General features: G+C 40.8%; 1 protein-coding gene, 1 long non-coding RNA gene and 1 pseudogene across 3 annotated transcripts; 2 read left to right on the top strand and 1 right to left on the bottom strand.

Annotated features, from left to right (window-relative positions):
* The first annotated feature begins 65,451 nt into the window (after positions 1–65,451).
* On the top strand, positions 65,452–173,844 carry DEUP1 (deuterosome assembly protein 1). The gene is made up of 15 exons (XM_057749307.1): positions 65,452–65,508; positions 66,642–66,714; positions 96,850–97,021; positions 98,398–98,493; positions 106,066–106,200; positions 110,780–110,893; positions 113,058–113,300; positions 120,512–120,657; positions 123,834–123,939; positions 128,389–128,586; positions 130,171–130,257; positions 148,840–148,863; positions 151,820–151,971; positions 157,827–157,947; positions 173,440–173,844. The coding sequence occupies exons 2-15, from the start codon at positions 66,668–66,670 to the stop codon at positions 173,614–173,616; spliced, it is 1,818 nt and encodes a 605-aa protein (XP_057605290.1). The 5' UTR covers positions 65,452–65,508; positions 66,642–66,667; the 3' UTR covers positions 173,617–173,844.
* Positions 130,066–270,736, bottom strand: LOC130860723 (uncharacterized). Of its 2 annotated transcripts, XR_009055518.1 has the most exons (4): positions 270,603–270,736; positions 217,007–217,083; positions 134,835–135,021; positions 130,066–130,939 (listed from the first exon to the last, which is right to left on the bottom strand). It is a non-coding gene; the product is annotated as an uncharacterized LOC130860723 (long non-coding RNA). The 2 variants fall into 2 exon arrangements; XR_009055519.1 differs by lacking the exons at positions 130,066–130,939; positions 134,835–135,021 and adding an exon at positions 196,590–196,661.
* A 14,526-nt stretch (positions 270,737–285,262) lies between these two features.
* Positions 285,263–285,716, top strand: LOC130829506 (U4/U6.U5 small nuclear ribonucleoprotein 27 kDa protein-like; annotated as a pseudogene).
* Positions 285,717–288,358: the final 2,642 nt, after the last annotated feature.

The raw sequence follows: 288,358 nt of genomic DNA, 5'->3' as shown, positions 1-288,358 counted from the left end.
AAAGTTATCCTTGTAGCCCCAAATGGTCCACAGATTAAGAAATTTTGCTTTAAAGTATTTCTTGGTTTCACCTTTTTCCCCCCTATTTTCATTGCCATTACCCATGCCCCGCTCCCCATAACATTTCTCCTTTTCAATCTATTCTGCTGCCAACTTAATCATTCTAAGCACACCTTTCATTATATCATGCCTTTGCTGAAAACATCCAAAGCAATGGTGGAGATAAAGCTTTGCACATTTTAATCATTTACTTAATAATACATAATTTTTAGGTGCTTTTTTATCCACTATACTGTGAAATCCACAGAAGATGGATAATGTTTGGTTTGTTTACAATTAAACAGTAATTCATAAGCACACAATAAACATTTGTTGCCTGGTTAGATTTTTGGACACTCTCCTACATGAATTGTGGGAGTATAAACTGTAAGGAAATTTGCCAATGTATTTATATGCATATAAAAACTGCTGGGGAAACACAAATAATGTTAAAAGTAGATAACACTGAGAAGTGGGATTATGGAGGGCTTTTATTTTCCCAGGTCATCTAAAAAAATAATCCAACTCCAGTCTTTTCCCATAACCTACTTAAACATATCTTTTACTTCCTTTCTTCCTTCCTTCCTTCCTTCCCCCCTCCCTTTGGCTTGTCTTTAAAAGGTCCTTCAAAGTCTGGACCCATCTTACCACATCTCCCACTGGTCTCTCATTTGAAAGCTCTCCTCCAGTTAATTTATCCATCCACCCATCAAGCCATATTTAATGAGGGCTCGTGCCTTGCCCAGCAGCGCAGAGTGGGGAAGCAGACATATGAACGACTCATTACAGTGCAACGTGGTTAGTGCTGCATCAGAGGCAGGTACAAAGTGCTGTGGGAGCACAAAGGAGGAAGTGATTAACTTTTGTGCAGGTGCCAAAGCCTCTGGAAAAGGAAGCCATCTTTAAACTGGACCTTGAAGAGGGATTCAGCCAGGCTGAAAAGTGGGAGAAAAATATCCTGGGCAGAGTGAGCAGCCCGTGAATAACTTCATGACACCTATAATTACGTATACGGCACAGGAAATATATGCGTGTATTTCACATGGGGTGAAATACTGTGTGCCTGGATCACAGGAGTCCGAAGGCAGGAGTGAGCATCCAAAACTAAGCAATCGCACATCTTGTTCCCTTCATTAAGTCTTCCTAGATGCTCCTGGTACCCTGTGGCTTCTCCTTTCTTGGAGACCTATTGGCCAGTTATTCGACACAATTCAAGACTTCTCTGATTATTCTCTTATATTGCCCCTTCTGGTTTGTATCCTTCTTAAGAGCAAAGAATACTTCTTATGGTTGTTTCTCTAGTATCCATTTCAGTGATTGATTAATGTACTCTTTGGTGCATAGTAAGTTGTTAAAACTCATTGCTGACTGATAGGTGGCCTTTAGCATCCATGTTTTCAGCTACAAGGTTGTCTGAATAGCCACAGGAAGATGGTTAATCCTGAAGGTGACTGCCTGGAGTATTTTGATATATCACTGAGATAAGTACTGATGTGCAGTCACCCTAGGCCGTCTTTTGAATCTTCTCTCACAGTAAAAAGGGCAGACCCATCACTGGTGCAGAACCAGAATTTCTATAAATAAGGCCAGCTGCGGCCCCATCAGACGTTTCAATACTGACTGGAGAGCTTGCAGTGTTTACTAAACTCCTGAGATCACTAAAGTTGGAAGTAATCTCTCATGCCTCATTAATCTCCAATGTTTGAAGTAATCGCTAATGTGTAATAAATCTCTAGTCTCTGAAGGTTTAAACCACACAGATGTGTTGTTTCAGATGAATGATGACACATGATTTTGTCATTCAGCCATTCGGCGCATGGTTAGGGAATAGCTACCATGTTCAAAGCACTGCATTAGGCTCTTTCCTTGTGACCCATACTTCTGTGTCCTAATTGCTGTATGTTATAGTGAGAAGTGGCCTGTATCACGTGAAAATATGTAGTGGACTGGAAGGTCTATGAATGCAAATTAAGGGATTATTTTAGTGCTCAAATAGATTAAGGAAATTTTTCCCTTTAGTTTAAAGTAAGGAATTAGAGATTTTTTCCTTCCTTCCTCCCTCCCTGCCTCCCTGCCTCCCTCCCTCCCTTCCTTCCTTCCTTTCTTCCTTTCTTCCTTCCATCCTTCATTCCTATCTTCCTTCCTTCCACAAAAGCTTATAAAGAACCTATCATCTATCAGATACTGTACTTGAAACCACAGATATGATGATTAAAAAAGGGACATGAGAAGTACAAATTTCCAGTTATAAAATAAATGTCAGGGGATGTAATGCACAGCATGGCAACTATAGTTAGTAATATTGTATTGCATATTTGAAAGTGGCTAAAAGTAAATTTTAAAAGTTCTCATCACAAGGAAAAAACTTTTGTAACTATATGTGATGGTGAATGTTAACTAGACTTATTGTGGTGATTGTTCCACAATACATACAAATCTTGAATCATTGCATTGTACACCTGAAACTAATATAATGTTATATGTCAGTTATACCTCAATTAAAAAAGAGACAATTTTTGCCCACATGGAGCAGAAATATCTTGTGCATAGTAGGCAGAGTCATATAGACTTTTAACATTTTATCATCCTTTACTGAATATTGATTTTATGCCAACCATTAATATGAATATGTTGAGTGAATTATATATGTCCATTACTTCAAAATATGTCTTTTATTTAGATGATAACGATGTGTACTTAGAACATAGAATTTGGAGTTAAAAGACTTGAATTCTATTCTGCCTTGTAGCGAGTTTGTGAACTGAGAAAGTAATTTCCTTCTTTGTGCCTCAGTTTCCTTATCTATAAAATTGCGAGAGTGTCAAGCGCCAAATTCCTGGGGGTTTGGAAGAACATGTAAGATTACTCTCTGTACCTTTTCACTTGCTTTTCTCACTCCCTGTATTGTCTTTTCCATCTCCCCATCCCTTCTGCCTGACAAATTTCTACTTATCTTTGAAATCCCAGCTTAAGTATCACTTCATGTAAGAAGTCTTCCTCTTTCTTTCCTGACTATGCTGATCACTCTCCTCCTGGCCATCATTGTACCCATTCAGGCTTTTATATTGCAATTACCACATGACCATCATGCAGAAGGGCAGAGCCTATGTCTTATTCACATATTCTGTACCTAGTGCCTGGCCCATAACCAGTGCCTTAAACTCTGCTGAATTAACGAATAAAAAATACGTTGATAAAATGCTTCATAAATTCCAAAATATTAAACAAAAGTAAGATATTATCATCACTATGCTTGCCATTTGAGTGGGACTCAATTCATTTTTACAAAATATAAAATTCATGTTGGCCTAATTCTGCTATGTAATGGAGGCGGACACTATACTGCTAACACATCGGTTCTCCTCTCCTTCTGACCATGTATGAGAATACGCTTCCCTACTCACCCCCAACCCTCCCCAGAACGTAAGAAAAAACATGTGATTTACTTTAGCCAATGAGATGCATGGCATGTGTCACTTGCTTGTGGAAGCATTTCATGGCCAGTGCTTGACTGTCCAGCTCTCCTTTCCCCTACCCCTGTTGGTGATCCTGGAAGTGCCTGCTGACATGGAGGTGCCATGAGATTGAAGCAGCCCAGCATCCTGACCTTGCACCACATGGAGAACCCCTGTCTGCAGAGCCACCCAGACCAAAAGGAGACTTGGCATGACTGAGCAATTAACATATGTTCTATTAATCCTCTGAGATCTTGCCCTTTTTTTTTATTACCATGGCATAATCTAACTTATCCTGACTGATAAAATCATCAGTTTATTTCTGGGGAAAAAATATGGTAATTTACTGGGATTATAAGCATGGTAATAATCAAAACCAAAAGGATGAACAACAACAACAAAAAAGCATATCTGAAAAGTATACATCTGAGAATCCAACCATAATTCAAAGAATCTAATTTACTTTATAGGGGTGTTAAACCTCTATTACCTTGAGTCTCCTTCTCAAAATCTAGAGAAATAGCTCTTGTACTTGGTGCTGAAGCAGGGACCAAATCCCATGCTTACATCAGAGGGAAATTATATACAACAAAAACATTTTTCGAAACAGGGAATTTGCCATAAATTGTTTTAAATAAACAAACTTAGGGTCTTCCACCAATGTGATCATTGTAACCTGTTCTGTTCACTGTACCCCTTACCTAACTGTGAATGGTAATGAGGATTGTCTCATGATTTTCCACTGCATGAGTACAAAAGAGAGAAACATTGTTTTTATAAATTTGGTTGTGTTTCATTTTTTGTTTTACTGTGAAATACACTTGTTTAACACACACAAAGTACATGAAACATATATTTACAGTTTAACCAAAAAACTATAAAGTGAAAGTGATATAGCTACAACTCAGGTCAAGAATAGAACATTGCCAAGTCTCTAGAAGTCACCCCCCCCCCATATATTCCTCTAGCTGGAGGAAATCACTGGCCTGTCTTTTGGGATAATCTTTTTCTTACTTTTCCTTGTAGTTTTACCACTGTGCTTATTTTAAAATTTGTCATGTCATATGAAATGTGTCATAATTTATGGGTAACAATGTGCATCATATAAAGAATACAGTTTAGTGAGTTTTGCAAATGTATGTACCTATGCTACCACCACTTCAGTTAAGATACACAATTTCCACCTAGAAACAAATGACAATGAAAATATGATGACACAAAACCTATGGGATGCAGCAAAAGCAGTTCTAAGAGGAAAGTTTACAGCAATACAATCCTACCTCAAGAAACAAGAAAAATCTCAAATAAACAACCTAACCTTACACCTAAAGCAGCTAGAGAAAGAAGAACAAATAAAACCCAAAGTTAGTATCAACAGAAGCGAAGAAATCTTAAAGATCAGAGCAGAAATAAATCAGATAGAAATGAGGGAAACTAACAAAAATCAATGAAACTAAAAGCTCATTCTTTGAGAAAAACAAAATTGATAAATCTTTAGCAAGAGGCATCAAGAAAGAAAGGGAAAGGACTCAAATTTAAAAAAATTAGAAATGAAAAAGAAGTTACAACTGACAGCACAGAAATACAAAGGATCATAAGAGACTGCTACAACCAACTATATGCCAATAAAATGGACAAACTGGCAGAAATGGACAAATTTTTAGAAAACTATAATCTTCCAAGACTGAACTGGAAAGAAGTAGAAAATATAAACAGACCAGTCACAAATAATGAAACTGAAACTGTGATTAAAAATCTTCCAACAAACAAAAGTCCAGGACCAGATGGCTTCACAGGTGAATTCTATCAAACATTTAGAGAAGTGCTAACATCTATCCTTCTCAAACTCTTCCAAAAAATTGCAGAGGGTGGAACACACCCAAACTCATTCTATGAGGCCATTGTCACCCTGATATCAAAACCAGATAAAGATATCACAAAAAAAGAATATTATAGACCAATATCACTGATGAACATAGGTGCAGAAAGCCTCAGCAAAATACTAGCAAACAGAATCCAATAACATATTAAAAGGATCATACACCATAATTAAGTGGGATTTATCCGAGGAATGCAAGGATTCCTCAATACTCACAAATCAATGAATGCGATACACCACATTAACAAACCAAAGAATAAAAATCATATGATCATCTCAATAGATGCAGAAAAAGCTTTTAACAAAATTCAACACCCATTTATGACCAAAAAAAAAAAAAAGTGGGCCTAGAGGGAACTACCTCAACATAATAAAGGCCATATATGACAAACCCACAGCAAACATTATTCTCAATAGTGAAAAACTGAAAACATTTCCTCTAAGAACAGGAACAAGACAAGGATGCCCACTCTCGCCACTATTATTCAACATAGTTTTGGAAGTCTTACACACAGCAATCAGAGAAGAAAAAGAAATAAAAGAATCCAAATTGGAAAAGAAGAAGTAAAACTGTCACTGTTTGCAGATGACATGATACTATACATAAAAATCCTAAAGATGCTACCAGAAAACTACCAATCAATGAATTTAGTAGTCACAGGATACAAAATTAATACACAGAAGTCTATTGCATTCCTATACACCAGCAACGAAAGAGCAGAAAGAAAAATTAAGAAAACAATCTCATTTACCATTGCAACAAAAAGAATAAAATACCTAGGAATAAACCTACCTAAGGAGGCAAAAGACCCGTAAACAGAAAACTATAAGATACTGATGAAAGAAATCAAAGACAACACAAACACATGGAGAGATATACCATGTTCTTGTATTGGAAGAATCAATATTGTGAAAATAACTGTACTACCCAAAGCAATCTACAGACTCAATGTAATCCCTATCAAATTACCAATGGTATTGTTCACAGAACAAGAACAAAAAATTTTACAATTTTTATGGAAACACAAAAGCCCCTGAATAGCCAAAGTAATCTTGAGAAGGAAAAATAGAGCTAGAGGAATCAGGATCCCTGACTTCAGACTATACTACAAAGCTACAGTAACCAATACAGTATGGTACTGGCACAAAAACAGAAATATAGATCAATGGAACAGGATAGAAAGCCCAGAGATAAACCCATGCACCTATGGTCACCTAATCTATGACAAAGGAGACAAGAATATACAATAGAGAAAAGACACTTCAATAAGTGGTTTTGGGAAAACTGGACAGCTACATGTAAAAGAATAAAATTAGAACACTCCCTAACACCATACATACAAAAAAAAATTCAAAGTGGATTAAAGACCAAAATGTAAGACTGGACACTATAAAACTCTCTGAGGAAAACATAGGAAGAACACTCTTTGATGTAAATCACAGCAAGATCTTTTTTGACCCACCTCCTAGAGTAATGAAAATAAAAACAAAAACAAGCAAATGGTACCTAATGAAACTTAAAAGCTTTTTCACTGCAAAGGAAACCATAGATAAGATGAAAAGACAACCTTAGAATGGGAGAAAATATTTGCAAATGAAGCAACTGACAAAAGACTAATCTCCAGAATATACAAGGAACTCATGCAGCCCAATAGCAAAATACAACATAATCAAAAAAAAAAAAAAATGTGCAGAAGACCTAAATAGACATTTCTCCAAACAAGACACACAGATGGCCAAGAGGAACATGAAAAGAAGCTCAACATTACTAAATGCAAATCAAAACTACAATGAGGTATCACCTCATATTGGTCAAACTGGCCATCATCAAAAAATCTACAAACAAGAAATGCTGGAGAGGATGTGGAAAAAAGGGAACACTCCTGCACTGTTGCTGGGAATGTAAATTGATAAAGCCAATATGGAAAACAGTATGGAGGTTCCCTATAAAAAACTAAAAATAGAACTACCACATGACCCAGAAATCCCAGTACTGGGCATATACCCTGAGAAAAGCATAATTTAAAAAAAAAATGCACCCTAGTGTTCATTGTAGCACTATTTACAATAGCCAGGACATGGAAGCAACCTAAATGTCCATCAACAGAAAAATGGATAAAGAAGATGTAGTACATATATACAGTGGAATATTACTCAGCCATTAAAAGAAACAAAATTGGGTCATTTGTAGAGATGTGGTTGGACCTTACAGAGTGAAGTAAGTAGAAGAGAAATATATATATATATGTATTAACGCATGTATGTGGGATCTAGAAAAATGGTATAGATGATCTTATTTGCAAAGCAGAAATAGAGACACAGACCTTAGAGACAAAATGTATGGATACCAAAGGGGAAAGAAGGGGGAGGGATTGGGAGATTGGGAGTGACACATATACACTATTGTTACTATGTATAAAATAGACAACTAATGAGAACATATTGTATAGCACGGGGAACTCTATTTAATGTGCTGTAGTGACCCGAATGGGAAGGAAATCCTTAAAAAGAGGGGATATATGTATATGTGTAACTGATTCATTTTGCTGTACAGTAGAAACTAACACAACATTGTAAAGCAACTATACTCCAATAAAAATTAATTTTAAAAAAAGATACAGAATTTCCATTACTCTGAAAAGTTTCCTTGTGTCCTTTTGCAGTAAATCCCCCAAGTCCCAGCCCCAGGCTACCACAGATCTGCTTTCTATCTCTATAGGTTAGTTTGGCCTCCAGTAGACTTTTATGTAAATAGAACCATACATTATATACTGATTTCTTTCATTAGCATAATCTACATCTGATTTTGAACTGTATATAGAATCGTAATGTATGTTATGACTCTTTTGTATCTTTCTTTTTTATTCAACCTTACATTTGTAAAATACATCCATAAACTTGCACATACCTAAATTCATTCCTTTTTATTGCTGTATATAAACCATTATATGACTATAGTATAATTTATTTATCCATTCTGTTATTAATAGTTGTGCTATTCTGTAGTTTCACTGCTGTCATGTATTGATTTTGTAAGTTGATTTTTATATCTAGCTAGGTTGATAATCCTTCTTATTAGTAATAACAACTCCTCTGTAGATTCTTCTGGATTTTCAATGCATACATTCATGTTATCTGTGAATGATGACAATTTTCAATCCTTAAACACTCTATATCTTTTATTCATTTTTCTTGTTTGTTTAGCTGCTCTCACAAGGACCTCCAGTACAAAGTTAGATAGAAGTATTGATGGAAGCATCCTTGTATTGTTTCTGACCTGAAAGGAACATCTCTTTAACTATTAGGTATGGTTATTAGGTATGAGGTTTGCTGAAGATTTTTATGGTTTTTTTTTATCAGAATATTCTTTACCAGAATGAAGTTCTATTTTTAACCTCAGACATGTGGGGGAAAAAAATCATAAGTGATGTAAATTGACTAAGAGTTTCAACATGACTGGAAAGTGAATTTTATCATATGCTTTTTCTGCAACTACTGAGATGATCATATGAGTTGATACCCTATTATTTCATTGGTATTCTATTATTAATTTTCCATTCATGATCTAAATCAATTTGGTAATAATATCTTATCCATTATATATTTTGTTTATTTTTGTTTACATCTGAGTTCATGTGTGAATTGGCCTGTAATTTTCTTTTCTCATTCTCTCCTTGTCACTTTTTGGTTTCAAAGTTTTGCTAGTCTCATAAAAGCACAAGGGATGCTAAAAACTTAAACTTGCATAAGATTGGGCTTGTGGTATAACTCACCAATGAAGCTATCTGGGCCAGCAGATTCCTTTGTGAAAAACTTTTGATCACACATATAAATTCATGCTTCTGACTTCTATTCCTTTTTGAGTAAGTTTGGTAACATTTTTTCTAAGAGTTGTTCTAATTTTCTAATTTTTAAAATTTATTGGTATGAAGTTCTTCATTAAAATTCTTATGTAAACAGTTAATATCTGTATTATTTTGTTTGTTTCTTTGCTTATTTACTGAGAGAAGTGGATTAAAATTAGCCACTCTCATTGTAGTTTTGTGTATTTCTCTTTGCAGTGCTCCAATTTTAGCTTTATGTCTTTAAAGAATGTGCTTATTAGTGCACATAAATCTATAATGGTTATACACTCTAAAGAACTGAATATTTTAGCAATGTGAAATCACCCTCTATCTTTGGTAGTTGTTTTGCTATAAAGTTTATTTTATCTGTTATTAACGTTACCGCACAAACTTTCTTTATTTCTAATTCTGCAAGGTATGTACTTTCCCAAGCTTTTACCTTCAAATATTCTGTATGCTTAAGTTTTAAATTTGTCCCCTAAAAATAGCATATAGTTTAAAAAAAAATGTAGCCTGAATATCTTTGTCTTTTAACTGGATCCTTTTGTCCACTGATAATTATTACAACCTCTCTGTATTTGGATTTCAAATCTTGTTTTTCGTTTCTAATGTGTATTCCCTGTTCTATGTTTCCTTTTCTCTCTCCTTCCTGTTTTTCTCTTCTTCTTTTCTTTGTTGATCAATAGAATATTTTTATTATTTCATTCTCCTCCTACTAGTTTTGAATTTATACAGCTTGTTTCTATTCTGTTCACAGTTAACCTAGAACTATGTTCTCCAATAAAGAAGTCTTTCATTATATGTGGCTATTCATATTTTAATTAAAATTAAATAAAATTTAAAATTCATTCTCTCAGTGACACTAGCCACATTTTGAGTGCTCTAAAGGTATATGCACCTAGTGGCTTCAATATTGGACAGTACAATGGAATATTTACATCCTCTCAGAAAGTTCTATGGGACAGAGTTGACCTATGAACTACAACATACATACTTAATTTATCACAGTCTAAAGTAAATAAATTACTTACCTCCTAGATAATTCAAGGACTTTAGAACATCCTAACTCAATTTAACACATCCAACTTGTATATTATGATTGCTGCATATGTTAATTCATTAAAAAATCTCACTAGGCAGTATTATTATAGTTATATGCTGTGAATATTCTTAATATATGCCCCTTTTCTCACCTTTCTTTCCTTTCTTTCTTCCTTCCTTTCTTTCTTTCTTTCTTTCTTTCTTTCTTTCTTTCTTTCTTTCTTTCTTTCTTTCTTTCTTTCTTTCTTTCCTTCTTTCTTTTTCTTTCTTTCCTTCCATCCTTCCTTCCTTCCTTTCTATCTCTTTCTTTGCTGTGCTGGGTCTTTGTTGCTGCACACAGGATCTCTCTAGTGGTGGTGCTTGGACTTCTCATTGCGGTGGCTTCTCTTCTTGTGGAGCACAGGCTCTAGGGATGCAGGCTTCAGTAGCTGCAGCACATGGACTCAGTAGTTGTGCCTCATGGGCTCTAGAGCATAGGCTCAGTAGTTGCGGTGCATGGGTTTAGTTGCTCTGTGACATGTGGGATCTTCCCAGACCAGGGATTGAACCCATGTCCCCTGCATTGGCAGGCTGATTCTTAAACACTGTGCCACCAGGGAAGTCCCCTTCATTCTTTCTTATGGCAGTGATAAATTCTTTGTTTTTGTTTGCAGATATCTTTATTTCACCCTCATTCTTAAAAGATCTTTTTACTGGGTATAGTGTCATATGTTGTCAGGCAGTTAATAAAAACATTTGCTAACTTTATGTCATCCCTCAAGCATAGTTGATCACCATTTGCTTTTTAATATAGAATGTTGAGATACATGAAACATAAAAGTCACATAAAACAAATGACTTCACATACATACATCCTTAATGTTTGAATACTACTACAGCCTCATGCTATGTAAATAATGTAGCCACTTGAAGCTGCAACATAAGAAGAAGTTTGACAGATAGGAGTGGGACTAGAAAGAGACAGAAGTCTTATCTGTTCACAGTTAAAATATCTTACTTTTGCAAATTTTACAAAAACGTATGATCACTTTGTCAAAGGATGAAACCACCACTCAGTATTTTTGAAAGAAAGTGTGCACACACAGACACGTGCACACACAGACACATACACGCACAGGCTAAATTTATTGCTTACTATAACCAGGCACAGCCTCTCCGAGGGGAACAGGCTAATGATCTATACAGGGCTTTAGTAAGGGTGGAGTTCTGGTATTGGTGATTTTCAGGGGGCAAGGGGATTGATGTCATCTGTAGAAACAGTTACTGGGTGAGACCTTTGTTGATTAGTTCATATTCAGATGCATTTCACTGGAATGAGTCTCTGATTGGCTGACTTTCAAGATTAAGTGACTGACACCAATGGCTGACTTTCACTGAGACCAGTGTCCTTGATCTGTTGAACAGGGATTCAAAACCAATTCTGATGGCTGCTTGCTACTAAGGCTGCAGAACAACCAGTTTTTATATAGGAGCATGGGAACCTTTCTTTGTTCTCAATTGGAAACATACCCAAGCCACTTCCTGGACGTTGATATTAAAGAGATGCTTCCAAGCTTAAATTTCATTAACCTCTGAGGCCAGGATAATGACTTTTCCACCTTTAATGCGAGAGTGTAGCCCCTCAGGTTTCTGCTTCTATGTGGTAGGGGTATCCTTCAGGCTCCCTGCCTCAGGTAGAAAACATGGAATTCGATCCTCATTGGAATGCAAGGCTATCAGAACCAAGGTTCATATATAAAGTTGTTTCTTCTTGGCCAATAAAAGTAATCAGGGCAAAAGTGACTTGAAGTTCTCCCTGAGTTTTAACTTTCCTTATATTTTGACTTAGTGAATGTTTGTTATGTGCGATTGCTCTTTTATGCCTTTAAGAAGGTTATGTTTTTAAGCTTTTTATTGGAATACAATTGCTTTACACTCTTGTACCAGTTTTTGAGATACACCAAACTAAATCAGCTGTATTTATAGATATATCCCCATATCCCCTCCCTCCTGTGACTCCCTCCCGCCCTCCCTGTTCTGGCCCTCTAAAACATCACCCATCATCGAGTTGGTCTCCCTTTGTTATACAGCAAATTCCCACTAGCCATCTGTTTTATAGTTGGTAGTGTATCTATGTCTATGCTACTTTCTCACTTCGTCCTAGCTGTCCCTTCACCCCTCCCCCCCAACCCCATGTCCTCAAGTCCATTCTCTGCATCTGGATCTCTATTCTTGCCCTGTCACTGGGTTCATCAGTACCATCTTTTTAGATGCTATATATATGGGTTAGCATATGGTATTTGTTTTTATCTTCCTGGCTTACTTCACTCTGTATGACAGTCTCTAGGTCTATCCAGCTCATTATATATAGCTCAATTTCATTCCTTTTTATGGCTGGGTAATATTCCATTGTATATATGTGCCACATCTTCTTTATCCATTCATCTGTTGATGGGCATTTAGCTTGCTTCCATGTCCTGGCTATTGTAAATAGTGCTGCAATAAACATTATGGTACACGTTTCTTTTTGGATTATGGTTTTCTCTGGGTATATGCTCAGTAGTGGAATTGCTGGGTCATATGGTAGTTCCATTTTTAGTTTTTTAAGGAACCTCCAAACTGTTTTCCATACTGGCTGTACCAACTTACATTCCCACCAACAGAGCAGGAGGGTTCCCTTTTCTCCACACTCTCTCCAATATTCATTGTTTCTAGATTTTTTGATGATGGCCATTTAACTGTTGTGAGATGATACCTCATTGTGGCTTTGACTTGCATTTCTCTAATGATTAGTGATGTTGAGCATCTTTTCATGTGTTTGTGGCCATCTGCATGTCTTCTTTGGAGAAATATCTCTTTAGATCTTCTGCCCATTTGTGGATTGGGTTATTTGCTCTTTTGGTATTAAGCTGCATGAGCTGCTTGTATATTGTGGAGATTAATCCTTTGTCAGTTTCTTTGCTGGCAAGTATTTTCTCCCATTCTGAGGGTTGTCTTCTTGTCTTGTTTATAGTTTCTTTTGCTGTACAAAAGCTTTTAAGTTTCATGAGGTCCCATTTGTTTATTTTTGATTTTATTTCCATTATTCTAGGAGGTGGGTCAAAAAGGATCTTGCTTTGATGTATGTCATACAGTATTCTGCCTATGTTTTCCTGTAGGAGTTTTATAGTGTCTGGCCTTACATTTAGGTCTTTAATCCTTTTTGAGTTTGTTTTTGTGTATGGTGTTAGGAAGTGTTCTCATTTCATTCTTCTACATGTAGCTGTCCAATTTTCCCAGCACCACTTATTGAAGAGGATGTCTTTTTTCCATTGTATATTCACGCCTCCTTTGTCAAATATAAGGTGCCCATATGTGCTTGGGCTTACCTCTGAGTTCTCTATTCTGTTCTGTGATCTACCTTTCTATTGTTGTGCCAGTACCATACTGTCTTGATCACTGTTGCCTTGTAGTATAGTTTGAAGTCAGGAAGCCTAATTCTACCAAATCCATCTTTCCTTCTCAAGATTGCTTTGGCTATTCAGGGTCTTTTGTATTTCCATACAAATCGTAAGATCACCTGTTCTGGTTCTGTGAAAAATGCCATTGGTAATTTGATAGGGATTGCGCTGAATCTGTAAATTGCTTTGGGTAGGATAGTCATTTTCACAATATTGACTCTTCCAATCCAAGAACATGTTATGTCCCTCCATCTGTTTGTATCATCTTTGATTTCTTTCATCAGTGTCTTATAGTTTTCTGCATTCAGGTCTTGTGTCTCATTAGGCAGGTTTATTCCTAGGTATTTTATTCTTTTTGTTGCAATGGTAAATGCGAGAGTTTCCTTAATTTCTCGTTCTGTTCTTTCATTGTTAGTGTATAGGAATGCAGGAGATTTCTGTGCATTAATTTTATATCCTGCTACTCTACTAAATTCATCGATTAGTGCTAGCAGTTTTCTGGTAGCATCTTTAGGGTTTTCTATGTATAGTATCATGTCATCTACAAAGAGTCACAATTTTACTTCTTCTTTTCCAATTTGGATTCCTTTTATTTCTTTTTCTTCTCTGATTGCTGTGGCTAACACTTCCAAAACTATGTTGAATAATAATGGTGAGAGTGGACACCCTTCTCTTGTTCCTATTCTTAGAGGGAATGCTTTCAGTTTTTCACCATTTTGAATGATGTTGGCTCTTGGTTTATCACATATGGCTTTGATTATGTTGAGGTAATTTCCTTCTATGCCCATTTTCTGGAGAGTTTTTATCATAAATGGATGTTGAATTTTGTCAAATGCTTCTTCTGCATCTATTGAGATGATCATATGGTTTTTATCCTTCAGTTTGTTAATATGGTGTATCACATTGATTGATTTGCATATATTGAAGAATCCTTGCATTCCAGGGATAAACCCTTCTTGATCATGGTGTATGTTCTTTTTAATGTGCTGTTGGATTCTGTTAGCTAGTATTTTGCTGAAGATGTTTGCATCTATATTCATCAGTGATATTGGCCTGTAATGTTCTTTTTGTGTGACATCTTTGCCTGGTTTTGGTGTGAGGGTGATCGTGGCTTCATAGAATGAGTTTGGGAGTATTCCTCCTTCTGCTGTATTCTGGAAGAGTTTGAGAAGGATAGGTGTTAGCTCTTCTCGTAATGTTTGATAGAATTCGTCTGTGAAGCCATCTGGCCCTGGAGTTTTGTTTTTTGGGCTATTTTTAATCATAGTCTCAATTGCCATACTTGTTATTGGTCTGTTCATATTTTCTATTTCTTCCTGGTTCAGTCTTGGAAGATTGTACTTTTCCAAGACTATCCATTTCTTCTAAGTTATCCAATTTATTGGCATATAGTTGCTTGTAGTAGTCTCTCATGATCTTTTGTATTTTTGCAATATCTGTTGTTACTTCTCCATTTTCAATTTCTGTTGATTTTCATCTTCTCCCTTTTTTTCCTGATGAGTCTGGCTAATGGTTTATCAATTTTGTTTATCTTCTCAAAGAACCAGCTTTTAGTTTTATGGATCTTTGCTATTGTTTCCTTCCTTTCTTTTTCATTTATTTCTGCTCTGATCTTTATGATTTCTTTCCTTCTGCTCACTTTGGGGTTTCTTTGTTCTTCTTTCTCTAATTGTTTTAGGTTTAAGTTTAGGTTGTTTATTAGATATTTTTCTTGTTTCTTGAAGTAGGACTGTATTGCTATACACTTCCCTCTTAGCACTGCTTTTGCTGCATCCCATAGGTTTTGGGTTGTTGTATTTTCATTGTCATTTGTTTCTAGCTATTTTTTTAATTTCCTCTTTGATTTCTTCAGTGATTTCTTGGTTGTTTAATAGCATATTGTTTAGTTTCCATATGTTTGTATTTTTTACAGTTTTTTTCCTGTAATTGATATCTAGTCTCACGGTGTTGTGGTCAGAGAAAATGCTTGATATGATTTCAGTTTTCTTGAATTTCCCAAGGCTTGATTTCTGTCCAAAGATGTGATCTATCCTGGAGAATGTTCCATGTGCACTTAAGAAGAAAGTGTATTCTGCTCTTTTTGGATGGAATGTCCTATAAATATCAATTAAGTCAAGATGGTCTAATGTGTCATTTAAAGCTTGTGCTTCCTTATTTATTTTCTGTTTGGATGATCTGTCCATTGATGTAAGTGGGGTGTTAAAGTCTCCTACTATTATTGTGTTACTGTCAATGTCCCCTTCTATGGCTGTTAGCATTTGCCTTATGTATTGAGGTGCTCCTATGTTGGGTGCATAGATATTTACAATTCTTATATCTTCTTCCTGGATTGATCTCTTGATCATTATGTAGTGTCCTTCCTTGTCTCTTGTAATAGTTTTTACTTTAAAGTCTAATTTGTCTGATGTGAGTATTGCTACTCCAGCTTTATTTTGACTTCCATTTGCATGGAATATCTTTTTCCACCCCTTTGCTTTCAGTCTATATGTGTCCCTTGGTGTGAAGAGGGTTTCTTGTAGACAGCATATGTAAGGGTCTTGTTTTTGTATCCATTCAGCCAGTCTGTGTCTTTTGGTTGGAGCATTTAATCCACTTACATTTAAGGTGATAATTGACATATATGTTCCTATTACCAATTTGTTAATTGTTTTGGGTTTGTTTTTGTAGGTCTTTTCCTTCTCTTGTGTTTCCTACTTAGAAAAGTTCCTTTAGAAATTGTTGTAAGGCTGGTTTGGTGGTGCTGAATTCCCTTAACTTTTGCTTGTCTGGAAAGCTTTTGATTTCTCCATTGAATCTGAATGAGATTCTTGCTGGGTAGAGTATTCTTGGCTGTAGGTTTTTCTCTTTCAGGACTTTCAGTATATCCTGCCATTCCCTTCTGGCCTGAAGAGTTTCTGCAGGAAGATCAGCTGGTATCCTTATGGGTTTTCCCTTGTATGTTATTTGTTGCTTTTCTCTTGCTGCTTTTAATATTTATTCTTTGTGTTTAATTTTCGTTAGTTTGATTAATATGTGTCTTGGTGTATTTCTCCTTGGGTTTATTCTGTATGGGACTCTCTGCACTTCTTGGACTTGCCTAATTATTCCCTTTCCCATGTTGGGGAAGATTTCTACTATAAGCTCTTCAAATATTTTCTCAGACCCTTTCTTTTTTTTCTTCTTCTTCTTGGATGTTTGTGATTCAAAGGTTGGTGCATTTAATGTTGTCACCAAGGTCTCTGAGACTGTCTTCCATTCTTTTTACTCTTTTTTCTCTTTCCTGCTCTGTGGCAGTTATTTCCACCATTCTATCTTCTAACTCAGTTATTTGTTCTTCTGCCTCAGTTATTCTGCTATTTATACCATTTAGAGTATTTTTAATTTTGGTTATTTTGTTGTCCATTACTGTTTGTTTGCTCTTTAGTTCTTCTTGGTCCTTATTAAATGTTTCTTGTATTTTCTCTATTTTGTTATCGAGATTTTGGATCATCTTTACTATCATTACTCTGAATTCTTTTTCAGGCAGTTTGCCTATTTCCTCTTCATTTATTTGGTCTTTTGGGTTTTTTCTTGCTCCTTTGCCTGCAAGGTGTTTCTTTGTTTTATCATTTTGTCTAATTTATAGGATTTGCTGTCTCCTTTCTCTATGCTGCCTAGTAGTAATTCCTCTTGTTTCTGCCCTCTGCCCCCTGTGGTTGGTTTTTTCCAGTGTCTTGAGGTAGGCTTCCTGGTGGGAGGATCTGGTGCCTGCTTTCCAGCATGTGGCTCTGTGTCTTTTCTCTTTGATGAGCATGGACATTTCTGGTGGTGTGTTTTAGGGTATCTGTGAGTTTAATATGGCTTCAGGTAGTCTGTGTGCTGATGAGTGGGTTTGTGTTCCTGTCTTGTTTGTTGTTTGGTGTGAGGTGTCCAGCACTGGCAGTTGCAGACAGTCAGATGAAGCTGGGTCTTAGACTCTGAGACAGGGCTCTGTGAGAGTTCTCTGCAGTTAATCTTCCCTGTTGCTGAGGACTCCCTAATAGTGTAGCATCCTGGATTCAGTGCTCCCTCCCCAGAGCCTCCTACTTGATGTCTGCTGGAGTAGTCCAGACTTCAGAGGTTGCTTCTCCTGGCAATAAAGGGGTTTAAGAAAGGCTGTCCAAGCCCCAGACTAATGGCACAGTGTTGAGTCAAACAAATACTAAATCAAGGATACACATACATGCACAAGACACACAAATACCGAATCCAACAGAACATAAAGCACTAGAAAGACCTGACAGAAGAACCCCAGTATGCAATCAGACAATCAAAGAGAAAACCAACAAAAATTCAAAACCAAAAAAAAAACAAAAACAACCCCCCCCCACACACACACACAAACACAAATCCAGGGAAATTTTGAAAGCAAGGATCAAATATAATAAAGAGCAAGAGAAAAACCAGACAGACTGAAGATTCCCAAAACAAAATTGGACAATTATAATTAGAACTAAGATAAAGACAAAACCTAATATGAAAAACCAAAGCAGTGTGTCATCTGGAGAGTAAAGCAAGGAAACAGAGCAGACCGATAATACTGATTAAAAGTATATTAAGATTAAAAAAAAAACTAAAAAAAGAAGACAGGGCAACAGAAGAACATAGTGTGACTGGAAATATGAAAAGAAAAAGAAAAAATAGAAATGTGTAAAAGATATAGAAGAAAAGAAGGTAGGAGAGATAAAGTCAGCACTACAAAAAACTTAGCTAGAAATAGAAATATTTTAAAAGGTTAAAAATAAAGATAGAAGAAAAATAGAATAAAATATATGTTATAAAAAGTGTAGATCCCTTAGGACTAAGATCATAATTAAAAAAAAAAAAATCTAGAACTGACCCTAGAATGGACCAGATCAGTAGAATTAACAATAATATATCTGTCTCCTTGGGGTCTCAGCTGTAAGTGTCCTTCTACCTGCCTTGGGCTTTTTGTATTTCTCTGCGACCAGCAGAGCTACCTTTATTGTTTGTGTGTAAGCACCGGTGTGTGGGGAGAGAGAGGATACAATAGTGGCTCCTTCCCCTGAGCATGAGTGAACAGTAGCGCCCTGCCTTTGTCGCAGGAGCCCGGATGGTGGTGGTGGTGCCTATTGCAGAGGTAAGCCGGCAGCTCAGGTGTAAACAGAATGTCTCCAGAGCTGGGCCACTCTGTGGACTTCTGGATGTCAGCCCCAGACACTCTAGACCAGCTCCGCCAGGGAGCTTTTTGTTATCCCTTGTTGACTGCAATAGCCAGGCCCAGAGGGGCTCTGCCTTTGTTCCTCACAGGTGCTGAGAGAGACTACAACTGTGGCTCCTCCCCCCTGTGTATGACTCCCCAGTAGTGCACTGTCTGGGTCGTGGGAGCCCGGGCGGCAGTGGCCGTGCCTGTTGCAGAGGGAAGCCAGCGGCTCAGGCCGAGAGAGAGAGAGAGAGAGAGAGAGAGAGAGAGAGAGAGACTACAACTGCGGCTCTGCCCCGCTGGATATGACTCTGCAGTAAGGTTATTTTTAATCCAGCATATAAAATTCAAAGAGGAATGAGATACAGCAGTCTCCCCTTCCCACAAAGGATACATTCCAAGAGCCCCAGTGGATGCCTGAAACTGTGGATAGTACCGAAACCTATATATACTATGTTTTTCCCTATACTTACATACCTATCATAAAGTTTAATTTATTAATTAGACACAATAAGAGATTAACAATAATTAATAGTAAATAGAATAATTATGACAATGTATTATAATAAAAGTTATGTGAATGTGTTGTCTCTGTCTCTCTCTTTCTCTCTCAATATCTTGTACAAATTTAATGACTTTTCCATCTTAACTAAGCACTTATCACACACTCTGGCCAAAACTTTTGCAGTCTGAGTTGCAAGAGAAAAACTAGCATGAATTTCTTTTTCCTTCTTTACAACTTCACAAATAGAAGATTTGTCTTTGCCATAGATCTTAGCAACCTCAGCATATAATTGTTTTTCTCTCCTTATTAAGTCAAGAACATTCATCTTTTCACTTAAAGGAAGCACTTTATAGCTGCTCTTTGGCATATCTGAATTGCCAGCATCGCTACTCCTGCACTTTGGGGCTGTTATTAAGTAATGGAATAGCTTAACCGTCAATCTGAAAACTAAGACAACTATTAAGTGACTAAGGGCGGGATCCACTGGACAAAGGGATGATTCATGTCCGGGATGGGACTGAGAAGGACAGCACAAGATTTCATCATGCTATTCAGAATGGCATGCTATTTAAAACTTATGAACTCTTTATTTCTGGGATTTTCCATTTAACATTTTCAGACCATGGTTGTTTGCAGGTAACTGAAACCTCAGAAAGTGAAACTGCACATAAGGGAGGGACTGCTGTACCATTTCGTACCCATTAGGATGTCTACTATCAAAAGAAAAAATGAAAATAGCCAGTTGGCAAGGATATGAAGAAACTGGAACCCTTGGATACTCTTCATAGGAATGTAAAATTGTGCAGCTATTGTGGAAAACATTATCGTCTTCAAAAAATTAAAAATATAATTATCATATGATCCAGAATTCTACTTCTGGGTATATATCCAAAAGAACTGAAAGCAGGGTCTTGAGGAGATATTTGCATTTCTTCATGTCTAGCTGCATTATTCATAATAGCCAAAAGGTAGAAGCAACCCAAGTGCTCACTGACACATGAATAGCTAAACAAAATGTGGTTTATACACAGAATGGAATATCATTCAGTTCTAAAGAGGAAAGAAATGTTGACATATGCCACAGCTTGGATTAATCGTGATGACATTGTGCCAAGTGAAATAAATCAGTCAAAAAAGGACAAATACCGTGTGATTCCATTTATATGAAATACTTAGAGTATTCAGATTCATAGAGAAAGAAAGTAGAATGGTGGTTGCCAGGAGCTGGAGGAAAGACAGAATGGGGAGTAGTTTTTCATTGTGTATAGAATTCTAGTTTTGCCAGACGAAAAGCATTCTGGAAAGCCAACACCCCATCATGTAAAAACTCTCAGGAGACCAGTAATAGAGGGGAACATTTTCAACTTGATTAAGGCTATCTACAAAAACCCTGCAATTAACATCATGCTTAATGGTGAGAGACTTGAAGCTTTCCCATTAAGATCAGGTGTAAGGTAAGGATCTTGCCTCTCATCATCCTTTTTGACATCATACTGGAAGTCCTTGCTATCTCAGTAAGGCCAGAAAAGGAAATAAAAGGTGTGCGAATTGGGAAGGGAGATATAAAACTGTCCTCATTTGCAGATGGCATGATTGTCTATATGGAAAACCCAAAAGAATTAACAAAAAAACACCCTGGAACTAATAAGTGATTATAGTAAGGTTGCAGGGTGCAAGGTTTATCATACAGAAGTCAATTGCTTTTCTATAGACCAACAATAAACAAGTGGAATTTGAAGTTAAAAATACAATACCATTTACGTTACTATCCCTAAAAATGAAATACTTAGGTATAAACCTAATAAAATATATGTAAGATCTATATGGGGAAAATTACAAAACCCTGATGAAAAAAATCAAAGAAGAACTAAATAAATGGAGAAATATTCCATGTTCATGGATAGGAAAACAATATTGTCAGGATGTCAGATCTTCCTAACTTAACTTATAGGTTCAATGCGATCCCAATCAAAATCCCAGCAAATTATTTTATGGATTTTGACAGACTAATTCTAAAGTTTATATGGAGAGGCAAAAGATCCAGAATAGCTAACACAATATTGAAGGAGAAGAACAAAGTTGGAGGACTTACACAGCCCTTACTATAAAGCTACAGTAATCAAGACAGAGTGATATTGGTGAAAGAATAGACAAATAGATCAAAAGAACAGAATAGAGTAAATATACTCAATTTATCTTTGACAAAGGAAGAAAGGTAATACAAAAGAGCGAAGACAGTCTCTTCAACAAATGGTGCTAGAACAATTGGACATCCACATGCAAAAAAATGAATCTAGACACAGACCTTATACCCTTCACAAAAATTAACTCCAAATGGATAATAGATAGGCCTAAATGTAGAGTACAAAAATACAAAGCTCCTAGAAAATAACATAGGAGAAAACCTATATTATCTTGTGTATGGTGATATCTTTTTAGATATAACACCAAAGACATGATCAATGGAAGAAATAATTGATAAGCTGAACTTAATTAAAATTAAAAACTTCTGCTCTGTGAAAAGCAATATCAAAAATGGAAGACAAGCCACAGCAGGAAGAAAATATTTGCAAAAGACACATCTGATAAAGGACTGTTACCTAAAATATACCAAAAAAAAACCCTCTTAAAACTCAACAATAAGAAAACAAACAACCCATTTGAAAAATGGGCCAAACACATTAATAGACACTTCACTGAAGAAGATATATAGATGACAAATAAGCATATGAAAAGATGTTCCACATATGTCATCAGGAAAATGCAAATTAAAACTAGATATCACCACACACCTATTAGAATGGCAAAAATCCAGACCATTGACAACACAAAATGCTATCAAAGATGTGAAGCAAAAGGAACTCTCATGCATTGCTGGTGGTATAGCCATTTTGGCAGGTTGTTTGGAGGGTTCTTACAAAACTAAACATACTCTTACCATACAGTCCATCGTTCATGCTCCTTGGTATTTACCTAAAGGAGTTGAAAACTTATATCTACACAAAACCCTGCACATTGATATTTATAGAAGCTTTATTCACAATTGCCAAAACTGGGAAGCAAATAAGATATCCTTCAGTAGATGAGTGAGTAAACTGGTACCTCCAGATATTGGAATATTACTCAGTGCCAAAAAGAAATGAGTTATCAAACCATAAAAAGACATGGAGAAATATTAAATGCATATTACTAAGTGAAAGAAGCCAATGTGAGAAAGTTACATACTGTATTATTCCAACTATATGACATGCTGGAAAAGGCAAAACTATGGAGATAGTAAAAAGATCAGTGGTTGTGGAGTGAGGGGAGGTGGGTGAAGAGAAGAGATGAACAGGCAGAGCACAGAGGACTTTTCAGGATACTGAAAATACTCGGTATGTTATAATGATGGATGGTTGTCATTATACATTTGTCCAAACTCACAGAATGTACAATACAAGACTGAACCCTAAGGTAAATTGTGGACTTTGGATGATTGTGATGTGTTAATGTAGGTTCATCCTTCGTAAGAAATGTACCCTTCTGGTGAGTGATGTTGATAATGAGTGAGGCTATGCATGTGTGGCAGCAGAGTTTGCAAGACATCTCTGCACCTTCCTTTCAATTTTATTATAAACCTAAAAATTCTCTAAAAAAATAAAATTTTAAAGTAAAAAAAGAGGTTCTGGAAATGGATGGTGGTGATGATTGCACAACAACGTGAAAATACCACGGAACTGTAGGTACACTTAAAAATGGTTAAGATGGTAAATTTTATATTATATGTATTTTATTACCACATTGAAAAATTTCTAGAAGGAGGATTGGTCCAAAGAAACTTGTCAGTTATTACTGGAAATGGAAGTTGTGAACTCACATTTATCCTTAATACCTACTCTGTGCCAAGGATGATGTCATGTGTTTTACATTATTACTTCACATAATTAGTAATAATTTAATAAACAGCTACTTGTCTATTTGGCAGGCAGTCACTGAGAGCACTTATTATGTAGGCACTGCACTAGGTTTTGGAGATTCAACAGCAAACAACACTAGCTCAGTCCATGCCCGGAAGTGCTAAGAGTCTCAGGTTCAAGAGCAGGTTGCAGACCCCTTACAGCACAAGATAGGAAGAACAGAAGAGGGGCATCTAACCCTGGCTCCTGTGTTCCAGGTCCTGCTAAAAATTTATATACATTATCTCATCTAATCCCCCAGCAACTCTAAGAGTTAGGAATTACTATCCCCATTTTAAAAAGGATGACCTTGAATTTCAGATCTAACTTACGTAAGATTATACAACTGCTTAAGTAAGTGATAGAGCTGAAAGGCAAAGACCAAATTTCTTATCCACAGCCCATGTCCTCTATATGCATGGGTTCCCAAAATCGTTCTGTGGATCAAGCTGCCTCAAGGCAGTTTCCTCAAGAATAGAGAAAAGGAAACAATAAGGACAATACAGTGAGTTTTCTATTAAAAGAACCACTTTATTCCACTAATAGTCTATTCTACATATGGAAATTTGTCCCCTTTTACATTTAGAACTAAATGTTTTGTTCTCTTATGGACTGATGGGGATAATAAATGGCAGCTGTTACTCTTTTTTAGGATCCTGACGTCCAAATCCTACTTCTATATTTGGAAAATTCTGTGCTTTATAAATCTCAGTGGGTAGCCCTGCCTACCTCCAGCCCTGGAAGCTCACTTTCCCATCTTCTTTGCAGTGAGGACACAAGCACCTGAGCTACGCTCCACTAATGGTACGTTCACACCTGTTTTTGAATTGAAAACAGCATTGTGAAGCAAAGACTGCCCAGCATCCGTTCTGGGGAGGGACAGTGGCAGCAGCAGTGGCCATACCTACTTCCAAGGGCCGTGCGTCAGATTTCGGAGCCATCCAGCGGCAGCGTTGGTGATCTTAGTGGTTAATCTGTGGCATCTACTGTTTAATGGCACTGGCAGTGGCTGTGCAGTCCTCTTCACATGAGAGATTTGGACTGTATTCTTGATAGCTTGGCCCTAAGTCTCCAGCCCTCCTGGTGACTCTGTGAGCCACACAAATCTCTCATCATAAATTCTTTCCTATTTAAATCTGACAGAATTAGTTTCTGTTGCTTGAAGCTAAGAACCCTTGCTGTGAGAGTAGTTATTTGATTGTTTGTTCTAATACCCATTCTTGACAACCTAAAAGGGGTCATGTTAAGCAGTTCCCCCAATTTTTGGAAAAAAAAAAGGATATTGACTTATTGAATGAAAAATATTTAGGAATCACTGTTGTTATATACTAAAAAATCCTAAGTTGTGCATTCAAAGCTCTAGCTAACAAACAATGAGAATGACCTAAACAGAACTGATATTATCTTGGACTAGTATAGTGACTAAACAGAACCCTGGATAACCATACGGTCTATATTATTCAGTTTTTAATATGGCCAAAGTAACCACACTGACTCCTAGCAAACAAACCAGATTGACTATGTGTCTACATAATTGCTTTCTCAGCTGCTGTGAAATGTTTGATCCAGTTAACAATATAGATCAGCTCCTCTTTTAAAAAGGTTAAAACAGCCTGTAATTAATTAACTAATTACTGTATTGATTTAATATATTTACTTACTGAGTAGAGCGATATGTTTTCACCGCACCTGGTGCCTGGCATGCACAGAAGACACGAAGCTTAGGATCTCAATTGCCAACCATTCTTTCCATCTCCCCTGCAACCATTAATGGCCGACCACTATGACTTCTCATCTGGGCTTTTGTAATTGCTCCCTAGCTAATTTCCTTTTTTTCTAATCTTGCTCTTCTGTAATCCATTTTCCATTGAGGAAGTAGGACATTGTTTTAAAACATTAATTGTGTCATATTACAGCTCTGCTATAAATCCTTTCAAAAAATTTCCATTATCCTTAGCTTTAAGTCCAAAGTTCCTACCACAACCAGGAAGGATCAGGTTACATTTCTAAACTAATCTCACTCCTGCCACCTGCCACCTGCCACCTGCCACAATGTCCCAAATGTACCATCCTCTCAATTTCTAAGATGCTTTCATCTATTCTTGACTCAGGGCCTTTAAACATATGATTCCTTTTGCCTGGAATGTTTTTCCTCCCCCTGTTCACCTGGCTAGCCGCTACTTAGCCCTCCTGTTTTAGATTTCACTTCCTCAGGGACACCTTCTTTGACCACTCAACTTAAGACAAACCACTGATTTACTCTCTCAACACATCTGAAAGTTTTCTTTCATAACTCTGATTGCAATCTGTAATTCTACATTTACATGTTATTTACTTGTTTAATGTCTATTTCCTCCACAGTAGTCTGTAAGCTTTAAGAAGACAGACACCATGCCTGTCTTGTTCACCACCTGACATTCAGCAAAACACCTTTTATGGGCTCCTTAGATATTTGTGGAATGAATGAATGAATTAGCAGACAAATCCAAGGCTTATATAATTCCATGTAAAAATGTTGTCCTGGACAGGAAGTGCTGGAAATCACAGAAAAAGAGAGAAATCAGAGGAGCCTGGAATGCTAAGGAAAGGTTCCTGGGGGAGGAGGCCCTTCAGGGAGATCCCAGAGGATGGGTAAGATATGAACAGGCTCTAAAGAGACCTGTGGGGAGAAGATTCATTGCTCAGGGAAAGGGAGAAGCCAGGAGAGAGGTGGTTACTTATTGGCGAGAGTGAGGAGTCACACCTGGGTGTCACCTGGATCTGGAGCTCGCTCTTGGTTGCCAGTAAGCAGTTGGCTTCCAAGTGTAGAGTGAAGCCATGAAGCAATTTCTTATTAATCCTATCTTTCGAGTAGACATGCTCATGCAGTGAAACTACTCAGGATATAGACCACCAGGTGTGTGGGTGGGCACTGTGGCAGGTTCTGATAGGGGTGTGCTTGCCCCATGCTGGAGCCTAGAAAGCTAAGACTACATGCCCAGGCTCCTTTCAACTTGATCTAGATTCCATCAGGCACATGGCCCAGTGCCAGATTTGGAAGGAAGTGACATCAGACATGAGGCCATGCTTCTGCTGCTTTTTGCAAGCAGGTTGTCACAGCACTTGCTTTTTTGAGGCACTTGTAGTGGAAGGCCCAGGGTCTGGTCACTAGCTTCCTGGATATTGAAGGCATGACACAGAGTATCCCTTTTGCTCATGCAGATCGTGGCCCAGGCAAAGTTGTTCCAGTATGTTTTGGGGATGTCTCTTAACTAACACAATGTTCAAAAGTCACTTTAGAATGCAAAGACAGTGTCAATTCAATAATTTAAAATGCTCTCTAAACTTGATTTAAATTTAAAATCAATAAAACCAGGTACTGCTATAGGCTGGCCACCTGTAGGGGTTTCAGGGGTATGGTCCTTCTTTCTTTCCTTGTTCTTCTTTATCCAGCTTGTTTTCCAGCATATGATCCCTTGGGAGTGGAGAACAGAGAGGTTGCACAGGAAAGGGGAGAGGAGAGTTCTCATTTGTAATATGGCTTCACACTTTCTGCATCTGGCAGATGTTTAAAGTGTACTCACTATTGAAGGTTCTTTAGAGACCTTGATATCACAGTAGTTTTTCACCTTCAGTTTCTCTGATCTGGACGAACATGGGCTATTCCTGAGATTCCTTCCTCCACAGGCTCTAGGGAATGGGTGATCCAACTCAGTATCATTTCTATTGAGGTCTCTTTGTTCCTCCAATGATCCTAATGGAAAGGATCAAAGATGGTTCTGCCAGTGGCTCTCAAGTTCAGGCATATAGCCCACATCTCAGCCACAGGAAACATTCTCACTTTCTTTGGCCCCAAAACTCTGGGTGCAGGTCCATCATAGCATAGCAGCAACCCTCCTTCACTCTGCCACCAAAACAGCTTGCCAGCCCATCTCCAGCCTGTAGACTTCCACAAGAGGAGTCAAACTACAGCCATGCTAATTCTCTAACTGCAGGGGAAACAGCAAACTACCCAAATAATTCCCTTGAGGCTCCTCTTACTCAGTTTGTGTTAGGTATTGACCGAAAAAACCCACACAACCTAAAAGTTGCAAGTTATGTTTTACTCCAACACCTTACTGAGGACTATAGCCCAGGAAATAAGTTCCCAGATAGTTCTGAGGAACTGTTCCAAAGAAGTAAGGGAGAAGCCAGGGAATATAGGAGTTTTTGCTGGGAAAAAACTAAAACAAAAACAAACAAAAAACAACCATGTAGTCGAACATCCAAAGATTACTGTTAATCACAAAAAAACCGAACATGTCCAGTTGATGATTTTAGTGCTTTTCTATGTATGGAAAGAGTCAAGAGTCTGGGCTCATTAAAATGATTCTTTTGATATGCATGTTAACTATCTAGAGCCAGTATCCTGTTTTTCTCCACCCTGAATTCCTTCCAGGACACACCATTGGGGTGGCTACAATAGCTGATGGCTTGATGGCAGGCAACATTCTTTGTTTACTGAAATGGTAGGTGACATTCTTTGTCCCCATAGGATTAGACACCCATCCCCTTTAGGATGGGGTCTTGAGATTCACAGCACACCAGCATCTCTTTCTTTAAAATTCCTTCACACCAAATTCTCTCTCAGTCTCAACACTCTACCATTTCAAGTCCTTGTTAGGAGTGACTCATCTAATTAGTTCCCTGCCATCTCTGCCACCTACTTTAAAATTTCTGCTGAGTAATCTGTTTTGCAGCTCACTGATCATATTGTTGCCTCAGTTGATAATACATTTTAAACATCTCTTTGCACCAGCATTCATCTCTCCCTGCCTCTAACTTCTTCCCTCCTAAGAGAACATTGCTTTTGGGGAATATTCATTCCATCTCTAGCTCCATGTATGGATTCTGAATAGTGTAATCCAATCATAGTACTTTTTATCCCACTTACCAAAGATTGAATCAGGAATCAAGGTTAAAGCTAATCAGGAAGCTATTCTCCTGGTCTGTTATTTTTTCAGGTTGAGCGTATGTCCTAAATTAGCTCACTTATATCAAAATGCAAGAGGTTCCCTCTCTATTTCACCTGCTTGGTATGAGAAAGGAAGTGTGTTGTAGTTGCTACTGGCAGCCTTCTTGTGATCATGAGGAAAAACATTCTGAGGACAATACCAATCTGTGGAGAGGCAAAGCTGAGACCTGGAACCCTTATCATGGTATGACTGGGATTGCTCTACTTTTAGACTTCTTGTTGTAAGAAAAAATAAATGTCCTTATTGTTTTAGGCAATTTGAGTCAGAGTTTTTATTATTAACAAGCAAAAGCCAGTGATCTTCCATAGATTCCCTGTGTCAGATCATGAGTCCTGAACCACTCCCTGTGGAAATGGAAACATTCAGTGGTGGAAAACAATTAGTATAGCATGGGTCACTTGCTTCTTCTAAGTGACTTTCAAGGACCAAAGGACTGCACCAAGGACCAAAGGCAGAGGTTGAGGTAAAAGAAATGTCAGAGAGGCAAACACCCCACTGAGACTAATAGACAAAAGCTTTTTAAAGTAACTTATGAAATCATTTTCTATTATGGCTGCAATTTTAATGTCGCAATTGTCTGGGCACTGTAGCAGCACCTGTGCAATTAATGTTATTTGAGATAATTGCTTAGCATGCATTGCAGAAGCCTGCTAGGCTTATTTCCTTCCCAATGAAATCTTTAAACTAAATTTTATCAATTTATGAGACTTGCAGGTATTTTGAAAAAATGCAAATGTATTTTATAGAAAGATACCAAACCAACACATGAACTTATGAACTTCATTTTTAATTAAATAAATGTCTTTATGGGAAATCGCTGTTTCCAGCCAACAAGGCTCTTTAAAAAACCATTTTGTTTTTATCCTATTAGAGTATTTAATTCTATCAGTTTGGTAAATTACCTATGCACTCTCTGTATTTCTGGGAAGCTCAAGATCTCTTTGTGGGTACGTTGATGTGTTCAATGTGAAGAAATATGATCATACTATAAGCAGTGCCACTTTGCTTCTGGCTACCTATAGCATCAATGATAAAAATAGACAGGGATGAGACACTTAGGATGGCATCATCTGTATTATAATTGGAGAAATGATCAATAACCTCTGAATGTTTCTTGTATCTTCACCCTCCACCACTTCAGTTCAGACTTTCATTATCTTGTTGGCTTACTACAAAGCCGCTGAAATGGTATCTTTTTAATCGCCTGTCTTCCCTGTCTCTGGTCCAGTCTTCACACTGTTTCCAGATACATCTTAAGGCATACAGCTCCCATCACATCACTGTCTTACTCAAGAGTTTTTAGGGACCCTCTACTGCCAGCTAAAATCAGTGGCATCCAGGGCCCTCGTGTTTAAGGGCTTTCTAATGTGACCCAAAAACACTTTTCAAACTTTTCACCCAATCTTCCCCTGCATGCATTGTGTGATTTAACTCACTGGACTTTGCTGTTCTCCAAATATCCTTCCTGTTCGCACTTCTCTGAGCCTTGACTGTGATCGTTCTTTGATGGCTGTTGTCTTAGTTTGTTTGGGCTACTGTAACAAAAATATCATAGACTGGGTGGCTTAAACAACAAATATTTATTTCTCACAGTTTTGAAGTCTGAGAAGTCTAAGATAAAGGGACTTGCAGATTTGATATCTGGTAAGGGCCCACTTCCTGTTATAGACAGCTGTCTTCTCACTGTGTCCTCACACGGGTAGCACTTGGACAAGGTTGTATGGCAAGGGAAGTCCATCACTGCTGGAGAAAGTCCAGAGGCTACAGTGTGGGGGCAACCATCCAGGAGGAAAAGGGCAAGGGACCTCACAGGAGAGGAGGATAGGAGAGGGGGCTCACGTGACTAGGTGGTAAGTCTCTGGGTCAGAAAGCTACAAAGGGCCATAGCGGCTTGGGATCTTATAACCACAGGGCTCTGCCTTATCATGGCAACAGATGTTGGGAAAGGTTTCACAGGTATACAAAGCAGACAGGCTCTAAATGGCTAAAAACCTGCTGAATGGGGCTGTTTTTAAAAGAATTGGATGTGTAAAATGTTGAGCATGATGGCAGTAGGCTTTTGAACTAATAGATCTCAACCTGCAGTGAAGTGATAAACAACCCATGGTCAATACATGAAGACCATCTTTTATAACATGTGTATAGAACTCATTTATATAACATATTGGGTGATAACTAGCAGTCAGTCCCACAGCAACCATTTAAAAATTAAATTAAGTGTCATATATTCACATTTTAGGAAGTATCCAGCAAATGACAATACATATGTTTTAGAATTACAAACTAGGAAAAAATGAAACCAATTTGACTAGTGATGGCAGAACTTGGGAATGGAGAATGGGGAGAACAAAGTGAGCCTGTGTCTTTACTTAGGGCAATGTTCTACTGTGTCTTTACTTAGGGGGAACTCATCACTCACTCTTCTCCTTTTCTCCTAAATAAGCCCAGGGGAACTCTAATCAGAGTTCAACCCAAGATACCCATGTTAAGGTGTGGTTCAGTATGATGGGGAACAGAGGTGCCCCAATGCTGTGACCACACTAATGATGTCCCCTAGTGGCTGCTGTGTAAGATGTCTTCATGAAAGGACTTCCCTTCCCAGTGAAAGAGATGAAAATGTTGCATAAAATGTATTATTCTCCCATGGGGTGATGCACTATTAGAATTGTCTATGTAATCACAATTTAAAATGCTCCACAATTTATATTATTTCCCCAAAGAGTACATCTTTTTTTTGAGGGGGGGTTGTTTTAATACGAAAAGCTCCTACAGTTTGGACTCATTTTCTATAGTTCTGAATTGATAGATTCCTCAATTATTTATTTGCATATAAGTCCAGAAGCACAAACAAAGACTCTTTACAAAATGAGAAGTTAGCATATTAGAAATGCACAAGTCCCTTAAGTTTCTGGGACATGAGTCATAAGATTTTAATTACTGCTTAAAATTCCCTGGGATGTTTCCTAAGTTAGTTTGAAGAGGTAGTTTTAATCGTGTGACCCGTGAATGTATTGTTCAACAAATATTTATTGAGTATTTGCTATGTGCCAGGCACTGGGCCAGGAAATGGGGACATGGCAGTGAACATGTTCAACGTGATGGCTGCCCTAATGCTGTGGGGAATGACGCTGTGGTCATAAAGCTGCGTAAAATATTTGCCCCCAAAATTGAAGATTCTGACAAGGTAAGACAAAAATAAACATTTTTACTGCTTTATTTTCTTCTGGTCTGGGCTCCCCTGAGGCTGGAACTGATTGACTCCAGTTGTAAATCCTGTTGGAGAGAAACTGCTTCTTTTTTCTTTTTTTTAAAAAAAGGGAATTGATAGCTGTGTAAGCATATTGGTGGTCTGGGGACTTGAAGTTAAGCTCCAATTGCTTCATCAAGTTCCCTAGTCAGCCTCAAGGAGCCCAGTTCATAGAATCCCACACTCTGACTTATCAAAAAATTCATTTGACCTTGAAAACATTCTTGTGGATGTCATGCAGCTAGCAAACAAAAAGTATTTGAACAAAATGTTTGCATCAGTGACTGCAAATTGACACAAACTCTGTAGGTTACCTATGATGAGAAACCTCTCAAAGGCTCATTTTATTTAGTGCCTGCAGGGTTTTATTATTCTCTGTGCTAAAGATGACAAACAGCGTGTTAATTAAAGAACTGACATCCTTCGATTTACTCTTTTCTCACTACTCGCAATATTCCTCTTTCTCCCCCAGCTCCCATCCCCACTCCTGCTATTCCCCGAAAGGTGCAAATGAAAGGCTTCGCAGTCCCCATGTGAATAATTTAGGGGCAGATACAGTTCTCCTCATCAACCACTTTATAGCAAAGTCAAATTATGTGCCCTGTTATGTAAAATTTTGATCTTTTTAATACAAGAAAAAATCATTTTGATAAAGGTTAATGCCTCCTTAATATTTATACACTTGAATCATATTGAAAATGCATTTTGAAATTCTGAAATCTTGAATTAATGTGACAACGTGCAGAGACTGTGTGACACCATTTGTAATTCATTAGCACATACTTTACAATATATTAACATCAAATGTGGAAGGCTCTGTCATGGTCCTGGCAAGCCTATGAGTTTCATCCTGGTTAGTCTCTAGCACTTTAAGGTTCTGACATGGATGTCCAGAGACACTTCCAAATGATTCTTGCAGATCAGGAATAAATCAATTTATCCAGCAGCCTGCTAGGTATAATATACAAGCCTGAGAAATGTGCAGCCATCCAGCATATGTTTGTCTAGTTTCGAGCAGATTTTGAACACCAGACTGCCATAATGGGAATGAATTGTGACATGAACCTAGTAAATTGGGGACTGCAGCTGCTGTCCTGCACCTGGCATGTGGCTTCCTCACATAGTGAGTCTGCAAATGATTAACAGTCCCTACGACTCACATCATTTTGAAATAGTGCCTGGGTAACCTCATGTGTATCGTCAACAGCTCCTGGAACAGATGGAAATCTAACAGTGTCATAGATTTCGTAAGTTTGTTCTTTGCTGATGCTAAAACCCTCTCGACTATTTATTTTAATGACTTGCTCTCCTGGGAATCTGAAAACAAGTCTCTGACTGACAGATATACGCAGTGTCTAAAACAGTGATTTAACGGCTATACTTAATTGACTATTACCTCAAATATTTAAATCTTAGCTCTTAAAAATTCCCAAATCCCCCCAAATCCTTTGGCATCATAGAATATTCAGAGTTCCCTTGAACTTGAAAACTTTTGTAAGGAATACAGCCGAGGAGTTTATGTTTAAAAAATATTTAGAAGGCCATTTCTGGTTTTACCAATATTAAAAAGAAAGCTGAATCATCTGGATTTTGGAATTGACAGGGCTGCTTCATGTTTATTATTAATATCTGTGACCAACCTACTTGGAACTGTAGTACAACATTTTGGATCCATTGTATAGTGTGTGCATGTAAATGTATGTGTGTTTGTGTATATGTGCACAGGAGTGTTAATGTACAGATCTTTCTGGAACAGAACAAATGCATGAGTGTGGGCTTGCCCTTGTGATCACTGTTGTCTGCACAAGTCAATTTGTTTTTGCTTCTTCCCTTTAGCAATGACGGAAAGCTTTGCATTCAGCCTCATCCGTGCCGTGCTGATCACCCCTCCGGTACTGTGTCAGGACTGCTAATTGCTTCCTAAAATCCCTTTTATCCCCTCCTAGGAATATCATGCTGGATTTTAGCTAGATACACTGCTGCCCACTCAAATATACAAATTCCAGTCTTCCTTGCAGCTAGGTGTGGGAAAATGACCTCATTTTAGACAATAAGACATAAATGGAATTGTGTGGGGTGCGTACTCTACCCTTTTTGGACCCCTTCCATCAACCTGCTGCCTGGAACATAACCTGAGGACTCAGTCTCCAGCGGCATCATGTGCAAACATCGAGTGAGGTCCACACCGTGAGCTGGAAGGAGCCTTGTGCTCTAACCCCTGGGGACTGGTGCTCTCACCAGTCCTGGGCTGCCTATCTTCGGATTATTTTGTGAAAGAGAGAAATAAACCTCTGTCTTGTTCAAGGCATTGGTTTTCCATGGTTGTGTGTGCAGGCGAACTGAATCCTAACAGATACAAGTGTCCTTGCTGTTTCTTCCACACCTGCCCTTGATGCCACCTGTCACCTGCTCTGAACCTCTCCATCCACGTTATCCGCTGGGCTCCCAGGAGCAAGTTCCTACTTGTCTGACATCCTCGACTGGTCATGTGAGGCTGCCAAGATCTGATGATGGCCTCCCTGCCCAGCCTCATGTCTGCTGTTCCCCCTAACCCCAACTCTAGGTTTCAGCAATACGGCCACACTTCCTCACACTGCAGGTCTGGGTTTCTTCTCTCTGTCTAGGATGTCCTCCCTGTGCTCAACAACATGGGAAACTCAAGTCTCAGCGCAAATGCTCACCCCTCCTCTTTGAAACCTTCGTGGTCCCCCGGACGGAGAAAACTCTTGTGTCCTTTCTCTTATATACACTGCACCAGGTCAACTAATTGTATTAAAATTCCTCATATATCTGTCTCCATGCTAAACTGTAAGCTTCTCTAAAGCAAGGAATCAGTTAATTCTTCCTTGCACATCTTGTAACAAGCATATATAATCACTTGACGTATATAAACTGAATAAAAATAAAAAAGAATGAATGAATGGGTCATCTAGGGACCCATTCCACTAGGAAGCACCCCACACACACACACTTTAAATAACCTAGCTCCAACTCCTTAGTTGTCTCGATGACAGAGCATCAGTGACTTTTTAAAAAGAAAAAAACCATACTAGAGTTTTATAGCATACTGTTTTAATTTTTTTATGTTTTATCTTCTTTGTCTTGAATCTTCTTAGGGTAAAAAATGGCATAAAAGTATAAATAAGTACACTTCATATTTAATTATTTTTCATAATGACTACTGTCTGTTTAGCATCTTACAGTGACAACTTGGCCTTGCCAAGCACTGTGGTATGTACCTTCCATGCTTCATTGTATTTAATTTTTGCCATAACCCCATGAGCTAAGTATTGTGTTCAGACTCTTAGTTGTAAATGATAGGAACACAAGTCAAACTAGTTTAAGCAAGAGGAATTTATTGGCTCAATCAGCCAAAAGATCTGAGGGTAGTGGTTCCGCTGGATCAAATTGATCCAGTGCTGTTAGGGTACTATCCCCATCCCTATCTCTAACTCTGCCTTCGTCCCCATCCCTATCTCTAGCCCCACCCTCATCCCTATCCCTACCTCCAACTCTATACCTGTCCCTATCTCTAACTGTATTCCTATTCCTACCCCCAACTCTACTCCTCTTCCCATCTCTGTCTCTGTCCTCTCCTCTGTCTCAATCTCCATCTATATCCCTATCCTTATCCCTATCTCTATCTCTCCAAAAGTCTCTCCTCCGATAGCAATCATAGTGGGCACCAATAGACTCAAACTTATATTCCACCCCTTCAGTAACCCAAAAAGAAAGGAAGCATCCTCGCCACTGGGAGTAAAATCCCAGGGAATTTTCTGATTGGCTGCCTTGGGTGTTCTTCCTCTCCCTGAAGTTGAGATTGATTAGTGAGATGGGTAATGTGGTTGGCTACATCAGGTCATAACCAACCATGTGAATAGGACAGAGTGGGTTCAGCCCCTACTGAACTAACCACATGGAGTGAGTATCCCTGGAAGGTAGAAAATTGCCTGGCAGGCAAAAATGGATGATTTCTGCCACAGAAGATTTCTGCTCTCTCCTTACAGATGAGAAAACTGAGCTCAGAGAGGTTACTTTATTTTCCCAAGGACACATGAGAGGTACGTCACGGAGCTGGGATTCAAATCCAGTTCTGCCTGCCTCTAGAGTCTCTGTCCCCTAACACTCTGCTGAATTATGTTCCTTTATACAGTAATAAAAAGTAAACACTAAACCTTCAAAATTTAATGGATGATGAACCAGAAATAAAAAATAAATAATATGCCCAAATTTGTGAGATAGGGCTAAGGCTGTGATCTGAATTGCCTCGTCCCCCCATATCCTACCCAACCAAGTTAAGTCTCCTTACCAAAAACGTATACTATTCCTTTATATACATTGTCCAAAAACAAACAAACAGCTAAAAATTTATATAAGTCGCTTTATGCCTTTAAGGAGTTCATTTTTCATTTTTCTTGAAGATTTGTTCTTTACATAGATAGTTCCTACAGAAATATTTTATACTCAGCTTCTTAATACCTTTTTCTCACTAGACATAATCATAGCGACCTTAAACTACTCAAGTGGATTCCTGTGTGAACTCTACTTGTCTTGGCACTGCTCTTAACACTGGTCATGTTTTTTGGTTTCCCTAAGAGAAAGAGGCTACGCTACCTTCATACTTTCCATGTTTAAACACTCATCTATAGGCATCCTAAAAGATATAAGACATGCCACATCAGTATTAAGGGATTTGGTCAACCGGTTTGCAAGGCAGAAATAGAGACACAGATATAGAGAACAAACATATGGACACCAAGTGGGGAAAGTGGGGAGGGTTGGGGGGGAATGAATTGGGAGATTGGGATTGCCATATATACATTACTAATGAGAAAAAAAATACCAAATTGTACACTCTAAATATATGCAGTTTATTGTCTGTTACAAAAAAAATTAAGGGATTTGAGTGCAGGGAAGGATCTTAGAGATGATTAAACCCAACCATCTCATTTCACAGACGAGAGAAACGAGATTCAGAGGTTAAGTGGGTTACCCAAAGTGGCTCTACTGCTTTGACAGAATTTAGGGCCCTAGGTTTTCTGATGCTTTGTCTAATATTGTGTCACTACCCACATTGCCCCATGTCTCATTTACCATGCACTGCTGGGTCTTCCTCTCCAGAACCTGAGATGCAACCTCCTCTGAGACTTTGTGGGCCAGAAAATTCACGCTATAAACATTTGCCCTTGCACGCTAGCCATGTGATTAAAACAAAGATGAGGAAGACACTATCAAATTCCAAAGAATAGAAAAGTGCCATTGAAAAATGCCAGGGTGAAAGAGTGGAGGTAGGACAAAATGGCAAAGTAGGAAGATCTTGAGCTCAACTCCTCCCATGGACACACCAAATTTACAACTACATATGGGGAAACTATCTCTGAGAACGACCTGAAGACTAGCAGAAAAGATGTTCTACAACTAAAGATAAAGAGTAGGGACTTCCCTGGTGGTTCAGTGGTTAAGACTCCGTGCTTCCACTACAGGGGGCATGGGTTCGATCCCTGGTCAGGGAACTAAGATCCCACATGCCACGGGGTGGCCAAATAAAAAAAAAAGATAAAGGGTGAAAGCCACATTGAGGGACTTCCCTGGTGGCTCAGTGGTTAAGAATCTGCCTGCCAATGCAGGACACACAGGTTCAACCCCTGGTCTGGGAAGATCCCACATGCCATGGAGCAAATAAGCCTGTATGCCACAACTGCTGGGCCCACATGCTGCAACTACTGAAGCCTGCGCATCTAGAGCCCTGTGTTCCACAAGAGAAGCCATTGCACTGAGAAGCCTGCGCACCACAACGAAGAGTAGCCCTGGCTTGCCAGAACTACAGGAAGCCCGCAGCAGCAGCGAAGACCCAACATAGCCAAAAGTATATATTAACTAATTAATTAATTTTTTTAAAAGCCACGTAGAGATGAATAGGAGGGGCAGAGACATGGTCTACCTGGGATCCACACCCCACAGGCGGAAGGGAAATCACAACTTCAGAGGTTCCCCCTGAGGAGCAAGGGCTCCGAATCCCATACTGGGCTCCCCAGCCCAGGGGACCTGCACTGGGAGGATGAGCCCCCACAACTTCCAGCTTTGAAAATCAGTGGCGCTTATATTCAGGTGAGCCGGAGGGCTGTAGTAAACCGAGAATCCACACTTAAAGGGCACGCACAAAAACTCCAAGTCCCAGCACAGAAGCAGCAGTATGAAAGGCACCTAGAGATTCACTGACTAATTTTAGGATATGTGCACAAGGGGTAGGGATCTGTTGGAATTTTTTCTTATAAAGAAGCTGGTAGATGCCGGGGTTTTTGTCTGGTTGCTTGGGGTTTTTTCGTTCTAGCTCACCCTCTACCTACATGGCCCAGGGCTGGCCCAGGTGCCATTGCTGACTCTCCCCATCCAACCAATTAGCTCTGGGTTCACCCATGACCCCAACAGCCCAGTGCTCTTCCAAAGCAGCCCCCACACTTCATCAGACCCGGCAGGTGCCCTTGGCTGGCATTGGAGCTAGGCAACAGAAACAGAAGTAAACAAATGGGACTGTAACAAACTGCAAAGCTTTTGCACAGAGAAGAAAACGATCAACTAAATGCAAACGCACCTACCAAATGGGAAAAATATTTGAAAATATATCTGAAAAGAGGTTAATATCCAAAGTATATGAAGAACTCACACAACTCGATATTTTTTTTAAAAAACCCCAACAATACAATTAAAAAATGGGTGGATGTCCTGAATAGACATTGTCCCAAAGAAAATATACAGATGGCCAATAGGCACATGAAAAGATGCTCAACATCACTAATCATCAGGGAAATGCAAATCAAAACCACAGTGAGATACCACCTCACGCCTGTTAAGATGGTTACCATTCAGAAGACAATAAATAACAAGTGTTGGCAAGAATGTGGAGAAATGGAACCCTTGTGCACTGTTGGTGAGAATGTGAATTGGTGCAGCTACTATGGAAAACACTGTGGAAGTTCTGCAAAAAATTAAAAACAGAACTACCCCATGATCCAGCAATTCCACTTCTGGGTATTTACGTTAAGAAAACAAAACACTAATTTGAAAAGCCATATGCACCGCTCTGTTGACTGCAGCATTATTTACAAAAGCCAAGATATGGAAGCAACCTAAATGCCCATGGATAGATGAGCAGACAAAGATGTAATGTGGGTATATATATATATATATATACACACACATACACAGAATGGAATACTACTCAGCCATAAAAAGAATAAAATTTTGCCATTTGTGACAACATAGATATACCTAGAAGTATTATACTAAGTGAAATGAGTCAGATAAAGACAAATATTGTATAATTTCACTTATATGTGGAATCTAAAAAACGAAACAAATGAGCAAACAAAACAGAAATGGATTCATTGATACAAAGAACAAACAGGTGGTTGCCAGTGGGGAGGGGTTGGAGAGTTGGGCAAAACAGTTGAACGGGATTAAAAGGTACAAACTTCTAGAGGTACAAACTTCTAGTTATAAAATAAATGAATCACAAGATGTAATAGACAACATAAGAAATATAGTCAATAATACTGCAATACTTTTTGTATGTAACAAATTGTTACTAGACTTATCGTGGTGATCATTTTGTCATGTATTTGTCCAATCACTATGTCGAACACTAGAATCTAATATAATATTTTAAATCAACTATACTTCAATTTAAGAAAAAAAAGTGAAAAAGCAGGAAGAATCAAAGACAGTGCAGGTGTTTCCAGCTTGAGGAATAGCACAGATGCCATGGCTACGTCAGGAAACTCTGAGGGAACCCACTGGTTTCCGTTTTACACATTTCATGTAAGGCTTTCATCTCATAGCTTACTTCTTTCTCTACCTTTACAATGAAGGTAGTAGATTCAGAGAAAAAAAAAATGTTTTCCTTCTATTCAATTTCATGTCTACCCTAAAGCTGTTTAGAAAGTGATTTTTTAATATACCTCTCTCTACATGAAGCAGTGGTCCAACCTGTAAAAATAATAGAGAGGGTTATTAGATCTCTAATTAGTTCTCAATTGTGCTACATTTCATAAAAAAGGTTGGAAATACATCTAGTTAAACATTTTCTTTAATGCCAGGAGATTTTAATAGATGCTGTGCTTGATGGATTTAAGTATGCTTTTTGAATCTTGTACAGAAACTCATTTTCATTATAGAACAAATAATCCTACCACTGTAGTCATAGAAATTAAAAAAAGAGAGAAAGAACACACGATAAAAGAGTGACAATAAGTCCTTGCAAATGACTTAAAAATTCTCCAGATAATTCTGGTATTCTATTTTTCTATCACAAAGCATTTCTGTCCTCTTCCTTTTAATAATTCCTCTTCTGAAGGTGTTCAAACCTCATTAAATTGTCATGTTGTCATAGTGGCCTCATCTCCAAATGTGAATTAACTATATGTTCACTTGAAGGAACATGATTTTCTTATAAAATGCTATGCCAATACTGCTAGTGAAGAGGTTAAGCTACTTTGAAAACTCTCAGGTAACAAAATTATTTTAGTCATGGTGCTGTGAAGCTTCAAAGTATATCTTCATGTTAATGTCCAGAAACCTAAATGACTTCCTTCAACTGTAGCAATTTCACTGGACTAACAGAGTTCTATAGTGCCGACGTACATCCTTTGATTAAGATATTTCTCAGGTTTAGGTGTACCAGGATATACCTTCTAATTCTGTATACCATAAAGCATATTCTGGGGTTGCTTTCACCTGAGTTCAGAAATGCAAGGCCAGTCCTACACAAGATTGAGCGTTTCCTCTTAGGCCAAGGATGGCAAAGAGTTTTCAACTGAAGACCCAACTCCAGTATACCTAAAAATAGGTATTGGGAAGGTTTGTGAATCTGTTTCCAGGCTCTGGAGGGAATGAGAGCTTTATCAGTTAGTGATGTCTTCCACAGACAATAAAAAGGAGACTTTTTTTTATTACTTTTTTGGGGGTACACCAAGTTCAATCATCTGTTTTTATACACATATCCCCATATTCCCTCCCTCCCTCGACTCCCCCCACACCCTCCCTCAAGTCCCCCCCCACCCTCCCCATCCCAGTCCTCTAAGGCATCTTCCATCCTCCAGTTGGACTCCCTTTGTTATACAACAACTTCCCACTAGCTATCTATTTAACAGTCTCACTGTTATTTTAACTTCTCAGATTTCCAATGACCTTGAATACCTCATCAAATATGCTGTTGGCTTTTCAAATTTCTTCTTCTGCAAACTGTCTGTTCTATGCTTTGCCCAACTGGTGGTGGTGTTCTCTTTTTATTGATTCACAGGAAGTCTTTGGATGTTCTAGATATTAAATCCTTTGTTGATTTAGACATCGCAAATATCTTCTCCCAATCTGTATATTATCTCTTACCTTTGTCCACAGTGTCTTTCATCAAGCACAAATCCTTAATTTTGATGTAATCAAATCAATCAACTCTTCACCATATGGATTATAGTCTTGCAGTTTTATATAATGTCATTCTAAGCCCCTAGGTCACAAAGATATCATCCTATAATTTCTCTTATTAACATTAGAGTTTTATCTTTCACATTTAGGTCCTCTATCTAGAGTCCATTTGTTTACATGATATGAGGTAGGGGTCTGGTTTTATTTTTCTCCAAGTCACAAGTCAGTTTTTTCAACACCATCAACTAAGCAACTGTCCTTTCTCCATTGATTTGTTATACACTAGGTTCCTTTATACCCACAGGTCTGCGTCTATGCTGTTCTACTGGTCTACTTTTCTATTTTTGTGCCAGTGCCACACTGTTTATATTACTAAATGCAAAGAAATAAGAAATTATAATGATAAGACAGAAATAAATGACATAGAGGACAACAGACAGTAGTGAAAATTGACCAAACCAAAACTGGTCTTTGAAAAAGCTCATAAGGGAGACAAACCTCTGACAAGAGTGATCAAGAAAAAAGGGGGGGGGGGGGAGAAAATTACAAAAGCAAGATACAGAATGAAATTCTTTTAGAAGAAGAGTTATGAATGATATACCAATGAATTTGAAAATCTGGATGAAAAGGATACATTCTTAGAAAAATATAACATGCTAAAATAGGCACAAAAGAGAGGTCTTGAATAGCCAGCCCAGTGAGTATTAAGGAAACTGAAATAGTAGTTATGGAACTCTCCTCCTTCAAAACCCTAGTTGATTTTGTAGGTGAGTTGCAGCAAACTTTCAAGTTTCTGATCTTATGCAGAATAACAAAAGAGTGAAACCTATCCATTTAATTTTTTGAGCTTAGTGCAACCTAGATCACAAAACCAGATAAGGAGAACCCAAGAAAAGAATATTCTAGGGCTGTTTCATTTATGAAATGAAAATCCCCAATAAAATGTTAGCTAACAGACATTAACAGTGTATTCAAAAGTATAGATTATGACCAGGTAGAGTTTACCCCAGGAATATAAGGATGTTATGGTTCAATACCAAAAGTCACCATATAAATGGTCTAAAGGATAAAAGTCATAAGATTAGTTCAATTCATGCAGAAAAATCATTTGATATATTCCTTTTATGTTGAAGTTAGTGTGTTATCTTGATTTTTGAGAACTGTGTAGGTGGGTTCCATCAGTAACAAATTCCATTTCAGGAGAGTAAAAGATACATTGGGTCTGATGAGTTGAGACTTACTGCTCTCAGGTAACACTGAGGCGTACTGAGGACCAACAGAACAGTCTAGTTTCCTTACCGATGGTAGGGGCTGGGAAGGGACAGTCCAAGTTATTTGTTGTCGATGGTGGGTGAAGGCAGAGTTTTGGGGAACTGGAGTGTCCTGGGCATTCTGTCCTCAGGTTAACAGAGGTCAGGTGGGGCTGTTTCCTCCTTAGTGACGAGCAGATGCTAAAGGATGAATGCCATAGAGAGTAGGTGACCTCTGAGGGTGTAAATCAACTCCTGGCAGCAGACTTGCCCCTCAACAGACTCATGCCACCAGCCTGAAGAGCCATCACACCATTTAAAGCCTCTCAGTACCTTTCTGAAGAGTTAATAGATCAGCATGTCAGTGGAGGTCACAAACTCCTCATGTCAGAATTTTGGTATGTGCCAGAGTCTCCTAGAATAATCTGGTTGCCGTCTGGGTCCGCAGGAGCACTCGCCCTCCCTCTGCTACCCGCACGATCCTCCGCAACCCGCTGACCGGGAACCTCGGGCCGTCGGTGCCGCCGCTGCCTCGCGCGAGCAGATTCCAGGGACCAGCAGCTGGATTTCGCGAATGCACTGGACGCGTCCCTCCTGCCTACTGGAGCGCTAGCGGAGTCGTAGGCCGCCGCCGCTACCGACCGCTCCAGGAACCCCGAGACTTTTTTTTTATGGTGCATTTATAGTCTCCAAAAGACAGTTCTTATCATCTCTTTGTTTTCTTTTGTTTCAGTTTTAATTTTTATCAAACTTATGTATGTAAGTAGCTAGAAAGTCAAATAGTCATGGTTAGAAAGCCCAAGAGAAAGACAAAGGCTTATAATGAAAAACAGTAGTTTCCTGATCAAACTCTTCCCATACTTGACTTTCACTCCCAGAGGTAACCATTTCAGGTTCTTTAGCTATTCTTTTGGTATTCACCTCTGTAGTTCAGAGAGTTGCTATGTACTTGGAAATGACAGACTGACTCCAGATATTGGGTAGCTCATGGGGCTGCTCAGCTTCCAGGAACAATGCTTAAATCACACAGCAGACTGGCCTGAAAAAAGAAACACATTCTACAACCATTTGCCCCATGGATGCCAATTCTGCTCTGGAACTCAACCTTGTGGCCGCCCTCCGAAACTGAATGATTCTGCCACGGCCTTCACCAGCCAAATTCTTTCCATATGGGACTCTCTTCCTCAAGTCACTCACTTCTAGGTCAAAATCTCATGTGAGGAAGTCTGCTGGCAGAACCCAGGTCACGCGTGTGTGCTAGCTACAAAGGACACTGGAACAGAATTTGGGAGTTTATTTTGGGGATACAGGGTTCATATGGCGGTAAATTCCCCAGATATAACAGTAGTTGTTCAAAAGGAGCTAGACAGCCTGAAAAGAAATGACATATGCCTACCACAGCTTTCTAATGAGCAAGTTTATTTTACAATTTATGAATTTTGTATTTTAGATATTTTCTAGGCTTTCCCCGCTGTTGAAGATACATCATAATTCCCATGGATACTGCACAGACTCCTCCTTCATCTACCCATACATTTAGCTATATTATATTTTAAAATAGATCAGTATTTGGGTTTGCATTATTTTGTCTCTGTGAACATTATTTTTATCTTAGCCAAGTACTTTTTTATATTATTTGCTTATATAATGTTATGTTTTCTCTGGAATTTAAAATTTCTAAGAGGTCTATTTTGTTTTCTAAATGTTCCTTTTATAATTTTTTGTGTGCATGTGTCATGGATATAACGCAAGGATGTAATCATGTCTGAAGATAATTATAGTTTCTTCATTTGTGTTTTTTCTGCTTCCTACATTGTTTCATCTGTGCCACCTTCTTCTTTTTGTTTTGGTCTCTCCAATGTTAAAAGTTTCCTCCAAATCTCCAAGTCATTCTTATTTTGCTCATATTTAAGAAAGAGGCCTTAAAATTGTGAGAGAAAGAGTAGGGCTTATTAAAGACTGGGCTTCACTGAAGGATAACTGAGTAGAACACAGCCATTTCATTAGGAGTCTCCCAAGTGCAAATAGTTTGTTTTTTTTTTTTTCCCTCCTTTTTCTCTTTGGCTTATCACTTTCCTCAGAGGAATCCTCTAATCTCCTGCCTTTAAATATTGGTACCAGCATTCTAAGAGCTGACCCATGGAAGAGGTTGTTTAGAATAGAGGTTTTCATTCAGTTCCCCTGTTGTTGGTATGGTACTCTGTCCACCTCTCTGTTGAATGCCCTAAGTCTAGAGACCTCTGGTTTGACATCTCCAGAGAGTAAACCTCTAATTTTCTGCCAGATTCAAGAAGAGGCAGTTACCTATCTGGGGAGTGGTATAGAGGAAAGGATCTGGGTATACATTGCGTAGATGTTCAATCAACACTGTTGTTTTCTTTCTTACCTGTTCCCCAGTATTCTGAAGTACTTGGTGAATTCAATTCCTGAGCTTTCTCTTTGGAAATCCCTGGCGTAAGTTGATAGACGTCTTAGCTTTAGCCCTTGTAGGCTCAGATTTCAGCTTCCCCTGGTCTAAGGAGTCAGTCACCACTCATCCATCAGCTTTCCAGCTGCCAAAATTACAGCACTGTCTCCTTTCCTGCTCTTTCTCTTCCTGTTCCCTTCCCTTTCTCCTCCCTCTCGCTCTCATTCTCTCTCTCTCTCTCTCTTTCAGTCTCTCTCTCTCTTTCTGTCTCTTTCTCTCTCCATCTCCACCTCCCTCTTCCCTCTTCTTCTCTCTCACTGTTTGTGTGTGTGTGTGTCTGTCTCATCTTTTATTAACATTGTAGTGGAACTTCAGGAGAGAAGTGTAGGGAAAGCATGTTTCAATCTGCTGTATTGTCAAACCTTTTGTTATATTCTTTCTTAAAATCTTGTCAACATTTACCCTGTGGTCCAACAAATAGAATTGAAATTATGTTTTTCACAACTTCAGGGCTGATTTTATCCACTTTCAACAAATCAGATCTTCAGTACTAACAAACTGGTGTTCCTCTTGGGCTTTTGATCATTATGTTGAGATTTGGGTAAGTTCTCATCTCCATTCTCTTCCAATCTCAATCCACTGTTTATAGCTGAGTTAAATCTCTCCCTGTTATGCACACTTGCTACCTTCTAATTATATAAGCAATACATGTTTGTTTTAGCAAGTTTGGAATTATAGAAAGACACAAAGAAGGAGTAAAAAATTACTTGTAATTATACCTCTTTTTCAATGTAATATGTAAAACTCACTCCTCTGCAGTCCACTAGGCTCATTTCCAACCACCTACCATACTTCTGTAAGTACTATCAACATTTTCATCTGTAGACTTCTAGAAATTTTTATGCTTATACCTACAGATGTAAGATTAGATTTGTTTCTTCCAAAATAAAAAACCATCCTATATATATCATTGCTATACATATCATAAAACTTGCTCTGTTCTTTTTTACTTAATGATATGTCAACAATACTTCTGTTAGTATTTTTTAACATACTCCAGTATTTTTAATGGGTATCCATATGGTTTTAAAATACATTCATAAAGTAAAAGAAGTCCACTAATTCTTGATACTCCTTTCCGAAAGGTGGAGCCTAATTCCCCTGTCCTGAGTGTGGACTGAACTTAGTGACTCACTCTTAATGTACAGAATATGGTGGAAGTGACATTACGTGACTTCTGAGACTAGATCATAAAAGGCACTGCAGCTTCCCCTTCTCTTTCTCTCTCAGATCTCATTCTGAGAGAAGCCAGTTTTGTATCACAAGCACACTCAAGAAGCCCTGAAGAAAGACCTAAATGGCCAGGAACTAAGGTCACAGGCCAACAGCCAGTGAGGAAGAGTGGCCCTCTGCCAGTACACATTCAAATCAACCATCTTGGTAGTGGATCCTCCAGCCCCACTGAAGCCTTTAAGTGAATGCCATGGGAGGGAGGGGAGGAGATAAATGAGCAGTTTTGGATTAACATATACACACTACTGTATATAGAATAGATAAAAAAACAAGGACATACGGTACAGCACAGGGAACTATAGTCAATATCTTGTAATAACCTATAATGGAACATAATCAATTTTTCAGATTATGTTCCATTATAGATTATATATATATATAACTGTCACTTTTCTGTACACTTGAAAAAAACACAACATTGTAAATTAACTATACTTCAGCCCCAACTTGACATCTTGACTATAATCTCATGAGAGACCCTGAACCAAAGCCACCAAGTTAAGTTGCTTCCTGATTCTTGACCCACGGCAATTGTGATATAATAAATGGTTGTTATAAGCTGCTACATTTTGGAGTAATTTGTTATACAGCAGTAGATAACTGACACCAATTTTGATACCTGGAAGTTGGGTGCTATCATAATAAATACCTAAAATGTGGACGTGGCTTTGGAACTGGGTAGTGGGAAAAGGCTATACAGCCTTTGAGGAGAGTGTCAGAATGTGATAATAGAAGCCTAATTGCCATAGGGAGGCTGTCGTGAGAGCTTAAAGGAAAGTGAGGAAAAGCTTTAGGGAAACTGGAGAAAAGGGGATCCTTGTCATATAGTGGAAAAAGTTTGGTAAGACTGTCCCCTGTGGTAATGTGGAAAATAGGAAATGCACCTGATGAGCCAGGTGATCTAGCTAAGGACATTTCCAGGTAAAGTGCTGAAGGTGCCACCTGGTTTCTTGTTGCTGGTTGTAATAAAATATGAAAGGAAAGAGATAAACCAAAGGAAGGATTGTTAAACATGAAGAAGCCAGAACTGGATGGTTTTTAAAAAAATTTCAGTCTTTCCAGATGGCAAACAAAACTAAAATTAAGAAATGGCTTTGCAGCAGAGATCAATTCTAGGCCACTGCCAAGAAAGCCTGGTCTAAGGATGAGGCTAAGAGTATAGCTGTAAAATGGTTTGCTTATGACCTCAGAAAGATCTAAGGTGGTGTCTCTGAAAACTGTTCAAACAACAGAGCTTTGAAGAAGCTTGAGGATACTGTCCTTCCATAGTTTAGCAGAAGCCCAAGGTAGAGAAGAAATTACCCTGAAGAAATGTGTGGATGTGGCTTTTGTCTAATGAAATGAACCCTAATAAGATTCATAGGAGGCCTACAAAGTTTCTAAAAATAATTATAATTACAAAAATAACACCAGCTTAGACCAAAGGAGATAAATAGTATACAATCAAAACAGGCATTGGAAATTCCAAAATTTTACTGAGAAAACTTACACCGCTCCAAAATAGGCTAAATTTCAAGGAAAAGGAAGAATGAATCAGAAAAGCAGACCAAGAACCCAGAGGTTCTTGAAGGCAGGAGCCATGGACCATCATTCCTGGGCAGGAGTAGAAATGAGTTTGAATCAAACTTCTAACATGTATCAATAGCTGAATGGATTTCAGAATTGCTATAGAACAGAGACTGCTTTGGGCATCCCATTTTTTCTCTTTTTGAACAAGAATGTCTAGAGTGGTTATCCTGTGCCTATATGTATACCTATCCTATATATGTATATGTGCATATATATATATATATGACAAGTTATCCCCTCATGTACGTGTGTGTGTGTGCACGTGTGTGTGTATAACTTGTCTCTTTAGCTCACAGGGTTTGAGATCTAAGGACTCATACTCAAGCAGTTGCACTTAAGGAATGACACCTGAGAAGCCGAAGACAAAGCCGAAGCTGGATCTAATTAAGTTGACATGTTTCTGGACTTTAAGCTGATGCTGTAAATGGTTGAAACTTGGGGTTGGGGGTGGGGCATGTTGGAAGAGGATGAGTATATTTTCTATGTGAAAATAGTTTTAATTTGTGGCGAGAGGACAAGTTAAATAGTTTTAAAATATGTCCACAAATCATCCAACATCCTTCCCTCCAAAAATGGAGCCTAATGCACTTTCCCTTGAGCTTAGACTGGATTTGGTGACTTGGTGCTACTGAATAGAATATTATAGAAATGATCATGTGTTATCTCCAAGACTGTTCGTTAAAGGCATGCAGCTTCCTTGTTGCTCTCTTTTAGATCATTTTCCCTGAGAGAAGCCAGCTGCCAAGTCACAAGGATGCTCAAGAAATTCCATGGAAAGGTTTACATGGTCCATGTAGAGAGGGACTGAGGCCCTCTGCCAACAGACATAAGTGAGCCATCTTGGAAGCAGATCCTCCAGTCCCAGTCAAGCCTTCAAAGACTCTAGTCCTGGTCAACATCTTGACTGTAATCTCATGAGAGACCCTGAGCCAGAACCACCCAGATAAGCTAAAACAAAATTCATGATCCTTAAAGAAATAAGGTCATAGATATTTGTTGTTTTCAACTGATAATTTTTGGGATAATTTGTTACACAGCAATATATAGCTAATACAGGCATACGATATTCTGTTGCTCTCTCCCTTCCTTTATTTGCTATTATAAACAATGCTGCAGCAAAACCTCTTTGTGTGTATATCTTTATGTCCTCAAGATATTTCTGTAGGATAAATTCTTAAAATTGGAATTTCAGGCTTGCACATTTTATTTTATTTTAATGGAATATAATTGCTTTATACTCTTGTACCAGCTTTTGAGGTACACCAAAGTCAATCAGCTGTATTTATACACATATCCCCATATTCCCTCCCTCCCTCGACTCCCTCCCACCCTCCCTGTCCCAGCCCTTTAAGGCATCATCCATCATCAAGTTGAACTCCCTTTGTTATACAGCAACTTCCCACTGGCTATCTATTTTAAAGTTGGTAGTATATATATGTCTATGCAACTCTCTCACTTCCTCCCAGCTTCCCCTTCATCCCCTGCTCCCCCCAACCTCGAGTCCTCCAGTCCATTCTCTGCATCTGCATCCTTATTCTTGCCCGCTCACTGGGTTCATCAGTACTTTTTTTTTTTTAGATTCTGTATATATGAGTTAGCATACAATATTTGTTTTTCTCTTTCTGGCTTCCTTCACTCTGTATGACAGACTCTAGGTCTATCCACCTCATGACATATAGCTCCATCTCATTCCTTTTTATAGCTGAGTAATATTCCATTGTATATATATGCCACATCTTCTTTATCCATTCATTTGTTGATGGGCATTTAGCTTGCTTCCATGTCCTGGCTATTGTAAATAGTGCTGCAATAAATATTATGGTACATGTTTCTTTTTGGATGATGGTTTTCTCTGAGTATATGCCCAGTAGTGGGATTACTGGATCATATGGTAGTTCTATTTGTAGTTTTTTAAGGAACCTCCAAACTGTTTTCCATAGTGGCTGTACCAACTTACATTCCCACCAACAGTGCAGGAGAGTTCCCTTTTCTCCACACCCTCTCCAACATTTACTGTTTGTGGATTTTTTGATGATGCCCATTCTGACTGGTGTGAGGTGATGCCTCATTGTGGCTTTGACTTGCATTTCTCTAATGATTAGTGATGTTGAGCATCTTTTCATGTGTTTCTTAGCCATCTGCATGTCTTCCTTGGAGAAATGTCTGTTTAGGTCTTCTGCCCATTTGTGGATTGGGTTATTTGCTTTTTTGGTATTAAGCTGCATGAACTGCTTATATATTTTGGAGATCAATCCTTTGTCTGTTGCTTAGTTGGCAACTATTTTTTCCTATTCTGAGGGTTGCCTTCTTGTCTTGTTTATGATTTCTTTCACTGTGCAAAAGCTTGTAAGTTTCATGAGGTCCCATTTGTTTATTCTTGATTTTATTTCCATGATTCTAGGAGGTGGGTCAAAAAGGATCTTGCTTTGATGTATGTCATAGAGTGTTCTGCCTATGTTTTCCTCTAGGAGTTTTATAGTGTCTGGCCTTACATGTAGGTCTTTAATCCATTTGGAGTTTCTTTTTGTGTATGGTGTTAGGAAGTGTTCTCATTTCATTCTTTTACATGTTGCTGTCCAGTTTTCCCAGCACCACTTATTGAAGAGGCTGTCTTTTTTCCATTGTATACTCGTGCCTCCTTTGTCAAAGATAAGGTGCCCATATGTGTTTGGGCTTACTTCTGAGTTTTCTATTCTGTTCCGTGGATCTTCCTTTCTATTGTTGCGCCGGTACCATACTGTCTTGATCACTATGGCCTTATAGTATAGTTTGAAATCAGGAAGCCTAATTCCACCAACTCCATCTTTCCTTCTCAAGATTGCTTTGGCTATTCGGGCTCTTTTGCATTTCCATACAAATTGTAAGATTTCTTGCTCTAGTTCTGTGAAAAATGCCATTGGTAATTTGATAGGTATTGCGTTGAATCTGTAAATTGCTTTGGGTAGTACAGTCATTTTCACAGTGTTGATTTTTCCAATCCAAGAACATGTCATGTCCCTCCATCTGTTTGTATCATCTTTGATTTCTTTCATCAGTGTCTTAACGTTTTCTGCATGCAGATATTTGCCTCCTTAGGCAGGTTTATTCCTAGGTATTTTATTCTTTTTGTTGCAATGGTAAATGGGAGAGTTTCCTTAATATCCCTTTTGCTCTTTCATTGTTAGTGTATAGAAATACAAGAGATTTCTGTGCATTAATTTTATATCCTGCTACTTTACTAAATTCATCAATTAGTGCTAGCAGTTTTCTGGTAGCATCTTTAGGGTTTTCTATATATAATATCATGTCATCTGCAAAGAGTCACAATTTTACTTCTTCTTTTCCAATTTGGATTCCTTTTATTTCTTTTTCTTCTCTGATTGCTGTGGCTAAAACTTTCAAAACTATGTTGAATAATAATGGTGAGAGTGGACACCCTTGTCTTGTTCCTGTTCTAAGGGGGAATTCTTTCAGTTTTTCACCATTTAGAATGATGTTGGCTTTTGGTTTCTCATAAGTGGCTTTTATTATGTTGAGGTAATTTCCTTCTATGCCCATTTTCTGGAGAGTTTTCTATCATAAATGGATGTTGAATTTTGTCAAAAGCTTTTTCTGCATCTATTGAGATGATCATATGGTTTTTATCCTTCAATTTGTTGATATGATGTATCATGTTGATTGATTTGCATATATTGAAGAATCCTTGCATTCCAGGGATAAACCCCACTTGATCATGGTGTATGATTTTTTTAATGTGCTGTTGGAGTCTGTTAGCTAGTATTTTGTTGAGGATTTTTGCATCTATATTCATCAGTGATATTGGCCTGTAATTTTCTTTTTTTGTGACATCTTTGCCTGGTTTTGGTATCAGGGTGATGGTGGCCTTGTAGAATGAGTTTGGGGGTGTTCCTCCTTCTGCTATATATTGGAAGAGTTTGAGAAGGATAGGTATTAGCTCTTCTCGTAATGTTTGATAGAATTCGCCTGTGAATCCATCTGGCCCTGGGCTTTTGTTTGTTGGGAGATTTTTAATCACAGCCTCAATTTCCGTACTTGTGATTGGTCTGTTCATATTTTCTATTTCCTCCTGGTTCACTCTTGGAAGATTGTATTTTTCTAAGAATTTATCCATTTTCCAGGTTATCCAATTTATTGGCATATAGTTGCTAGGAGTAGTCTCTCATGATATTTTGTATTTCTGCAATATCTGTTGTTACTTCCCCTTTTTCATTTCTAATTCTGTTGATTTGCATCTTCTCCCTTTTTTTCTTGATGAGTCTGGTGAATGGTTTATCAATTTTGTTTATCTTCCCAAAGAACTAGCTTTTAGTTTCATTGATCTTTCCTATTGTTTCCTTCATTTCTTTTTCATTTACTTCTGCTCTGATCTTTATGATTTCTTTCCTTCTGCTCACTTTGGGGTTTCTTTGTTCTTCTTTCTCTAATTGTTTTATGTGTAAGTTTAGGTTGTTTATTCAATATTTTCTTGTTTCTTAAGGTAGGACTGTATTGCTATAAACTTCCCTCTTAGAACTGCTTTTGCTGCATCCCATAGGTTTTGGGTTGTTGTATTTTCATTGTCATTTGTTTCTAGGTATTTTTTGATTTCCTCTTTGATTTCTTTAGTGATTTCTTGGTTGTTTAGTAGTGTATTGTTTACCCTCCATGTGTTTGTATTTTTTACAGTTTTTTTCCTGTAATTGATACCTAGTTTCATGGCATTGTGCTTAGAGAAGATGCTTGATATGATTTCAATTTTCTTGAATTTACCAAGGCTTGATTTGTGACCAAAGATGTGATCTAGGCTGGAAAATATTCTGTGTGCACTTGAGAAGAAAGTGTATTCTGTAGTTTTTGGATGGAATGTCCTGTAAATATCAATTAAGTTGAGATGGTCTAATATGTTATTTAAAGCTTGTGTGTCCTTATTTATTTTCTATTTGGATGATCTGTCCATTGATGTAAGTGGGGTGTTCAAGTCTCCCACTATTATTGTGTTACTGTCGATTTCCCCTTTTATGGGTGTTAGTATTTGCCTTATGTATTGAGGTGCTTCCATGTTAGGTGCATAGATATTTACCATTGTTATATGTTCTTCTTGGATGGATCCCTTGATCATGATGTAGTGTCCTTCTTTGTCTCTTTTAATAGTCTTTACTCTAAAGTCTAATTTGTCTAATATGAGTATTGCTACTCCAGCTTTCTCTTGAATTCCATTTGCATGGAATATCTTTTTCCATCCCTTTACTTTCAGTCTATATGTGTCCCTTGGTTTGAAGTGGGTTTCTTGTAGGCAGCATATAGAAGGGCCTTGTTTTTGTATCCATTCAGCAAGTCTGTTTTTTGGTTGGAGCATTTAATCCATTTACATTTAAGGTGATTATTGACATGCATGTTCCTATTACCATTTTCTTAATTGTTTTGGGTTTGTTTTTGTAGGTCTTTTCTTTCTCTTGTGTTTCCTGCTTAGAAAAGTTCCTTTAGCAATTGTTGTAAGGCTGGTTTGGTGGTGCTGAATTCTCTTAACTTTTGCTTGTTTGTAAAGCTTTTGATTTCTCCATCAAATCTGAATGAGATTCTTGCTGGGTAGAGTATTCTTGGCTGTAGGTTTTTCTCTTTCAGGACTTTCAGTATATCCTGCCATTCCCTTCTGGCCTGCAGAGTTTCTGTAGACAGGTCAGCTGGTATCCTTACGGGTTTTCCCTTATATGTTATTTGTTGCTTTTCTCTTGCTGCTTTTAATATTTATTCTTTGTGTTTAATTGTCATTGGTTTGATTAATATGTGCCTTGGTGTGTTTCTCCTTGGGGTTATTCTGTATGGGACTCTCTGTGCTTCTTGGACTTGGTTAATTATTTCCTTTCCCATGTTGGGGAAGATTTCCACTATAACCTCTTCAAATATTTTTTCAGACCCTTTCTTTTTTTCTTCTTCTTCTGGACACTTATGATTCAAATGTTGGTGCGCTTAATGTTATCACTAAGTTCTGTGAGACTGTCTTGCATTCTTTTTATTCTTTTTTCTTTTCCTGTTCTGTGGCAGTTATTTTCCCCATTCTATCTTCCAACTCACTTATTCGTTCTTCTGCCTCAGTTATTCTGCTATTTATACCATTTAGAGTATTTTTAATTTCAGTTATTTTGTTGTCCATTGCTGCTTGTTTGTTCCTTAGGTCTTCTAAGTCCTTATAAACTGTTTCTTGTATTTTCTGTATTTTTTATTGAGATTTTTTATCATTTTTCCTCTCATTACTCTGAATTCTTTTTCAGACATTTTTCCTATTTCCTCTTCATTTATATGGTCTTGTGGGTTTTTTTCCTGCTCCTTTGCCTGCATGGTGTTTCTTTGTTTTTTCATGGTAATCCAAACTTCAGGGGTTGCTTGTCTTGGCCATAAAGGGGTTCCAAGAAGACTGTCCAAGCCCTAGACTAATGGCAGAGTGTTTAGTCAAACAAATACTAAGTGTAGGAAACACATACATGTATGAGACACACAAATACTGAATCCAATAGAACATGAGGCACTAGAAAGACCTGACAGAAGAATCCCAGTATGCTATCAGACATTCAAAGGAGAAACTAACAGAAATTCAAAACCAAAACAGAACAAAACAGAAACAAAAGCAAAAACAAACAAACAAACAAATAATACCACACACACACAAACACAAATCCGCAGAGATATTGAAAGCTAGGATCAAATATAAAAAAGAGCTAGAGTACCGCAAGACAGATTGGAGATTCTCAGAATGAAATTAGACAATTATACTGAGAACTAAGATAAAGACAAAAATCTAATAATAAATACCAAGGCAGTGTGTCATCTGGAGAATAAAGCAAGGAGACTGAGCAGATTGATAATGCTGCTTATAAGTATGGTAAGATAAAATAAACTAAAAAAGATAGAAGAAAGGGCAACAGAAGAGTGTAGAGTGACTGGAAATATGAAAATATAAAGAAAGAAATAGAAATGTGTAAAAGATAGAGATGAAAAGAAGTTAGGAGTGATATATAGTCAGCATTACAAAAAACTGAGCTAGAAATAGAAATATATAAAAAGGCTAAAAATAGAATAAAGAATAGAAAAAAATATGTTGTATAACTTGTAGATTCCTTAGGACTAAGCTAGTAATTAATAAAACAAACAAACAAACAAACAAAACAAACAAACTAGAACTGACCCCAGAATGGAACCATTCAATAGAATTAATACTAATATTTCTGTTTCCTTGGGGTCTCAGCTGTAAGTGTCCTTCTACCCACCTTGGGTTTTTTGTATTATTCTGTGACCAGCAGAGCTTCCTTTATTTTTTGTCTGTAAGCACTGGTGTGTGGGGAGGGAGGGGGTACGATAGTAGCTCCTTCCCCTGGGAGTGAGTGAGCAGTGGCACACTGTCTGGGTCATGGCGGTTCAGTCGGGCATGGAGGTGCCTGTTGCAGAGGGATGCTGGTGGCTCAGGTGTAATCAGAATGTCTCAGAGTTGGGCCTCTCTCTAGGCTTTTTGTTCTCTGCTTCCGGCACTCTAAGCCAGCCCCACCTGAGGGCCTTTGTTATCCCTGAGTGCCTTAGCTTGGCCCACAGGGGTCCTTCCTCTGCCCTTTGCAGGCACTGAGAGAGAGAGAGAGAGAGAGGATACGCCTGCTGCTCCTCCCTCCCGCCCGTGAGCCAGGAGCATCCAGCTGCCACCACAGCCCTGTTGCTCTCTGGGGCAGGCACTCCTCGCTGCAGACCTCTTCCCTCCTGTCCTCTCAGTCCATCTTCTCACTGCCAACAACGTTTCTCACCCTGAACCAGTTCTCCAGTTCCTACGCTTCCACTCCCAGACCCCCATTCACCTGTGAATCAATGTTTCAGTCCAGGAACACTGAGCCGTGGTGTGGACCTTCCATGTGTTTCTCACTCCCTCCTGTCTGCCACAGCTCAGCCACTTCACCCTCTTTGAGCCATCGTAAACGCCTCCCTAGTGGTTATGTCAGGATCCTTGGAGTCCTTTCTGGTGTCCAAAGTCGTCTGCTGGTATTCAATTGGTTCTCTGTGGGAATTATTGCATCTTTTGGTGCATTCCCAATGCATCTGTGGAGAGGGATGCATTCCATGTACCTCTACTTCACCACCATCTTTCCAAATGCCACACATTTTAAATTTAGGTAGATATTGTCAAATTTGCCTCCACAGAATAATTGTAACAATTTACACTCTTCCAAACAGTGGATGAGAGTGTCTCTCTACCTTTGCCGATTTTAAGTTATTAGTCTTTTTAATTTTTCTCAATCCTATTTGATATTTTTATTAATTTGTATTCTTTATTGGTGAGGATGAGCATCTTTTTGTATATTTATGACTTGAAAAAAGCACCTTGCTTATTTCAGATGAATTTTTCTTTGCATGATCCTACCTCTTGATCTTTCCTCTTCCACAAGGCCTAGCATATAGTTGACATTACACAAATGTTTTTGAATGGATGAATGATGGAATAGTAAATGAAATTTTGACACACAGATAGTCTTTATTTAACCCCATGGTGTTGACTTTTAATTGTTAAAAAAAATACCTTAGCAACCAATTAATTTAATTATCTTTTCCTTTCCCTTTATCAATATTTAATTATCATTCAAATGTTCTCTGACTAAGCTCTTTATTTTAACTTGTTCAGGATAATTTGCTTCTAAAAGCGCAATACTTTTTCTCTCCGAATATTTAAAACACAGCAGAATAGTTATATAACAATAATATTATCATAAAAACACCAATATAATGATGCTAATTCCAACTATTATTGGGTACCTACTGAATGACAAGTACATTATATACATCGCTGACCTAATTTAATATTTACTACAGCCCTGTAACTATTGTTATTTCCCACTATAGAAATGAGGAAACTAATATTCAGTGAGATTAAATAAATTAGCCACAGTCATATAGCTGTTAAGTGACAGAGTTGGGATTCAAACTCTTGTGTGTCTGAATTCAAAGGCCATCTTCTTTCTATAATACTCAGCTGAATTTCTCAGAAGTAAATCACTTGTATAGTTGTATTTTCATATTGTATGTTCAAAGGAAAAGGAGGGTTCAAGATAAGAATTCCACAATTTTAAATGATGAACATTGAGATTATATATTTTTTCCTGCCTGGTGGGCACTGCCTACTGCTATTGATTCTTGTTTCAGAAGAATGAATTTTCCTTTCCTTCATTGTTAACAGACTTAATTCAGCCATCAATGGTTAAGTGACTTAGACTCAAAGTGAGAAATGCAATTGAAATGTTTGACCATGAAGAGAGAAAAAAAAAGAAAATGTGGTTTCTTCTCACAATGATCACCAGTCTCTACCATCTAAGGATTTATGTCAAGCTGAGAAAATTCTCCCAGTCAGTTTAGAAATAGGACTGCATAATAAATTTCAACACAACACCATGATAACGAGACTGATGCCTTCTTTAAAAGCAATTTACAAACTTTCAGAGATAATTTGGGTTTCTGGATGTTGAGGTTACCATAGACTGAAGGTGAGTATACTTTTCAGGTGACACTTCAAAATGTTCCATCAGAATAATGTAAATTTATTTTTTAGAGTTGATCACTCCCTAAACTGTCAAAAGTTGTTTTCTAACAAGCCTTCTGTAGAATCAAGCACTGTAGAATGCAAGCAGGTTGGGAGTAAGCAGCTCTGTACGTGAGGGCACTGGGAACTAGATTTCACGGTACACATTTCTCTGCTTCCTTTTCTGAGACATATCTAAGAGGTTTCATCATTTTTGTTGGAGGAAAGGAAGAGAGAAAAATGCTTTGGTTTTCTTTTTTCCTATTGAACATGGCAAACTCATGTTCCCTCGACACTGAACTCAGATACCTCCTGGAATAACATTTTATTATAGGCATAACAACTCATATTTGGTAGCAACAGTGACAGTGCTAACATGCTTTATACCAGGGACAAAAAGAAGCATAATAGTGGCAACATGATGAGTAGTCTTGCAACACAAGCCTAAGAAACGAGGGTACTGGGAGTCATTTTTCTTCAACCTGCGTGTTGTTTCACATGCTCATTGAAGGGTGACACTAAAGTGGATAAAACACTGGTATCTCTCTAAAACAGGTGCTGCAGTCTCTCGTGGTGATGACAGAATGTTTATTCATTGAAATTTGTTTCTTCATGTATCTCTAACTCAGTTTTATTCAGCCAACTGCATGTTAACCACTGTTCATAGGATAACTAGGAAACATGACACTCAGAGATACACAGAAAGTAATTCTCAATTCATAGAAGTCATTTTGATAAAATAACAATAAAATAACAATAATTGAATTTCCTAATACAAAATTCTGTGTTCTATGTATATTTTAAAGCCATATTCTCTTACTTACACATGGCTATATTGTGTTCTTTAATCTCACACTCACAACACTATTTATAGCGGATGGAGGCTGATCTCGAAGTGTTATTTATTTAACCCATTTGTAATTTTTACCTTTCCTGTTTCTAAAAATAAAGAGCTGAGGAAACTTAAAGGACATTTATATATAATGGGATATGAAAACATTTAAAATAATGTAGAAAGGACTTCCATTCTGGCAGCATGTTTGATTGACTGAACAACCCTCCTTATCAAAACAAATAAAATATTATATAAAGTATAAATATATTGCTGAGTTGGAAAGAAAGAATGGAACCAACAGATCTATAAACCCAAGTGAAAGCAAGATCTCTAACAAGGGAGTGAATGCTAAAATCAGCTTTGCCCTGAGAGTTTCTTCTTACACAATGATGACTATGGGCACAAGGGCAATGGGATATAAAGCCTAGGACCATCCCAGGTTAGGATTCCAATAGAAGATCCCTGCATAAAGCTGGGATCCCCAAAGCCTACTCTCACTATAAAAGTGAGAGACAAAGAATGAACTTTAATGCATACAAAGTTTTTTTAAGTGATTTAGGAGGTTGAAGGATCCCAGGATGGAATGCAGAATGTGGCAAAAGAATCTAACTATATTACAAATGTATGAAAGAGGTAAGGGGAAAAGGTACTGATCTAAGTAATTTTGGGTATGAATAGAATCTGTAAAAACAAAGGCAAAATTAACTGTGCATAAGTACTGTAATTGATAAAGTTGTTTTTCAGAGGGTACAGGTTAATGCTTCTAATACTGCCATAACTGTATAGTTATGCAGTTGAATAGTTAAGTAAATAGATGGTGGATGGTGGGAGCCACTTTTTTCCTATAGGAGTAGGAGTTTACCCATAAGCAAGGAAAGGAGGTTAGAATGATCCACATAATAGATTAGTTGGAGATTACAATGGGAACTCATGTTTAGCTTAATAAAGAAACAAATGGTTACATATAGAAGCATTTATAGACAGTTGTAGATATAGATATTTATAAAGATGAGCCTGGAACATCTTATAATGCCAGAAAGTAATGAGGTGTTTCAAAAAAAAAAAAAGGCCAAAACTAAACTAAACTAAACCCCACAGTGATGAGGGTATGTCAAAGGGACATAGACGTTAACTGAAAGAATTCCCAATGCCCAAAGCGGGAACAATTTGAGAAACAAAATAAATAAATAAAATAGCTTTGGCTTATTCAAAGTGTACAATAAATACCCATGAGTCTATACTAATATAAATAAATGGGAGAGATGAGAAAAACCTTCCATGCAGAAGAATTTCAAATAATTTATATAGATACCCTACCCTTAAGGAGGTGATGGAGCAAAACTCCTTACTTCTTAAGTGTTGGCTGTACATAATGACTTCCATCTGAGGAACACAGAATGGAAAGGAAAGGGAGGGTAACTTTACAGTGAGGCCTGACAAGCACCATCTCAACCAGGTGACCAAGATCAACATCCACAGTCATAAACCACATTGATAGTATGTAGCCCTTGATACAATGTGATGAAAATGGCAGTTTACTTCTGTGATCTTCTTCCCCCAAACTCATAATCCCAATCTAATCATGAGAAAAGAGGAATTCTAATTGAAGAACATTCTACAAAATACCTGACCGGCACTTCTCAATACTGTCAAGATCATCAAAAACAAGGAAATTCTTAGAAACTGTTACAGCCAAAAGATGACTAAGGAGACATGATAACTAAAGGTAATGTGTTATTCTGGATGAGATCTCACAACAGAAAAAAGGATGTTAGATTAAAAACTAAGGAAATCTGAGTAAAGTACAAACTGTGGTTAATAATAACATATCAGCATCTGATTATTAATTTTAACAAATGGACCATATTAATATGTCAATAATAAGGGCTACTCTATGTGGGGTATATGGAAACTCTCTGTATTATCCTCACAATTTTTCTATAAATCTAAAACTTCTAAAATAAAAGACTTTTTTTAAATTTTATTATTTTTATTTATTTATTTTATTGGCTGTGTTGGGTCTTTTTTGCTGTGCCCGGTTTTCTTTAGCTGCAGTGAGTGGGGGCTACTCTTCGTTGTGCTGCGTGGGCTCCTCATTGCCGTGGCTTCTCTTGTTGTGGAGCACGGGCTCTAAGCACACGGGCTTCAGTAGTTGCAGCACATGGGCTCAATAGTTGTGGTGCACAGGCTTAGTTGCTCTGCAGCATGTGGGATCTTCCTGGAGCAGAGATCGAACCCTTGTCCCCTGCATTGGCAGGCAGATTCTTAACCACTGCACCACCTAGGAAGCCCCAAGACATTTATTTTTTAAGTCACAAAAATGGAACAGTAGAACACATACCTATCTTGACAGTGGGTGAAGGAAAATTCTTTCTCTGGAAATTTGTATCATAAGTTGTCCCTACACATATTTTTTCATTCATTCATATTACCTGTGTTGTCTGGAAAATCTCTTGTCAAAAGTTTAATGTAAAGTAATTTGGGGTTGGTTACCCTAAGGCAACTCTTGAGAGCAAATGCAAATCCTCTGGAAGAATTTAACCTCATTTCTAGCTTCAAAGATGTCCCAGGAATAAATTCCTCCTCCAAATTATCTCACAGTCAAAAATCATAGAACACTTAAGAAAATAAGGTAATATGATAAGAACTAGCAGTAATATCTCCCAGAATGTCAGAGACAGGAATCATAGGTCACAAAATAGAAAATGACTGTGATTAATAGGTTTAAAAATTAAAAGAGAAACCAGAATATTTTGACAAAGAAATTGAAGTTATAAAAAGTGACAAAGATGATTTGTGAAATAACCAAATTAATTTTTTTATAATTTCAAATTCAACAAATACTTCTTGAGTACCCACTAAATGCAAGGGCATATACTAGATACTTTCATGTATATTATCTATTTTTATTTTCATAATAACAAATAATGCTATTAATAAGTACCAAAGTTGTAAACCTTCATCTTAAAATACTTTCCAATAGTTTTTTTCCCTACAATCTGGAAAATGTCTTCTGCCCTATTTTCCAGTTCACAATTTCTCTCTGTACCTGTATCAAATCTACTATTACATATATCTGTTGTGCTCTTAATTTTCGTTATTGGTAATTTTTTTAGTTTTAGAATTTCTACTTGGTTCCTTTTAAAATATGCTAAGTCACTTTTTATATTTAGTCCTCCTTACAGATTTTTCAATCTTATTTTCATTTCTTTAAACATATTATCCATATTTTTATAATCTTTATCCGATTCTAATATATAAAGCTTCTGTGGCTCTGTTTCTGTGGTCTGTACTTTCTACTGGTTTTCCCTGATGACATCTTGTTTCCAGATCCTAGATTATATTTGTGTGTGTTCTGGTATTTGAGAAATTATTCTTAAGAAGAATTTTAGGCCTAGAATGATTTTAATCTTCACCAGAGAAAATTTTTGCTCACTTTCTCCAGGTGTCTTAATCTACCAGTCTGATACTGCCTCATCCATGATCAAAGACTGAGATTGTCCTGAATTACTTAGGTAATCCAAAGCTGGTCTGCAAGTTAGTGAGAGGACTGATTTATTTCCACTTCACCATTTTCCTGAGGGCAAAGCTCTTTGGGGTTCTAGCTTAAAGGCAGAGGGTATTTATTGACTCCTTATCTGGGGTGAGCCCAGGCTTTGTATTTCAGCCCCTTTGCTTCAAAAAAATACCAGAATTGCTGCTCAGTTTTGTGATTATTCTTTCCAGAGCTTTAAATGCCTTCTAGGAAAAAACAGCATTGAGCTCTGGGCTCACTTCTCTAGGTTCTCCTCTCCTAGATTTTGACCCAATAATTTCTCATTATCATACTAGCTCAAAACCTGAAAGGTTTTAATAGAGATGAAATTTTGGAAAGAGTTGACCCCTGGCTCCAAATTTGTTTTTCCCTGTTGTGAACCTTTCACTTCAGCATTAACCCTGCCATGCCTGATTCCAGGAAATAAGCTATTCCATCCATGAAACTTTAGCTCAAGACTGTACAAAATCTTTGGTTTCCCTTAATTTCCAAGACAGGGTAATATTTTCACAAGCACAGAGCAAAACACTAAGGGCCTTTAAGAAGGAAGAGTATAGGAAAAAACGTGATAGCCATTTTCCAAAGAATTTAGTTTTGTTTTCTGAACCCAAAATGAGACCTAGTGCTCTTAATTCCCATCAGGAGGATGTGCCTCCATGGCACCTGGGCCCCTAGCCAGCAGACACTAAGAGGTAAGGCCCTCTCATCAAATCTGAATTGTCTGAAGTCTCTTTGGAGAGGCAGCCTCGATGAGAAGAACTGACAGCACTGTGAGTCACGATGCAGGGAAAGGCCTCACCTTGCCTGGTAAAGAGGCCCAATTATGCATTTCTCCAATTCTTCTTCCAACGCAGAGAAAGTTAATGAGGATTTTGAGGGAGGAAACTTTTAGTTTCTCTCAAATCACACCCAAATTACTTAGGATCTCTCTCACTGTATGACCTTTCATACTTAAAGTGCTTTAGTACATTGACCAGGCACCCATATTCTAGGGCTACGCTGTCCAAGATGGTAGCCACCAGTCATGTGTGACTATTGAGCACTTGAATATGGCTCTATGAACTGATTGTGCTGGAAGTATAAACTACACATTAGATTTTGAAGACTTAGTATAGAAAAAAAGTATGTAAAATATCTCAATTTTTTATACTGACTATATGTTGAAAACATATTTTGGATATATTGGGTTAAATAAAAATACTATTAAAATTAACTTCACCTGTTTCTTTTTACCTCTTAAATTTGACTACTAGAATATTTTAAATTACATAGATGAATAGATAGTGTGCACTCTATTTCTATGGGACAGTGCTGTCTCTAGGGTGGGCTTGGTTCTAAAGACTGAATCTTCTCTTCCTGAACGGCTATTTTCTCAACTAGAATATGCATTGAAGCATCTCCAGAAAACTCTCTCAACCTGCTTCCTCTTATAGAAGTGGCAAGATACAATAAGGAAAAAACCTGGGCTCTAATTTCTATTTTCATCATTAATTAGAAATAAAACTAGCCAAATCATTTTAATTCTTTGGGTCTGAGTTACTTTATGTAAAATGAAGGGCTGGACTAGTTCCCCTTAATGAATTCTTCCAATTGTATGGTTATTTAATAATTATTATTGTTAATTTTTTTTGTAAAATATTTTCGATGCATAAGGTAGTCATAACTTTTTATTGTAATATATATAATTTTGATCCTTCTTTTGAAAATGATATAAAAATAAATATTCCCTTGTTGATAAAAAGACAGATATCAAGGTAATTTATATAATCTTGCACATATTAAAGTTGTGTTTGTTTTCTGTTCTACTATTATAAATTTTGGCATGAAAACTGTTTTGTTAATGAAGATTTTTCAATTTTTAAGGTTCAGTCTATGGCAATGATTATTATTTATTCTATATAATTCATCCCTTAGCTTTTCTTCTATAGACCATCCTCGATCCTCTCCTCATCACTTTCAAAACAATTTCACTTGAAAAGATCTAATAATAGGTATCAATACATTTCAGGGTAAATTCAAGGCTTTGCCGTTCTTACTCGATGGTGGGGAGTCATGGAGTGGTGAGAAAGGGGAAGGGTAGGTCTTTGCATTTTAAGCATTAAGTCTCATCCTGAAATGAAACCATTATTCCTGTTAAATTAAATGGGGTATTTCTATTCTAAATTGAAATTTTCTTTAAATCTATCACAATATGTGAACTCTCACATACCTATATTTTGCAAGCCCTGCTCACATTCATTCTTTCTTGTGAAAATGTATTTCTTTAAACACATCTACAGTTACCTATGCAAGATTCTGACTGCTAAAGAAATCTACTCAACCTTAATTTTTGGACAGAGTTTGAAGAGCACTAGATTTTGAAGATGATCTTGGTTCATATCTTAGCTGCACTTGAACTACATGCATCCTCTTGGGCAAATTTTTTATTCTCTCTAAACCTTAGGTTCATAATATGCTAAAAGGAGCTATAATGACACCTGTTACACTTGTGTCACATGGTACATTTGTGCATATAAGGAACAAATGAATATAAAAGTACTTATCAATGGTAAAGAGCTACACAGTGCCAGTGGTATTGGGCATCCTTAAACTTCATTAAATTTCATTCCTAGTTCCATTTTCCCCTTCATGGGGTCAGAATAAATACACTGATCCATCCAGTTTAGACAAGAATAGACAATATGACTAAGGTTTACAGAATAATGGAAGGTTTCAAGTTAAGATAAAATGATCACTCTCTTCATTCAATCATAATGAGAACTATGAAACACTTATTAGAACTAATAACCTGAGTTACTTTACACAATTCACCTATGAAACTCAATTTGTCAAGAAACAGCAAATGGCTTTTTTGAAATTCAGATGGAATTTAGATGGAGGAATTGAGGTCAGTATTAAACTGATAGCGGTATTAAAGTAGCAAATTAATGTTAATATTATGAAAGTGGAGTGCAAATAAAAGATTTTAAGAATTAGAAATTAATCAACTGAATGTAATGGGAAGGAATTCTGTCCCTAAAATATATGCTAGAATATATTCCAAACACAAAATTTAAATGCTTAAAAATATCACTCGTGGTATCAGTAGAAAAAAATGGGTGTGTGTGTGTGTACGCACAAGTATGTATGTGTATATTCTTTCCTATCATTTCTTGAAATCAGAACCATGAGACAGAGCTTCTGTCATCAATTATTCTTGGAATTTGGTGAAGAAAAGAACTTGGAATCAATCACTCTGAGTTCCGTCCGCGTCCGCCAACTTAGGAGCTTCTCCTTCTCCCTAGAAGAGAGGCAACACTGTCGGCTCCGTCTAACTCGCAGAGTTGCTCTAAGGACCCAATGCGCTGGACGGGAAAGACAGGTACGGTTGCTGCTGTTATAGCGACCAGAGTCGCTGAGCACGGAGCAATGCAGTTAAAAAAAAGTCCCCCTCTTCCTAGCTGGAGGACACCTTGGTGAATAGAGGGGCGGCTCTCTTTGCCGTTGAGTCTATTTCTTTTTCGTATCATTTCAAACGTGGGTAAGAGGGATATTTAAGGAACTTGGATGAAGAACCCTCCCTCCCCCCAGCTGTCTACACGGTTCCTTCGTTACTTCATTCATTCGACAGATATTTCTCGGATCTCTGTTGGGTGCCGGACACTTTGCTAAGCAGTGGGAGCCACAAAGTGGAAAGCATCCAGAAGGTGGTCTCGGGGAGCCCTGGGTCTACTGAGCATGCAGACCTGCAGAGCGGCGAGGTCCCGGGGAGCCGGGCAAAGCGCGCCAGCCCCGGCCTCCCGCCGGCCAGCCCGCCCGGCTGCCGCGCCCATCCCCCACCTGACCCCCGGCGGCCGCGACTTCGGCCGCGTCCCCATGGCAACCAGAGGCCGCGAGGCGGACGGGCGGCGGGCCGCGAGCGGGAGGCGGTAAAGGCCTAGGAGACGGCGGGCAGGAGCGCCGCGCCCGCGGAAGGTGGCGGGGCCGCTCGGGGCGGGCCGGGCTGGCGGCGGCTCCGGCATTCGTACTTCCGGGGCCTCAGACCTCTCGGGAGAGCGCGGCGCAGCGCAGGTAACCGGTCCTGGACCCTCGCCCTTCAGCCTAGCTTGCCCAGGAGGGACGGGGGACCCCGACATGCTGTTCCGCGGAGGCTAGCCTTCAACCCTGCGCTTGGCAGGTCTGGGGTCGCGGGGCGAGGGGGGCGTCGGGAGAGGCTCAGACCGCCCCTCTAACTCAGAACAGAGATTCTCCCTAAATTGCAAGGTCTACGTTGTAGTTGCGTGGCTTTGGGCAAGTCACCTGGCTTGTCTGTGCCTCAGTTTCCCTGATGTTAAAGTGAGGGATCTGGGAACCTACGAAATGAGTGTACTGGTCAAGGTTTCGTTCCCCATCCCTGCTCCTCGCCCTTCTGCTCAACTCGCAATTCCAGCGTCTCCCTTAAATCACTCTGATTTGAGAGTGACATGAGCCCGCCAGACTTCCTCCTCTTTCTACCGTCTTTTTTTTTTTTAAGCTCTTTATTGGAATATAATTGCTTTACACTGTTGTGCCAGTTTTTGCTGTACAGCAAAGTGAATCAACTGTATTTATACATATATCCCCATATCCCCTCCCTCCCGTGACTCCTTCCCACTTTATACCGTCTTGAACGCTGTTTAATTTTACTCAGAGGAGTCGAAGTTCTTTTCAATACTTCTCCATTTATCCTCATAGATTATTTTTTAATTAAAACCGTGTTGCTGGGAAAAACATCTGTTTACTTTAGGAAGTACTAACATCCCTATTTTGTCAGAAGGGTGGGCGGGTTCCCACAGAGCCGCTGAGGAATTGTAAAATTTCTACCTGTAGGCAATTCTTAGCCTTTTTGTCCTAAATCTCATGGTATATTCATTCTAACCAAACCGAGACAGGGACGAAGCAAGAATCTACTCAAAGGCAAACCTTTAGGAGACCCACCAGGAAGGAAGGCTTGAGTACATTCAGCTGGGACCCTAGTCTGGAGCAGAAATTCTGTTTTACTCCTCTCATGTGCTCACACCTTGCAAAGTACCTGGCACCAAGCTGGTGTTCAGTAGATAGTGAACGAATGTTCATTTCAGTCAGTAGCATCTATTTCAACTCATCACTAAGCAAATGTCATAAATGCAAGGGGGCGCGCGCACACACACACGCAAATTTCTACATTTTGTGGAACCAAGAGCTATTACACTCAGAAAAACAACATGGTTTGGCCAGTAGCAAAATTTTCTTATTTTTTAGGTTAAAAAATGTAAGCATTTTAGGAATCTGGATCATTTTTGCCCCCCACAGATTAAAAATCAAGAAATACAAACCAGATGCAACAGTTTCTTGACATGGAGAATCAAGCCCATACTACAATCGGGTAAGTGCCGTGACATTTCTTTTTAATAAGTTGGTACTTAACTATACCAAAATCTCCCTAATGGTATGTGAATTTTGAAATTTAGTATAAGTAGAAGGATGTACCAATTATTTTTGGTGAGGAGATTAGGGGGAAATTCAAGTGACTTTAATTAAGAATCTACAGTTGGAGTCTTTACAGTTTTGACTATGGATCTATACTCAAAAATCACCATTTTCCAACTTTCAGTGAATTTTTCCAGTGTTTTAGAGTGATGGGTGCCCACATAGGCCTCATGTGCTCTTGGGTTTCCACAGTGCAACAGCTCCTGGCCAGCTTGCTCTTTTCTGCTGCACCGAGTGTCCAAGCATCCCTCCAGGCTTACCCTTAAGGTTGAACTCAAAACTTAAACGTAGCCTCAAAACAGATTTAGCTCCTCAAAACTGCAGTAAGAACTGGATATTTTACCAAAAGTTTCAGGAAGAGATAAGGAATAGAGTTCTTATGGTTTTTGCCATTGTGAAAAAATTAAATTATTTTTGACATGTGTCTGTCCTCACCCCTTCCCTGCCATCAGCACCATAAAGGTTTCTCTTCCTACTGTTTCATGAGCCAACTGGCCATTGGCTGACCCCAGAGCTTGGGGAGTTGAGAGGGAGTGGAGAAGATGGGGGAGATGGTGTTGGTATTATTGTGCCTAATCTTGACTGTGACTAACTTTTTGGCACTAGTCAGACCACTCCAGGGAGCTCACTTTCAGTTATTCTGCTCAGACCATAACTTGACATCAGGCTAAAGGAAAGCTGAACAAGTCTGGATAATAATAGCTATCACTTTTTTAAACTCCTGCTGCATACTCCTCCTTAGAAAAGCCTTGCTAGGTATCATTCTCATTTTACAACTAACAAAATTGAGCATATTATTAGAGTATAGTCTAAGCTCTTGTGACAAAGAGACCCCCAAACACAGGGCTAAAAAAGATTGAAGTGTATTTCTATCTCATGTACAAGTTCATAGATGAGCAGACCAGAGCTGGTAGGGCAGCTCTGCCATACTCACTACATGATTTCCAGCTCTGGGCCCAAAGTGATTGCTTCAGCTCCCACCATCATGACTGTGCTCCTGCCAGAGGGAAGAGGGAAGGACAAGAGGAGAAAGACTATTCCTCTTAGGAGTATGACCTGCAAGTGGCAAGCCTAGCTTCTGTTCACTTCCCATTGGCCAGAACTTAGCCCCAGGGCAAGAGCTAGCTGCAAGGAAGGCTGAGAAATGCAGTCTCTAACTGGGCAGCCATGTGACCAGTTAAAGCTTAGAGGTACTATAATAAAAGGAAGAAGATGGACAACTAGCAGTGTCTGTCACATTGAGTTCAGAAAGGTAGAGAAAGAGAAATAAAGCAGGAACTTGACCCAGAATACACAACTGGTTGCTGGAGGAGGTAGGATTTGAATTCAGATATGTCTGGTTTCAATCCCAGCATTCTTCGCCTCATTGGAAATGGATGGCAAAAAGATGTGGGAAGCATCGTGCCTGGTATCTGTAGCAGAGCCAGGATAGGATTCTGGATTGAGCAGGTGTTAGGTCCCTGGTGTGACGATGGCACTAAGAGCTAAGATGCAGATTGAAGGTCTTGAACCTAAGGTTGGGTACCAGGTATCACTTCACTCCTATAAAGCTGCGGCCACGGAGACTGCTATTTCTCTTCACTCATTCTTTTGGAAAAGAGTATGGAGTACTGAATGTACGCCAGGCACCATGCTAAGCTCTCTGACTCATGCAAAAATCATTATGAAACAAACCTTTAAGAACTTTTAAAATTTAGTAGGGAACCATAGAGCTTGTTTGGATACAATGTAATTATAAATCAGAAGTGAATGAGAATTACTGGAGGTTTCCATGAGGAATCCACCACTCATCACAGCATACATGGGACCAGACCTTGTCAACCATGGTCTCCAAAGAATGGAGAACCTGCCTCTGTCCTATGCACTGTTGAGAAATATGTAAAACTTTAGATCATGAAGATAATAAAACCTCATTCATCAGGCATTTGTAACATGCTTATCAAACCATGTGACCTGTATATCTTTACTTATCTTTTGTGGAACAACCTTTATTTGGCAAATAATTATCTAAAGTCTACAATGAGCCATTCATTGGTCTAAGCACCAGGAAGATAGTGGTGAACAAAACAGAGAACACTCCTTCAAGGGCTTTGTACATTAGTGGGACAGAGAGTGGGAGGTGTAGACGTGTTTCACATGTTGATATGCAGAAGAATAAAGCAGGCTGAGGATGAGAGGAATAGAGTGTGAATGAGGTGGTCAAGCAAGGATTCCTGGTAAGGCAGCTTTTGAGCAGAGATTATGTCTGGGAGAAGAAAGCTCCAGACAGGAGGAACAGAAAATGCAAACGCCTAAGGTAGGAGCTTTTACACAGAACATTTATGATGTGGGTGAGTCATTATTCTCTGACATCTGGGTTATAACAGGTTTTGATTTTTATTTATTCAAGATCTCTCCCAATTATAGGTGTTTGTGCCATAATAATCAACCTGAACTTCTAAGTGAAAGTTATATTTAAGTGGGTTTGTCCTTTTCGTTTTTTTCTTTTTTTTTTTAAGCTCTTTATTGGAATATAATTGCTTTACAGTGTTGTGCCCGTTTTTTCTGTACAACGAAGTGAATCAGCTGTGTTTATACATATATCCTCATATCCCCTCTCTCCCGCAACTCCCTCCCACCCTCCCTGTCCCAGCTCTCTAAGTCATCACGCATCATCAAGTTGATCTCCCTGTGTTAGGCAGTTGCTTCCCACTAGCTACCTGTTTTACATTTGGTAGTGTATATGTGTCAATGCTACTCTCTCACTTCGTCCTAGCTTCCCCTTTGCCCACCCCCCACCATGTCTAGTCCGTTCTCTACATCTGCATGTTTATTCTTGCCCTGTCACTGAGTTCATCAGTACCATTTTTTTAGATTTCATATATGTGAGTTAGTATACGGTATTTGTTTTTCTGTTTCTGGCTTACTTCACTCTGTATGACAGTCTCTAGGTCTATCCACCTCATTACATATAGTTCCATTTCATTTTTTTTTATGGCTCAGTAATATTCCATTGTATATATGTGCCACATCTTTATCCATTCATCTGTTCATGGGCATTTAGGTTGCAGTTCTCTAATGATTAGTGATGTTGAGCATCTTTTCATATGTTTGTTAGCCATCTATATATGGCAATCCCAGTCTCTCAATTCATCCCACCCCAATGGCGTGCCACCCCCCCTCACTTGGTGTCCATATGTTTGTTCTCTGCATCTGTGTCTCTGTTTCTGCCTTGCAAACCAGTTGATTTGTACCGTTTTCTATATTCCGCATATATGTGTTAATATATGATATTTGTTTTTCTTTCTGACTTACTTCACTCTGTATGACAGTCTCTAGGTCCATCCATGTCTCTACAAATGTCGCAATTGTGTTCCTTTTTACGGATGAGTAATATTCCATTGTGCATACATACCACATCTTCTTTATCCATTCATCTGTTCATGGACATTCAGGTTGCTTCCATGACCTGGCTATTGTAAATAGTGCTGCAATGAACATTGGAGTACATGTGTCTTTTTGAATTATGGTGTTCTCTGGGTATATGCCCAGCAGTGGGATTGCTGGGTCATATGGTAACTCTATTTTTAGTTTTGCAAGCAACTTCCATACATTCTCCACAGTGACCGTATCAATTTACATTCCCACCAATAGTGCAAAAGCGTTCCCTTTTCTCCACACCCTCCCCAGCATTTATTGTTTGTAGATTTTCTGATGATGCCCATTCTCACCGGTATGAGGTGATACCTCATTGTTGTTCTGATTTGCATTTCTCTAATAAGAAGTGATGTTGAGCAGCTTTTCAAGTGCCTCTTGACCATCTGTATGTCTTCTTTGGAGAAATGCTTATTTAGGTTTCTGCCCATTTTTTGATTGGATTGTTGGTTTTTTTGACATTGAGGTGGATGAACTGTTTATATATTTTGGAGATTAATCCTTTGTTGATTTGTTTGCAAATATTTTCTCCCATATGAGGGTTGTCTTTTCGTCTTGCTTATAGTTTCCTTTGCTGTGCAGAAGCTTTGAAGTTTCATTAGGTCCCACTTATTTATTTTTGTTTTTATTTCCATTACTCTAGGAGGTGGGACAAAAAAGATTTCGCTGTGATTTATGTCAAAGAGTGTTCCTCCTATGTTTTCCTCTAGGAGTTTCATAGTGTCTGACCTTACATTTAGGTCTTTAATCCCTTTTGAGTTTATTTTTGTGTATGGTGTTAGGAAGTGTTCTAATTTCATTCTTTTACATGTTGCTGTCCAATCTTCCCAGAACCACTTTTTGAAGAGGCTGACTTTTCTCCATTGTATATGCTTGCCTCCTTTGTCAACGATAAGGTGCCCATGTGTGCTTGGGTTTATCTATGGGCTCTCTATTCTGTTCCATTGATCTATATTTCTGTTTTTGTGCCAGTACCATACTGTCTTTTTTTTTTTTTTAGCTTGCCAATCCTATTTTTTTTTTTTTTACATTTTTTTTTTTTATATTTTTTGGGGGGTACACCAGGTTCAATCATCTGTTTTTATATACATATCCCCATTTTCCCTCCCTTCCTTGACTCCCCCCCCCCCCGCCCCAGTCCTCTAAGGCATCTTCCATCCTCGAGTTGGACTCCCTTTGTTATACAACAACTTCCCACTGACTGTTTTACAGTTGGTAGTATATATATGTCTGTGCTCCTCTCTCGCTTCGTCTCAGTTTCCCCTTCACCCCCCGCCCCCTCCCATACCTCGAGTTCTCCAGTCCATTCTCTGTATCTGCATCCTTGTTCTTGTCACTGAGTTCATCAGTACCATTTTTAGATTCCATATATGTGAGTTAGCATACAATATTTGTCCTTCTCTTTCTGACTTACTTCACTCTGTATGACAGATTGTAGTTCTATCCACCTCATTACATATAGCTCCATCTCATCCCTTTTTATAGCTGAGTAATATTCCATTGTATATATATGCCACATCTTCTGTATCCATTCATTTGTTGATGGGCATTTAGGTTTCTTCCATGTCCTGGCTATTGTAAATAGTACTGCAATAAACATTATGGTACAAGTTTCTTTTGGGATTATGGTTTTCTTTGGGTATATGCCCAGGAGTGGGATGACTGGATCATAGGGTAGTTCTATTTGTAGTTTTTTAAGGAACCTCCAAATTGTTTTCCATAGTGGCTGTACCAACTTACAGTCCCACCAACAGTGCAGGAGAGTTCCCTTTTCTCCACACCCTCTCCAACATTTGTGGTTTCCAGACTTTGTGATGATGGCCATTCTGATTGGTGTGAGGTGATACCTCATTGTGGCTTTGACTTGCATTTCTCTGATGATGAGTGATGTTGAGCATCTTTTCATGTGTTTGTTGGCCATCTGTATGTCTTCTTTGGAGAAATGTCTATTTAGGTCTTCTGCCCATTTGTGGATTGGGTTATTTGCTTTTTTGGTATGAAGCTTCATGAGCTGCTTGTATATTTTGGAGGTTAATCCTTTGTCCGTTGTTTCATAGGCAATTATTTTTTCCCATTCTGAGGGTTGCCTTTTAGTCTTGTTTATGGTTTCTTTTGCTGGGCAAAAGCTTTTAAGTTTCATGAGGTCCCATTCGTTTATTCTTGATTTTATTTCCATGATTCTAGGAGGTGGGTCAAAAAGGATGTTGCTTTGATGTATGTCAAAGAGTGTTCTGCCTATATTTTCCTCTAGGAGTTTTATAGTGTCTGGCCTCACATGTAGGTCTTTAATCCCTTTTGAGTTTATTTTTGTGTATGGTGTTAGGAAGTGTTCTCATTTCATTCTTTTACATGTTGCTGTCCAATTTTCCCAGCACCACTTATTGAAGAGGCTGCCTTTTCTCCATTGTATATGCTTGCCTCCTTTGTCAAAGATAAGGTGCCCATATGTGCTTGGGTTTATCTATGGGCTCTCTATTCTGTTCCATTGATCTATATTTCTGTTTTTGTGCCAGTACCATACTGTCTTGATCACTATTGCCTTGTAGTATAGTTTGAAGTCAGGAAGGCTGATTCCTCCAGCTCCATCTTTCCTTCTCAGGATTGCTTTGAGTATTTGGGGTCTTTTGCATTTCCATACAAATCATAAGATTTTTTGTTCTCGTTCTGTGAAAAATGCCGTTGGTAATTTGATAGGGACTGCGCTGAATCTGTAAATTGCTTTGGGTAGTATAGTCATTTTCACAATGTTGATTCTTCTAATCCAAGAATATGGTATGTCCCTCCATCTGTTTGTATCATCTTTGATTTCTTTCATCAGTGTCTTATAGTTTTCTGCATATGGGTCTTGTGCCTCTTTAGGCAGGTTTATTCCTAGGTATTTTATTCTTTTTGTTGCAATGGTAAATGGGAGAGTTTCCTTAATTTCTCTTTCTGCTCTTTCATTGTTAGTGTATAGGAATGCAGGAGATTTCTGCACATTAATTTTGTATCCTGCTACTTTACTAACTTCATCGATCAGTGCTAGCAGTTTTCTGGTAGCATCTTTAGGGTTTTCTGTGTATAATATCATGTCATCTGCAAAGAGTCACAATTTTACTTCTTTTCCAATTTGCATTCCTTTTATTTCATTTTCTTCTCTGCTCGCTGTGGCTAAAATTTTCCAAAACTATGTTGAATAATAGTGGTGAGAGTGGGCACCCTTGTTTTGTTCCTCTTCTTAGAGGGAATTTTTTCAGTTTTTTACCATTTAGGATGTTGTTGGCTGTTGGTTTGTCATATATGGCTGCTATTATGTTGAGGTAATTTCCTTCTGTGCCCATTTTCTGGAGAGCTTTAATCATAAATGGATGTTGACTTCTGTCAAAAGCTTTTTCTGCATCTATTGAGATGATCATATGGTTTTTATCCTTCAATTTGTTGATATGATGTATCACGTTGATTGATTTGCGTATATTGAAGAATCCTTGCATCCCAGGGATAAACCCCACTTGATCATGGTGTATGATCTTTTTAATGTGCTGTTGGATTCTGTTTGCTAGTATGTTGTTGAGACTTTTTGCATCTATATTCATCAGTGATATTGGACTGTAATGTTCTTTTTGTGTGACATCTTTGCCTGGTTTTGGTATGAGGGTGATGGTGACCTCGTAGAATGAGTTTGGTAGTGTTCTTCCTTCTATTATATTTTGGAAGAGTTTGAGAAGGATAGGTGTTAACTCTTCTCGAAATGTTTGATAGAATTCGCCTGTGAAGCCATCTGGTCCTGGGCTTTTGTGTGTTGGGAGATTTTTAATCACTGCCTCAATTTCTGGGCTTTTGTTTGGTGGGATATTTTTAATCACTGTCTCAGTTTCCACACTTCTGATTGGTCTGTTCATCTTTTCTATTTTCTTGGAAGATTGCACTTTTCTAAGAATTTATCCATTTCTTCCAGGCTATCCAATCTATTGGCATATAGTTGCTTGTAGTAGTCTCTCATGATCTTTTGTATTTCTGCGGTGTCGGTTGTTACTTCTCCTTTTTCATTTCTAATTCTATTGATTTGCGTCTTCTCCCTTTTTTTCCTGATGAGTCTGGCTAATGATTTTTCAATTTTGTTTATTTTAGTTTTTTGTTTGTTTATCTTTATTGGAATATAATTGCTTTACAGTATTGTGTCAGTTTCTGCTGTACAACAAAGTGAAAGAGCCACATGTATACATATATCCCCATATCCTGTCCTCTTGAGCCTCCTTCCCAACCTTCCTATCCCACCCCTTTAAGTCTTCAGAAAGCATCGCTGGCTTTTAATTTTATGGATCTTTGCTATTGTTTCCTTCATTTCTTTTTCATTTATTTCTGATCTGATCTTTATGATTTCTTTCCTTCTACTCACTTTGGAGCTTTTTTTTTTCTTCTTTCTCTAATCGTCTTAGGTGTAAAGTTAGGTTGTTATTCGATATTTTTCTTGTTTCTTATGGTAGGATTGTATTGCTACAGACTTCCCTCTTAGAACTGCCTTTGCTGCATCCCATAGGTTTTGTGGGATTGTGCTTTCATTGTCAGTTGTTGCTAGGTATTTTTTGATTTCCTCTTTGATTTCTTCAGTGATTTCTTGGTTGTTTAATAACATATTGTTTAGCCTCCAAGCGTTTGTATTTTTCACAGTTTTCTTCCTGTAATTCATATCTAGTCTCATGGCATTGTGGTTGGAGAAGATGCTTGATTTGATTTCATATTCTTGAATTTACCAAGGCTTGATTTGTGACCCAAGATATGATCTATTCTGGAAAATGTTCCGTGTGCACTTGAGAAGAAAGTGTATTCTGTAGTTTTTGGATGGAATGTCCTATAAATATCAATTAAGTTGAGATGGTCTAATGTGTCATTTAAAGTTTATGTTTCCTTATTTATTTTCTATTTGGATGATCTGTCCATTGGTGTAAGTGGGGTCTTCAAGTCTCATACTGTTATTGTGTTACCATCAATTTCTCTTTTTATGGCTGTTAGCATTTGCCTTATGTATTGAGGTGCTCCTATGTTGGGTGCATAGATATTTACAATTGTTATATGTTCTTCTTGGATTTATCCCTTGATCATTATGTAGTGTCCTTCCTTGTCTCTTGTAATAGTCTTTTCTTTCAAGTCTAATGTGTCTGATATGAGTATTGCTACTCCAGCTTTCTTTTGAATTCCATTTGCATGGAATATCTTTTTCCATCCCTTTACTTTCAGTCTATATGTGTCTCTTGGTCTGAAGAGGGTTTCTTGTAGGCAGCATATGTAAGGGCCTTGTTTTTGTATCCATTCAGCCAGTCTGTGTCTTTTGGTTGGAGCATTTAATCCATTTACATTTAAGGTGATAATTGACATGCATGTTCCTATTACCATTTTCTTAATTGTTTTGGGTTTGTTTTTGTAGGTCTTTTCCTTCTCTTGTGTTTCCTGCTTAGAAAAGTGCCTTTAGCAATTGTTGTAAGGCTTGTTTGGTGGTGCTGAATTCTCTTAACTTTTGCTTGTCTGTAAAGCTTTTGATTTCTCCATCAAATCTGAATGAGATTCTTGCTGGGTAGAGTATTCTTGGCTGTAGGTTTTTCTCTTTCAGGACTTTCAGTATATCCTGCCATTCCCTTCTGGCCTGCAGAGTTTCTGCAGGAAGATCAGCTGTTATCCTTATTGATTTTTCCTTATGTTATTTGTTGCTTTTCTCTTGCTGCTTTTAATATTTATTCTTTGTGTTTAATTTTCATTAGTTTGATTAAAATGTGCCTCAGTGTGTTTCTCCTTGGGTTTATTCTGTATGGGGCTCTCTGTGCTTCTTGAATTTGATTAACTATTTCCTTTCCCATGTTGGGGAAGATTTCCACTATAACCTCTTCAAATATTTTCTCAGACCCTTTCTTTTTTTCTTCTTCTTCTGGGACACCTATGATTCAAAGGTTGGTGCGCTTAATGTTGTCACCAAGGTCTCTGAGACTGTCTTCCAACCTTTTTATTCTTTTTTCTTTTTCCTGCTCTGTGGCAGTTATTTCCCCCATTCTATCTTACAACTCACTTATTCATTCTTCTGCCTCAGTTATTCTGCTGTTTATACCATCTAGAGTGTTTTTAATTTCAGTTATTGTGTTGTCCATTACTGTTTGTTTGCTCTTTAGTTCTTCTTGGTCCTTATGAAATGTTTCTTGGATTTTCCCTATTTTGTTTTTGAGATTTTGCATCAATTTTATTATCATTACTCTGAATTCTTTTTCAGGCAATTTTCCTATTTCCTCTTCATTTATTTGGTCTTGTGAGTTTTTATCTTGCTCCTTTGCCTTCAAGGTGTTTCTTTGTTTTCTCATTTGTCTAATTTATAGGAGTTTCTGTCTCCTTTTTCTATGCTGCCTAGTAGTAATTCCTCTTGTTTGTGTTCTCTTGCCCCTGTGGTGGGGTTGGTCCAGTGTCTTGAGGTAGGCTTCCTGATAGGAGGGTCTGATGCCTCCTTTCTGGTTTGTGGATCTGAGTCTTTTCCCTCTGATGAGCAGGGCCATGTCAGGTGGTGTTTTTTAGAGTGTCTGTGAACTTAATGTGACTTTAGGTAGTCTGTGTGCTGATGGGTGGGTTTGTGTTCCTTTCTTGTTTGTAGTTTGCTGTGAGGTACCCAGCACCAGCAGTTGCAGGCAGTCATGCAAAGCTGGGTCTGATAGAGGCCTTCATAAGAATTCTCTGCAGTCAATCTTCCCTGTGGCTGAGGACTCTCAATTGGTGTAGTGTCCTGGACTCGGTGCTCCCTTCCCAGAGCCTCTGACTTGACTTTTGGTCGAGGAATCCAGACTCCAGTGGTCACTCATCCTGGCAATAAAGGGGATTAAAAAGACTATCCAAGTTCCAGACTAATGGTTAAAAGTTAAGTGAAACAAACAAATACTGAATTATGGAAACATGTACACGCTGAAGAAACACAAAAGCAGATCCCAATAGAACATAAAGCCCTAGAACAACCCGACAGAAGAACCCCAGAACACAATCAGACAATTAACGAGAAAACCAACAAAAATTCAAAACCAATCAAACCAAACAAAACAAAAAAACAGGGAAATTGTGAAAATGAGGACCAAGTACAACAGGGACCCAATAGGAACAGGGAGCAAATATAACAAAGAGCAAGAGAACAATCAGATAGACTGAAGATCCCCAAAAGGAAATCAAACAATTATAATTAGAAGTAAGATAAAGGCAAAACCTAATAAGAAAAACTAAAGCAGTGTGTCATGTGAAGAATAAAGCAAGGAAATAGAGCAGACCAATAATATTGATTAAAAGTATAATAAGATAAAATAAAATAAAGAGGGATAGAACACAGAGCAACAGAAGAGCATAGTATGACTGAAAATATAAAAAGAAAAAGAAAAAAATGTATTAAAGATAAAGAAGAAAAGAAGATAGGAGGGATAAACTCAGCACTACAAAAAAGCTAGCTAGAAATAGACATATATAAAAAGGCTAAAAATAAAAAAGTAAAGAATAGAATAAAAAATATGTTATAAAACATGAAGATCCCTTAGGACTATGATCATAATTATAAAAAAAAAAAAAGCTATAACTGACCACAGAATGGATCAGATCAATAGAATAAATAATAATAATTCTGTTTCCTTGGGGTCTTAGTTGTAAGTGTCCTTGTACATGCCTTGAGCTTCAGGCCACCTTAACCTCCCCAGCGGGCCCTCTTCTGCCTCTGTGTTTGACTCTGGAACTGCTGTGAGTCCTATGGAGTCCACTTAGGCTCTGATCTGGCCCAATTCCTATGTGTGCTTGCTCCCACAGTCCATAGCTGCCAGAGCTAGACCTTTTTCATTTGTGGAAGCATTCATTGTTTAGTCAGATATGCCAAAGACATAGGGTCTACCTAGCTGATCACGGGGATTTAGTCTGCAGCATATATATCTGATGGAAAGATTTCAGAACCTCTTCCTTAGTCCCCCTGTCCCTGGTGTTCAGCTTTGGTTTCTTCCTTGCTTCTGCATGTGGTCTAACCACCAGAGTCTGGTCCTAAGGCTGCCTTGGAGCTCTTTGGGTCTGTCTCAGTGAGGGTTTCCTTTATTATTCATCTGCAGATGCAGGTGTATGGGGACAGAGAGGCTTTCATAGTGGCTCCTCTCCCTGCATGTGACTCAACAGTAGCACCCTGCTTGGACTGCAGGAGTCCCAGGGGTGATGCTGAATGTGCAGGGATGCTGTTGGTCGTGGGTTTAGGAAATCTGGCCTTATGTGGTTCTTTACTGGTGCCTGACGCAAGATGCTTGATGGGCAGCCCTCAGGGGCTCTTGTATTACTCTGCAACCAGCAGGGCTTCCTTTATTGTTCATCTGTAGGTGCCGGTGTGTGGGGAGAGAGAGGGTACAATAGTGGCTCCTTCCCCTGCATGTGAGTCAGCAGTAGCGCCCTGCCTGGGTTTCAGGAGCCCTGGCAGAGGTAGCAGTGTCTATTGCACAGGGAAGCCAGCAGGCTCGGGTATAAGTGAAGTGTCTCCAGAGCTGGCCTGCTCTGCAGAATTCTTCTGGATCTCAGCAGCAGGCACACCAGGCCAGCACCCCTCCCGGGGCGGGGGGGCTTTTTCTATCCCTTGTCAACTGCGACAGCCAGGCCCCGAGGGGGCCTCCCTTTGTTTGTCAACAGGTGCCAAAAGAGAGACTACAACAGTGGCTTCTTCCCCTGCATGTGAGTCAGCAGTAGTGCCCTGCTTGGCTCCCGGGAGCCCTGGCAGTGGCAGCACCAATTACAGAGGGAGGCTGGTGGGCTTGGGTATAACTAGAATGTCTCCAGAGAAGTCCTTCTCTGCAGACTTCTTCTGGCTCTCAGCAGCAGGCATACCAAGCCAGCCTCCACCAGGGGGCTTTCTCTATCCCTTGTTGACTGCGACAGCCAGGCCCAGAGGGAGCCTTCCTTTGTTCGTTGCAGGCACCAAAAGAGAGGCTACAACAGTGGCTCCTCTGCTTGTGAATCAACAGTACTGCGCCACCACCACGGCCACCCAGCTGTCTGCGGTAGGCATTCTCTGCTGTGGATTTCTTCCCTCCTTTCCCTCAGTCCATCTCCCCGCAGCCAACAATGTTTCTCACCCTGAACCAGTTCTGTAGTTCCCACATTCCAGCTCCCAGACCCCCTGTACAGCTGTGAACCCCCGTCTCAGTCTGGGACACGCTGAACTGTGCTACAGACCCCGTGTGTGTTTCTCACTCTTTCCCGTCTGCCACAGATTGGCCGCTTCACCCTCTTTGGACAGTCCCAAATGACCCCCTTCTAACCTAATCAAATTCCCCATTGGAGTGGGTGTTTCCCTGTCAGATATTCCCTGAATTCAGAAATCTCTCCTCTGTTTTAGCTCCTCCTACCCTAGGTTGTAGGACCTGTCCCTTTCCTTTCTTCTCCTCTTCTTTCTCCTTTTTCCCCCCTCTGTACTGCCCAGTTATGTCGAGATCTTTGCAGTCCTTTCTGGTGTCCAAGGTCTTCTGCTAGTGTTCAGTCAGTTTTCTGTGGGAATTATTGCATCTTTTGATGTATTCATGATGCATCTGTGCAGAGAGATGCACTCCATGTCCTTCTAGTTCGCCACCATCTTTTTTCCCATCCTTTTTGTTTTTAGAGTGTGTGCCCGGAACATAAATAATTATAGAATGAATAAATAATCTTTTATTGAACTTTTTAAGAGAACCATGTCTATGTTTTGCTTTGTTTCTATTTTATTATTCATGAATTTCTACTCATTACTTTTTTTAATGTTTTATTTTACTTATCTTGTTCTGATTTTTTAATTGAAAAATGTGATTCAGTTATTTTTATGATTTCTGGATTTCATGATTTCTTTAAATAATACTTCTTTAAATTTCATTTAAAGATGAAGTTCCTCTTGGGCTCAGCTTTGCTGCAGGCTGTAGGATTAGTGTTCCCACTCTTACTTGCTAAATTATCTATTATTTCAACTTTGATTTTCTCTTTGACTCAAGAGATATTTGGGAGATATAACTTCTGCGGGCGAGGTTTAATTATCTTTTTATTATTACTTTCAAATCCCCCTACATTCATGGTCATAGAATATGACCTGTGTGATAGTTCAGTTTCCTTAAGATTAGTCTTATGACATGTTGCATGATCAACTTTTATAAATGTCCTTCAGGCATTGAAAACAAGTGTAAATTCTCTCTTGCTTAAGAAAAAAGGTTTAAAAAGTTATACATACATAATCAAACTGTTTAATTGTTGATATGTTCAAATTATACTTTTCAAATCCATTATTACCTTTTTGTCTGTTTGATCTGTCACATTTTAAGGAAGATCTTTACTGTAGTTGTGATTTTTGTCTAATTCTTCTTGTATTTCAGACAGTTTTTATTTTCTGTATTTCCATGTTCTGTTGCTCAATATATTGAGGTCCATGGATGTTATATCTTCTTGGTATGTTGTATAATTTAGCTTTATAGAATATCTCACAAGTATAAGTGAGTGGTTTTTATTTGAATTCTACTTTGCCTGATATTGCCATCTCTGCTTTGTTTTTAATTTGCGTTAGTCTGTAATAGCCTTGTTCATTCCTTTTATAAAGGAAAAAATTAGCATTTTCCTTCCTGTATAGGGAAAAACCCAGTTCTTCCCCCACTCTGTCTTTCTTCTCTGTGTGTCTCCTTTACTGTCACAGAGAACACTTCACTTCTGAAACTTCTGGTCACCAAATGTGTGGCGGTTTTTTCCCCCATCAAGCAATTCTCTGGGACGCCAGCTGGGTGTCCTGCAATTCAACTCTATTCTGACACTGTCTACCCATAGATAACATCAGCTCCCACAGATTAAGGGGCTCAGTCCCACAAGACTGCCTGCTACCCTCTTCAGACTCCAGTAGCGAGACCAGGTTGTCATCTGTGCTTCCAACCAACTAGTTATAGATCAGAGGTTCCAATAACCCCCTCCTTGGATTTGATTAATTTACTAGAGTAGCTCACAGAACTAGGGGAAATACTTAGCCTTTAAACTCTTACTTTCATCCAGTTTATTGAAGCATACAGATGAGCATCCAGGTGGAAAGGGTGCATAGGGTAAGGTATATGGGAAGGGGCGTGCCACTCTCCCAGCATCTCCACATGGTCACCAACCCAGAAGCTTTCCAAACCCCATACTTTGGGGATTTTTGCGGAGGCTTCACCATGTAGGCATGATTGATCTTTAACTCCATTTTCAGCCCATCTCCCTGCACAAGAGAATGGAGGAGGGAGAGGTGGGGCTGAAAATTCCAAGCTTCTAATCATGACTTGATCTTTCTGGTGACCAGCCCTCATCCAGGAGTCATCTAGGAACCCACCTAGAGTTGCCTCATTAGAACAAAAGACAGTCCTATCACCCAGGGAATTACTAAGGTTTCAAGAACCCTGTGTCACAAACCAAGGTCTAAGACCAATATTAGAGCAAGAGAGGCCCCTAGTGTTGTTATCACTTAGGAAATTACCAGGGTTTTCGGAGCTCTGTGCCAGGAACCGGGGACAGAGACCAGTATATATTTTCTATTCTCTGATATCCTTGTTTTCATTCTTTTTTAAAATATCATATCGTATCTCTTGTAAGTAGCTTATGGTTAGATTAATGTATATGTGTGTGTGTGTGTATATATATATATATATATATATATATATATACCTCAACTGGAATATTGTTGCCACTAAAAAGAGGATTTTGTGGTCATTAATATATTAACATTTGACCTTTTTTGTTTTCTCAACGTTTGCTAGTCTTATCTAGTTTTCTTTTTCTCTTAGAAGTTCTACATCCTATTTTATAAGGTGTTAATTTACATTTTTTACGAATATTTAAAATTTGGATTTCTCTCCTGGCTTCCCGAATTTTAACTGTAACTTTGACCTCTCTCAGCCATAGTAAGACTTCACCTTTAGTACTGTTTTAAATTCCGCATTCCCTTATTCCATCTCCAAGATATAGTCTGAATTTCTGGTCCTAATTTCTATTAATTTATATATAAATGATTGTATATAGGATAACATTAATTATTTTACTCCTCTTTTAAGAATCCTCCTTAACAACCATAAAATTGATTGCAGTGCTTGTTACTATTATACAAAATCTTCTCTGTTCTTAATTTAAAAATTTAAAAATTTCATTTTTAATTTGACTGAAGTACTTCCTTAGGTAATCTTTTCATAAAAATGAACATAGGTAGTATGCTTCCTAACTTTTCATGTCCAGAAGTCTTATTTTTACTCTCATACAGTAACTCTGTAATAGTCATTACTCCCATGGCCTTGAAGCATGGAGTGTTGCAGGTGGAGAGTGCAATGCTAATCTCATTCTCTCCTTCAGGTTTTTTTTTTCCCCATTTCTTTTTTTTTTTAGCGTTTGGAGGCTAATGGGATTTCTCTTTAACCTTGGAATTTACAGATTTGCCAGGATAACTCTCTAGATAGAGATCCTTTCTCAATAATCCTTTATAGCATTTGGTGAACACTTTTATTACTGAAGATTCAAATCTCTTCGGCTTGGTGAAATTTTCTTCTATTTCTTTGATTAATAATTCCTCACCATTTTGTTTCATTCTCATCTCCTAGAATGCCTATATCTTTTTCTTTTTGCTCATAATTTCTATCATTGTCTTTTTTGCTCTATATTCTGGAGGAATTTCTTTCATTGTCTCTTTTTTATTTCAGCAATGACCACATTCTGGGTTTTTTATTGCTTCTCTTGAGATCTTTAGTATTGACAACCATGTTTTTATTTCCAATACTTTTTGTATGTTTATTTCATTGTTCCTTGTACATAGTAAATTGGTTTTCTTTATCAATGCGCTATACCCTTGATTCATTAAAAATATGAATAAGAAGTGTTTGCAATTACCCCTTGCTTCTTACGTTAACTCCTTTACAGTCATTCTTTCTGTGGGTGTAGCTCTGGTATATTTCTTCACATCCTTCAATTTGTGTCTCTTTCCAAACCCCAACAATTACTCCACAATCCTGCCTTTCTCCCAGGCTCTGCTACTCTAGAAGAGAAATCAATTAGGTTTTCCAGAGAAATCAGTCCACCACCTACAGTGCAGCTACAGCTCCCGGAGGACTCAGCATAACCACCATCCAGTGTGCTGTGCAGTCTAATGTATTTAAGATTATTAAAGCTTATGTTTAATAAACTTATCTCTGAAGGTCATTTCTAAAGAGGAATTCAACAAATGCATTGAGCAATGCTAAGGTCAATAAAATACATGCATAGAGTCCTAAAGTGTCTGAATTCTGGAGTGATGTTTTGAAAAATGTCATTTTCCCTGTATAAGTGGATGCACATATGATGGATTTTTTTTCTTTAAAATGTCCTTTCTAACTGAAAAATATTTATCCAGATTTTCCTTTAGTTAGTTATTCATGGATGTAATTTAAAAAGTCATTTGGTCAATGGAACGGGATAGAAAGCCCAGAGATAAACTATGGTCAACTAATCTGTGATAGAGGAGGCAAGGATATACAATGGAGAAAAGGCAGCCTCTTCAATAAGTGGTGCTGGGAAAACTGGACAGCTATATGTAAAAGAATGAAATCAGAACACTCCCTAACACCATACACAAAAATAAACTCAAAAGGGATTAAAGACCTAAGTGTAAGGCCAGACACTATAAAGCTCCTAGAGGAAAACATAGGAAGAACGCTCTTTGACATAAATCACAGCAAAATCTTTTTTTGATCCACCCCCTAGAGTAATGGATATAAAAACAAAAATAAATAAGTGGGACCTAATGAAACTTCAAAGCTTCTGCACAGCAAAGGAAACTATAAGCAAGACGAAAGGACAACCCTCAGACGGGAGAAAATATTTGCAAATGAATCAACAGACAAAGGATTAATCTCCAAAATATATAAACAGTTCATCCACCTCAATGTCAAAACAACAAAAACCCAATCAAAAAATGGGCAGAAACCTAAATAGGCATTTCTCCAAAGAAGACATACAGATGGCCAAGAAGCACATGAAAAGCTGTTCAACATCACTAATTATTAGAGAAATGCAAATCAAAACAACAATGAGGTATCACCTCATACTGGTGAGAATGGGCATCATCAGAAAATCTACAAACAGTAAATACTGGAGAGGGTGTGGAGAAAAGGGAATGCTCTTGCACTATTGATGGGAATGTAAATTGATAAAGCCACTATGGAGAACAGTATGGAGGTTCCTTGCAAAACTAAAAATAGAGTTACCATATGACCCAGCAATCCCACTACTGGGCATATACCCAGAGAACACCATAATTCAAAAAGACACATGTACCCCAATGTTCATTGCAGCACTATTTACAATAGCCAGGTCATGGAAGCAACCTAAATGTCCATCAACAGATGAATGGATTAAAAAAGATATGGTACATAAATACAATGGAATATTATGCAGCTATAAAAAGCAATGAAACTGGGACATTTGTAGAGATATGGATGGACCTAGAGCCTGTCATACAGAGTGAAGTGAGTCAGAAAGAGAAAAACAAATATCGTATATTAATACATATATGTGGAATATAGAAAAATGGTACAAATCAACCGGTTTGCAAGGCAGAAACAGAGACACAGATGCAGAGAACAAACATATGGACACCAAGTGGGGAAAGTGGGGAGGGTTGAAGGGGAGTGAACTGGGAGATCAGGATTGCCATATATACATTACTAAGAAAAAAAATACCAAATTGTACACTCTAAATACATGCAGTTTATTGTCTGTCAACTGTATCTCCATAAAAGTTCTTAAAAAAAAAAGTCATTTGGTTCTTTTTCACTGTTACCAAAAACAGCAATCTTCTGTTCCTGCCCCAGTTTTCCACTCCCAAAGGCAACCACTTTCAGTTCTTTAGGCTGATTCTTTTGGTATTTACCTCCATATCTCTAAATAACATTCTTACATTGCTACTGCTTGATTTTTCAGTTTTGGTCATTATATACTGACATCCACGATAGTTGTTTTTCATGCCCCCACCACATCATCCCTGCTACACACACACACACACACACACACGCACACGCACTCCATTCCTCCATTCTCCTTATACACCATAATTTTGGTTGAATCAATATTCTGTTTGCCTTGTTATGACTTTATAATAAATACCTCTGGCTTTATAAACACACTTCACCTCTGAGCCATATAGTATACTGTGAATACTTTTCCTTTTCTGCACGTTTTGTTTTTCCTGGAGCTAATACCCCTAGTGTCCTAATTATAAATTTTTTGGAGTTTTTTTCTTTTTGCAAAATTTTCTTCAAACAATGTCTTTCTGTCTGTATTTGACCTCGTTGTGTGAACTGCTTTCCTCAGACGTCTGTGATCTCTGACTGCTTGTTCCTATTTAAGAGTAACGGCGTTGAAAGCTGACGGGAAGCGCCAGGGTACATGGGCAGGGCTTGTTGACGGGGTCTTCGCTGTCTGATTATCAGGCTAGTCTCTTTCTTCTGTCTCAGGCTGATCAGTTTCCGGAGAACACAATTCTAAATTCTCCTGCTTGGAGAGTATAAGTTGGGCAGCCAGTGTTCACCCTCTACTTCCAGAAATACATAGTGGGTTGCTTCTTGGCTTTCTCCAGTACCAGCTTCCATTTTTTGTCCTTATAGGTTAAAAATATTCCTTTGCTTTATTTTAGTAGGATTTGGGAAGGGAGCAAAATTTGTGTGTTCATCCATCTTTAACGGAAAGTCTCATTTTCTCTACTGAATCATTTACTCTGCTTTTTATTCTGTGACATATCTTAGTTATTGATCTTGTTCATAGATTCTTGTCAAATTCTTCCTAAAAATCTAGGTACTGCTACATGGCCTACCAAAATTTTTTTAGCTGCTGTGTAAGTTGTGTTTTCAAAGACCAAGGCAGATGAATATTAAAGCACATTCTCACGTCTGAATTCAGAAAAATCCTTTAAAGGAGTACTCTTCTATGTGTGGAACTTTCTTAATCTTTAGAGTGTCCTTTCCCTCTGAGACATATTCATAATCACAACTTTACTTACCTGTTTCTTATGAATTAAATACAGTTTTAATTATAGTTTGTAAAAAATTTGAATATGTCAATATATATTTGTAGTTTAATAAATTGTAATGTATTATTTTTGCGCATTGAAAATTCTTTTTAATTTGATTGATCCTCGTGCTATCTGAATGGCCGAGGCCATACCCCATTATTCTCCCTCCGTCATACTTTATCCCCCACAAAACACACATATTCCTCTCCAGGGTAATCAAATTTAACAAGTTCTAGTTTCTTGTTTCTCTGAAGAAGCAAAGTGAAGTGGACCTAGGGTAAAATTCTGATATCTCAGACTTTGAAGCTAGATCCTGAAATGTTTGCACAGTGCTAAGTGATTGTAAAAATTCAGTGAGTGATTTTGAAAAGAGGGAAAGAGACTTAGGAAGAAAGGGGAGGAAGGGAGAGGGATAGAGGAAATAAGGGAGTGAGGGGGAAAGAAGGGAAGAGAAAGATTCCATCGAAATACTTGTTAAGCTGCTATTAAGTTAAAGCAAAGATTAAAACTACGTCTGTGTGAGATAAATTTGCTCATACTTTTTACAGGACAATGTTTGTAAAAGGCTAGCTGTGTTAGTTGCAAGTTACATTTTTTAAGAAAAGAGAAAAGAAAAAAGCCGTGATGTGTGTAAACCTAGGCAGGTGCATCAGGGCCCAGGTGTGTGTACCCTGACCTAACGTTCCAGGCGCTCAGTGGTCTGGCGCCTTGGAACCACTTGGAGCAGTTGCGAGCCTCTTGTCAGAGCACTGGTGAAACAGAGGTGCCAAGACATGAAGATGATAGAAACTTGAGGAGCTCTTTAGTTCTGTCCTCGGCGGGGAGTGGTGGTGGGGGGGGGGAAGCAGTTTCATTGGACAGCAGTTCATGTAAAAGGGTACAAAAAGAGCATAACAGAGCCAAGCGCACTATAGAATCATGGCGGTGAAATGGCTTCCAAATTTTCTCTAAAAAAGAGAAAAGAAGAAATGTGAATATCTTGTGCTAATCTTATCATTTTCAAATTATATACTACTATTAAAAAGGTCAAGAATAGGGAAAAAATGGGTGGATCAGCAAAACAGCCGACTCATAAAGGATGGCTGGTCAGAGTTTGGCTGGAGTCTGTACCCATTCATATAAGAAACTGAAGCAGAACATAAGGCATAGTTGGTGCTGTGGCCCAGGGACCCTGGAGTACCCAAATCTGGCTCAGATCGCAGACAATCCCAGGGAAATACATATGCAAAGAAAAACAGAACACTTTGAGTGGTGAATGATAACAGGGCCACCCACCTCCCACAGTGTCCATGGGGGCCATGAGGACACCCCTGCCCCTCTCAGCTGTGATGGTATTAGCAAAGGACTAGTGGAGAGCCTGAACCACTCCTCCACCCAGCAGTAATGAGTCCCTTTTCCAAAGTAGCAACAGAGGCTTAAGTCAAGAACGTGGATTCCACCATGGCCTGGCAGTAATGAGGCAGCACCCCATTTCTTTGATGGTGCATACTCAGAAAAGTCTTGTTAAACACAAAATTTAATATCTGGAGTCTCATAACACAATACCCAAACAGATTAGGGTTTTTGTTTTTCTGGAGGTTGGCAGTTCAGTGCTGACACTGGCTTTACCATACCTTCAGGGATTCATGGAGCTTACAGTGCAGTAGGGAGACAGATTTTAACAGATAAATGAGGGTATATTCTGTTGGGGTGGGGGTGGGTGGGTAATGACTGCTTTGAAGAAAAACTAAGCTGGTTATGGTAGCAGAGAGTTACAGAGTAAATCTGATAAGGTGACATTTGAAGAAAAACCTGCAGAAAATGAAGGTTCTCTTCATATGTATATCCTGGGGAATGGCATTCCAGGCAGAGGAAACAGCAAAAGCAGAGGTTCTGAGGCAGGAGCATACTTGGTATTTTCAAGGACCGAAAAAAAAAAAAAAAAAACTGGCCAATGTGTTTAGAGAGGAGGAACCTGGGAAGAAGTTGGTAGATGGTGACCTCAGAGAGGCAAATAGAACCAAGTCCTGTAGGGCTTTGCAGACCTTGGTAAAGACTTTAGGTTTCACTGTGTAAAATGGGAAGTCACTGGAAGGCTTTGAGCAAAGCAGTGACATTTTCTGACTTAATGTTTTGAAAGGCTCATTCTGGTTGCTCTGTGAAGACTAGACCATAGCAAAGCAAGGGTAGAAAGGACAGACAAGCCGAACTGTAATTCAGTGGGAGATAGCAGTGGTTTGGGTCCTGTTGGTAGAAATAGTGACAAATGGGGATGTTGTGACAGAAGAGCTGATGATATTTAGAAATCATAGATTGGATGTGGGGTGTGCAGGAATGAGATGAGATGGTAGGCTTTTGGTCCACCAATTGGAATAATAACATTGTCATTTATTAAAATAAGGAAGATTGGAGAAAATGCAAACTTGGTTTGAGGTGCCTATTACACATCCAAGCGAAGCTCAAGTAATTAGCTGTATATACAAGTCTACATGTATCTTTCTGCTTTATTACCCTCCGTGTGTGGCTGTATTGTTTGGCATCACCTTGTGACTGCAGGATGGCTGAACCACCTCCAGCATGTTGTCTACCTTCCAGGAAGGGAGCAGAGGAAAGGCAATGGGTAAAAACAAAAGAGAGCATGCCAGCATTTCATTTGGGGTTCCTACAGAAGCCAAAGCCCTGAAACAAGGATTTGGATACGAGTAGTTTATTTGGAAGATGAAAGTAGGTATATTAGTTTCCTATGACTGCTGTATAACAAACTTAGTGGCTTAAAACAACCAAAATTTATTTACTCACAGTTCTGGGGTCCAGAAGTCCAAAATCAGTATCACTGGGTTAAAATCAAGGTGTCAGCAGGGCTGCGTTCCCTCCAGATGCTCTAGGGGAGAATCTGTTCCTTGCTTCTTCAAGCTTCTGCTGACTGCCAGCATTCCTTGACTTGTGACATCACTCTGATCCTTAAGGCCAGCGTCTTCATATCTGTCTCTGATTCATCCTCATATCCCCATCTCTTGGGTGTGTCACATTTCCCTCTGCCTCTTTCTTAGAGCCCTCCCAGATAATATAGGATAATCTCCCCCTCTCAAGAAGCTTAATTGACACAAAGAACTTTCTTCCAAAAGAAAGTTTTAAGATAACATTTACAGGTTCCAGGGATTCAGACCTGATATCTTTGGGGGCCATTTTTCAGCCTATTGCCTATGGGATTGGAGAAGTCAAACCAAGTACCACTGAGGGTCACTAGAGTGAAATATGGGGAAATTCTGGAACCCCCATATAGGGATATAAATCACATCCCTCAGAGTTATCCCATCCAAAGAGCAAGTGAGGACTTCCCTGGTGGTGCAGTGGATAAGACTCTGTACACCCAACACAGGGGGCCCGGATTTGTTCCCTGGCCAGAGAACTAGATCCCACATGCATGCCACAACTAAGGAGCCCACATGCTGCAACTAAGGAGCCTGCCTGCTGCAACTAAGATCCGGCGCAACCAAATAAATAAATATATATTTTTTAAAATGTGCTTCCTAAGAGGAAGAAGAGAAAATCTTAAGGTGCTTGTCCCAAGATTGCTAACTGAGACCCTGTCAGTTTGATCTTTCCTGTGAAGTGGGGGCTGGCATGCTCTTTTTTGTTTTTATCCAATGTTTCTGAAAACAAAAACAAAGAGCAAGTGAGTATTTATACACCAGTAACTGACAGTTATTGGTTGAAGGTTGCTCCAGGAGGGCTTCAATTCCTCATCACTTCTGGCCTATCACACAGGAAGCAAAGAGGACTCCAGTAGCAAGAGAAGACACTCAGGCAGAGAAATGCAGGTTCTGTCCACTGGAAATCACGCCTAGTGCCCTGAAGTAGTAAGCGTGAGAGATGTGTGGGACAGCAACAGCAACTGCTGTGGCCCTCTTTTCAACAGCTTCATGGCAACTCCCACTTACATTTCACAGGCCAGATTTTGCTACATGGCTGTGCCTAGCTCCAGGGGAGACTGGGAAATGTAGTTGTTTTTTTAGCTGGACACACTTCCACACTGAATAACATTGGAGCTCTGTTGGTGTAGAAGAAAGGAAAGATGGATGTTGAGTAGGTAACATAGGAGATAAGGATGGAAGCAGACAGGAGATAAGAATGGCAGACTAGGATTTTATCACTGGTTATGGTGAGAAGTGATCAGAATTTAGAATACTGGAGGCAGTGCCCATAGAACTGTTGTTCTGGGGTTTGAGAAAAACACAAATCTAGGATCATGAAGGGGTTTTTTCGAGCAGCTGTAGCAGTGGTGCCAATTAAGGAAATAGAGTGGACTGGAGTGGGAGTAGGTTTGTGGCACAGGGAGCCTAGCACTCTGCTTTGAACTTGTGAAGATTGAGATGCCTATAGACGTCCTATGGCAATGTCAGTGTTGAGTAGGTTGTTGGATAGAGAAGTCCAGAGCTCAGTAGCTCAGGCTGCAGATACAGATTTGGAATTTATCAGAACAGGGTGGCATTAGAAATTTCCAACGTTTAGGAAACAGTTTATTTCTTAGTTTTCTAGCATTAGAAAAACAGATTTTATCATTGCTTGCCTAATTCTTCGTTGTTAGGATCCCGTGAAATAGCTGGCTATCGTTTTAAATAGAAAAAGGGTAAAATGACTGTCTTCATATGTACTAACTCTGCAGTCTCTTATTAAATAGACCTTTTAGGAGGAAGGAATTTTCATTGTCTTAGAGATTGGCTTATGGAATCCAAGCTGTGGTTATTGGTGGAAATCAATCATTAAATATTTAAATGTTTAGTCAAAAAAAAAGTACGAAGGGTAATTTTAGATGTTGAAAATGGGATAACAATATACTTCAGATAGAAATTTGATTTGGGTTTATTCTTTTTCAGTAGTTTTATAATATGTCCAGATATGCTTTAGTTTCAACCTATCCCATAGGCTTAGAAAAAGAAATACAAAAGACAAAAAAAGAATCTAAGCTAATGCATGTGTAAACATTTATTTGCTATTAATTGTATCATATATTTCTATGTGTATATATATACATATATATACATATAATTTGGAATAACTTCTCAAATGATTATTTTATACTTCTAGATGATTGTAGACGTCACGTTGAGGAGAGTGGTTGCTAACATTTCACTGTCTCCTTACCTCATTCCATCTGTGAACCAAGGTGTTACTCAGAAAGTGAATAGTTATAGAAAAGTTTCAAGAAAAGGTTTATCTGTAATGTAGGCTTTGTAGCAGAACTTCCATTCCCTTTAGAACATAAAAAATGAGAATTAGAATTCTTATAAAATATTGATAGAGACTTGAAAGCTGTGACATTTCATTTTCTTTCTATAAATGTCTTTAATTATTATGATGAAGGCTTTAGAATAAGGCCTTTGTAAGTACATTTAAGCATGCTTTATTGGAATAGTGGGATTTACATCTGTTTCACATCCTAATATTAAGCTTATCACAAAAGAGAATGAAGAATGGATTGAATATGAGCCACCGTCTCAAATATGCAGTAAAAATAGGCATTGCAATGCTACTATGTCAGCAAACACTCATGGTGACAGTAAATAACATTTTTTGGACAACAAAAAAAGTGCTTGAGAAAAAGCTACTTTTAGCTATAATTCAATAATTAATTTTGAACAAGGGCAGCCATGAAACTATGACCTAAAAATTATAAAGTGATAAATCTTTCATTTACAGCCTTAGGAGAGACAGTTGACTGAAAAGCACTTTGACACCACAGACATGTCTACAAAAGTGGGTTCTAGAAGTTCTCCTGGAGTCTCTCCCATTTGGTTCTAATTATGTTTCTGGTGTGGTTCAGTATGTGATGTGCAAATAGGATTTGTGAGCCACCACAGAAAAGTTAAATTCTATTTATTTATTATTATTTTTGAAACTGAAAAAAAAAGTTTACCCATTTCTCCTAGCCTCTGGCAACCACCCATCTGTTATCTGCATGTATGAGCTTGGTTTTTATATCTATCTGTATCTATATCTTAGATTCCATATATAAGAAAATATATATGATATTTGTCTTTCAGTGTCTGATGTATTTCACTTAGCAAAATACCCTCCAGGTCCATCCATGTTGTTGCAGATGACAAGATATCATTCTTTTTTTGTGGCTGAATAATATTCCAGTGTGTGTGTGTGTGTGTGTGTGTGTGTGTGTGTGTGTGCGTACCACATCTTTATCCATTTATCCATCAGTGGACGTTTAGGGTGTTTCCACAACTTGGCTGTTGTAAGTAATGCTGTAATGAATATGGGGATGCATATATCTTTTCAAGTTAGTATTTTCATTTTCTTCAGATAAATGCCCAGAAGTGGAATTGCTAGATCATATGATAGTTCTATTTTTAATTTTTTGAGGACGCTTCATACTGTTTTCCATAGAAACTACACCAATTTACATTCCCACCAACCGTGTACCAGGGTTCTCTTTTTTCCACATCCTTGCCAACACTTTTTATTTCTAGTCTTTTTGATAGTAGCTATTCTAACAGGTGTGAGGTGATATCTCATTGTGTTTTTTATTTGCATTATGTTTAATGATTAATGATGTATATTAATTATGTAGAGCATCTTTTCATGTGTCTTTTGGCCATCTGTATGTCTTCTTTGGAAAAATATCTATTCAAATCTTCCACTCATTTTCTAGTCATATTTTTTGTATTGAATTGTATGAATTCTTCATATATTTTGGATATTTGCAAATATTTTCTCCCTTTTCATTTTGTCGATGATTTCCTTTGCTATGCAGAGACTTTTTAGTTTGATGTGGTCCTATTGTTTATTTTTGCTTTTCTTGCTTTTGCTTTTACTTTTGGTGTGAGATTTAAAAACTCATCATCAAGACATATGTCAAAGAGTTTTACCACCTATGTTTTCTTCTAGGAATTTTATGGTTTCAGGTGTTACACTCAAGTCTTTAATCCATTTTGAGTTAATTTTTGTGTATGATGTAGAAGCATTGGTCCAGTGTCACATTTTGCATGTGGCTGTCCAATTTTCCCAACACCATTTCCCAGTTGTGTGTTCTTGTCCTTTCCCCATTGTGTATTCTTGGCTCCTTTGTCATCAGTTATTTAACCATATATTTGTGGGTTTATTTCTGTTCCATTGATCTGTGTGTCTTTTGGGGGGGCAATATCATAGTGTTTAAATTACTATAGCTTATAGTTTGAAATTAGAGAATGTGATGCCTTCGGCTTTGTTCTTCTTTCTCAAGATTGCTTTGGCTATTTGGGGGTCTTTTGTGGTTCCATACAAATTTTAGGATTATTTGTCCTATTTCTGTGAAACATTCCATTGGGATAGGGATTTTAATAGGGATTGCATTGAATCTGTAAATTGATTTGGATGGTATGGACATTTTAATAATACTAATTCTTCCAGTCCATGTGCATGGAATATCTGTCCATTTATTTGTGTTGTTTTCAATTTCTTTAATATCTTATAGTTTTTGATATACAGGTCTTCTACCTCCTTGGTTAAATTTATTGCTAGATATTTTATTCTTTTTGATACAATTGTAAATGGGATTGTTTACTTAATTTCTCTTTCTCATATTTCATTATTAATTTAAATACAACATATTTTTGTGTATTGATGTTGTATCCTGCAACTTTATTGAATTTGTTTATTACTTTTTATCAGTTTTTTGATGGAGTCTTTAGGGTTTTGCATATATATATATAAAGTCATCTGAATATAGTGATAGTTTTACCTCTTCCTTTTCACTTTTAATGCCCTTTATTTCTTTTTCTTGCCTAATTGCTCTGGCTAGAATTTCCAATACTATATTTAATAAAAGTGGTAAGAATAGATGTCCTTATCTTGCTCCTGATCCTAGAGGAAGAACTTTCAGCTTTTTACCATTGAGTATGATGCAGGCTTGTCATATACGGCCTTTATTATGTTGAGGTACTTTTGTATGTTGCCTTTATTACCCACTTTGTTGAGGGGTTTTTGTCATAAATGGATGGTGAATTTTGTCAAATGCTTTTTCTGTGTCTATTGAGATGATCATATGATTTTCATCCTTTATTTTGTCTCTGTGACATGTCACAGTGACTGATTTGTGGCTGTTAAACCATCCTGTATCTCTGAAATAAATCCCACTTGATCATGGTGTATGCCTGTGTTCACCAGGTACTTTTCTTTTCTTGTGGCATTCTTGTCTGGTTTCGGTATCAGGGTAATGCTGTAAAATAAGTTTGGAAGAGTTCCAATGGATCAAATTGGGACCAGTGGATGAAAAATTCTTCACTATAAGAAAGAACTTTTGAAAACCCATTTCTGTCTAGATACAATCTCAGACAGTGGTTACCTGCTAAAGGAAAAATTCAGTCCTAGGCTGGATGACCTCTTGGCGGTGATATTACAAAATAGATCACAAACTTTGGCATGCAACAAGTGGCACGTACTTTATACCTTTGTTACTGATGCAGAATCTGGGCTCTGTCGTAGATTTGCTGAATCTGATCACTGTGGTATGATAGATGATTCTCTCAAGAAACATTTGTGGAAGATATGCAAACACTGAATGGGTAGTTGGACTAGATGACTTATAAAAGTCCTTCCACCCTGGTCTGATATTCTAACTTTTGCATAGCATAGTCATAACCAGGAAATAAACACTTTATTCATTTATTTAACAATGTTGATTGAGTAGCTCATATTATGCCACACTCTACTTCAGGCCTGTATGTGAATTCTATAAGCATGGTACATTCTTATATGCCAAGGAGATAGTAATGGAAAACACTCGTTTGTTGACTCTTCAAAGATTTACTGAGCATCTGTCATGTGCTGGAGCACTATGCTAAGCCTTGGTGAGATGGCAATGAACAAGACTGATACAGTCCTTTTTCTTTCAGAGTTCACACCAGCAGGAAAAAATAGACAAAACACATTTACAGTAAAGGGTGATACACGTTGTTATGAAAAAGAAAATGGTGTGAAAACCGTTCTTTTTGTTCTGTTGTTTTTCCCCACATCAGAACTCCAATTAAAATCCAATCAAGTTATTTATAGAGGAATTAGCACTTCCTTTCCTCAGGCTTGTTTTAGGTTTTAAGTAAAAATTGAGAGCCTTGGGTCTTAGTCCAAGAATGCTAGAAGATTTCAGAATGGCATTTTGTACTTACAACCTCTCTGGTGTCAAAACTGGTAAATTGGCGGCTGAATAAACCAGTCAGAGGGACATCCCTTGTTCAGGTTGACCCTGGGTGTCTTAGAAAGGGATTCTGGAAATTTGAGTTCAAATACCTATTTCTAACTCTATTACAACAGAGCTAATTTGTACTACATTTTAAAGCAAGTTCTTATTCAAAACACCATGTCTTTTGCTGTGTGGTATACAGGAAGATGCTTAATTAAGATTGGAAGCAGCTGCCTAGGATCTAGTTCTGGCTCTCCCATTAGTTAATGTGTGACCTTGATGTCTCTGGGCTTCAGCTTTTTAAAAAATGCTAACTGATCCTTAATTTGCCCTAAAATTCTCATTTGGTGAAACTAAATGGAGGAAATGATGTCATTTTACACCTGCCTCTCCTGACTTCCTCCCAGCTATACAAATATATTAGAAGCCCCATCAGCACCATTGAATGGATACTGAAGAAACTTGCTCTTCTAATCTGGACATCTGTGTGTTCCTTAAGCTGAAATCTGAGGCCCAACATCTACCTGCTTATCCAGGCTGAATGACTGGACTTATACTAGGTCTTTGGGGAATGCTTCAACTTCTTTGAAGGAGAACCCTGCCATGGGAGCACTTAGTAATCTCATCAACTTTCAGTCTCTGTAATTCTAGTTATCACCAGGGGTCTTGTCTCAAACACAGTAGACCTTCCTAGAACCGAAATACTGTCACTTTTCTGACTAATAGTATCTCCATTGTCTGAAATCTTATATTACTCTGTGCACACCTGCCCAATCAGATTCTTTCCAAACAGACACCACCAGCCAGCTCATACCAAGTTTCTCTCCTGAAGGAGCAACAGTGTAGCCCAAGTAGTACATTTGAATCTGGTCCTACCTAGCCTGGGCTTGTTCCTGTATCCCTGGCAGGCACAACTGAAGCCCCAGCTGGCCTGCTGTCAAACCTCCTCACATAGGTATATATATATTTACATGTAAGAGCATGGAATCATTTTTCATAATTAGAATTTTCCTTCGAATTAGCCCACTCTAAAGTAAATTTATTTGTTTATTATTTTTGAACTATCTTTATTGTGACCTTATTTCTGACGTAATCCACACAATGTTGTTTCATTATAGGACTCCCTTGTCTAAGTCAAAACTTTGGGTCAGGGAGATGCATGCATTACCACTAGTACATAAGAAGAGCAATGCAGGCAGTGGCTTTCTCAATACATTGCGTCATATTATGGCAGCAACTGTACTTTTTAAAATGCCTTTGAAAAGTATATACACTGTTAGCTCTGAAATTAGCTTTTGGTTTTAACTTAAAATGTTAACCTCCGGTTTTCAGAATTTTTCCTATTTAAATAATTGAACAATTTGAGGAAATAATAATCAAGCTATTCAAAGCAAGATCATAATTTTTCTTGTTCTCACATTTCACTCCTTTTTAAATGTATTTTACTTTTCTGCAATTGCCAGAGCTTCTCCTTGTGAGGCTGAGCTTCAAGAATTAATGGAACAAATTGACATCATGGTAAACAACAAAAAATTGGATTGGGAAAGGAAGATGCGGGCTCTGGAGACACGATTAGATCTTCGGGATCAAGAGTTGGCAAATGCACAGACTTGTTTGGAACAGAAAGGTCAAGAGGTACTGCACAGATGTGTTAATAAATTGTTAATTCCTCACACGGTTATAAACAGTTCTGTCAGAATATATGTTTCATTACACATGCTTTTTATCAGGCATCAGCAGTAGCATTTATAGCTTGAAATTCTGTCATAGCACGCTAAATGTGTTCTATCAAATAAGTGCAAGCAGAGCCTAAGCCCAGAGTAATTTGCCAACGCAGACAGAAATAGTCTAGTCAATGCCATCTAGGAAGGCAAACAAACATTCAATATACATGTGAAATAAATACTGTTTGCAAGCAAAGATGTCAGTGCTTTTGCTGCTATAGAAACAAAGCCGTGCCTCTGGAGGAGGCAGAGTTCAGGAGCATTTGCCTTTTCTCACCTGCTAGAAAAATCTTTCCTTAAAGAAGTAAAAGGTAAAGCCTTGGTTGTAGGACAAGAGAGAAAAGAGTATGGTGAAGGGTGTGTGTGTATACCTGGGCACCCACTTAGGAGGAGTGCCCTGGGCCCTGGAGAGGCTGTTTGTGGCCAAGCTGATGATAGTAGAAGGAGGTCTAAGTGCTCTCTGGCCTGCAGAGGAGTTCATGAAAGCCGTATGCTTCACCTGATATGGACTTTCGTGTCTGTGAATTTTTTGTCAGGGTGAGGCATAAGAAACATGTTTACTGATCGTATGCTAATAACTAAAACATCAAGAGTCAACTTGTTTAGCAGCCATTTTTCTACCTCTCCCGGCCTCTCAATGGAACTTAGTTTTTGTCCTGGTTAACTATGTTATTGTTTGGCCTAGTTAACTTAGTTATCAGTGGAGGCAGGTCATCAGAACTGGCATAAGGGCCTGTTTTCTCACTTTTGTGCCTGTCATGACACAGATGTGCAAATAGGGGCCTTGCCTGCTTTTTAAGCAAATTCTATAAGCCAAGTGCCTAAGAACTCCCATAGACATTTTTCTTTTTCTTTTTAATTTATTCTTATAAAATGTAACAATTACTCCATAACACCCCTAGAACAGAGCTCCCACTGAAGGCAGAGGCGCCTAAAATAAAGACTGAGTGTGTCAGCAGGGGTTCTGACCCTGGAACGATGACATAAGCCTCCCAAAAAGATAATATGAAGTAAATTTTAAACCTTAGTTTAAAATGTGCCAGTGAGAAGAACTTTTCGTCAAACATCCATACCACACTGTTGTAATGTGTACCCAGTGGAATAGTGCTAGCAACATTTGGTTTTTGTGAATTTAATTATTAATGACTATCCTAAGAACCACAGTACAAATATTTATTCTTGGTTTGGTACAGCGGTTTTATTTGAATTGCACTTCTCTTTTGCACATTTTCTGACTTTGTCTGACAAAATTTAGAAAAATCAAATTACATTTTATTCTTAATGCAGGTGGGGTTACTTAGACAGAAGCTGGACAGTTTGGAAAAATGTAACTTAGCGATGACTCAGAATTACGAAGGACAACTACAAACCCTAAAAGCTCAAGTAAGGAAACTTATTACAATTTAATATCATGTGTTTTGATATATGTTTTGACCTATAAAATTGTGTTAATTTTATTAAAATGAATTATTTTTAATACAAGCAAAACTTCCTATATTTCAACTACAGGTTATATGTTTGGTCCTATCTTTCATTGTCTTATGTGTGTTGATTTTGTCTCTTTTATTAGATTGTCAGCTCTGTATCCCTTTAACTGTTAGCACAGTGCTAGACTAATGGCTTTCTGTTTATCAGGTGACTAGCTGATTAATTATATCATGATAATTACCTACGTGAACAACAAAATATTATCTTTTGTAGTCACTACTCCCTAGTAAGGGTGTCCTTTCTTCTATGGCAATTTAAAATGTGGAGTTTTGCTATTATTAAATAGATAATTGAAAGGAGAAAACTGGTCTTTATTGCTTTGTTGCTGGTAGAGCTGTTTCATAAATGAGAGGGCTTCTGCATATATGATAAGAGGGATACCAATTTCTCTCTGATTTATCCCTATATTACACACCCCACTGTGCTGGGAAGCAAAAAGTCTTCCCTTTCTTCCCACAGACGACACATAGGGTAATAAGCATCTGAGCATCTCAGGTCTAGTAGGTACTATATCCTTGCTTCACTTAGTAAATTAATCAATGGGAAATATGGTTTGACTATGAATTTTACTTTACAACCAGTTTTTTTTAGAGTGCAGAGATTTCACAAATGATAATATAGTTAAAGGATCCCAATGTAGTTAAAGTTCCTCCATACGTACCTTTTTAGGGAGGTGATCAACCATTAAGATAGGAATGTTACGCATTTGATGCCACTTAATGGGTGTAATCTTACAAGAGTAGCTCTTAAGTCTACCTAGATATTTTGCCTGCAATTTAAATAGCTGCTGCTAGATGGTAGCTTGAATTATGAAACTTTATATGGTTTTTCCTAGCTAAGACTCTAAGCATTTAACACTTAAGTCAATCAACCTTGCTTTTTCTATAAAGGCTAAACTCTAACGTAGTAACATAAATATTGAATGACTGTAATTGTTCAGTATAAACAAAGAGATCACTATCTAGAATAAGTTTGAAAAAATATAGAAATCTAGATACAAGTTAAGTACTATCTCTAAATTAGATTTAACTAGTTCAGTCGCAGCTTACCAATTCTTTAATTTCTGGGTTTTTTTTCCATGTCTGTTGTTAAAAAGTTTTCTGCTTGTTTACAGGTACTGAGCACTCATTTAATATATGAATCCTTGCCATTTGATGCTTTGCAGCTCTATTTTATTACTTGGCTGCCAGCTAGCCAACAAATATCTTTACAGCAATTTTCACAAAAATTTGTTCTGTGTACCATAACACCGAGAGCTTAGGAAAGGCTGTTTACTCTTCCTCTGCTCCTGGACATTCACAGTGCATAGTAGCATATTATAGGCTGTGAGAGGTCCTGCTTTAAAAACTTCCATTTAGCCTTTTTAATCCATCATTTTTCAAATGTATTTGACCATGGAACCCTTTTGTTTTTTAAACTGAAACAAACTAACACTGTAGCACAGTTACTGTGTAAACACTGTAAACAGGTATTTCATAGAATACACTTTGGAAACACATTGTTATTGAAAGAACAGCCATCTGCTTCCACTGCAGTTTTCTGCCTCTCTTTTCTTCTCTGGTTAGAAGAAAGGAAGGGAGAGAGTTAGGGAGGAAAAGCAGAAGGAAGAGGAAAGGAGGGGGAAAGAAAGGGAGAAAAAGAGAAGTATTATGTATTTGACTTTATTTGCATAATAGCTAGTAATATGTCATTTTTCTAACCAGAAAATGATGTCTTATGGCAAACGTGCTTTTGTTGCTGCTAGCTCACTCTACTGCTTCATTCTTTGAAATTCTTCATTTATTTACAATCTTATTTTCTTAAAATATCTTAAGGTTATATTTTACTACACTCTGCCTTAAAAAACTCAACTCTGTTAAAACTTTCTTGTAGAAATTGCTTCCTTTTTTTAGAATGGACTGTTTTCTTTTCCTTCTAACTATTATAAAACTATAATGGTTTTATACTTCTGGAAAGGTGGAGTCAGTGTACTTTCCCCTATTCCTCCTGCTAAATGCAGCTAGAAATCCTGAGCATTATTTATAAAACAATAAGAAGACTCCAAGAAGTGGGGAGGAAAGACAGACCAACTAGGACCTTGGGACCCAAGGAACAACACCGTGGTGAGTTCCTGGAATTTCTTCTTGCCTCTTATATCCCAGACTGGATAAAAGAGAAGCCAGCAACCCAGACACTCCAGTGGGCACAAACAAACAAAAAGAGCCCCAAGAAAAGCCTGCTCCCTGCAACTGAAAGACCAGAAGAAAAGACAGACTACCAAGGTTAAACACTTTTAGATAATAACTGCTTGACTCTAGCCAAAGACCACAGAAAAAGACTATGGCTGCAAACCTATTTCACCAGCAGACACCGAGTAGACAGTCTCGGTTCCACCCTCACCATCTATAAGGAGGTAGTCCAGGCCCCAACCTGGATAGAGTGAGAAAAGACTGAGTGGAAATCCAGCAGTTTCATCACCATTGGGTGTTAACAAGGCCTCCCCAGCCCATGGTGTCAGTGGAGACCATGTGGAAAGCCTGGATTTCTCTGCGCATCTAGTGGTGATGAGGTGCCCCTCCTCCTCCTCTCTGGAATGGTATCTGGGGAAGCCTAATGAAGAGTCAGGACATACCTCTCTGTGGTAACAGGGCTACTCCCCTCACAGTATCATTGAAGACCATGTGAGAAGCAGTAACAAGGCACCTGTGCCCCTCCGATCAAAGTGGTGTCGGTGAAAAATGTAGGGAGCCTGAATTCCCACTCCCACTCAGCAGCAACGAGGAACACCTCCTCCCAGTTACCAACGGAGGCCAAGACTTGGCCTCCGTTGGACTTTCACTGCCACCTGACAGCAGTTAGGCAGCATTCCATTTTTCCCTGCTGGAATGTTGTCAGAAGAGGACTGCTAAAACACAATATTTAAATAAAATCCAGACTCATGTAACACAATGCCCCAAAATGGCTTCAATTAAAAAATCACTCATCATACCAAAGACAAGGAAGATCTCAGCTTGAGTGAGAAAAGGCAATTAAGAGACACCAACACTGAACTGATATAGACGTTAGAATTATTCGACAAGGAGTTTAAAGCAGCTGTTATAAACATGCTTCAGTGAGCAATTACAAACATACTTGAAACAAATTAAATTAGAACGTTTTAGCAAAGAAATAAAACTATAAAGAGCAAGCAGTTAGAAATTTCATAACTGAAAAATACAATAACCAAACTAAAAAAATTCAATGGATGGGCTCAAAAGCAGAATGGAGAGGACAGAGGACATAATCAGTGAACTTGAACATAGCAAAATAGAAATTACCCAGTCTGAACAACAGATAGAGAATAGACTAAAAGAAAATTAACCTCAAGGACCTGTAGTATTATTACAAAATGTTGAAAATTTGTATCATCAGAGTCCCAGAGAAGAGGAGAAAAAAGGGTAGGACTGAAAAAGTATTCAAAGAAATAATGACTGAAAAGTTTCAAAACTTGGCAAAAGATGTAAATCTACAGATTCAAGAAGCTGTATGACAAATATGATAAATCCAGAGAAATCTACACCAAGACACATCATGGTCAAAGTTCTGAAAACTAAGACAAAATTTGGAAGCAGGAAGAGAAATATTTTTGCCTATGTAGAAAAGCCAATTCAGATAATGGATTTCTTATCAGAGACCATAGTGGCCAGAAGGAAGTGGAATGTTTTTCAGTTGCTGAAAGAGCAGAAATGTCAGCCTGGAATTCCATGTTCAGAGAAGATATCCTTAGGAATCAAGGGGAAATTGAGAGATTCTCAAATGAAGGAAAATGAAGAGATTTTGTCACGAGTAGATCTACCCTAAAAGAATAGCTAAAGGAAGTTCTTTTGGTAGAAAGGAAATGATAAAGAATTTTGAGACATTAGGAAGAAAAAATTGGAAAAAGTGAAAACATAGGTAAATGCAATAGACTTTATTGAGTTTTCTATTGATAAATTATTTGACAGCTAAAGCAAAAATTATAACAATGTCTAAAGTGATTCTTAATATATATTGAGAAAATACTTAAGACAGTAATGTTAGAAATGGGTCATTAGAAAGGGACATAAAAAGAACTAAGATTCTATACTTCACTTGAACTGGTAAAATGTTGACACCAGTAGATTGTAATAAGCTATGTATATATAACATTATAGCTAGAACAATAACTAGAAAAGCTATACAAAGAAATTTTACATTCAAAAATACTATAGAGAGACTTCCCTGGTGGTCCAGTGGTTAAGACCTTCCAATGCAGGGGGTGCGGGTTCAATCCCTGGTCAGGGAGCTAAGATCCCACATGCTTTGCAGCCAAAAAAAATAAACCAAAACATAAAAAACTGAAGCAATATTGTGACAAATTCAATAAAGACTTTAAAAAATGGTCCACATCAAAAAAAAACTCTAAAAATAAAAATTTTTAAATTACTATAGATAAATCAAAATGTAATTCTAAAAAATGTTCAAAGAACCCAGAAGAAGTCAGGAAAGCTAAAACAGAGAAACCAAAAACTGGATAACAAAAAGAAAACAAAAGAAGTCAGGCTTAAATAATTATAATAATTACATTATTGTAACATAGAAATAATTACATTAAATGAAAAGGGTCTAAATATACCAGTTAAAAGATAGAGATTTACAGAGTAAATAAAAAAAATATGACCCAACTATATGCTCTGTTCCGGAAACTCACTTCAAATATAACTATGTATGTAAATTCAAAGTAAAAAGATATAAAAATATATACCCTACAAATATTAATCAAAAGAAAGCAGAAGTGGTGCTAAAATAATTCAGTGAAGAAAGAATAGTCTTTTCAACAAACAGTGACAGGATAACTGGATATCCACATGGAAAAGAATTAAGCTGAACTCTTACCATAGCCAAAAATTAAGTCAAAATGGATCAAAGACCTAAACGTAAAAACTCTGTAAAACTCTTAGAAGAAAACATATGAGTAAATCCTTAGGATTTTGGATTAGGCAATAGTTTCTTAGATTTGGCACTAAAAGCACAAGAAAAATTAGATAAACTTGATTTCATCAAAATTTAAAAACCTTTGTGCTTCAGAGCACACCGAAAGAAGGTGAAAAGACAGCCCACAAAATGGAAGAAAACATTTGCAAATCATATATTTAATAAGGGACTCATATCCAGAATTTAAATTAAAAAAAAAAAAGAAAAACTCTCACTAGTCAACAATAAAAAGACAAATGACCAAATTTTAAAATGGACATAGATGTATAAATAGGTATTTCTCCAAAGGAGATATATAAATGACCAATAAGCACATGAAAAAGTGCTCAACAGCATTAGTCATTAGGGAAATGCAAATCAAACCCATAATGAGATACCCCTTCAAACCTACTAATGGCTATAACCAAGTGATGGATAATAACAGGTGTTGGTGAGGATATGGAGAAATTGGAACCCTGTACATTGCCATTGGAAATGGAAAATGGTACAGCCACTTTGGAAAACTGTTTGGCAGTTCCTTAAAAAGTTAAACTAAGAGGGACTTCCCTGGTGGCGCAGTGGTTAAGAAACCACCTGCCAGTGAAGGGGACATGAGTTCGATTCCCTAGTCCAGGAAGATCCCACATGCAGTGGGGCAACTAAGCCCATTCACCACAGCTACTGAGCCTGCACTCTAGAGCCCAAGAACCACAACTACTGGGCCTGCACGCCACAACTACTGAAGCCCACGCACCTAGAGCCCATGCTTCGCAACAAGACAAGCCATTGAAATGAGAAGCTCACACACTGCAATGAAGAGTAGCCCCCACTAGCTGCAACTAGAGAAAGCCTGTACACAGCAATGAAGACCCAATGCAGCCCCCCAAAAATAATTAATTAATTAAAATAAATAAATAATTTTTTTTTTAAAGTTAAACTGAGAGTTTCCATATGACCCAGCTATTCCAATCCTAGGTATATACCCAAGGGAAATAAAAGCATATATCCACACAAAAACTTGTACACAAATATTCATAGCAGCAATTTTCCACAATATCCAGAAAGTGGAAATAATCCAAATGTCCATCAGTTAATGAATGGATAAACAAAATGTGGTATGTCCATGCAGTGAAATATTATTCAGCCATTAAAAGGAATAAAGTATTGATCCATCCTACAACATGGATGAACCTTGAAAGCATTGTGCTAAGTGAAAGAAACCAGACACAAAAGACCACATATTGTATGATTCCATTAATATGAAATGATCAGAATAGGCAAATCTATAGAAACAGAAAGGAGATTCGTTGTTGCCAGGGCCTTGAGGAAGGAGGAAATGTGTAGTCACTGTTAATAGACATACGGTTTCTACTGGGGGTGATGAAAATATTCTGAAATTAGCTAGTGTGATGGTTACACAACTATGGATATACTAAAAACCAATGAAGTATATATTCTAAAGGGTGAATTTTAAGGTAAGTGAATTATATATCGCAATTTTAAAAACTACGTGAGAAAGAAAAAGGAAATAAATGACTACATTACTGTCAGATAAAGTAGACACAATTTTTCATAGCTTTATTTGTAAGTCAAAAACTGGAAGCAGTCAAAAATGTCTCACTATGTGAATGGTCAACCAACAGTGGTTACATCCATACCATGAAATAATACTGAGCAATGAAAAAGGAATGAACTATTGATACACTCATGCATATATTGTACTGATATCAATTTCCTGGGTTTGATACTGTACTGTATAGTTCAATAAGATGTAAATGTTGGGGGCAGCTGAGTGACGAGAACCCAGAACCTCTCTGTAGTATTTTTGCAACTTCCTGTGACTCTGTAATAATTTCAAAATAAAAAATAAAACAAAAAATTTTGTAAACAGTTGTTTAGAAATTTCCTCACAGATGTTGATAGACAATGCCACTTCTAATCTATTATTTGAAGGTAGAACAAGAAAAAAAAATAATACAAAATCCAAGTTATCACAAGAATTACTGGTAAGAAAAAGGTTATATCAAGCTTGATGTTTAATTTTATTTAAACTTATATCAACATGAATAAGTGTATGTTCTTTGTATCTTTTAAATTAAGTCCTCAGTTTTCTTAAATGGAGTATAAGTTGGTTATTTTATAGATTGAGTTACTGAAATTAAAACTGTCAACACAAGGTGGCACTAAATAAAAGTAAGAAAAAAACTTGGTTGTTTTAAATTGAGAGCTTTGCTACATATGGTTAAGACAAAACCGAACAAAACATTTTATCAAGTGAATCGTTGTTTAACTGTGCAGCTAATGAAGTTCCAAATTTACATGAAAGCTGAATTGTGTTCAGCTTCAATAATTTAGTTTTAATAACTGGTTCTATCTTCACTAATTGAAACATTTAAGCTTTACTGCATTCCCTAATCATGACTTAAATTTTGAAAGAGGTACACAAGAAAAGAACTATCATGAAATCAAGTTAGAAATAACCAATAGTAAAATGTTAGCATTCTCTATTGTTTACAGTTTTCCAAACTAACTAACAGCTTTGAAAAACTGAGATTACACCACATGAAACAAAATAAATTTCGACGAAAAGACGTATCACACCTCAAAGGAGAAATACCCTTTGAACTGAGCAATTTGAACCAGAAATTAGAGGTGAGCTATATTTTTTTAGTTTCTCGCTGTATATTAAGATTGGTTTGTTGTTGCTGTTGAGGGCTATTTGTCTCTAGTATACACAATGGCATGTACCGCTGTGGTAACAAACAGCATTAGAAATCAACTTCTCATTGAATGTATTTTCTTAGTGCACCTTCCCTTCAGGCACTTAGTGAATTAAAACATCACTTTGATTTATACATCTTTTATATATATCAGCATTTTTGGAGAGCAAAAAAAAAAAAAAGTTCAAAGAAACCGCAGATGTTGAGTGAAATTGAAGGACATCCCTGGGGCCACTTAAAGTGTGTGTCTAGTAAATCTTCTAATGGCTATTTAACTGTTAGGTACTTAAATCCCGATGAAGCCTCATAACAGTTTTCAGAACAGAGCTTGAAGTTTCAGGATCTTTTCTTTAAAGGGGTAGTGCCACTCCAATATAAGCTGCCCCATGTCACCGAGAACTTCTAAAATCTCAGTCCCTAAAAAGGTTTACTATGTCGTAGGTACACATTTTAATCCCGTTAACTTTCCAGCCTTGGAAAAAATAAACCAGCTATTTTTCTTCCCTGTGCCCTTGAGCATTCCTGCTACTAGTTACATAACAGCAAATAGGTTCTACTGTGAATTCCTGTTCTCTAACCTTAGCTAAATTCCCAGTGCTGCTCAATCATTGTTTTTTAATTGACCTCAAATTGACCCCATCATGTTATCCCTCTCAGTTTTGTTTTTTTTTTTCACTGTCCTCAAGCCCTAAACACCAGCTGCTCTCCACTGCCAACCAATGATTTCAGTTTCTTCTACTTTGTTAATAGGTAATGGTTCTGTACTTCCCAGTCACCCAGGTAGAACCCTCTTAGGAATCTTTGATCTGTTCCTTTCTCTTATTCCTCATATTCCAGCCCAGATTTGCCCCTTTACTTTGTCTAATGCCTCTTATCTCTGTCTTCCTCCTACCTAATTATGATTGCCCTGTTTCATACTTCTTCATCTTTATAATCTGACTCTTCAATTAACAGTCTTTCTCAAAATTTTCCTCCAAAATATTTTTAAGAGCAGAAAAAAAAAAATCTGGAATCACAGCCCTAAAATCAGCCTATTGCAAGAACTTTGTTGGAAGACTTTGGTTTTAGTTTTTAAATTCCTGCAAATTTTATATTGTACTGAAATATGAACTTACGTTTTTTAAATGCAAAATTCCAACCCTAAGTAAGGTTGACCCTCTAGGAAAATGCACTGTATATAACTCCCTGGCTCTGGCAATGATATACATAGACTGTCTTCTGAAATATTCTGGTCTCACAGAAGATGCCCAAAGATTACGATACATGGGCTTTCACTGAAAATGCAGTTGTCACTGATTCTCCATTTGATTGACTTCTCATGGGGTTTAGTGGGAGAACTACATTCATATAAATTGTCAAACAAAGAAAAAGCCTTAAATTAAGTACTTAGTGTGTGCACATTTTACATTTAGGGAGCTAAATATTTACATAAAATGTATCTCATGAAATCATAGTGGAAATTAGTAGCAAAATACGACTTGATATGTTTGTATTTATACAAAAATTTTTAAGCACACTATATAGATACAGTTTAATCGTACTATTGCAGAAATGCTTCAGGTACCTGCTTTTGCTGAGAGGCATCTGAAAAATTAACGTGTAGGAGATGGGCTGTTCCAGTTTTAGTCTCCATCTAAGCATGTTTCTCCTTTGGGACAAACATTTATACACTGGTACAGTGATCGAGCAATGGGAAGCAGCTTGCTATAGTGGAAGAACATGACAGTTTACAACTTAAAATAGGGCCTGACTCGTTTGTTTGCCCTGTGACCTTTGGGCAAGCTGTTAACCTCACAGAGATTACATTTTTCAGCAATAAAAGGTGGCTAAAAATATAAGTGACATTGTGGTTATGGAAGAAAAAATATATGTGTGTGTATGTGTGTTTAGATGCACACGGAAGCATTTAGGGAAAAAGTACATGAGGTCTGGAAGTTGCCTTAAAATACTCCAGCAAGAAAGGGTGGAGAGGTGGATGAAATATAGATGGGCTGAGTCGACAGTAGTTAAGCTGGGTGAAGGGTACATGGGAGTTTGTTTTACTCTCTACTTTCATGTATGAAAATTTTCATAATAAAAACTGAAAACTATCTCACAAGTGGAGGATTGTAATCAGTGATCACTAAAGAAATGTTCGTTCTACCTCTCAAGATTTAGTGGCGGGATTAAGAAATACATATAATGATATAGCTTTTGCTAGAAACTCTGATTTCAATGGCTCTGATCCACTCTCAACCTTAAAGGCCCAGAAAGGTTTCCAGTCGTGGAGAACTTACTCTGGAGGTTTAGGCAAGTGTACAGACCCTCTGGAATTGAACCTGGGCTGACACCTCCAGTCTCCACAAAATCCTTTTGCAGCTCGCTCAGTCTCTGCATGGCCCCAGAGCTGCTGGATGTATTGTGCTTGAAACCAATACAGCTGATCTCGAGACCAATACATCTGTAAGACCAAGGAAGCCAGGACAGTTATAAGCACCAGCTGATATGTTGGTGACATACATTTTTAGCCTGGTTTGGCCTCATTTGTGGCCTCATTTCTACTTGTAGAATTTGTAAGGAAGTGAGGCTGGTGTTCCTGCCTCCTCCTGAAGCATGCTGGGAAATATTTATTTGAAGATTGAGGTTGTTGGGTGTTAAGTATTAGCATTACTGAAAGAGATGAGCTGTTCAAGCTAGCCTTGCCCACATTTTGACTTCTGACTCCAAAAACTCCTATCTAAATTAAACGGCAATTTTTAAATCTGCCTGGTATTGATTTGAAATGTTGCCTATTTCTCATTAGAGCCTAGTTTTGTAAATGTGTCACTGTTACTGAAGTGTTTTCATGTACTTCATTTCAAATTGTCAAATGTCAGAATCGAAGTCAATAACTTTAAGTGAACTGTCTCCATTTATCTTAATAAATATAGTCTATTTATCAGGGTATTATTATATATTTAAAACAGGGACTATCTATTTTTCTTCAACTTTATTACCACCACTCAATTGCAGGTCACCTTTAATTACTATAAAAGCCTTCTAATTTATAGCCTTCCTTCACTGATTATTTTGGGACTTGTGAATTTATGAAATAAAGATTTCCTCAAATGTTCCTTAAAATCACATCTCTATAGAAAATATGAAATGCCATATTTTGATTTGAAGCAAGACGTAGCTTTCATTCTTTACATTAGTATATTTATTTTCCAGCATAGCCAATCCAGTCATTTCAGCCATCTTCGAATCACCACCCATCTCTCTGGCCAAATGAACTCTCTTTCCAATTGACGTATTGTTGGACATGGCTGAGTTAGTCGTGCCATCATCTGCATGGCTTTTATGTGGCACTGTTACTATACTAATACTGTAAAATTATTTGTTTACATGTACATTTCCCTACTTTATTATGTAGTCCTTGATTTTTTCTTTCAAAAATTTCTTTTAATCATGTAATATTTCCAAATTCTCCTCTCTCCACAGTACCTGCTGGACACTGGGTGCTTAACACTACTGAATTAATGATTGGAAACATCAATACATTCGTGCCATGTATCTACATGGACTTAGTAGCTATAGAGCTTGTTTCCAACCATGTTGTTTTCTTTGCAAAACTGAATGAGAAATGTTTACATTTTTGGAAATATTAATTCCATGCTTTTGTTTTTACATTCATCGAGTGTAAGTGGTGCCTGGCACTTTTTCAGGCACTGTGTGCAATACAAAAGTAATGAAATACATAGTGCTTACCCTTAAGTTGCTTACAGCCTACACAGAAAGATAAGACATAATGGCCAGCCTTAGGCAACATCAAGAAGAAGTGTGGTTTTTTGGGGGATTCCCAAAGCCACATCATTTCCTCTTGTAAATCTGTGAACAGATAACCACGATCCATGAAGATACTACTTGAGCAAAACCATGAAGAACTGAGCATGCTGGATCAAGTAATTCTATCACTTCGTCCCCACCTTAGCACAGCTGGTGCTACCTAAAGGAGGCCTGAGGTGGTTGTTCTGTCTCAAGAATGGGTTGATCTTGGGTTCACCTGGGACAGTAGCTTTGAAAGCCACAGGGGACGAAGTCATTAAATCAGTCCAAGCCCCATCCCCTCAAAAACAAGGGAACAGGTTTGGTGACTGAGTGTAGAGAATGGAAGAAGGGAATAAAACTTCTGGTGTTGTCAGCTCAGGAGATAGACAGGAAGTACTGGTTGATGCAAAAAGTTGTTTGAAACTCCATTTTTAGTAATCAGTATTTGTTATAAGAAAAAATTTTACATTTTTTACAAAGAAAACCCTTATTTTTTTTTTAAATGTGGATTAAATTCCATACTTTCCTAGCAAAAATTCAAAAGTATATCTGTTTGTAAATCCAAGATGAGTGATTTGATACTTTTTTGTTTTCCTAATGGGGAAAGAATGGATTTAATTTTTTTTTCTCAGAAGAAAGATATACAGATGAAAGAAGCTGTATTTATTGTGCTTTAAAATGGATAATTTTTTCAATTTATATTTCTCTCTCCACTTTTTTTAAAGGAATTTAGAGCAAAGTCAAGAGAATGGGACAAGCAGGAGATTCTATATCAGACTCATCTGGTTTCTTTAGATGCTCAACAAAAATTATTATCTGAGAAATGTAATCAATTTCAGGTACATTATCTAATACTATCCTCTAAATTAGAATAAATTAGAAATTAAATACTATTACTCTCTTTACCATTCAGCACGTAATCTTTCTACAGATAGAAATGTCAACTAATGCAAAATAACCAGAATAGGTCCAACACTGGGGAGAGGTACAAGTGCATGAAATATCTGTAATGGTGACTTTAGTCTATATGTCTCAGAAGATGATGCTGTCAAAAGTGTCCATTCTTATTATGTCATTAAATAACATGTTTTTGCATGCCTGTGGGCAAGCCACTTAGAAAGTCTCAGATTGCTTGGTCCCTGCCCTCTAGAACCTTAGAGTCTAGACACAAAGATAATACATGTACAGGTTTACAGCTAATTAATGACACAGGTGATTAATGACACGTGAATGGAAAGGATCCAAATTGTTTTAGAGGTTGAATGAGTAAGAGAAAAATTTGGACTGAGATAGGAAACATCCTCCAGCAGGGGTGGGACTAGGCCTGGCCCTTGAAGAATGGATATATTTTAAGATGAGAGAATGTATTCCAGGTGGTGGAAATAAAATAAGCAAAGTCACTGAGGCAAGAGAGCAAAAGGCAAATTCAGAGAATGGAAAGTGGGCCAATTGACTGGAAGTGCATGTGGGAGGTGGGGAGGGGCAGTAGGCTGGAGGGAAGGCTGGTGAGTTGGACATAGATTATAATAAGCCTTAAAGGCTTACCTAAGGAATTTGGAATTTTTATTAAAAGCTGGTAAGAAACTTTTTTGTTTGTTTGATACATACTTATTTTTCATGCTTTCTTTAAGTTACTTAAAATTTTTGTTATACATGTTATATAATCTGATGTAAAATCGATAACCTCATGCTCTACTCCATTCTTATCCATTATATAAACACTGTTAACACTTAGGAGTTTATCTTCACATATTTTTTCTGTTGTTTGTACAAATATGTAAATACATGTTTGTATGGAAATTGTATGTTTTTCTTTTTAAAATTTTGCTTTTTTACTTAATAAGCCATGGATAGCCTTTTGAGTCACTACTTAATCATAATATTTCAAAGTCTATAGTATATCTATATAATGTATACCATGGTATGTATATATATTTCAAAGTATATTATTTATATATATATCATATATACCATAGTGTATAGTAGATGTCACATAATTCTTTCAATCATTCCCTTATTAATGAACACTCAGATTGTTTCCAGTTTTCTGCTATTACAATAGTGTAACAAATATCCTTATATATACATCTTTAAATACTAATACTTTCCTTTTGTTAAATAAAAATCCTAGAAATGATTATTGAGCCAAAAGATATGTTCATTCAAAATAAATATTAGCAGATTACTTTCTAAAAAAATGATAGTAATTTACAATTCATGAATAAGCCACAAGACCATCCCTACTCTCACCTGTATGGAAGATCAGTCTATTGATTTTCACCAACTTTATGGCCTGATAGTAACCTTGGCTTGATTTGCTTTATGCTTCTCTGACTACTTATAAGGTTGAGCATCTCTTCATGTGTTTTTTACTTTATCACTTCCTCTTCTGTGAATTGCCTGTGCATAAACTTTGCTCACTTTTCTTTTGTGTTGTCTTTTTCTTATTGATGTGTAAAAGATTTTGTACATCAGAAATTACCCTTGTTATATGTATTGACAAGTTTTTTCTACAATCCAGGTTTATTTTTGATTTTATTTTGTTTATTTTTGGTCATAGAGATGTTTTCAGCTATTATATAATTAAATCCATGCTTTTTTCCCCCCTTTTTTATGTTTTCTATATTTTACTTTTTGTTGAATAAGAATTCCCTACCCAAATACGGGGATATGTGTATAAAAACAGATGATTGAACTTGGTGTACCCCCCGAAAAATAATAAATAAATAAATAAAATTTAAAAAAAAAGAATTCCCTACCCAGAGCCCTCTCTACTCTACTCTGCATCTTTGCTCTGAGGTTATACAAATGTATTTTCTCTCTATGCCATGGAAATTGAGGTTTTAGAATAAACACAAGGCTGAATGATGAAGGACAAATCTTCATTATCTAATAATGTAGTTAAAGATGTTTTTCCTAATTCTTTTCTATCATTCTTGAACTTTATTTACGCTTAAATATGATATTCCCCACTTAACTGGACACAATTTTCGTATTTCTCAGAAACAGGCACAAAGTTACCAAACTCAACTAAATGGTAAAAAACAGGGCATAGAAGACAGTAGCTCTGAAATGCCTCAGTTGATATGCGAACCAGATGCCAGTTGTGAAACCAATGAAAGAGATGAGTTCATTATTGAAAAATTAAAATCAGCTGTGAGTGAAATAGCATTAAGCAGGAATAAGTTACAAGATGAAAATCAGAAGCTCTTACAAGAACTGAAAATGTACCAAAGACAGTGCCAGGTAAAGATTTATTTATTTTTCAACTGATACAGCCCATGAGTTGTATAAATGATTCAACAGGTATATGATTAGAAAGCTAATTTTTTATTACGTGTAAATTCAGCTCATATTTCCTCTTAAGAAGTAATTCTTGCTTGAGGAGAAAATTCAGCAATCCCGTGGTACTTTACCCAGTGGGTGCACTTGGGTTCTGCAGTGATGTGATAATAAATATTACCAGTGCCGTAGAAGAGTGGTCTATCACAGACCTCTGTTCCTAACATCCATGGCCCTCTACCCACACCACTCCCTCTGTCCCCACTGTTCATTCTCTCTGACCCTATGCCTCTTTGACTCTCAGGAATCCTGGGCTGGAGACCTGGGAAATCATTAAGGGTTTGACAATCTAATCACCTCAGTGAGAGGCACTCCCTGTGATTTATCACTGCTTAACCTTATCATAATTGTTTACCAAATAGAGGTTTGTTTGTTTTTTTTAGGTAACTCCACATTGGTAGATGTGATAGATGATTTTTTCCAAGGGTTAATTTTTTTCTGAACTCAAAAATCTTTCTTTGTCTCTCTCGGAACCGCTAAGAAGGTTATGCAGCATTCATCAAAATTGGTCATTGCCAGTTTCTTGACTAAATATGTGTTTCTTATTCCTGGCTATCCCCGCTACTTCAGACATTCGTGGTGTTCTCTCCCATTCTTGGTCTTATCTCCCACCGGCAAACATTCACCCGCTGTCTACGTATTCCTCTGTGTCCGCTGGCCCATTTCTTAGTCCCACTTTATTCCCTCTTCAGGCTGAGGTCACCTGTCCAGGTCACTGCCTGAGCCGACTGCCACTTCTCTAAGATATGCCGCCTCAGGTTCTGCTTCCCAGGGTCATTTCTTAGTGTGGGGCCCGACTTCTCCTTCCCTCCTGCTGCCACATTGTATGTGGGATTACATGTGGGATCCATCTTTTCACTTCTTTCTCTGCCAGCATCTGTCTCCTGTGTTCCCCTTTCCCCGAGCTGACAAGAGGACAGAACACAGGCTCCCAGCTGCTCCTATCCTGATGCGTTTCTAAGAGAAATACAGCTCCCCATCCCAAACTCCAGCCTTGTTTGGAGAGGGGATGTTATTCTAATACAAATGAGAAAGCAGATGTAAACAAACCAAGCTAAACCACAAACACTAAACACTGAGAAATTCATACATTTTCTAGAAACAGAAAAGGTATCGACGGTGTTTTTTCTGGCTTCAGTAGAATGTTAATGAGATGAGCCCTTCCTCTTCTGCTCTAGAGCTTGTCCAGGTGGTTTGTAGTGATGAGCTCTCCAGTCCTGGTGGAGCTGGGTTGGCATGACTGCTGGTTCTGAGGGGCTCCCCTTCCTCGCAGAGGCTGCTTCCCCTTCATCTGCCTTGACAGGGGCCCCTGGTCACGCCTCTGGCCCTGATTTAAAGGCAACTTAAATTTACATTTTGCAGCTGTCTTTGTACTGCTGGAGCCTGCACCAGGATCACAATCAGTAAATAAGGAGATTGTTTTTCTCTGTATTTCCTGACTATTCTCCCCTGGGTTTCAGGTTATCCTGCACAGACTGAGGAATTCTCTTTGTCCCTTCTTGAGGTCTATTTGGCTCTGGTCCCTGGGAATCTATTTTCTGCTCAGACCTATTTTGTTCTATTCCCTTGGGTTTGCCTGAAACAAATTTCATCAGTAAGTCTAGTTCTGAAGCCTGGTTCTACGCTTCAGCGAGGTCCTGACTCTTTCACAAACATCAGTTCCTCTTAATCTCCCCCAAGTGAGTTCTGTTTGGACTTGTTACAGCCCAAGAACATCCTCTTTATAGACTGAGGTTCAGCTTTTCGTTCTTGGCTTACTTGTGGAATAGAAACCACTATTCTTGTCCTGTATTCTAGAAAGAGCCTCTGTTTCCCTTCCATGGCAGCAGGACTGACTTTCTCTGTAATGCTTTCCTTGACTTTCGTATTTTATACTTTTCCAGGAAGTACGTTGGAGAATCTTGTTAAAAGAAAGAATGTTGCGAATAGAGGGAAAGTGTACATTGAGAAACTAAGTTAACATTCCCAGTTCAGATTACACTCCCTACCCTCCTTCCAAGTAAACGCTGGTCAGCATGTGCTTCTCACCCCCCTGTTACACTGCTGCACTCCGATTGACAAGAGGCAAGAAAGTGCAGCCTGAGAGCGGCTGGAAGAGGACTCAAACCACCTGATGGCCATGGCCACCCTATCCTTTAGCAATGTCGAAATATTGACTTACCTTTCCGACCCAAGTCCAGCAGGATACGACTCATCCCTCACCCAAGATCTCTACAAACTTCTGGGGGCTTACCTGCACTCCTGAGAAGGCTCTGTAGCTTGTCTGGGCTAAGGAAGGTTCATGTTACCCACCTTGACTTTTCCTTATACATATATATTAAGGTACTTAATAATTTATTAATGTTCCTGAAGATATACTAACAAATTAAAAACCCAGCTATTTGTGGAAGTCAATATAATTGTAAAATATTTTTATTGATATATATACTAAAGGTTATAAAAGTAACTATATTAATTGCCTAATTGTTCTGACTCCCCTTTAAATCAGTGATTCTCTACTGGGGTGGTTTTGGTAATCCTTGGCAATGCCTGGATACGTTTTTGGTTGTCACTGCAGAGGAGAGAGGTATTATTGGGCATTTAGTGGGTAGAGTCAGGAATGCTGCTAAACATCTCACCATGCACAAGACAATCCCCACAATAAAGAATTGTCCAGACCAGAATGTAGATGGCGCTGAGGCTGAGAACCCTTTGCTTTAAATTTTGAAATGTTTTTCTCGTGTTCTTCATCAGTAATTCTCTCACTCAACTTGTGATCATTTCTAGAGTTAATAAGTTTTGATGCAACTATTATTTACTTATTTCTAATCCACAAATTTCTATAAGAAAGTTTACTAAAGTTATTTTTACAAATTTTTGTTCAGTTCAAAATTAATTTACTTATCCTTGAATCTAGGAGCATTAGTAAATTTAAACTAAGAATCTCCATATTATACATCACAAAGAATTCACTTATAAAAAAACAAATCAAATTATTTTGGAGTGTGTTTCACCCACACACAAAAAATATGTTATTTTTCTAATGAAAAGGTTTTTGAGAAGTAATTTGCTTCAAAAACTTCAAAGTGTTTAAACGCTAAGATTTCTGCTTCCAGGAAAACACTAATTAATTTTGATGCATCTGGAAAAAAATGCTGAAAATAATGCTTTAGTTTGGCCTTTTGACATTTTATTTCCAAATTTTACTTATGTTTCATTCTTTTGCTTTAGAATAAGTATCAGTTATTTACTGTTTGATAGCTGATTTGAGGGTTTAAAATCACTGCTTCTCTCAAACCATTAGGCAGATTTCTAACTCAACAGATGGGCCTCAAACTTGTTTTACAAAATTTATATTTTACCAAATGGGAATAATTAGAGGTGAATAATCACTGTAAGCAGTGCATGGACTTAGAAAGAAGTTTCTCTTCCTTTTTGCAAAGCTGTCATATGATGGTGTTCCACATCTTGCCCATGAATTTAAAGAAGACAACCGTTTCAATTTGAATTACTGTCAATTACTGTATATAAAATTTTCTTTAGTTTACAACACACTTTAATGCCGGCTGCATCTGAATTTTCACATGAATCACATCTTCTCACTTGTCTTTCTACAACCTTGAAATGTGTCAGCATACATATTAATTCCATTGCATGTATTTATTTACTGTGCTTCATTACACTCACATTTTGAAAGTGTGCAATATTTCCCATTGGCAGTTAGTGACAGAAACAGATTGTTCTGCATTTTTTCTAATATCTATACCCCCAAAACTTTACCTTTTTTTTTGCTTGTTGATGTGTCATTAAGATACTAGAGCAGCACTGTCCAATAGAAATATAATGCAAGTCACAAATATAATTTAAACTTTCATAATAGCCACATTAAAAGAAGTAACAAGAAATGGGTGAAATGAATATATAATAGTAATATATTTTATTCAACACAACATATATCCAAAATGTTATCATTTTAACATACAATCAATATAAAAAATTATTAGAGATATTTTACATCTCTTTTCATACTGTCTTCAAAATCTGGTGTGTATGTTACGCTTACAACACATCTCAATTTGGATAAGTATTCACCAAAATACCTGATCTGTATTTAGATTTTATAAAATTTACAGTTAAAAAAGTAGACTTACATACCCAAATTGTTCCAAACAAACTTGAAAGTGTTTCCAATAACTGAGTCAAGTATCAAAGAGTCATTTTCTTGAATATTTGCATTCACATTGACAAAGAATTGATTTGACTTTTATACAAAAGCATGCTAATTTTTAAACTACATCTAAGTTAAATCACCAATTCTTGTGTCAACTCAGTATTAGTAACATTGAATTCAAAGGGATATTACATAAGTCAAAAAACAACTCAATTTATCAATATCAATAAAGCTTCTTTTCTTGTACTTTATAGTCCATTTACATAATGCTGTCAATTATAATTAAAAACTTTCACATATTCCTTCATGTTAGAAAAATGTGTCAAATCATTGTTATTGTAAAGGTTTCAGTTTTAACATAAATTCTTCTACCTGTGTAGCTAGATCACAAATAAGCTTTTTTTTCCCACTTAATGATATCTCCAAATGTCACTCTTTTAGGTATTATTTTCTAATGACTGTGCACAAATAGATTCCATTATTATCACATTTTACAGAATTTCTGTTAACTCCAGCTCATGGTGACACTACCTTTCATTGGCCTGGAGTTAGACCCCTTTGATGACCCCCCCCCCTTCCTCAAGTGAAGGCAGACCCCCTCTTCTACATGCAGCTTCATGTTACATTGCTCCCTGGTAGCAAATTTGCAAAGCAGGGAGTCCAGAGAGTGCCTTCTTCGATTGGATAAAGTAATGGATAACATTCACATCAAGTTAATTTGTCTTTTTATTGGCTAATCTATTGTTTCACATTTCTTTTATTTTGGAATTTTAACCTCATCTGAAAAATCCCCACTGTTTAAGGCAGGGATTTTATCCAAACAAGTCTATTTGAATGTATTTTCATGCTTATTTCCAAATCAGCCAGGAATTTCTGGGGCAAAGTATTGCAAGCTAGGTCCTTTACTGGGTCTTTACCTAGGTTTCTAGGTCTCCTGGAAAATAATATATTTAAGACTTCAGTAAAAAAAAAAATGTTTATCTGGGTACCCATATGTGCTATACTGTCTACACAATTATAATTCTAAGCTGTGAATTTTTTATAAGAATTAATGAATAAGAAAACAATGTCCACATAAAAGCTTATACGTGAATTTCATAGCACCGTTATTCATAATAGCTAAAAAAAGGAGATACCCAAGTGTCTATCAATTGATGAATAAAGTAGTATATCTATACAATTAAATATTATTAATCAATAAAAAGGAATGAAGTACTGATACATACTACAACATGGATGAACCTTGAAAGCATTATGCCAAGAAGAAGAAACCAGTCACAAAAGGACACACATTGTATGATTCCATTTTTAGGAATTGTGCAGAATAGGTAATTCTATAGAGACAGAACATACGTTAGTGGTTGCCAGGGGTTGGAAGGAAGGGAGAATGAGGAGTGGTTGCTAATGGGTATGTTTATTTTGGGAGTGATGAAAATGTTCTGGAATTAGACAGTGGTGATGTTTGCAAAACTTTGTGAATATATGCAAATCCACTGAATTGTACTTTAAATGGGTGAGTTTCATGATATATGGGTTATATTTGAATGAATCTGTTATTGATGTATAAAGAATTATTGAATGAATGATTTTTTGAAAATAATAGTTTTTTAACAGTCTTTATTAGCAGTGCCCTCAGAACATCCCCCCCTTAATCTTTACCAATAAGCTACAGGTCTGCTTTACTTATTTTCCATGAAACAATTAGTTTTGCATCTTGAATGTTCTAACTGGACTAGTAGACAAAAATCTGGATTTTTCCATTTCAGAATCTGCCACTCATGACCTATGTAACTTTGGACTAAGTCTGGCCCTCAATTTCCTCCTCTATAAAAATGGCAATGGGTTTGATGACTTGGGTCATCAAATATATTAATATTTATTTAATATTAATTTAATAAATATTAATTTCTCTGTGTAATTGAGTGGAAGAGGCCTGTTGATATGAAAGGACTCTGCCATTCCTCTCTCCCAGAGAACAGCCAAGTTCTGCTGGACAAACTCACTCAACAGGGCATGGACACAAACCTCAAATGAGTATCAACACTGCCAGGAGTCCTACTGTGTTGCTTCAGTCAACTAACTCCCCCATTCCCCTTGCAGGCCACCTCAAACCTCCTCCACCCTCAGAAAATCCCTCCCTGACCCCCACCTCCACCTCTTCTTCCACTGACATTGCCTTTTTCCTTCACAAGGAAAACAGAAGCCATCAGGTAGCCCCTCTCCTATCTCCCCATGTCCAAATGCATATACATGCCTCCATTCCATCTTCCTTCCTTCTTTCCCATTGCAGGAGCGGAGGAGCTCTCTTTTGCCTTAGGCAATTCTTTCCCTTGTGCTTTGGGACCCACCCCACCTACCTTCTCAGGAACCTGACACCATTAGTATTACCCCTGCTCTCTCCCAGCTGGATCCTTCCCAACAGCTTCTAAACTTGCTCAAGTCCCTGCTGTTAACCAGATAAAACACTGGGCTCACAGGATTGCTGGTGTTTCTAGTTACCACCAAAGAAGGACCACTATTGGGCAACAGTGGAACCATAAACCGTGGTTTATAATTCACTTTGTTGGCCATCTTTGAGATTAGATTTTTCTTGGCTATTATCTTATTTAAATTAGGAATTATTTGCATTAATCCTAATTTTATGCATTGATATTTTATTCATACTTTTATGTTTCCCTCTTTCATACAGTATGGCCATATTTGGATGATTCGTTGACTTTATCACTAGAATGTGAGCTCATGAGGATAAATTTTGTGTCTGTATCCTCAGTGCTGAGCACAGAGTAAGAGCTCCATAAATATTTGTTGAATAAATGAGTGAAATTCTCTTAGACAGAGCCAGCAAAGGACTAGATATTAGTTCATTTGAAATTAGGCTGCTTCATAGATGTTAAATAGTTTTAAATGTATTACACATCATGATATCCAAATGTGAGCATTGAAAATTTTTGATGTTTTTATTTAGGCCATGGAAGCAGGACTCTCAGAGGTGAAAAGTGAGTTACAGTCACGTGATGACCTCTTGAGAATTATAGAAATGGAACGATTGCAGTTGCACAGAGAATTATTAAAACTTGGAGAGTGCCAAAGTAATCAAGAAAATAAAAAAAGGTATATTTTTATATTAAGCAGCCTGAGAAAAACAAGATGTTTGAATATTTTTAAGAGTTTTGTATTTGAAACTAGAATTAAAAGTCTGTTTTGTATTAACATGCTGTTAATTATTAGGTAATATTAGATATTTTCACTTTAGTTAGTGATTATTTTATCTTCAAAATCAGTATCTTTACTTACCTAGAAAATTATATCATGTTCTGATATTATGGATATTTATGTGTCATAATGAGGTCAGAGATTTTCTTAGAACTTTTATTCTTCAGAATATTGTGAAAACAATAGTATACAGCTAGTACTTAATTATCAATGTTGATAAATAAGATTTATTCCATATTTTTCAAGTGTTTTTATTTTGATGGCCTTAAACCTGTTACTGACTTTTCACTCATAAACTTTGTATTTATTTTGGCCTCCACACTCACCACTGTGTCAGTTCCATTAAGGGTTTTGTTAGAACAGATTTTTTTTCCTCCCCTTTTAGAATCAGACAGATATCGTATACTATATAACCACAAAGTAAATGGAACTGCTGAAGATTATTAAATGTCTATATTTGTGAATAGACAGTTTGACTGTTCTGATTATTCTAATTCTAATTAGAACTTGAATCCTTCTCACATCTGACGGCTGATGACAGAACAATGGTAGGACTTGAGAAACTGGATAGCGAAATAGTGAGGGATATTTTATTGAAAGATGATTACGTTGTTTTAAAGGCAATAATTATTTCTTCAGAGTTGTGGGACCTGCTAGCATTTCTTTGAGGCTTACATTTAACAACAAATGGCAAATTAAGATCCCTAAAAATGACCTATTGTACATCTAACCAAGGATGGTAGAATGCCCATTAGCCAGTCAGCATTATTGAGTGCTCAGATATACAAGTTGTATGTCATCACAACTGACCATTAATAAGTTCATTGGAAATATACTATGTACAAGGCACTGTTCCAGTATGATGAGTTGCTGAGAAATGTCTTTGCACCAGCAATGTATATGCCTAAAAACATAGGAAGTTTCCTAGAAGAGCAAACCATTCAACCCATGTCTAGCTCTGGTTTGTGAAGAGCATTGTAGATATTTTCTCTGGAGCTATCTCACACGGCCAGTGCTGAATTCCAGATATTGACAATTTTCCTTCTATACATGATTTAATCTAAAATCTTGCAGTTATTCACATATTTGGCCAATACAATTCTTCTGGTATGCCTGCTTGCCACCTTCTATTTAAGTTGGTATATATTTTGGTCTCCAAACTCATCTTTCTAATCTGGAGGATATTCTTCAGTTCTAGTATGCTGAGATTCTCTGAAAAGATAGATATTTAACTTTTCACAGCTTCCATTGAACTTTAGACTTTGGGCATAGTCTTCTCAGCCTTCATCTTTCCCACTGAAAGTTTCTAATTCTTTTAGTTTGTTCTCATATGAACATGATTCTGTCCTCTTTACTGTTTTGGTTTTTTTTTTACTTGGACACTGTTTCTTCTTTACAGTTGTATTAAGATGAAGCAGCCAAGGCTACTGATTGTAGACACACAGTAGTTTTATAATAGTAGCATTATAATGTTTTCATTCATTTTCAGAATCTTTCTCCATAATGCTAAGATTTTGTTAGCTTTTTCCTTTCTTTACTTATAGAAGCACCTTGGGCTGATATGTTCTGAGAGTTATTAAAAATAATTCCTACATTCCCTTCCTACATGATAAATGATAGTTCTTTTATGTCTTTATATTAGCATGATTATTGTTTTCTTCTTTGAACTTGTCCACATTAAAGCTTGGTGTTTGTTCCACTCACTCACTGAAATATATAAGATCGTTATGAGATTTTTACCATTCAGTTCAGCATTCCACTCCCTGAATCGCGTAGGAAGAATTAAAAAATAGGAAATTGCATTTTTTACCTTTTCAAAATCATAGCAAATATGAAAAATTTAATATTGATCCTGAAATAACATTTTAGGGGAATATTGGATAAAATGCTCACAATATATTACTGAGTGGAAAATAAAAGGAGACTAAAAAATAATGCATATAGTATATTCTAATTGTATGGGAAACCATGTATGTTTTTATAGACATATACACAGGCAAAAAAGACAATATACACAAAAATGCTGATAATGGTTTTTCCTAGATGACAACTTATAACAGTATATACTTTGATAAACTCTGTTTTCTATAGTTAATGTGTATATTTGATAATCAGAAAAAAGCAGTCCTGTCTAGACATATGTACCTCAGGGATATCACTGTTAATTTATAACTTTTAAAAGAGCCTTTATTTCCCATCTTTACATTAGTTATTTCTCCGTCATTACTCAGATTTTCTTTTGTTTGTATGTGTGGCTTAAGTTTTTAATTTGTGAAACTCTTTAAAAAGCTCTTTGGAAATCTAAAATTATGCCCACTTATAGGTGGGTACATTACTCTAAACCCCGGACTCTACCAGGTTAGTCCAGTAATAGTGGAAAGCATGCTGTGTTTCTTGCCTGGTTATCTTTATTTTTCTGTTTTAATGATTCCTTTATTTTACCAGCCTCCCTGATCTGGAAGTGAACATTACCTTGTTTCTAGTTCTCCAAAATTCCTGTGGAAATTGTACTCTTTATACTATTTTCTGCTTTTCCTCTCTAGTGTCCATATGTGGTCACTATTCCATTTTATAAATTGAGCAGCAAAGAACAGACATATTCTCTCTGAGTAGACTGTCAGATTTAATCATTTTGGATCACTTTTATGAAGTAGTTGCTTCCCTCGGACATCGCCCGACATAGTTCCTTTCCACGATGTAGAAGCAGGTCAGGTGCATTTCCTTTTTTAAACTGGATCCCAGGCTATTTTATTATACAAAACAGTCACGGTCTTTTCTTCTTATCCAAAAATCTTATCTACATATGCAGATCCAGTATTCAGCCAATTTTTAATGTATAATTGAAGTTCCATATTAATTACTATCTTTTTTTTTTTCACTTAAGACTATTTGTACTCAGTTAAATCTGTAAACACTTATGGGACCTGAATATATTAGAACTTACCATTTCTGTAAGTAGAAATGTTTCCAACAGACTAATACTCTATCTCTGCAACCTGTGATGGCCTAAATTAACAATATAATCATAACAAGTTATCACGTTAAGCTTAATTTTTACTCATTTTAATTTGTAGGCTTGAATCATCTTATTCCCCGGCTAGTAAAGAATCAGAAAAAAAAAGAAAAGAACTGTTTTCAGTGACCCCAGATCAACCAAATCATGAAAAACAATTGAACAAGGTACGGCAAATAATGAGTTCCATTCTTCCAGGAAGATCTGAAGTCTTTGAATACAAAGGGGAGAAAAATCTTCCCTCTCACTCCCTTCTTTTTCCTTCTATATTTTTCTCCTAAGATAATAACCTACCAAGCTGCTAATTCTGACACTCTTCTGTGTGATGCTGTAAGAAACGCAAACCTTAGGTCCTCACTCTGCTGCTGGGAGACTGCCCAGGAAACACGGAGGGCCTGTGGCTCTGTGCGAGGTGGCTGATGGGAAGAAATATGAGAGCACAGAGCTGGGCACTCAACCACACCTCAGGTGCATAAGCGTGGGGAAGTTGCCTATGCAAGCTGCTCACAGTACTCTTTTCTAGGATGGGGCTGGGATAATTAGTCCTACCTCATAAGGTTGTGATGAGGATTAAGTGAGCTAATAATACCTGCTACTTAGACAGCTCTTGCCATGTGCCGTGTGCCAAAACGTGCTAAGGGCTTAACAAATCCTAATCCATGTGTTCCTCACAACCATTTTATAAGGTGGGTACTAATACTGTCCTCTTTAATATTTAAGGAAGCTAAGCCACAGAGAAGGTCAGTAACTTCTGCCAATATTACACAACTAATAAGTGGCAGAGGCCAGATTTGAATCCAGGCAATCCGGCTCCAGAGTTCATACTCTTCCTTTAAGTTAAAATCCATAAAATAATGCAAGTAAAGTGCTTAGAACAGTGCCTCCCTAGCTCGGAGGAAGCACCTAGTAGATGTTGGCTGCTATTGCTATTGGTTGCACCCACACTTCATCATTGAACACCTAACATGTGCCAGGTACTCTGCCAGGAGCTGGGAATACAAGGGTGAATAAGACCTGGGCATTGCCCTGGAAGGCCCTGTGGTCTCAACTCTCCTACAGAAAGTATCTTCTCTTCTTCCTCCAGTAAAGTTCAGTCGTGGCTTTCTTTCCATGAGTTTATCATGGCAGCTACCCACTTCTCTGGTCTTTAGGTTTAAGGATTACACAGACTATTCATTGCTATATAGTCTAAACAATTGTTAAAAGTAGGAAGAACCTGGACTTGGCTTTGAACTGTCATCCAGTGCCCAGCACAGTGCCTGACACACAATGAGTGAAAATAAATATTTACAGAATGAATTAACATTAAGGCTGAGGTCTCCCATAATTGTATAGGATTGTAAATTCAGTTGTCTGTATAAATTCAACAAGCATTTCTTGAATATCTAGTAGGACTATTGCTATTCTGCTTATTTCTGTAGGAAATACAATAATGTATCAATAAAAGACAAATCCCGTCTCCTGAAGAATTGACTGTCAGGCAACTATTAAGTGTAGAAAAGTTGTATGAATTAATGATCATTTTCCTTATATTTTTCACGTAATCCCATGAAAGTGATTTTATTAATACTTTAAAATATAACTTTAAAAACTGTTCTCTATTGGAGTCCCCAGTGAATGCATTATGATAAAAGGTTGATCTAAGCCTCCTAAAGTATAGTTACACTGTTCTTAACCTTGTACATTTAGGTAGAGTAATAAAACTTAGTAATAGAAGGAATCTACTGATTTTGCACAGTTTTGATATATATAGAGAGAGAACACAAGGCACAAATCTCTTTATAGGCTCTAGGAGACCTCCAGATAATGCATTGCTGTGCAGAAAGGTAACAAATGAATTGTGTATAAATAGCTAGAGTTTCCAGGAAGTGTTTGTAGAGAGCATTTTCATTCTCTTGTAATAAAACCAACAAGAGTCATGTATTATGAATCTTGCAATTATTTTATTTCTTTCTCTTTTTTTCAATATAGAATGATTTCTAGTCACATATTTTGTGATAAAATTGACATTTTTAATAAAGCCAAAAGTCATTTAGAGGTAGGTAAATTAATCTCATTTAAAAGGAAGTTTTGCAGTATAGCATGTTTTAATATCTAAATGTTGTGAAAATAATAAAAATAGTTTACTCTGTCTTCATGATAGTATATTCATTTTAAAAGTATCATTTTAAGAGAACATGTTAAACTACACCATGGGGATGCAATCAACAAAATCCAATTTGGGACAAATGATAGAACAACCCCATTGTTCATCCAGTAAATTGTAAGGAAAAAATTTGAGAGAGAAGATGGGAGACAAAAGGAGATGTGTAATATTGTCCTGGGGTGAGGGTGTTTGTACTCCAGTCTCCTGGTCTATGCTTCTGCTCTTGGGAGCTAGATAACTTAGACCCAGTCAGTTCCTTTCTCTATGAGTCTTTTTTTCCCATCTTTTAAAATAATAGGGTTAGACCATGTGATTTCTAAAGTTATGTCCAACTCTGACATTCTAAAAATGTTAGTAAAAAGAATGGAATCAGATGAGAGTTGATGGTATAAAGCCTGAGGCTGGACCACAGTTGCCTTCTTGACCTAAGTATTTTCCATGTTAGCATCCCACTCTGTTTCCAATGCAGGAACCACGTTCTAGGGCTCTGCTCACAGAGGTTATGTAGCACAATGGGTAAGACACTGGAATCAGACTGCCTGTCACCAGGAATATGACTGTGAACAGTTATGTATCTTAATTTTCTAATCTGTAAAATAGAGATTGTGGGGATTAAATAAGATGATGTATGTAGAATACTTAGAACACACACACACACACACACAGAGGCTTTAAAAAGTTAGGAGTCAGTCTCAATGTGTGGACCATATTTAGATCTCAATTCAAACAAACAAACCTAAAAACCATTCATTACGCTTCTGATACAATTTAAAATTTGATAGTGCCTGAATATTGTATAATATTGAGGAATTGTTGTTAATATTTTTAAGACATTATGATAGCATTCTGGCTATGTTCAAAAAGAGAGGGAGAGCACACGCCTGTTCTTTTAGAGATACGTCTTGAAATATTTAAAGATGAAATGAAAAAAAAAGTTTTTGAAGTAAGTTCCCTGGGATAAATTCATATCAATCTCCTTGTGAATGGCACCTACTTAACTCTCCAGCCTTACTTCCCACAACGTGCCAAGTCCCAGCCATTCCAAACTCCTTTTGGTTCACTGAGTGTGCTTCTCCCTCTCACCCCACTCTTTCTCTGCATTCGTTGCCTGGGAGCCCATCTCCATCTCTCTCTTCCAACTGGCTTTCACTCATCCTTCAGTATTCAGTCTGATGTCCCTTCCTCTGGGAATCCTATCCTGGCATCCCCAGGCTGGAGTAAGCACTGCTCCACTACACACTGCTGGTATGGATTGCTACACTGTGTTGTAACTGTTTATTTTCCTGTTTCCCCAATGGACTGTGATATTTGTGAGATCAGTAATTATATACTTTATCTCTGAACCTCAAGAATTAGAGACAGTAAATGATTTCTAGAAAGAAGGAAGGAGGCTAGACTAAAACAGTGGTAGCAGGAATGGAGAGCAGAGGTGAGATTTAAGAGAGGTTGAAATAGAAGGGACAGAATTTGCTACCTGACTTGATTTGGGAGGATGAAGGAGGGGAGGAGTCCAAGGTGATCCAGAGGTTTCTACCATGGAAGGTTTAGCTAAAGGTGAGAATATGAAATTCCACATGTTTAAGAAAAGTAGGTGATGCTTCTTCATGGACACATTAAGTTTGAAATTTGTTATAACATGATTCTGAAAAACAGTGTTCAGTCACAAATAGTACTGCATAGTTTAGTCCAAAAAAAGCACTGAATGTAGAGCCAAGGTTCTGGACCTAGCTCTGCCAGTTAATAGCTTTATGACTTTCAATAAGTCACTCAACCTCTCTAAGCCAATTTTTTTCTCCCTAAAAAAATGGTTCATCAACCTCTGGGTTGTGTCCAGTGCTCTTACATGGCACCAAATCCAGAGTGGTGGTTTAATGGGTATGAAGTAAGTTACAGGAGCTGGGTGAGTTCCACAATCTGGTGCACAACAGAGTGCAACAGTCAGCAATAAGGGATTGTGTGCTTAAGTGAGTTAAGTGTTCTTACCACACACACACAAAGTTAAAACAACGAAGGGACACCAAGAAACTTTTAGAGGTGATTGTAATGATTATTATCTTGATTGTGGTGATAGTAACACACGTGTATGTGCAAATTCACCACATTTTATCCGTGAACCATGTGCAGTTTTTTGTATACCAATTCTACTACCTCAGTGAAGCTGGAGGAAAAGTGCTTGATAATACTTTCCCCACCTTCCTGTCAAAGTAGTCATCAAAGCGGTATCAGTAGTTGGTGATGACTCACAGACAATAGAAAATAGAAATGAAAAAAGAAAATTTGAAATTGGAAGGAAAAGGGAAATAAATCATTATTGTAAATATCTCTTTAATTTAGCATTGATCAGAAAAGGAGGGTAAAGTGGGGTTTGCCGAAGTTTCAAGATAGGATGGGAAGGTCAAACATGGCCAGTAAAACCTTTCAGCTGCTTTATAAAGGATCGGTTACTATTTTCTGAAAACATCTGCTGCAGTTAAGAAGCCAGCGCTATCGGGAGGAAGAGTACCATAGCTCTGAGCAGCAAAGGATGAGGAATGAAATCTCTGACCTAACAGAGGAGCTTCATCAGAAGGAGATCACTACAGCAACTGTCATGAAAAAAGCTGCCCTTCTGGAAAGACAGTTAAAAATGGGGTTAGAAATAAAAGAGAAAATGTTAGCGAAACAACAGGTATGCAAGCAGCAGGAAGCACCTGTCCAGGTCGCTCTTGCTCAGTGCAGATAGTCGCCTTCCTTAGTGATTAATAAAAGCGTTCTATTTCTTGTATTGTTCCTGAGACTAACAGCACAGAAGTGCTTTGTGGAGTCACGTAAAACCTTGGTGAGATAATGCAAAGTGTCATCAAACAAGAACCAGGGAAACAAGTGACAGCACAAGATAATTTCTTTAAATCTCACGCTAACCCATATTCTGATCCCCTTCCACAGCACTCTCTGGCCAAAGATTTCTTCCTGGATTTGTTTTCCATAGTCCTCTCCCATTAACATTTTTAACTCAAAAAAAAAGCTTCCATTCCAGCTTTTCTTGGACCCTTCCCACTCCCATTCCATATCTTTATTTCAGAGTTTTAAAAAATGGGTATCGAAACATGAAGATTAGTTCGTATTTACTGAACATTCACTCAGTGCACAGTGTGGCTCATGGGGAAAACCAGCAAGTATAACCTTCTACTGTTAAAATACTGCAAGTGACGTCTGAGTCTTCCCTCCCGCCCTTTCTCTTTATTTTGAAATTCCCTCAGTCCCATGCTCATCATCAAATTGGTGGCCTGCTACTGAAATAGTAGGGCTTCTCTGCGTTTTTACCCCAAATGTGGCTTTTGAGAGCACCATTCAATAATTTTCTAGGTTTATGAGGGTTCCTTCACAAATAACAGCACTATTTAAATTCTGTGTATTATAAAAACAAGAAAAGACTCCACTTCTGCCCGATGATAAGCCTTAAACTGTGATTCATCTGTATAATACACAGGAAAACAGCATAGATGGGACAGTAGCATTGGTTTCATCTATAAAGGAAATGACATTTTACAGGTGTTAACAGTGATCTGGGTAGTTGGATTATGAATGATTTGTGCTTTCACCTTTGTATTCTTCTGTATTTTTAGATTTTTGTCAAGGAGAATATATTTTGTAATTTACAGAAGTAAATCTTTTTAAGGGATGTGTTTTATATCGAAACGAGCCCTAGATAAATAAAAGGGCAGATGCTATATCTGAGTACAATTAAGTAGAAGAAATTAGAGGAAACAATAAATTAGGAGACAAAATGAAGTAGTCACAAAAAAGAAGGAAATTTGGCAGAAGTATCAGGAAAAATGAAATTAAACATGAAATCATATTTGCATGTTGTAAAAATTAATCAGGTGATGAAATTCAATGGACAATGTTATTCAAGAATGTTTTTACGTTTGTGATTTTTCTGATGATAATTTGCATACCATAGAAAAATAGAAGTGAGAAATGGAATTTTGTGGAATGGAAATGAAAAAGGTAATGAATCCTTATTGTAAGAAAAAGGTAATGAATCCTCTTTTTAATTTAGCACCAATCAGAAAAGGAGGGCGAGGTGGTGCCCGTCAAAGATCACAGAACCTACTGAGAATACCTGACTTGCGATGATCCTGCCTAAGCAATGTTTCCCTTCACTACACTTAGAAAATATTTATATTAACAAAATAAAAGTAACTTTCATAGAATTGTGAACTTTTATTATGAATTTTACATTCACTTTTAACTACGAATCTCCTTTCAGGTCGCAGATGTGAAATATAAAGCTGTCAGAACTGAAAACACACACCTGAAGGGCATGATGGGAGACTTAGACCCTGGACGGTACATGGTAATATGCTGAAATCATTCCGTAACTTGAACGGAGAGATTACTTAGTTGGTCAGGATTTACCCAGACATTATTTACTGAACACTTCCCACATGTCAGGCATGCAGGAGTCGGGGTGGCAAATTATCTTGCGCTTGAATTGACTTTTATCCTCAGGCTAGAACATCTGAATTTGTAGTTTTCTCCCGTGTTCTTTTCTTGGCGTGGGCTCAATTCTGATTATTTCCTCAAACAGACTACTTCCTTGCCTTTGCTCTTGCTGTTGCCTCTGGAATCCTACATCCTACATGGCCTGACTTATGTGTCAGCCTTCCCCTTGATGAAGCTGCCCCTGAAACTCCAGTCAATAAATAGTTCCATCTACACCTGGTTTGTGTTTTGGTCCAACTTGTTCCATAGCTTATCACTTCCCCTCTGGATGGTGAACAAGGATCGTGCCTTACTAATGTGTGTATCACCGGTACTTCCCAGCGTCGGGGTATAGACAGTGTTCAGTGAATGTTAGTTGCATAAATAGAAAGATGGATCAGTGAACGATTGAGAACGGACCTTATGGTTTTATGTGGTGTCTTTACAGGTTTACATAAGGCAACTTAAACATGTTCTGTGCCTTTCATTTCTGTTGTGAACATTTCATGTTCAAGTGTTCATTTCAGGATATCAGTTGAGGGTTGATTTTTCACCTGTAAAATAGGAGAAATTTTATTTATTGAACTAGTGAAATACCATTGTTACTTGTTTACCATTTATTACTCTGAGTGAAAATTCTGAGATAAAATAATTTTCTGCCATGCAGGGAATGGAGGGGATCAGAGTACAGCAGTTGTTTAATCTGGCCTCAGATTCCTCAGCTGTGAAAGCTGGACTAAGCATTCTCCATGGTCCTTTCTTAAGCCAGGATACTGTATTTCTTTCTTTGTCAGTGCTTTTATTTTTGATTTTTTAATTGAAGTATAGTCGATTTACAATATTGTATAAGCTACAGGTACACTACATAGTGATTCACAACTTTAAAGGTTGTGTGTGTGTGTGTGTGTCCATTCATCTGTTGATGGACACATAGGTTACTTCCATATCTTGACAATTGTAAATAATGCTGTTATGAACATTGGGGTGTATGTATCTTTTTGAATCAGTGTCTTTGTTTTTGTTTTCAGATACTACCCATGAGTGAAATTGCTGGGTCATATGGTAGTTCTATTTTTAGTTTTCTGAGAAACCTCCATACTGTTTTCCACAGCGGCTGCACCAATTTACATTCTCATTAACAGTGTATGAGAGTTCTCTTTTCTCCACAATCTTGCCAACATTTGTTGTTTGTGTTCTTTTTGATGATAGCCGTTCCAACAGGTATGAAGTGATATCACATTGTGGTTTCAATTTGCGTTTCTCTGATGATTAAGGATGTTGAGCATTTTTTCATGTGCCTATTGGCCATCTGAATGTCCTCTCTGGAAAAATGTCCATTCAGTTCTATTTTTTAATTGGGTTGTTTGTTTTTTTGATGTTGAGTGTATGAGCTGTTTATATAGTACTTTTGATATTAACCCCTTATTGGTCATATCATTTGCAAATATTTTCTTCCATTTAGTAGGTTGTCTTTTCATTTTGTTGATGGTTTCCTTTGTTATGCAAAAGCTTTTAAGCTTAACTAGGTCCCATTTGCTTATTTTTTCTTTTATTTCCTTTGCTTTAGGAGACAGATCCACAAAAAATATTGCTATGATTTATGTCAAAGAGTGTTCTGCCTATGATGATACTATTTTTCTGCAGTAGTATGTCCTTGTTTTCCTAATAGTCCATATTCTAGCATCAAAGAATAGAAGCATTCTGGAAGCATTCTACGCTCTTCTTTGGGGCTTGCTATAGGTCCTGTGATTGGACTGAAAAATAAAGTATGTGTGATTTCCCTATCTGTTACAGAAAATTTGTGTGACATGAGGACTTTTTTTTCTAAACTGGACACGCAAAAAAGTTAAATTGGATCCTGCCCTCATCTATGTCTTTTTTTCTCTCAAAAAATGGTTTTTGTGTTTTTTTTTATGTTTCAATCTGGATGTTTTATTTATGTATTCTGCTTCATCACAGCCCCCACTAAGCCTGCTTCACTCTGGCTCCTGTAGGCATTTGGCTTTGTTCATTTATTTGTTTTCATTTTTTCAAGAAATAAAACACATAAAGATGTATAAAGAAGAAGCTAATTATCCTCACTTCTATCCACAGTCCCAGTTTGGACTCCAGAATAGTCAATGCTATCCAACTAGTGTTAGCATTCTATAACTTTTTCTTTGCTTGTGCACACACTTAGAAGGGATGAGTTGAGTGTTCTTTTACAGAAATACATATGTAATATATACATTATTCTAAACTGCCTTTTGACTATATTATCATGGACATCTCTACAAGTCAGTAGAGAAACAACTTTTTATTTTTCTTAATTTCTTAGAAAAAAATATATACTCATGTAAAATATATATAAATTTTAACGAATTGAACTATAACTTATATACTAGTGATTTTAGTGTGGGCTGTCTTTTTTTCTTGAGTCTCCCCTTCCCCTTTCCTGCATTTCTCTAACCACCTCATAACCCATCCACCAGATAACATGTTAACTATTCAGTATGTATCGTTTTGTGTTTTTTTTCATATGCATGTGTGTGTGTGTAGTCATATACGTATTTAGGGGTTTTAACTTTTTTTTTAATGGATTACATTTTACGCACTTCTCTATGTCTTGTATCCTTTGCAAATCCTTATAAGTCAACAGGTTTATATCTTATTTGATTGTGTATAGTAGCTTAATAATATCCCATGATGTGAATGTATCAAAAGTTATTCAGCTATTTTTTCAGAATTACAGTTGACCTTTGAACAACGCAGGGGTCAGGGCTGCTGACTCCATGCAGTCAAAAGTCTGTGCACAACTTTACAGTCAGGCCTCCTCCATGTCTGAGGATTCAACCAATTGCGGGTCGTGTAATACTGTAGTACATATTTAGTGAAAAAAATCCGTGTATAAGTGGACCCGCATAGTTCAAACCCATGTTGTTCAAGGCTCTACTGTAATTCACTCATAATTAACTCTGTTTTTGGATTTTTACACAGATACACAATACTGTCAAAACATCCTTGTACATACATCTTGGAATAGCTTCCTGAGAATGGAATTGCCAGTTCAAAGGATATGTATGTTTTAATTTTAAAATGTTTGTTGTCAGGTCATATTTCTACTGTCTCTGTATGAGAGTACCCTTTTCTGTCATCCTTACTGGCAATAGGTATTATTGCTCTTTTAAATTTTGTCGGTCTGATGGATAAAAAGTGATTTCTCAGTAGTACTTTAATTTGCATTTTCCTGACTACACTGAACATATTTTTGCATATTTATTGGCAATGTACTATGAATTAGTTATATTCTTTGCTCATTTTTGTTGAGCAAAGCTCAAACTAATTTTCTTTGGGCTATCTTTTTCTTGTCAATTTATTACAGCATTTTTCTAAATCTGTTGTTTCTAATTTTGTTTATGGTATCTTTTTGTCATACAAAAAGTTTTAAACTTTTGTCAAACATGTACATTCTTTTGTTTATAGCTCTGAATTTCCTTCCTTGTATAACATGGTTCTTCCAACTTCTAGACAATATATATAATTTATTTCAAAGGTTTTTATATTTTTTTCTGTCTTTAATCCATTTGAATTATACTTTTGCATGTGATATGAAACAGGAATCCAATTTAAAATTTTATATGACTGTTAAGCTCAATTAATCTAGTATCTCCTGATAATTTCCTGTTGGATTCTATTTGGAATTGAATTGAGTTTATATATTATCTTTGAAAGAAATGGCATTTTTATGATAGTAAATTTTCCTATCCAAGAATGTGGCATGGCTTTCCATTTCTTCATCTCTTATTTTATGCTCTTCAATAAGACCTTACAATTTTCTTTGTATAAATTCTGTGCCTTTCTTTTTAAATTTAGTCTTAGGTGTTTTATAATTCTTGTCACTATTGTAAGTGGAATGTTTTCTTTTTTCCATACCTAAAAACTTACTACTAATATAGAAAAAAAAGCCAAATTATCTTTTAATTCTAGTAGGCATTTTACTAGAGGTTCTTAAGTTTTTGAGATATGCAATTGTATCAACAAAAATAGTTGTATCTCTTCTACTGTTCATATCAGTGATTTTTGTCATATTGAACTTGCTAAAACTTCCAAGAGAATATTAAATAGTAATAGTGATTATTGAGAAATGTGTCTAATTTCTGATTTTAGATGAAATTGTTCTAGAGTTTTACTGTTTAGGATATGGTCTTTATTATGTCTTTCTATTCCTAATTTATGTAGAGTTTTTAAGATTTGCTGCTGGTTTTGTCAAATGCCTTTTCAGCATATGTGACATCATGTAGTTTTTGTCCATTAATTTGTTGATGTGTAATAGACTATGATTGACAGATTTCCTGATATTGATCTACCTTTGAATTCCTAGAATAAGCCATCTTGGTCACTGTATTCATTTCCTAGTGCTGTCATAACAAAGCACCACAAACTGAGTGGCTTAAAACAATAGAAACTTACCTCTGAAACCTGTGGGGGAGGATTCGTTCTTGCCTCTTTATAGCCTCTAGAGATTTGCCAACAATCTTTGGCAACCCTTGGCTTGTGGATGCATTACTCCAATGCTCTGTCTTCACATGGCCATCTTCTTTCTGTTTCTTCATATCATCTTCCTTTATGCATGTCTGTCCCAGTATCCAAATTTCCCCTTTTAATAGAATACATATCATATTGGATTAGTGTCCACCCTAACAACCTCATTTTTTATTTGATTACTTCTGTTAATATCCTACGTACAACTAAAGTCACATTCTAAGGTATTAGTAATGATTAGGACTTCAACATATAACAGTCATACTAACAGGTGTGATCTATTACTGGATTCTATGTGGTAATATTTGATTTAGAAATAAAGATTTGTGTGTATAAATGAGATTTGTATATAATTCTTTTTTCCTACTTGTTATACAGTTATGCTGGCTTCATAACATAAATTGGGAGCTTTTAAATAATGTTGGAATTACAGTTCTTTCAAGTTTAAAAGGAACATAGATATGAAACCATCTGAGTATTGAACCACTGAAGATGAGCCATAATAGAAAAGAATATAGACAAGAATGTATATATGTGTACAGGCGAAGTAGATCTTCAATTACCTTTCCATTCTCTTTTAGTGCACTTGGTATACTCAAATTTCACTTCTTCTTAGCTTGTTTTTGGTAATTTTCATTTTTCTAGGAAATCTTTACCCATTCCTGTATGTTTCCTTGTTACCAAAGGTAGTAATACCCTAAAGTTCTTTGCATGTCTTCTATATTCTGTATTTATGTTTCCTGTCTTATTTCTAAGCTTGTGTAGTTTAGCTCTCTCTTTTTTAAGTCTGGCACATGAAGTCATTGCTTATTTTATTAGTACTTAGAAGTATTGACTTTGGATTTATTATTATTTATTCTTTCTTATTTCATTATTACTATATTTATTAACTTCCTCTTCCTGGTTTGTTTTGTTTTGTTTCATCTCATTGCACTTTGTCTAATTTCTTAGATGAATACTGAATTTCTTAATTTTGTATCTTTCTCATTAATTGTAAAGGTTTTTAAAGTTTTACAGTTGTTCCTCTGGATATAGCTTTTGTTGCATCCCATCAATTTTGCTATGACATGTTTTCCTATATGTTTCTCTCCAAATGCACTCTCCCAAGGCTTGGTCTCTGAGAATAGGAAGACCAGGCACACCCAAGAGAGCTAATATAATCCAGCCAAGCCCCTCCTACGTTACGTGGCCCTGCTTTCTCTGAGGGAGGGAAGGAGTCTTCACCAGCTCTCCCTGACAGGAGCCTCACTCACGTGGCTCAGGAGCAAACGGTTGGTAGACATGATACAGGGGAGATGCAGCAAGATGCCAACTTCCAAGTCTTCCTCACTCCTCAAACCAAGAATATTAGAAAATGTATATCCCACAGAGAAGTTAGCACTCAAGTTTTAATAAAGGTAGCCAGTTTCAAATTGGTTTCTTAAAACTTCCCCCCCCCAGCTTTATTGAGGTATAATTGACAAGTAAAATTGTATATATTTAAATTATACAATGTGATGATTTGATGTATATATACATTGTGAAGTGATTACTGCAAATTATTTAACACACCCATCACTCACATGGTTACCATTTGTGTATGTGTGTGTGTGTGTGTCTGGTAAGAACACTTAAGATCTACTCTCTTAGCACATTCCAAGTGTACAATACAGTATTATTAGCTATAGTCATTATGCTGTACATTAGATCCTCAGAATTTTTTCATCATATAAATGAAAGTTTGTTTTCTTTGAGTCAACATCTGCTCATTCCCCCCTCCCCCACCCAGACAGCCCCTGGCAACCACCATTCTACTCTCTGCTTCTATCAGTTTGACTTTTTTTTTTAATTCCACATATAAGTGCAATCATACAGTATTTTGTTTTTCTCTGTCTGGATTATGTCACTTAGCATAAGGTCCTTCAGGTTTACCCATGTTATCTCAAATGGCAGGATTTCCTTCTTTTTATGGATGAATAGTATTGCATTATGTGGAATTCTCTCTATCCATTCATCCATTGATAGACACTTAGGTTGTTTGCATATCTTAGCAATTGTAAATAATGCTGCAGTGAACACGGGAGTGCAGATGTCTCTTCGAAATACTGATTTCATTTCCTTTAGACACATACCCAGATGTGGGCTTGCTGGGTCATATGGTAGTTCTATTTTTAATTTTTTCAGGAACCTCCATACTGTTTTCTATAGTGGCCTCCAATTTTATTCCCATCAACAGTATACAAGGGTTCTCTTTTCTCTACATTCTCACCAACACTTGTTAACTTTTGCCATTTTGATACTAGCCATTTTAACAGGTGTGAGGTGATATCTCATTGTGGTTTCAATTTGCATTTCCTTGATGATTAGTGATGTCAGTAACTTTTTCATGTGTCTGCTGCCATTCGCATGTCTTCTTTAGAAAAATGTCTGGTCAGGCCCTTTGCCCGATTTTTAATCGTATTGTTTTGTATTTTTGCTGTTAAGTTGTATGAGTTTGTTATATATTGTGGAAATTAACCCCTTATCAGATATATAGTTGGCAAATATTTTCTCCCATTCCATAGGTTGTCTCTTTACTCTGTTAATTGTTTCCTTTGCTGTGCAAGAAGATTTTTAGTTTGATGTAGTCCCACTTGTCTGTTTTTGCTTTTGTTACCTGTGCTTTTGGTGTTATATCCAAAAAATCACTGCCAGGGCCAATGTTAAGTAGCTGTTTCACTTGTGTTTTCTTCTAGGAGTTTTACAGTTTCAGATCTTACATTTAAGTCTTTAATCTATCAATATTTCAAGTTAGTTTTTGTGAGTAGTCTGTGATAGAGGTCTAGTTTCATTTGTTTGCTTGTGAATATCTAGTTTTCCTAACAACACTTATTGAAGATACCATCCTTTCCCCATTGTGTGCTCTTGGTGCCCTTGTCAAAGATTAGTTGACTGTACATGTGTGGGTTTATTTCTGGGTTCTCTATTCTGTTCTGTATTTATCGCATACCACAATCACCACAGAATATTTTCCTTCATTCCGTAAATATTTATTGCATGTCTGCTATGTGTCTGGCAGTATGCTAGAATTGTAAGTCAGACTAGATCCTTGAACTCATGGAGCTTAATATTAGTGGAAGGAGACAGTCATTAGTGGATACAGACAATTAACTGGATAGTTATACTAAAGAGTGGTAGGGAAGTGCAGAGTGCAGGGGGCTTTATAGGGGTCACCTAACCCAGTACTGGAGTCAGAAAAGACATCTGAGGAATAGTTAACCAGACAGAGTGGTGGCAAAGAGTCATAGTAAGGTAATATAATGTGCAGAGACCAGAGATGAAAAGTCAGGGAGACTGGTAGAACTGCATAACAACAAAGAGCTGCTGTTCATTGGATGTTTATTACATGCCTTGCAGTCTGCAGAATACTTTACATACATTCGTGTCTATATCCTTATACTGTGTGTGTGTGTGTGTGTGTGTGTGTGTGTGTGTGTGTGTGTGGAGGGAGGGGGTATGTATTATTATCCCCACAGAAAAAGAAATGAAATCTTTAAGTTTTTAAGTTACTTGCCCAAGATCACATAGCTTGTAAGTTTGTTTGGATAACTCGAAATGCATGATATTAACTGCTGTTGTATCGCTTGGTTCGGTTTCTTGTGTTTTCTTCACTGGCTCCTCACCCTTCTGTTGCTGCCTCTGCTCATCCCCCAGATTTTGCCCTTGACCCTCTGCTTCTCTGGCTGTGTACTTCCCCTAAAAGGATAGAGATAACTCCAAGTTATCTCTTCTGGATCAGAGAATGGCCTCCAAGTTGTCAACTTCTCATAGCAGATATGCTTTCCTTACGTAACTTTCCTTGTAGAACGTGTGCTGAATTTCCCATAGGAAGTCAGAACCCTTCGTAGTCAATGGCTTCCTTACTCTGGCTCACCCACTTTGTTTCCTTGTAGTGGCCTACACAAAGCCTCCACTATAACTAGACCAGCTTATTCTCATCTGTGTATGTGATGCTCATTTCTCATGCTTTTTCTTGCTTTGAGGCCTTCGCATGTGCTTTTTCTTCTACCTGAAAATCCCATTTCCCTGCTTCACATGGCCATGCCCTATTAATATTTAAAGTCTCTCTGCATAAATTTTACATGTTATACAAAATCTTTCCCGATTTTCCTCTGTTAAGTGTGTCTCCTCGAAGCCATCATAGCATCCTTTACATAGCATCTGTCATACCACAATATTAAAATTACCTGTTTTTTGACAGCTACTCATCCCCTTACCAGTAGGCTCACTAAGGGCAGTTATTGTACTAGTTTACCATTGTACCTCAGCACTTAGTGTAGTGCCTGAATATAGGATGCGCTGAAAAAATATTTGTTAGATAGGTGCATGAACAAATAAATGAATGAATAATGAATGATTCAATCCATTCTGTGTCTCACCTGAGTGGTTTTCCTTTACCAAAGTAAAGACAAACCCTTTTCTTTACTAAATTCTACCAGTCCCTTAAGGGACTAGATTAAATTTTACATCCTCCATGAATTCATCTCCCATCACTCTAGGGCCCATTTAGTTCTCCTTTTTTTTAACTTTCTTTAACATTGTTAGTTATAGCAATTTAGCACTAAGTTTTGAATTGTCTTTTATTTTTAAATTGTTTAATATGGATCTGTTTTGTCTCATCAGTCATAGACTTCTTGAGGGAAGAAGTGGGTTATATTTTATACTTTTTCTTCATACACGGTTTGGTATAGGGTAAGCCTCGAATACTTGTGGATTTATAGAACTCATCTGATGTCTAAGAGACATGAATGAGTTATCATGGAAACCACTGCTAATATCATTAAAAAGATCACTAAAGCCTTGTCCTATCTCACTTCGTGCATGACCTCAGTCCCAGTAGTTGTTGACATTCATTGATTCAAAAAACATCTGAGTTCCTATTTGGTGTAACATAACACATAATTGTACCGTATCTATATTACATAGTATTTTTCATACATGTTACTTTAGTCTACTCAATTTTATTGTATTTTCCATAAAGGCAGAGTCACTTTTTGATATTTGATTACCTCTGCAGAACTTAGCACACATATTTACATATATAGTACATATATCTAAAGATTGGTTAATGGGCTGTCATAAAGTAGAATGCCATTGATATATAGCCTTCAATGTGATGCTTATTAAAATAGCACTTAATCATATATATTTTATGTAAGATTGTACTTCATGTAGGAAGGTTTTTTTTTAATTGAAATATACTTGACATAAAATATTATGTTGGTTTCAGGTGTACCTCATAGTGATTTAACATTTGCGTGTATTATGAAATGATCACAATAGTCTAGTAACCATCTGTCCCATATAAAGTTATCTGAGTTTTATTGACCATATTCTGTATGCTGTATAGTACACCCCATTGCTTATTTATTTTATACCTGGAGATTTGTATCTCTTAACCCCTTATTTCATCCACCCAGCCCCATGCCCTCCCCTCTGGCAACCATCAGTTTCTTCTCTGTATTCTTGAGTCTGTTTAGTTTTATTTGTTTGCTTGTTTTGTTTTTTAGATTCCATATATAAGTGAGATTATATGGTATTTGTCCTTCTCAGTCTGACTTATTTCACTTAGCATAATAGCCTCTAGATTCATCCGTGTTGTCCCAAAGAGCAAAATTTCATTTTTTTTATGGCTGAGTAATATTCCGTTGTATATATACACCACATCTTCTTTATACATTTGTCTATTGATGGACATTTAGGTTGCTTCCATATCTTGGCTATTGAAAATAATACTTCAGTGAACATTGTGGTACATATATCTTTTCAAGTTAGTGTTTTTTGTTTTCTTTAGGTAAATACCCAGATGTGAAATTTCTGGATCATATGACAGTTCTGTTTTTAATTTTTAGAGGAACCTCCACAATTTTTTCCATAGAGGCTGTACCACTTATAGTCCCACCAATAGTGCAGGACCATTGCTTTTCTCCACATCCTCACCAACACCTGTTCTTTGTTGTCTTTTTTATGATAGCCTTTCTAGCAGATATGAGATGGTCACATTGTGGTTTTGGTTTGTATTTCTCTGATGATTAGTGATGTTGAGCATCTTTTCATGTCTTTTGGTCATCTGTATCTCTTTACTGGAAAAATGTCTATTCACATCCTCTACCCATTTTTTAATGAGTTGTTTTTTATTCTGATGTTGAGTTGTATCAGTTCTTTATATATTTTGGGTATTAACCACTTATCAGATATATCATTTGCAAATATCTTCTCCCATTTGTTAAGCTGCCGTTTCATGTTGTTTATAGTTTCCTTCCCTGTGCAAATGCTTTTTAGTTGGATGCAAGCATGCTGGTTTATTTTTGCTTTTGTTTTCCTTGCCTGAGAAACAGATCCAAAAAAATATTACTAAGACCAATGTCAATGAGTATACTGCCTATGTTTTCTTCTAGGAGTTTGTTGGTTTCAGGTCTTACATTTAAGTCTTTAATCCATTCTATGTTTATTTTGTACATGGTGTGAGAGTAGTCCAGTTTGATCCATTTGCTATAGCTGTCCGTTTTCCCAACATCATTTATTAAAGAGGCTGTCTTTTTCCCATTGTATATTCTTGCCTCTTTTGTTGCAGATTAATTGACCATATAAGTGTGGAATTTTTTCAGGGCTCCCTAGTCTGTTCCATTGATCAGTATACTGTTTTTGTGCCAGTGCCATACTTTTTTTGACTACAGTAGCTTTGTGGAATAGTCTAAAGTCAGGGAACATGATACATCCAGCTTTGTTCTCCTTTCTTGAGATGTTTTTTGGTTTTTCAAGGTCTTTTGTATTTCTGAACAAATTTTAGAATTATTTCTGCTAGTTCTGTGAAAAATACAATTGATATTTTGATAAGGATTGCATTGACTCTGTAGATTGTCTTGGGGAGTATGGTCATTTTAACAATATTAATTCTTCCAATTTATGGGCACAGTATATCTTTCCATTTGTTTGTGTCATCTTCAGTTTTTTTCATCAGTGTCTTATAATTTTCCAAGTATAGGTCTTTATTTTTTTTAAGAACTTTTATTGAGATACAGTTAACATACAACAAACTGTGTATATTTAGAGTGTACAATTTGGTATCCCAATCTCCTAATTCATTCACCCCCAACCCTCCCTGCTTTCCCCACTTGGTGTCCATATGTTTTTACTCTACATGTGTCTCTATTTCTACCTTGCAAACCGGTTGATTTGTACCATTTTTCTATAGTCCGCATATATGTGTTAATATATGATATTTGTTTTTCTCTTTCTGACTCACTTCACTCTGTATGACAGGCTCTAGGTCCAACCATATCTCTACAAATGTCCCAGTTTGATTTCTTTTTATAGCTGAGTAATATTCCATTGTATATATATACCACATCTTCTTTATCCATTCATCTGTTGATGGACATTTAGGTTGCTTCCATGACCTGGCTATTGTAAATAGTGCTGCAATGAACATTGGGGTGCATGTGTCTTTTTGAATTATGGTGTTCTCTGGGTATATGCCCAGTAGTGGGATTGCTGGGTCATATGGTAACTCTATTTTTAGTTTTGCAAGGAACCTCCATACTGTTCTCCATAGTGGCTGTATCAGTTTATATTCCCACCAACAGTGCAAGAGCATTCCCTTTTCTCCACACCCTCTCCAGCATTTACTGTTTGTAGATTTTCTGAGGATGCCCCTTCTGACTGGTGTGAGGTGATACCTCATTGTAGTTTTGATTTGCATTTCTCTAATAATAAGTGATGTTGAGCAGCTTTTCATGTGCCTCTTGGCCATCTGTATGTCTTTGGAGAAATGCCTATTTAGGTTTTCTGCCCATTTTTTGATTGGGTTGTTTGTTTTTTTGATATTGAGCTGGATGAACTGTTTATATATTTTGGAAGTTAATCCTTTGTCTGTTGATTTGTTTGCAAATATTTTCTCCCATTCTGAGGGTTGTCTTTTCATCTTGCTTATAGTTTCCTTTGCTGTGCAGAAGCTTTGAAGTTTCATTAGGTCCCACTTATTTATTTTTGTTTTTATATCCATTACTCTAGAGGATGTATCAAAAAAGATCTTGCTGTTATTTACGTCGAAGAATGTTCTTTCTATGTTTTCCTCTAGGAGTTTTATAGTGTCTGGCCTTACATTTAGGTCTTTAATCCCTTTTGAGTTTATTTTTGTGTATGGTGTAAAGGAGTGTTTTAATTTCATTTTTTACTTATAGCTGTCCAGTTTTCCCAGCACCACTTATTGAAGAGGTTGCCTTTTCTCCATTGTATATCCTTGCCTCCTTTTTCATAGATTAGTTGACCATAGTTTATCCCTGGGCTTTCTATCCTGTTCCATTGATTTATATTTCTGTTTTTGTGCCGGTACCGCAAGTATAGGTCTTTCACTTCCTTAGGTAGATTTATCCCTAGGTATTTTATTTTATTTTTTTAATGTGATAGTAAATGGGGTTGTTTTCTTAATTTCTTTTTCTGATAGTTCATTGTTAGTGTATAGGAATGCAAAAGATTTCTGTATATTAATTTTGTATGCTGCAACTTTACTGAATTCATTTATTACATCTAATAGTTTTTTGGTGGCATCTTGAGGATTTTCTATATATAGTTTCATGTCATCTACAAAAAGTGACAGTGTTACTTCTTCCTTTCCAATTTGAAATCCTTTTATTTTTTTTTTTCTTGTCTCATTACTGTGGCTAGGACTTCCAGTACTATGTTAAGTAGGTGGCAGGATTGGGTATCCTTGTCTTGGTCCTAATCTTTGAGGAATTACTTTCAGCTTTTCACTGTTTAGTATGATGTGAGCTGGGGGATTGTCATATAAGGCCTCTATTATGTTGAGGTGTGTTCCCTCTATGCCCAGTTTCTGGAGAGCTTTTATCATAAATGGGTGTTGAATTTTGTCAAAAGCTTTATCTGTATCTATTGTGATGACCATATGATTTTTATTCTTCAATTTGTTAATATGGTGTGTCACATTGATTGATTTGTGGCTATTGAACCATCCATATATCCCTGGAATAAATCCCACTTGATCATGGTATGTGATCTTTTTAATGTATTGTTGAGCTCAATTTGCTGACATTTTGTTGAGAACTTTTACATCTATGTTTAGCAGTGATACTGGCCTGTGACTTTTTTTGTGGTGTCTTTGTCTGGTTTTGGCATAAGGCTGTTACTGGCCTCATAGAATGAGTTCAGAAGCATTCCTTCCTCTTCAATATTTTGGAATAGTTTGAAAAGGATCAGCATTAATTCTTCTTTAAATGTGTGGTGGAATTCACCTGTGAAGCTGTGCGATCCTGGACTTTGTTTATTGGGAGTTTTTTTGATTACTGATTCAATTTCATGACTGGTAATCTGTTTATATCTTCTACTTATTAATTCAGTCTTGGAAGATTGTACATTTCTAGAAATTTATCGATTTCCTCTAGGTTATCCATTTTATTGTTGTATGATTGGTCATAGTAATCTTTTATGATCCTTTTTATTTCTGTGGTATCAGTTGTAACTTCTCCATTTTCATTTCTGATTTTATTTATTTGGGCCATCTCTCTTTTTTTCTTTATGAGTCTGGCTGAAGGTTTATTGATTTTTTTAAATCTTTTCAAAGAACCAGCTCATAGTGTCATTAATTTTTTCTATTTTTTTAAACTTAATTCATCTATTTAGTTTCTGATCTTATGATTTCTTTCCTTCTACTAACTGTGGGTTTTGTTTATTCTTCTTTTTTTAGTTTCTTTTAGGTGCAAGGTTAGATTGTTTGAGATTTTTATTGTTTCCTGAGGTAGGCTGATATCACTATACACTTCTCTCTTACAACTGCTTTTGCTGCATTCCCATAGATATCGGATTGCTATGTTTCCATTTTCATTTGTCTCCAGATGTTTTTATTTCCTCTTTTATTTCTTCAGTGACCAATTGGTTGTTTAATAGCATTTTTTTTTTTACAATTTTTCTTTTAGTTATTTTGAGTCTCATAGCATTGTAGTTGAAAAGATGCTTGATACAATTTCAGTTTTCTTAAATGTATTGAGACTTGTTTGTGGCCTAGCATGTGATCAGTTCTAGGGAATTTTTGATGTGCACTTGAAAAGAATGTGTATTCTGCTGGTTTGGGATGAAATGTTTTGTATATTATCTATTAATTCTAACTGCGCTAATGTATCATTTAAGGGCAGTATTTCCTTATTTTTTTGTCTGGATGATGTAAGTAAAGTGTTACAACACCCTGCTATTATTGTATTACTATCACTTTCTCCCTTTATGTTTGTTAATATTTGCTTATGTATTTATGCATATTCCCTATGTTGTGTGCATATATATTTACAATTGTTGTATTTTCTTCTTGAATTGATCCCTTTATCATTATGTAACATCCTTCATTGTCTCATGTTATAGTCTTTGTTTTAATGTCTATTTTGTCCGATATGAGTATGGTTACCCCAGCTTTCTTTTCATTTCAATTTGCATAGAATACCTTTTTCCATCCCCTCACTTTATGTCTGTTTGTGTTTTTAGATCTTAAGTGTGACTGTTGTAGGCAGCATATATATGGGTCTTGTTTTTTTGTCCATTAAGTCACTCTTTGTCTTTTGATTGGAGTGTTTAAGCCATTTATATTTAAAGTAATTATTAATAAGTATGTACTTCTTGCCATTTTGTTCATTGGTTTTATAGTTCTTTTTTGTTCTTTTCTTCTTCTTTTCCTTTTTTCCTTGTGATTTGATGACTATGCTTATGATGATCTGTTAAGTTCAAATGCATTTTGACAACTCTCCATTTTTACTCCCCACTCAATGTTTAATGTTTTAGAGGTCATGTTTTATATCTCTTTGTTTTGTATATTCCTTAACTATTTATTATGGATATAGATGATTTTACTACTTTTGTCTTTTAACCTTCTACTAGCTTTATATGTAGTTAATCTGCTACCTTAACTATACGTTTGCCTTTAGAAATGAGACTTTTTCCTTTCCTAATTTTCATGTTTCTAGTTATGGCCTTTTCTTTTCTGCTTAGGGAGGTCCCTGTAACATTTCCTGTAAAGCTGGTTTAGTGGTGCTGAACTCTTATCTTTTGCTGAAAGCTTTATCTCTCCTTCAAATCTGAATAATAGCCTTACTGGATAGAGTATTCTTGGTTGTTGGTTTTTCCCTTTCATCACTTTAAATATATCATGCCATTCCCTACTGGACAGCAAATTTTCTGTGGAAAAGTCAGCTGACAGTCTTATGGAGTTCACTTGTATGTAACTGGTTGCTTTCTCTTACTGCTTTAAAGATTCTCTCTTTAATTTTTTCCATTTTAATTATAATGTGTCTTGGTGTGGGCCCCTTTGGGTTCATCTTGTTTGGAATTCTTTGTGCTTCCTGGACCTGGATGTCTGTTTCCTTCCCCAGGTTAAAGGAGTTTTCAGCTGTTATTTTCTTCAGTAAGTTCTCTGCTCCTTTCCCTCTCCCTTCTCCTTCTGGGACCCCTATAATGTGAATGTTAGTATCCTTGATGTTGTCCCAAAGGTCTCGTAAACTGTCCTCATTTTTTAAAAATATTTACTTTTTAAATTTATTTTTGGCTGCGTTGGGCCTTCATTGCTGTGAGTGGGCTTTCTCTAGTTGTGGCGAGTGGGAGCTACTGTTCATTGCAGTGTGCAAGCTTCTCATTGCAGTGGCTTCTCTCGTTGCTGAGCACAGGCTCTAGGCATGTGGGCTCAGTAGTTGTAACATGCAGGCTCAGTAGTTGTGGCTTGCACACTCTAGAGTGCAGGCTCAATAGTTGTGGTGCATGGGCTTAGTTGCTTTGCAGCATGTAGGATCTTCCTGGACCAGGGATCGAACCTGTGTCCCCTGCATTGGCAGGTGGATTCTTAACCATTGTACCATCAGGGAAGTTCCGACTGTCCTTATTTTTTTAAATTATTTTTTCTGTTCAGCTTGCATACTTTCCACTACTCTATCTTCCAGTTCACTGATCTATTCCTCTCTATCATCTAATCTGTTGTTGATTCCTTCTAGTGCAGTGGTTCCCAGCTTTTGTGGCACCAGGGTCAGGTTTTGTGGAAGACAATTTTTCCATGGATGGGGGGTTGGGGGGTGATTCAGGCAGTAATGCGAGTGATGGGGAGCGGCAGATGAAGCTTCACTCACTCGCCCACCGCTCACTTCCTGCTGTGCAGCCCAGTTCCTAACAGGCCACAGACTGGTAGCAATCTGTAGACAGGGGTTTGGGGACCCCTGTTATAGTGTATTTTTTATTTCAGTTGTATTCTTTAGCTCTTTTTGGTTCTTCTTTGTATTTTCTCTTTGTCAAACTTATCAGTGTGTTCATCCATTCTTCTCCTGAGTTCATTGAACATCTTTAAAATCATTACCTTGAACTCTTTATTGGATAGATTGCTTATCTCCACTTCACCTACCACTTCTTCTATGGAACATATACCTCTCTCACCTCATTTTGCCTAATTTTCTGTTTTTATTTCTTCATACTAGGTAGGTGGGTCATGATTCTTAATATTGGAGAAGTGGCCTTATGTAGGAGATGTCCTATGGGGCCCAGTAGAACACTCGCCTCTGTTCACCAGAGTTATATGCTCTTGGGATGCTTCATATGTGGGCTGTATGAACGCTTCTCTTGTGGCATGGCCAATTACTGTGGGCATGCTGGTTGGCAGGGCTGGCCTCATGTGGTGGCTGCTGGCCCACTGGTGGATGGTACTGGGTCCCAGCATAGCTGACAATGGTGCCTGTGGAGCCCAAGGCTGGTTCCAGTCCTCTCATGGGTGGGGCCAGGTCCTGGCACATCTGGATGTACAGTCCATGAAGTCTTGGGACTGGTGCCAACCAGCTGATGGGCAGGTAACCCCTGACACTAAGAGGCTAGAGGGAGGTCTTCAAAATGGTGCTTGCTGGTGCTGGTATCCATGTGGTAAACAAGCTCCCGAGAATGGCTGCCACCAGTATCTCCATCCCCAGGGGAGGCTTAGTTGCCTCTTGCCTCTCCAAGAAGCTCTCCACGATTAGCAAGTAGAAAGATCCAGTTTCCTTTCAAATTACTGCCTCTGTGCTGAGACTTGGAGCATGAGAAATTTTGTGTGTTCCCTTTAAGAGCAAAGTCTCTGTTCCCTACAGACCCCTGGCTTTCCTGAACGTAAGTCCTGCTGGTTTTCAAAGCCACACATCCTAGGGGCTCATCTTCCTGGCATAGGACCCCCAGGCTGGGGAGCCTGATGTGTGGCTCAGATCCCTTGCTCCTTGGGTAAGACCTCTGCAATTACAATGTTCTTTCAGTTTGAGAGTTGCTGATCCAGAGATGTGGGCCCTGACTATACAATGTCTCAACCCTTTTACCCATCTTCTTGTGGTTCCTTCTTTATATCTCTAGTTATGGAAAATCTTCTCTGCTAGTCTTCAGGTTGTTCTCATAGATAGTTGCTGTATAAGTAGTTATAATTTTGGTGTGCCCCTGGGACAAGGTGAGTTCAGGGTCTTCCTACTATGCCATCGTGAACACACTTCCCTCATATAGGAAGTTGACTTTATAATTGCTCTCCATTTTTTATATGTGAATATTTGGAATTCACTTTTATAATTGAAATAGTGAAGCCAATGCCCAAAGAGAAAAATCTCTTGTCTATTGAATAATAAAAAAGAGTTCAATATGACTCTTAGCTCTTTAAAAAGCTTTTATAATCTATGTCACTTATTTGCACTTATTAGTTTAAAGATTTCATGAAGAAAACTCATATCTGTTATGTGTTAAATCCCCATAATTAGATAGTTAATTCTCTCTAAAATAATTGGAATGAATAAGTAAACATACAGTTAAATAACTTGTGCTGAAATTTTACCTCGGGCACTAAGAAACATAATATTTACATCATTATTTTTAGGTCTTCTAAACTATGTGGTATTTGTATAATATTAAAATAAAATTATTTTTCCCTTCGTAGGCAAGTGGAATTACCGATATAAAGGTAGGTCATTTCTGAATAACTAGAGCTTTGAGAACTTTTCTACTTAATTAACTGTGAAACTTCCTGATTATTTATACTTAGGGGAAAAAAGTTGAAAAATGGCACCCACCCAGTAGTAGAAACAGCAGCCCTGCACTCAGTCCTTACCTATTGCATGCCTGGGGCAGTGGCAACCCCCATTTTCCTCTGGAGAATTTACTGATGGGACTAACCACCTGGTATGTAAGTTTTCCTCAGGTCTCAGTGAGATACTTAGGAGCAGAACAAGCAAGAGGGTTTTTTTGCTTTAAAAAAGATGTTTTCCTTGGATTTGTGCAAAAACTTGACTGTATGAAGAAAAGTGAGGTGTTTATCTTTATTCTGCTCCTGGGTAATTAACGAAGAATCAAGTTTATCACGAGTTTTCTTGTGATTCCATATTTACTTAGACCTACATTTGTATTTGTTAAGTTTTCTTTCACTTAAAGAAGGTGTCATAAAATTAGATTTAATCAGAACTCAGAATTTATGGTAATTTTTAAGACTAATTTGCCTTTCATTATCCATAAAGTTTGCTAAATAAAATAACAGCATAAAAAATTAGTATTCTCATAAGCATTTAAAACATTCATTTACATACTACAAATTAATATGCTAACCTTAAAACATGATTAAAGCCAGTCCTTCTGTATAAATATTTTGTTAGCCTAACTATGACTGTAGAATATACATGAATTTAAGAGAAAAAGTACACTTATAAAATACTATCATTCAGATAGTCTAGTACCTCAGCTGACCTCAAGCCAGTGTGTTCAGGTAAACAGGCACCAGGAAGTTTTGCCATTTCAAGGAAAAAAGTCAATTAAAACTATGAAACCCTAAAATTTGGGGGGAAAAACAAGAAATTGAGATAATTGGCCTGTAAAAGAACCCATTAGCAATACAGAGGTAAATTTCAATCAATACCTGTTTTCACATGATAACCATGTAGTGGAGGATGTATTTCTGAAATCCCTAGAAAAGTATTTAGGAAAAAAATGAAATGGGAGCGCCCCAAAAATGTTGTCCAGGAAAATGGAAAACACTTTTAAATACAAATCGTGTGAATACATTACCTGTGTAATTCTTTCAGGTCATGCGCACAACACATTTAATTATGATATATTTAGAAAATTGTGGGTTTTTAAAAAAAATCATTGCTATCATTCTTAATTACTTTAAACCAACAGTGGGCCAGAGAGTCATAGATGAAATCTAATTTTATAGAAAGTTTTTGAATAAAATTAAAACAGCAGCAGACCAAGGATTATATATTTTGATTAGTAGATGTCTTTTTAGGAGTAAAATTTTGAATCTTTTGCAAGATCTTTTTCAAACAGATTTGCCCATATGAGTATTCTCCTTATGAGGGGCAAATTTTATAAGATCTGCCTCCTTTATATTTATCACAAATCTGCTCTAATTTTAGAATAAACAATCCCTTCTCTTTGAAAACAGACTATAGATCACTTTTGTATCTGCACTAGTGTATCTCAAATGAGCAAAGTTAAGATATACTAAAAGTGAGGGCCTAACAAGCAGGGAAATACCTTGAATGGCCCTTCTCTCCCAAAGGGCACCTTGGTCAATAGACATGTAAGCACATAACCCTTTCTGTATTGTTTGCCCTCCTGGAAACTTTTTTTTTTTCATTCAAAAGTAAGACCTTTCTAAAGATTTATAAACTTCTATAATACATTAGGCAATAAACAGAAATTTTAATAAACAGACTTTGCCTGTGAAGCAAAAAATAAAACAAATAGGTAAACATTTTTAAGGCCTAATACATATATATTTCTATACTTATTTATCAATATTGACACTAATATGATAGTGTATGAATAATTTTAAATGTGCAATTAGTCAAAAATTTTTGAATGACTTTATGGCATGCCAGCCTGTGTGAAATGGCACTCAAAGCCTTAAATTTAAAAACTTAAAAATGAAAGTTCTAAGCCACAATCATCTATAGTCTTATGAACTTTTAAACAGAAATTTGGAGCTTCAAAAAGATATTTTACTCATGTTATGCTTTTTTGTGCTAAAATATTACCCTTCTGAAAGCAGAGAACTGTTGTTTAATCAGCAACTACATAATTCATGGATATTCAAATCATAAAGGATTTCATGGGGTCGTTTAAAGCATTTTCATGAGTTTTCATGTGAGAATATATCCTGTTTTTTTAAAATTTTGTGAGAAGAAATGTTCAGGCTCTCCCTAAGAAACTTCTTACGGTATTTAATTAAAACAGCATCAGAAATCTTTATTCTTCCTCTAAACCTCTCATTTTGTGATTTAAATATATTTCTTATTCTTTTATGATGACATTAAAATTGTGTTGCCCATACCAGATAGTAAAACTTCATCATGAAGCTACACTGCTCAAGACTGTGTGGTATTAGCACCGTCTCAACCAGGATCTAATGATTTTGGTATAGAATGGTCCAGAATCAGGCCCCAGTCTATGGATTTAGTAGATAATTTGTTGCATCACCCAACAGTGGGGATTCGATGTGTGATTTTCGGTAATGACATGCATTGTTTTAATGAGAAAAAAAATCTTTCAAAATTGAAAGGTATGTTAATTCTGTTTCCATTATTAATCAGCACTAGAAGGCATACCCTATAAACATGAAAACTCCTTCATCTAGCCAATTTGTTCTAGCTACAGAGAACAGTAATGCATGGAGTGAACCTTTCCTGTATTTCCCTGAGCATGGGCAGCAGTATGTGCTTCCCTTTTATTGCGATGTGTTCAGTAGCAGCTGTCACTGAGGACCTGTGGGGTGAGAAGAGGCATTTAGGTGGCACACAGGAGTAGAGCCACATCACTTGATTCAGATGAAAGGGTCTTTCCAACACGTGTCCAAACACACAGAAAATATGCATCACTTGTAAGTAACAATTATTTCAATGATAGTTTATTTTATTCTCTAGAGTATGGACTTCACTAACAGGGAACATTCAAGGCATACATCTATTAACAAATTGGAATATGAGAATGAAAGGCTCCGAAATGATCTTGCAAAACTTCATGCCAGTGGAAAATCAGCATGGGCTAATCAAAATACCTATGAAGAAACAGGAAGGTATGCCTGTCAAAGCCAAATAAATATGGGGAAAAATGAAGATAGGTATGCTGATTCCATTATATAAGGACATAAATGTACAAACATTTAAGTGAAATTTATTTTTAAACAATTCAAATAATTTTATACACTTTCTCTTCAGCTGCTTAAAATTTATTTTATGATAATTCAGTAGTCTAGCTATATCATTTTATATGAAACTCTGTATTGTCAATAACTTTCAAAGTATAACAGTGAAATGGGTAGAGTGTTAAAATGAATTTTTGTCACTTCATATCCTTCTTAGAACCTGATGTGCCATACAAAATATACAAATAAGTAATCTTAATTTTTATGTCAAAATATAGGAAGATATAACATCTGACTTAACTTCAAGTATATATACACTTTATATTGACACACCAGCAGTTGTAACAAACTGTGGTCATTTCATAGGAAAGAACCTGTGGATGTGTAAGAGAGGTCTTTTCTGAGTGAAGAGAAGCATGTGGAAAATCAATATTTGCTGCCCACATTATCCCCAGACTCTTTAAAGTGTTTTAGTCCAAAATTTAAGTAAATATATCAGCCATAAAATTTGACTAATTTCTTCAATTTTAATAAAATATTTATGGAGTCAGAACTGTCTCTGGAGTTCTTTCACCATTTTCCCATACTTGGAAAATGCTCATCAAAACAAACAAGTTTCTTTTCTACAGGATTTCTCAAAGCTATTAATATGCTAATTACATTGTGAGTTTCCAGGAACAGGCATGATGTGCAATATTCCCCAAATGTATTTGATGTCAGATTTATTAACATTCCATGGTGCTGAGAAATGGTGAATTAATAAAACTTCAATAAAACTTTTGCTTTGAAGCTCATAATACCTAGCATGAAAACTTTACATATTGTCATACAACATAATTAATATTTGCAACATTGGGGAATTCACTTAAACTTTGTTTTCCTATGTTACAAATAAGGTTAATAGTTATAGGGGTTTTCTGAGGATTATAGGAGAAAACATAGTTCCATGTAAAATGTATAGTTCCCTAAATGTTAGCCGTTATTGTTGATATTATTATTATTACTAACAAAATTGTTAGTATTTATAATAATGTTAATACTGATCCAACAACTCATAGTACCTAAAAAGTACATTTTGGTGGATAAACAAATGGCTGAACCTGACATTTCCTCAAAAGATAGTCCTGCTGGGGAGGAGTGATGCCAGGCTCATCTTTGTAACTAAGGGGCCCAGTTCTACAGGCAGATAAATCCATAAATCCAGGGTACATGCTAAAAATGTCTGCTCAGCATTCTTGTGGATGTAGTACAGTTCTCTCCCACTTTCACCACCCCAGGCCTGTATGTATTAGGATATATTCTAACCCAGTGTAAAAAACAGTGTGGTGGGAGCTCTAGGAGCTCTAGGACCCAGAGGCCATAACTCAACTGGGGAGGAATGTAGCTGGGTCCAGTTATTATCTATATGTGCCTGTTTACTCGTAATTCCTCTTGCATGTTTCCTGCATACCTCTGTTACTATGTAACCCTTGTAACTCTATAATGGCCCAGAGGCCATGAAAGAAAAATATCCAATGAAATTACATGTTACCTTCCTGGTTACCTTATTTGGAGGACAAAGAAAGCCTAATGTATAGGAGCTTAACAAAAGGTATAAAAGACAATGCCCTGCTGTGTTCGGGGCTCAGCCTTTGGTTACAAATCTGCTGAGCCTGTTCTGGCACAAATAAATGCTGCTTCCTGCATATAGCCTCGGTGTCTTGCTTCACTCTGTAAAATCCCACAGCAACAGCAAGCATTCAAAAGTGCTAAAGTAATAATTCCTTTTCAGGTGGTTAAGGAAGGCAATGAGGGAAGACTGGCTGCTATCCCAAAAAAGCACTGCTGGCGGGGTGCTGTGTTGAGGTGGCGGCAGCAGCAGCATGAAAGCAGTGTGGGGAGGATGAAAGAGGGCACTGACCAGTAGCCAGGGGTCAGTTCTCTGGTGAGCATGCCCATGTTGACTGGCCGGTATAACTGAAAATCTGTCCAAAGGGGTCTCATCTTGATTTGGTGGGGTAAGAATACATTTTCTAACACAGAATGAACCCTTTACAAAGTGCTTCCCTACTCTATGGATTCATTTCTCTATGGGTCAAATCACTACCCCACGCATATAGTTTCTCATTGTAAGAGAAAGGAGGCCCCTGACTATGTTGCAGAGGGTCTTCCTGTGTATCTTAGTCACTGGCCTGTATTGAGCATCCATTAGATGCACAACATTATTTCCTATTCTTGCTTGTTGGGAATAACTTTGAAAGCCTTAGATGAAGGTATCAATACTAGGTGTTATTTACACAAAAAGACAATTACTCTGCCTTTTACTATTTTTAAAAAGTGTTTTTATTGTTTGGATTGCTCCCTTTTCTCTTTGTTGGGCAGTATGGATTGTGTTAAAAGTGCCTAACAAAAACAAGACAGTAGGGGACACAGAAAGCGGTATAAGAGGTAAAATGCTCAGCAGGAGACTATCTTAATGAGCAGTTTGGGCGACTATCCCTGCTGCAAAGCCTTGTGTCCTGCCAGTCTCATTTGTTGAAAATTTCATTAAATTTGTTTTAATGGCTTGTCTGATTTCAGTGTTCTCCAGTGACCTGATTTTTAAAAGAAACAGCATTTCAAATGTTCTGAATAAATTATTACCATGTAAAACCCACTATGGGGAAAGAGTTGTTGAGAGGCAAGGACACTGTGAACTCACCAGTGGAGAACTGTAAAGCACATATCTATTAATTTTAGCAAGTGAAAAAGGCAATGTCCTTTCCTTCCATCACAGCACAGCTCAGTGAAGTCAAATAGTAAAAGCTGTATGTATTTATTAGGCAGAAAGTAATTAAAAAATACATAGTCATATTTACATATCAATGGCTAATGCAATAAGGTCTTATTAAGCTAATTTTAGAAGGGAAAAGCTTTTAGGTAAAGGTATATAAAGATAACGTTCCACAAAGTTTTAACGTCTATAGTCTAATTTTTAGCCACTTTTTGCTCTTAACTGAGGAAGATTTGTATAATATATTATTAAAATAATCTTGTATTCACTTGGAAGTAACTCAGTTTTTGTTGTTGTTTTTCACTCCTGTTAGAAGTGGTAAGAATATTTTCATGCTCATCCACTTAAAATGTGAAGCATTTTAGGATATTCCCAAGGATTTCCTTTCCAATAAGCAAATTATTTAGCACTTTAAAAAAATTAATGAATGAGATGAATTTGGTGAGGATGTATTAAACGTTTTAAAAGTTTTTAAAAGTTAGAGGTTTGAAGATTAAGTATCATTTATGAGCTAACAGAGTAATGGTCTCCAGAGGTATTAATATATAACTAATTTTAATGGCAAATCAGTTTTATAAGAGTTTTATCTCTATATATGATTCATACTTAAAACCGAATATATGGCTTTAAAAATTATATCATGTACCGGAAAGATTTTGGTAATCACAAACTAATTAATCATTAACATTGCTTCAAATCTAGTCAATAAATTAAAAGTTTCTAATACTAGAAAACCACAAAGTCAGGTTTGTCATAATCACTCTACAGGATCCCTTGTCAAGGAATGATTAGTTAAAAGCAAAAAAGTAAGTTGAGTTAATTTTTGCACCATGGTGTTGCTCAGTTAGGGGAAAAGCATAGCAGGCTGAAGAGTTTAGGCCAGGAAATAATGAGTAGTTCATAGGATGAGGAGTGTTAGGTGGAATGTTAGAAGGCGAGGCTGGAAACAGGTAAATTAGCATAGTTTATGAAGGGATGCTGTTCCGTGCTAAGGACATCATGAGATATCCCAGGGAGGGCCAGGATTGGATGTATAGGCAGACAGCTGTGTAAACTGTGCAGAGTTGACTCAGGTCTCAAGCCAGCTCAGGTTAGGTAGAGTTCTGTTCCCCAACAAAGCAGTCGGGTCCTGCCCTCCTGGCAAAGTAGGCAGAGGCCTTGGAATAGGGCCTATGGAAAAGCTAATTGAACAGACCAGCTTGTGAGAAGGTATTGTGAAAAGCTTTCTGAAATAATTTTTAAGATAGCTTTTAAATTGATATACTTAGCACTCTTTTGCAAGGTGGTTTTATGAAGTATTTGAATAGCTGTATTCTAGAAGAACTTGTCAGATATAAAGATGATTTAAAGCAAAAGTACTTTACTTCGTAATGTAGTCTTTCCTTTCAACCTCTACATTTTATTGATCTTACAATAAAGAGAATGTTCATATATAAATTTTAGTAATTAAGACCATAAAATTGTATCTCTACATCCAAAGCAAAATGGATAATTGAGATAATTATGTAGATAATTTAGGACAAATAATAGTTTCCCTGAAATCTGTATAATTGAGATTGCAGAGAGATGTATATTTCTTGAACCACTTCTATAATTATCTTATTTTTTTCCACTGTGCTTTGAAGTATAGATGGTAGCCTCACTCAAATTAAAAGGTTCAGCTGAAGATTCTATGCAGATGCACTAGGCAATTGTTATAATTCTGTTTGAATTGTGGGATGTTTCATTTTATTGTGCACATCATAAACCATGTTATTTCAGTTTAATTTGCTGTTCTGTTTCCATGGTAATTATGGTTTGGGAGAATGGATTAAAAAAAAAGATCTATTTCAAGATAAGTAAAAATGGAAAGCATGGTGTGTTTGTTTTTATGTACTAATTTACAGATGCTTCACTTAACTTTTATTGCTATTTGTATGCATAGCTTTGAAAATGTTTGCATAATAAAAAACAAGTTTATATAGATAGATAGTCTTTGGATAAGAATAGAGAAAAATAATGTAAATTTTTTGAACTGTGTGAAGTTAACATATGAAGACTTTGAAAATGGTTAATACCTGTGGAGAATTTGAATTAGTAAAAAATAAATAAATAATTTTAAATTGAAGGGATTTTTATGTTTTCATCGTCTTTGATGTTTTTGATTATATTTAAACCCCATTTTCTTGAATTAATGTTCAAAAAAGATATTTATTTAGCTCCAAACAGCCCATACTGTTAGGACCTTTTTGTATAAAATTTTAGGGTAGGTTGGTTTGTTTCTTTGTTTATTATTCATTTGTTTAGTCAGCATACCAAAATTTAAAATCTCACTGATATTTTTATTGTCTCATTTCTTCTCCCTATGTTTTAGCGCAAACAACAAATTCTATACTGTGCCTTTCATCAAATTGTGGAGTTCAGTTCTCATAACCATCTTTTATTATAGATGAAAAAATTAAAGTCACAGAAAGATATAGTTACCTGCTCAAGGTCATACAACTAAGTGTGGAAGCATTTAGGAGATGATGTAAATTGAAATCATACTATAAATTATTAAGCTCTATAGAAATTAGAATTATTATTATACAGAGACTTATTGTAACATCAAGAAAAAAAGAGGAACAATTCTGTTAAGAAAGCCAGTGAGGTTAAGTGAAATAGAGAATAGGAAAAAAGTATCTATTTAGAAGTGTCAAGGGCAGCCATGTTAGCTATTTTGAAATTTTTCTCAAACTGGTTTAACGTTATTTAATTAAATGGCAAAGAGATAAAACAGTAAAATACAGAAAGGGAAGTAATACAGGTAATAAGAATGGCAGAATATTTTTTAGCAATTACAAAAGTTTTCTGCCTCATTATTAATTGTTCTAAGTCTTTTAAGTGGAATAGAAATTATCAGCAAAATTATTTTCAAAGAAATACCCAGATTACGAGCCCAAACATTTTGTTGTGTTTTCCCCTCAATTAGATATCAGAGAAATTTAAATCCTTAGCTCCATAAATAAGCAGATGTCCTTGGTAGCAGTAACGATAACCAGTCCTTCTCTTTTAGATTTAGCCATGATCGTGACCCACACAGAAGTGCAAGTGCAACACCTCCTTTGCCACCTTTGCCATTTCAAACCAAAGAAATGGCAAGTCCTTTGGTTAGTGATGATGAAGTATTCCCAATGGTGAGTTGCTCATTATTGGTTATTGTTTTTCCCTTTACGGGGTGATTACTTACACTGATATCGATATACTGATGTTTACATAGTGGTTTAAAAAAGTTGCTGCTTAAATAGGACTTCAAACATGGGTTTGTGCATCATTTGGCCATGACTGTCTATAGAAGGATGGGATTCATAATGTTTCATGAAGTATTTCATCTCTAGTACAGGCCAGAATTACTGGTGACTCTTTTTTAAAAATGCAAGTCACCTCTGGATATTCCATGAGCCCTCAAAGATCTGTATATTTTAAAGAGCTGCAAGTGATTTTTGTGCCTGTTTAAAAAAAAAATCTCTTTTATTGACTCTGACATACTTACAGAAACATGCACAAATAAGAATTGGACAGCTCAATGAATTATTGCAAAGGGAACACAGTAGTGCAACTACCAGCCAGGTAATAAACAGAGCATTAGTAGCACTCCGGAGGCTCCCTTCCCATGCCCTTCCAGTCACTCCGACTTGCTCCCAAGAGAACCACTATCCTGATCTTTAACATCATAAATTAGTTGTGACCATCTGTAAATTTTATATAAATGGTAGCACACTATATGTGTTTTTTTGTCGACTTCTTTCACTTACCATTGTTTTCACATTATTTGATGAGTCATCATCCATACTGTTGGCTGTAGTTTACCCATTTTTGTTTCTCTATAGTATTACACTGTATATAAATACTATATATAATGATAATACGAGGGTGAGTCAACAATTATCTGCACTCTGGTTATATTAAAACGTGTATAAATTCTACAGCCAGAGTGCGGATAATTTTTGACTCAAACTCCTATTATCCATAATGATAGTTTATCCATTCTACTATTGACAGACGTTTGAGTTATTTCCTGTTTGGGGAGATTACAAATACTGCTTCTAAAAACATTCTTATAAGTGTCCGTTGGTGCACATGTGTACACATTTCCATTGGATCTATACCTAAGAGTGGACTTTCTAGGTCATATGCATAAGGTCAGCTTTAGCAGGTAATGCCAAGCTGTTTTCCTAACAGAGTCAGTTCATATCCGTACAAGTAGCATGTGAGTATTCTCCTTTTCTATATTCTTTCCAACATTTAGTGTTATTGATCTTAATTTTAGCTTTTATTGTCAGACTGTAGTAACATCTTATTGTGGTTTTAATTCTTGTTTCCTGGTGACTAATGAGGTGAGAGCCTTTTCATAAATTTATTGGCTATTTTGATATCCTCCTTTGTAAAGTGTTTATTCAATTTTCTTCCCTAATTTTCTCTTGGAGTGTCTTTGTTCTTATTGATTTATAGGAGTTCTTTGTATATTCTAGATATAAGCCCTTTGCTGATTATATGTATTGCAAATATCTTCTCCCACTCTTACTTGCCTCTTCACTTTTTTTTTATTAGTTTATTTTTGGCTGCGTGGGGTCTTCATTGCTGTGCGTGGGCTTTCTCTAGTTGTGGTGAGCGGGGGCTGCTCTTTGTCACAGTGCGCAGGCTTCTCATTGTGGGGGCTTCTCTTCTAGAGCATGGCCTCTAGGTGTGTATGCTTCAGTAGTTGTGGCACATGGACTCAGTAGTTGTGGCTTACGGACTCTGGAGCTCAGGCTCAGTAGTTGTGGCACACGGGCTCAGTTGCTCCATGGCATGTGGGATCTTCCCGGACCAGGGATCAAACCCATGTCCCCTGCATTGGCAGGCAGATTCTTGGACCATGTGCCACCAGGGAAGCCCTTGCCTCTTCACTTAATGGAATGTTTTAATGACCAGAAGTCATGCTTTTGAATCTTTTCCTTTATGCTTAATATTTTTGTTGTCCTATTTAAAACTTTTGTCTGTCCCAAAGTTATAAAAATATTATCCTATGTTTCCTTCCAGAAGCTTTGGCTCTTTATTTTTTTTTTACTTAAATATACACCTGGAATTAATTTTTATATGTGGTGCAAAGTACAACCTCAGTCCCTTTTCCCACAGAAATATTCAATTGAACTTATACGTTTTCCAGTTTTGTAGATTTTTTTGGATTTTCTATATTCAGAATCAAAATAATGACAGTTAGACTTCCTACTTTCAAATCTTCATACCTTTTTTCCTTCTTGCCTTATTGTACACTAGGACCTCTAGTAAATGTTGAGTAGTAGAAGTGGTATTGCCAGCATCTTCCTCTCATTTTCAGTTACAAAGGGAAAGTAAGTGTTCCCTATTTCATCATTGTGCATAATATTTGCTATAGAAATTTTGTAGTTTCCTTTTAAAAGATTAAGGAAGTTCCTTTTATTCCTAGGTTGCTAAATTTGTTTTCGCAAGTTGATACTGAATTTATCAAATGCTTTTTCCACCACTATTGAAATAACCATATACTTTCTCCTTTGCTCTGTTAACGTGGTGTTTTTTTCTTGATGTTAGATTGTTAACCCAACTTTGAATTTTTAGAATAAACCACACTTGAGCACTGGATTTGATCTGTTCATATTGGTTTAGAATTTTTGCTTTACGTTCATGTGAGAAATTAGCCTGTGATGTTTCTTTGTTGTCCTTGTGGAGCTTTGGTATCAGATTACGCTGACCTCTTAACACAGGTGGTGAGGGTTTTAAATTTCATATTCCTCTGTTCTTCATTTCCCTTGACTCTCTGTGTTAGTTTGTATGCGTAAAAGAGCAACCTCTCCCAGCCTTGAGGAAGTGGCCTCATGCAGGTTAATTTCAGTTTTTATTATTTTTCTGTTCTTAAATTTTCATTTGACTTTTTTTTAATAAATTTATTTATTTATTTATTTTATTTATTTATTGGCTGCGTTGGATCTTCGTTACTGCCCATGGGCTTTCTCTAGTTGCTGCGAGTGGGGGCTGCTCTTCATTGTGGTGCACAGGCTCCTCATTGTAGTGGCTTCTCTTGTTTTGGAGCATGGGCTCTAGGTGCATGGGCTTTAATAGTTGTGGCACATGGGCTCAACAGTTGTGGCGATCAGGCTTAGTTGTTCCGTGGCATGTGGAACCTTCCCAGGGCAGGGCTCAAACCCGTATCCCCTGCATTGACAGGCAGATTCTTTACCACTGCACCACCTAGGAAGTCCTCATTTGACTTTTTTTTAAGTTTCCAGTTCTTTACTGAAATTTTCCACCTTGTGATCTGATTTATTGAACATAATAATCACAGATTTTTAAAAGATATGTAGGTTTTTCACCTTGGAAACTAGTAGTACTCTTAGCAGTTACCTTCGCTTATATTCAAAGTGTATTATGTAATTTTTCAGTGCGTTCAGTCCATGATATACCAATATTGGATACAAATTATAAAAACAAACAATGACAACAATGACAGAAACAGAAAATGTTTTGACTGATTGAGGCATCCCATGAGTACTTTTCTGCTTTTCTAGAATCTGTCACCTTCTTTGGGAGAGACTGGTGGTAAGATTTAAGCTATTGTGGAAGAAGACTTAAAACCATTTAACTTTCTATGTTTTAGAGATCTCTAAAGCGCTGAAATGCTCCTTTATTTCATCTCAACATAAAATGCCAAAATTATTTGAACAGAAAAAATGCCATAACAATAAAGTAAACTTCCTCATTTAAGCTAAGGGAACCACTAAGGGGACGTAGCAAATTCTGCATCAACAAAACTTTGATCTTTAAGGACACCAAAGTAAGCACATACTCCATTCCAGCAAGACAAAATAAAAAAAAGTGATAAATTAACAAATGATTCATTGTTCTAGTATCAGATGATTTTAGGATTTTGGGATGATTAGTCTCTGCTCAAATATCACCTCATCAGAAACACCTGAGCAGCCACCCTACAGCAGCACCTCCCTCATGACTCCCTATCCCCTCATCCTATTTTTTGGTTTTTTCATAACACTTTACATAAGATACTTTGTTAGCTTTCCTCCCTCCTCTAGAATTTAAGCTCCATTAAAGTAGGAAGTTTTTTCTATTTTTGTTTCCTAACACCTAAAATAGCGCCTGGCACTAGGAGGCACATAAAAAGCATGCAAGAGTATCTATTGTATAACTTAATGAACACTGGGTTTCTTTCCATCTCTAAAATTCTACATTATTCCTTTGAAGAGTTTGTAACTACAGAGTCAACCAGGAAAGAAAATACTCTATTGTTGTAGGTCTGGGCACAGGGAGCTTAAGCTGTGATGGCTGCCCTAGAGTTTCCCAAAAGACATAGCCCAACCTACCACTCTGGGTCCAGTGATTTCCATCCACTCCTGCATTTTTCCTTCTACATCAATACTGTTCCTACTGACCACCAATGACATCCTAGTTGTTAAATAAATACACAGTTTAAAGAACTTATCTTCCTTAATCCTTTTCTCTTGATACTCATGTTCTCTGACTTCTAAGACGCTATTCTCTGCTGATTCCCCTACTGCCTTTCTGGTTCCTCTTTCCCAGTCTGCTTCCAAGTCTCCTATACCTGTCCCTTAAATACTAGTGTTCATCATTCACTCTGTCACTGATAAAATAAACATGGCAGGTTCGGTTCTAAACACATCTTTGATGAGACAGACAAGTCTATAGTCTGGTGAAAAAAAGAGGGGAACTCCATCAGTGGGTGAATGGATAAACAAAGAGTGGTATGTATACACAGTGGAATATCATTCAGTCATAAAAAGGAGTAAGGTACTGATATATGCTATAATGTGGCTGAACCTGGATAATGTTACCCTACATGAAGGAAGCCAGACACAAAAGGTCATATACTGTATGATTCCATTTATATGAAATGCCCAGAAGAGGTAAATCCATAGAAACAGAATGAAGGCTGGTGGTTACCAGGAGTAAAAGTGGAGGGGGAATTAGGGAACAATGGCTTAATGGGCACGGAGTTTTCTTTTGGGATGATGAAAATATTTTGGAACTAGATAGAGGTGTGTCTTTAGTACATTGTGAATGTACTAAATTCGCTGAATTGTTCATTTTGAAATGGTTAATCTAATTTTATGTGCATTTTATCAAAAAAAGAGGGAAGAGTTAATGACTAGAAACAAATAAGAAAATATCAAAAAGTTATAAATGCTATAAAAATGATGAAAGCAGATGATGTGATAGGAAGTGACGACAGTGTGGGGGATGACTTCAGGTGAGTGGCCAGGAAAATGATTACTGTAGAGAGGACATTTAGGTTGAGACCTAAATAACAAAAAAAGATCCAGCCTTGCAAAGATCTGGAAGTAGAGGGCTTTGGGCAGAGGGAACCACTGGTGCAAATCTGTACAGCAACAAGTTTGGTAAGTTTGAGAAGCAGAAAAGGGGAAGGGGGTAGCCTGGAGCTTAGAAGGACAGAGAGAGAGTGCAATGAAATGGGGACAGGGAAGTAGGCAGGAGATGTCCAGATATGTAGAGACTGTAGGCCAAGAAGAGGAATTTGGATTTTATTTTAAAGCAATGGGAAGCCATGGGAAGTTGCAAGTAGGGGAGTATTTGATCTGTTTAAAATTTTTAAAAACATCCATTTGAGTGCCAAACAAAGAATAAATTATAGATGGGCAAAGGTAGAAGTGGGGAGAACAATTGTCAGGCTATTTCAGTAGTCAAAGCAAGAAATGATGCTGCTGGCTTGGGAACAGTGGAGGTAGAGCCACATGTTAGATCCAGGAAATGTTTTGGAGAGCAGATCAGACTTGATGGTGGATTGGCTATGAGAAGTGAGGGAAAGAGAGAACTCAAAGATGACTCCTAGGGTCTCAGCCTGAGCCTCGGGTAGATGCTAGTACCACTCTAACATGGAAGGCTAGGAAGAAGCAGGGTTGGAGGATAAAATCATGATTTCTAAGACATTTAAATTTAAAGTGTTTATTAAACATGCAAATAGAGATGTTAAATAGGCAATAAGATGTGTGAATCTGGTATTCAAGGAAGAGATCAGTGCTAGAAATAAAATATGGGAGTAATCAGCATAAGGCTGATACTTAAATCTAGCAGACTGGATGATAATACTTAAAAGAGTGTAAATGGAGAAGTTGTCCCAAGACAAAGCCTTAGACCATAACATTTAGTGGTCCAATGGGGTGGGACCTGGGGAGGGGTGAGGTTTATTTGTAGAAGCAAAGTCATTAAGAAGGTAAGAAGGAATAGAATACATAGTAAAGGTATAAGGAAGCATCTCTGAAACAGAGTATGGCCTAAAATGTGGCTCCAGGTGCAAGTGGTGTGGAGAGATGAAGAAGCTACCAACTGAGGAAGAGGCGAGACCACGAGGCCATGAGTGAGAAAGTGACCATAGTAGGGAAGTGCAGTAGAATGGCCAGGCAGAGCTAACTAACTATTTGAATTTGTAGTCATGAATTTTGAGTGAAACCAGTCCCCACAGTAATGTAATTTCTCCTCCATCCACCTTTCCACCATTCAGCTGCTCAGGTGCAGACATGGTGCAGGCAGTTTAATTAGGCCTGGGTTTTACCAAGTACCTAGGATAGAGGCAGGATATAGGGAGGGACAAGTTGCTGAATGGTTATCGTGATGGATATGGAATATGAGCAGAGTTAGAAAAGAACAGATGATTTGAGAAGGTGGGAATACTAGACTAAGTCAGTTGGAAGGATAATAGATGAGTTGCATAAAATCTTTATTAGTAAGTCATGCAGTTATCCCTGATGACGATGTCAAGAACATGACCATGGGAGTGGGTGCCTGAAATGAAATGTTCCCCACGATTCCATTCTTGAATTTCTTCTTCTTCTTTTATTTGCATATCTTGGATGATTTCAATCAGACTCATGGCTTTAATTATTACTTGTAACTTTCAAATATATATCTTTGGTCCAGACCTATCTTCTGAGATCTGGATTTGACAATTTGAGTCCCAAGTCACCTCTAACTCAGCATTATTCAAAATGGAATAATTTCCTTCATTAATATATTATATCAAAAAATTTATTGAAAGTATACTTTGTGTAAGAATCTGGGGAATCAAAAATAAATGACATTGCCCTTAATGGGCTTCTTTTACTGTTTTCCTTTCTCAGTCAATAACTGGCATTGATGTCACCCAGTCACACAAGCCAGAATCTAGGAAGTGATTGATCTGAGGCCAGGTTTCCTAGAACCTGAGATGAAGATTCTTGTGAAAGTGATTCACTGAGGGAATATTCTCAGCAGAAGGAATGAGAGAAGCAGGCTAGGGGAGGGAAGGAAGACTAAACAAGGATGAGGTAGAAATTAGTTTAGCCTGGTCTCACCAGGAGCTTGGAACATGAATTGCACAACAGAGTTGGTTCCCCTGGAGATAAGAAGTTTGGCTGGTGTGGGTTTGTTTGTTTGTTGGTGTTGGTGTTGTTTTGTATTGAAATATAGTTGATGTATAGTGTTTCAGGTATGCAGCAAAGTGATTCAGTTTTATACACGCACACACACACACAAGGGTGCGTGAAAAATTATCCGCACTCCAGTTATAGTAAAACTTCTATAAATTCTACAGCCGGAGTGTGGATAATTTTTGACTCACCTTCATCTGTGTGTGTGTGAGTGTGTGTGTTTTGTGTGTGTGTGTGTGTATGTGTGTAAAAATAAGTATATATATATATATATATGCATAAGTATATTCTTTTTAGATTCCTTTCCATTACAGGTTATTATAAGATATTAAATATAGTTCCCTGTGCTATACAGTAGGTCCTTATTATGTATTTTACATATAGTAGTGTGTGTCTGTTAAGCCCAAATTCCCAATTTCTCCCTCCACCCCTTTCCTCTTTGGTAACCATAAGTCTCTTTTCTATGTCTGTGAGTCTATTTCTGTTCTGTTAATGAGTTCATTTATATCATTTTTTAGATTCCAATAATAAGTGATATCACATGACATTTGTCTTTATCTGACTTACTTAGTATGATAATCTCTAGGACCATCCATGTTGCTACAAATTGCATTATTTCATTCTATTTCATGGCTGAGTAATATTCCATTCGGTATGCTTTGTGTGTGTGTGTGTGTGTGTGTGTGTGTATCACACATATTCTTTATCCATTCATCTGTTACTGGACATTTATGTTGCTTTCATGTCTTGGCTATTGTAAATAATGCTGCTGTGAATACTGGGATGCACTTATCTTTTGAATTAGAGTTTTCATCTTTTCTGGGTATATGCCCAGGAATGTGATTGCTGGATCAGATGGTAACTATTTTTAGTTTCTAAGGAACCTCCATAGTGGCTGCACCACTTTACATTCCCACTAACAGTGTAGGAGGGTTTCCTTTTCTCCACATCCTCTCCAACATTTATTATTTGCAGACTTTTTGTTGATGGCCATTTTGACTGGTGTGAGGTGGTACCTCATTGTAGTTATGGTTTGCATTTCTCTAATAATTAGTGATATTAAGCATCTTTTCATGTGCCTGTTGGCCATTTGTATCTCTTCTTTTGAGAAATGGCTATTTAGATCTTCTGCTCATTTTTTGATTGGATTGTTTGATTTTTTGGTATTGAGCTTTATAAGCAGCTTGGATATTTTGGAAATTAGGCCTTTGTTGATTGTGTCATTTGCAAATATTTTCTCCCATTCTGTAGGTTGTCTTTCTGTTTTCTTTATTGTTTCCTTTGCTGTGCAAAAGCTTTTAAGATTAATCAGGTCCCACTTGTTTAATTTTTCTTTTGTTTATATTACTTTAGGAGACAGATCCAAAAAGATATTGCTGCAGTTAATGTCAAAGAGTGTTCTGCCTATGTTTTCCTTTACGAGTTTATAGTATCTGGTCATACATTTAGGTGTAAACCATTTTGAATTTATTTTTGTATACGGTGTTAGAGAATCTTCTAATTTCATTCTTTTACCTGTAGCTATCCAGTTTTGCCAGCACCACTTATTGAAGAGACTGTCTTTTCTCCATTGTATATTATTGCCTCCTTTGTCATAGATTAATTGCCCATAAGTGTGTGGGTTTATTTCTGGGCTTTCTATCCTGTTCCATTGATTTATGTGTCTGTTTTTCTGCGAGTACCATACAGTTTTAATTACAGTACCTTTGTAGTATAGTTTGAAGTCAGGGAGTATGATTTCTCAAGCTCCATTCTTCTTTCTCAAGATCGTTTTGGCTATTTGGGGACTTTTATGTTTCCATAAAAATTTTAAAATACTTTGTTCTAGTTCTGTGAAAAATGCCATTAGTAATTTGATAGGGATTGAACTGAATCTGTAGATTGCCTTGGGTAGTATGGTCATTTTAACAATATTGATTCTTCCAATCCAAGAACACGGTATATCTTTCCATCTGTTTGTGTGGTCTTCAGTTTCTTTCATTAGTGTCTTATAGTTTCTGGAGTACAGGTCTTTTGCCTCCTTAGATACGTTTATTCCCAAGTATTTTATTCTTTCTGATGTGATGGTAAATGAAATTGTTTCCTTAATTTTTCTTTCTGATATTCTGTTCTTACTGTATAGAAATGCAACAGATTTCTGTATTTTAATTTTGTATCTTACAACTTTACCAAATTAATTGATGAGTTCTAGTAGTTTTCTGGTAGCATCTTTAGGATTTTCTATGTATAGCATCATGTCATTTGCAAACAGTGACAGTTTTACTTCTTTCCAATTTGGATTCCTTTTATTTCTTTTCCTTCTCTGATTGCTGTGGCTAGGACTTCTAAAACTATGTTGAATAAAAGTGGCAAGAGTGGGCATCCTAATGGACTGGAGGACACAGTGGGGAGGGCAAAGGGGAAACTGGGTCAAAGTGAGAAAGTAGCATAGACATATTTACACTACCAAATGTAAAATAGAAAGCTAGTGGGAAGTTGCTGTAAAGCAAAGGGAGATCAGCTCGATGATGGGTGATGCCTTGGAGGGCCAGGACAGGGAGGGTGGGAGGGAGTCACGGGAGGGAGGGGATATGGGGATATATGTATAAATACAGCTGATTCACTTTGGTGTACCTCAAAAGCTGGTACAAGAGTGTAAAGCAATTATATTCCAATAAAGAGCTTAAAAAAAAAGAATGGGCATCCTTGTCTTGGTCCTGATCTTAGAGGGAATTCTTTCAGCTTTTCACCATTGAGTATGATGTTAGCTGGGGGTTTGTCACATATATGGCCTTTATTATATTGAGGTATGTTCCCTCTATCCCACTATCTGGAGAGTTTTTATCATAAATGAATGTTCAAAATGTTGAAAATTTTATCAAAAGCTTTTTCTGCATCATTGAGGTGATCATATGGTTTTTATTCTTCAGTTTGTTAATGTGGTATATCACATTGATTGATTTGAAGATATTGAAAAATTCCTACATCCCAGGGATAAATCCCACTTGATCATGGAATCTGTTTGCTAGTATTTTGTAGAGAATTTTTGCATCTAAGTTCATCAGTGGTATTGGCCTGTAGTTTTCTTTCTTGTGATATCTTTGTCTGGTTTTGGTATCAGGGTGATGGTGGCTTCACAGAATGAGTTCAGAAATATTCCTTCCTCTGCAATTTTTTGGAATGGTTTCAGAAAGATAGGTCTTAATTCTTCTCTAAATATTTGGTAGAATCCCCTGTGAAGCCATTTGGTCCTGGACCTTTGTTTGTTGGAAGGTTTAAAATTACTGATTTAATTTCAGTACTGGTAATTGGTCTGTTCATATTTTCTATTTCTCTCTGGTTCAGTCTTGAGAGATTGTATCAATCCCTTTTTAAGAATTTGTACATTTCTTCTAGGTTGTCAATTTTCTGGCATATAATTGCTCATAGTAGTCTCTTATGGTCCTTTGTCTTTCTGTGGTGTTGGGTGTAACTTATGCTTTTTTATTTCTAAGATTTGGGCCCTCTCTCTTTTTTTCTTGATGCATCTGGCTAAAAAGTTTATCAATTTTATTTATCTTTCCAAAGAACCAGCTTTTAGTTTCATTGATCTTTTCTATTATTTTTTTTAATCTCTATTTAACTTACTTCTCCTCTGATCTTTCTTTCCTTCTACTAACTTTTTGCTGTTTGTTTCTCTTTCTCTGGTTGCTTTAAATATAAGGATAGGTTATTTCATATTTTTCTTGTTTCCTGAGGTTAGATTGTATTGCTATAAACTTCTTTCTTAGAACTGCTTTTGCTGCATCCTGTAGGTTTTGAATCATTGTGCTTTGTTTTCCCTTGTCTCTAAGTATTTTTTGATTTCTTCTTTGATTTCTTCAGTTATCCATTGGTTGTTTAGTAGCATATTGTTTAGCCTCCACATGTTTGTGTTTTTTGCAATTTTTTTCTTAGAGTTGATTTCTAGTCTTATAGTGTCATGATCAGAAAAGATGCATGATATGATTTCAGTTTTCTTAAATTTACTGAAGCTTGTTTTGTGGCTTAGCCCATGATCTATCCTGGAGAATGTTCCATGTGCACTTGAAGAGAATGTGTATTCTGCTGCCTTTGGGTGGAATGCTCTAAAAATGTCAATTAAGTCCACTTTGGGTGGAATGCTCTAAAAATATCAATTAAGTCCATTTGGTCTAATGTGGTGTTTAGCACCTGTGTTTCCTTATTGATTTTCTATTGTAAGCAGGGTGTTAAAGTCCCCCACTGTTATTGTATTACTGTTGATTTCTCCTTTTATGTCTGTTAACATCTGCCTTATATATTGAGGTGCTCCTATGCTGGGTGCTTATACATTGACAATTGTTATATCTTCTTCTGGGATTGATCCTTTGATCATTATGTAGTGTCCTTTTTTGTCTCTTATAACAGTCTTTGTTTTAAAGTCTATTTTGTCTGATATAAGTATTGCAACTCTGGCTTTCTTTTGATTTCCATTTGCATAGAATATTTTTTCTGTCCCCCACTTTTACTCTGTATATGTCTCTTGTAGGCAGCAAATATATGGGTCTTGTTTTTGTATCCATTCAGCCAGTCTGCATCTTTTAGTTGGAGCATTTAGTCCATTTACATTTAAGGTAATTATTGATATGTATGTGCTTATTTTCATTTTGTTAATTCTTTTGGATTTGTTTTTGTCTTTTTTTCCACTTTCTTCTTTTGTTCTCTTCTTTTGTGATTTGATGACTATCTTTAGTGTTATGTTTAGATTTCTTTTTCTCTTTGGTGTGTATATCTATTATAGATTTTTCATTAGCAGATACAGTGAGGTTTTGGTATAGCAGTCTCTATATATGCGATTGTTTTTAGTTGCTGATCTCTTAATTTCAAACACATTTTAAGTGCCCTGCATTTGTGCCCTCCTTCCCTCATGATGACTGTTTTTGATATTATATTTTACATCTAATTGTTTTGTGTATCCCTTAACTGCTTATTGTGGATGTAGATGATTTTAATACTTTTGTCTTTTAACCTCCCTAGCTTTCTGTGTGGATGATTTCCCATCTTTACTTTATGTTTTCCTTTACTGGTGAGGTTTTTCCTTCCATAATTTTCTTGTTTCTAATTGTGGCCTTTTCTTCTTTGCCTAGAGAATTTCCTTTAATATTTGTTGTAAAGCTAGTTTGGTGGTGCTGAATTCTTTCAGCTTTTGTTTGTCTATAAAGCTTTTGATCTCTCTGTCAAACTTGAATGAGAGCCTTGTTGGGTAGAGTATTCTGGTTGTAGGTTTTTCCCTTTCATCACTTTAAATATATCATGTCACTCCCTTCTGAACTGCAGAGTTTCTGCTGAAAAACCAGCTGATAACCTTGTGGGGATTCCCTTGTATGTTATTTGTTGCTTTTCCCTTGCTGCTTTTAGTATTTTCTCTTTATCTTTAATTTTTTCATTTTGATTACTGTGTGTCTTAGTGTGTTCCTCTGTGGCTTAATCCCATCTGGGAGTCTCTGCACTTCCTGGACTTGGTAACTATTTCCTTTCCCAGGTTAGGGAGGTTTTCAGCTATTATCTCTTCAAATGTTTTCTTGGATGCTTTCTCTCTCCTTTCCTTTTGGGGCCCCTGTAATGCAAATATTAGTGCACCTGATGTTGTCCCAGAGGTCTCTCAAACTGTCCTCGTTTCTTTTCATCCTTTTTTCTTTTTTCTGTTCAGCGGCAGTGATTTCCACTACTTGGTCTTCCAGCTCTCTGATCTGTTCTTCTTGAATCATCTCTATTACTGATTCCTTCTAGTGTATTTTTCATTTGAGTTATTGTATTCTTTGCCTCAGTTTGGTTGTTCTTTACATTTTCTAACTCTTTGTTAAAAACTTCTAACTTCTTGCTCTGTGCCCCATTCTCCTCCCAAGTTCTTTGATCATCTTTATGATCATTACTCTGAACTCTTTCTTGGGTAGATTGCCCATCTCCACTTCACTTAGTTCTTCTTCTAAAGAATTACCTCATTCCTTAATCTGGAATATACTCCTCTGCCACCTCATTTTGTGTGAGTTGCTATTTGTATTTTTACGTATGTGGTAGGTTAGTTAACATTTCTCGACCTTGGAGAAGGCATTCTATGCATCCAAGCAGTGCACTCTCCTCTTGTCACCAAGCTGTATTCTCTAGGGGTTCCCCCTAAAAGGGCTGCATGGGTTCTTCTATTGTGACAGGCTATGTGGGTGGTCTGATAGGCTTGGTCAGCGCCTAGTCTGGTTGGTTGCCAGGCCCTGCCTTGTGCACATGCTGCTAGCTGCTGTTTAGTTGGGCCTGGTCATGAGGTGGCTGGTTGTGGAATCCTAGGGGTCCTGGGGCTAGTGCTGGCTCACTGGTTGGTGGGCAGAAAAGTGTATACTATTTGCAAAACAGCTCCTGTCATGTTAGTGAGCCCTGGTTGAGACAGAGCATCTAAGAAGTAGTCAGGATGACTTGATACAGCCTCTGTCCTTGGCCATTCCAGTGGAAATTATGTACAAGCCCAACAGCACCACCTCTCTTTTATCCATGTTCATCTAGCTACTCTTCCTGTTGAATGCCTGATCTGCTTGCAGTAGAGACCAAAGCTGAGCTGCTGATATAACACTGTCCCTCAAGGAGATCAACCAGCCTCTCAGTGGCAATTAGATATCAGGTCCCTTATACCTTGGAAAGGGCAATGTGTTATCTTTACCAGGACTGACATGTATCCTATAGTTTGCCTTTCCTGCTTGTCCCCCCCATTCCCAACTTACTGCAGGCCCCTTTCTTGCTCTAGGCCCTGCTCAAAAACAAACAAACAAACAAACAAACAAAACAGCATTCTCTGCCATGCAATAAATGAGTCAGATTATTCCTCCTAAGAGTAGAGCATGCCGACTCCCAAACCTGAAGAGACCTACCAAGCTTTGTGCTTCTTTCATAGTGATAAGAAATGCAAAGTGCATTAATTTGTGCTTAAAAGGAGATGTCCTGACATGCTTCATATCACCAGACAAACAAAGTGCCAAGCCCTGAATTGCTTCTGGGGTTTACCTTTCACTCTCTGGGGTACCTGTGTCTTTCCAAGCCTTCAACATGCTTGCCAATTCTTGCTCCTCAGGTCTTAGCATGATGTTCATGTTATTATATCATGTCCTAGAGTCTGCAATCCTTGGATTGTCCAGATGGTCCAGGCTCCTTGAGAGTGTATTATGACAGCATCATTAATGTAAAACATAATTTTGGGCCGAGAACATGGGTGTCTGGTGTCTATCCCTTGAGACTGCTCTTCTGATCTTCCTCCTTACTATTAAAAAGAATGCATTTGCCAGAGCAACAGCAGCATACTCACATCACCCCAAGACTGTGATATTCTACTTTAGTGAAGATGTGATATCTGGCACAGCAGCTACAGCTGGGGCTACTACTTGAATAAGCTGGCAGTACTCCACTGTCATCTGCCACAATCCATACACTTCTGGCAGAGGCCAGACTTGTGAACTACATCCCCCTATAGCAGAGTTCACCTGCCTACAGATCATTGACTCTTCATATGCTTTATAAAATCGCATTCTTCCAATAAAACAGAAGTTGGAGAATAGTCTGGGGATGCCGCAGAACTAAAAAATGAAAGTACAAATGTCCCCAGCTTATTTTTTTAATTAACTTAAAAAATTATTTTGAATGAATCACTGTACAGTTATCTATTGTTGCCTTTTATTCCTTAGCCACACACTGTGTGTGTGTGTGTGTGTGTGTGTGTGTGTGTGTGTGTGTGTGTGTGTTGTATGTGTGTGTGTGTAAATAAACACTAAACAGGTCACAGTTAACTGAGCACTTCCATACCACATGAAGGATGGAACTGGGTACTCATCACTGAGGTGTTCTCAACTGTGATTGGACAAACAAGATACACCCCAGTGTTACACACCCCCACTGCTATACATCATGCTTTTAGCCAGCCTCACCTGGCTAACTCCATGCAGCATAAGGCCCCTTTTAAAGCCAATCCTTAATTTTTTTCCTATATAAGCTCTTTGCCCAACTCAACTGTACTCTTCACTTGATGTTTTCATTCCTTGAGGATTTCATTAGCAGTGACTGCATTACACTGGTATAGAGAGTTCAGCTTAAGATACATTATTTCATTAAGATTTGCAGTTTTTGACAGTTTGTCAGGGGTGAAGCATACCCAGAAATATGATGATTGTAAAAGGCTTTGTTGTATTCCTAATCTAACTTTTCTTTCTTTCTTTCTCTTTTTAGTCTCCCCCAGATATATCTTTCCCAGCTTCTTTGGCCGCACAGCATTTCTTTCTGGAGGAGGAGAAGCGAGCAAAAGAACTTGAAAAACTTCTAAATACACATATTGATGAACTGCAAAGACACACAGAATTTACTCTTAATAAATATACCAAGCTAAAACAAAATAGACACATATGAGCTTTTAAACTTTTTTATTTGCTTCCCCCACCCCAAGAAAAAAGCTCTGGCAAAATATTTACAAAACTGATTAATGAACCTGAGAAATTCTGTTCTGTTTGCTTGAGTAAATCATTTCTGTAAGGCAGCTAGAAAATGTAAGTATTTTGTTCAATAAAGCTGTTTGTATTTCTGCATTAACATAATAAATTGTTCAGCTCCAGAGTTACTGTAAAATAAACATGACTACTCCAAAAGATTTTTCTCTCCAATCTAAGGAATAGTTTGGAATTAAATATGCAGTTTTTTCCTACTTGAATCATGTATACTGAAACCCATTTCCTCTGTAACAACACATGATGAGGCAAAGGGACACACTATATTCTAAATACAAATGGATCAAGTGCAGCTCCGTTGTACTAGGTTTGAAAACTCAAGAATTTTTTTAAAATGAAAAATATTAAGTATTTTAAGCTATGTAAACATCCTAAAATTTCTTTTAGAAAAAAAAGATACAGCTTACTTTTTCTGCATTCATCTTTGTAATGTCTCGTTTTAACACAAAAGATCTGAAACTTGCTGTTTCCACACTCAAAACATATGTGCCAAAGATTAATGTTTTCCTGAGAGTACTAATTACTTCATGGACATGAGGTAAAGAAAATATAAAGCATTGATGTTGTTATGTTCTCCTTTGTAATACCTCAGTTTTAAATACAATAAAGGAATGAGAAATTCTTTGGACTTGTAACATAAATGCCACATCTGTGTAGAATAGGAAGAGCATGGTAGTGAAAAAATGACTCAAGTTACAAATATACAAGCATGGTAATCCATTTTTCGTTCTTCAAAAATGACATTTATATAAAGATTACCAAAAAAACCCTATTTTGTTAGTCCAGGTAAGTCCTACAGCTTCTATGCTTTTCTTTTTCTCTTTGAAGAAACTAAATCTCCACATACAGAAAGATAAGTCACGATGTCCTTAGACGAGTGTCATTGCCACGGGAGATGCAGAGCCCTGTGCACTTCAGGTGACGCAACCACGTGGGTTTGCAGAGCTCTTGATATTTGCAAAAAGCCTTCACAGAGCATTATTCATTTCAGGCCAAAACAAGCCTATGAAGTCAGCAAGGCTAGCATCCTTGTTCCTGGGAATCACGCTATTAAAAACTTACTAGAATCACTGTGAGCAAGAGAGTCAGAGATGCCAGCTTCTGATTCCCAGCTGCGGCTCTCACCACTCCCCAGCATTACCTCTTGTAGGCAAGCAGGTGGTGAGCAGCGCTGAACCCACAGAAGCCATGTTTCATGACAAGACGTCAGAGGGTGCAAAGTTCCATTCGAGGAAAATAACCCAAGTTACCCTACCTTTATTTCACTTAGTAATTTCTAGCCTGGACACAAAGAAAAGAAAATATTTTTCAGTGTTATCTTTAGAAGATGGGAAGAAAAATTACGTTTGGGAAAAGGACAGCTCATAAATTCTAAAACCTTTATATCCCTAATGCAGATGCAAACGATGCAAAAATTTAAAGGTACATGTCTTTAAAATACGCTGCGTCTGAATGCCACTTCATTCTCTTCAGGGTTAAGACACAGCTGGAAATTGCATGCTGAAACAGAGATCCAGACTACAGTGATCTTAAAACTTAACGGAGTCAAGAGATCAGGAACCTGGAATATGTGCAGGACTCGCAGTGCATGTGCCCCCCTGGATTATTATGTCAAGTCCACATGCAAATTTCTTTTAAATCACTTGTTCAGCACTGCTCTTCATACCCGCTTTCTTAAAACAGTGGTTTTCAATAGTTTTTGCTTAACAGCAGGATTCAGCATTCAAAGGACTCATATGCCGAAGCCCAACATATACACAGTCAAGATAAAAAGCAAGCAGCTCTGGTTGAACGTTGAAAGGAGGAGTGAGGCCTACCTGCTGCTCCTCGCTCCCCTCCCCTCCCCTCTCTCTTCCCTCCCCACCTTCCCTTCCCTCTCCCTCCCCCTCCTCTTCCCCTCCCCCTTCCCTCCCTCCCCTCCCCCTCACCTTCCCCTTCCTCTCCTCTCCCCCCCACCCCCACCCCAGTCCACAGACCCAGGGATTCTGGAGCAGTTGCCTCAGGTGTTGCTGTGGGAGGGAGCGAAGGAGAGGCAGAGGCTCTGTTATTACCTCAGCACAGAATACAGTTTCCTACAGAAACCCTGCCATGAAGCGTGGTTATAACCTCCTTCATACTTCAAAAGTCAGTTTAGCCCATGATTGGGCTAAAACACGATGGAAGGAGCAGAAGGAGGGCCACAGGAGAAAGACCAATCAAGCCACCTAACGCTGGGCGTCAACTCAAAGAGGAGGTGGGACATGAGTTAACTTTTGCCTCATGATGGCCTAAATACATACTTTTACTTCTCAATTATCCAGGTGCAAACTGGCTTGAGAATCAAGCAAATTTGAGGGCAGGAGGCTGCTAGAAAAACACCGAGAACCCCCAAGCTTCAGTTAAGGTGATCGACAACCCTGGACTGTCTGTCAACAGCGCCGTGGCTAAGAGGAGCGCGTGTCCCCGGGACCCGGCTCCTGAGACGGCACCCTCCCGTCGGGAGAGCAATCAGCTAGCCAGCTTGGGTTGCCTACACAGAGGCCTGCCCTGTTCTGGGTTTGTCTAGATCCCTGCTGTGCCTCAGCCGTGGTTAACCCGACCCAAGCAATCGGTAAGGTAATCGGGTTTTAACAGTGCTGTGGGGTTATCCCCTCCCCATCCTGTTATCTCAGTTAATGTACATTTCCTCTTTATACATGTGCCTCCAGTCTCTTAAACTGGCCTGAAAGCTCCTAGAAAGGAGGAGTATTAGGCTTCTTTGCCTCCCTTGTGCACCCAGCACAGGTCCTGGTCATGACAGGTATTTGATAAGTAGTGATTAATGGGTGGATTGAATCCAGACATGGTGAATGCCTTTAGCAAAAGCAAGAAGGAGAGGAAGTTTGAGGCAGTTTAGATACAAGACAAACTACTAGCCGTAACAAGTTTCAGCTGCAGAAAAGGGCACAAAACTATGAATTTGTCTGAATGCTGGTGGGTGTCGGGGGAGATTTTCACTCATACATGATCTCATGTAGGACCATCTGAGCATCAATGCACTCTTTTTATATGTTTTAACTAATGTCTAATAGGAATCTAATAACAGTAGCCATGGTGCTTAATAGTTAGAGCCAATGAAACCATTAGAATCCCGGTAATTCAGTATAGTTAGTGTGAGAGGGATGTGGGCCCAAGGACTTATGCCCAACTAGCAACTGAAACTCTGTCTTACCCTCCCAACCCTGTAGCCTAGAGCGTCACCAAGCGCTAAACCCTAAGAGATAAAACACTCCAACTGCTGAAAGTCTCTTTCCTCTTACAGAGAGGATGCACTCTCTGTGTCCAGGGATGTTAATGAAAGGATGATGGGCCTATGAGTCCTGGCTGAGGGAAAGGCCTGGGGAAAAGTTTTCATGACTTTCAGGGACTCCCAAGGAAGGTGTGAGGCAAAAACATTGGCACGAGTCACAGAAGCCAACTGGGCAGTGTTCAGAGGCTACCTGCCAACACGTCACCATGCTCCTGCATGGGTCAAGAGGGGTCACCATAGCTCATACAGTTCAATACCAAACAAACAACCCAATCAAAAAATGAGCAGAAGAACTAAATAGACATTTCTCCAAAGAAGACATACTCATGGCCAACAGGCACATGAAAAGATGTCACACCAGTCAGAGTGGCCATCATTAAAAAGTCTACGAATAATAAATGCTGGAGAGGGTGTGGAGAAAAGGGAACCCTCCTACACTGTTAGTGGGAATCTAAAATGTTGCAGATGCTATGGAGAACAGTATGGAGGTTTCTTAAAAAAACTAGAGTTACCATATGATGCAGCAATCCCACTCCTGGGCTTATATGAAGAAAAGACAAAAACTCTAGTTCAAAAACATACATGCACCCCAGTGTTCACAGCAGCACTATATAATAGTCAAGATCTAGAAGCAACCTAAATGTTCATCGACAGATGAATGGATAAAGAAGATGTTTTATATATATACATACACACACACACATATATATATACATACATACACGCAATGGAATATTAGCCATAAAAAGAATGAAATAATGCCATTTGCAGCAACATGGTTGGATCTTGAGACTATCATACTAAGTGAAGTAAGTCAGAGGAAGACAAATATCATAAAAATGATGCAAATGAACTTATTTACAAAATAGAAAGATTCACAGACATGGGAAACAAAATTATGGTTACCAAAGGGGAAGGCGGGGGAGGGATAAATTAGGAGTTTGGGATTAACAGATCCACACTACTATATATAAAATAAACAACCAGGACCTATTGTATAGCACAGGGAATGTTCACTATCTTGTAATAATCTATAATAGAAAAGAATCTGAAACACACACACACACCATATGTATAACTGAATCACTATGCTGTACACCTGAAACCTTGTAGATCAACTATACTTCATTAAAAAAAAGAATCTGACACCTCTAAAAAGATGGGTCACAGTTTTGTGACAAGGAGAGACATGAGTCAGAGTCAGCCAGGTAATTACTGTTATGGTGACCAACAATCTCATTGCACAGCAGAACTGCCACGTAATCTAGAACAGCAAGGCTTCAAACAGCAAAGGCTTCAGGAGGGGCAAGCATAGAACACAGGAGATGCTCAGAGCCACCTAGCCAGCCCTGTGACAAGACTAGAAAGTCTTAGGTCTTAAAGGTTCCCAATACATTAGGACAGGTTAGATCTGTTGGAGGCAAGGGATCCTCCATGCCTGGACCCCAGGACCTTAACAAAGCTTCCATTTCCTTTCCTGTAGAACAGGCACAATACTACTACCTATGGACATTTACATACAAACCTGTGTGTGGACAAGTTTTTGTTTCTATAGAGTAGATTTCTATGAGCAGAATTTCTGAGTCACATGGTAAATTTATGCCTAACTTTTAAAAGAAACTGTCAAACTTTTCCTTAATAGCTACAGCATTTTACATCCCTACCAGCAAGACCTAAGGGTTCCAGGTTCTCCATATCCTCTCCCATACTTGGTGCTGTCTTTTTGATGATAGTTATTTCAGTGTGTGTGAGTGGTACTTCTTGCTAGCTTTAATGTGCATTTCCCTTATAACTAATCACGTGAGCATCTTTTGTGTGCTTCTTCAGCATTCATATATCTTTTCTGGTGAAATGTCTATTCAAAATTTTTGTCTGTTTTATAATTATTCCTCCTCTTATTGAGTTATAAGAATTCTTTATATATATTAGATACAAGTCCTTTATCAGATATATGATTTCTGTATACTTTCTCCCAGTCTGTGGCTTCTCTTTTCATTTGCTTAATCATGACTTTTGAAGTATCAGTTTTTAATTTTGATGTAGTAGAATTCATCAATCTATTCTTTTATGGATTGTGCTTTTGGCATCATAGCTAAGTAATACTTGCCCAATTCAACATCAAAAATTCTTTCTCCCACATTTTCTTCTAAAAGTTTTATAGTTTCAGGTTTTACATCAGGTTTATGATCCATTTTGAGTTAACGTTTTTGTATAGAGTAAGGGTCTAGATTCATCTTTTTACATATGGATGGATATCCCATTGTCCCAGCACCATTTGTTGAAAAGACTATTCTTTACCCCATTGAATTGTCTTGGTAATTTTTGTCGAAAAATCAGCTGACCATAAATATAAGGCTTTATTTCTAGACTCTTAATTCTTTTCCATTATTTATATGTTTATCCTTATGCCAGTACCACAGAGTCTTAATAATTGTAGCTTTGTAGTAAGTTTCGATATTAGGAAGTGTAAATCATTGATGGATATTGAATCGCAGTTTGTGGAGAATCACCATCTTAATAATTGAGTCTTCCAATCAGTGAACATAAAATATCTCTCCATTTACTTGCATCTTCCTTAATTTCTCTTAGAAATGTTGTATGGTTTTCAATGTGTAAGTCTTGAGTTAATTTGTTAAATTTATTCCTGTTTTATTCTATTTGATACTATCGTGAATGAAATTGTTTTAATTTTATCATATTATTCATTGCTATTATATAGAAATACAATTGATTTCTGTACATTGGTCTTGTCATCTGTGACCTTGCTGAGCTCATTCATTCTAGGAGTGTGTGTTTCTTAAAATTTTCTACATAAGGATCATGTTATCTTTAAATAAAGACAGCTTTTACTTCTTCCTTTTCATTCTGGATGCATTTTCTTTCATTTTCTTACCTGATTGCGCTAGCTAAAAACTCCAGTACAATGTCAACTTGAAGTAGTGAAAGCAATCATGTTTGCCTTGTTCCCGATCTTATGGAAAATGTTTCAGTCTTTCACCATTAAGCATGATGTTAGCTGTAGGGTTTTTTGTATATGCTTTTTATCAAGTTAGGGAAGTTCCCATCTATTCCTAATTCGTTGAAAGCTTTTATGATTGGGTGTTAAGATTTTGTCAGCTGCTTTCTTTTTGTATCTATTGAGGTGATCATGTGGTTTTTGCTCTTTATTAATAAATTATATAAACTTATTTTTGGAATGAACCAATCTTGCATTCTTGGGATAAATCCTACTTGATCATAATGTATAACCATTTTTATACATTGCTGGAGTTATTTCGCTAACATTTTGTTGAGGATTTTTGTGTCTATATTCATAAGCAGTAATGGTTTGTAGTTTTCTTGTATTTACCTGGCTTTGGTATCAGGGCAATTTTTACACCACAGAACAAACTGGAAAGTTTCCCTTACTCCTCTATCTTCTGGAAGAGTTTGTAAAGGACTAGCATTATTTCTTCAAATATCTCATGGCGTTCGCTAGTGAAGCTATCTGGGCCTGGGCTTTTCTTTGTGGGAACATGTTAATTATTAATTCAGTGTTTTTCCTTCTTATATATCTATTCAAGTGTTCTATTTCTTCTCAAGTCAATTCTGATGATTGTTGACTTTTATATTCAATGTAATCTTTATAATAATTCCTCAAAATAAGAATTAGGCCCATTTTATTTTGAGACTTAAAAGATCGAGTGATTTATCTCAAGGTCAGATATCTGGAAAATGACCAGTCAGTGGGACTGCAATATCCATGCTGCTTCTACCAGGCCACGCTGCCTCTAAACAGACACAGGGCTTTTTAAGCTGACCCCCACCCACCAGGGTCACCACTAAAAACAACCCTTTTTTGTATCCTAGTCCATCTGAGTTTGGGGTTTTCTAAATCAAAGACTTGTGACTACCTGCAGTAAGGGTTGCTGGCAGCAGAGACGCTGCCCACAGACCAGGGTTTTCCTTTCTTCAAAGGCCGGTGGAGAATCACTGCCCTAGGACTCCCACCCAGCATGATACTCACAGGTAAACCCAACCACAGAGGCCGCACTTACCAATTTAAACTGACACACCTTCCTCCCCTGCTGCCAAGGAGGGGAAGAACAAAATATGCCCAAGGACGTAAGTGGTTACACTGAACCACACTTGTTTTGACAATGACAGTTGACAACTGATAATCAAGAGAAGCCTGAGGTATGACTTCTTCGATTCTGTTTACTCACACAGAAATGATATAGTTGCTTCCCTAACAGGAAGAACCATCAGCGATACAATTCATTTGGCTCTGTGTGCTTCACATAAAATAAAGAACTAGGCTTCTCACTTATTTGATCAATATGTCTTTTATCAGGTACGGTGAACTGCCTGAAAGATTATTATGTAAGATGAGGTCAAAGGACCCATACTAACTAGATGCTATGTTGTACTTGAGGTGCACACAACAGATCTCTATTGGCAAATTTTATACATTAAAGCGACAAAATAGAAAAGAACTGAGCTAACATTCTTCCCATTTTGGTATGATTTCTTTGGCTTTTATTTGTTTCTGAAATCAAGAATAGCTTTGAAATTCCTCATTTTTATCAGCTTGAGGAAAATCTTCCAGAAGTCATTGCTGTTCAAACCATCAAGTCCGTTCAAACCATTTCCAATCCCGAACATATCTCTTGACTGAGATAAAGTATTTGATGAGTCATTCTCAAATGACTTTGATGGATAAAATTATGAGAAACCAAACTAAAACAGCTCTTTGGCTTCATTTGCTACATAAACCAGAATTTTGCACCCAAAGAATTTTGGGAGGATAAATATATACATATACATGTGTGTGTGTGTGTATATATATACATATATATGTGCATGTATGTATATATGTACATATACATTTATGTATACGTAAGCAACACATACACATACATACACACACATGAAGCTCTGAAAATAATCATCAATAAAATAATAATAAAGACAGAAAGAGGGAGGAAACTTTTGAAGGTGATGGGTATGTTAATGGCATAGATGGTTTCACAGATGTGTACTTATCTCCAAATTCATCAAGTTGTATACATGAAATATATACAGCTTTTTGTATGTCAATCATATCTCAATACAGTGGTTTACGAAAACAAACATGAGTCAGAACAGTCTCAGACCTTAGAAAACTTAGTTTAGCCACTATTTGAATATTAAAGATATGAGTACTTAAAGAAATCAAGGATTTAATGGCCAAAGATAATAGCTTCGTTTTGGAGAAAACGCACTTACTTCATTGAAGACACTCTGCTAGATGTATAAGGCACTCCAAATTTTGGGTCTGCTATTTAAGCCACCCAGTTTGTAGTACTTTGATACAGGAACCCAGGCAAACTAATCCACTTATGTATCCCAGACTTGGAGCTGATAAAGCTGACAACTTTGAAAGGGCAATGGGCCCAAACAGAAAAGCCCCAGAAGAGCCTGCCCTCTCTAGACAAAAGACAAGGAAAGGGGCAGCGGAGCAAGACAGAAAACTTTTAGAGGACAACCACTCTGATTCAGTCAAGCACCACAGAACAAACAGGAGCCCCTCCCCCACCACACCAGTGAAGGTGGACAGAGCACCTAGATTTCCACCCTCATCCCAAATCCCCCACCAAAGTGGTGTCAGAGACGACTTAATAGGGCAGCAGAACAGCAGCAGTTTCATGCCTGCCAGCAGATGAGGAGGCATCCCCTCAGCAGTACCAGTGGAGACTATGTGAGGCACTCCCAGGAGGCAGTAACAAGGCATCCCTACCCTTCCCCACTAGGGGGCATCAGTGAGGCTTAGTGGAGAGTCAGGATACTAACCAGGACTTGGTGTAATGAGGCCACCCTCCAAGCCCCACAGTGAGACTAGAGTCCATGCAGAAGGCAGGAATGAGGCACCGCTGCCCCTCTCAGCCAGGGTGGTATCAGCAACAGGCTACAGTAAGTCCCCTACATACGAACGAGTTCCGTTCCAAGAACGTGTTCGTAAGTTCAATTTGTTCGTTAAGTCCAACAATGTTAGCCTAGGTACCCCACTAACACAATTGGCTGTATAGTACTGTACCGTAATAGGTTTATAATACTTTTCACACAAATAATACATAAAACATAAATACACAAAATGAAAACATTTTTAATCTTACAGTATAGTACCTTGAAAAGTATGCCAGACATGTGACTAAATTACGTGATTGAACATGTGAACCCACGTTCCCATCTTTGAAAGTTCGCAACTTGAAGGTTCATATGTAGGGGACTTATTGTACCGGGGAGCCAGAACTCTCACCCACCCAGCAGTAATGAGGAGCCCCCCTTCCCAGGTGTCAACAGAAGCTGAGTCAAGAACCGGGGCTTCCACGACCGTCAGACAGGAATGATGCTTCACCCCATCTGTGCTCTAACAGGTCAGAATAGCCCTGCTAAAACACGAAATGTAAATAAGACCCAGCATCTCATTATATAATGCCCAAAATATCCAGATTTCCACCAAAACTCACTTGTCATACCAAGAACCAGGAAGATCTCAACTTGAATGAGAAAAGACAATCAATGGAGGACAACACCAAGATGACACAGATGTTAGAATGAGGTGACAAAGATTTCGATCAGCCATCATAAAATGATTCAGCAAGCAATCAGAAACATGACAGGACAAAATTAAAACATGGAAAGTTTCAGCAAAGAAATAGAAGATGTAACGTAAAGCCAAATGGAAATCTTACAACTGAAAAATACAATACCAAATAAAAACTCAGTGGAGGGGCTCAAGCACAAAGGAGGAGACGGAAGAAACAGTCAGTGCACAACAGAAATTACCCAGCCTGAACAACAGAGAAAACACAATGAAAATTAAAATCAACAGACTCTCAGGAACATGTGAAACTGTCAAGGGACCTAACAATTGTGTCATTGGAGTCTTAGAAGGAGAGGAGAGAAAGGGCAGTGCTGAAAAACTACTCAAAGAAATCATGCCTGAAAACTTCCCAAGAGGCTGAGCAAACCTCAAACAGAATAGTCCAAGGAAATCCCCATTGTAACATACAGATATTCTCTGCCTTTCTTTTCTTTTTTCTTTTTTTTTAAATCTATTTATTTACTTATTTATTGGCTGTGTTAGGTCTTTGTTGCTGCATGTGGGCTTTCTGTATTTGCAGAGAACGGGGGCTACTCTTCGTTGCGGTGTGTGGGCTTCTCATTGTGGTGGCTTCTCTTGCTGCAGATCACGGGCTCTAGGCGTGCAGCCTTCAGTAGTTGTGGAGCATGGGCTCATTCGTTGTGGCTCATCGGCTCTAGAGCACAGGCTCAGTAGTTGTGGCACACAGGCTTAGTTGCTCTGTGGCATGTGGAATCTTCCTGGACCAGGAATTGAACCTGTGTTCCCTGCATTGGCAGGTGCATTCTTAACCACTGTGCTACCAGGGAAGCCCTTCCCTGCTTTTCTAAAGTTTGCTTTAAACCACTTCACTTCTATGAAAGACCTACATTAGTACCTGTTTTCACTAACAAAGAAATCTGAAGAAAATTTTTGCTTTTATGAAAGAAAGAATTGCTTCTTTGCTTTATACTATTCTGGCTTACAAAAGGTTTCATAGGAACACTACTTTCAGATAATGAGGAAGCCTATACTACATTCAAACTTCTGAAAACTGAAAACAAAACAAAACAATCTTGGAAGCTGCAAGAGAGACACAACACCTTACCTATAAAAAGAAAACTATTTTAATTAAAGCAAATTTCTAATCAGAAATCACGGAGACCAAAAGTAAACGACACAATATTTTCGAGGGCTGATAGAAAAGGACTGTTGACCCAGAATCTTATACACAGTGAAAAAGTCCTTCAGGAATGCAGATGAAGTCAAGACATTCTTGGCTGAAGGAAAACTAAGAGAATTTGTCACGCTTTATGCAATAATTACCTTTCTTGGTAATTAAAAAGTTATAAAATTATACAAAAGTGGAGCATGGACTTAAATGTAAAACTATAAAATTTTTAGAACAAAAACATAGGAGAAAAGCTAGGCAAAACCTATAGCTAGGCAAAGAGTTCTTAGTTGTAAAGGAAGAGCACATTCCCTACAAGGGAAAACTGATAAATTGGATGTAATCAAAATTTAAAACTTCTGCTCTGCTAAAGGCTCTGTTAACAGAATTAAAAAAGTTACCACAGGGAGAAAATATTTGCAAACCACATATCCAAAAAAGAACCAGCATCTGGAATGTGTACAAATCTCTCAAAACTCAACAGCAAAAAATAAGTTAATAAATAATCCTATTAGAATATGGGTAAAAGATGTGAAGACAGTTCACTGAAGAGAATATACAGGTTGCAAATAAGCACATAAAAAGATGTTCAACATGATCAGTCATTAGGGAAATGCAAATTAAAACCACAATAAGATATCACTACAGATCTATCTATCAGAATAGCTAAAATTTGAAAATAGTGACAAAAAATGTTGGCAAGAACACAGAGAAATTGGATCACATTGCTGGTAGGAATGTAAAGTGGTATCAGGACTCTGGAAAACTGGCAGCTACCATATGACCCAGCAATGCACTCCTTGGCATTTATCCCAGAGAAGTAAAGACTTATGTTCACACACAAAAAGCTGTTACATGAAAGTTCATAGCAGCCTTATTTATAATAGCCCCAAACTAGAAACAACACAGATGTCCTTCAACAGGTGAAGAGTTTAAAAGAACAGGGGGTGGTGTGTGCAGGGTACATCCATATCATGAAACAACCACTCAGAATTTAAAAAGAAAAGCAATTTATGTAAAATTGAGTGGACTCTCCAGAGAATTATGCTGAGCAAAAGAAAATTCAGTCCTAAATGGCTACATTTTGTTATATAAAAAATATAACAAATATATGTGACAAAATCATAGAAATGGAGACCAGGTTAGTAGTTACCATGGGACAACAGAGGGAATGGGAGCAAGAGAGAGGTGGGTGTAGCTATAAAAGGGGAAAAGAGCATCTTCGTGGTCTCTGCTCTGTATCTGGATTGTGCCAATGTCCATATCCTGCTTGAAGTAGGTCATTGTACTACAGGTTTGAAGAAGTTAATATTGGGGAGAACTAGGTCGAGGGCACACAGGATCGCTCTGTGTTACTTCTTACAACTGCATTTGAATCTACAGTTATCTCAAAAGGCTTAATTTTTAAAAAGTAACTGTTCTTAGCTCTCCATCTGTTCAAAAACAGGTGGTACGCTGAATTTGGCCCACAGGCTGTAGTAGTTTATAGAGCTAAAAGCAAACAACAAGAAACACTACATGTTCATTCAATGGCATCTTAGATCCTAAAACTTTAGAGAGATCGAGACACAATCAGAGGCCTTAAAATGTGTTTTCAGTCATTAGTTCCTATAACTACTACAGCGGTTTTCTAGGTGGCAAGTGTCCATTCCCAAAGCTAACTTGAAGAAAAGAGTAACTGGTCTGTAACCCCTTCTGGACTTGGAATCTTCAAAATCATCTCTTTTATTGTTGCTCTCTTATCAGCATTGTGAGCTCATCTTCTCCAGTTATATGCTTATCCCTATTTTCCTACATCCTGGATTTTCAGTGCATCCAGCATGACACTAGTGGACACTAGTGTTTGTTTTATTCAACTCTGTTGTGGGCCGTGTAAGTATGAATGCTCTTTGAACAGGACTTCTGTTTGAATTGCATACACTGGTGTTAACTTTCTCAGTCTCTCCATTAACAATCTCAGTTTTATCTAGTGTGCGGCATAAAAAACATCTAACACCATATTTACAGTATCTATATTCACATTCATATTAGGAAATCTTTGATCCAATAAAACAATCATTACTCAGTCATTCAGTGTGGTCTCTCTTTCCTTTGCATTGCTTTGTAATTATTTTGGCCTCTTAAAACTTGTATGGTGATCCTTAGCTGTCTGATTGTATTTAAGGGTGGGGCACTAAAAAGCTCTGTGCCCATGGGTGAGGCTTGGGGGAGCTTACTGACCCAGGGCTCTACTGAAGGCTAATCCCAAAGAGATCACTTCGCTGGGGGAGCCCACAACATCAGTGTCCTTAGGTCTTTTCTCCTGGGTCTATTAAATTACCTGGAGAAGATACTTTACTTTTCTGTCTGAAGGTTTTGATCCTCTTTGATGCATTCTGGGGGCTAGATGTGGAAAAAAAGACTGCTTACTTTCTCTTCATCTGGGAATTTAGTTCTTTTTCCTTCGGTGTTTTTTTAATCATCGGGGAGAGCATATGTTTGACTTGCCATCATTAACCAGAGGTCTTTATTTAAATAATCACAATCGGAGCCAACACATGAGGAATTAAAGTGGTTGTAAGGGTTTCACATGACATCTGGGTTTGTCATCATTCTTGTCCCCCAGTCCCATGGTTACTTCAAGTACATGGACTCAAATTCTCTCTCTGGATGTAGCTTAGTTCTTATTAATACTGGACGTGGTTAGGCTAGATGATAGTAGATCAAATCCCAAGGCTAACTTGAAAGAGGAAGTATTTGGATGTGGAATCTTCTTCAAAATCCTTTTTCTCCTGCTTTTTGTTTTGTTTTGTTTTGTTTTGTTTATACCAGCCTTTGGGGCCCATCTTCTCCAGCTGTAGGCTCTCCTAATCCTAGATAATCAGAATCTATCAGGACATTACAGGAAGAGGTAGGAGATTAAACCAGTAACTTCTATAGATAGACCTTTCAGCCCTAAGGTTCTAAAATTCAAATAGTTTTTTGTGGGGTGGTCTGGAAATCTGACCATGAAATATACACCTTTATTGCTATGTGGAAGTGCGCTCTGAGTTCCATGTACAAATTTACACATCAGCAACAGGCTAAATGCCAGCCCGGGGAGGCATTCCCTTGCGGGAGAGCTGCAGACGCACAGTGACGGGCAAGAGCAGCTAAGCAGAATTACAGGGAGCTGTTCAGAAACGGGCCGACCTCAGCCGTGGGCCTATCAGGATGATATGCCATCCTGCCTGGGGCCACACCACCTGCTGAAATAAAAAGGAAAGTTAGAATATGACCTAACGCAAGTGGTACATTTCCTCAAGGTCATGGTTCACCTTGGATGTTTGCATGAGAGGATCAGGAACTGGGAAGAACCATTTTTGTTATCTGTTCTGCTTGACATTTTGCAGAGTTGACAGAGTATCTGGTATGCATTTATCTATACAAAGCAAGGATTCAGAGCATGTTATTTTTTTTTAAGTTTTGCCAATTTAACAGGTATAATGGTATTCTTTCATTATTTGAACAGAAATGCCTTTGTTTATAAAGTTGTGCTTTTTTTCCCCCATGAGCTTATTGACCATTTGTATTTTTCTTTTGCGCATTGTGTTCTTTTACTTATTCAAAAATATTTGTTGGTCACCTCTGTTAAAATATTTATTTCACCTCTGGGGAAATAGGGTTAACAAGACAGACAAGTTCCCTTCTCATCTCACAGAGCTCATCATTTAGAGGAAGCAGACAAACATCAATAAGTAACATAATTTGTGTAAATGTTTTTGGAACTCAAAAAGACAAAAAAAAAGAAGAGGCCCAAAAATCCTCTGTTTTTAGGGACAGAATTTGACATACACGTAAGTCAGATCTATTTTATTATGTTGTTTGGGTCTTCTAAACCCTTGTCTTTTATTTACTTGCTTTGTCATGACTAAAAATGGTGGACTAAAGTCTCCATTTATTAATATGTTTCTATCACCCTTTGTAGTTCCTGTAATTTTTGTTGAAAAAAATGTGATTTTATACATATCCATAATTTTTAGATCTTCATTATGAATTATATACTTTATCATCATGTGTCCTTTCTCTCTCTTGTTTTTTGTTCCCATCCAACTTTAACAGTGAGGTTGTGAACACTGCTTCCTTTTTGTTTCCCTGACAGTGTCATTTTTTCGTGTTTATACATATAAGTATTTAAAGCTGTGAATGTTCCTCTCAGCACTTCTTTAGTGGTATTGCTATTTTCCACGTATATCACTGATATACATTTTGATCATCCTTCTACTTTCAACTGCTTGGAATCACTTCAAGGTGTACCTTTTTTTATATAGTGTATACTTGGGTTTTCCTTATAATCCAATTTGAGTCTTTTTCTTTAAGTATATCTGGACCATTTACATTTACAAACATGACAGCTGTCTGGTTTTGTTTTTGTCATCATATTTTATGTTACACGTTCTATTTCCATTCATGCTTTAAAATAACTTCCAATACATGACTTGTTTCTTGTGCTCATGTATGTGTTCTGATTATTCAAAAAATTTTCAGTCTTACTTTTCAGTGATTACTTATGAATCCTTTATTTCTTTAGCTTTTGTCTACTGATACCATGTATAAAAAGTGACAAAACAATAATGTTTTCACTCCCTCATACTCTCCCGTTCACTAAATTAGCTGATTATCTCTATTCTTTCAGTACTTACCTTTATACTCTAAAATATATTACGAACTTTTTTTACTCGTAATAATAAAAGAGTAAGAAATCAGAACACTTATGCCACCTCTTCCTTCTCCTCTTACTTCCAACTTCTGTTACAGCATTTTTGGAATCATAATTTCCACCGTGGATCCTGTCTTCATCCTATAGTAAGTTCCTTCGCTGTGATTTTTTCATTTATCTCTTGATTGTTTGGAGTTTATCCTCTTGGAGGGTCCTAACAAAATGCTCATCAGAAATACATTCCTTAATTTCCTCGTGTTCATAAACGTTGATGTATTACATTCAAAATAAGTGGCAATTTGATACATTCCCTCACTAGAGTGTATACTACACAGATAGGAAGGTGTGTCTGTTTTGCTCGCTGATGTATCTCCAATGTCAAGAACAGTATCTGGCACATAGCTGCACTAGAAATATTTGTAAAATGAACAATATACAAAGGAAAAATACAGAAAGGGCCTTGGGTTGGGCTTTTTCCTTCTGAAAATTTTGTCAGCATGGCTTTTTTTTTTTTTTTTCGATCTTTATTGGAGTATAACAGCTTTACACTATTGTGCCAGTTTCCGCTGCACAAAGCAAATCAGCTGTATTTATACATATATCCCCACATGCCCTCCCTCTTGAGCATCCCCCCCACCCTCCCTATCCCACCCCTCTAGGTCATCAACTATCATCGAGTTGATCTCCCTGTGTTAGGCAGTTGCTTCCCACTAGCTACCTATTTCACATTTGGTAGTAAATATATGTCAATACCACTCAGTCACTTTGTTCCAGCTTCTCCTTCCCCACCTCCCCATGTCATCCAGTCTGTTCTCCACCTCTGCGACTTTATTCTTCCTCTGCCACTGAGTTCATCAATACCATTTTTTTTAGATTTCATATATATGTGTTAGCATACGGTATTTGTTCTCTTTCTGACTTACTTCACTCTGTATGACAGACTCAAGGTCCATCCACCTCACTACGAATAACTGAACTTCATTCCTTTTTACAGCTAATATTCCATTGTATATATGTGCCACATCTTCTTCATCCATTCATCTGTCAGTGGACATTTAGATTGCTTCCATGTCCTGGCTATTGTAAATAATGCTGCAATGGACATTGTGGTACATGTATCTTTTTGAATTACAGCTTTCTCCAGGTATATGCCCAGTAGTGGGATTGCTGGGTCATATGGTAGTTCCATTTTTAGTTTTTTTAAGGACCCTCCATACTGTTTTCCATCGTGGCTGTACCAATTTACATTTCCACCAACAGTGCAGGAGGGTTCCCTTTTCTCCACAGCCTCTCCAATATTTATTGCTCCTAGATTTTTTGATGGCCAATCTGACTGGTGTGAGGTGATACCTCACTGTAGTTTTGATTTGCGTTTCTCTAATGATTACTGATGTCGAGCATCTTTTCACAGCATGGTGCTTCTAGTGCCAAATGCTAAAGGAGAGAAGTTTGAGGCCTATCTGATTTCTACCCCAGTACAATTTATTTCTGGTTTTCAGCAATTTGACCTTGAGGTGCCTAAATGCGGTTTTTCTTTGTGTTTAATCTTGCTTGAAATTGCTATAATCTTGAATCTACGGGTTTATCTTTTTCATCAAATTTGAAAATTTTTAAGCTAATTTTTATTTCTGTCCCACATGTGGTCTTAAAAAAATGTTTATTCTCTCTTGAGTGAAAAGATCTATATCTGTCTACTAAATCATTTGTTAATTTTATAATTCAAATCTATATCTTTGCTCTTTTCAGCTTTTGATCCATTTCTGCAAGTATATCTTAAAAACTCCAACTAAAACTGTTGATCTCTTTCTAGTCTGTTGATCGTCACTTGCTTTGTATATTTTGAGGCTATATTGTCAGCCACATACATACCCATGATCATAATATCATTTGTTGCTATGAATATATGACATTCTCTGCCCCTTATGACATATTCGTCTTATCATTGTTTTGCTGCCATGGCTTATGTTCAATCTGCCTGACATATTTTTTCATTCTTTAATTTTCAATCTTTAGTATACTTTTGCTTGAAGTATATCTTTTGTAGATATTGTTATATCTTTTAAAACCCAAGCTGGGAGGATTGGGTGTGGCAGGGAATTTCAGTGTCTCTGGAGAATCTGCGTGGCTGAACTAGACGGGAAGACTTTCAATGAACCAGTAATACAGTTAGAGGTAGAGGTAACTCCAGGTGGAGGGGCTTGCAGGAGTTCATCATGGGCTTTCTTAATTTAGTCCAGTCCAAACGAGTTGATGCCTTAGGAGTTTGGTCTGATTCCAAAAAGCTCACTGTGCTTTCTTAAAGAGTGGCCGTGATCCATGTGGCCAGCTGTGCTTTGTTTCCATCAGAAAAGGAACAGTCACAGATTGGAGAAATTTCCTTCCTGGGAGGGTTCAAAGACAGACAACCTTCATACAATGATGGGGAAGTGAACAAAGGAAGGAGAGAGACCCTTAACTGTGGTGGCACCACTGAGCACCCAAAGCTCACTCTGGTCTACCTTCCTGAAGTTATTACTCAACAGCTCAAGAGATTAAAAGCTTTTCGAGAAGACTGGCTCCTTTCCACAGAACTGGCAGGCAGGGAGATAATACAGATGACCCAGCTGACATACACTGAAGTCGAAAACATTTGCCTTATAGAGTAGTGAGAACATACTCAGCAGAAGAGGACAGCCTGGCTACCGCAAGACACAATGACTCACAAGGAAAAACTAAGCCTGACAGAGTGGGGGAGGCAGAATGTATGTGCACAACTGCTCTCCCCTGATCTCTGAAGCATGGGGGCTGGTGGGGCAGGCCTCCAGAGGATGTGCGAGACCCTACTGTAATTCTAGCCCAGATATGCTGGGAGGATTGGGAGGAAGCTTACTCATCTATTTCCTTCATCCAAAGATCACATTTCTCATTCTTAATGCTTAAGCAAGTCTGTGGCAAATACTGTTGAGAACATAGAATTAAATGTGGTTCCTGAAAAAAAAAAATGCATTCAAAGCAAAGCAAAGCAAAGCAAACATCTTCAGGTTGACAGAGCATGTGGGGCATTTTCAATACGGAGCTATAAAAGATGAATATATTCACATATATACACACATACATCCACACATGTGTATGTGATGGCAGACTCCCAAAATGAAATCTGAGAGCCATAATTTCAAGAGATTTCCTTCTTTTCTACCTCTAGCAAGTAAATAATGATGTAAGATCCTTTTGGGGAAAAGGAAAGGACAATCATCTCTTTCATCTTCCCAAATAACCCTGGGGCAGGTGTTACCATCTCCAATTTACAGATGAGGCTGGCTGCAGGTTTCCTTCCTGTTACCTCATGAAGGATGCAGGAAGGAAAGACGGGCGTGTGCTGCTCTGTCTTTGAACCAACTGGGAAAGAACTAAAGCTGGTGGCTTTCGAACCAGCAGATACACAAACACATCTTGGTATGATTTTCTTAAAACACATCAAGTGACTCCTTTCAAACCAATGACAATGGTTTCTATTCCCGTTTCTAACCTGATTCCTCTTTTGGAATTTGCTCTATGAGAAATGTTAGGCTTGGAGATGAGGACTCCGAAAGCCAAGAGCCCCCGGATCCTGCTAACCCAGCATGACTTTCTGTGAAACTCCTAATAAATCATTCGGTTTTGCCTTGAAGCCGTTGAATAACGGGGCATAATTTGGAAGCTGGTGTCTGAAATCATCACCCAATGCCTCCACATGAGAGTACCACTTACCCGGAGAATTGCTCAATTCCCCCCAGCAAGCCCACGGTAAACTGGCGTCTCGTTCCTGCCAGGAGGGGGCTCACATCAAAGTTGTGTTAACTTTCAGAAGCCCATTTTCAACCTGCTCTCACCAAGCCTGCCTGGTAACTGCCGTCACCTGAAAACCCAGTGCAACTCCACCAGGCCTCCCGATGGACAACAAAGAGGAAAACAGTGGGTGAAAATAAGAGCCAGAAGCACCTCAAGGATCTCTTATCCAGTGTGAGGTCTTGTGTCAGTCTGGCAAGTGAAGCCCTGGGAGGCTGGCCTTCGTGCATGTCCTGTGAGGCGTGAACATACTGACAGACAGGGAATGGCTATTTATTGGGCATCTACAATGTCCCAGGCACGATGTCATGCCCCTTTTCTATGTCTATGTACCCTCCCAACATCTTCTACGTAGTTAAAATGAACCTTACCTGATAGATGTGGGGCAACTCCAGCTCAGGTCATGGGACCTGACTGAGGTCCTGTGGCTAGAAGTGACAGGGTAAGGATTCACATACGACTTTGCTTCCCAAACCCCATGCTCTTCTCACATCACACCTGAAATGTCCTAAGCACAAACACTGAGATGCTTTTATAAGGAGCCCACGGAACAGGTATTTCTCCTCGATCGCTATGGGGGTGAGAGATTGAGCAGGGTGTCAGACACTGAATCACAACAGCCTGTTGGTCCAAACATGGTGTCTAAGGCTGTTCACGGCAGCTGGGGGCAGGTGAGGGCTGGTCACACACCTGGGCAGGAAAGCTTACTTTAGGCTGGGAGAGTGGAGAGGAGGAAGTTGGTGTTTATTAAGAGGTAATAGATCTTAATGAAGAGCATAGGCTCTGGAGCCAGAGTGCCTGGGTTTAAATCCCATCTCCTGTTCTGCTGCAGAATAATCCAACATGCACGTGCACAGGAGGGGGTCTGGGCATGGGGGGCAGTAGAGATGGATGAGCAAGAGTGGCCATGTGTTGGGGTTTGCTGAAGCTGGTCAAGGCGTACATGCGGTATATTGTAGTACTCTTCGATGTTTGTGTATGCGCGAAACGTCCCATAACAAAAGCATTAAAACAAACAAACCTGGGCTCCTCCACGGACTAGCTGTATGACATTGACAAGTCCTTTGGCGCATCTCAGTTTCCTCATTGGTAAAACTGAGCACTAACAGTACTTACCTCCTAGGGCTGTATGAGAAATAAATGAGTTGATACATAGAAAATATCATTCGCACGTACACATCACCTGTATTACATGTATACATGTCAAATGCTATAAATTACTACAGAGTAACTACTATGTCCCAGGTGCTAGACTTGGCATCACAAATATATTATTTCAATTGATTCCTCCCAACAATCCTCTGAGGCAAGATAGCTTCCATTTTCACAGGAGGAAGTCGACTCAGAGGGGTTCTGGCAGCAAAACTGCATAAAAAGTCAGGTTGGCTTGAAAAGCCTTGTTTCCTCCTGCTAGAGGCCCACTTCCCTAAAGTGCCTGGACCGCCTATTACAGATAAGGAAACCGAACTTAGGCAGCTGGGGAAATCCACAGCTCTGAGGGGTAGGCTGGGACCTGAACACAGAGCAGGCCAGGACCCAGCACAGCCCGGGCTCTTCCTTCTGGAGGGGACAGGCTGTCCTCACACAGGCTGTCCCTGGGGAGGGAGGGGGCGGAGCTCTGCATTTCGAGGCCCGGCGGCCACCGTGAAGAGTGAGGATGGCACAGAAGCCCCCCCACCCCCGCAGCCCCGACCTCCTGCCTGAATGAGCCGTCCTGAGGGCTTTCTCATATCAATAAGCACTGAGGCGCCTCAGAGAACCAAATAAGGGGGAGGAAAACAGAAACCTAAGAGGAACTTGATGCTAGCAGCCTCTGCGTTTGATAAATGTTTTAGCAAATCTTTCCAGGGCCACGGGCGCTGCGGTAAGGCGAGGCAGCACGGGTCTCCCTCAGAGGCCCACCCAGAGCAATGTCAGCCCTGCTCGGTCCCGCACCCGAGCTTCAGCTGGAGTCCTTCCTTCCAACAGCTGCTTCGTCTTCTTAGAGACTCACTCCAAGAGGCTCCACGTGCCCAGAACACGTCTTTGCAATCAGGGAGTGAGTCATGCTGCCACGGCGATTAGACAAGCGCTTCTCTCCCCACAAATCTCCCTCTAATCAGCAGTGACAGGGGAACAGACAGCCTCAGAACAGTTACCATGAATCTGACTTCCAAAAAGGGGCCGCTCCACCAGGCACCAGGACTGCTCACGATGCCCTCAGAAAACAATGAAGCAACCCTCCCAGCGCCGCCAATTTGCATCCAAAACTCAGCTGGACGGTCGACAATTTGCACCCTTTCCACCCTTTCCGCAGGAACAGAATCAACCCTGACCTTTACCTCCAGGACCACGTCTGTGTTGCTGTTTGCTAACTGGTGTCAAAAGCACTTGTGGTCACATTCCACTTAGAACTCTTATTTTGCTGAAACAGACCAATTTACACATCCTTTCTGGCCCTCTCAAGATTCTCTCAATCTGAAAGTGAGCCAGTAAAAATGTACAGTTTTCTCGGAAGTGATTCACAGCAGGGAGTGAAGGGGGAGGTGGAGAAAGCCCAGGGGACTGGAGGTGAGAGGGACACTGCCAGCCAGGGGGCCCCCCGCAGAGAGACAGCACCTTCCTGTGCTCGCTGGAGAGCAAAGCCATCCCCTGGCAAAACAAGATAAACATCCTGTTTAAGGCTATTATCTCCTTTATTCAAAAAATAAATATTTCACTTTTGAGTCGACATATTTCAAATCACATGAAGCACAGAGAAGAAATACAGTCCCTTTGGAAATCATGAACACGTGTAGGAAAGAGTAAGGTTCAAAGCAACGAGGATGGGGTGAGCACTGATTCCAACCGACCCGTGACCCAGAGATTCCTCCTCTCACCAAGTGGAGCTACATACCGATTGCAGGCGAGAAAAAGACAAAGACACACACACACACACACACACACACACACACACACACACACACACACACGGCTCTGAGGTCTGAAAGGCACATGAAGTGGACCATAAAGTGTATGGCACGTTCACTGATAAAACGTTCCCTATTCCCTCCCGAGAAAAGTGGAGAAACTTTAATCAAGTCACAGACCAGAGAAGACAGGGTGCCCCTGCTCAGAGCTCAGCATCAGGAAAATCTCTGCGGAGGAAAGCCATTCTTCTTCTGCTCCCCCCTCCCGAGCCTCCTCTCCGGGGGGGAGGTCCCTCACGCGGTGATGGCGGGACGCGTGGCCACGTACACGAACACCACGATCAGCAGCACGACCACGGCCAGCGTGGGCAGCACCACCGTGGTGATCTGCTGCCGGGCCTCCTGCATGGCCTGCTTCCGCTCCTTCTTGTCCTTGGACGTCTCCTTCTTGGGCTTCCCCTTGAGCTGCCGCATCTTTCCTGGGGGATGCTAGGAGGGTGCGTCCAGAGAGGGTTTGGAAGGAAGGGCCACGCTCCTCTGGTCAAGGTGCAGAATCTCCTGTAGAGAGGACCATGATCAAGAACGAACGGAGTGAAAGGAAAAAAGAATCTCAGACTTAAAGGCAAATGCCAAACCAGGAAGTGTATCTGCAACGTAGCAGCCCAGCGGTTAAGGACGGAGGAGGTCATGCAGCCCCTCTTAGTGGTGGGTGGTGGCGACAAGCCAGATATTTCTGGGGCTTCACCGCCATCAGCGCTTCCGCAGGTGTGCTACGCACAGGTAACTGGCACGCTGAGAGAGGGTCTCCCAGCTCCACGGGCGGCTGGCCAGGCACCGGGCACCATATGAACACGACTGCTTTCATGATACACAGCGACTGGGAAGCACTAATGATGCCGCCTCCACTCAGCGGAGAGGAGGGTGCCCTTCTCCCTTCCGAGGCTCTACCTATTAACTCTGTTGTTCTAAATCGCACCATCTCCCTGGCCAACCTCCAGCACTGAACCACTGGCAGCCTGCAGATCCCAGGCCGGTGGCACCCTTCCTGCCTGAGCCCGGGGCCTGATTACAGGCCAGGGCCGCCTCACTGGGGCCGAAGAGAGCCCAGAGGCACCGACTGCTCTGACCCCCACTTGATCCCCTACGCATCCCCCCAAACCTTCCTGACCACCTCCTATGTGCCAGGCTGTGCTCGAGGAGCTGACAAAGAGGTGGGAGACTCGGGGCTGTGCTCACACAGCCCATGGTCTGCAGGTGCACCCTGGGTTGCAGGCGGAGTGGAGAGTTGGGGCAGACAGGTGATAAAGGGAGACCAGCTGAGCCTACGGTCCAGCCACCCACTCAACCTAGGGTCTCGTAAATCCTGTGCCCCGTGGAGGTGCTCAGGTGGTGGAGCGGTGCTGTCAGGGGCCTGGGGATGGATCAAAACTTGTGGGTAAATACAGAGCAGTGCCTCCACACAAGTCTGCTTCTGAGTTTAAACAACAACTTAAATCAGACTTTGGCTGATTTATGTCGAGAAGGAGTTCACGCAGAGGCCTCTGGCACCTCACAGGATCCCCGGAAAAGAGGGCCAAGCTCAGGAAATCAGCAGGACAAGGAGCTGTGCCACCAATACCCAAGCCCCACTCACACCACGAGCCTGGAGGAGGCGTCAGGCTGTATCATCACCCGGACGCTGCCACTGGAGCCAGGGGTACGGAGGCCACCACTGCTGCCTCTGGAAACCAGACAGAGCTGCTGTCACTGCTTCCAGGATGAATTCTCCAGGGCCCCGGCTCTTCTGTGTCACCAAGCGCATGTGACTCAATATACCCACAGCCAAGCCTTCCAACCTCTATAAGCAGGGGGAGTTTTCTAAACACGATGAAGGAGGGGGGCGGTTGGATACTGCGCAGGGAAATAAGAGAGACAAACGCCCATCGTCACATCCTGGGGGGGGTATGGAGGCAGGCGCTCTCTGAGGCAGAGGAGCAGTGGACACCAATATTCCTCTGATAGAGAGACTTGTGTAACAGGTACTGTGTACCCAGTCTTGCGCCAGGACACTGGGTGGCCTGTCACCACCCTGAGGATGACGTCTATACCTAAGTGAATGTGTTTAAGCAGAAGGACGTGGAATGTGGGTTCTGAGTTGGGAAAGGGCTTGTGTGAACCTCCCTGTTGGTAGAGGGACCCTAATCTCTTACCATTCTTCTTGTCCCAGACGGACCCCAGGATTTTTTCTTTTTTTTTTTTTTTGTCTTATCCACATCAGGAGGAGTTTCTCATGGTGCAAGAGGGCTGATGTGATTGCACTGGGATGACACGATGCCAGCCAAAACCAAGTATGAAAGTTCTGGGCAGCCCCATTTAGGCAAATGTACGCTTTCCATCAGGCTTTTGAAAATATCCCCTCTTACTTTCTTAAGACCTGCCAGGTGTAGGAACCCCTGGCTTCACAAATTCTCCTTTTCAAATCTTTCAGAGAACTTGCAGGCAGACCTGGGTTCAAACGCAGGACGTACCACTTCCTGGTTGAACGGCTTCGGGCTTCACGAGGCCTCCGTGTCATCATCTGAACAATGAGGACAACTTTCCTCACAAGGAGTGACTGAGGATTTGAAAAGAAAATACTATTCTGGGCGCCCTGCCCGCCTGCACCAGGCAGGACGGGCCGGCCCCGGGGGCCCCGGGCAGAGCCCACGGGGCTCCCCCAGCCTCAGCCGCCCCTGGGTGGTGTGATGGCGGTGCCCCCTCGCAGGATGGTGGGTGACACGGGGCCTGACGCAGCGAAGGCACCGGACCCAACGCTGGCTGCCGCTCCTGCAGCCCACCCGACAGCCCGCGGGGAGACGGGCAGGCTTGCTCCTCCCGCCTCGGGGATGAGAAGACCAAGGGGCAAGGGGAAAAACGTCTTGCCGGCAGCTACCCAGTCTGTAAATAGCATCTACCAGGGCAGTGCATGGCACCCCTTGTCCAAAGCTATGAGCCACCGTCTCTTCTCTCCCTGACACAGCTTCACAAAATTGTTCAAAAAGAGACCAGCCCTTAGCAGCACTGATTTGTAGCCGTTTCCCCGTGGACCTAATGGCCTGTGAAAAGAGGAGGACCCTCCCGTGGCCCCTCACCCAGCCCCCACAGGACCCCTCACAGCTCCCCTCCATGCCCCCCGGGACCGGCCGCAGGCAGGCAGCACCAGAGGCCCAGAGTCAACAAGGGCCGCGGCCGCGCCGGTGAACAGCACAGGCCGGGCGGCTGCCTGCTCCTTCGGCTGCCGCCTGCAGCCTCGCGCACAGGTGTGGTGGACACTCACAGGCACCGGCCCCCGTGAGGACCAGCTCTTGACATGTGTAAGATGCACTCAGAAGTTTCCCGAGGCGTGAAAAAAAAAAAAAGCCTCGTTCCTGGGGGCAGGGCAGGTCTGGTCAGGATTTAAAGGGCAAACACACCAGCCTGAAGCCCGGGATCTCGTCTGGCTCCAGCGGGCAGCCTCCCTGCTCTCGCTCACCTGTGCTGTGGGCCTCAGACCACAGCCTGCTCTCTCCCCGGGGAGGGAGGGAAAACACGTCTGAGATGACAACTGAGGGGACGGGGGAGGGCCCAGCAGGACAAAGGCCGCGGAAGAGCGGCAGACGGAGGGAGCGGAAGGAGCCAGGAGGGTGACAGGAGGTGACCGGGGCGGCCGGGCCATCCAGGGGCTGGCAGACCGCGGCGGGGAGTCGGGTTTTACTTCACGAGCCGCACGAGCCGCTGAAGGGCTTCCCACGGGGAGGCGCTAGTTTTACAAAGCTCCTTCTGGCCGGTCTGTGGTGACTGGGGTACAGGGGCATGAAAAGGGAGGTTCTTAGAGCAGGCCAGGGAGGGACGGGGTGGCTCAGAATTGGTGGGGACGGCCAGTGGTGATGGAGAGGAGGATGCAGTGGGCTTTTACTTTGGGGGTACAATGAACAAGACCTAGTGAGAGGTTAGACAGCCGTGTGAGGGAACGAGAACCATGGGGGGACCTACGGTTTGGAGCCTGAGCATCGGGCTGGATGGTGATCTGGCCTCGTGCGGTGAGGGAGGAGGGCGGGAAGGATGGATTTGAGAAAGGACGTTAAGTGCTCTGCTCACACCTATCCCTGTGTGAGGATGCCAATTAGACATCACCATGGAAACATCCAGGAGGCGGGTGAGGAGATGAGTCAAGAGCTCGGTCAGGGCTGAAGATCTATATTTGGAAGTCATCAGCCGTTGGATGAGGTGAGCTCACCAATGATGGAGAAAAGGGCCTGGCCCGAGCCCTGAGCATCTGACAGTCAGAGGGCAGGAGGGGAAAGGCAAGCAAAGGAGCCTGTGGAGGGGAGGCAAGTGAAGAAGAGAAAAGAAAAGGTGAAGTCCCGGGGACCGAGAGTCAAGAAGAGCGCTGCTTCAAACGCCACCGAGACAAAGTGAAGATAAAGCAGCAGCCATTGGATGTGGCGATGCAGAGACCCGACACGAGGAACTTCAGTGCGGTGGGCAGTAAGAGCTACTGCAAGTGAGGCCATAAACTGGCACTTGCCTGAGAAGAGAGAGAAGCTGTGCCAGATTGTAAGTGAGCACACTGGTTCCTTCACAGAGAAAGTTTTGCCATGAAATAAATGTGGGCTGAACTGAAGTGCACACAGGGCACGGCTGACTGACATCCCAGAGCAAACTCCTCAATCTTGTGACGACGTGTCATCAATGATTCACACACCAGCACCCCGAATGAAACTTGGATAGACAACTGGTCTGAAGCTCTGCTGAAAGAGAGAAACTGGAGGATGTGCGAGGTGTCCAACAGAATGGAAGAAAACCCCAAGGCTGCAAAAGGGGGGTGGTATCTGTAGGAGCAAGCCTGAGGGTACAAAGGGACAGCTTCACCTTTGAGAAAAGCAAAGGCACAAGCTTGAATCCAATGGGAGGCAGGGCAGGTACAGGAGGAGGCAGCTCTCAACTGCCTGGTGGGAATGAGAGGCTTCCTTTTCTCCATGAAATAGAAGAGGGTTTCAGTGCAAGCCCAGGGAGCTGGGAGGCAGGCTTGAGGAAAGATGAGGCATGAAATAACCATGGTGGAGAGCGAAAAAGCAAACCGAGCGGAGAAACACCAGCCCGTATGGTTGACCTTCCTACATCCTTAATACCCAGGCTCCACCTCCCTCTGAGCAGGCTGAGGACCACCTCACCACACACTCTGGCCTCAGCCGACTGGACCAGGTGGCCGGCCGCGCCAGGGCTGACTCCTCCAGATGCTGCCAGGACCTTTGAAATGCGTGGCTTGCCTCAAAAAGATAAGCTAGGCCAATCAGCCTTTATTTCAGGTATCTAAACTAAGAAACATGCAGGGACACTGAGGTTGGAAAATCCTGCAGATGGGGGCACCCAGGAAGCCACCCGACGCCATGTGCAGAAGACAACAGCGGAAGCCAAGCTGGGGAGAGGAGACGGGAGGCGAGGGGAGCACCCTGAGAGCTGGAGAGCGGGGACTCTGCTCTTAGCTTTTCAGCACAGCCCCTGCAAGGCCCAGCTCTGTACAGGCTCCTGACCTTGAGTTGCGTTGCCGTGTTTCTGAATCTTAGGAGAGACACCTCTTTGAACTTGAGCTGGCTCCAGTGGGTCTCCGTATCTTCCAATGAAGGAGCCCTGGCAAAAATGATTACTCTGCTTTTACAAATGAGGAGTCCAAAGTCACAAAACTAGGGGTGGCAGAGTCAAAAGTCAAACCCACATCAGCCTGACCCCGAAGCCTGAATAGTCACCATCCCCCAAAGCCTTCCCCACACACCTTCCCAGCCCTTCACCCACTTTGGGGCCATGTCATTGCTCACCAGCCCCTCGCGGAGAGGCAATCGAAGATAAAGCTCACGAGGTGCAGTCTGGCTCTTTCCCAGCAAGCAGTCCAGGCAGGAGAGAGAAGCCGCTAGCTGAGTTCCAGCTTTGCAACCTGACTGTGACTGCCACCTGGCCACCCCACTGCCTCTGGCTCCCCTAACCAAGGAAACGGAAGACTTCACAAACACCTGAGTTCCACCAATGCCCCTCCCCCACCAACAAGCCCACGGCAACTGGTCAGCACCGGAAGGGTCCAACTGGCCCCCAGTGTGTGTGTGGGCAGGTGGGAGGGGAGCAGAGAGGAAGGGAAACATCCTTCCGGATAGAATCATTTTATGATTTTTCGCTGAGCTTTCCAGTCTTTTTTCTATATGTGTATATATATATATACATATACGTGTGCACATACGTGCTTATTAAAATCTCTATGTATATTTCTTCTGACTTATAAATCATAATGTACATAACAGCCTTAGAACTTATCAGAGAAATGGCCAGGAACGGAGGTGAGAACGTGAGTCTGAAACCAGGTGTGAGCCTCAGCTCTGCCATATCTAGTTATACAACCCTGGGTAATGTACTTAATCTCCCATGTCCTGACAAAACCTCTGTGAAACGGGGTAACAAAACCTGCTTCATAGAGTTATTGAAAAAAAAATGAGAAAGACTGAAGTATTATCTGAAGTATTGATTAACAGGCCAAACCAGATGCTCAATAAACGGTACAGTGTAACTTGCTGTCCAGTGCGGATGCACATCACAGGGGAGATAACAGGGAATTCTGCTTTTTTTCTTTTTTGGTTTTGAAGCATATAACCCCTAGATGATGGAATCCCCCAGTTTTTCTCTCTTCCCTGCTGAAAATCACCAGTTACCAATCTGCTGCTGGGCAGGTTTTCCCGGAGGTTTAACGGGAGAAGAAGGTTGCTCGGGCAATCAAGGGAAGGTTCAGAGTCACAGGGAGCATCCCTAGCTCCCGTATCCCAGCTAGGCTAAAGCTGCACTGCCCAGGACGGCAGCGACTAGTCACGTGTGGCTACTAGCACTGGAAACATGGCTGTGGTCCAAAATGAGCTGTACTGTAGTGTGAAATACACACCAGCGTTTGAAGACTCAGTACCAAAAGAAAGAACATACTGATAAAATGTCTCATTAAAATCTTCTATACTAATTACAAGAAATAATATTTTAGATATACTAGGTTCAATAAAATGTATTATTAAATTAACTTCACTTGTTTTTTTTAAGTCTTAATGTGGGCTACTCAAAGACTTTAAATTCCGTGCGTGGCTCACACGGCACTTTAATTGGACAGCGCTGTGCCTGCCCCATGCAATAAGCACCAGGTTCAGCCCCCTGATAAGCTTTCCACCTCACAGCCTCAACTCGCAATGGTGAGGACTTCCAGGCCTTCACAACCCAGCCCTAATGGGTCTCTCTAGCTTCATCGCACCTCACATGACCCACAGCTACCGACACACCTGAGCACCAACCCCACAGGCTCACACCCCATCCCCATGCCTGGGCCCGTGCAGGAGCTCTGCCGCATGCCCTCCCCCCATGCACCGGCATCCTCCTGGTGCAGACAGTCGTTCTTGGTCACGCCCTGTGCCTGGCCGTCAGCACTCCCTCCTCAGCACCGTCTCAGCACTCAGTTTATGCCTTTGCTGCAGCACTGACTGGTGGCCGCCACCTAACTGGCTGGGCCCCTGACGTCCCCACTGGACTACATGGTACTTGGGGAGGAAATGCATCTTTTTTTTTTTTTTAAGCTCTTTATTGGAATTTAACTGCTTTACACTATTGTGCCAGTTTTTGCTACAGAACAAAGTGAATCAGCTGTATTTATACATATACCCCCATAACCCCTCCCTCCCATGAATCCTTCCCACCTTCCCTATCCCAGCCCTCTAAGTCATCACCCATCATCGAGTTGATCTCCCTATGTCATGCAGGAACTTCCCACTAGTTATCTGTTTTACATTTGGTAGTGTATATATGTCAATGTTACTCTCTCACTTCATCCCAGCTTCCCCTTCACCCTCCACCCTGTGTCCTCAAGTCTGTTCTCTACATCTGCATCTTTATTCTTGCCCTGTCACTGCGTTCATCAGTACCATTTTTTAAGATTCCATATATATGAGTTAGCATACGGATTTGTTTTTCTCTTTCTGGCTTACTTCACTCTGTATGACAGACTCTTAGGTTCATCCACCTCACTACAAATAACTCAGTAATATTCTATTGTATATATGTGCCACATCTTCTTTATCCACTCATCTGTTGATGGGCATTTAGGTTGCTTCCAGGAAATGCATCTTGCTAGTAATAATATTCCTCTGGCCTGGCAGGATGCCTCTCACATAACAGGTGTTCAACAAGCATCTCTGGATTGAACACCAAAGCTGTAAGAGTTTAAAACAAGCAGTCATCTTACGTACTAAGCACAGAGTTACAGTAGAAATTCTACAGGAGAGGAGAAAAAGTTATAGTAGAAAATAATAAACCAGCTAGCGACCACTTGGAAGTGCTCATTTCATTCTCAACACAAGATTGGTATTCTCACTCCTATTTTACGTGAAAAAACTGAGATTCAGAAAAGTATGGTGACGTCCCCAAGATCAAAAACTATTAGGAAACCAGCATAGTCTCAACTCCAGCGTAAAATCCATAACAAACACTCATTAAATATTGAATGAATGAATGGACTGATGATTTGAATTCAGACCTAGTTCCAAAGCCCACCCATCCTCTCTTCGTGACCCCACAGTGCCTCCAGGTCATCCCACAGTTAAGAACAGCACCTCTCACACCCTGAAGGCTCACTACCTGTCAGGCTACCACACTAAGCCCTCTACAAACACACAAACTTCACTGAGGCCTTATCCCATTTTGCAGACAAGGGAACTGTGGCTCAGAGAAGGCACGGGTAGTAGGTAGAGTGCATCTGGGATTCAGATCCAGCTCTGTCTGCCTCCACCCCACACAGCTACCTCCAGGTAGCTGGGCCATCCCCTCGAAGCACGTGGACTGATGGGACACAGGGTCAAGAGTCCATGGCTGCTTCCTGCCCGTCAGCTCTGGAGGCTGAGGACACGACGGGGGAAGGCATGTGAGCAGGGGCACAGTGGCTTCTCTCACTTGGCAGCAGATAAAGCGTGTTCCTTACAGCCAGACTTGCTCTGACTCCTGGAAGGTGTCCTGTGTGCCCGCTCTGGGCTGGGCAGCCGTCCTGGGTTTAAAGTTGCACTGCTTGTTGCCTGAACTCTCACCGTGGGCCAGGCCGCTCAGAAAGCCCCCCAGGGTGTCCCAGGCTGTGGAGGGGAGCCCGCTGAGAACAGCACGTCCAGGAGACAATGTTAAGTGGCTGCGGACTGTGTCAGCGGCACCCCCTCCTCCACACACGGTCAGTGTGAGGATGGAAACCAGGCCCAGATGGCAGCCCTCCCGGAAGACACTCCCAGGGATGGAGGCCAGAGACTGCCCACTCATCCTCCACGCTGTCCACCTTCTCAAAGCCCCGCAGCCCTCCTGTCTCCAGGAAAGGCGGTGTAAGGTGCGTGCTAAGAAAATGGCTGCAGTTTTCTCCTACTGCAAAATCAGGAACACAGATGAATACACAACACGTGAGAAGGATGTGTGGGGGTGCGGGTGGGGATCTCCACCAGCTCTTCTCCTGGCTGCGTCACAGCCTAATGTGAAGCAGCAGGAGGGCTGAACCGCTCCGTGCTCTACACCATGAGCCCGGGGACGCTGCCCTGAGTTCAGCGGCACACAAACCGCGCCCTGAGAGCGGCAGCTCTGTGACGCATCAAGTGTGCTCGTGTCACTGAATGTCCCCGGGATTCAGCCGTAATTGGCCGGTGATCACCTCACGCCCGCCTGCCGCAGAGAGTGGGCAGGGGGTGGGCAGGCTGCCAGGAGAACTGTGCAAGATGGGACTCCTGACACCCGCGAGGCACCTGCTGATAACACAGCGCCTGGCCGGGAAGGCAGATGTGAGCAAACAGTGACAGCCACGCACGCTGGCTCCAGCGCCCCGCTGCTGACCGGCCTCTGAGGTCAGGGACTCCTGACCAGCCGGCCCACGGGGAGCCTCAGAGCCACAGACAGACAGAAACCAGAAGACACAAACAGATGCACATACGTCTCTCACCAAGGGCGAAGGAAGAAGAAAATAGGTAATTTGGCGGTGGCAGTGTCAGCTCCTCCTAAATAAAAACCTGAGAACACAAAAGAACTTTTGGGCGGGTGGCTGAATAACACAGACATAAAAAGCTAGGGTTCTCAATAAATTGGATAAGTAACATTCCTGCAAAGTGCTTTCCTGTGCAGTATTCATTTCCTCCTCATGGTAACTCTACATCCTACCTATTATTGTCCTTTTCACAAGAAAAAGGAGCATACAGAGCAATTAAGCTCATGTCTGGATTTTAATCCCCGTCCTGGCACTTCTAGGGTCGGTGTCCCTGGGCAAGGAACTTAACCTCTTAGACCTTCAATTACTCTGTCTGTAAAACAGGGATAAAACTACCTAGTGTTCAAATATTTTTTGAGCGTCTACTATACGTCGGGAGACATGTTGGGTAGTTTACAGGGAATGTGGGAGATGGACAACCAACAGATGAACAGAATATGTGTCAGATGATGCTACGTGCTTTAGAGAAAATATAGGTGGGGGAACAGAGGCTGCAAGTTTAGAGAAATCAATCAAGGAAGACTTCATGAGAAGGTGACACTGGACCAGAGACTCCAGGAGGTGAGGAAGTGACCTGTGCAAGACGGGGACCCCTGGAGGGCTCTGATTCTGGTGGGGAAGAGCACTGCTGGACCGCTGACCGCAGGGGCAAGGGCTGAGGCCAGGAAATCGGTGAGGACGCGCGTGAATTATTTAGGAGGGACGTGGTGGCTTGCTTCCGGGGAGGGGCAGATGTGGTGAAAAGTGATCAGCTATTGTGACAGGAGAGCCAACACGATCTACCAGCAGATTGGTATTGGTAAAATAAAACGATTAAAGGCTCTGTAGCCCAAGGAAGTGCAGGAGTGGAGGCGCCGCGTAGGGGCGTGGAGACGATGGGACGGGTCAAGTTTGAGACTCGATTAGCTGTCCCCAGTGGAGCCACTGAGCAGGCAGTTGGCTGCGTGGGTCTGTATGTGCAGAGAGAGCTGGGCTGGAGACGGGTGCATGGCAGCTGTCGGCACCGCAAGCCACCAGGCTAGGGAGCGAGAGCAGACAGAGAAGGGCCAGTGCAATCTAAGGTTTACAACTTGCAGAGTTGAAGAGGAACCAATAGGTGTGAAAGGAAGAAAACCAGAAGCGTATGGCGTCTTGGAAGGCAAGCGCAGAGAGTGTTGTAGGAAGAGGGTGCCGCCCATCACGTCTGGTCACGTGTAGGTAATCGGTGACTTGAGGGGAGAGCGTCGGTGGCGAGCTGGGGCAGGGACCCAGATCTGAGGAGGTCTCAGGCAGGGAGGGAGCAGACTAGAGAATAGAGGCCACGAGCTGGCAACACTTTTCAAAGCAAGACTCGGGGACTGGGTGTCTGCACTGCAATCCCAGTCCTGCCATTTATCAGCCCTGTGACCTCGGGCAAGTTCCTTAATCTTTCTGTAACTCACATTTTTAAAAAAATAAATGTATTTATTTATTTATTTATTTATTTACTAACATATATTCATTTGCTGCTTTGGGTCTTCGTTGCTGCTCACGGGCTTCCTCTAGTTGCAGTGAGTGGGGGCTCCTCTTGGTTGTGGTGCACGGGCTTCTTATTGCAGTGGCTTCTCTTGTTGTGGAGCACAGGCTCTAGGTGTGTGGGCTATAGTAGTTGCAGCACACGGGCTCAATAGTTGTGGCTCGTGGGCTCTAGAGCACAGGCTCAGTAGTTGTGGCACCCGGGCTTAGTTGCTCTGCGGCATGTGGGATCTTCCTGGACCAGGGATTGAACCTGTGTCCCCTGCATTGGCAGGTGGATTCTTAACCACTGCGCCACCTAGGAAGTCCTGCCTCACAATTTTCATCTGAAAAGTGGGACTAATAATTCCCTAATGAACTGACATATGAGAATACGCCTGGTCCATACTAAACACTGTGGCATCTATGTTTGTATCATCATCACCATGAAAACAGGGTCAGAATCAGAAGGGGATATGAGGACAAAGCTTTGTTCTGTTCGTTTGCTTTTTAAGGCACTTATAGAATGTTTGTGTTGTAGGGGGAAATGTACCAGGAGCAGGAAGGAAAAAGAAGTGCTGACGAGCCTCCCAGGGGAGCTGGATCACCAGCGGGGCTGGCCCTGGATGGGCCCGACATGACGGTGGGAGTCTGTGCAAGTTCTCACCCGGCTGTTGCTGGTTCTCGGTGAAATGGGCAGAAGGTCACCAGCTTGGGAGGCAGGAAGAGGGAGGAAATGTTGGAGTCTGAAGAGAGGGAAGCTATGAAACAGCAGGCAAGGGGGATGGATGCATTAGAGGACTACAGGTAACCGCCAGCAGCGCCGGGCACACCTGTGGTCAGAGGCCTCAGGTCTTAAAGCGAGGTGGCTGGGTGTGGCACCACCAGGCAGGCACAGGTACCGGGGATGGATTCGGGGGATGTTAGATTTAACCAGGATGGGATTCTGTCAGGCCACTGTGACACAGAGAGAGGAATACATGGTGAGGATTACATGATATTGCCAAAGAAAAGTGCCTGGCACAGGGCCTGGCATCTGAAGCACTGCCGCTGTTCAGAGTTAAGTGGCCTGTCCAAGGAGCACCCCCAACCCCACGTGTACCACCCTGACCCCCAACACACACAGAACTCAGGAGCTAAAACGTGGGACCCTAAACTCTGCTCATTCCACTAAGCCACGTCCCTCCCTTTTCTGTTCAGGTTACTGTCACGTGTCCCAGGCCTCTCCTGCTTGTCTCAGAGAACAAAGAAGGCCATGTGAGGGCAGACTGGTCCCTACACGCTTCTTCCAAGAACCAGCGGTGAAGAGGCTCTCCCGGCCTTGAGGAAACACTGGCTTTCCGGGACCGGCCCTGCGATTCCACCAGGCTCTGCAGGTGCGGTTCAACCACCAGCTCCTCTCACTGAAGATGGGTGGGCACAGCCACGGACACCGGGCCTTTGAGGGATCTCGTTATGTAACCTGGATGGCCCGCTGCCCTCCTCCGTAGATGGGTCAGAGTTACACTTACAGTGATCAGCAACTTCGAGCCCAGCAGTTTATTTTAACTAGTTGACCTGAAGTTAACTCAACCACAGAAAGGACAAACAGAAACGAAGTAACGTGAAACTCCTGTACAAGAGTCCAAACAATGGCTTTTGAAACGGTTAAGATGCACAGAAAGAAACACTATCAACAGCAGTGCACATTGCACAAACTAAAACCAAAGTTTTACACCATGATACATAAGCTTGTTATGTGCAACACACTCTGATATTTTCTATTTCGTTTCATTTCATTAGAAAAAAATGTCAGTTCAATCCACGGAAAGCGACTTGCATTCGAAAAACAGTGGATGGGTAAGAACTCCCCCTAGGAAGGGCTGGTAAATGTTTCAATCCCATTCCCAGGACGAGTCACAGAAACATCCTGACAGTCTTTTCTACCCTGATGAATAATAGGCTCTTATGAGAATGAAATGGAAGTAATGCAGGTGAAAAGGCACGAGCTCTTCTAGGTATTGTCATTCCTTAGATGGCAGTTCTTTATCCAAACCTGCAGCTTCCCTCGATTTCATCTGCTATTCAATTCGGTACTTTAAGACAGCAGGTACTAAAAGTAAGCATCACTAATTTATCCCTTTGTTAATGACAGCTCGACTCTGTGGCAGCTCAAGACTAAGGCAAGGCTGGGGGAAAATTCGTGAAGAAATGCACACCAGCTAATTGTATGCACTGTTTTGGACTTTTTTAAGTCAGTGCTTCTCTAACTTTTCCATCTCAAATATGGGCAGTGGACAGTCATTCCTGGAGGCCAGGTCTGGGGCAAAGCCACTGCAAGAATAAAATTTTAATTGTCTCATTTTAAAATGTCAAACAATCATATATAATATCAGCCCTTGTTTACTTGTGACATGCATGGCACTGTGACAAGAGCCTGCTGTGGCTCTCATTGAGTCCCAGGCTCCCATCTTAGACGTGAGAAATGGGGTTTTGAGATGTTACATAACTTGCCCAGGACCACAAAGCAAGTAAGTGGTGGGAAAGATTCAAACACACCCAGTCTGGTTCTAGAACCCTGCTTGTAACCACTAAGCTATGTTGAATTCTGCTCCAACAAACAGCCATATTTGTTTTAATATTTTTAAACGTTATTTCCCTCAAACCTTTGGGTAAAACAGGACCCGCACTCACCCTGGCGCTCTGCCTGCACACTGGGGAGCCCCCGGGCATGCAGAGCCACGCGTCCGCCAGCACTCCTCTGCCTTCCCCTCGCTCCTGTGGCCGGGCGTGGGCTAACAGCCCTTTTCTCCCAGACTCGGAACGCCGGCCTCATGTCCTCTTAGCCATGAACTTCATTAACAACCAACATATCACAAGTGCCAGTTGTTTACGGCATCTTTAAAATGAAAAATTCATCTCTAAGCTAAATTACAGCAAGTTAATTACAGCGCCTGGCTGATGGCAGACACACTGGGAGAGAGTGAGGGGCTGACTGAATCCTCAGAGGCGAACGGCACATGCAAACCACACGTACCCAAGACTGCACACCTGGGCCTTCCTCAAACAGAGACGGGGCTCACCCACACACTGGGCCAGCCTCGGAAAGAGACGGACAAGCTCTCGCATCTGTTCATCTATTCAACAGACACTGCAGGCACCTAAGTGTTGGGAACTAGCCAATCACGGAGTCACTCACCCACCAGTTCATCCCATCAAATACTTAGGGGACACCTACTACATGCCAGGCACTGCTCAACCGCTGTGCGTATACAGACGGATGAAATGACTGGTCCATCTTATCCGTCACTGACGCACCTCGATGCGCTAGGCACTGTCCTGGCAGTGGGGATGGAAGAACGACCAACACAACGTGCCGGCTCTGACGGAACGCACGTTCCAGGAAAGGGAGGCAGACAAGAGACAAACACGTAGTGTGTCAAGGGGTGACGCGCTGTGAAGAAAGACAAGGCAGCATAAGGTGACAGAGAGCAGGGGACGTGCTGTAATACAGACAGCATTACAAGGGGAGGCCTCTCTGATTAGAGAGCAGAGGCATCAAGGAAAGGCGGGAGCAAGCCTCGGGCAGGACTAGGGCAGGAGGACGGCTGAAACGAGCTGCCTTTGCGGCACCGCGATGCCAGGCCACGGGGGCCTGCAGCTGAGCGAGAGGAGGAGCAGAGGGGAGACGATCACTTCAAAGAGGACGCTACAGCCCCACTGGCGAAGGCTCAAAGTCTGTCACTTGTGCTTCACTGCAGGCCTTGACGGCTGCCAAAATCCAAACATCCTGCAAAAGGCAGGTAGTAACCTAGGCTGCTATCCAATATTTACTCAGTGCCATGCCCGTGTCCTCTGGAGTCTCTAAACGGTCGATTTGGGGTAAACGGAGGAAAATTACCCCATCAGACAATGAACTCGGGCTGCTGGAGTGGCGTTTGCCACTAATGAAGTGATACACATTTGATCTTTAATGTGAATGCCACCTTATCTGCTGAACCTTAATCTGGGTTACCAAACTGGACAGTCAGTGAGGACGGTTTGGGCAAAGGGCACAGAACTACAGGCTTTCGAGCTCTGAAGACAAGGTTTGCTGATTTTGCCTGTGGCCCATCTGCAGGCTCCAAGGAGTCCCGCGGGTCAACAATGAGCTCAGCCCCCCCGATGACCACGGTGGGGCCGATACCTATGGCAGCCCTGGTCACATTCCACTCCACCTCCCCGCTGCCACCCCCACCAGGGGCTGATTATTCTCCTCCTGCCCTGACTCTAGATCCCACATGCCACCCCAGCTGCAGATGAAATCAACGCCGCACTGACACCCAGAGCCCGCCTGTCGCCCCACCCTCACCGAGGGCCGCACCATCTCACCCCGCACATCTCCCTGCCTCCAACCTCCCTATTCCTCAGTCTCCAGACAGAAAGAGTTCCCTTAAACCGAGGTCTGACCTTAGTCCTCCAGCTAACAAGCCTTCGGTGGCCCCAGTGCCAACAACACACAGTGTGAACCTGGCGTGGACCTGTAGGCCCTGTGTGCAGAGTCCCCTACATGGCATCAGACAGCTGTACTCCTGTCCCGTTGCACATGGTGCAGAACAAGCCAACGTGCACTCACACCCAGGTCTTCTCACCTTGGCCAGCATTACACACTCTTGTTGCTGAGAAAATTTGTCTGATCCCCTTAGTCAAAATGAGGTGCCCTTTTACCTATTTCTACACCTTTAAAATAACCCTTCTTTTGTTCTGCCCTTCTTTCTTTTTAGAGTTCATCATTTTGGTCTACCTCCTCCACCCAGAGGAGTAAGTATCATTCAGTAAGTATTTGCTGAATGATCTAAGCCTGTTCCTCTTACTAATGTTGCTCAAGCCAGAAGCTGGGGGGTTTCCCTGGATGCCTCCCATCCCACCATCCCCTGTATCAAATTGTCCCCCAAGGCCTGTCAATCCCTTTTCCTCAACATCTCTCAACACAACCTCCTGCTCCATCCCCACTACCAGTAGGTCAGGGCCTCCTCTGATTCATGCAAATTTCTGCAGCAGCCTAACCTGTGTTTCCCTGCCTTACCTTGCTGCTTTCTCAAGCCCTAAATAGTACAAATATTTCTAAATGCCTCTAAAATCACTGCCCATCACAGGTGTGGACCCACCCCACACACTTGCCCCTTCCCAACAAAACACAGGCGGGAAGAATCACTGTAGAAGAATCACTGTAGAAGCAAATACAGGAGAGGTACACGTCTGCTTGAGGAAAGGGGTGTGGATGACTCGTTTAAATCTCACACATGTTTTAAAGTCCAGTTGTTGGAAACTCGTTAGCCCAAAACATCCCCAGCAAAAATATGCACCATTTCACACTTCGAAGTAAACAACCAACTAAATGGTACTAAACTAATAATGAGAAAGCTAAGCTAACGATGACTGACAATTAAACATCTCGATTCCTAGCAATTAAAAACTGTCATGAATTCAAGATGGTGGTGACAGTGCACTCTAAGAGAGCTGTTTCCAAAGTCTACGGGAAACCCGAGGGCCTGTGTAAGTCCATGCTCCATGGGGACCTGAAACGCACCCCAGCCTGCACAGCCAGTTGGCCAGACTTCCAGCGGAGGACGAGGCAGAGTTACCCAGAAACTCCAGCCTCGCAGTACACTGGTCCCTCGGGATCCTCGGGGGGTTGGTTCCAGGACCTCGCCTCCTCCGTGTACCCGCGTCCCTTCTATAAAAGGCGTCGTATTTTCATATAAGCTACGGCACATCCTCCCAGACTTTAAACCATCTTTAGGTTATTTACCAGATGCCTAATACAAAGTAAATGCCCTGTGAATAGGTACTGGCATGTGGCAAATTTAACTTTTCCTTTTTGGAACTTTCTGGATTTTTTTCCCCCAGATATTTTCAATCCGTGGCTGGTTGAATCTACCTACATGGAACCTAAGGACAATGAAGGCGGGTTGTAATTTAACATCAATCACATTTCAGTAACTTTTAATGATATCATTGTGATTACTGGTAGATAGCGCACCTGCACTCACACCTTAAACTTGAAGGTCTGTGGGACTTTGAGTCCCACACCCGTGGGAACTGATGAAAGGACTCGCGTGTCTGAATCAGATCACTGCCATCCAGGAGAAGCCTCAGAAATAGAGACCCAGCCTACAGAATCCCTACTGTAACATCAAACCTCCAGAATCTCCCCAAGGTAGAGTCCCCCGGGGGGGCGTTCTGCTGCATGGAATGTGACTTGGAAGATCAGAGTCACTGCGATCTGCAGAGGAAGTCAGAAGTGAAAGGGCGAGGCATCCCACAAGCTACTTCCACATGATGGCAACGATGCTGCAGGATCTCGAGCCAGGGCAAGGGCCCAGACCGCACAGTCCTCTCCATGGGCCATGCGGGCGCATGGGATCCATCCCAGTGCGGGAGGAAATCACGGACAGCTTTGAGCAAGGGAGTGACATGATATGACAGAGACCCCCTGGGTCCGCGTGGTGAGCAGAACGGAGGGAAAGCAGAAGCAGGGCAACAAGTTCAAAGCCTCTGCGGTGACTCAGACAAATAGCAGTGCCCCTGGACTTGGGAGACGGATGTGGAAGGGTGGCAGGTGAATTCAAGATCTACTGTAGAAGCACCACTAGGACTTGCTGATTTGGAGGAAAAGAAAGGTGAGGGATAACAGATGACGCCCCAGCTTCTGGCTTGAAAAACTGAACTAACAGCTGTGCACCTTAATGAGATGGGGAGAAGGGAGGTCTGGAAAGAGGCTGTGGCAGAAGGAAAGCAAGAGTTAAACTGGGACCCACGAAGCTTGAGGTGCCCATGAGATACCCAAGTGCACTAACTGCTATCAAAGGTATAAAAGGAGCTACAGAGCACAGAGGAGCCGTGTAGAGTGATGGACGCCTGGGGCCGTTCTCACAGGCGACCCTTCCCGTCCTCCTCTGGGGGTGCTCGTACGCCCACCACCGTGCCAGCTCAAGGTGGGCTGCATCACACAGGGAGCTCATGGGGCCAAACGCAGCCAGGACACGTGCAAACTGCTTCTAAGACGGTGTTCAGTAGTAAAGCAGATACCAGCGTCGCAGCTAAGAAAACAGTCCTGTTAATAGTAAAATGGGATTTGCATTACGCCACAATGGGAAGTAAAGTATGTAGCCTGATAATTTCTTCAATTACAAGCATCATGACAGGTTTGCTGATTTCTTGACACTGTTGTACTCAAGGACCCCCGGTAGAAGGGTCTTGGTACTTAGTCCTGTGCCCTGACAGATACATTGCTGGGGGTACCACTCTTTTCGGGGGATTCCAAGTAGAGGCTCCCCCAGGAAAATGTTAATCTAAGGTGGTACAGATGTAGAAGAAGGTCTCTCTCTCAACAAAAAGACCAGAGAAGATGGCCTATTTTAGGAAAACAATGACTCACTGAAAGCACATCCTGCTCTTAAGTTAACATGCTTCCCTCTGGACCAGAACCTGGTTTCCTATCATGATGGGTCTATTTTTCAATTCCACCATCAAAGGACAAATCAAAATGCCATTTTGACAATCTGCTTTCTAATTAAAAGTTGAGCCATTTTTTAAAAAATCACATTTAACTAAACAATTCCACATGGCAATAAAGCACTGTGCCCTGCCGCCTTGATTGATGGCATCATTTGCAATTATTTAAAGGAGAAGGCAAGGAAAGAAAATCGTTAGATACAGCTAGATGAAGCTACTCCAGCCCCTGTTCATGTCTTCCTTGTGCTCCTAGAGTAAGGCAGTGCAGCATTCATGTAAACTAATTAAATTTCCTGCATTTAAATAAGCCCTAACTAAAATAAAACTTACAAGACTGATTGGAAGGTCTCGGGAGGAAGAGATCTACTTTTTCTGGAAAGCGGCCTGGCTGGGGGTAGGGGAAACACCAGGGTCAGATGGCATCTCTCCACAGCAGGTCAAGGCTGCCCCTGCTGAGAGGAGCACTGGAGTGGGTGAGACAGAGCCCCCCTGGTTTTGTGACAGCAGCAGCGGCTTCCAAGGGCCTGAACAAGGTGGTGCAGTGGAGAGAAAAGCCGGATGCCATTCGCATTGGCGACGTGGCCTCACAGGGACGCTTAGTTGCTCTGAGCCTGTTTCCTGAAACATGAAGTTACCATTTGCCCCTGCCTGTTTCCTAGGAATGACGAGAGAAGAAACTCTGGTGCTGTGTGTAGAAGCATCCTCTAAAAGGGGAAGAACTCCTCAAATGAAAGAGACAACTGCTAGTTACTGGCAGGTAGGAAAGGCTGGGACGAGTCCTCTTAAGAGGATGGGGACCAAAAAAAAAATAAAATTAGTAAGGAATGTCTTCAGGATATTCAGTAGGTGCAGTGAAAGCAGATGAGAAAAGGAATCTGCTGACTCAATGATTTAAAGCAAAAAAGGTTTGGAGCAGGGAGGTGAGTTTAAATGCAACTGTCTGTTGACTGAGGCAGCTCAGAAGATCACATGGATGGATGGATGGATGGATGGATGGATGGATGGATGGACAGACGGATGGAGAAGGGGGTCTGCCATCCAGCAGACAAGAGAGGCCACGCACAGGCACGACCAAACCCCACCTCACACAAGCCCATTCAACACTGACCACAGGGAGGCGGAGGCAGGATGGGGAGCCCTGCTCGCAAGGTCACTGGTTCCCTGAGCTGCCTGTCACCTCCCTTCCCCTCCAGCTTCTAGATTACTGCTCTTAACATGGGCCCAAATTGCCCACGAAAAATAAAAACTAGATACAAAAGCTTTGCTTCACTTCACCAACGACCAGAACACAAAGGACAACTGCGAAGATTAACTATTTCTGATGAATGCTCAAAGAACAGAATCAATTTGAGAAGGATTGACAGCACAGGCCCCACAGGGGTGGAGTGGTGGAGGTACAAAGTGAGTCCACATGGGAGCTGACTGTCTACAACAAAGGCCAATTCGCTGTTCATTCAGTAAACGTTTATGGAGCATCTACTATGTCCAAGACACAATTCAGATACGTCTCGAGGAAGTAACTGGGGAAAACACGCAAAGAGGCAACTAAAATCAAGTGTGGAAGTGCTAAGATGGGGTGGGGGTCACAGAGAAGGAGCCCCTATACTCCACTCAGCCACAGGAGAACGGCCAGAGGAGGGGCATGGATGGTAACGGAAAGCCCATTGGCACACATGTCAGTAAGAAGGAGAGTCTTGCGGGGGTTCAAAAACAGGAGAAATCACCGCTGGCCAGGAGAGAAAGGGAAAGCCTGCATTTCCAGGGCAGCAGCACTTGATAAAGGCCTTGAGGGATGACTAGGAACTCGGCCAGGCAGAGGAAGGTAAAATATTACACACAAAACTGGGTGTATTTAAGGAACAACAGGGACGGTCATCCCTCCGAACATGGGTTTCCCCCTTAAGAGAATTTTAGTAGACACAAATTCACTTCTATTTACCTTTTCTTCAGCTTCAAGAACTGCTGTTTCAATCGTTTCAGCAAATTGATTTCCAGGAAAGGAGACTTGGGTTATTCCTGTTGAGAAATCAGAAGAAGAGGTATAATAGGTTTAACGAGACTACCCTCCACAGACCTCTTTTCTGTGACACCTCCGACAAGTCCATGCTGAGAGGGCAGTCACGTCACCCCTGCCCCCAACTGACTGGCCTGTCACCAGCAGCCACACTGCCTCCTCCCTCTCTCACTCCCTTCTTTCCTCATTTGAGAATAAAGACACACAAACTTAGGCAGGCAGTAGTGAGCCCTGATCCACACACACACACACACACACACACACACACACACACACACACACACACACACACACACACACACACACACACACACACACACACACACACACACACACACACACACACACACACACACACACACACACACACACACACGATGAGCAGGACCATACAGCCTTCCTGCTCCAGCTCCCAGAGATTGGTCAGCCTGCATCCTGAGATTCCTGCAATAGACCCTCTGCTAACTTAAGCTGGCATGAGAGCACTTCTGTTCCTTGCAACCAAAAATTACTTACTTAAAAAAAAGACATCCAGGATTGGGACTAAACATACAAACACAAGTAGAGGGTGAAGAAATAAAGCTTCTGAAACAAACCCTTGGGAAAAGAAAAGATGAGAGAGAGTGACCTGGGCCTCTGAACTACTGTCCCATAATATCTGAGAGGAAAGGAAGAGAGAGATGTGGGAAACCCAGACAGCAGACCCAACAAATAATTCATAAAATTCCAGCAATATTAAATATTAAGATGGACACCCAGATACCAGGGAAAAGGGGCTCTTAATATGGGTACTATTCATAACAAAACAAAGTAACAATTTCAATGAAATACAAAGGTGGAAGACTCCAAAACTGTCTATAGCAAGTAAAGAATAATTAACTATACAATGCCTTTCATTACTAAAATAAGTGTAATAACTCAAGGATGTCTTGATTTACTGTGCTGTGCTTTTTTTTTTTTTTTTTTTGTCTCAAACAATAAATAATTTATTTACTCATGGTTGGTAGGTCAGCAATTAGTGCTGGACTCAGCGGGGTGGTTTTTATTCTGGTTTATTCATGTGGCTACAGTCACCCGGTGACTCAACTGAGCTGGCTGGTAGACCAGATGACTTAGCTCCTATGCTAGTGACTGGTACTAGCTGTTTGTGCTTCCTTTAGAGTCTATTTAGTAAATATGAACATTTTTCTTCCTGCGATCTTGAAAGATTTATGCCATCTGCCCCCTAGACCTATTTTTCCATTGATTCTTGAGTTGGTCAACCATGAACTCACCTACTGTAGGGATTCAAGTCTCTAACCCCTTCTAGTCCCCTCTACTAGGGAGCATGGTTTTCGTGAAATTCAAAGATGAGGATGTGTGAAAAGGAGGTCTGGGAGTCAGGGCTGGAGAGTAGAAAGTTCTCCAGGGGGTCTGAATGCCAGGTTAAGTTGGATGGACTTTATTCAAGCAGCATAAGAGTCAAGATGACTGTAGTCTAATTCCATATTCTCTAAGAGATAATTACCACTCTGAAAATGTAGAATATTAAAACTGGGCTACAGAGGGAAAATATGACCCAAACCACAACAACTAAAGCAGTCAGCTGGAAATTAAGTCGATAGCAAGCCGTGACCTTTACCCTCAACAGGGTGCTTTGCCTGCTGTTGTTGGCTCATTAGCTGCAGCAAAGGCTTTGCAAATATATCTCGGCTTCTGGGCCTTCTAGGCAGCTCAGTGCTCCAGGGGCTCATTGGATTATCAGCTTCCACTCTGTGGGGTGCAGAACAGCGACAAGGACACCAGCTGGACTGCAGGACATCCCATCTGTCCATTCCAAGCAGCAGAGGCACCTGTGCTCTAATCTCAGCCTCATTTTCTCCTCTCTGGGCCTCAGTTTCCTTGTCCACAAAACCAAGGAGGGAGACAGGACCTGTGGCAGTCAGAGGGTAGTCTGCAAACCAGTGCCTTCCACCACCTCTTTGCTGCTGGCACACAATAAGTACAGAAATCAAGAGCAGCTTAGAAGCTTTTACAGCATATGACATTGCTACACAGCACAGCCAGGCACATGATCAGTGGAGCTGTCTTACTGAACAGAGCGCAGACTGGTGTACAAGTTTCCTGCAGATGCCATAATAAATTACCACAGACTGGGTGGCATAACAACAGAAATTTATTCTGTCACAGTTTGGGGGGTCAGAAGCCTGAAATCAAGGTGTTGGCATGGCCACAGTCCCTCCAGAGACTCTAGGGAAGAATCTGTTCCTTGCCTTTTCCAGCTCCTGGTGGCTGTTGGCATTCCTTGGCTTGTAGTCACACCGCTGCTCTGCTTCACTGCCTTCTCTGCATCTGTGTGCATGTCTGTATGTGTGTGTGTGTAAAATCTCTCTTCCTCCCTCTCTGTTATAAGGACACTTGTGGTTGCATTTAGGGCCCACCTAGATAATCCAAGATGACTTCATCTCAAAAATCCTTATCTGAGGACTTCCCTAGTGGTCCACGCTTAAAACTCCACGCTTCCACTGCAGGGGGAACGGTTTCAATCCTTGGTCAGGGAACTAAGATCCCACATGCCACGTGGTGTGGCCAAAAAAGAAAAACAAGATCTTCAAGTAATGCTAATTAAATCTTGTCTCTCCCTGGGTAGAAATCTTGGTGGACTCTCACTAGAATAAAACATTAATTTCTTTAAAAAAAATAAAAATCTTTATCTTAATTACATCTACAAATACCATTTTTCCAAATAAGGTCACATTATTTGGACACATCTTTGGGGCCACCATTCAGCCCACTACAACTGGTTTGGATACTGTGGAATTCATGTGTGACCAGCTGTACATGTTGCACACTGTACACTCACATCAGTTCACTACTGGAGAAAAAAAACACCACCCTGCCTCTCACTCAGCTGGGACCCCAGCTCTTCCTCTCCAGCCCAGGTGCCTGGGCAAGACCAGATGGCAATGGGCACCGCTGGTAAAGCAAAGGAGGCTGGCATGTGGCAGGGGTGTGAGGAGCAGGTGCAGGCTGTCCCCTCAGCCCTTCCCAAGGCTGCTCTCCCACCTTACCTGGCAGGCAGTATAGGAACTGCTCCCTCCCTACCCCATCCTCCTGTCCCTCAAATGACTTTAGTTGTAAAGTGATTAAATTGATCATTTTTTTTTGTTCAAGTGTGCCTACCTCAACCCATCAAATGCTGAGAGTTTTCAATGTCCAAGTTTGAGAACAGAAACAACACTGTTTCATTAAAATCCTTGTGTACCTAGCACCGTCGCACTGCTGACATACCCTCTCCTATAACCTTGAAAACACTCAGGAAGTTTCCAGGCTTCGTAACAGGGCAGTGGTGACACTTGGAAATTTGACAAAGCGAAGATTTCATTTCTCATTAGAAGTTTCCTTGCCTTGCAAGAACACTCCGTGTCACAGGAACTACTATGTTGAGTCCTTTTGCTATGTTACATTTCAGCCTTAAAGGGCAGACCATGTCAAAATATCTGAGGATGTTTAAAATGATAACACTCGATGCAGGTCTGGCCACAACAAAGCAGGCCCTCTCATCATTCCACTATGGGTAGGGGTATAATAGGCACAATCTTTCAGGAATCAATTTGGCAAATTCTCATTAAATGGCTTAAAATTGTATACATACATTGACGCCGTAATTCCATTTTCAGAACTCTACACTAGGGAATGAATCTGAATGGGGACAACACTTAATGCTCAAAGGTATCCATGGCAGTGTTACATATGAGATTTAAAAAAAATTGGAAATAAACTTAATAGCCAACAAAAGGAAATGATTAGACAAGTTATGGTAGATTCATGAATAAAGTTTTATGCAGCCGTGACAATGACATTTTACAAAGAATTTCTAATAAAAATAACAACTACGGTAATAATAGCTAATCCATACATGAGCCAGGCACTGTCCTGAGCTTATCAGATGCTTTACGTATATTAACCCTCTTAATCCTAAGGTAGCTACTGTTATTATTCCCACTTTAGAAATCAGAAAATGCAGGCACCAAGTGTTAAGACACTTGCTCAAGATCATCCTGCTAGTAAGAGACCACACAGGGATTTGAGCCCACCCAGTCTGGTTTGAAAGTCCATGCTCTTAAATCCTCTGATAGTTTGAATAACAGCCCCAAAGATAACAGGTCTCAACTCTGGAACCTCTAAATGCCACCTTAGATAGAAAAGGCATCTCTGCAGATGAAGAATCTTAAGGCAGAGAGATACCCTTGATCACAGGGTGGGCTCTAGATGCCATCACAACTGCTCTCACAACAGAGGCCGAGGGAGATTTCACACACACACACACACACACACACACACACACACAAGAAAGGCAAGTGAAAACAGGCAGATATTGGCGAGATGGAGTCACATGCCAAGCAATGTCAGCAGCCACCAGGAGCTTAGAGGGTCAAGGAATGGATTCTCTCCTAGAGCCTCCAGAGGGAGCACGGTCCTTATACCTTGGTTCAGACTTCTGGCCTCCAGAAATGAGTGAATAAATTTCTATGGTTTTAAGCCACCCAGTTTGTGGAAATTTGTAGTCACAGGAAACTAATACAAGCTCCCATGCTGTACTGCTCTCAATGCAAGAGAAAATATTCATATGTTGAATGGGAAAAGAAATCAAAATTTATACACAATGATCTTAATTATGCATATAAAAATGCATGCAAGTACAACAAAACGTTTTGTAGTGATTATCTCTGAATACTAGAATTATGGGAAATTTTCAGCATTATGCCTTTTGCTATCTTTCCAAATTTCTACAATTAATGTGGATTTCTTTTACAAAGAAATGAAACAAAAAAGTTTTTTTAATTAGCAACTCATGATACTTCTGCAACTCTAACTCAATCAAAAAAATCAGAAATCAAGAAAACTCCCTGAGACTTTTCTTAATTCGGTTTCAGAGCAACACCTGAAAAATCAGCCACCTAGATGCATTCCATCCCCTAACTGACGCCACTCAACCCTCAGCCTCTCTAAAGCCTATTAGTTTTCAGACGCTGGCAGGAACCTGATGTGGCTGAAGAAGTTTCAGGCTTTGAAACAGGAGGATAATCTGAGCTGGTGCATGTTTTCCTGTCTGTCTATCCATATGTGGTGATAGGGAGGAGGAAGCAGAGGGAGGTCTTTACCCATTCCCAGAGCTCATCCAGCCCGAAGTGATTTGTGTGGGCCACACGCCAAGAACCAAGAGCACTGGTTAATACACATGGAAATGTTTGATTTCTCTGTAGGTGACTTCACAGAATGAAACATCACTTTATAATCTTCTTACCAAAGTCCAGACTCCAAGTCCATTCTGTTGCAAAAGCCTCCTATTATCTGTTCATGCAGTCAGAGGACCAAAGGCCAATTTTATTCTATCAACATCACATCCTTTGATTAAATATTTTCATATAGAGTGTATTAACATTTTCCCCCAGTGTATGGGTAGAATTGGGTCAAAACAGAAAGGAGGGTGTGCTTGGTGTTTTGTTTTGCATGGCAGAGAAGCAAAGAGTCACTGGTTCCCTCCAACACAGGCCGGGTCAGAGCCACGGGGCATGAAAAGTATGTACATGGCTCTATTCAGCCCATCCTGTACAGTGCAGCAAGCTCAGGCACTGGGGTGATGGGACCATGGCATGGGGTTTATCCTTCAGTCTCTGAGTACACATTCATTCTTTGTTCAGCCAATCAACAAACAGGAGCACCTAGTATGTGCCACACACTAACAGGAGGTTGGCTCACATTTAAAAGACCCTATACCCAACACGCCGGTCTCTCAGATTATATGGCTGGGTAAATGGCCCCCATTATTACTGAGCTCCTTCACCAGTCTTTTGGATCACAGGGATGCCAGCAGTGGCAAAGTGCTGGGAGGGATACCTACACAGGCCCACCAGAGCTTTGAGAACGAAAAAAACAAAAAGCAAATGGTTTAGCACTGTGTACAGTCTGCCCTCTGTCTCTGCAGGTTCCAAATCCACGGATTCAACCAACTGCAAATGGAAAATATTTGAAAAAAGAAAAAAATGTTTCCAGAATGTTCCCAAAAGCAAAACAAATTTGCCACACACTGGCAACTATTTACATAGCATTCACATGGTATTTATGACTACTTACATAGCCTTTACATTGTATTAGGTATGATAATCTAGAGATGATTTGAAGTATACAGGAGGGGGACTTCACTGGTGGTGCAGTGGTTAAGAATCCGCCTGCCCATGCAGGGGATGCAGGTTTGATCCCTGGTCTGGGAAGATCCCACATGCCGAGGAGCAACTAAGCCTGTGCACCACAACTACTGAGTCCATGTACCACAACTACTGAGCCCATGTACCACAACTGTTGCAGAAATCAGTCCATCGAGAAACCAAGCACCACACTCGGAGGGTTGGAGAACTCAGGTTTATTAAGCCAGCGGCCCCAGACGAGCTAATGTTCCAAAGCTCTGGGCCCCGAACTCAGGGTGAGCTTTACTTTTATAGTGCACATGTTTACAGAGCATGCAAGTTTCCAAACAGAAACTTACAAGAGCAGGTGCAGAACATTCCATTTTTTAGCAAAACATCTCAAAGTTACATTGAATTGTTAGGTCATCCTGTTTTTCTGTTTTTCTTGGCGCAGCAAGCATACTTCACAAAAGTAAAACAAGCATGGAGTTGATCTTAGCTGAGTGTAAGTTTCTAACTTTCCTCTTCAATCTCCCCTCTTGATGCCTCTTAAATGTTATAAGGCATCAACTTCTTGATCTTCTAAGCCCAGGGGATGATAACCTCTTAGGGCTAGGAGACGTGCGGTGGCCCTCCTATCCACAGTGGCCTCAGCTAGGCTGGAAACTACCCTCGTGAATAAGGGCAAGAGGCAAGGTAAAAGGAGACAGGTCCCAAGGAGGAGTGGGACTATTCCCACAAGCGTTTTGAATCCCCCTAGGTAAGAAAACCAACCCCCAGATAGTTCTCCGGGATTCCATTACCTTTGGGTAGATTATAGCCAACACGACCCCTTGTGTTTAGCCTATAGAAAACATCAAGGCCGGTGGTGCAACCAGTCCCTACAAGGCAGGGTGACCTCGTAACCCTGACCCTCAGATGTCCCTCGTCGAATTCCTCAAGCTTCCACCGTGCATAGACCACCTCAGCCCTGGAGTGACTGGAGCAGAGCTGCAGATCTCGGACGGGATTCTGTTGTCTCCGTAGGAAGACCCGAAGCGGCTGGTGTGGATGAGCCTTGGCAGTCCAGGTCCCTCGCCCTTCTAGAGGTGCTGCTCTCTTCACCCGGGTGTGGTGAATCCACGGGTTGACTCCTGTAACTTTAACAGCAGTAGGGGTTGCCAGGACGACCGTATGAGGGCCCGTCCAAATTGGCTGAAGTGGTTCCTTCCTCCAATGTTTTACCCATACCTCAACTCCTGGCTGATAGGGATGAACCCAACTGCCCAAGGGAATGGGAGTCCTTTCTAAGGTTTCTTGAGTAATACGGCGGAAGACCTTTCCCGGGGCCTGGAGGTGTCGAGACAGCTCCAGGTCAGCTAGTTGTTGGGGGTCTCCCTTGAGCTTCCCTATCACTGGAGGAGGTCTCCCTTATAAGATCTCAAAGGGAGAATAGGCTGAGGACCTCGTGGTGCATCGGGCTCGGAGCAAGGCTAGGGGTAGCATGTCGACCCAAGGTAATTGGGTCTCCTGACAGAGCTTAGCTAATGTAGTCCTGAGGGTCTGATTCATGCGCTAAACTCTCCCTGAGCTTTGTGGTCCGTAGCAGTGTGGAACTTCCATTTGACTCCCAGTGTCTTGGACAAAATCTGAACTATCTCCGACACAAAGGCTGGCCCATTGTCAGACCCTATGGAGAGAGGTAGCCCATATCTGGGGATTATGTCTCTTAGTAGGGCCTTGGCCACCTCTCGCGCCCGTTCAGTGTGCGTGGGGTAGGCCTCAGCCCATCCCGAGTAGGTGCAGACTATCACAAGCAAATACTTATAGCTTCAGTAAGGCTTGACTTCAGCAAAGTCCACTTCTAAATCTTCAAAGGGCAATGTCCCAACTGTCTGCACCCCTGGGCTGGGTCTTGGTCTTTGGCTGGTATTGTTTCGTGCACAAGTCACACACCTAGCACTGATCTGGGCACACAGGGTTGGGAGCTTAGGAACGAAATAGTAGGGGCTCAGTAGACTTTCTAGTGCAGTTTTCCCTAAGTGAGTTGTCTCATGGTGTTGCTTCACCAGCTGGACCGCTATAGCACTGGGGACAAAGAGTCTTTGGTCTGGAAGCTTCCACCAGCCCTCTTTTCCATTAGTTCCTCCCTCACCTAAAGCCCATTGATCTTCTTTGGTATACCTCGGGGACAGGGGCAATTCTGATGCCAAGAGGACCTTAGAAATCGACTCCGGACCCAACGTGGGACTCGGTTGGGTGGCCGCCTCCTTGGCTGCCTGGTCAGCCAACCGATTTCCTTTGCTGACTGGATCAGTTCCTCTTTGGTGGCCTTTGCAATGGATGACTGCAACCTGGGAAGGCTTCTAAATTACCTCTAACAGCTGAAGGATTTCTTCTCTGTTTTTGATCTCTTTTCCCCCTGCTGTTAGTAGTCCCCTTTCTTTATAGATGCCTCCATGAACATGCAAAGTAGCAAAGGCGTATCTTGAGTCTGTGTAGATGTTGACTCTCTTCCCTTCGGCGTGCCTCAGCGCCTGGATGAATGCCCACAGCTCAGCCCATTGTGCCGACCACCCCTGTGGCAAGGCCTCAGCCTTTATTATCTCATCTGCTTTTGTTATTGCATAGCCTGCTTTGCATTGTCCTTTCTGGACGAAACTGCTTCCATCAGTGAACAGTTCCAGTTCTGGGTTCTGGAGGGAAGTCTCCGTCAGGTCTGGCCTGCTCGACTAGATTTCATCCAAGACCTCTTCACAGTTGTGATCGGGGGTTCCCGCCTCCGTAGGTAAGGAGGTGGCAGGATTCAGCGTCCGTACAGTCTCGAGGCGGCCCCGTGGGTTTTCGCAGAGCAGCCCTTGAGAGTGAGTCATGTTGGTGCTGGTCAGCCATTTGTGTCCCTGGCTGTTCATCAGCGTAGTAACAGTGTGGGGACTTTTACATTTATATCCTGTCCCAGTGTAAGCTTGTCTGCTTCTCTGACCAGGACCATGGTAGCAGCTACTGCCCGGAGACATGGCGGCCATCCTGCGGCCACAGGATCCAGTCATCTGGACAGATACACGACCAGGCACTGCCATGGCCCGACTGTTTGTGTGAGGACCCCCAGTGCAGTATGATTTTTCTCATGCACAAAGAGGTTAAAGTCCCGTGTCACATCTGGCAGCCCTAACACTGAAGCACTGGTTAAGAGTCTCTTTTTCTCCTTGAAGGCTTTTTCTTGTTTAGGCCCCCACTCTAGGGGGTCCTTACCAGACCCTGCCGTGGCCTCGTACAGCGGCTTGGCAGTTTCAGAGAAACCTGGTATCCAGATCCGGCAGAATCCGGCAGCCTCGAGGAACTCACGGACCTCTTTCTTGGTGCTTGGCCGAGGTATTGAACAGATGGTTTGCTTCCTTTAATGTCCGAGTGCCCGACGCCCTCTCGATATGACAAACCCAAGCTACTTGACCTCCTATCTGCAGACCTGCACCTTTTCCCATGACACCTTGTACCCCGTGGTGGAGAGTAGGGCCAATAGGGCTTTAGTGCCTCTCCAGCAGTCCTCTTGGGTGGGACTGGCTAGCAACAGGTCATCTACACACTGGAGTAGGGTGCTGTTCAAAGCTTCTCCGGGGAAGGCAGCAAGACCTGCAGCCAGTGCTTCACCAAACAAGGTAGGTGAGTTTTTGAAGCCTTTTGGCAGTCGGGTCCAAGTCAGCTGTGTCTTTCTCCCAGTGTGTGGGTCTTCCCATTCAAAGGCAACCAAGGGCTGGCTGGCTGGTGATAGCTGGAGGCAAAAGAAGGTGTCCTTGAGATCCAGGCAGGTGAACCAGCTCGCTTGGGCGGGTAAGAAGCTCAGGAGACTGTAAGGGTTTGGGACCACTGGATGGGTGGTGATCACTGTGCTGTTGATGGCACGGAGGTCCTGGATGAGGTGATAATCATTCCCTCCAGGCTTCTTGACTGGTAGGAGCAGAGTGTTCCAGGGAGACTGACACTCAATCAGAATTCCGGCATCACGCAGGCGTTGGATGTGGTCCTGAATTCTCAGACATGCCTCTCGCAGTACTGGATACTGCCTCTGCCTGACAGGAGCGGCCCCTGGCCTCAGGTCCACCAAAGTGGGTGCATGGGTTTTGGCCAAACCTGGGGGCCCCTTTTCTGCCCCGACAGTAGGGAACTCTTCTAGCAGGCTTGTTGGATTCATTTCTTCGCTTTCTGAAGAATAGAGACACCATTTATCTTCTCTGGGCACGGTCATAGCCATTATCAGAGCTGGTTGTCTCCCCAGGGTGAGGCTTGCGGGCTTCCCGGGACAAAGGTGATCTGTGCCCCGAGTTTTGTCAGCACGTCTCTGCCCAGCAAAGGAATGGGGCACTCTGGTAAGTACAGGAATTCATGAGTCACTAGGTGGCCCCCTAGCTGACATGAGCGGGCCTTGCAGAATGAGTGGGCAGTCCTGTCCCCTGTGGCCCCAATGATAGTTGCTGTTCGACCTGTGAGGGGAGCACAGGTGTGTTTACCACAGAGTGTTCAGCTCCAGTGTCCACCATAAAAGTCATTGATTGGCCCCCTACTTTCATTGCAAGCATAGTCTCCCAGAGGCCCAGAATCAGGGAGCCCGGTCCTCCCTATCCCAGTTCTACTCAGGCCAGACCGATAATGTCTTGGACGGCTGGCTCAGGCTGGTACCTTCCTCTGCTGGGTTGACTGAACTTCTTTGACCCTTTAGCTGTCCCTCTACGATGGGGACATTCATTCTTCCAGTGTCCAGTCTCTTTGCAATAGGCATACTGGTTGTGACGTAGTGGCGGTCTCCTTTTGGCTTCCCCTTTCCGCGGGGGAGCAGTCTGCTTTACTGGACCTGGGTTCCCCAGTGTGGCGGCGAGCCGGGACACCTTCTGCTTCATGCGCTTGTCAGCCACCTTTTGGGCTTCTTGATCACGGTTCACGAACACCTTGTTTGTGACTTCCAGCAGCTGGGTGACATTCATTCCAGCAAAGCCTTCAAACTTCTGAAGCTTACAGTGGATGTCAGCATGAGACTGGGCCACGAACGCCACATTGACCATGCGTTAGTTTTCCTGTGCTTCAGGGTCAAAAGGGGTATACACCCGGAACGCCTCACACAGTCTCTCACAGAACTCCATGGGTGATTCATCTGGCTTTTGGTGCACTTCTGTTGTCTTGGACATGTTGGTTGGTTGGCTGAGCAAAGTCACCGTGGCTTGGAGGGCACTCTGGATTTGGAGACAGTGGAGACACAGATGGCAGAGGGCTGTCTGGTAAAGGGTGAGGAGGCTGAACGAGAACCAGCGGAGCAGCTGGCACATAGGGTGGAGGCACAGGGGGCTCTTCTTCAGGGTCTTCTTCGTGGATAACCTTTGCCGGCTTTTCTTTGTTTGCTTTGGAGCCAGTTGGGCCACGAGGACCCTACACTGTCCCTGCCTATTTGCACAGAACCGAACCCAAGGAGGCAGCTGAATGGCGATTTGCAACCAGGAATCTATGTATGGAAACTGGTCTGGGTGCCCAGGGGTCCCTGTCACTACTCGGTACACAGCTCTAACCGTAGGAAAGTTTAGAGTACCCTCTGCGGGCCATCCCATCCCGAAGGTGGGCCATTCTAACTCGTACAGGGTGCAGAGCTTTCCCAAGGTCATCTTAACCCCATAGTCTCTGGAAAAACCTTTCTTAAAGTTTTTCATCATACAATCCAAAACAGTCAGCTTAGAGGAACTTCCCCCCATGTTGACAAGTGTAATCTACCGCTTTGAACAGGGAGGAGAGGGGCACGCACGAGAAGGGCCTTGTCTTAGGGCCTGATAACCCAGGCAGTGCTGATGTTGCTACTCCTGGAAAGCCCAGTATTCCCAGACAGCACAAGTACATGCCTCTGTGAAGATAGCCCTGATCGTTAAATGTCTCAGGGAGACAGGACTGAAAGGAGGCTTTTTTTTTTTTTTTTTTGTAATGGGATTTGCAGAGGAATAACTTCAAGTGGGACTCCAGAGGGGGTCTGGGGTGACTGACCCTCTTGTGGGCACTGAGCAGGCGGAGAGAGCAAGTATGCGTACTCCTCGCCTAAGTGAAGAGCCTGAAGTCCTTGGGGAATCAGGGGATTATGAAGGAAAGGTGACAGAGGAAAGCAGCCTCGTAATGCGAATCCCAAAGTATACAAGAACACGCCAGAGTGTGTCACTCTGCGTGGACCAGTCCAGGGGACCAAGAGGGAGGGAGGTACAGATCTGTCTGGCAAATGGGGCAAGTCTTTCAGGGAAAACCTAATTTCTCAATAAGTCAGCTCAAAGAGTCAGCTGACAGAGGGGAAAGTGAGCCTTAAAATTTTAAGAAAATAATCTTGGCAGAGGACCCTAGGGCAAAAGGGCCGTTTGGACATACACAATTTCTAAATCAAATCAGTAATCAATTGTCTCCCCCCACCTCTGTCTATCCCACCCTGTGTCGGTGTCGCAAAAACAAACAAGGGTGGATGCCCCCTCAAAAGAGGAGACCATTCAGGTGCCCACCTGGTCATGTCCCCATGGGGAACTTAGGTGCCTCTTAGTTTTGGTGGGCCAGTGCAAACTCCTGGCCTGGATCTGACTCACAGAGAGGGACTGGGTCCCCTAGAGACAGACACCACCCTGAGCCATAGGAGGTCACCATGGAACCACAGGTTAGGGCCAACTCAGACTCTGTAGCCAAGAAGGCCGTGGAGCCACACAATCGTCCTGGAATGAGGATGAAGCAGGGTGCTCACTCACACACACATTCAGAGTTTATCACAGTGCCTCCCCACTCTGGGAAGGTCCCTAACTAGTGGTCTTCTTACTGAAGACCGTAGGAGGTGATCAAGCTCCTCTTTCGTCCGGAGACAGGACCTGACCGGGTTCAGTGCCCCAGGGCCTTACCCGGTCCTGTGGCCGTTCCTGGTGAGTTGGTCCATCCCTCCAATGAGTCTGGTTGGGGCCCGGCCGTCTGGAGAGTCAGAGCACCAGTCCAAAAGAGAACCCGGAACACCGTAAGGTGGTGTGCCTCCTCGTTCGTCTCAGAACTCCTTCGCTCTGACTTGGCCGAGCCACCGCTCCAGCGGCTCAAGGGGCCGGCGTGGTTAGAATCTTGCTGGGGCCTCCAGAAATGTTGCAGAAATCAGTCCATCGAGAAACCAAGCACCACACTCGGAGGGTTGGAGAACTCAGGTTTATTAAGCCAGCGGCCCCAGACGAGCTAATGTTTCAAAGTTCTGGGCCCCGAACTCAAGGTGAGCTTTACTTTTATAGTGCACATGTTTACAGAGCATGCAAGTTTCCAAACAGAAACTTACAAGAGCAGGTGCAGAACATTCCATTTTTTAGCAAAACATCTTAAAGTTACATTGGATTGTTAGGTCATCCTGTTTTTCTGTTTTTCTTGGCGCAGCAAGCATATTTCACAAAAGCAAAATAAGCATGGAGTTATTTTTAGCTGAGTGTAAGTTTCTAACTTTCCTATTCACAACTACTGAAGCCCACGCACCTAGAGCCTGTGCTCCACAAGAGAAGCCACTGCACTGAGAAGCCTACACACACAATGAAGAGTAGCCCCAGCTCACCACAGCTAGAGAAAGCCTGTGTGCAGCAACAAAGATCCAATGCAGCCAATAAATAAAAATTAATTAATTAATTAATTTCTAAAAAAGTATACAGGAGGATGTATATAGGTTATATGCAAATACTATGCCATTTTATACAAGGAACTTAAGCACCTTTTATTTTATACAAGGAACTTGCCACCCAAGATCTGCGGGAGCCCTGGAACAAATCCCCCATGGATACCAAGGGATAACTGTACCTTCAAAACATACCGTCAACATAACACTTGTAATTTGCAGTGTAATTAGCAGTTGATGATACTTGAATCTCCCACTTAACCATCTTTTCCACACAAATAGTGTATTAATATTTTCTCAAAGTCTTTTTTCTTTTTGCTTGCCATTGCATGCCTAAATCTACCAGTATCTAAACTTAAGAACTCATTAAATATCTGAGGTATAAATTAATGCATGAACAAACATGAGTAATCAACTTACTAATCTGTAAAAATGGAAAGCCAGTCTACACAATTATTTCCCAAAGAAAATTCCCAGGAACCTAATCCTATGAGGCATGCCAAGAAGAGAAGGTTCACATATTATTCAACTGGCGAAATATTACATTCTCCCATCCCCCTTAAAGATTCACAGTGCACATTATATAATAAACAATATGGGAAAGCCTTTAATTAAACATCTATTTGAACTTCCCAAATCAACATAACCACAGATGCCCTTTCATGCTTAACACTTACTGATATCAGAGAAGCCATGTTCTAAGGAAACACTGGGAAAATACTAACCCCAATTCTTTATTTGTTCAAAAAACATTTATTAAGCCCTTGAAATGATAATAAGATGATGATGAAGACAGGCAACCTTAAACCAATTAACATATAATAGGCATGGTGCTTGGTGCTACTGCCACCCAAGATAAATAAGAAACGTGGCTCACATCTACTGGAAGAGACCCATGAACACATGATGGGTATTAACTGAAGTGACCACTATTAACTGAAGTGACAGACACATGCACATATATGCACATATACACACATATAGGTATATATGTGTATATCTGCACACTCACACACAAGAAGGGAAAGAGTGTTCCAGGCAGATGGGAAGCAAGATCATTCAGTGTGTGCAGAGGAATGAAGACAGTTTGGTCTTATCCAGTGGTTTCCAAAGTATGGTCTAAGACCCTCTCCGAGGGTGCTGCCAGGTCAAAACTATCTTCAACTCTGTGACATTTGCACTAATGGTGCAAAAACAATGGTGGGGAAAACTGCTGGTGCCTTAGCAGGATTCAAGGCAGTGGCATCTGACTATTAGTAGTCGTATTCTCTACCACCATACGTTCACGGTTTAAAAAAAAAAAAAAAAAAGGTTAATTTCATTTAAGAACATCCTAATGAAGCAGAAAAAATTATTAATTTCATTAAATATTAACCTCGAGTACACATCTTTTTAATATCCTTGTGACAAAGTGAGAAGCACTCACAAAGCACTTCTGCTACAAGCCAAAGGGCGGTGGTTGCCGGGAAGGAAAAGCACTCGTAAGACTGAGCTGCAAGCTGAATTAGCCACTCTTTTCCACCAAACACCATTTTGGCTTGAAAGAATGACTGACACAGAAAAACTATGGTGACTCAGATTTGGGTATTTTTAGAATGAATAAAGTGAGCTTGTTATTTCAAGGAAAACTGACAGTATTTGTTGCTACAGAAAAATTTGAGCTTTCAAGCAAACATTAAAATTTGGAAAAACGTGTACTGGCCCCTGTGAGCTTTAGAGCATCTCAATACTTAAAGGCTTTTCAGAGGAGAGCAGTAGTGACATTAACAAATGTGATATTATCCAAATGACTCATGCATGATGTTACAAAATGCATAAAAGATCCTTTCAAAGTGCCAGATAGACCAATAGACTTTCATGTAACAGAATATGAGAAGTTCACTGATATGTGGTCACAGATTCTATGCTGTAACAAACCTTTAAGAAACTACCACTTGTCAAGCTCTGATGTAGTTTCAAAGACTATCCACAATTAATGGAGAAGGTCATTAAAACATTCCTCCCTTGCCAGCTACATATCCGTGTAAGGCTGTATTTTCTTCATACAGTTCAACCAACACAACATATTTCAACAGAATGAAGGCAAAAGCATTGATGAGAATCCAGCTGTCTTCCATTAAGGCGGACATTAAAGATATCTGGAAGGAAGTAAAACAATGTCGCCCTTCTCGTTAAATGTTTTTTGCTTTGGAAATAGTTATTTTTCATTGAAAGTGTTATCTGTGTTACATAATGGGTTTATTATTGCTATATTTAAACTAATTTAATGAACACTAAAATCTTTTCAATTTCAATTCTTAATATTGTAAATATTGCTGGATATAATCCACATAATTGAAAACTCTTCGGGGATCTCACTAGTTTTTAAGAATCTTACAAGGGGTCCTGAAATGCAAAGTTTGAGAGCTGCTGGCTGTGGGGGAGGGGAGGGGAGGGTGAAGAGGCAGCAGGAGGGGGCCCGTGGACTCCCACACTGTGATGAGGGGTTCAGAACTGGCCTGACAAGAACCAGGGAAGGGGTGTCGAGCACCGCAGTGATATAGACAGATCTGCCTTCTAAAGAAAGAGCCAGGACACCATAAAGCTGCCCTCTGCCCCATGAGCACATGATTCGAAAAGCGAGTCAGTCTGATGGGAAGTCAAACTGTAGGACACTGAAGGTCCACTACAATAATCTAAAAAATGAAAGATACATTCCTATAAAAGAGTAGGAACAGAAAAGTATTAAAATTTAACAGTGGAAGGGAAAGAAACAGGATCTTGCAAAATAGACTTGTAACCAACTAGAATTCTGCAAAATGAGGGAAATCATCAGTAACAGAGTAGAGGGCCTTAAAGATTTAGATATCAAAATCAAGATGCATTTTGGGCAAGTCTGAAAAATAAACATATAGGAGCCAGTAAAGAGCAATAAACTGCAGCAATAAGGAGGGAAAATGAACAGCCCAGAGAAGACAAACAGAAGCATTTAGAGATAAAAAGTAGGGAGGAGAGGAAATCAGCTCCTGTTCCCAGAGCAGGCACTCCGTCCACTCCCACACGGGGTGGAGGTGGGGGAGCAGAGGGGCAGGAAGCACCTGCAGAGGAAGGAGACGCCTGCAGAGCCCACCACAGGGACAGGAATGCTCATCTGGACAACCAGAGTCTCACCCAGGAAAAGACGGATTATACCAATCGAGAACACAGACCACAGAGAACAGACAACAGACAACTATTAAAATTTGCTCTCAAGGAACTTATAGTCGTTATTTTCTAAGCCGAAAAAAAAGAAATCAATAGGATAGTTGTAACTAAAATGAGAATGGTGTGCTCTAAAGAACTCAACTGAAAGAGCTTGGCAAGTTTCTTGGACTCACTGGGCCTCAGATCCCTCGTCTGCAAGATGGAGAGTCCACCACCAACTTCCCAAAGTTGGCAGCAGGGAAGGGAAGTGAGAATGCAGCCGGCATGTGGCAGATGCTCAGTAAACACAAGCTGTGATGATTATCACTGTATCAGTATGATTTCAGGGCCTACACAGAATATAGAGTTGTCACTGAACTACTCTAAGCCAGAAAGCTCCCAAGGTCAAAGATCATGGAGTGAAAAATCACCAATATGTGAGCTTAAAGACGGAATTTGAATGGCTTTGGCCCAGGGCTACACGCATGCCACAGAAGAGAGAACTGCCCTTGACCTTGTGCGCCTGTTACCACCAGGCCCAGAGGGCCTCTCCAATCACAAAGGGACATGCCAAGCACAAGGGGTCACAAGTTAAGAAAGGAGAGAAAGTCAAACCACCACCTTCCGGAACAGCCAACACCGCTGTCACGTAACTTTCATGCACAATTTATCTCCCCTGATTGCCACGATCAGCCAGGATGTGGGTGGGTACGATACCGTGCAGGGCCCTTTGGGGCTCCTGGGCACAAAGCCTTTCTGTGTCCCCTATTTCTTTGATTACAGGAAACAGCCTTCATTCAGCCTCCATGACCTTCCCTGAGTTCCAGTGGGCAGATTCAAGCAGTTGTCAATTAGTGAAGGGAGGGGATGCCCAAGACGAGGGAGAAACAGGCAAGAGCAGCCTTGGGGCAGGTCCTGTTTCCCCAGCAACAGTACACACCACAATATCTGTGAGCTGTTTTGCAGATGTTGAAACCCCCTCCAGGTGGGAGAAGTTAACGATGAATAAGGGTACGCTGCCCACAAGCATGCAGACTCCAGAGAAGCTGGACCTGAAGGCTGATGATGCTGACTCCTACCTAGCTCACCACCAACCCATCAGAAGACGGCAAGACTGTTACTGCCTTGATCCTTATTGCCTACCCCTGACCACAAGCCCTGACTATAAGGCCTCTCCCTATTCCCCAGAGAGGGGGGCACAGTTCTTGAAGTGCTAGCCTACTGTGTTCCCCCTTTGCCTGGCAAAATAATAAAGCTATTCCTTTCTACTCCTCCAAAGCTCTGTCTCCACATTTCTATCTGGCATCAGTGAACAGAGGCCAGGTCTTTCTCAGCAACAGGTATGCTGTCATCATGTCATCATCCGCATTTTATGTCTCATGGATGAACTTCAAAGAAGTGGTGTAGAGACCTCCCTCGTGGAGCAGTGATTAAGAATCCACCTGCCAGTGCAGAGGACACAGGTTCGATCCCTGGTCCAGGAAGATCCCACGTGCCGTGGAGTAACTAAGCCCAAGTGCCACAACCACTGAGCTTGTGTGCTGCAACTACTGAAGCCTGAGCGCCTAAAGCCCGTGCTCCACAACAAAAGAAGCCACCTCAATGACAAGACCGTGCACCGCAACGAAGAGTAGCCCCCACTCACCACAACTAGAGAAAGCCTGTGTGCAGCAACGAAGACCCAACACAGCCAATAAATTAATAAATAAATAAGAAGAGGAAGAGGAGGAAGGAGGAGGGAGGAAGGAGGAAGGAGGAGGAGGAGAAGGAGAAAGAGAAGGAGAAGGAGTTGGAGAAGGTGGAGGAGGAGGAGGAGGAGGAGGAGAAGCAGAATAGCCAGGACCCCTGTCTCTTGATGTGAGGCCCAGGACTCTTTCACTCAACCACACTGACCACTCCCACAGGGATTTGAGAGCCCACCCAAAAGATGTGGGCCAGCAGCTCTTCAAGCCAAAAACAAGACTCCACATTTCTTCACTGTCCGTAGCTAATGGAACACCCAGTAAGCATTCACTGATTGACATGCCAGACACTGTCCTCAGGACTGGGGCTGCAAGCCACCCTCTGCACCCCTGGCCCCCAGATAGACATCAAGTGAATGAGGAACTATTTCTTTATAGATGTATTGTCAGTAAGTGCTAGGAACTTGCAGTCCAGGGTACCATGGGGGCAGGTCATGCAGGGCCTGAGTCTAAGAGGTTATGGGAGCACAGGCAGGGGCCCCAGGGGATCTCAAAGCCTTCGAGCCAGGAAGAGCTGTGAGGCTCAGGAGGCCCGCAGGACTGGGCTGCACAGGTTTTGAGATCACACAGATTGCACCCCCTCCTAAAATCTGGGGCCCTGCTACAGAGGAGCAGCAGCACTCAATGTGCAGCGTAAGAGTATTGTGGTTGCAGCTCAGAGAGGGGGAGAGGATACATTTGTAAAGGTACATATGTCTGTCAAACAGAGACTTTCCAACTTCTGTTTTTACCACAACATGCAGAAGGAAAAAGACACTTTAATTTGCAACCCAGTATGTGTACACACACACACACAGAGTCTCTGGGAGGCAGGCTACCAGCCTGACCCTGGCCAGTCTCCCGACTTCCCTGAGCCTCAGGTCTTCTCCTGTGAGGCAGAGAGAATAACAACAATATCACAGCATCTGTTGTTGTGGGGAGGAGGAAGTCAATGTATGTCAAGTTCTTCACAACATTAACTTTTTTCTGTAAAAATCTTATTATACACAAACACAACTTTCACAAAATAAAACTCAGCCTAACGATGTGTACTCCACTCTCGTGCTTTCCATTTGACTTTTTTTTTTTTTTAATGGTGGTAAAGACCCTCTATATTAATTTCAGAACCCAGTCGCCTGGGTCATGACCGGCGATCGGAGATGATGGCTTGGACCTGGGTGATGACAGTGAAGGAGTGAGAACTGATAGGACTGATCAGTTAGTTACAGGGGAGAAAGGGAGGTGTCACGTCACCCTCAGGCCTCAGGTTGATGGTGATGCCATTTGAGATGGGAACCCGGGGGGACCAGGTGTACATCTGTGGGAGGAGATGGAGAGCTCAGACTCTACAGTCTAAACATCCTGCCAGGAGGATTTGGGTGAGATGACAAAAGGAGCCTTCACGTAAACACTTTCCACCAAGCAGGGAACCATGCAGAGAGATCTCACACCAAACCACAGCTACTAATATAGAATGCGTTTTTCCAGACTGTGCTGGGGAGGTGGACAGCCTTTGTGAACCACGTGCAGAAGTGAGTGAGTGAGTGACTGATGGAGGACCCGGGGACTCGGGGCTCCCGCCAAATGTCTTTCCTTATCTGACCAATATCAAGCGCTAATCACATTTAATTAGAGTCCATCTGCCCATGTGTTTCTTCTACTAAGCAAGCAGCTTCAGGGCAGGGACACCCTGGCTCAACCATCTTTGTACTCCCCAGGCCTCCCCAGCACGCTGCCCTGTCCACCGCCTCTGGTAGGTGCGCAATTCAACGATGCAACATGATGAAACTCCCAAAAAGACCACTTACGGTTCAGGAAACTAAGAGAAGCCACAACAGATGGGAGGGTGGACGCAGAATCTACCAGGAGAATCCTGGTCACTTAAGGATGTGGGCTGACCAAAGGCCAACTGTTCACAGAGAAAGCGAGTCTGCAAAGAAATGTTCAAACTTGGGAATGCACGATGGGTGTGGATCTTCATCATAATGATCAGAAACACTAAGCAGGTCTGGGAGAGAATCAGGAAGACAAAGGAAAACTAAGAGGAAAAATGAGGCATAACGTGTATATATCATTTGCCCTCTTCCAAAGCCCATGCTGGACGTTTAATCCTTCACATCACTTCCCTTGCTACATTTTTCCATCAGCTTGAGGCCCTCTCTGGGATGCCTCTCTGTTTCCAGCCCTCTGCCATGTCCAAAGCCCAGCTCCTTGTATGTTACCTGCTTTTCCAAAATGTACATGACTTACAGGAACAGTATTATACACCTTCGTGTGCATCCACCCCATCCCTTGCACAGACAAGGCACCCAATGGTAGTTGATTAATTGATTTTTATACTGATTAATTTATTTAGGCATTAAATACCAAATTCAGATTCATATTTTCTAGTCTTACACCCTTTAGTTGCAACTGTTACTAAAGCTATCATTTTTAATAGTAACAGTTGTATTTATTAAGTACCTACCACACACAATGCACAGCTAAGGACCTTAAATACAGCATCTCCTACAATCCTCAATCTACAGGGTTGGTAGTATTATTTGCATTATACAGATGACAAGATTGAGGCTCAAAAAGATAACAAAGTTTGGTAAGTGGCAACACTGGGGTTCAAATCCAAGGCTATTTAACTCCAAAGTCAAATAAATATGCAATCACTCTAAAATTTTAGCACTATTTTCCCTAGCACAGAGGCCAGAAAACAGCCCGTCTGATATGGAGTCCACACTCAATACTCACCAAAGACATAAGCAGGGCTCAACTCAGAGAAAGCTTTTCTATGCTTGAGAAGGCCACAATTTATCAAGACCAATTCACTCATTTCCTACAATACATAGGTCAAGTCAAGCTAATTTTAACTCCATGACTTAAAAAAACTGCTAAAGACATCATTTGTTTCTGAAAGAATGTTTAGGGAATTCCCTGGCAGTCCAGTGGTTAGGACTCCACGCTGCCAATGCAGCGGGCCCGGGAACTAGGATCCCACAAGATATGCGGCGCGGCCAAAATATTTAAAGAAATAAAATAAGTTTTTTTAAGAAAAGAATGTTTAACTTAAACTAAGAAACAAACAAATAATCAGAATAATCAAATCATTAGTGTCAGGCAGTTAGTAAAATAATCACACAACTTGTTATAGCCTCCCTATCTCCTGTGTTACGGTCTGCCCAGTGCTCTCACATACATTGCTTTATTTGAACATCTCAGTAAGTGTGAGGCAATTATTGTTACCCTGCCGCACATGTGAGAAAAAATAAGACTAAGAGAAGTTCAGTGAGTCACTGAAGGTCACAGTGTCTATTACGCAGGACCTTGTTATAAGCAACAAAAGAAAGTACCTCCGCGTAGCACAGGCACAAGAGAAACCTCGCCGTACAGAAGGGCCACTGGGCAGCTGGAACTCCCAGTGACCCCATCCCTCTCTCTGCCTCTCTCTGCCTGCAGCTTTCTCCCACCCCCGGGCAGACCAGCTTTCTCCTCTAGACAGAAAACCAGGGCCACTGGAGTTCCAGACCCCCACATCCCCAGCCTCACCACCTCAAACGAAAAGGCTCTGGGGCCTTGAGTTCAAAACTCCAGGGAGATGCGTTTGAAATGATGAGCACTCCACCTCCCTACTCCCCAGCCCTCTGTGGGGGATGAGATAGTGGGATGGGTGTTAGCTTCCCAAAGACACCCCTCCATCAAATCCTCTCCCCTCTCCACAGTCTGAACCCCCTCCCCTTAATTTGTTTGATCTGGCTGAGGGGTCCAAAAGTGTAAAACCCGTTTTATGCTTTTCCTTTGTAAGTTCCACACGGGAGGCTGCCTCACATTCCCTTTGGTACAGGATAGCCCTGCACTGGCAGCTCTGTAGAAACAGAGGCAGGGATAAGCCCCATTTTAACATCCCATCACATGGCTGCAATTACTGCCTTGGAGTCTCTGAGATACCTGGGGCCTCATAATAAATTCTTCCCTTCTACTAAAAAAAAAAAAAAAAAAAAAAAAGATTCAAGAAGGGCCCTGACTGCTCTAGTCGGGTCAAGGGTCTACCTATGGCACAAGGCACCAATCAGGAACCACACCTAGCAGGTCCCAAGAGTAGAGAGAGGACACGCACTTCTCCAGAAAAGGGGTGGGGGGGGGAGGGAATGTACCAGTTCCAAATGAAAGAACACTTATTTAAGGCAGATGAAAATAATAAAAATAAATAGAAATCCTGCACACACAGCTGCCAAGCCACTGCTCTTCAGACCCCAGGTCCAGTAATCTTGCTTGTTCCACACCACCGCTTGACACTACTTGGGCACTAAATTGTGAATCAACAACAGTAAAGAACAGCCAGCACATAATAAGGTGCTAATTGTGCAGTAAAGATGCTTAGTGCAAACAGAATTGGAAAAGAGAGAGATCAATGTACCATTTACATCTGAGTAAATGTCCTAAAGCTAGAGATCTCCACGCCACAATTTTGTGCTAGGAAGAAATAGAAACTGTTTCTTCATCAATGAAAGCCAGACTTGCCTCCTGCTTCTCTTCTGCCTTCTTACAGGTGAGTGAAGGGGGTCTCTCCTTAGGCCCACGTCTTCTCGGTCCTCTCCTCTGCCCAGGTGATAACTGAAGTCGCTTCTTCAGAGGAAGGAAGTGGGTATCAGAAACACAAACCCAAGCAGACCAAGCTGAAGGCAGGAGTGTAATTCTTTGCAGAGACTGCAGGGCTACTGCACTCAGCGTGTGCGCAGCGCCCAGAGGGCCACGTGTGAGGGAAGGAAGTGGGCAGGAGGCACGGACCCCGCCGCTGCCTCGTTAGCACCGCTATGACCCACGCGGGGTTTCCTTTCTTCTTTAACCAAACACTTCTCTCGCCCTCTCTACCCACCAGGCACTGTTCTTCAGCCCTACAGACATTCTTTGCTGTCACTGAGTCCACTGGCTGCATGTGGTTACAGTGACTTCTAAAAGGAATCTAAGAAGTAGGAGTTTTGGATGCTTTTCTCAAAGGTCTGACCTAAACCTAGATGACTGAGATCACCCCCACTTCCCTACTTCCAACAGTTTGCTTCTCTCCCTGAGCTGAGTCCACGTCACTGTCTCCTTCCACAGACCAGAGACAAAGGTTGATATTTAGTGAGCGCTCACAGGGTGCCAAGCTCTTCCCCCGTTGTCTCACCTGAGGCTCACGGCAAGCCCTCTTTACAGAAGAGGGCACAGGCTGGGGGGAGGCGGGCAGCGCTCCGGACTGCCTCCCCGCTGGTGGCCCGCTGAGCCGAGCAGCGGGGCCAAGCCCGGCCCCAGCAGAGGGGCTGCACGCTCCCTGCTGCACCCACGCTGAAGAGCCTCGCGGGTGAGCGACTCTGGTGCGCTGTCACTGGAAAAGCCACCCTTGGCAAGAACACATATGGGCTGGCCCTCCAAAATTTTTTTTGATTGAGGTGAAGTTCACATAACATAAATTAACCACTGTAAAGGGTGCGAGTCAGTGGCATTTAGGACATTCACAGTGATGGGCAACCACCGCCTCTATCTAGTTCCAAACATTCTCATCACCCAAAAGAACACGTGCACCACTAAATGGTCAGTGCCCACGCTCCCCCCGACCCAGCCCCTGGCAACTGCCTACTTCCTCTTTTCTCTATGAATTTACCTACCCTGGATATTTCATATAAATGGGATCACACAACACGTGGCTTTTCGTGGCTTCTCTCACCTATAGCATACTGTTTCCCAGATTTATCCGTGTTGCAGTATCTTTCTGTACTTCATTCCTTTTTATGGCTGAGTAATATTCCATTTTATGGATATACCATAGTTTCTTTACCCATCTATCCAGTGAAGGACATCTGGGTTGTTTCCATTTGGGTAATGTCAACAGTGCTGCTATGGACATTTGTATAAAGATCTGAACCTCTGTTTTCAATTATTTCATATATATATACCTAGGGTAGAATTGCTGGGTCCTATGGTAATTCTGTTTAACTTTTTTGAGGAACCCTTTAAAATATTTTGAAAATATGAAATACTACAAAGAAAAGCCAAAAGGACACTAAAGCAAAATGCAAAACCTCAATGAGATCAAAGAAGTTTAAAAAAAAAATGTTTTTCTAGTCTCACCCCTTCTTTCCATAAGTTCAAATCTGGGCAGAAGGAACCCAAACAGTACACTTCTTTTGAAAAGGCCAGGAACACTAGGAATAGAAGAAAGGCAATTCTACCAAATAATTAACAAGGGTTGCAGTATCTCCACAATATTTTTAACAACAAAATCACATCTAAGCCAAGGGTCCACTCAAAACCACGAGGTTGGCTCTGAGACTTCTGAATCAAAGAAAACAGCTGAGAGGACCCAGCACAGGCCCTAAACTGGGAAGGCTTTCTGTTATCAGAGAAGACTAGAGTCTCTGCTCTGGCTCTCATTTTTAGTAAAACCATTTTTCTCTCAGGAAAGACAGAAACCCTTGGTGCCAAAACAAAACAAATAAACAAACAAAAAACCCCAGCACCCTTTAAGAAACAATCTCACCACATCATTTGTCATCAGAAAAATGCAAACTAAAACAACAATAAGGGACTTCCCTGGTGGTCCAGTAGTTAAGATTTCACCATCCAACGCAGGGGGTGAGGGTTCGATCCCTGGTCGGGGAGCTAAGATCCCACATGCTTCGCAGCCAAAAAACCAAAACATAAAACAGAAGTAATATTGTAACAAATTCAATAAAGACTTAAAAAACAAAAGAAAACAATGAGATTCCACTACACGCCTAGTGAAATGGCCAAAATCAAGAACACTGATAATAACACCAAACGCTAGTGAGGATATAGAGCAAAAGGGACTCTCATTCACTGCTGGTGGAAATGTAAAATAGTTTGGATCAGAAGACAGAAGACAGCTTGGCAGTTTCTTATAAAACCAAACACACTCTCACATCAGTCCAGCAATCACACTGCTTGGTGTTCACCCAAAAGATGTGAAAACTTCTGTCCATACAAAACCTGCACTTGGATGTTTATAACAGCTCTATTCATGACTGCCAAAACTTAGAAACAACCAAGATATCCTTCAGTAGGTGAATGGATAAACTGTGGCACATCCAGACAACAGCATTATTGCCTGGATAATAATAATAATGGTATTATTCAGCTCTAAAAAGATATAAGCTATCAAGCCATGAAGAGACATGGAGGAACTTTAAATGCATACTATTAAGTGAAAGAACCCAAACTGAGAAGGTTACATACTGTATATTCCAACCATACGACATTGTGGGAAAGGCAAAACAACAGAGATAGTAAAAAGATCAGTGGTTGCCAGGGGTTAGTGGGGCAGGAAGGATGAACAGGCAGAGCCCAGAGGATTTTCAGGGCAATGGACATACGCTGTATGATACCACAAGGATGGATACATGCCATAACTCATTTGTCCAAACCCAGAGCATGTAGAGCACCAAGAGTGGATCCTAAGGGAAACTATGGACTCTGGGCAATTATGGTGTGTCAACACAGGTTCGTCAGCTGCAACCACTGTACCACTCCGGTGGGGGAGGTTGATAATGGGGGAGGCTATGTACATGGTGGGGGCGGGCAGCTGGAATGTGGGAGATCTCTGTGTTCTGCTCAAGACTGCTGTGAACCAGAAACTGTGCTCTAAAAAAGAAAAGTCTTAGTAAAATATATATATGTGTCCTATTTCTTAAAATAATGTTTCTAATCAGCGCTAAACCATGAGCACCACTTTAAGAACGACTCGCCTGAAACTTAGTCTGGGACCGAGGAGAGTGAAGCGAGCCTGAGAAGCAGCCCAGGGTGCACACATACCTCTCTCTCTGCATCTGCTTCCAGCGGCTTTTATGAAGCTGATAATCACCAATGATTTCAGCTGGGAGGACAGTGGCAAGATGGGAATGCGGAGGGACTTACTAAAAGAGGACACGTCGACACCTTTAAATTAAGTGAAGAAGAAAATAGCTCTCTGAAGGCACAGTAAGCTAATCACAAATGACAAAACTGACTCTTCTGATACAAGCAAGACACCGACATGACAGGGCCGGCTGGCAAGTCAGGAAACAGGCAGGCGTGCTGGCAGCATTCGCGGGGCAGGTGTTCGATCAGGAAGTGGGCTGACAACAACTCAATTAATCCACTGTGCATGCCTGTCCCAGAAGACACGCGGACACACCTGAAATGCCAGCGAAAGGCCAGAGATCAACTCCACAGCTCCACTTCTGGCAAAAGCACAGTCTAGCAAAGATGCACGCGCAAAAGATAAAATAACACCCACATGAGCTCTAGTAAGCCCTTTAAAGTTCAAACAAAAACCAAGGCCAGGAAGGAAACAAAGCGAGAAGGTAGCTTATGATGAATCAAAAAAAGTCATTCCTTTCTTGCCAGTGGCTCTCCCTGGTCGTTTCAGATACAGGTAGCCCTGGTGCTTGGACTGGGGAATGCGATAAAGATGCACACAGACATGATTTAAAAATCAACAGCAAAGTGATGGGATCGCCCTTATTTCTAACATCCCTTATGCGTGAAGCTCTGCCAAGCCGAGACTCAACTCCAGCCCACCAGGCAGACCTATGGTCTGAAGACACTGGAAAGAATACAGAACAGCACAAGGAGTCATTCGACAGAGGCTAGGGAAAGAGATATACGCTGAGAATAAAAAATCTAGGAAAGAAAAACAAAGGTTATCAGGACCCACACCCAGCAGAGAGCTACGGTTCCTTCACAGAACGTGGGATACTCCTGGCGACCAGCATCACATCACTCGGGCCCAAGAAGAGACAGAATGCTTGGAATGCAGAGCAGAGTGTTAGAGGTAGAAGGAGTGTGAGGCATCCGTGCCACTCCTTTGTTTTAGAGAAAATAATACTGGGGTTCAGAGAGATTCGGCGACATATCCAGGACCAACTGTTAACAATGACAAAGCCAGGTCTATAATCCTGGTCTCCTGGAAGGCCTTCCACTAAACAATGTTGATGGTGATGATGGTGATGATGGTAGCACGCATGTGCTGAAGAGTTTACAAGCAGACATTCCAACGAGGGCTTTACATATATTATCCTACTCAATCCTCAACAAACTATAAGGTAGTAGTACTGTCATTAGCCCATTTCACAGATGGGGTGCAGAGAGGTTAAGCTACTTGCCCAAAGTCACATAGCTTGTTAGAAACACAGTCAGATTTGCAACAGCACAGATGAACCTGGAAAGCATTATGTTAAGTGAAATAAGCCTGACACAGAAAAACAAAGACTGTATGATCTCACTTATATGTGGAATCTAAAAAAGTCAAACTCATAGAGAAGCAGAGAACAGAATGGTAGTTGCTGGGGGAGAGGGGAGATGGAGAGATGATGGTCAAAGAGTATAAACTTTCCGTTATAAGTTCTAGGGATGTAATGTACAGCATGGTGACTATAGTTAATGATACTGTATTGTATGCCTAAAATTTGCTATGAGAATAGATTTTAAGTGTTCTCACACACAAAAAAGTGGTAACTATGTGAGGTGATGGGTATGTTAATTTACCTGATTGTGATAATCATTTCACAATGTATATCAAATCATCTCACTGTATTCCTTAAAAATATACACTTTTTACTTGTTAATTATGCCTCAATAAAGCTGCAAAAAGTAAATAAGAAGGGGGAACAAAAGCAGCACAGGAAGGATGGAAACTCGGTCTAGCTGAAATCCATACTCTTAACCCTTATGCTTAACTGCTTCCAAACGAGGGAGGAAGTCACATTTTCAACTAAAGTATACAGCAGAAATTTCCTATCACTGTTTAACTTTTAGTGTCTATCATCTTTCCCTCCAAGATCCAAAAAGCCAGTCAGCACTAAAGAATAGAAAGAACAAAAATATTTTAAGTTTGGGGAGAAAGAAGGCTCAAGACTCTCCAGCCTGAACAGCAGAACTGATCAGACTCAGGCCTGAAAACTTAGAGGCCAAAGCCAAAACCAAGTCCCTTCGGGATTTTGTCTGGTGTCTTGCACCTTCAACAAGTCACATTTATTTTCACACAATTAATTCTGACTGGACCCTGACAACAGAAATAAAAGGAACTTAATGATAACACTCACCCAGAAGTCTATATGAAGCACTGCTTAGTTGTTCAATGTTACTGGTTCAAATGTAAAATCTAACACTAACAAAACTTATATTTTTTTCTAAAAAAAAAAAAAAGAAAGAAAGAAAAAATTCTGACTGGACAGTGGTGCTGCCAGGCCCAGCTGGTGATTTCAGAAATCAGTGTTTACCAGATCTTGGCACTTCCACTAAAAACATTGCAAAATCACCAGTTTAACCATATACATGGCTATGTTCAGTTTCAGAAAAGTTACTTTTTTAAAATTGTGGTTAAAAAATTAACATTAATTTGAAACTGATGCTTCTTGATTAAATAAAAAGCACCTGACTTTTCTAAGAAATGCCATTTATAGTCTCAGATTCCACAACAATAGTGCCACCTCCTTGTATGTGGAAGATGCTCTGTTCTCTCTAAACAACGAAACCGGAACATCTCCCTGCACAGACACCAGCTCCACTGCAACATCCACGACCTTTCACTACACAACCAAACCACAGGGTCGGGCTTCTAGTTCCGTTCAAGATCTACAACCATCACTGACCTGGAGCCCTAAAGGGGGCCACCTGCAGTAGGCCCAGCATGAATCACTTAATCTCTCTTCATATGAATCATAAAAACAAGAGCAGCTAGATAAGGCTTCCTGCCCACTTAACGGATGCCAAGCACCCTGCTAAAGGCCCTTAGCTAGAGTCCTCTCTTCTCATCCTCACCATACTCTGCAGTAGATGCCTTTGTTACACCCAGCTCTTTGGAGAAGGTGGAGCTTAGTAGGGCTAAGAAAGTTACCCAGGGCCACACACCTGGACGATGCACACACAGAACGCAAACCCAGGTTTCTAAGACTTCAGAGCTGAGCCCTTAACTATCACACACTGGGTGGCTCTCTGCTCTCCTCACACACAAAGCCGGGAAGAACCACCCCTGTTATCTCCTCCGATGGACAGTGCAGGGCGGGTTCTGACTTCTTCCAGTCTGAAGGGGAAACTCTAACGAGTTCTCCCAGACAGACCAATCGACCAACTATGTACCCAGCACTGGGTTAGGCATGGAGGGAGCATAAAAAGGGAGAGAGAGCAGACCCCTGCCCCCAAGGACTTTACCGTCTAACCTATACTGATCTAAACGAATCCCTATCTCTCTGGGGCACTTTTGGCCATGAAATATATTTCCAGTCAGAAGTGTATTTCCGTCATGATCTGGGACACATGCACACATACTAAGCCTTACCATGTGTGATGCACTGATAGGTTTTAATTCTTTCCTGCTTTTATTGAAGTATAGTTGATTTACAATATTATAGTAGTTTTGAGTATACAACATAATGATTCAATATTTTTATAGATTATATTCTGTTGAAAATTATTATAAAACATTGGCTATATTGCCTGTGTTGTACAATATATCTTTGTTGTTTATTAACGTTATACATTACCATGTATTTGTATCTCAATCCCCAACCCCTACATCCCTTTCCTTTTTTTTTTAATGTGTCAACCCACGAAATTGGATTCTGGATAACAGCTTGAAAAGCCCTGCTCTAGAATGCCCCCTTTTAGCTCTGATTAAAAAAAAATAAAAAGGCAAAAAATATCAGGAAGTTCTCCCTTACATCTAAGTTTCTCGGGCTGTCAGGTTAATTAAATGCGTATGGCTGGATATGTGCCCAGGGCAGAGGCAGGACCTGGGATCTGGAATCCGCAACCTGCATTCAAATGCTGACCAACATGCCTGCCTGTTAGCTGGGTGACTCCTCCAGATCTTGGCATGTAAAATAGGAGATAATACCACTCACCCCTTAGGCTTGTTATAAGACACCTGCCTGGCACCTGGTTCCATGCTCCTCAACAGAGGTGCTGTGGGCATGGGGTGGAGGAAGGAGACAACCCTGGTCTGTAGGACAGGCCTGAACATCAGAGGACACTCAGCCTCCCTGGCTCCAGGCAGCTCCCATCGCCCCCTGGTGGTTGAGAGCCAGTTTTGCAAAATAAACGGCTGCAGTTGACTCGCCCCACAGCCTCTCCACCATGTCAAGCGATCCCAATGCCTTCATATCTTTTATGTAGGTATCAATTGTGCTCCACATGAAAGCATGACATGTAAGCTATAACAGGGCTTAGGCCAAGGGCCTGCCCCTGCAGAGCTTGCCATCAAGCTGGGCAGATGGAAAGGTAAACAGGTGACTGCAACCCATTGTGTCAGATGGTGTAACTGAAGCCCAGGAGCCCAAGGAGAGAGCAGCTCCTGCTGGAAAGTCCACTCCTTAATCCTATTTGCAATTCTTTTAGTAGGAGAAACCATAGCTCACAAATTGCTAATGTATTAAGAATCAGAGGGGCTTCCCTGGTGGCGCAGTGGTTAAGAATTCACCTGCTGGTGCAGGGGACACAGGTTCGAGACCTGGGCTGGGAAGATCCCACATGCTGCGGAGTGGCTGAGCCCGTGCGCCACAACTACTGAGCCTGCACTCCAAAGCCCGTGAGCCACAACTATTGAGCCCACGTGCCACAACTGCTGAAGCCTGCGCTCCTAGAGCCCATGCTCCGCAACAAGAGAAGCCTCTGCAATAAGAAGCCCACGCACTGCAATGAAGAGTAGCCCCCGCTTTCCACAACTAAAGAAAGCCCGCGTGCAGCAACGAAGACTCAATGCAGCCAAAAAAAAAGGAATTAAAAACCACCACCATGAAGCCAAGATTCAAGCCTGGAAGAAAAGCATCCTTGTCTGCACCCACAGCAATATCAGGACTGTAACAACTCCAGGGCTACCTCCCTGATGAGAATGTAAGTTCCTTGAGGCTGGAAGTAAAGTGAATCGCTCAAGAACACATGACAAATATTCACAAAATTGGAATCCCCAAAGATCGAAAATTGCTGATCACTATTCCAGTTCTTCTAGAACTTCCTCTACAATCAAACTTACAAGAGGGAGGGAGGGAGGGAGGGAGGGAGGGAGGGAGGGTGAGGAGGATGAAAGGCCTCCCATTAGGTGCTCAAAAATGTTAGACTGAATCTGCTAGATGCTTAAGTAGGCCTTCTGAGAGGCAAGGCCAGAGGCCTCAAATTTGGACTTCAAAAGTCATCACGAGACAATGATATAGTCATTATATGTGTGTGCGCTAAAAGTATTCACGCGTCCAATGTGTAAATTGAAAATATCTGTTTCTAAAATCCTGTTTTGGCATTTCTTCATTTTTTAAATATCCATTGACGGATGAATGGATAAAGAAGATATGGCACATATAAACAATGGAATATTACTCAGCCATAAAAAGGAACGAAACTGAGTTATCTGTAGTGAGGCGGATGGACCTAGACTCTGTCATACAGAGTGGAGTAAGTCAGAAAGAGAAAAACAAATAGCGTATGCTAAAACATATATATGGAATCTAGAAAAATGGTACTGATGAACATTGGTACTGAAAAATGGTACTGATGACAGGGCAGGAATAAAGATGCAGACGTAGAGAATGGACTTGAGGACACAGAGAGGGAAGGGGAGGCTGGGATGTAGTGAGAGATTAGTATTGACATATATACTCTACCAAATGTAAGATAGCTAGTGGAAACCTGCTGCATAGCACAGGGAGATCAGCTTGGTGCTTTGTGATGACCTAGATGGGTGGGATGGGGAGGGTGGGAGAGAGGCTCAAGAGGGATGGGATATGGGGATATGTGTATACATACAGCTAATTCACTTCATTGTACAGCAGAAACTAACACACCATTGTAAAGCGATTATACTCCAATAAAGATGTATAAAAAAATACGAATGGATGAACAAAAATAAAATACTGGGCTTGGGCACTTGAGAGTGGCCGTGTGGTTAATAAGGGCTCCTCAAAGCTCTGGTCCCAGCAAATGAAGCAAACATCAGCTACTCCACCCCAAAACTGAAAAGAACAGGAAAATCTCAGAAAAATTCTAGCTTAAATTAGGGGTCCTTAGGGCCCTTATGCTTCATTCTCTCCCTTTTGCTTTGGAGGAGGGAGTTTACAGAAGAGGTCAGTTACTAAGGCTCTTGGGGAGAGGAGAGTTTCTCAGGCCTCTGCTCCCATAGCTGAGGCCTGTGATTTCTCCCAGTTGTGCTGGTTTAAAACAAAGACAGAACATGTGTTTAACATTATAATAGATTGCTTATGGTGTCACAGAGTTTATATATCTGCTCAGAATTCTATAAGAATGAGATCCAATAATTGTCTTACTGGTTGCTTCTGAATTGAATATCAGGCCTAAAGTCTCATTTTCTTTTCTCTCTTTTTTTTAAGAGTTTCATTTGCTACATAATGAAGGTAAATTAAAACCCAAATTAATTATTAAAAGATAAAATAAAATAAAGACAGAAAACAATAACTTGTTCATTGAGTTCTGGGTGATTTCATGTACACTATCTCATTTACATCTCACCCAGCTCTTTTAGATATTATTATTACGCCCAGTTTATAGGATACAGACACAGAGGTGAAGTAAACAGCCAGGAAATGGCTGACAGAGAAACTAGGATGGGTCCAGGGCTCTGCTGCCCCCTAACTCCACTGCGTACCTGCCAGCGGGGACTGCACCTGAAGGGGGCATGCTTCCACTTTCAGAAGACAAGGGATTTTAAATACATGCCTCCTCTGATGTTTTGTCTGAAACTTTCAGAGGAGGCTGTGGAGTACCCCACCTCAAAGTCTCAGGTCTGCGATGTCGCTTAAGAATCCCTGTCTGTGAACTGGAGGTGACGAAGGCTCACTGGGAGCACCGGCCGAGGCAATGCCTGCGCAAAGTGCCTAAAACTCCAACACGTCTACAAACATAAACGACCACGAGCAGCGGCATTACTGCCAGGACTCCCCCCTCCGCCAGGGGGAAGAAACTGCAGAGAGAGACAAAGCAGACACACACCCAAAAGCTTGTGTTTACGTCTCAAAAATGCAGGGAAAGCACAGTAATGAAGATGAAGGGATATGCAGGTGAACAGCCTGTGCACGCAGGGGAGGAGGTTTAAATGACTGCATCACCACCTACGTTTCGATGGACCTCACCGCCTCACCACCCTCACCCAAGGCCTTAGGCAAGAACACCTATAGAAAAAGAGTGAAACGGGAGAAAAACCCAACAAAGAGGAAAAATTCTGAGGATTCTGTGGTCCAGTTAGATCAGAATGATAGCCTAAAACATAACCCCATTTGCACACAGAAGCCCCTTTGGGTTGGGGGGGTCTGCATCCCCAACACCCACAGCTGGCCTCTCCTGGGAAGAAGGTCACACCTCACCTCACAACAGCCCTGGGAGCTGCTACCACACTCCCCACTCCCAGCTGGGCATGTCTTCCATGCCCATGGCTCCCAAGACCAGTGTGGAGTGGTACGAAAGGCCAGACTCTGGTCAGAAGGACCTGGGTTCAAATCTCTGGCCCTCCTACTTGCACACTGGGTCTGTTGGCAAATTACTCCATCACTCTGATTCTGTTTCTTGGCCTACAAAACCCGGACCATAATCCCCATTTTCCAAAGTTGTTGTGAGGATTAAATGAAATAACGTACCTAAAAGGGCTTGATCAGCTACTAGCAGCTCTTACGGACATAGGCAGAAGCCAACCAACTCTGGGTAATAACTAAATTTCATTCTTTAAAAGAAAAAGATTTCATGAAGTTAGTGAGGACCGATCATTTTCAGAAAATTCAAGGAAGCAGGGCGGGAAAACTACATTCCCCCGGCTTCCGGAAGCTTTCTGAAACCTCTCCACCACCGGCGGCCCTACAGGAATGGAGAAGTGGCTGGCGTGTCTCATTATCTCCAGACTCTTCACACTTTATAAATATACCACTCAACCGACCAGAGAGTGCTCTCTGCCAACCTCCTGGGCAAACAAGTCCAACAATATTTGATCCGGAAATTAAACGTCCAGGCAGCCCCGCTACACTCTGTTCAAAATAGATCTCTGTGACCTACTTAGTCTTCTAGTACCATTCCCAAAGCCAAAACCAAGTGGGCAGTGAGATGGGGCCACTGACCTCCGCAGGGCCCTGCACAGAGCCCCTGGATTTCCTATCATTCGAAACGTGCACTGAAACAGTGATGACTCAAAAAATTATCTTGGGGATAGCCAGACAGAAACCCTAGCTTTAAAACAGCTGATTCAAATGGCTGTTAAAAAGCAAAGAGTCCCAAAGTCATGCCAACAATTCACCCCTCTGACCAGTCTCCGTGATGCATTTTCATTCATTAAGATGAAAGGCTTTTCAAGCTACCTATCCCTCATCCTCATAGTTGTTTCTGGAGTATCTGTGTCTTCTCCAGGACACAGTGGGCTCTTTGAGAGCTGAGACCCTATCTTCTTAATAGTGATCTTCTACAGTGTCTTGCACAGCATGGTGTCTTGGTACAGCGAGAGCACTGCGTCCACCATGAGACGGTAAGAGTCTTCCCTCACCAGCAGCAACCCTCCAGGCCCCAGCCCACTCCTGCACTTGGCTCCTCAAGATTAGGGAGTAGAAACAGCCAGATTGGTTTCGCTGTAGAGACGAGGAAGACAGACAGGACCAGGGCAAGTTGCTGCGTACTTTCAACCCCCACATAGCTACAAAATGATCTCCTCTATTAAAATTCATTTCACGTAGGAGATGTGAGTCTTTGGGATGGGTGAAACCAAGGACCGTAACAGAGTCACATACCAGTAAAATCCCAGAGAATTCCAACATACAGTACTAGGTAGACAATGGAACACTGTATTTCACCAACTCAGCGATGGTGGAGGAAGCAAGCGGACAGCCGAAACCAAAGAAAACAAGCCAAAGCAAACCTGCTACTCTTCACATCCAAATCCACCCTCCACGAGTCTCCAGGGTCAGCCCCAGGCACTCCTCCCCCTACCCCTGAGCAATCAAAATTCCCATCCTAGAAATTTACTTGGTAGGCCTTTAGTTAACTTAATGCTTTTCCCCCATCATGACATTTAATCCTGCGAATTCACAGGAGGCAAGCAGAACAAGCATTTTTATCACTCACTTAGAAATAAGGAAATTGAGGCCAAAGTATGTCTACCACGTGGTAAAGTCAGGGCTACAGCACAGACCTTCCAACTCCAAGTTCAATGCCCTTTCTCTAAAATCACCTGGCACAGTGCATCCAGACCTGAGGAAGCCAGGTATCCGACTGCTTTTTCCACTGTTCCCCACGGCTGAGCACCTTCTGGAGACAGAACTCTAACACACAGCTCACCCCCCAACCCCCTCCACAACACACACACACACACACACACACACACACACACACACACACACTTCCTCCTGATTAACAAAGACGACAGGAGCACAGAAATCATCAACCCTGGCATCACTTATGTCAGGCACTCGTGCCCCAAGCCAGGCTGACCACCCACCTCCCTGTAAATACGCAAAACCCAACCCTAGAGCTTTCAAAGAACAGACAAATGCCACACACTGGCTTCTACAATCAACTGGTGATCACAGGGCAGTGTAAGTAATCACAGACTCCAACAGTCACAAACCAGAGATCCCAGACCTAGAGTATCAGCACCCTGGGTCCACATCCTGGGTCTGGAACTCCTTACTCTCTGTGACCTTAAGCAGCTTTGTTTCTCTAAATCTCAGCTTCCTCATTTATAAAATAAGGAATTTAAAAAAAGGATCTCATGGTGAATGTACTTCATGCCACAGAACTTAAAAATCACATCTTGGGTCACAAATCGAACCTTAGCAAATTCAAGAAAATTGAAATCATATCAAGCATCTTCTCAGACTACAACGCCATGAGACTAGATATCAATTACAGGGAAAAAACTGCAAAAAATACAAACACATGGAGGCTAAACAATTCACTATTAAACAACCAAGAAATCATTAAAGAAATCAAAGAGGAAATCAAAAAATATCTAGAAACAAATGACAACGAAAACACAACAACCCAAAACCTATGGGATGCAGCAAAAGCAGTTCTAAGAGGGAAGTTTACAGCAATACAGTCCTACCTTAAGAAACAAGAAAATTATCGAATAAACAACCTAACCTTACACCTAAAACAATTAGAAAAAGAAGAACAAAGAAACCCCAAAGTGAGGAGAAGGAAAGAAATCATAAAGATCAGAGCAGAAATAAATGAAAAAGAAAGGAAGGAAGCAATAGCAAAAAGTAAAAAAACTAAAAGCTGGTTCTTTGAGAAGATTAACAAAATTGATAAACCATTAGCCAGACTCATCAAGAAAAAAAGGGAGAAGATGCAAATCAACAGAATTAGAAATGAAAAAGGAGAAGTAACAACAGACACCTCCGAAATACAAAAGATCATGAGAGACTACTACAAGCAACTATATGCCAATAAATTGGATAACCTGGAAGAAATGGATACATTCTTAGAAAAATACAATCTTCCAAGACTGAACCAGGAAGAAATAGAAACTATGAACAGACCAATCACAAGTATGGAAATTGAGGCAGTGATTAAAAATCTCCCAACAAACAAAAGCCCACGGCCAGATGGATTCAAGGGCGAATTCTATCAAACATTTAGAGAAGAGCTAACACCTATCCTTCTCAAACTCTTCCAAAATATTGCAGAAGGCAGAACACTCCCAAACTCATTCTACGAGGCCACCATCACCCTGATACCAAAACCAGGCAAAGATGTCACAAAAAAAAATTACAGACCAATATCACTGATGAATATAGATACAAAAATCCTCAACAAAATACTAGCTAACAGACTCCAACAGCACATTAAAAAAATCATACACCATGATCAAGTGGGGTTTATCCCTGGGATGCAAGGATTCTTCAATATACGCAAATCAATCAACGTGATACATCATATCAACAAACTGAAGGATAAGAGCCATATGATCATCTCAATAGATGCAGAAAAAGCTTTTGACAAAGTTCTACATCCATTTATGATAAAAGCTCTCCAGAAAATGGGCATAGAAGGAAATTACCTCAACATAATAAAAGCCACATATGAGAAACCAAAAGCCAACATCGTTCTAAATGGGGAAAAACTGAAAGAATTCCCTCTAAGAACAGGAACAAGACAAGGGTGTCCACTCTCACCATTATTATTCAACATAGTTTTGAAAGTTTTAGCCACAGCAATCAGAGAAGAAAAAGAAATAAAAGGAATCCAAATTGGAAAAGAAGAAGTAAAATTGTCACTCTTTGCAGATGACATGATATTATACATAGAAAACCCTAAAGACTCTACCAGGAAACTGCTAGCACTCATTGATGAGTTTAGTAAAGTAGCAGGATACAAAATTAATGCACAGAAATCTCTTGCATTCCTATACACTAACAACGGAAGAGCAGAAAGAGAAATTAAGGAAACTCTCCCATTCACCACTGCAACAAAAAGAGTAAAATACCTAGGAATAAACCTGCCTAAGGAGGCAAAAGATCTGTATGCAGAAAACTTTAAGACACTGATGAAAGAAATCAAAGACGACACAAACAGATGGAGGGACATACCATGTTCCTGGATTGGAAGAATCAACATCGTGAAAATGACTGTACTACCCAAAGCAATTTACAGATTCAATGCAATCCCGATCAAATTACCAGTGGCATTTTTCACAGAACTAGAGCAAGAAATCTTGCGATTTGTATGGAAACGCAAAAGACCCCAAATAGCCAAAGCAATCTTGAGAAGGAAAAATGGAGTTGGTGGAATCAGGCTTCCTGACTTCAAGCTATACTACAAGGCCATAGTGATCAAGACAGTATGGTACTGGCACAAAAATAGAAAGGAAGATCAGTGGAACAGAATAGAGAACTCAGAAGTAAGCCCAAACACATATGGGCACCTTATCTTTGACAAAGGAGGCACGAGTATACAATGGAAAAAAGACAGCCTCTTCAGTAAGTGGTGCTGGGAAAACTGGACAGCTACATGTAAAAGAATGAAATGAGAACACTTCCTAACACCATACACAAAAATAAACTCCAAATGGATTAAAGACCTACATGTAAGGCCGGACACTATAAAACTCCTAGAGGAAAACATAGGCAGAACACTCTATGGCATACATCAAAGCAAGATCCTTTTGGACCCACCTCCTAGAATCATGGAAATGAAATCAAGAATAAACAAATGGGACCTCATGAAACTTAAAAGCTTTTGCACAGCGAAAGAAACCATAAACAAGACTAGAAGGCAACCCTCAGAACGCGAAAAAATAGTTGCCTACGAAACAACGGACAAAGGATTAACCTCCAAAATATACAAGCAGCTCATGCAGCTTAATACCAAAAAAGCCAATAACCCAATCCACAAATGGGCAGAAGACCTAAACAGACATTTCTCCAAAGAAGACATACAGATGGCCAACAAACACATGAAAAGATGCTCAACATCACTCATCATCAGAGAAATGCAAGTCAAAGCCACAATGAGGTATCACCTCACACCAATCAGAATGGCCATCATCAAAAATCTGGAAACAACAAATGTTGGAGAGGGTGTGGAGAAAAGGGAACTCTCCTGCACTGTTGGTGGGAATGTAAGTTGGTACAGCCACTATGGAAAACAGTTTGGAGGTTTCTTAAAAAACTACAAATAAAACTACCATATGATCCAGTAATCCCACTCCTGGGCATATACCCAAAGAAAACCATCATCCCAAAAGAAACATGTACCATAATGTTTATTGCAGCACTATTTACAATAGCCAGGACATGGAAGCAAGCTAAATGCCCATCAACAAATGAATGGATAAAGAAGATGTGGCATATATATACAATGGAATATTACTCAGCTATAAAAAGGAATGAGATGGAGCTATATGTCATGAGGTGGACAGACCTAGAGTCTGTCATACAGAGTGAGGTCAGAAAGAGAAAGCCAAATATTGTATGCTAACATATATACAGAATCTAAAAATGGTACTGATGAACTCAGTGACAACACAAGAACAAGGACGCAGATGCAGAGAATGGACTGGAGATCTCGAGGTTTGGGAGGGGGCGGGGGGTGAAGGGGAAGCTGAGACGAAGTGAGAGAGTAGCACAGACATATATATACTATCAACTGTAAAATAGCCAGTGGGAAGTTGCTGTATAAGAAAGGGAGTTCAACTCGAGGATGGATGATGCCTTAGAGGACTGGGACGGGGAGGGTGGCGGGGGAGTCGAGGGAGGGAGGGGATATGGGGATATGTGTATAAAAACAGATGATTGAACTTGGAGTACCCTCCAAAAAGTAATAAATAAATAAAATGAAAAAAAATGCTTAAAAAGGCAAGTTTTGTATATTTCACCTCAATAAAACAAAATAGGTTAGCATTTGTTACTTTTTTTAAAAGACCCTCACAGGTTCATGGCGAGGATTAAATAAGAGTATAATAGCAAGTTCTTACAGTGTGTAGCACATACTAACTCCTAATAAATAGCTATTTATTATTTCTAGTAATTTTAATAGCTTTTCTTATCTAGACAATACATGCTCAACATGGAAAATGCTGAAAAATAGAAAATAAAAAAAAAATCTCCTGTAATACCAAAATCCAGAGACAGCCACTGAAATAAAATTTTTATAGTATTTTTCCAGTACATACACATGTCTTAAATTTGGAATGTAATATATAGACAACTTTGTCATCATGATCCATTCTTTTCTGCCTTATCAATAATTGCAAAAACAACTCTCATGACAACACCCAGAAATAAAGGGACTTTGTTCAGGGCAAGGATCAAAAGTTGCATGAAATCTGAGACAGGAACAAGGAGCTCACGCTGAACAACTGGGGATGCCTGCCCATGGAGCCAGGAGGCGGGTTCACATCAAACCCCTGCCACCTGTTCCTCCTTCCCCATCAATGCTCACCCGGAAAGCAAGACCCTGGGGGTCTGGCCAAGTAGGACCTGGGCCAAGGGGGAGCTCACGGAAGCTCTGCGTGTGCCAGGCTCCCAATGCCCTCAGGGAGCTCCCACGGTGACCAGAGGAGTAGGTGCAGGCCAATCTCCCAAGGACCATACAGAGAGCTTCAGGGAGCACAAGGAAAGAGACACGCATGACAACCATTTCATCCAACCCCCAGGTTAAAGATGAAACAACGGAGGCCCAGGGAGGCAAGTGACTGCCCCGAGGCTGCAGGGATGAGAGCAGTCCCAATAGGGGGCCAGAAGACCGAGCTCTCAGGGTTCTGAGCTAACTCACAAATGCCGCCTGTGGCAACCCAGTTAAAAAAATATATATATACATATCTATCGGGGCCCATATCCAGTACTTATGTACAAGTACTTATTTACTAAGTGCTTGGGGTGCGTCAGCACAGAGACAAAGGCCACCTGGGCACAGGACAAGCAGCCTGTTTTATGAGAACACTTGGGGCCCTGCCTGCCTCCCTCTCTTGGGCAAGGTCTCTCTTCCTGTAATACAGAAGCGAGGCCAGACCCCACAGACTCCTGGGGACGCTACCTGAGTCAAAGCTTTCTGTAGCATCTGGCAAAGAAGGATGCTCTTCTTCTGTGCTGGGAAAGCACCCCCAGAAATAACTCCAGAGAAGGAATTACAAACCCACAAAACACATTTTCAGCGCTCCATCTCGACCTAGGCACGGTCTTCCCCACTTTCCTTTCGGATGGGCGTGCGTTTTGATGGGCGTGCGTTTTGTTGGGAGGTGGGGAGAGTGAGTGAGTGGCGTCCAGAGGCAGTTCCTGAAACCCTGCAGAGGAGCAGCTGCTCCTGGCACTGGGGGATTCTATTTCCATCTCCGCTTACGCGTAATTATCTTCTAAAGCAGTGCTCCCCAGAGAGGCGGCAGCGCCGGAGGCCTCCCCGATCACCTCCCTGGACGGGCTGCTCCTGGCACCACCCTCGCAGGGGGAGGCCGGGAAGAGGGCCTGAAATCGGGGCCACCCGCAGCCCACTTCTCCGGAGCCCTAGTCACAGACGTGCCAGGCCCTTTCCTTTAGAGGCCCAGAGAGGAAATTAAATGTGAGCCAGATAAGGAGATTTCCTTCAGCTCTGACGCCAAGGGATCCGAAGTTAGGATTCCCTGAGGACTACGCAAACCAAACTGGCACAGGCCCCAGACCATCGGGCCAGCCACGCCTGGAGCGCCTTCTTCTCTTTAATGACAGCGCTCGGATCACTGGCCTGAGGGTTTTCATAGCAAATATGAACGAGAATGTAAACCTCCGCAGGCTGATGACCATGTGGGTGGCAGAGAGGCCCTGGGCCGAGCGCCACGACTGCCCGACAGGTCCCCTGGTCTCTCCGCCGGTGCTTCTGCACGTCCCTCCCTGCCCTGTATTTTCAAGGCCGAGGCCACTGCCCGGGGCGGCTGACTCGACTCTTTTCACGGCATGGTGACTCGATCCACAGAAGGATGCGGGGAGCTGAGCACACCAAGCTCGCACTGACCTCAGCAGTTTCTACATCTGCCGGGGCGAGGAACACCTTCACCGTGGGCGAAGCGTTCACCAGGCAGCCCGGGGCTGGCGGGAAGGAGCAGCTCCCAGCAGGGCTGCCACGCACACTGGGCTTCCCGGCAGCCTTGGCCACCCCCAGCTTTGTCTACTTGCTCTTCTTCCTGCTTGTGGTTTAAGTGTGGGGAAGTGGGTGGGTGAAAAGGCATCCAGAAGGAGGGAGAACAGACAGGAAAGGGCGGTGGATCAAGGGTCACCAGAGCACTGACGTTTCAAAAAGAAACTGCAGAGGAACAATTGCTGCAAAATATCTAGATGCACAGACGTGGTGCTGCAACGGCAGTCGGAACTTGGAAAAATCCTCGATGAGCTGGTACACATGCCAATGCTGCCCTCCACGTGCTCACAGACTCAACAGTGGGCTCCCATCTCATTCACCAGGGCAAAAGGCCAAAGCCTCTCTCTCTCTCTCTCTCTGTCTCTCACACACACACACACACACACACACACACACACACACACACACACACACACACACACACACACGACTTCCACCTCACTGTCCCCACACCAGACTGGCGGGCGCACACGCCCATTTCAAGGCCTCCATGTTTGCTGTTCCCTCGGCCTGGACCACGTCCCCTCCACACCTCAGCTCCTCCTCCCCTCACCCCTCCTCCAGGTAGAAGCTCAAACATGACCTGCTCAACAAGGCCTGCCTGGGCCACCTTTCTGCACCTCACCAACCCCCCGCCCCAGGCACTCCCTGGGCTTTTCAGCAATCATTACCACCTCACATACTGTTCTGGGTCAAACAGCATCCCCTCAAATCCACATTCACCTGGAACCTGACCTCATTTGGAGGGAGGGTCTTCCCAGATGTACATAGTTAGGATGGGGACACACTGGAGGAGGGTGGGCCCTCATAAGAAAAGAGGGGCCACAGACACAGGAAGGAGGCCGTATAGTGAGGGAGGCGAAGAGCAGAGCTGAGCAGCCACAAGCTCGGTGCACCAAGGATGCCAGCACCACCAGAAGCTGGGGAGAAGCAGGGAACAGGTCCTCCCTCAGAGGCCCAGGACTGCAAGGGGATAAGGTCCTGGTGTTGAAGCCATCCAGTCTGCAGTCCTTTGTTACAGCGCCCAGGAAACTAGGACATATGAATTCTAACCAGCTATTGTCTGTTGCCCCTCACGAGAAAATAAGCCCCAAGAGAACAGGATTTTGATGTCTTTCGCTTGGTGCAAAATGCCCAACACATAGAACAGCATCCAGCTGGGTAAAAAAATGTATTTGCTGAATAGATCTTGAGTGAACGAAGATAAGCCTAGAAGGGAGGCAGGGGTGCTGTACCCACCCTACAGAGGGCAAAACTGAGGGGCTGATGTCCTAGCTCTGCTCAGAGAGAGAGAAGCCAGGACTAGAACTGAACTGGGACCCTGTTCATTCATTTGAGAAGTAATTCTGAGCACCTTCAGGTGCTGAGCGAACATCTGCTACATGCAGTACTCAGTGAGCACATGTGTGGAGTGGAGGGCAGGAAGGGCAGGCTCCAGGCTCTCCGTGACCCTGAACCAGGCAGCTCACCCTGGTCTTGGTGTCCTCATCTGCAAATTGAGGGCGGATCAGAAGCCAAGATGACCTGCTCTCGAAGGAGCAAGGAAGGCTTGTTTTAATTTGTGCCGCTTCTGCGAGGCCCTCTCAGACCCCTGAAGCCAAGGTGATGGCTCGGTTCTGCTGACTTACACTTAGGGGAGCACCTCTGGCATTTACCACACACTACTCTGAAATCTCTTTCACCCCACAGGCCACTGTTATCTTGCTTTCACGTAAACCACCCCCCCTCCACACTACTGGACTCACATCACAGGCTTCTGCACCTGGCGCTCTGTAAGCCCCGCAGTCTGCCAAGGCCCTGCCTGTGTCCTTGCTGGGTGGCTCTGCTCCTCCCAGGCCTGCAGACACCAGGCTCCCCCACCAAGCTCCACTCCCAGGAGTGAGGATTTTGCCCACCTGGACATGGGCCACTCTGGAACCTTGAGTACAGCCCTCCCCACACTCAACCCGCAGGTCTCTCCAGTTTGGGTAAACCATCTGCAAACAAATCAAGAACTTCAAATGAACCTGCCATCATACACGCCCATGCACACATGTATGGTCGGGAGTATGAAACCAGCACAGACAGCAGCCCAGGGCCAGCACTGTTAGGAACGTAACCAGGCAGAAGGTAAAGTGTGAGATTTAGAGCTGGGCAGACCCAAGCGTGGGCCCCAGCCCTGCCCCGCTGTGGGTTACACTTCCTTTACCTCCCTGTACTTGAGCGACCTCAGCTCACAGGGGACTCAGTAGCAGCAGACGGCGGACTCTGCAAAGCGCCCAATACCTTGTGGTTCTCTGTTTCCACATGTGGAAACGGGCAGCACGTGGCCGGTTTACCCTGCCTGGAGAGCAGCATAAAGAGCCTCAAGCCCCAGGGCTTGGAGATCTGGTCCCACCTCTGCTCTGAAGCACCAGGCCCATAGCTGCACTTCACCTCTCAGGGCCTGGCTCAGCCTCTGCAAAAACAAAAGGGAGGGACTTCCCTGGCAGTCCAGTGGTTGAGACTTTACCTTCCAATGCCAGGGGATGTGGGTTTGATCCCTGGTCGGGGAGCTAAGATCCCACATGCCTTGTGGCCAAAAAACCAAAACAAAAAACAGAAGAAATATTGTAACAAATTCAATAAAGACTTTAAAAATGGTCCACATCATAAAAAGATCTTAAAAAAAAAAAGGGGAGAGGCTGCACTAAGGATCCCTAACACCCAGTCTACCTAAGAAAAGGGGAGGCCTCTGCTCTGGGGCCTCGTGTCTCACAGCAGTGCTGGTGTAAGAAGAGAACATCAAATGTGCTCTCCTGCAAATCTCCTGCCTTCGCCCCGCTACCCTCCCACCACCCCAACTGATCCGGGTCTGCCTCTGCCCTCCTTGATATTGCTAGATGATGTGCATAGTGAATGTAACACTCATTCATGCATTTAAAAACACTTATTAAGGAAAGGAGAACACAAATAAGAGTAGTAGCTGCTTACAATTGCTGAGTACTTGCTAGGTAATATGTTCAGAGCTTTACGAACATTACTTTCTGAATCCCCACAACAACCTGTGAGGTGGATACTGATGTTATTCCTGGTTTACAGATGAGGAAACCGAGGCCCAGGGAGGAAGGAAAACTTTGCTTAAGTCACACTGCCATAAACTGAGTGGGAGCTGGAAATGAACCTAGAATCTCTTCACGACCCCGGGCTGCCCCTCCATCACTCCTTCTCCCTGGCCCTCTTTGAACTGCAGGTAAAGGATGCTGTCATTCAGTAAGTCAGAGCCTCCCAAAACCTACTGGGCTGCTCAGCCTGCGGGACAGTCCAGGTGAGGGCCTCCAGGTGTGCCCTCTACCAGATCAGGCCCCTGAAACACGTGCTCAGAGACAAACCATCACCATATTCCTATAACAAACCAGGCAAGTGGGGGACAGATCACCACACTGCTGGAAGGAAAGCCCCGCCACACGCAGAACTGTACTTCCCTACATGCATGGAGGCTATCCCAGAAGCAAGAGTGTCTGATTTTCCATCATGCGATCTTTATGTTCCCCTAGTTCAGCTCCCCAGCCTGGCATCCCTGTCTTGGCTGTGCAGAACAGAACTGATACCAACGTGCTGCCTATAAGCACTCGCTTCCTTGGGGAGAGGTTTGCAGAAAGGCTTTGGCAGATTATGCCAAAATCAAAGTGTTTTATTACAGTGCCCGGCCTCTGGGAAAAGTGGAGAGAACGTGAAACCAGGAGCGCTTGCTTCCAGTTCCATGTCGCCACACCCTGAGCAGAGCGTTGGTCCTCAGGGGCTCAGCTCCCTCATCCTCCATTGTTCTGAGAGACCCCCTTCCCCCACCAACTAAGACCCGGACGCCAAATGAGTCCCATAGCCACACCAGTGATAGATGAAATGCCTATAAACAATACCCATTTCTATCACCTAGCAGGATGGCAGCCCGTGGAGAAATGGGCAGCCTCATACGCTATTGGTAGTTTTAAACCAGAAGAGCCCTCACAAGCACAGTGTGGGGATTAGCTGTAGCAGTTCAAATGCGTAGAACCTGTAACATACTGACTCCACCCCTAGACAAACACATGCGTGTGTGCATAACAGTATGTATGTAAGAAGATATAACAGCAGAACCAATGAATTAGTACATGTCTATCAATGGGGGACTGACTCATAAATTATGATATATCTATACTATAAAATATTTTGTAGACAAATTAAAAGAGAAAAGCTACATGCATGAAAAGATCTACAAGATCCATTCTGTGAAAAGATAAAATAGTGAAACAATATATCTGATGCAATCAGATTTATGCTTACAAAAGAAACAAAACTGTATATATTTGTGTCTGTACAGGCTGATGGAAGTTACAACTGGTTACTGCTGAGGGTCCAGCAGGGAGGTGGCACATGGGGGAGGGGTGCCAGGGAAAGGAGGACTCTACACTTTCCTTTTTTTTTTTTTTTTGGTAAAATTTATTTATTTATTTAGGTTGTACCGGGTCTTAGTTGCAGCAGGCAGGCTCCTTAGTTGCAGCTCCAGGGTTCCTTAATTGCAGCAGGTGAGCTCCTTAGTTGTGGCATGCAAACTCTTAGTTGCAGCATGCATGTGGGATCTAGTTCCCTGACCAGGGATGGAACCCAGGCCCCCTGCCTTGGCAGTCCGGAGTCTTATTCACTGTGCCACCAGGGAAGTCGCAGACTCTACACTTTCTGCTGTGGACTCCTCCACTATTTGGATGGAAGGGTGGGGTGTAAGAGCATATGTTCATGTATCACCCGTATCATTTAGAAAAAAGCCATCGAACTGACTAAAAAATACCACCACCGCCACCAAAACAGGATTCGTGTTCTGGTGTGAAACTGCCACAGCAATCTGAACACATTTTGGTGCCACACTCCAAGGTCTTCCCAGGAGTGATAAAGTTCAAGTGCAATCACTGAGCCACAGATGACAAGACTGGATCGAGACCAACAGGGAAGGACAGAAGTGCGGGATGCGAGGAAAACTTTGGGGTAAGCTCTGTGGAGACTGCAAACCTGTCCTGTCCTGAACCCGCTCGGCTCCAGGACTCATTTTTCTGAGACTCTCCTCCCTCTTGCCCCCATAGGATGAGAGGAAAGTGAAAACCAGGATGAAGAGAGAATTCCCTTTCCCACAGCAGAGGGGAGGCCACCCACTGTCACCAGCAGAGCTACTCACAGGCGAAGCCAAAGAAAAGGCCTGGCCAGACTCCACCTTCCCGACAAAGGCAGTGCGTCCAAGGCTCCTGGGGCTGCAGGGACGGCCAAGGCTGGCAGGCCGAAGCCCACCCATTCGAGTCCCTCCACTTCAGCACACAACCAGGCAAGCTTCTTTTCACATTCAACACTAACATCCCAACTGAACCAGTAAATCAGAGGGTTCTGCCAACAAAACATCAGGGATGTGGAACAAGGAGACATAAATCAGTGGTATCCTGGATAAATATATAGTTATTCTTTCTGCTTGTCTATAGTAACACTTCTGTAAATTCAACCATTTGATAAATCCCCTTTTTTTGCTTCTAGTAATAATTAAAACAAACACGCAGCCCAAACACACACGTGCAGCTAAACACGGAGCAAAAAGGAAAACAGGGGCTTTGCTTAGGATGTGATGCTCAGGAGGTAGTCTGCCAGCTGACAGCCCTGTGCAAAATGCTCTCCTCCCATTAGAACAGGTACACTGTTACTGTACCAAACTCACTGGGCACTTCAACAGCCCATGGCTCGGTGGCTGCCCTCAGGACAAGGGAAAGAAGTCACATCTTGGAGGGAAAGGGCTGATCATCAAAGTGCGGGAGCAGAATTCTCATGCAGTGACTCACTGCAGAGATGGCCGCAACTGCAGATGTCGAGAAGCAGGCGGGCCAACAAAGTAACTCTCGGCCTCCAAGCAATGAGGACGCAGCCCGAGCAAAGCCAGAACCTGAGCAACTGGCCGGAGGCCAGCTAGAACAAACTATCTAAAGGGCATGGGTATTACACAATCTGGAAAACGGAACCCTGGGCAAGTTTATTACAGACTCTGGCACTGACCAGGCGAGAGGGCATGGGACCGGCATAGTCCTGACGTGGCAACAGTGCATCCTATGATGGGGACACACGGACACTAGCAACCAGCACCAACCAGGACCAACCATGTCCCCTCGCTCTGACTCCGGTTCGCTGGAGTATGGCCTGGCTCCCCACTGAGGCTGCACCCTTCAGGGCAGGGTGTTCTCACCTCCTCGCAGGGCTGACCACCACTGAGAACTCGCCTATCTCCACTCCCCCTTCCCGGCCAGCCCCTGCATGCTTGGTAACCACAAGTCACCCCCGCCTAGAGGCAGATCAGCCCTTGGGGAACAGCCAGAACTGAAGGCCACAGCAACCGCGGTCCACTGGGTCCACCGGGGAACGGTAGGGTGCTGACTACACCGCAGGGAGACGTCCCCCTTTGGGGGATTTTCCCCTGTGACACTTTCATTTTCAGTTTGAATGTTCACACCAGCACTTCTCTAAATGGGGTCTGAGAACCTGAATTCCATGCTGAGATGCTCCAGGAAAGGTAAAAACTAAGGCCACGGTGAGTGGGCAAAGACAGGGGAAGGCGCTTTGGGGTTTTACTCAGGCACCTTTCTCTGGCTCTCACGAGATCCCAAAGGAGGCAATTTCGGTTTCTACAGAGATGCTTGCAGTCTACACAGAGTCAGTATTTCCAATACCCAGCCTGTGGGGAGGAGAGTGGCAGCAGCGGGGGTGAGGAGAGTAAAGAGGGTTTGAATCCTCCCTCTCTCAACCCCAATCCAGAGGGCCGAGCACCACGCACGCTGGCCTATCCCCTGCGCTCCATCACCACCGCCACCGTCTTAATGTCTTGAGTTAAGGCCTCATCCTCTCTCATGCCAATTACCCTGATGGCCAGCTGCTGCTCATTTCACACTCCACACAGCCCACAGAGCCACCCTTCTAAACCACAACCCTGATCCTCTCGCCCTTAATCAAGCCCCAGTCTCCAGGATGGAGTCCAACCCCGGCAGGGCAGGCATGACCTCGGCCGGACCAGGCTGTGGTCACAGCTGCCACTCAGGCTAACACACCTCACCCCCCGCCGTCCCCCCGGCTACATGGACGCACGTGTTTCTGTGCCCGGTTCCTCATCTGTGCAACGGGAATAACATGATGGACCTCCAGAGCCTCTGTGGGGGTTTTAATCCCAGCTGCGGAGAGCCTGGCTCTCTAAGAACAACCACGACTCTCCCTGTCCCCAGCCTGGCTGCAGAGTCTCTGCTCTTCACCACCTCGCTGTGCTACCTCCTCAAAATGAATGAACACGAGGAAACGCAGGAGAAAAGGCGGCGCATCCACAATCTAAAAATGAAGGGTCATAAACATAAAAATTAGGCTACCAAGATGTGAAAGACACCAAAATTAACTCATTATCAAAATAATGTGAGAGGAGGGAAGGGATGGGAATAGAAGGAAAACATTATTTTGGAGGAACAGCTTTTAAAATATATAGCTTTGTAATCTTCTTGCAGACTTCATTTTTTCCAAAGATTTAGGAAGATTACATTTCAATAGCTCACAAAGGAGACACTTCTGGTTTTTTTTTTTTTTTAAACTACTTAATTAATATCTTTAGAGAATAAGAAGTACTTTTATAGACTGACTGAAGCTTAATAAAATTCTCAGAGAAATTCTGGCATCAGTCACAACAAACACCCTCTTGGAATTTAATTTCCTTTTCCACGTACAACTTACTATGGAAACTCATTTATGATGCCACCACAGCCAGTCAAAATCTGCCTGGAGCATAAAAACTTCAAAGCCCCACAAGAGAGCCTATAGGACTGGATGGAATTTGGCCCCACATTTAAGCAAATCCTACACCTAACAGAGATTTCCCCCACGCCAAACTGTCCAGATTTTACTGGCAAAGTCAACTCTTTCATCTCCTTCCCAGCCCATATCCGCCCTGCCCTCCCACCTTAGCTCTAACAATGACCCCTTCCAGCTAGAAGTCCCCCAATTCAGTATATTTTCCCTGTCCAACAAAACAAATAAAGCAGGAGAGAAGGGCACAAAATAGGCAAAGGGAAACTAGCTATATCCATCTTCAGCATCCTACCGAAGACATGTCCCTTCTGGCTTCTAGTTTGGTTAAAGTTCCTCTTTTTTTTTTTTTTTTAATTTTTATTGAAGTATAGTTGATTCACGATTCTGTGCCAGTCCCAGCAATTCCCTCCTTTTAGATGATGGTAGGACCTAGAATATTCACTGCATGTGTTGAGGGTGAGTGGGAAGCCAAAAGCTAAAAGAATTATTTATAAGGTCAAAAATGTACTTTAAAAGCCTCTCTCCCTCGAGGACAATTCCTACTGGAAGACTTAATCATTCCCATTATCCCAAGTGCCTATGGGCAAGGGGAGAGAAAGGGGTGGATGCCAACCGTCACTGAGCAGCCACTGCAACTCAAGAGTGCATCTCATTTAATGCAAGGCAGATATTATCATCAGCCTGATTTTACACACGCAGAAATCAGGCTCCAAGAGATCAGGTGATGGGCTCAGCATGTACACCAAATACACCAGACACCAAAATGCGTGGACTCATAAGCTTCCAGTGTTCCCAGGTGCTTAGGGTAAAATACTGTTTCAGGTTGGAGGGCACTTTACAGATTTACACATTGCTTTTCACATACAAGATCTCATTTAATATCGCAACCCTGTAGTTAAGAATTACTATTCCACTATTGTAAAACACTATTTGGTTTCAAAGATCATCAGTAACTTGTGCAAGCCCGTGGTAGCACTTAGAGTTGTACCCTGTCTAAGCTTCGTTTCCTCACTGACAGTGTCTAACAAACGGTAGGGGCTCAAATGACAAGTATTATTAGCATCATGATTTTTATTAATAGCCCTCAGTTAAAGTAAAACTTATACACACACACACGTACTATAGATATTTTAAAGATTCAACTTAATTACCTGTTGGAGAGGATGTGATTTTACCACTACCTTAAACTCAGAGATAACCACTAACTGCAGCTTCCAAGAAACTGACAGAAAAGGATTACTGAAAATGATGTGGTCAAACGCAGTATGGATTTTGAAAGATACTAATGCAAGAGGATAGGCACATTCAGTTATGATAAAATACACACACACAAAAAATCCTCCTCTCCCTCCAGCATCATGGCTTGATCATGAATGTGCTGTTTGACCGAACCATGTCATTTCAACTCTGCGATGACCCTCAGCATCGAAAACGAGATGGCCAGCAAGTGCACAGAAGGTCTAGTGAGAGGTCACCCAGAAGGTCTAGGAAAAAGGGGTGAGATGGATGCTTTATTATTACCTTGAGCTATTTTTAATGTGCTGCATCTAATACACTGTTTGCCTATTAATTTCACTCACTTGAAAAGAAACCTGAGAAGTTCAGAAATGCCAGATGCAACAGGAATCAGCTCCCCACTTCTCAAGCCAGAATGGAAAAGATGACAGAAGTGTGTTGGTACAAGGACGGCAGCACCAGTCAGACAGAAGGAAATCTATGGTACTATGGCAATGAGAGATCCTGGGGATGTTCTTCGAGCAAGGCTGTGCCAAGACCCATCCAACTGAGCATCCACTCCAGACTCAAAGGTTCAAACGAAAGAAAAAACATTCAGGTCCACAGATGAGATATATGTAATTTTTTTAAGCACAGTTAACAACTTAATGGTAATGACAGCTAGACAGCCATGTACACTATTTGCCTGCATAAGAACAGTATCCATACTATAAATCTAGTACCAATTATGATTAGTCGTTGGTTTTACTTTATGCAGCCTTTCTTGCTTCTTAGCTGTGTTAAGTCCACCCTAATTTCTTAATAGGCTGAGGCTGATTTTGTGTGGCCAATCTAGTTTCACAAGGAAAAAGATGTCAGTCTCCCTCAGACACCTACTCCTGCTGCCAATAGACTGTCTAGCTCTTTATGGATACCCTATTTCACAGATAAGGAAACTGAGTTTTGGAGCTGGGAAACGACGCACCCAAGGCCAAAATCCTTGCTAATATATCCAGGACTAGTACCAGGGCTCAAGGCCTACAATGTGGATCTCCAGCTTTATCACTGTTGCAAATGACCTGGCATACTTGTGTCTTGAATACAAAGTTTATTTGGGGAAAAAAAAAAAAAGCTAACATGAGTCATCTCCTTTGTCAAGGGGCACCGCACAGATTGTTCTAATAAAGCATCCAGCGTCTCCAGCACCACTTGTTTCTGAAATAGTCAACCTCAGCCCCAGAGGATTAAAGGCCATGTCTTATGCCCCTTCAGGATACCCACGACCCTCTGAGCAGATGGGCTGCGGGGCTTTGGGGATCTGCTAGCCCAAGCCTGGGAATCCAGACGTGGCCGGTACTGGAGAGGGAATGGGGTGGCTGGGTGTGGGAGGTCAGAGTTGTGTTTTCTCCTGCCAACAGTTATGATTTCATGCAGCCCAGTGCTACTCCCCTGGGAACCCCTAAATATCCCATCCCCTCAAGAGTCCCTCCTCAACTTTCCCAGGACGAAAGCACTGCAGTCTGGGAGGTGAATCTAGGCAGATGGAGGGGGACGGTATTTGACCCAAGCGGTAGAGGAAGCACCGCTCCGCTCCCTCCTTCACCAGTTACGGGAACTCCCCGCCGGGTCTTCAGACACCTAGAGGCGTCTCCAACTCTGAGTCCGACCCTTCTCTCAGCGTCCGCCCCAACAGACGCGGGGAGGCGGCAGAGCCCACTCCCCATCTCTCTACGCCGCCACCCGCTCGCCTCCGGTCCCCCCGGCGGCCGCCCCCCGTGGGCCTCCCTCCCTCCTCACCCGCGGGGCCCCCGCCGGACGCCTGCCCGCTCCAGCCCGAGACCCTGAGCGCACCCCTTCCTCTCCGCCCGCAGAGGAGCCAGGGCTCCCGCCTCCGGCCCGGGGCCCCCCTCCCCGCGTCCCTCCGCCCCCCGGAGTCCGCCGCGCACCCGCACTTCCCGCCCGGCCCGTGCGGGCTCGCGGTCCGCCCTAACTTTTCCCGACCGCGGCCCCGTCCTCGCAGCAGCGAGGACCCCGCGTCCCGCGCCGCGACGGGCAGGCGGGCTCGCGTCCTCTCGGCCCCTGCCCGCCCACCCCGCCGGCACGAGTTGCGCTCGGGACTCGCTCGGCGCCCGGGCCTCGGCGATCCGCCCGGCGCAGAGGCGGAGCCGGCGTGGCGGGAAGCGCGCTGTCCCGGCGCCGGCACCCCCGCCCCGAGCCCGGCGCCCCGTGCCCGGTGCCCGCCCGCGCCGATCCCTGCCCACCTGCCCGCCCGCGCCGCCGCCGCTCACCTCCTCCCGCGCCGCCACCGCCGCCACTGCCGGGAAGACGTGGCAGTGGCCGCCGCTCGCGCTCCCCGCCTCGCCTCTCCTCTCGGCGCCCGCGCGGGCGGCTCCGGCGCACCGGACCGCAGCGCCAGGCGCCCTCTGCCGCCGGGAAGCCGAATCCTCTCGCCCTAACCCTAACGCGCCGGCCGCCCCGCCCGGCCCCGGCCCCCGCCCCGGCCCCGGCCTCCCCCCACCGCCCGCCCGGCTCCCGGCCCGCCGCAGCGCTCGCTCCCCACCCGGTGCCGCTCAGCTGGAGATCGTCCCGCTTGGCGGCCCCGGGCCCGCCGCCGCCTCCGGGGAGCCCGCCCTGACCAGCCAGCGGCTGGGCGCCCTTCCTCCCGCCCCCGCGCAGCCGGTGCGGGTCGTGCCCAGCCGGGTCAATACGTTTTCTGCTTCTCTGAATCTGAATGCCTCGCCGACGAGAAAGTAAAATCGGGTTGGGGATCAAACACCACATCTCTCGTGTTCGCCATTCTCTCTCCTAGGGCTAGGTTAGCGCCCTGCCTGGAATACCTATGTGCGCAGCCAGTACTGCTTGAGGGAGCGAGAGTGAATGAATGAGTAGAGATTCTGGCCGCTGTCCACCCACATAAGCTTTTAAACCTCCAGAGGACAGATATCCCAACCTGGATTTGTTTTTTGTAAATTAAACACACACACACACACACACACACACGTGCGCAGCGTTGTGTAACTAAATAGGATTCACAATTCCCCACCTCAGACCAGCACCAAAGCCTCACAAGGCCCACAGCTCAATGTTACTCAGGGCTTTTAGTCAAACAGACTTAGGTTTTAGATCTACCACTTAACATCTGGGAACTCTCCGGAAAGCTAATCTCCCTGGGCAGTTACCTCATCTATAAGTTAAGAACAATAAAATCTACTTCATAGGGTTGTTGTGAGGATTAATTGAGATCATGACTTGTATGTAAAGTGCTTTCTCAGTCCCTCCACCCCATCTATACTGTAGTATCTAAGCTGTAGCTATTGTTACTATTATTACTGATCTAGTAGGTAATGAAAACTAGAGGCAAAATGTAAAATAATGGCTATCTTTTCATCTGAGGACACCTTAATCCCCTTGTACGTGGGGTACTGTCACCTACCCAAAAGAGCCAGCCCTGGAGCAAGGCCTTTCCAGTCTCTCCTCTTCCCCATCCTGAAGAAATAACTTGTCTTTGGGGTTTTGAAGAGCTGTAGAACTGGCCCTCCTGTAAGTTTCCCCCCTGGGTTTCCTTGGCCAATCTCTTAATGGACAAGTTGTTTATTTTATTGCAAACGGAGTGAATGTTGAAGGGTCCCTGTCATCTATAGCCTCTTCCTGTTTTCTCTTTGCCCCTCTCTCAACACCTTGAGTCTGTCTTTTCATTTTTGAGTCTCCTTCCTGCTCTGCACGTGAAACAGTAGTAGGTGCAATGAAGTGGCATCCGACGGAATTGGGCTGGAATCCCAGCCCGTCCATCTTGGGCTTTCTGCATCTCAGTCCCCTCAACTGTAAATGGTGGAGAATGACACTTATCTGTGACACAGAGAATTGGGGATCCAGTCTGTGAGTGAAGTCCCTGGAACATATAAGTATTTAATAAAAGGCAACCATCGATTCATTTACTTAACAAGCATTTAGGGAGATCCAGAGTGTTGTAGGTCCTGGAAGAGTGGGAGAAACAAGCATGGGTGAGGTAGGATTCCTGCCCTCAAAAGAGTTTGAGGTCTAGTGGATGAGACAGGCACCCACATACTAGGGCAGAGGGGCTGGGAGGACACAGATGCTGCCAATATGAAATTAGCAAGCCTCAGTTCCAAATTGGGGCAGTGGTGCTGCAGTATGGATTGCTTTAATTCATTATAATTGTAAATGCCGTTTTCCTCTAAATATGCACATAACTTTCCAAGGCCACTGCAAAAAATTAATGAATAATTTTATGAGGCAAGCAGAGCCATTTGATGTAGGATTCAGTCCCTTAATAAGGTGACTCCAAGTGCTTCCTTATACTAGTAACAGCATGTACATTGTTTCTTTGTGAAAGTACCATCATTTATAAGTTAAAGTTGCATATCTTGCAATGCATGTCTAAGAAAGTCCACACACTGTTACACTAATGGCCTCTAATGAAGCACACCTCCTATCCATCCCCTTGAGGTAGCCCCCTCCCGTATTAACCCTGGGCTTGGCCACGTGACATGCCTTGGCCACTGGGACATCAACTAACATGGCAAACGCAGAGATGTTTGATGAGCACTTGTGCCTCGCTCTTTGCCTTCTTGAAACCCTGTGAAGAAAGTGAAGAAACCTGGTCCAATCTCTTCAAAAATGAAAGACTCAGGCAGAGAGAGGCTTGCCATCCCAGCTGTAGTAGCCGCAGCCAACCCACCAGCTGAATGCAGCCACAGGAGTGAGCTCAGGCAAGACGAGCCAAAATGACCCAGGCAACCCAAGAGTTGCGAGAAATAAAATGGTGGTTGCTTTAAGCCACTAAGTGTTGGCAGCAGTAGATAACTGGTAGACACATCACACATAGGCATTTCGACAGTCTCAAGGTCTTGGAGAAATTCAGCTGAGAGTCAGTACTCTCACTAGTGTTTTCTGTCATGAGGCATTCAATTGAAGCGAATATGTCTCAGAGTATCACACTTTGTCAGTGGTCTCCAACCTTTTTGGCACCAGGGACCAATTTCATGGGAGACAGTTTTTCCACGGATGCGGGTGAAGGGGATGGGGGGTGGGAGATGGTCCAGGAGGTAATGTGAGCGAAGGGGAGCTGCAGATGAGGATTTGCTCACTCACCCACCGCTCATCTTCTGCTGTGCGGCCCGTTTCCTAACAGGCCGCAAACAGGTACCAGGCCGCGCCCCAGGGTTGAGGACCCCAGCTTTAAGTCATTCCTTCTTTCAAAGTTGTTCATGGATTGGCTACTGAGCCTAGTCCTGGTTAAAATGCTTTTGTAGCCAACAGGACAATGAGCTGGAAAATCAGTTTAAAAACCACTTTAAATATTTTAACTCCTTGGAACACAACAGGTGGTGTAGAGGTTGGATGTTTATCTCCCTGTTTTATTACAAACTTCTTGATGAAGGACCCCTTGTTCAATTTGACAAGGTTTCACTATAGATCATGAAACATCAGAGAAGGAAGGGAAGTTAGAAATCAGCTAATCTACCACCTCATTTTATAGATGAAGACACTGGGGCTAGGTGAGATTAGAAGAGCCTTACAAATTCCTAGGGTCCTGAAGCTGGCTCAGAGCAAAACTGGGATGACCAATTCAAAGATCTTTACACTGTTCCTTGGATTGGATTGTTTGTTGGATTGTTTTTTCTTTGTGACATTGGGTGCTACTAAAAACCTCCTCCCCGTGCTCAAAAGAGCCTTACAACTTTCCTTTGCATTTAGGATAGAATCCAAACTCTTCATACCCATCACTCAGCACACTCTGCCCACTCCAATTTTTTCTGTCCTCATGTCACTCCACTCAAGATTCCAGGCCCTAAATGAAAGCTAGTTTGACCTGGCTTCATCACATGACCTAACCCAAGAAGAATGGGACTCCCGGAATGAAATCCCTCAAAGACAGTCATCAGGGGTTGTTACCAAAAGAAGAGAAAGTGGAGCGAAGGTGACCAAAGCCAATGAGTGTCCACTATGTTATCTCTCAGGCCTCAGCTTAAATGTCAGGGAGGCTTTTCTTAACTACTCAGGGAGGCTTTTCTTAACTACTCCATCTGTTACACTCTTTCATGACACTCTTGATTTTTCACTGTTCTCATCACATTTTATAATTACATCTTTATTTGTGTGTTTGTTTCTGCTGTGTTCTCCCTCCATGAGAGAAGAGACCATGCTTGTTTGCGCACTACTATATTCCTGTCACCCGGCATGGAGCCTGGGGCATAATTGACTCTCAATATTTATTAAATGAATGAATGAATGAATAATATGGGTCTTATGAGTCTTCTGACTCAGTCCATATGACATTAACTTTGTAGGAATGGTGAAAAAAACAAAGAGAATATAGTGGGTATAGGTTTGTGGAAGACACATCTTGTTGGGTCCCTATGTGACACTGTGAAGAAGACAAGGTCTCACACTCAGGAGGAAGGAGGAAATACTACCTTGTGCATCAGAGATGTGCCACTAGGCTGTGCACGTCTTAAAGAATAAATTATAGGAGCAGTGAAGTAAGAAAGGGGAGGTCTAGAATGCTGAAGGCAGCGTGCCTTAGAGCGTTTGCAGAACTAGGAAGCCTCAAGGCTGAAATTGGGTTCGTGGCCGGGTTGCAGCTGCCAGGAGTACAGGTCAGCCGTATGTGTTCACAAAACTGCTCCCTCGGCCCCATCCGTGCTGGCTGTGGAGTCTCTACAGCAGGGTTCCAGGCTCATCTGCTGATGGCCACAGGTCCTTGGAGAGGTTTTTGCTGCTCAGGGGCAAAATGAGATCTTATTAGAGCAACATAAAGCTAAATGCATTCCATTTTTGTATCAATGAATATTATACTTGTGATAGCTTAGACTTTTGCTTTCAACCATTTTTCAGCAAAATAAAAAGTTGGCAATCTCCGTTTCCCCGCTTAATGTTTTTGCAATGTTATAGGGCCACACCATCTGAAAGCCTTGAATGTTACCACCTTACAATCTCAGAGACCTGGGTGACCCATGCAAAGGCTCAGCAGACTCAGTAGATCATCACTCATTCAACTGTTGTTTGAATCACGCCTCTGTTTCCTTTTATGCCTGTCGCCTACGTGGCAGACACATTAGCTGGTTAGAATGTAGAGCCTAAAGAGCTTCACTCCCAGAACTGCAACTGTGGCCACGGGTCAGGAGGAAACTGGTGGTGGCTCTGGAGACGTCCAGTCGGGGAACGAATCTCTGGGCTTGGGGTCTGGTCAATGACAGCGTATGTGTGTGTGTGTATGTGGGTGTGCGTGTGTGCACATGTGTGTACACATGTGTGTACACATGCACACACGTAGGTGTGTGCTTGTGCAGAGGCAGTCCTTCTTAGGCCACCAACACTGTTCTACCAGAGTGGGGCTACTTAACCTTAAGAGGAGATATTGTTTTTAATTCCTCTTTTACAAAGGGGAAAATATTTAAGTGATTCACCCAAGGCCCAGCTGAATACAGAGGTCAGTTAACTCCTTTGGCAATGCTTCCCTCCACAGGTACTCAATTGGTGTTAAAGTTAAATCCAATATGTATTCCCAGAAGCTGACATTCTGGAAAGACTTTTCTAGAAATGGCAAAGGGTGAGATTTATCTTCCCTAAGCTGAGAGAGGAAAATACCCAACTTCTTGTATTTGACAAGTGGTGTAGCATTAAGTCCCAGGCATTTATTTACATTTCCACCAGAAGCTAGCCTACCCGTTTCCTACACTTAGCTGGAATTTGAATTCCTCAGAGAAGACTACTGCATAAGTATCAAGTATTGTAATAAAAATGTCTTTTTCTCACTGGTAGTAATATCATACAAGCGTACTTTTTTTTTAAATAAAGACTCTAAACCAAATTATTCCTACTTGATTCTACAGTAAAGGGAGACTTGCCCATTTTCATAAAGCTGTAAAATCCCATACAAGGAAAGTTTTAGGATCTCTGCTTTCGTTTGTACAAAGACATTGGCACAGTAATGAAAAGTTCAGCCAAGACGTTCATGCTCACTGCCTCTGGTTTTTGGAAATTTAAGTCTTCAGCTAAAGAATGGAGAGGAATCCCTACGCCACCCCGCGGCCAGCAACCAAAGCAAACGCTCAAGCCAAGAACACCAGTGGATTCTTTCAACTTAATTTCTTACAACTTTCTCCCTGCTGGCAAATGTTAAGTTTCTATTTCAAGAGAAACAAGAGCTTCATTAGCTTGCCTGTCTTCTTCGTGGTCGTCTAATTCCTTTTAGGGTTTCATGGTAGTTTTTTTTTTTTTTTGCTTGGGAAAGTAAGACAACACGAACTCACAACTCCCCAGAGTCCCATTAAAGCAGAATGGTTGGAATGGTTGGCATGAGTGGAACAGAGCAGGAGAGCCCCACCTTTATTCCATAGGTTGTAAATATTTCACTACAGGTTTTTAATTCCAAAGTGAAAAGCAACGCATCTCAATTACCTTAACTCTCAGATTCATAATCCTTAAGATCTCCATCAACGACTCATATACCAGCTGTCCCTTCGGTCTGGCACATTTTTAAAATCAAATGGTGTGTCCTATTAGCTGTGTCCTTGTCCTCAACTCAGCTTCAACATGATCAGAAAGCACTGATGGGGTTTCTAGCCTATACTCTACTCTCCAATCACTCCACATACATTTCCTGAGCACCCCGTGTGTGCAGGCACTGCACTGAGTTTTGTAAATTCAGAGGCAAGCAAAAAAGACACGGTCCTTTCCCTTCCTAGAAAAACTCACAGACCCGCCAAGAGGAAAATAAATGTGTAATTACAAACGATTTTAAGTGTTTTGAAGAAAAAGAACAAGGTACTATGCGAAAGTTTAACAACAGGATCTAGTTCTAAATTAAGAGGGCTGGGAGGAATTTTCTGAAGTGACCTTAAAGGCTTCCAGATGAATGGGTGTTGGCCCCACGAGGAGCCCGTGGGGCACATGGTCCTCCTCACCCAAGGATTTGGTATTTCTTAGATGATGACCAGGACAAGGAGTGCAACTTCTCAGTGCCTCGTTTCTTTCAGAGAGGGGTCCTGGGAGCCCTGTGTCCCCACAGGTACAGACACAGGACAGAGATGCCCAGGGTCTTCCTTCACTACTCGACCCACACTCTGCTCTCTCAACTCCTGACTCCCGGCAGCAGAAATCAGGTGAGCACAGCAAGTGAGGATCACTTAGGTTAGTAGTCCCGGTGAGCGTTTTGCCTGGTTCCTGTGTGTGTGCAGCCTCTACACCTAAGCTGTAAGTTCTTGGAGAGCAGGTGACTCTGCTTTATTCTCCTTACATGAAGCTCACAGTGCCTAGAAAAGAGCTTGACTAGTAGCTGCTGTTCAGTGAACACCTGCTTAATTGAATTGGATTTCATCTCAGCATTTAGTCGTGTGGTAAACATCTGATATGAAAGAAGAGCCAAATTAGACAAAGTAAGTATGCTTTAGATGAGCAGGGATTAAAAGAAAATGGCATGAAGAGCATAGGAATGGAAGCATTTTCTGAAGCTTCAGTAAATCTGGCTTGTATGGTTTTGATTGACTCTGAGGGACCACAGCGCCTCAGTTCTAAGACTCAGCTGTAAGATGCAACACTGATTTGATTGAACAGCAGTTTACTTTTCTGGGCATGGGGAGGAGGAGAGGGCTGCTTTCAATGTGTACGTATGGTGAGAGCTATATCCAGATTTCAGAAACATCAAAATGTTCCCAGAAAGTATGTCTTATAATAATAATTTAAAAAATCATTACCCATCACTACTTTTCATGGGATTAAAATTTATTTTCTTTTTGCCTGCCTCATATCCACAGTAATTTTTTCTTTTCTTTCTTTCTTTCTCTCTCTCTTTCTTTTTCTCCTTTCGTCTTCCTTCCTTCTTTTCTTATACTAGCATCTCAAAATCCTTCTGAGAAGTTATTCCTCCTCATCAGATACAGTCTGCTGAGGTATTTGATCAAGGTGCCCAGCCGTCCTCCAGTGCACGGATGGGAGCTGATGCGAGTTAGGCCCACTCAGAAGTTGGAACAATGCCGGAGGATCGAAAACCTGCCCCGGATGGAACTTACTTATTCTAGACATGGGATGCAGATAAGACTGTCCGGAAGCTTCTGCTACAGAGGTCCTCTAAAACTGCCTGGCTGCAGAGTTAGTTTCTGCTACTTACAGCCAAGAAATGCTAAATCATACAGTGCCCTTGACTGTGGGTATATGTAGAATTGGAGTTCTTAAGCTGGGGTCCATGGGCTTGTCAGGAAGTCCACAAATATGATATAACTTTTGTACCTGTAGATAAATGTATTTTGGGGGGTGAGATGGCCTACAGATAGCTTTAGTTGGATTTTCAAAGAAATCCATGGCTAAAAATAGATTAGAAACCATCGATTTCAGAACAAGGATTCTTAAGCAAAGTCTACGGATTGAACCTTCTTGGAGGAAAATGATATCTTTGTTTTCACTAGCTTCCATGCATGTTCCTTTCCATTATGAATATAAGCAACAAACCACAGTATTATTAACAATATCTATGTCTTTGCCACCAATAAAAGTCAGATATTTTCATATCACGTTATAGTGTTGCAGATATCTCGAAATATAATTTACATCTCTCACTACTTTAAAATTGCAGTGTTATTAGACCCACAGCTAGGTCTCATTATTCGATGTGTTCATAAAGAAGTATCTATAATACTTAATCACCAAATACTTTAATATTTTATAACTGCATCTCAATAAAATTGGCTTCCTCTGTAATCCTGTATGCTTTATCTAAATCATTATCCTGAGAAAAGGTCCAAGAGCTTCATCAGGCTGCCAAGGGGCTGATCATACGAAAAGGTTAATAGCCCACTTGGGGAAAAAACTTGGTCGAACTGTACCCTAGCCCTACCTGTATTGGTTCTACAGCCTTACCTGTATAGCTTCTATCCTGTAGTTCCTCTCCTTTCAACAACTTGGCATATTGGCTCCCAGCATTGCAGCCTCTGAATTCCTCCAAAGCAGTAGGCATTAGAGCCTGTGGTCCAGAGAAACACATACACTTCTGTGAGTCATAAGACAGAAACAAAAGCAAAAAATTAATAATAAGTTTTAAAAATAAAGAGAGAGATTTGGAATAGGTAAATCGGTGGAGACAGAAAGCAGGTGAGTGGTTGCTGGGGACTCGAGGGAGGGGGAACGGAGGAGTGACTGCTTAATGCATGCAGGGTTTCCTTTGGGGGTGATGGAAATGCTGCGGAACTAGAAAGAGATGATGGTTGCAGAGACAGCCCTGTGAATGTACTAAATGCCATGGAATTACCCACTGTAAAAGGGCTAATTTTATGTGAATTCTATCTCAATAAAACATGAGCTAAAATAATCAATCACTAAGGAAGAGGAAACTGCATTATAAAGTCACCTGGGAATTCAAGGGCCTACTTAGGGGAATAAAGAAAAAAGATCCCAAAGTTTTATGCTATTTTGTTTCCTCTCTCCCCCTCCCCCACCCGCCCCTCAAGTTGCTCATGTACCCTGCAATTTTAGCTCACTTATGAAATTGCTAATGTGTACTTTAGCCTACACATTAAATTCTGGTTTGCACTTAAGCATATTAAAACACACCACTAAATACTCATCTGACAAGCTATATTTTAAACCTCACACAAGGCTTTATTGTGCCTGGATGCGTTTTAATATACCTACTAAATTTTCACTGGAGTGACAAATGGCTGGCAGTGATGATTGATAAGGAAGGAGAGTCTCTCCAGTCCTATCCCACACATTCTGCTTCCACTTGGGGGAACTAGGGATTGGCAGCCCCTACCGCTCAAGAGCTAGAGAGCTTCCGGGGAAAGATTTCCAACATGATCTGATGGCCTCGAGCAGGGTCTGAGGGATCTCCGAAAGGCTTCCCATTCCGGTAACTCCAGGACCTCAGTGTCTACCACCCAAGCTCTTTGTCCTTGCCAGCCTCTGTCAGAGCAGACTGGGATTAACCTTCGATGTGCCCCTCTCACATCCTTCATAATTCCCTCTCTGTCTGAGTTTTGAAATCCTTTCCCTGCTCACCAACCCTTGTGACTCCACACAGCCTGCAGGTTAATGCCCAAGCATCCCAGCCCAGAACTGCCGTTTTCTGCCGACAGTGGCGAGCGCTGGGTTAGGGTTTCCTAAAAAGTGTCTTAAATGATGCTTATGAACATGGCCACTTGGAGATGAGGAAATGAGGTTCAGGGTCATTCAAAGTCACACATTCATCAAGCCCTCCGTGCATTTCCCTGTCACCTTCCTTTCCATCCTTCCTCTGCTATTTCTGCACTTGGCTTCAGCCAGGCTTCTCCTCACCATCCTCTGACTGTGTCACAAGGGGCCTGCACCCAGAATGCCTCTCCCCTCCACGTCCCAAATCCCCCCACTCCTTGGGGTATGACTCCCCCTTCTCCAAGAAGCTTTCTCACCCCCCAGGGCTCCAGCCTCCTCTGAGTTCCCATTCATTACACCACTGCTTACTGAACGGTATGCAGGGATCACCTGACAGAGAGGCTGTATCTTGCCTCCCCTGCCTCCCCCATCCCCCATCCCCCATCCCCCATCCCCCATCCCCTGAAGCAAAATCCTCTCTGAGGGCAGGGACTGTGTCTTTTTCCTTTTTGTATTTACTGCAGTACCTGATAGGATTGAGAGATGCAAACGCCTTGATTCTCTCAATCAGCAGGAGATTGATTTTTTTTCAGGCCAAAGCATTGAGCCTATTTCCCAGCTTCTGTACCTCTCCTTTCCCCCTTGGGAAGCCTGACAGGGTTCCAAGTCATTCGACGCAGCCTGCCCCACACAGGTGAGCCTGGCCTCGGTTAGGGCTTTTTTCCTGCTCTACCACCTCTTCCAGATGCAGCCTCTTTCCTTTGTAGCTGGAAGATGAAAAGGGTTCTTTTTTCCCTTTATACGTCTGATGATGTCATCCTTCTCAGGCGGGGACATTGGGAAATTCATGGCAGAAGAGGTGTGGCTGCTTTTTCAGAGGCTGAGCAGGTTGTGCCCTGTCTCCCGGAGACTGAAGGCTGCTGAGGGAGTGGTATGTAGATTGTGTTGGCAGGAAGAACAGGTTCAGTGGCATTAAGCACCCACAGGAGAGGACAGGGGCCTTGGGATGGGGGAATTGGATGGAAGGCATAGCTGCCTGCATCGTGTGATTTCAGTGATGCCGTAAGACCCCAAGTGCTCCCTGCCATGTTCCTTTGAGCTTGTAATGGTTTCTTCTTTCTTTCTGTGTTCAAAATCCCTATCATTTCAGTTCTTCTCTGTTTTAGATCACGTGGCTCCTTCCCTTCTACCCTGTCTTGCCTTAGATGCACACGTTGAGAAGATGAATTAGGGGTGGGGTGGGTATGGGTGACACTTGTTTCCTGGGAAGATGGGCCCAGCTGGTGAAGGGCAAGAAAAACCAGAATGAGTAGCCTTTACCCAATTTCCTCAGAAGACTAATTGTCACTTTGGGGACACATTGACAGGTACAGGCAGTCAGAAACAAGAGCAGGTAAGTTGGGAGTGGGGTAGGAAGAGTAAGGAAGTGTCTACAAGGAAAAGGGCATAAGGTGAGTGAGAGGAGGACACAGAAAGCCTTTGACTCAGGTCAGCCTGACCAGCTCCCTGAGATGTGACCAGGCCAAGCTGGCCCAGCACCAGGCTATGGAAATCCAGCCCACACAATGGCAGGCCGAAGATGAGAGTTTAGACGGGTAGCAGGTATCAGGTAGAACCAGAGAGATGAAGGAGTAGCCAGCCAAGAGCTACAAGCAGGCAGGAAGTCAGAATGAGTGACGTCATGCATCCCCTCTACCCCCTGGACAAAGTTCCAACCTGGCCATCACGAGACAGGGAGAGACGTGGAGGAATGGGCTTAAAAAGCAAGCAGCCCTGGGACTTCCCTGGAGGTCCAGTGGTAGAGACTCTGCCTTGCAGTACAGGGGATGCTGGTTCGATCCCTGGTGGGGGAATTAAGATTCCACATGCCGTGGAGCAACTAAGCTGAGTACCACAACTAGAGAGCCCACATGCTCTGGAGCCTGCGCACCACAACTAGAGAGAAGCCCACACGCAGCAACAAAGAGCCTATGCACCGCAACAAAAGATCCTGCATGCCACAATGAAGATCCCGTGTGTTGCGATAGAAACCTGACGTAGCCCAAAAAATAAGAAATTAATTAATTAAATATTTTTTTTAAACAGCAAGCAGCCCTTGCAGCATGGAGACTGGAAGACTGAGCAGTTTCTCCACAGAGAAATCCCTGTGAAATCACTACTATCTAGTTTCAGAACATTTTCTTTTCTTTTTTTTTTTTTTAAGAACTTTTGTTGAGATATAGTTAAGATACAATAAACTGCATATATTTAGAGTGTACAATTTGGTATCTTTTTCTTATTAGTAATGTATATATGGCAATCCCAATCTCCCAGTTCATTCCCCTGCAACGTGCGCCACCCCCCCACCCCCCCACCCCGCCTCCACCCCCACCCCCACTTTCCCCACATGGTGTCCATATGTTTGTTCTCTACATCTGTGTCTCTCTTTCTGCCTTGCAAACAGGTTGATTTGTACCATTTTTCTATATTCTGCATATATGTGTTAATATACGATATTTGTTTTTCTTTCTGACTCACTTCACTCTGTATGACAGTCTTTAGGTCCATTCATGTCTCTGCAAATGTCCCAGTTTCATTGCTTTTTACAGCTGAGTAATATTCCATTGTATATATGTACCACAACTTTTGTATCCATTCATCTGTTGATGGGCATTTAGGTTACTTCCATGTCCTGGCTATTGTAAATAGTGCTGCAATGAACACTGGAGTGCATGTGTCTTTTTGAATTATGGTGTTCTCTGAGTATAAGCCCAGTAATGGGATTGCTGGATCATGTGGTAACTCTACTTTCAGTTTTGCAAGGAACCTCCATACTGTTCTCCATAGTGGCTGTATCAATTTACATTCCCACCAGCAGTGCAAGAGCGTTCCCTTTTCTCCACACCCTCTCCAGCATTTACTGTTTGTCGATTTTCTGATGATGCCCATTCTCATCGGTGTGAGGTGATACCTCATTGTAGTTCTGATTTGCGTTTCTCTAATAATTAGTGATGTTGAGCAGCTTTTCATGTGCCTCTTGGCCATCCGTATGTCTTCTTTGGAGAAATGCCTATTTAGGTCTTCTGCCCATTTTTTGATGGGGTTGCTTGTTTTTTTGATATTGCGCTGCATGAACTGTTTATATATTTTAGAGGTTAATCCTTTGTCTGTTGATTAGTTTGCAAATATTTTCTCCCATTCTGTGGGTTGTCTTTTCATGTTGCTTATAGTTTCCTTGGCTGTGCAGAAGCTCTGAAGTTTCATTAGGTCCCACTTATTTATTTTTGTTTTTATTTCCATTACTCTAGGGGGTGGATCAAAAAAGATCTTGCTGTGATTTATGTCTGAGAGTGTTCTTCCTATGTTTTCCTCTAGGAGTTTTATAGTGCCTGGCCTTACGTTTAGGTCTTTCATCCATTTTGGGTTTATTTTTTTGTATGGTGTTACGGAGTGTTCTAATTTCATTCTTTTACATGCAGCTGTCCAGTTTTCCCAGCACCACTTATTGAAGAGGTTGCCTTTTCTCCATTGTATATTCTTGCTTCCTTTGTCATAGATTAGTTGATCATAGTTTATCTCTGGGCTTTCTATTCTGTTCCATTGATCTATATTTCTGTTTTTGTGCCAGTACCATACTGTCTTGATCACTGTAGCCTTGTAGTATAGCTTGAAGTCAGGAAGCCTGATTCCACCAACTCTGTCTTTCCTTCTCAAGATTACTTTGGCTATTCAGGGTCTTTTGTGTTTCCATACAAATTGTAAAATTTCTTGTTTTAGTTCTGTGAAAAATGCCATTGGTAATTTGATAAGGATCGCATTGAATCTGTAAATTGCTTTGGGTAGTATGGTCATTTTCACAATGTTGATTCTTCCAATCCAAGAACATGGTATGTTTCTCCATCTGTTTGTGTCATCTTTGATTTCTTTCATCAGTGTCTTATAGTTTTCTGAGTACAGGTCTTTTACCTCCTTAGCTAGGTTTATTCCTAGGTATTTTATTCTTTTTGTTGCAATGGTGAATGGGATTGTTTCCTTAATTTCTCTTTCTGATCTTTCATTGTTAGTGTATAGAAATGCAAGAGATTTCTGTGTGTTCATTTTGTATCCTGCAACTTTCCCAAATTCATTGATTAGTTCAAATAGTTTTCTGGTGGTATCTTTAGGATTTTCTATGCATAGTATCATGTCATCTGCGAACAGTGACAGTTTTACTTCTTCTTTTCCAATTTGGATTCCTTTTATTTCTTCTTCTTCTCTGATTGCTGTGGCAAGGACTTCCAAAACTATGTTGAATGGTAGTGGCAAGAGTGGACATCCTTGTCTTATTCCTGATCTTAGAGGGAATGCTTTCAATTTTTCACCATTGAGAATGATGTTTGCTGTGGGTTTGTCATATACGGCCTTTATTATGTTGAGGTAGTTTCCCTTCTGGAGAGTTTTTATCATAAATGGGTGATGAATTTTGTCAAAAGCTTTTTCTGCATCTATTTGAGATGATCATGTGGTTTTTATCCTTCACTTTGTTAATATGGTGTATAACATCGATTGATTTGCATATATTGAAGAATCCTGGCATTCCAGGGATAAACCCCACTTGATCATGGTGTATGATCCTTTTAATGTGTTGTTGGATTCAGTTGGCTAGTATTTTGTTGAGGATTTTTGCATCTAAATTCATCAGTGATATTGGTCTGTAATTTTCTTTTTTTGTGGCATCTTTGTCTAGTTTTGGTATCAGGGTGATGGTGGCCTCATAAAATGAGTTTGGGAGTGTTCCTTCCTCTGCAATGTTTTGGAAGAGCTTGAGAAGGATGGTAGTTCCAGAACATTTTCATCACTCTCAAAAGAAACCCTGGGGGCGGCGTGAGCTGGAGGAGGACTCCGAATGGGTCGCAGCCGCAGCCACTCCCTGCGGAGAGAGCGTAGGCGGTCCCGGTCCACGTCCGGGGAGAGAGAACGCAGGCGCCGAGAAAGGTCCCGGTCCGGAGAGCGAGATAGGAGAAGAAGCCGCTCGTGATCCCCGCACAGAAGACGCTCCAAGTCCCCAAGACGACATAGATCCACATCTCCATCCCCTTCTCGACTAAAAGAAAGAAGAGAAGAAAGAAACAAAGAACAAAGAACGTCAGATAACTGAGGAAGACTTAGAGGGCAAAACAGAGGAAGAAATAGAAATGATGAAGTTAATGGAATTTGCCTCCTTTGACGCCACAAAAGGGAAAAAGGTGGATGGCTCTGTAAATGCCTGTGCCATAAATGTGTCTCAGAAGAGGAAGTATAGGCAGTACATGAACCGAAAAGGTGGATTCAACAGACCTTTGGATTTCATTGCATGAGAATTGAAATGTTGAAGAATAATTTTTTTCCTCATCTTGATCAGAACAGTGGATTTTGTATTTTGTATTTAATATGCATCAAAAACAGGATCACAGTCCTTCCTCCTTGTAAAGTAAGAAAAATTTATTTATGATGTGAGTCGTTCACTTACCCTGCCTCAAAAACAGAAGGTTAAATGTTACCTTTTTTTCCTTTAGGAAATATCATTTGGGGCAATCATCAACCCCATTTTTTTGTCCTTATTCCTATGGAAACTGTATCTGTTTTCTTCTTGGATGCTCTTTATGACTTTTTAAAACACATAAGAGTAGTTTGGAAGTAAGTTTCTCAAATAAAGCAATATTTCTACCCTTAAAAAAAAAAAAAAGAAACCCTATACTGATACCGAGCAGGGCCCTGTGGGGCTCCTGGGCACAAAGCCTTTCTGTGTCCCCTATTTTTTCGATTATAAGAAAGAGCCTTCTTTCAGCCTCCATGACCTTCCCTGAGTTCCAATGGGCAGATTTAAGCAGTTGTTAATTTGTGAAGGGAGGGGATGCCCGAGACTAGGGAGCAACAGTCAAGAGCAGCCTTGGGGCAGGTCCTGTTTCCACATCAACAGTACACACAACAACATCTCTGAGCTATTGTGCAGATGTTGAAACCCCCTTCAGGTGGCAGAAGTGAATGATTAACGATGGTGTGCTGCCCACAAGCATGTAGACCCCAGACCAGTTGGACTTGAAGGTTGATAATGCTAACTCCTACTTACCTCACCATCAACCCATCAGAAGAATGCCTTGATCTTTATCGCCTACCCCTGACCACAAGCCCCAACTATAAGACCTCTCCCTGTTCCTCAGGAAGGGGGACATAGTCTTGAGAGCATTAGCGTACTGTGTTCCCTCTTTGCTGGGCAAAGTAATAAAGCTATTCCCTTCTATTCCTCCAAAACTCTGTCTCCGTATTTCTATTCGGCATCAGCAAACAGAAGCCAGGGTTTTTTCGGCAACAATACGCTTTAAGCGGTCACTTGTGTTCCACCTCCCCACCGATTCTTGGCTGCCACTAATCTGCTTTCTGTTCCTCTGGATTTGCCTGTTCTGGACATTTCATATAAATGGAATCATACAACAGGTAGCCTTTTGTGCCTGACTTCTTTCACTTAGCATAATGGTTTCAGGGTTCATGCATGAGTAGCCTGTAAAGGTTAATTTCATGTGTCAATTTGACTGGGCCATGGGTTGCCCAGGTATTTGGTTAAACACTATTTCTGGGTGTGTCTGTGAAGGTGTTTCTGGATGAGAGGAACATTTGAATTGGTAGGCTGAGTAAAGCTGATGGCCTTCCCCGGTGTGAGTGGGCCTCATCCAACTCATTGAGGGGCTGAATAGAACAAAAAGGCTGAGCAAAGGAGAATTTGTTTTCTATCTCCCTCTGCCTGACTGTTTTCAAGCTGGGACATTGGTTTTCGAAGTTGGACTTTTAGAATGGAACTTACACCACTGGCTCTCCTAGTTCTCAGGCCTTTGGACTTGGACTAGAACTGTACCATTGACTCTACTGAGTATTGGCTTGCAGGCTGCAGATCTGGGGACTTATTAGCCCCCATAACCATGTGAGCTAATTCCTTATTATGTGTGTGTAATATAATATTAATGTATATTAATATATTTTATATATCTCCTATTGGTAGGAGATATATAGGTATATCAATATTAATATATTCAATATGTATTATAATATAGATGTATATATACTATATATACATACACATACATATGAGGAGAGTCAAAAATTATCTGCACTCTGGCTGTAGAATTTATAGAAGTTTTAACATAACCAGAGTGTGGATAATTTTTGACTCACCCTCATACATATGTATATCTCCTGTTGGTTCTGTTTCTTTGGAGAATCCTGACTAATACGTAACATATATCAGTACTTCACTTCCTTTAATGACTGGATACTATTCCATTGTATGGATATACCATATTTAGTTAATCCATTCACCAGTGGATGGGCATTTGGGTTGTTTCTACCATGCACCAGATTTTGAATCCTGGTTAAGTTAAATCACTTAACCTCTCTAGGCACCTGTTTCATCACATGTGACTTTCCTATGAAGAGTAAGTGAGGTAAAGCAGATAGGAGCCTGACATAGATAGGGCAATCAATCAGTTGGTTCCCTTACCTGGCATCAGGACCCAGATCAGTGGGCCCAGCAGCAGAGCTGACTTGCAATGGATCTAGGTTCCTTAAATTCCCCCTCAAATCAGAACCGGGCCCAGCGTCAGTGCAGAGTGGACACCTGCAGGTAGAGGACCAGAGGTCTTCATTGTGAGGGAAGGAAGTTGGACCCTTCCTTGCCCTCCTGCCTCTCTCTAGACACACACTTGGGGAATGGAGGGTCTCAGTCAGGGCCCCCAAACATGAGTATGCCTCTGTTTCACGGTGTCCTGGGCCAACAAATATTGTGAGGAAATATCTCACACTTAAACTGTTAGAAATACCACACATTGTGCAAATGTTTGAAAGATAAGGCACACACAGCTCATCATATCCTGTCATAGAAATAAGTACTCTTCAGGCTTACCTACAACTTTTGTTCAGATTATTCTATAGCATGCACTCACATTTCATAAAACTTGTGAAAAAATAA

Source organism: Hippopotamus amphibius, chromosome 9 (assembly GCF_030028045.1).
Source record: "Hippopotamus amphibius kiboko isolate mHipAmp2 chromosome 9, mHipAmp2.hap2, whole genome shotgun sequence".
Taxonomy (NCBI): domain Eukaryota; kingdom Metazoa; phylum Chordata; class Mammalia; order Artiodactyla; family Hippopotamidae; genus Hippopotamus; species Hippopotamus amphibius.
This window is presented reverse-complemented; position numbering and strand designations above follow the sequence as displayed.

Bases quoted from the DNA above. Each gene is read 5' to 3' on its own strand.
- DEUP1 (XM_057749307.1), top strand. From the start codon at position 66,668: ATGCAACAGTTTCTTGACATGGAGAATCAAGCCCATACTACAATCGG. The intron at 97,022-98,397 runs GTACTGCACAGA...TTCTTAATGCAG, and splicing joins TGGAACAGAAAGGTCAAGAG to GTGGGGTTACTTAGACAGAA. The intron at 148,864-151,819 runs GTAGGTCATTTC...TTTATTCTCTAG, and splicing joins GTGGAATTACCGATATAAAG to AGTATGGACTTCACTAACAG.